Consider the following 288,358-nt stretch of genomic DNA (forward strand, 5'->3'; position numbering starts at 1 on the left):
ACTCTAGTGTACAATTACAAACGAGGTAAGTGCCATGAAAGGAAAGAAGATGCCACAGAGCTTATATCAAGGAAACCTGATGTTGACGGGGAATTCAGGGAAGGCTGCCTTGGGGAGGTGATATTGAAGCTGAGAACAGAAGGTTGAGTAGAAGTTAGCCAGAGAACAGTGAGGGGAAGAACTAACAGCCAGATGGGAAAGTATGTGCAAAGGCCCTGAGGCAGGAGGAAGTAGGATGTATTGGAAGAACTGAAAAAAGACTGGAGTGGCAGGTACCCAGGAATGGACAAGAAGATGGTGTGAGGTAAGGCTCGGGGGTGAGTGGGGCCTGAGGGCCCGTGTGGAGAATTTTGGACCTCAGACCAACGAGGAATGACTCAAGTGTATTAGGCACATACATGACAAGATCATATCTGGGGGTTTTAAGCGGTTGCTCTGGGTTCTGCGTGCAGAAGGAACTGCAGGGGGCGAGTATTGAAGCAGGAAGACCAATTAGGAGGTTCATACAGTCATCCAGGCAAGAGAAAATGGGGCGTGAACTATGGTGAGGGCAGCTGAGATAGAAAACAGTGGAAGCACATGAGAGATATGCATACTCTCTTCCTTGAGTTATCTCTTTTCCTCTTCCAGGCTACTTCTTAGAAGGCAGCATTGCACGTGAATACAAATACCTGAGGTGCACCACCCTCTGGGGCTCTCCCACCCCACTCCAGGTGGCTCTGAGTCCTGAGGCCCCTTCAAGTTGGCCCCGGAATGACCCCTGCCAACGCAGAGCTCTGCCCTCCTTTCCCCCTTCTGGTACAAAGCTCATTTTTAGCTTCAGCCTGGACCCCTCCCCTGAAATCTGGGCTCACATATCCCACTGTCCACCCAGCATCTCCATGTGGGCATCCAACAGGCCCCTCAAAATACACGTGTCCAAACCAACCCTGTTATCCTCTGAAACTGCTCCTCTCCCACTGTTCCCAGCTCAAATATCACCCTCCCATTCATCCCATTCCCCCCCCGAAAACCAAGGAGTAAGTCCCTTGCGTCAGCTCACACCCACGTGCAAACTCTCGGCAAATCAAAAACCCTCAAAACGTAACCCAAATCCCACCGTTTTTCACCAACTTCACTGTTCTTCCTCCCACTCCAGCAATCCTAGCCCCCCACCATCTCTCACCCGAACGAGTATGATAGCCTCCTCCCTGGTCTCCTTCCTCCCTCCTCCCTTCCACATTGGCCCTTACATGGAGCAGCGAAAGGGATCCTTTCAAAATATACACCCGATAAACCTCCCATGGCTTCCCATTAAGTTGAGAATTAAACACAAGCACCTTGGCCTACAAGGTCCTAGATAAACCACCCCTGCCCCAGCTCCCTTTAGGTATTATCTTGTGCCATTTTCCGTTTTCTGACTCCCTTCTGCCACCCTGATCGTCCTTGAAAATGCCAAGCACGACCCCACCCCAGGGCCTTTGCACCTACTATTCCCACTGATATTTGTCACTTCCTTGCTTTGTTCTTTCCTCAGCTCAGTGTCAGCTTCCATGACCATCCCCATAGAAATAGCATCCCCTGGCCTCCTCTGTCCCCTGACCCTGCTTTACGTTCCTCATAGCCCTCATCTCTGCAGCATGTTTTATTCATATGTTCATCTTTTACTCATTCCGAACCCCACATCCTGACAACCCCCATCGCAATAAAAGTCTGACTATAAGTAGGCACTGAAACGTGTTTAATCCGAAAAGTAGGAATTTTCTTTACCAGATTCCAAAACGCGATCTCCCTTCAATTTAAGCACATCCTGGGATTACCACCCTAGTTGCTAATATTTTAATTTATAGATGGATGCATTTGACTCCACCAGGGCTGGAACCAGAGTGAGGCGAGTGAGGCGAAATTTAAGAGGGCACCAAGCACCTCCATAATTGAATATATTATGTTTTCATGAAATGTTTTTTAAAAATCAAAATTAAAGCCAAAAAAATCCATGGTGAGCAAAATCGTTACATTTCGAATAAAGACAGAATCAGTAATAGTGCCGTGCAGAGTTGTACTGGACCCTGAAGCAAAGGGAAGATGAGTAATACTGATCCCGTCTTTATTTAAAATTTTTATTTCTATTTTTGGTTCATCTTGGATTTTTTGCATCAATTTTGATTTCTAAAATAGTCCATGAAAATATTATTCATTTTGATCACTTGAGTTTTTCAACGCCCCCTTCCACGTTGCCTACCCACAAAGCCATTTTCCAGGAATGAGCTCCTTATGAATTGGGGGAACAACAAGACAGTTTCAAACTTGACTTTCACTCCAATCTATGATGGACATCATCTTTTGAAACCTGAACAGGACTTCTGTGCTGTGAGGTAACTAATTTCCAGGAGGCAATTTTAGCTGAAAGCAGTTTGTTGAAATTGGCGGCCCCCCCGGGACAGGCACTGAGGGTAAAAGCTCTAGGAAAGCAGGGATCTACTAAAAGCCGGAACCCAAACCAAGGTGTGGACTGTAAGAAGATGCCACCTCAGACAGCAGGGGTGGTCACAGGTCTGCAGTAGCTCGGCCAAACCCATCCTGCAGGCATCATATGTTTGGCCTTGCCCGTAATTTTTTTTTTTTTAAATCTGAACAGTTTTTTAATTGAGAGGTTTCATTTAAAAATCCAAGTGTCCGATATCTCCCCAAAAATGGGAAGATCAGGCCACAATACGCAGGGTCTGTATTCCCAAGTGGATCCGTCATCTGGGGCTGAGTAGAGGCTGCCTCCTTTAGACAATCCTATTGCTCTCAGGTCACCACTGCCCCATGCAGCTGCCCCTGTCCGTCCCCGTGAGCATGTGAGCTCCAGACCTTGGTCTCCAGGCTCTTAACTCCTTCTCCCTAGGCCCTGCTCACCTACTTTGTCCTGGCTTTGTTTGTCCTCTTCATTCCTTGCTTCGTAGCACGTTCCCCTCTGCCTTATATTTACAGGAGAGCACGAATAGCACACTCACCTAGCCCTTAAGCTACCGTCCTTGCCTTTTATTAAACAGGAGGTGCCACCATCCCTCTGCCAGGGGAGCTTCATCTTCTACTGCATCAGAGCCTTAATGGCAGGCAGCAGAGGGTGGATTAGTTAGGGGATGGAGCATTGGTTAGTCTTTGCCCAGCCCCACAACTATTTCTCAACCATCTGCCTTTTCCCTCTCTCCGCCATCACCCTTCTGTCAGCCAGGCTGTCTTCCTAGATGACCGCACCCCCAGTATCGTGATGCGCATCTCCAGCCTCTCTCCTGCCCTGGTCTTGCAGACTCGAACATCTGTGTCGATTTCATAATCTTTGAAGTCAGGGAGTGACGCACACAAGCAAGCTAACTTCAGGGATCTCCAGGCCACCCTCCACCAGCCTCCCTCCAGCACAATCACACCCCAGAGCATCTCCCACCCTCCCACCGCCCGCAGAAAGCACATGGCATCGGCTCTTGCCCTCTCTCTCTTAAACTCCTCTATCAGCACAGTCATTAGACTTCATGGAAACTTTTAGTTCCTTTGCATGTAAATGGCTTCACACACAATTGTCTCTTTATCTGACTTTGGAAAAAAAAAATCTTTATCTGACTTTCAAATGCAAATGAGAGCTTCTTATATATCTTGGATATTCTCCACACCACCTAGCCAGTGTCTTGCAATAGCAGATCCTCCACAAATCCCTCTGAACTAATTGGTTGAGTGACTGAACTAGGTCATCCAGAAAAGACCCCAAAGATTTGGTAGGAAATGCATTTATCCCAATCAGGAAGGACACTTGAAGGTTAGTAGGCTGAAGGAAAGTAACAACTTGAATTTAAAACAATAAAATAATAGTGTAAATGGCAGCTAACAGGAACTGACCGCTTTATATACACTGAGAGCATCACAGCCGTGATCTTCAAACCTCAAAGCACCCGCCATGTGTAAAGATTACTATCACCCTCGCTGTTCAGTTAAAGAAACTAAGGCACGGAGTAGGTTGTGATGTTACTTTTGAAGACACACATGCCACCACGGAAGTGGTTTTGTCCCACACCAGTCTGATACTTATTACTGAGTCACACTGTTCCTGGGTTATTAGCTAAGGGTGGATGCACTAAGGGACATTTTTGGACCAAGATGAAACGCTGCGAAAAGTCTTATAACTCCCAGGGATAGCAGAGAGGGAAAGGGGAGCTGGCGTGGGGAATCCAGGCTGGGCCAAGAGGAAGACCCATTGGAAACAGTTCATATCATTCACAAAATTAATAGCATCTACCCTCAGGTGCCAAAGACAGGGACCATCCCTGCAGAACCCCGGGGCTCAAGGGAACACAGTCTGAGAACCGAAAAAGAGAACGCTCTACAGACAGTTGGTACAGAAGTACCAACTCCTCCCCACTTCCTCCTCCCCACACTGGTCCCAGCTCCTGTCATCTCCTGCCCAGGCCACCACCTGTAGCCGTCATAGCCTCCCACCTGTGTCCTAAGCATCCACTCTTACCTGGCTAAAGGACATCTTCCACTTAAAGGTCAGTAGGATCCTACGAAAAGGCTAACGAGCTCACACCCTCTGCTGCTTGAAATTTCCCCAATGCCTCCCCGTTACCATGAGAATGAACTTCACACCGCTCACGAGATCCTGCTGGGTCCTGCTCTGCCTTGCTTCCTTGATCTGTCTCCTATCACACTTCCCCTCTTCCCCTTTCTGTTCCTGCCACATTGGCCTTGCTGTTCATTGACTACCCCAAGCACATGTCTCTCCTCAAGGCCTCTGGACTCTCTGTTCCTTCTGCCTGGGATGCTTGTCCCCCAGATCCTGTACAGGCAGACCCCTCACCATTCAGAGGTCAATGAATAAGCTGTCTCTTTAGAGAGAAGGGGACCATGCCGTGTGAACTAGCAATCCCTACTCTCGTGTGTTGAATGATTTCCCTCTCCCAAAATATGTTCAAGCCCTAACCTCAGGTACTTGTGACTGTGATCTTATTTGGCAAGAGGGTCTCTGCAGATGTGATCAAGTTCAGATGAAGTCCTTAGGGCTAACGGCTCTAATCCAATGACTGGTGTCCTTACAAGAAGAGGACAGAACACACGTACACACAGGAAGAAGGCGGAGAGTAGAGGGATGCAGCTACAAGCCAAGGAACGCCGAGGACCACCAAGGGCCACGAGGAGCTAAAAGAGACACAGAAGGATCCTGCCCTAGAGCCTTCAGAGAGAACATGGCCCGCTGACACCTTGATTTCACACGTTTTGTCTCTGAAACTATGAGAGAGTAGATCTCTGTTGTTTTAAGCCACCCAGTTTGTGGTAATTTGTGATGGCAGCCACAGGAAACTCATACACCCACGCGCTACACACCCATAGATACTGAGTCATTCGCAGCCCTGTCCCCCTATTTTGGTCTCCAGCACTTAACACCACTCCACACTATCTTGGATATTCCTGGTGAGGGCAGACACCAGCAGTCTTGTTCGCTTTATCCCCAGCATCTTGGTGGGTTACTGGTGCAGAGTAGATGCTCAAAACGATGAAGATGAATTAAATGGTCAAGGGGGCTTCTCAGAGGAGATGGGAATGAGGTGGGCCTTGAAGAACGATGTGAGAAAATGGAGCGGGGACCCCAGGTGGAAAGACCGGCAAGGCCGAGGCAGAGGGAAGAAGCGGACCGTGCCCAGGAGTAAGCAGACTGGCGCGGACTGGCTCTGACAGCAGTGGCCGCACCGGAAATGGGAGCGCTGGAGCGTCGGGCCAAAGAAGCACCCAGCGGGGCTTTGGCCACTGAGAGAGGCTCTGAGGAAATGAGTCTCTGTTGGCAGGTTCCAACCGGAAAGGGAAGGGATGGGGGCCACCAGGAGCTCCTGAGTGGCCCAGAAAGGCAAGGTGGAAGGCAGGAGGAACCCCCACTGCAAACTGTGGAGGGCGGGCTCCTGGAGGGGCTGCAGCCCCTCTCTCCAGCTCACCGTCTGGCCGGGTGATCCTGCTGCAGGAAGCAGGAGAGATAGGCCCGTGCAGCCCTTACGTGCTGAGCTGTGGGCATCAGCTCTGTCCTCTAAATGTCTCGGTCTCCTGCTCCTGAAATGGGAGGATCATATTCCGTACCAACCTCTCGGGTTATTTTGTGAGAATCCACTGAGAGAATATCTGTAAAGTGCTTGGCCCTACAGTACGTGTCTGGTAGGGAAAACAGATCCCCTTCTGCTATGATTATTCAGCCTAACAGGGATCAACATGGTGGAGTGCGATTGGTTCTATGCTTTGCAATTAGCGATGTGACCCCGGGGCGGTGGCTACCCCTCCCTGTGCAAGATGGGGTCATAACTGGTTGAGGACCAATGAGGCGGCCCGTGGGAAGCTCTGGGGATGGGGCCTGGCACACGGGTAGCACACAGTAAGTGCTGGCTGCTGTTTTTGTTGTTTGGGGCTGACTCATTCCAGAGAACAACATGAGGGCACGTGCCTGGTAGGTGACCCAGCACGAAGCCCGCCTAGGTCACCAGCCCTTGGTGGGAAAACATGGAAGTCAAAACCTCTGTCATTGTCAAAAGGAGGCAGAAGCGAGTGAGCCAGAAAGATGGCACAGTGCTTCAGAGTTTGTCTTTTTTTTATAATTTTTTTTTGATGTGGACCATTTTTAAAGTCTTTTTTGAATTTGTTACAATATTGCTTCTGTTTTATGCTTTTTGGTTTTTTGGCACGTGGGATCTTAACTCCCCGACCAGGGATCGAACCCACAACCCCTGCGTTGGTTGGCAAAGCCTTAACCACTGGACCACCAGGGAAGCCCCCAGAGGTTAAGTCTTAATTCTGTGGCCTTAACAGGTCATATCACCCCTACTGTGCCTCATTCATTCATTCATTCCTCCATCCATTGAACAAAAAAAGTACTGAGCACCTATTAAGTACCAGGCACTGTTCCAGGCACTGGGGCCACAAGGGTGAATAAGACAGTTGTGGTTTCTGGTTCCCGGAGTTCAAGTTTGGAGGAAGACAGAGACAGGGCACGGACAACGACCACCAGTGTGATGAGTACAGGGTGGGGCAGCGCCAGGGTGGAGGCCCGGGGAGGCCAGAGGAGGCCTCCTCTCTAGTCTGGGCAGTCGGAGTCTCAAATTCCTGTTCTAGCAAAGGAACAAAAATAGGAACCTGCCTGGCTTCTTCCAGGTTAAGAAGTGAAATAATCACTCATGCGTGTAGTAAGAGTAGAGCCAGCCAATGAGAATACGTGTGGGGAGGCACTTGGTAATTGGTTTTTTAGGTTGGATTTTTGGGTGTGTGTGTGTGTGAGGATAAATATTGAATTAATGGATTGTACACTAATAATAACAGCACTTAGTAATTAAGTGGGTACTTTGAGGTTCATATTGTTTACTAAAAGACTGAAACTCTCCATAGATTGGTAAATGATGGCTGTCCTCCCCCCCTCAAGGGCCTCTGCTGCCTTGAGACCCTCTCTACAATTCAGCAAATAAAGGGTTAAAGCCCTGCCCAGCAGGGGAGTCTCTTGGGACCCCGCTCCTGCTGTGCTGATTGGTTGATACTTCAGTTGTTCAATAGATGAACCAATATTCCAGACAATATCACTATCATTTTTTCATATGTGGGGAAACTGAGGCACAGGAGAATGAAGTTACTTGCACGAGGTCACGCAGCCAGCAAGTGGCAGAGTCAAGATTTGAACCCCTCACTCAGATCTCAAGCTGTTGACGTCTTGGGTGTAGAAACATTACCTGGGATCCACCGGAGGTTCACAGAAACAGGAGACCTGGCCCTGTCCTCAGGAAGCTTACAATCCAGCTAAGGAAAGTCTTAATAAAGGCAGTCCGAGGAGCATCTGGGAAAGTAAGTGATTCTCCCTGAACTTCTGGGAAGAGAAGGAGAGACCCGGAAGGCCTTGCTGGAGGAGGGGCCATCTGGGTAGCCAGGGAGGGGCTCAGCCAGGAGGAGGGGCCCTTGGACGGGGTCTCAGTTCTGTGTGGACAGAAAGTAGAGCTGGCTTTGCAGCCTCCTGGCCATATGGGGACTTTTCTTCCGCTAGTGGAAATGGAAACACTGTGCTTTCATTTCCCTGAGGCAAGGCAAGGAGCTCTCCCTGACTCACCCTCCGCTTAGGACAAATCAGTGGCTGCCTCAGTTTCCCCGTCTCTAAATGATGGTCATACGCTCCACATCCTCCCACACTTCCTTCTCTTCCAGGATATGTCAAGGAACAACACGGTGTTGGCCAAAAAGCCCAGGACAAGGCTCTGGTCTGCCTCAGTTTCCTCATCTGTCAAATGACGTGATTAAAAATTATGATAACATTAGTAAGTTCCAGAGAGAGCAGAGCATGTGGCCAAGGGCCTGGGTTCGAATTACAGTCTCCACCAGCTCCCTGCTAGGTAGCACTCAGCCAGTTACTGCCCCGCTCTGTGCCTCACTCCACTGCTCTGTGAAGGAGACACTGATCACAGCACTTGTGGTGTACAGTGGCCCTGACAATTAAAAGGCTTGATACTTGCAAAATACTTCACCCTGCTGCTTCCAGTCCATACTCATAATGTGGCTGCCCTCACCCCTGCGGAAGGCAACAGAGCCCTTACCGTGCGCCAGGCATTGTGCTACGACGCTGGCTCTCATCCTCAACTGTCAGAAAATAATAACATCCAGTGTGTATTAACGGCACGTTAAGCCCAGAGGTAAGTGTTTTATACGCACGATTTCATACGATGCTCACGACACCCCTGTGAGGTCGTCACTATTCCCTTTTGCAGGTAAGGAAATGGAGGCTTCACAAGCCATAATCTTAGCCCAATCTGTGTCACCGTGAAGCTCCAATAAGTTATAAAGTCCCTTGATGAAAGGTTTAAAGTACTGCATCTCTTCAAGGAACTTTTGCCGTGAAATCCAGTTTCTATATCAATACAAGTTATTGTTTTGCATTTTCAATAGGAATTGCAGCTAACGTTTATCCAGCGTTGACTATAAGCACGGCAGCATTTTAGATGCTTTACGTGTGCTACCTCACTGACTCTCACAATCTCTGTTAAGGGAGGCATTATTATTGGCTCCCTTTTACAGATGTGGAAACTGAGGCCCAGAGAGGTTAAGTCACTCGCCTAAGATCACACAGCTGCAATGTAGCTAAGCAGAAATCCTAACCCAGGCAGAAGGCAGGGAGTTCGGGTCTGGGAGTGAGCAGAGCTCACCCTGGGTTTGTTTATTCCTGAAATACTTTCCATCATCCCACTTCAGATAAAACTGAACACACCTCTTTCAGATCTTCAGTTTTTCCCAGGCCCTTGACCCAAAACTGCACAGCAAGGTCAGTATTTTCTTACCATGCAAATATTTCTATTTGCTATTTAATGACCCCACCCATCTGCAGGCGCCCTCAAATCTGCCCCTACACTCGTGGTGGTGTTTGAGTTTGAAGGGCCATTTGGGTTTCCCTCAGGAGGCCCCAATGCAGGGCACGGTCGAAGTGCCTCTCACTCCAGCTGCCTTTGACGCCTGGAGTTGCATTCCGTGTGCCCAGTTGCTCTGGCATATGCCAAGCGTCGTTTGCCGGGAACAATGCGGTGCCCTGTCTCCCACATGTGGACACACAAACTGGCACACACGTTCTCACAGTCCCTGCACACGTGAGCGTGGGCTGGGGAGGCTAGGCGACACACTTCACTTCAAAACCTTGAGAGAGGACCAAGTTCACAAACCTGGAGCAGAGGTGTAGCAGCGCCAACAAAACGTGAAGCTTGTGTGAGATCACACAGTGAAACGGACGTCCAATTTCTCTTCCCAGCTCTCGCTCTCTCTCTCCAAATTGACCTAAATCTGGCGTTAGTCTGTCCTCCCACCATCATAACATCAAATACTGTGTTTCAGTATATACGGCAATAAAAACCAATTCGCGTCCTTAACAGATCTGTCGCCTGTCTCAGAGCATCCCTTTTACAGGTGATGCAATGTTAGTAACATTTTTTGGCCATTATGTCATAGGCTTAACCACTAGCAGAGAACAGGATAAACTGGTACCAGTTAAAACATTCAAGGCGCTGGCAGGGTCTTGCTTTCAAAAGCGCAACTCAACTAAAAATATATGTCACTGAGGTCCGCTGTGGCAAAGCGCACCATCTACCTAACCTGAGGCATTTGGTCCCATTCCGGTTTTCAAAAAAAAGCCCCTTAGGTTTATTTACTGAAATTGTCATTTCTCCCCCACCCCAGAACTTTAATCAGCCACGCAGAGCACAAAACCTACATTCAACTCTGATTTTATGACACGAAGCTAACTCCTCCTACGCATATTTATTTCATTTAACTCTTGCAGCCCTGCCCTCCGGGCAGTGCCCCCCACTATTTGCAGGGCTGGCCTCTGAAAAACACATCACATCGCCTGGTTTCCATTTTTAAAGTCAGATTCATTAGTGTACAGCCTAAACCCCTCCACAATCCCAGCCAGATGGGATATCTTCGTATCATATTTGTATACGTTAAGCCCCTCCCGTAATATCCAAGTAGTATGATTCCAGGACAAACTCCAGGAGGAGGGAAAAAGAGACAGAAACACGGAAAATAGAGTGTAATCGGATCGCAAAACAAACTGATGGTACATTGCACTTTAAAGGGGGAGCTGGAGGACTCTATCCATGAGACACATCAAAAAACGGGAAAGAAAATTGTTTAAATGTCCCAGAGCATCTGCTGCTCTGTTAAAAAGCAAAGTCTTCATTACTAGATTTACTAAATAGTAAAATGCCAAGCCTGTTCTCCTAAAAAAAAAAAAAAAGCTAAGTAATGATGATGATAAAACGATGATGATAATAATAACACAGCTGAATGGCATCCGCTGTCAAAAGCCCAGCGCGGAAACAGTTAAGCAGCCCGCGGTTAGCAGCGAGAATCCCTCCCGGTGTCCCATGGAGGGGACAATCCTTTTGACAGACTGGCCTGGGGAATCCCGCCTTGGGACACTTCGCTGCCCCCGCGGGAAGTGGTCTGAAGTCGGCTCCCCAGTCTCCCTCCTTGGCCAGGGAGAGGGCGCCTCTCCTCCCGGCCACGCTACCTGTGCGCCCTGGGAAACCGGAGTCCCCGGGCCTCCCCGCGACCTCAGCCAGAAGCTGAAAGCGCTGCCCGGGAAGAGAGCAGAAGGGAAAGGGCTGAGAGGTGGGAGGAGGAAGCGTCTGGAATAGAGGGGGAGTCAGTTACCTTGGTCCACAGACCCCATGATGCGGAGGGGATGGCAGTGCCCCAGTCTGAACGCAGCCTCTCTCTGCATCTGGAGGGGATGGGGTTTCGGCGCGCGGGGTGAGAGGGGTCTGTTTGGGTAGACCAGGAGCCAAGGGGGCGCCGTCCTCTCTAAAGCATGCTCGCGGGGCTGCCCTGGCCGAGGAGCCTGCGAGCGGCCCGGGAGCTGCGCGCCTCCCGCCTCCAGGCTCCCGGCTCCCGGCGCGGCGGAGTCGGCGCGGCTCGGCGCTCCGGCTTACTCGAGAGGGAACGCGACTTCCTTCCCCGCGCTCCGTGTTTATAGGCTTTCAATGCAGTAAAATAACGGGATTCCCTCACTGTTTCCTCCTGTTTATCCAGCGCCATGGAAACCACTGGATCCCGTCCATCTCCAAAACTAAGGGCTTTCCTGCAAACTTCACACTCAGGAATCCATGACGTCGCCTCCTCCGCGGCCAGCCAGCTCCGTGGCTCCCCGGCCGCCAGCACAAGTCCCTGATTGTTCGGGAGAAAAGTCAGGGAGAGGGAGCGATGCGGGCGACGGCGAGGAGAAGGGGGTGGGGGCGTGGGAGTGTCCAAGTCGGCCTTGCAGGAGCTCCAGGAGGCTGTTTGCAAGGATTGCTCCAGCCGCCGCCTCCCTAGCACGCTGCAGCTTCGCATAAATCATGCCCAAGACTCCCAACCCCCCCCCCGCCCCCCCCCCCCGTTTTCCAAGCGGGCATCTCTCCGAGAAAGCCGCCCAGGGCTCAAATCAACACCCCAGGTGGTCGAGACCCCCGGACACTGACCCAGGGGCCCTTCCCAGTCCCTCAGGGCCTCTGGCTGCCCAGATTTTTGTGCTCAGGGCTGACGGGGAGGAGGAGGGAGGGGGGAGAAGGCGGGGGGGAGGGGGAGGAGGGAAAAGAAATAAATAACGGTGCCTTATGTCAACTCTCCAAGATTTTTTTTCAAAGAGGTCTATTTTTAGATTCATTTAGAAAACCCAAGGTTTGCAGTGATGCTCAGAGGCTCCAGCAATAATGAAATGGCCAGAGAGACGCGGAAACCAGGCAACCATGTGTTTACACATGCTCTGAATAAACAGGAAAATAAAGGGAAGGGATGTCATGAACTTTGCACAGCCTCCAGAAGAAGGTCCAGGGGATGCCACGCGTGTCTCCCGTCAACAGGCCACAGACCCCGGCAGGCCGGTGGGGAGGTCCTGCTGTCAAAACGCTTTTCCTGAACATAGCCTGGATTTGCCTCTTCACCCCCGCTCAGGGTGGGGAATCCGGGGCCCCCAGATAAAGCCAGCTTTGAAAACGGCCCTTTCAGATGCTGTTGTGGGCTCTGATAAAACGGGGGGGGGCCGCACCAAGGCTGGTGACGCATCAGCCCCTCCCCACTTTCTTACAGACAGACTTGAACTTGAAGACGCATTGGCTTCATCCGGGGAACCACTCTGTATTCCATACCTTGACCCACAAGAGCCTCGCTGGGCTCTCAGACATGACCACTCCTGCTGGAGACGCGGTCCCACAAAGCCCCCGAGCCCACCCACCTCGCTTCAAAGCCCGCTTCAGCCAGGGCGGCCTCCATCTGAAGTAACACTGTCCCCCCAAAGGGCAGCCATACCTGCCCACCTACCACGCTACCTTACCTCAAACACCTTGCAGCCACCCTAGAAGCAGGGGAGCCTTCTCCCCCACTTTCCAAAAGAGAAACCGAGGCACAGAGAAGGCAGAAGCCTTGCCTGCTAGTTTCCTCGGCAGATACTGGAGTGCAGCCTGGAAGGCCATGGAAGAGATTCTTTTCAAGGAACCCTACTGAGGAAGCCCCATCCCCTGAGGACTCTGTACCCCATCATCTGAGGCAAGAACAGGGTGACCAACCGTCCTGGTTTGCCTGGGATTGAGGTGGTCCCTGGGAGGCAGGACTTTCAGTTTTAAAACCAGGAAAGTCTTGGGCACAAATGAAACTCAGCACTCAACTTCCTTTCGCAGTGATCCACGCGGCAGGCAAACCTATAAACCTTCGTCTCTGAAGACAGCCACCATACATAGCAGTGCTCTGAATAGCAGCTCCTAACTCAGCACCTACTATGTGCCAGGCCCTGAGGTAGGGTCCTCGATCAATTCCTGTCCCTTGACCCCCTGCAAAGTAATACATTGACACTGGGAGGGCTTAGCCCAGCACTGTGTGCGAGGGTAGCCACTGGCCACATGTGGCTCTTGAAATTTAATTAACAATTAAATAAAAGCTAAAAGTCCGTTCTTCGATGCATGAGCCACATTTCAAGTGCTCAAAAGCCACAGGTGGCTAGTGGCTACCAAGTTGGACAGCACAGAAGAGAACATTTCCGTCACTGTAGAAAGTTCTGTAGGGCAACGGGGGTTTAGGCAACCTGAGAGGCAGGATAAATGCAGTCTCTAGAATCAGATGCCTGGCTCTGCCATGGAGTCACTTACCCACTCCATAAAATGGGGACGCTATTAGTGCCTTCCTAAGAGTCGATGTCAGGATGTGATGCTAAGAACATGAAGGTATATGATAAACGCTTAAAATGTATATATGTGTGTATATACATGTGTGTGTGTACAGGGTTAGATAAGATCTTCCGGAAAAACCCAAACGAAATTTTTGGCCACCCCAATACTTTAAGCCTTCCTACACTCAAAGAGTGAGTGGTCACTAAGCCAGGATTAAGACTGTTCGACCCTGCAGTCCATGCCCTTCAACTCCAGGCTGCCCTTTATTAAACTCAGCTGCATCCAGGGCATGAAGCAGCCTTTTTGCAACATCTCGTCCATTTCACCATCCCACTGAGCTTGATGCCGGGAGCCGTGTTTACAGATGAGCAAACCGAGGCTCCGTGAGCTGATGTCCACACAGTCAGTCCAGATCGGAACCCAACTCTGTTTGGCCACAAAGCCCATGTTCTTGGCACCACAGCCCCTGCCTCCCAGAGGCCTCCCTGGGAGCCGAGGTCTTGGAGGCCAGAAGCGAGGCAGGAAACGAGCACGCTGGGCCCTCCTCTGCCAGACTCATTATCGGGGATAATTTTAGACTCAGTCCCACCCAGGCTCAGGCCTCAGAGGCGAGTCCCGGTCTCCACAGGTGCCGAGAGGGGGACGCCTTTTGGACCTGGGGAGAATAAGCATTAGGCACATTTTTACAGAGCCCACTCTTTGTCACAGTTAAGCATTTTTCCCTTTTAAAGCACGTTAATACTATAAGGAGTGGAGCCGGGGTAGTGGTAGCTGAGTCACCTAATTTGCCCTTATGGGCTGCAGGTTTCAGCTTCACAGTTTAGCTGCTCTTAGGTTCCTCAGACAATTTCTTTCCTCTCCCAGTGCCAGGGCAAGAAATATTTTGTCCTTTTGAACTGAACCACCCACTGTTTTTCACTTCTCTCGAGCACTCTCCCTTTTTTTAAGGGATGCTGGGTGGGGGGGGAGAGCTTCCGCCCACAAAATTATCCACGAAAACTCCCCAAAATAGAAGCTCTCAGCTGGGGTGGGAACGTGCCAGCATATGAGGAAAAAGGAAAGAGAAGCTGAATCAAAGCAAATAGAAGGCGTCCAGGTGGCGATGGGGAGAAAGGTCCAGGGAGACTGCAAGACATCTGGGCTGAAGGAGACCTTGAATCACCGGGGAAGCCTTTTATTAGAATCTCTTCCCTCCAACAGCCTCCCAAATAAGAAACGCAGGTATTTCTGCTGAGACATCACTTACTGGTGCTACCCAGACAACTGATTCAACACCAGGAATATTTAAGAGGACTTGGGCAGCTTCAAGGAGAGAACCCACTGGTCCTCTCACTGCGTTTATAGCCCAAGTGTCATCCTCACCTGTCGGTCACCTTGACCGCCAACCCCTTCATGGCTGGAAGGTAGACACCAGTTAGAATTGGTCTGGACTCCCACGTGTCTCAAACACAGAAAGTGGGACAGACCCAGATGTATGAAAACCAGAATGGTGAGGGTTACTGATCTCTTATCACGTGACCAGTTACTGAGTACTTGCCGTGGGGCAGGTATGAACTCATTGACTCCTCTCAATAATCCTAGGATTATCATTTTACAGAGGAGGAAACTGCAGCACAGAGAGGTTATGCAGCTTGCTCTAGGTTGCACAGCCAGTAGATGGCAGAGATGGGATTAGAACTCCAAGCACCTGACTCTAGAGCCCGGGTTCCGACCCACCAGGCAACGCTGCCTCGGAAGTGTCAATTCAGTTGCTCCACTGGATTATAATTACCTTTAGCATAAAGTCCAGAATCCCATATGTGGTCTACTAAGACCTATCAAATTCACCCCACCCCTTCCAGCCTCATCGCTCACCTCTGACACCTTTGAACTCCAGAAGTACTCAGGGGCCCCAATCATCTGTGTCCTTCCTCGTTACAGGGCCTTCCAGCGGGCTGCTTCCTCTCTCCTCCTATCCCTGCTCTTTTCTCTTTACTTGGGTAATTCCACGGGCCTCCAGTGGGAGGAGGGCTTGCCTTGGATAGCATTTCTTTGGGGAGGTTGCATGCTTCCTCATCTGTAAAACGGAGCCATACCAACTTCTTAGGGAGACATGAGGATGTGATGACGTTGTGTCTAATGAAACACTAAGTGCAGTGCCTGGTATAAAGGAAGCACTCAATAATTGTACTAAAATTACTGTCATCTTGCCACCACTTACAGCAGTTATGCACGATCCATCAAAGATACCATTTCAGAGATTTCCCATCCCTCTTAGAATACAATCCAGATACCTCACCATGGCTGTCATAGCCAGCCTCTAAGAAGGTCCCAGTGGTGCCCACCTGGGCATTCTTGTTCTTGTCCAGGCCCTCCCACCCTGTGTAACAGTAGGACGTTGCCACAATGGCGGCATGTGAATACTGAGGCCAGGTTATAAAAGAAGTGTGGCTTCTGCCTTTCTGTCTTGGATCACTCACTCTGGGGGCAGCGAGCTGCCAGGTTGTGAGGACACTCAAGCAGCACTTTGGAGAGATCACATGGTGAGGAACTGAGGCCTCCTGCCAACAGCCAAGATTTCAGATGATGCAGCCACAGGGACCAACTAAGCTGCTCCAGGCCCACAGAGATATTACATGCTTGTTCCTTTAAGCCGCTAAGTTTGGAGGGAACAGCAAACTAATACGAAGGCCTCCAAGACCTGACCCAACCCACGTGTCCAATCTCATCTCCCTCCCTCTCCCATTCACTCACCTGCTCCAGCCTCACGGTCCTTTCCTACCTGGTCCCGCCTCGTGGCTTTTGCGCTTCCTTACCCCTTTACCTGGAACCCTTTGTGCCATGATCTCTCATGGCCGGTTTCTTTCATCCTCTTGGTCTCAGTTCAGATGTCACCCTATGAACACATTCTTCCATGACCTTCATCTCTAAAATCTGCCCCTCTGCCCTAAAGCCCAACCCCGCCCCACAAATCTCAATCACGACACCTGTTGTATTTCTGTAGAGCATTCACCACTTACCACAAATAAATTACATATTCACTTGTCTATCGCATGTCCCCCCTGCCTCCCAACTAAAATATAAACTCTACAAGGGCAGGTCTTTGTTTTATTCGCTGCTGCCTCCTCAGCACCAAGAACGGTGCCTGGCGTATGGCTGGACCTCAAAAAGCTTTGATGAGTAAATAACAGAATGTAACATTGTCTCGTCAGTTTGTTTACTTGGTTATGACTCAGACTAGGAAAAGAGGACCATGCCTGTCTTACTTGGGGCTTGGAATGACGTCTGGAACTGGTGGGTACTCAGTAAATCATCCTATCATATGTCTACTGAGTGATGTCTCTGTGACAGGCTCCCTCCCAAGCCCTCCTTATATACCAATTCATTTGGTCCTCACGACAACTCTGTAGGAAGAAGACTACTGTTATCCCCATTTTGCAGGTGAGGAAACTTAGGCACAGAGACCCAAGGTCACCAAATAGTAAGAAGCAGACAGCGTGAACTTGGATAGTGGCAGCCTGGCCCCGGAACCGTACTCCCAGGTCCTTTCAAGGTTTGTCGAATGAATGGCAGGCAGGCCTGAGTGTCTGGCCACCTTTTCAGCTGGCCGGGGAGGACCCTCACTCCGTCACGTGGCCGAGGAGACAGATGAGATGCTCAGCTGGGGTTGGCAGGGAAGAAGGAACGGGGCGGTGGCTGGGTAGCTGGAGAGGCTTTCCCCGTTTCCAAGCGATGGAAAGGTTCACCTCATCCGGAAAGAACTCCCAGTTCCCTGGCTGTGGCAGGGAGCGAGGTGTCTCCCCGGCCTGGTTCATTTTAAAATACATTGTCTTGCTTTTAATAGCCTCCCTGATCTGCTCTTGGAGGTTCTCATGACTGACTCTTCCCAAAATAATACCCAGCACCGCTTTTTCCAACTCAGAAGTGCTGAATCTTGCTACCTCCCAATCAGCCGCTGGCTGCCAACCCAGAGCCCTGGTTATCCCAGGGTCCCTCAAGCCGGAATGTGACCCAACAGGGAGATTTCCGAGGCATTTGGAGAGAACCCCCGACGTTCTCTGCCAGCTCACCGGGCTGCTGACAGCGAGTTTCCAGCGAGAGCCTGGCCCTCCGCGGGGCTCCTTCCACTGCTGAACTGGGATGTGACAAGAGGCCAGCGGCAGCCCTCGGGATGCCCCAGGCCCGCAGGGTGGGGGAAGTTTTTCCTAGAAGCTGGAGAGCTGACGTGGAGGGAGAGGGAATCGGCTTGGCTTGGCTTCCTTCTGCCGGCAGAAGAAAGAGAAAGGCAGGGAGAAGGAAAGGTTTATCTCGTTTGCATTCTTCTGAGAGCTAAGCTTGAAACATTCAGGCCTTTTGTTTAAAAAAAAAAAAAAAGGGACTGAGGTGCATATACCTAGAATTTTTCTCCTCATATTTTAAAAATCAATAGGCCTGTCTTGTTGCTTTGTTTATTCGTTTCACATATATTGTCACATACCTGCAATATTCTGGGCACTGGAATGCAGCCATGAGAAAACCAGATACAGGATGCTGTCCTCATCGAGCTTATAGTCCAGGGGGGAGATCAAGAGAGAACACATGAATACAGACGACATGGATGAGTGGTGATATATGCCAAGGAAGAAACAGAAAGTGGAGCTATGATGGGGAAAGGAGCCAGTTTTAACCAGGGTGGTCAGGGAGGGCTTCACTGAAGAGGTGACACGAGCAGAACTGAATGAAGTATGAGAACTAGCTATGCAGCTGGCTGGGGAACTCATTCAGAACAGAGGGAACAGCATGTGCAAAAGCCCTGAGGAAGTCTCCTCTATGGTAGTGAACCTGCTGTCACTGGCAATATTCATTCTTTCATACATTCAACAAGTTTTCTGGGCACCTGCCTTGTGGTCCTCAACTTGCTGCTGGGGATACAGTGAGAAAACAAGACAGAGTGTGCATGTCTTTGGGGAACTCTCCATCCAGTGGGGACAAGAAAGGTCAACACACATTACAAAGCAGGGCTCTACTGCTGTGATGGGAGAGGCTTGGGGAGCCGAAAAACACATGAGAGAGCAACATAACCTAGTCACAGGGGTGGGGTGGGGACTGTCAGGAACAGTGTCATCTAAACGGCATCAATAATAATAGTTGCTAAAATTTACTGAGGGTTTACACTTTGCCCTTTTCCAAGAGTTTGACATGTATTAACTCATCTAATCCTCATAACCTTTGAAAGAAATTCAATTTTTTTTTCAAAGATGATGAAGGACATTACATGACTTACCATAGGTCACAGGGCAGAAGAGCCTGGAATCAAACCCTTAAAGAGACAGGACATATGATCCACTTCCCCTTCTCCCCTTCCTGCTAAAATGGAGACTTGATGGTAGGAGCTCAAGCAGCCATTTTGGGCCATGAGATAGAAACTGTGTTAATGAAGACAAATATGCCAGATGGAAGGAGCTCAGGTCCCTAAGGATCATGGTGCCTCCATATCAACCCTGGACCTCCCACCCAGGTTCTTTTCTAAGAAAAATAATAATAATAACTTGTTGAATCTCCTGCTATTTGTGGATCTTTGGTACAACAGCTGAACTTGCTTCCTAGTCAATATGGATTTCACTTTAAGAGTATAAAGACATCAAGTACAGAGACACTGAGTAACATGGATCAGATATGTGCTTCAGAAGATGGCCATGGGTGGGGTTAAGAGGCTCCAGAGGGACTTCCCTGATGGCACAGTGGTTGGGAGTCCGCCTGCCAATGCAGGGGACAGGGGTTTGAGCCCTGGTCCAGGAAGCTCCCACATGCCACGGAGCAGCTAAGCCCATGCGCCGAAGCTGCTGAGCCTGAGCTCTAGAGCCCGTGAGCCACAACTGCTGGAGCCCATGTGCCTAGAGCCCATGCTCCGCAACAAGAGAAGCCACGGCAATGAGAAGCCCGCGCACTGCAACGAGGAGTAGCCCCCGGTCACCGCAACTGGACAGGACCCACACGCAGCAACAAAGACCCAACACAGCCAAAAATTATAAATAATATAAAAAAAAAAAAAAGAGGCTCCAGAGCCAGCTGGGCTGGATGCAAATCCCAGCTCTGCCTCTCCCCAGTTTTGTGACCAAGCTACTTATCTTCTCTGTACCTTGGTTTCCTCATCTAGAAAATGGGAGTAATATTACCCAATGGGAGAGCTGTTGTGAAGAGTTAGCACACATAAGGGTGCTTAAAATAGCACCTGGTACATATTAGGGAGCCTTAGGCTCTGTGAGTACAGCTGTAGGAAGACACTCCTTACTTGAGCCCTTTGGTCTCCATGAAGAAATAGAAAAGCAGCTGGAACCTCCCTCTCCCAGGAGACACTGGTAGGTACCTGGGAGCCCAGAAAGATGTCTAGAAGCAGCTCCAATCCTTCATTTGCAGTCAGAGGAAATGGGCCACGAAAGAGAACACCCGGATGGGGCAGTAACTCAAGACAATGCCGCAGGGTCCCGGGGGGCTGCATCTGAGTGGGGCGTGGACCAGGCCACGTTGCAGAAGCCACCTCTGCACAGTCCAGCCCAGTAAGCTGTGCCTGGGAGCCCCGCACGGAAACGCGGCAGGAGAAGCACGCTGCCCTTTCCCCCGCCGGGCTCCCTAGAAGATAAGAAGCCCCAGCTTCCTGAGGATGTGCTCTGAACCTTCCCACTGGCTCCTCTGGGCTTGTCAAAATATTTCTTTGTGGAGTCATCCCGTTTTTCCATTAATAAAGGTATTTTTGGGCTCCTGGCAACAATGGGTGAATGTTACAAAAGAGGTCGGGCCTTCCAAGGTAAACAGAGCTCATCCCGGACCCCAGTCAGCCGGCTCTGGGCTGCCAAGTCGGGGGAGTAGTGTCCTTATTCTGGGGCTCCCTGCGCTCTGAGCTGTGATCCAGCCCAGGCTCTGGGGCCATCTGCCTCTGTGGGCAGGACAGAGTCTCACACTAGAGCAGAGGAGCAGTGCCACGGCTATTCAGGATCCCCTGGGATTTCTTAGTGCAGTGCCTGCCACGTCCATCCATCTCCTGGTTCCAGCTGGTCAGTCGGTCAGCACACAGTTGTTGATGTCCTGCTCTGGGTCCAGTACCACACAGACAGAAAAGACATGGTCTCTGGCCTGGAGGAGCACAAGCCTTGCAGAGTGACAGACGTGGAAGCAGGTAGATCCACAGGTGCATGGCAAATGTCTCCCTGGGGACAAGCAAAGGGAAGGGGGAGGGGAGCATACAGCACAGTGATGAAGCCTGTGGGCCCTGGGTTCTAATTCAGCTCCACCACTTACTGACCATGGGGCCTTGGGGCAAGTGACTCAACCTTTCAGTGAGCCGGTTTCCTCATCGGCAAAATGGGGACAGTAATGAAAGTTAATATTAAGAACATGCTCAAAAGAGAACCGTTCACAGTTCAGGGTTAGCTATTAAATCATTGTTGTTAGAGCACCCTAAACGGCCATCAACAGAGGGATGGCCAAAGAAGAGGTGGTGCATGTGTACAACGGAATACCGCTCGGCCATAAAAAAGAACGAAATAATGCCATTTGCAGCAACATGGATGGACCTAGAGATTATCAAACTAAGTGGAGTAAGTCAGAAAGAGAAAGACAAATACCATATGATATCACTTACATGTAGAATCTGAAATATGACACAAATTAACTTATTTATGAAACAGAAACAGACTCACAGACATAGAAAACAAACTTATGGTTACCAAAGGGGAAAGGGGTGGGGAGGGATAAATTAGGAGTTTGGGATTAGCAGATACAAACTACGATATATAAAATAGATAAACAACAAGGTTCTACTGTATAGCACAGGGAACTATATTCAATATCCTGTAATAAACCATAATGGAAAAGAATATGAAAAAGAATATGTATATAAATGTATAACTGAATCACTTTGCTGTACACCAGAAACTAACACAACATTGTAAATCAACTATACTTCAATAAAAAATAAATAAATCCAAAAAAAAAAAATCATTGCTGTTAGGTAACTAAAGCATACTCTGTAAAGGAAGCATTTGCCCTCAAAAATATCTTACCAAGTTTTATAGAAACCTTTCTAAATTTCATTACACTTTATAAATTGTTTACAATTTGTTAAAGTAATCAATATTTGTTGAATGAAGAAATGAATAAGTAAATGGATGGGGGGATGGATGGAGGGATGGATGGATGGATGGATAGATGGACTCAATGTGTCAGTGACAGTATTAGTAATCTATCGCTGCATAATAAATCACCCCAAAATTTAGTGTCTTCAAACAACAATAAACATTTTTTCTCTCACATAAAGTGAGTGAGAAATTCTAGAGCAGCTTGGTTGGATCTTTTACTGCATTGAAGTCAAGATGTCAGCCAAGACTGTAGTTATCTGAAGGCTTGACTGTGGCTGGAGGATCCAGTTCCAAGGAGGCTCCCTCCCTTGGCTGGCACCTGGGTCCTAGGTGCTGGCAGGAGGCCTCAGTTCCTCCCCACGTGGGCCTCTCCTCAGGCTGCTTGAGCATCCTCTTCGCATGGCAGCTGGCCTCCCTCAGAGTGAGAAAGAGAACCAGGCAGAACCAGAGGCTGTGACCAATCCCGGAAGTCACTTTCATCACTCCCACCACGTCCTGCTCCTCGATGCACATTGCTAAGTCTAGCCCACATTTCAGGGCCAAGGAACAAGGCCCCACCTTTGCCTTTTGAAGGGCAGTGTGTCAGAGAACTCAGATACAGTTGAAAATCACGACAGTGACCAAAGAGATTCCTTAAACAGACCAGAAGGGCTTCAAATACCAGCTTCTACAGACCAAATGAGAATACACTGCAGGAGTCCATTCATATGAAATGCTGGAACAATCCAGACCAATCTGTAGGATGGCAGTCAGAGTAACAGGTGGCTGTGTGGAGGGTGCGGTCAATAGCAAATGGCAACAGGGATGGTCTGTATCTTGACTGGGGGGTTGGTGGTCAACACTGTTTGAACTGTACACTTTAAATGTGCATTTCATTGTACGTAGGTTATGATTTAGTAAAACTGACTTTAAAAAAATACCAGCTTCCTGACTCAGGCAACTAACTGTTCCTACAGTTTCTCTGGTCTAGGTCAGGAGTTGACAAACTATGACCAAATCTGGCCCATTGCCTGTTTTTATAAATAAAGTTTTATTGGAACACAGCCACACACATTTATGTGTGGGTCATCTCTGGCTGCTTTCCTGATAAAATGGTAGAGTGGTTCAACTGGGTTGCAATAGAGATCAGATGGACTGCAAAGCTGAAAATATCAACTATCTGGCCCTTTACAAACAAAGTTCGCTGACCCCAGCTCTAGAGGAAAATTAGAAACTTATACTACTTTAGATACCTTCGTTTTCAGGGCCAAATGGATCCAGTTTCCCAATCTTTTTACCCAAAAACTGCCCGGCTCCCATGTGTGCATGGCAACTTCTCCCAGAGGCAGGCAGATGTGGGAAGATCCACGTTCTCCAGAAGATCCCTCAATTTATTCCATTTGGGAACCATCTGATGTTTCTTTAGAAGCTTTTTCTGCAACCCACTCTTTAGTGTCTGGGAGCTCTGCCTGGGCTGGTGAATCAAGAAGATGGTCATCAAGTAGAACCTGGTCTCATGGAGCAGAAGCTGATGACATCACTCCTTGGGGAGTGTTTATATTCCATGAACTATGTTTATCAACATTCAGCCTTCCTTCCTTCCTTCCTTCCTTCCTTCCTTCCTTCCTTCCTTCCTTCCTTCCTTCCCTCCTTCCCTCCTTCCCTCCCTCCCTCCCTCCCTCCCTCCCTCCCTCCCTCCTTCCTATAAAGACATGCCAATCTGCTGGATTAGTTGTGTGGACCAGGTTCTCTCAAAGTGAGCCCTTTGCATGGTGCTGACTCAGTCTGTAGTCAGGCAGACGGTATACAATTGCACTGTCATCAGCTTTAAGAGCAAAACTCATTAAATACCAAAATGGGAGCAATGAATGGGAGGCTATAGGGAGGATACTGTCTGTCACCCGCCTCTCTTCCCAAACCTGAAAAGTCAGAGCATGGGACGTAGGCGACAGACAATCTCCAGGCCCCAATCCCGACAGACCTTAAACCCTGACGGGGAGGAGGGTCCTGAGGGTGAGAGGGACCTTATGCCGCGGCCTGCTGGGGGCCTCCTGCCGCAGGAAGACTCCCCCTAAATACCCTCTGGCTTTGCCCCTAGCCCTTAACACCCCTTCCTCTTCCTCTGGAAACAGTGCTGCCATTCTTATTTGGGGATCAAACCTTTCTGACTCGCAGTTCATGCTGATCGGGAAGGACCGAGTCTATCCCAGCTTTGGGGACGTGCATGTGACGTGGGTCCTGCTTATCAGCATCCAGAGCGACTGGCTCAGGCCAGTGAGAAACAGCCCCGGGGCTTTAGTTTGAACCAGTAGAGAAGAGAATCTCACCCACACATTTTCTGTCTTTCCTCCTGAGATAGAAGGATGTAAGCCTGGAATTGCTGTCAGCCTGTGCGGTGCATTGCAATCTAGGTAGCAAGATGTCAGAGATGTAAGACCACAGAAGAGGCCAAGACATAGGAAGAGATTACGTGCTGCTGACAACACGTGAGCCTCTGAATCCAGCCACGCCTGAAGCCAGAGGAAATTCGTGTAGCTTCTCCCATATATGAAAACGTTTCTTTTTCAGGTAAGCTACTTTGAATCGGATGTTCTGTCATTCGCACCATCTCCTATTCCATCCATAGGAGTTTGCAGTCTGGAATTGGGGCCTCAGCTGCTGACAGTGGCCACCTTGTGACCCTGAAGGAAAGCAAGGCCAAACCAAGGGAAACACAGAGAAACGAGGCTGGAGCTTTGATCATGAAGCTCCTGAAACCCTCCTTAGCACTAAAGCTCCTGCTAATGAGATGATACACTTCCTTAAGGTTTAAGCCAGTTCGAGTCAGGTTTTGCATTACTTGGGGCCAAAAGTGTGCCCGGTGACACAGTCAGTTTTCTTATGTGTAACACAGAGATGATCACACGTATCTCAAATAGCGTCTGTGAGGAATAGGGACCAGCTGTGTAAAGCTCCAGCCCAGAGCCGACAGACCACGTAGGGACTCAGCAGATGTTTCCTTTGCTTCTGTGACTGATTTTCTTCCCCTCCCTCACAGCTGGCCCCATGCAGGGCAGGCTGGGGGTCTGCCAGGTAGGATGGGACCCTCCCCGTGCAGTGGTCCTCGGCCCCTCAGATGCGATCAAGGGTGACATTTTAAGGGTGAGCCTGGGGACAAGTGGGGCTAGGACTTTACCCAGACCCCCAGTAGTGCATGTCAGTTTACCCACCTTCTGATAAAACAGCCCCCAAATCTCTCTCTGGCAATTCCCCAACCCTCAGTCTATACACTTGGAAGTCTACACACTTGCCTGTGGAGGCAAGATGGCGGGCCCGTGGTGAGGAGATGTCAAAGGATGAGAACTGGTATGCCTAGAAGCAGATCTTAAAAGGACTTTCTCAGGCTTCCCTGGTGGCGCAGTGGTTGAGAGTCCGCCTACCGATGCAGAGGATGCGGGTTCGTGCCCCAGTCCGGGAAGATCCCACATGCCGCGGAGCGGCTGGGCCCGTGAGCCATGGCCGCTGAGCCTGCGCGTCCGGAGCCTGTGCTCCGCAGCGGGAGAGGCCGCAGCAGTGAGAGGCCCGCGTACCACAAAAAAAAAAAAAAAGGACTTTCTCTCTAAAGCTTTTTTTCCCCTACCTTCTGATAAACATCCTGACTCACCATGGCTGTAAAAGCAGTGAAATGGGTGCTATCACGAGAGCTATCCTGAAGCATTTCATTCCCGTTCCCAAATGGAGCTTTATATTGTGTTTGTCATAAATCCACATATTCTCTTCCGGACAACTGGAACTGCAAAGCAGAGCTTGCTTCAACATCTGAGGGCAGGGCACTAGGACCCTCACCCTTCTGTGGACGTCCCATAAAAACACACAAAACCAGTGCCTCCACCAGATCCTGTGCATTGCCACGAGGAAGCACAGGGCCACCTGCTAAAGATCTGATTAGAAAGCAAGGGGAGCGCCCTGAGCACAGAACGTGAGAGAACAACTCAGCAAAGTGGTCTTTACAGTGCTAAAGCACAGTTGTTATCTTGGGGATGGTGCCACAGACGCCGTCAGAAACTGCATTCTCCAAGACACAGATATTGTGATATTGAGGTTCTCGGGAATCAAAGAGAAATGTTAGCCCATGCCCCATGTGCCATCTGAAAAAATGCAATCTGGTGTGGTCACCAATACAGTGAAATAATCACAAAATGTCTTTTCATATACACATGAAAGAGAGATGGGGGAAGAAAAAGAAAGAGAGGGAGGGAGGGAGAGAGGGAAGGAAAAAGAGAGGAAGAAAGGAAGGAAGGAGGGAGGGAGGAGGGGTATCATGTGACCAGGGCCTAAACCAATCAGCACATGGAACTCCCCTGACCACTATGATTGGTTCAGGGATGAGCACGTGACCAAGTCAGGGCCAGTGTTTACACAAAAGGCCTTCAACCCGGCTTTGGACAGACTCACTCTTTCCTGTTGGAAATGAAGGTGGAGGGAGGTGACCAACGTCGCAACAGAAGGGGCAAAAGCTGGAGTAGAGTCAGTGTGCTGAAAGCAGAGCCAAGAGAGTGAGAGAGAAACCAAATCCCAGTGACAAGGCTGGAACCCCTGAGTCCACCTGAGCCTGAAGTCCACCCCTGGACTTTTCAATAAGAAACTTCTTTTTACTTAAATCAGTTTGTAAGGTTGCCTGTGGGTTAAATTTGAATTTCAGATAACGATTAATAAATTTTTAGCATATGTATGCCCTATGCAATATTTCAGACAACCTTATGCTAAAAAAGTATTTGTTGTTTATCTAAAATTTAAATTTAACTGGGAGTCCTATCTTTTATCTGGCAACCTTACCAGCTCGGGCCAGGTTTCAGATCACTGGTACCCAAGGGTGTCTTAACTGATGATCAGCCCCACACCCTTCCACAAGGGCACCGAGGTGCCCACTGGCCCCAACTCCCTCCACAGACCAGCCCCAAGGCCCAACAGCAGGAATTTGCACTATGTGATTTCTCACAAGGACACCACCCCTGGAAGTAAAGACCCATTGCCAACGTCCTGTTCAGAAATGCCTCCTATGGTTCAGGGCTCTCCCGGCATCCTCTTGCCTCCTCCCCAGGGCATTAGTCTAGGAGGTAAGCAAACTACAGCCCGCATTTTTTTTTTTTTTTTGCGGTACGCGCGCGGGCCTCTCACCGTTGCGGCCTCTCCCTTTGCAGAACACAGGCTCCAGACGCACAGGCTCAGCGGCCATGGCTCACGGGCCCAGCCGCTCCGCGGCATGTGGGGTCTTCCCGGACCGGGTCACGAACCCGTCTGCCCTGCATCGGCAGGCGGACTCTCAACCACTGCGCCACCAGGGAAGCCCTACAATCCGCATTTTATAAATGAGTAAACTGAGACTCAAAGGTTTTGTGCTTCACATGGGGTCAGCCATGTTTCTTACCAAGCCTGGTTCCAGGAATTACTCTTCTCAGCAGGAGCTAGGGAGGGAGCTGCTCCCCGAGGGTCTTTTGGAGGGAGCCTCGTGGCCGCTCTCTGGACAGAGGCAGGAGGCCTCGGGTGTCTGAGTCACTCTGGCTGGGATCACAGAAAACCCAGTGGCTTCCCTCCCTGAGGGGTTTCAAGGGCCTGGGCGCAGGGAAAGAGAAGGGACATCATGCTGACCCCAGACAGCCAGGAGAGCGGAGGACGCCAGCAGGGGGGCGGGGGGGCCCCTCCGACTTCCAGTCTCCTCGGCGGTTCCCAGGCCCCTCTCCTCAAGGGATCCTCATTTTCAACTACGGTTTTGCTTCTTTTTTTTTTTTTTTTTTTTTTGTGTTACACGGGCCTCTCACTGTTGCGGCCTCTCCCGTTGCGGAGCACAGGCTCCGGACGCGCAGGCTCAGCGGCCATGGCTCACGGGCCCAGCCGCTCCGCGGCATGTGGGATCTTCCCGGACCGGGGCACGAACCCACGTCCCCTTCATCGGCATGCGGACTCTCAACCACTGTGCCACCAGGGAAGCCCTGCTTCTTTTTTTTACTTTCTTTTCTTCTCTCTGTTGTTACCACTTTATAAATAAATAAATAAAGCAAACCAACAAAGCAAACATCTGGAAAGCTTTGTGGAAAATGGCATCTTGCTCCGACGACCCACCCTCCCCGGAGTCAGAATGCAAATGCCCGCGAGATCCACAAGTGGCCCCCAAATGCTCTCAGAGGTGAGACGCAGGCCCCTCTGTTCTCTTACCAAAGCCCTGTCTTCGCCTGGGGTCATGTCCTTCCAAAATCACCACCACCTCCAAGGAGGTGGTTCCCAACTCCCTGCCCTGAACAAGTGCCCCACAGGCTCATGGGCCTCCGTGCACTATGCCCAGCACATCCCCAATCCCATCCCATCCATTTCCTCCCACTTGGGTCTCTCTTTTCCACTTGGGCAGTCACTGCTCCACCTTGGACTTACATCTCATTCCTGACCCATCACAAAAGCCTCTTCTCCCCTTGCATCACCTCTTCTGCTTCACTCCAGCCAACCCCTCTCCCACCACCACTGCCAAGGGTATCTTCCCAAAGAACAGTTTGGATAATAATATCACTCCCCTGCTCAACAACCCTCTATGGCTCCCCATTGCCTCCTGAAATCAATACCAGCTTCCTCACTATGGTGTTAAACCTTCCTGTGGTGGATGTCTGCTGTTTTGGTTTTCCATCATTCCTTTTCTCTTCTCTTGACAACTTCCCTCTGGGTTTTCTTGGGGGAAGAGGGAGGAGTCACACATCCCCCCCTTTGAGTCCATGTGGTTTGGGGGCTGCCTTCAGTCTCACATCCAGGAGGGGGTTGTGTGACCCAGGCTGGGCATGTGCCACGTTCCCCTGAACAAAGGAGTTGGTTCAGGGTTGGCCGTGTGAGCCAGGTCAGGCCAACCACAGTCAACACCAGGTTTCTGGCTGGAACTGCTGAGAAAGAAGGGCTCTCTCTGTCTCTGTCTCTTTCTGTCTCTCTGTTGGTGTTGCCAGGCAGGCCAGAAACTGCTGAGGGCCATCTTACCACCACAAGGGGAGAGCCAACTCAGGAGAAAACAGAGCTGTGAGATCAAGAAAAAAGTGGTCTTTAAAATATCTTAAAGTCCCTGGATACACCTGTGCCGGAAGCCAATGCTACCCACTCACTACATCCCTCTTTTTTTTTAAGTTTGAACTAGTTTGACGTGAGTTTCTGTCACTGGCAACTAAGCAATATGGTTTCAGCTTCCTTTCTAGCTGTACTCCCACTATTTCCCTACATGTCTTTACTTCTGAGAAAATGGCATCGTGAACAGTTAGTGGAATGCACTCCACCTTCCAGCCTCTCTGTCTTTAGTCCTGCTGTTTCCTTGGCTTGAAGTGCCCTCCTAACATCACTGTCTACCAAAACACTAATTCTTCTTTAAGGCGTTTCTCAAGCAAGCTTGCAATCCATGAGAATGTCATAGCTGTCATTGCCTCGCTTTCTGTCCCTGTAGTGCTCTCAAAGAACTTATCACCCATCCCTGAATTCCAGTCATTTGTATACCTCCTATTCCTTCTCAGAGACAGGGACTTAGATGATAAGAAGACATCTTCATTCAGCTCTAAGCACAATGCATGGCACAGAACAGAAGCCCAGGAAAGCATCTTTGCCCTCAAGGCCACCAGGTGAAACGTCACAAGACTCACTCACCTGAAGCCTTGATTTTGTGGCAGATGGTCTGCCTGGCCCACATCTGCTATCACACATTTTCGTACCGGTACCCCCATTTTCCTCTGGGGAACCATTCCATCTCCATTCCTATTCTTGTGGCTTAGGTGGAGCTCAGCCCACCTCTCTCTGGCTCCAATAATGACATGTGGCCCAGAGCTGGCCAAGCAGGTCATCTCACACTTCCAGCCACAGTGATTGTCTCAGGGTTGGATGAGGGACCGACCAATGAGATTCAAACCTAGAACTTCTGCTGGAGCTAATGAGAAGGAGCCGCTCTGTGGACTGGGATTGGAAAACTAGTGGGATGTGAGCCTAGGTTCCTGGGGCCACCAGTAGGAGAGGTTCTGCCTGGAAAGAAGCAAACACCAAACCAAATAAAGCCAGGCAATAGAGGCAGATACCTGATATCAACTTCATCCTAGATCCAACCATGCCTGAAGCTGACACTACTCTGTACTTCTTAGGTACATGAGTCAATAAATTCCCAATTAATCGGGCTTCTGTTGCTTGCAACCATGAGTCTCAGCTGATACAAGTTCCACATCCTTCTCTCCATCATAATGCCTAATCCAGAACACAAGTGGTCCATAAATATTTAGTCACTGATTAACTGAGGGCAGGACACATTCTCTGCCTTGTCACTATCCCCTCTCCCTCCACTCCACATCCCCTACTGTTAATCTAACTAAGATCTATCCATCTTTCAAGTTTCAGTTTAACTAGGACTCCTAGAAAGGCCTTTCCTAATACTCTCAGAAAAAAAAATTATGCCTCCCCATAATTCGGAACAGGCAGGAACCAGAAGACTCAAGAGACTCCCTGAGTCTCTACTGGGCCTCATAACACCCAGGCTTTTCCTTCATAAGACTTCTTACAGTCGGCGATTCCTAATTGTTGGCGAAAGTAGATTCTTCTTCTACGTTCATTTCCCCTCCAAACTGCAAACTCCATCAGGTGAGACACTGTCTCTTTTACCACTGCATCCCCAGAGCCTACATGGAGACTAGCACAGAGTAGGTGCCCAGTAAATGGTCACTGAATTAATAAATGCATTGATACCACTCAGAAATCAATTAAAAGATTATGTGACCCATGTTTCTCAATTTGAATAAAGATGCTGGAACCACATACCCTATTTGCACCTGGTCCATTGAAGGAGGGTTCCAGGGAGAACCAGGCTGGGGAAGGCTTGGAGGGAAATTGCCTCTTTGTGCAACTCCACTGGGGTTTTAGCATCTTGAACTTGATCAGAAAGCCCAACACAATTTGTGGTTCATTACTAGGGACCCTAGCCACGCCCTGAAGCAAATGTCAAATTTCACACATTTAATGAACTCCATACTTGAAATATGTGGCCTGTAAAATCTGATTTACACTGCTATTAAAATCCATGGTGCCTAAAAAGGAACGTGAAAAGTATATATTTGTGCTTAGAGAAGGGCCTTTTTCTTCCCCCCCGAGACATTAATTCACTCCAAGGTGCATAAACGTTCCCTAAAGCTTTATTTCAATTGCAATATTTCTTTCAGCACCTCAAATTTAGTTACCAACTTTTGAGAAGAGTGGTTGTGTTAGGTCACACACGAGTGGAAAAGTGTCACCATGTAATCGTCAGCTCTCGCAAAGGTAAGCGGAGTTGACAGCTGAGGTGGGGACAGCCCCCAACCTGCACAGCCAAGCTTACTTGGCACCATCATTAAAACGTGCCTTACATCAACATCGGCGCAGCCATCATGCCTGGCAAGGTGAAATTTTTTTTCATTTCAGCCCAAATCCTTACTTACTGGATGCTACCACCTGGTGTTTCTTTCTTCTCCAGGTTTGCCACCGGCTTTGGCACATTTTAGGTAAGTTTCATACCTGGGGCGTCTGAGCTATGTGGCAGGTCACAGACGGCCTCCCTCTGGGGGTGCTCCATGGAGCAATGAGGACACGACTTTTATGGCCACTTCCGGACAGAAAAGGACACCCTGACTCCTACCCCCCACCTTTTAAGCTTCACTGGTTCAAAGAAATCCGTCCAACAAATAGAGATAAAGCACTGCTGCCCTGCTGGGGTCAGCCAACTGCCACCCCGCTCTTTCGGAAGAGCAGGGGTCAAATCTGATTGGCCGTCCTCCATTCCCCTCTCGCCAGTGACTGGTTTAGGGGTGGGCGTGTATCCCAGTACTGGCCAATGAGATGTAAGAGGGACTTCCACGAGACGTTTCAAAGCTGATCAAAACAGATGGCCGAGGAGAGTGTGTCCCGATTTTTCTAAAGTTCCACCAGAGATTCTGAGAGTCACCCTGGTGTGGAACTCAGTGCCTTCATTTCAGAGTAGGAACTGAAGCCTGGAGAGGGAACGTCTTGATCAGGGAGTTCAGTGTCAAAGCCAATATTATTATTGTAATAGACACAGTTATGCTTTGACCACCAAGCATCCATTTGCCTTTTCTTCTTAGGGAAACAAAAACAATCCCCTTGAAAAATTACCTCTTCCCCAGGGCAGACGATCTGGAAGAACTGTAAGTCAAAATACCCGGCTATGTGACCCAAGCTGGATTCACGAGATTCTCCCACCAGGACTTTGACTGTGTAGTGATACGCAGTGGGGTTGGGTGGGGTAGATTTAAAAAGCTGGAGGTGATAAAACAAGCTGCAGGAACTTGACTGGAGGTGGATTAGCTCCTGCCACCTGCATTCCCAGCATATCCTGGTTCCTGCCTGTTCCAAGCCCAAGTTCCAGTCTGAGTCACTCTGCATCCTGGCAATAAATTCTCCCTCCCCGATTCTTGGCTTAGCTTTGCCAGTGCTGATTTTGGTTGCGTGCAAACGTGGAGCTGTGCCTGATACAGAATGGCTTCATGTGTTCGTGCACCATGCGGGCATTTCACATATATCAATACATTTATTTCTCCCAACAAGTATTATCAATTAGGGACTGGGCACACGTGTACTCAGACACATACTCATTTCACAGATGAAAAACCTCAGGTTCAGGGTGCATTATTTGTCCAGCATTTCATAATTAATAAGCTAATAAGCCAGGTCTGGAATATAAGTGTATCTTGCGTTCCTTATCTGTCAAATGAGTTTAATGCCACTTAAACCACACGGTTACTGTGAGGACTCAACAAGACAATACAGGTGGAAGACACAGCATACACACTCCCATTTAGAAGCCATGTAGCTCTTAGAAGTCCTTCTTGAGAGGCCTTTCCTGGGTCCAGTGGAGATTCTCTCAAGAATTAAGAGAGCTTTCTCATGGGTTGATCCAGCCTCCAAAAGCCACAACCCTGGACTTGGAGAATGAAATCAGTCATACTTGGGGCAAGCAATGTGGTCTGGGGCATGAGCCACATCCTTGACATCTCTGGTGATGGGAATCCCAGCAGGTCCACTGTCTAAGCTGGCCTGGAAAGTTCAGAAAGCACCAAGTTCTGGCATGGAGACAGGCCCAGGGAGGTAAATGGATGCCTTCCTGCTAGACAACAATACTCACTTCCTGCCACTCATCATCAGCACTGGCCACCACTGCTCTTCTTTCTCTTCCTCGATATGCTGAACACTTCCTGCCACAGGGCATTTGCACGTGCTATTTCCTCTGCCTCAAACACTCTTTTTTCATATCTATGAATGCTGGTTCCCCTCACCTTTCAGGTTTAAGCTCCAAATTCACCTATTCCAGGACACTGTCCCTGGCTACCAAGTCTAAAATAGCCACACACACTCCTCACCCCTATCCCACTCCAGTCTCCCTAATGGCATCCTGATTTATCACTGTGAAATGCAATTACCTTATTTGTTCACTTCACTTATTCACTCCACAGTTATTGAACACTCATCACGTGCCACCTTTTTCTAAGTACCCAGAACAGCAAATAAGTCAAAGAGCATACATTCCACCGGACGATACTGAAAATAACGCTCCAATAGCACTAAGTGCCGAGGACAAATACAGCAGGGTAAGGGGCTAGAGGATGACAGGGCTGTAACGTTAGTGGGGCAGTCAGGTAAGGCCTCTCTGAGAAGGGACATCTGAGCAAAGACCTACATGATGCCTGTTTGTTTCTCCATCTAAGACAGAAGGCACTTCAGAGAGCAGGCGCCATGGATGTCACATCCTCAGTGCCTAGAAGCTGCCTGGCTCCCAGTAGGTGCTCGTGGATGTTGAACGGTGCCTCCAGACAGCCCAGGGGCTCTCTTCCTCAGTGACAATATCCCTGCAATGACTCATGACTCGAGGCCTCTACCCCATCCCAGGGCTGACTCTGCTCATAATTAGAAGGTGGGAACAACCACAACGACAGCAGCTAGAAAATGTGGCAATTCCCTGGGAACTGCTATGTCAGGAACGGAGGTAAGGAGGGTCCTTGGGAATGATGAGAGTCAAGATAAACAGAGCGTTCGTCATCTTCACTGACATTTCTCAACCTCTCATGACATACCATAAAGGAATGCAGCTTGCTGGACAGACTCAGGCTGTTGCTTTTGCTGGGAGCCTTGAAGTTGAGGGTTAAAGCGGATTATAGCTCCAAAAAAGCAGCTGCCTCTAAGACCACAGACCTGGGTTCCAATCCTCGCCCCACCTCTTACCTAGGAGCTGTGTCACCTTGAGCCAGTCACTGTATCTCTTAAAACCTTACCAGTAGAAAAGATAACGACCGTCTCCCCCTCTTCAAAAACATTCTGTATGTGAAGCACTGTGCATAAAACCAGAGCTGCTGTTGAACCAAGACCCCACATACCAGACTAAGAAATGATCTGATGCAAATGAGAACCACAACGAGATAGCACAATGCACCCACCAGAGGGGCTAGTATGAGAAATACCGACAGCAAAGAGAATGAATTGACAAGCTACAGATGGGGGGGAAATTTTTGCAAATCACGTATTCAACAACATACTTCTATATGTTATAGGAACATACAAGGAACTCTCAGAATTCAACGGTAAGAAAACAATCTAATTTAAATGGGGGGCAGGGGGAGGGGGTGGGACATGAACACCTCACCAAAGAAGACATGTGGGTGGCAACCAAGCACATGAAAAGATGTTCAATGTCATCGACAATTAGAAACATACAATTAAAGATCATGAAGAGAGACCACTGCACATCTGTTAGAATGGCTAAAACAAAAGGACTGACAATGCCAAGTGCTGCCAAGGATGTGGAGCGACTGAAACGCTCGTGTGTTACTGCCGTGGAATGCAAAAACAGTGCAGCCGCTCTAGACACAGTTTGGCAGGGTTTGTCTTTTAACAGACTTATTAAGATATGTTATATACTATAAAATTCACCCGTATGTGGTGTATAATTGTGTTTTAGTGTGTGTACAGTTGTGTAACCATCATCACAAGCTAATTTTAGAACTTTTTCATCATCCCCAAAAGAAACCCCCTACCCATCAGAAGTCACACCCATCCTCTGACCTTCCCCAGCCCTAGGCAACCAGTAATCTACTTTCTGTCCCTATAGATTTGCCTCTTATGAACTTTTCATATAAATATGTAATCATACAACATGTGGCCTATAGGGACCGGTTTACTTCACTCAGCATAATTTCAAGGTCCATCCATGCTGTAGCATGTGTCAGTACTTCATTCCTTTTCATGGCTGGACAACATTCCACAGTTTGGATAGACCACGTTTTGTTTATCCGTTGAGCAGTTGTTTGCACTTTTTGGCAATTGCAAATAGTGTTATGAATATTTGTGTTGCTATGTGACCCTGCTTCACCCTCAGTCTCTCTCAATGATGCTTTTCTCATCTGCAAAATGAAGATGATAACACCTCATAATCACAGAATGAGGGGCAGGTGGGAAAGCACTTTGCAACCGTAAAATGCCATGACACAGCAAGGCCCACTTTTTCAAGTCAGGTTCCTGAATCTTCCAGAATCCACTCTTAAAACTCAATGACCACAACATTGTAAATCAACTACATTTCAATAAAAATTTTTAAAAAAGAAAATTTCAATGACTTAATGCCACCGAACCGTATACTTTAAAATGGTTAAAATGGTACACTTTGTGTATATTTTACCAGAATAAGAAAACAAACTCAAAGTCACCACGGGCCAGGTCCTGGGCTGGCTGAGGACAAAACCGGAAGTCAGTTCCTCCCAAGCCACCTCTCCACATCCCCTAAGAGCAAAGCCAGTGAGGAAGCACCACCCACGTGGGCTCCAGTCACCCCCTCCCCCTTCACTTCTCTCAAGCCTCTTGGTTTATTTTTTCAAACTCAAGCAGATTTTGCCTTCTGCTCTATTCATGAATTTGTTTTCATGTGAAAAAAATGTGTTAAATGATTTGCCAATTCAATGACTGCCTGCCTCTCATTCTCCATCCCAAATTGCGGAGTCAGTGGAGTTTGAGGGACGTCCTCTTTCTCCTTTGGCTACATCTACCCCCAGCCCTGAAGGGGTGTAAGCCCCAGGTAGGGATGCCCAGGCCAATCCAGCATAAGGTGGGCAGGTTCGTGTCCCACGCGGGGAACAGGAGCCACTCGGAGCAGGGCAATTTAAAGGGGAAGCACCTGCAAAGCCAAGGAGAGGCGAGCAGAGTCAAGGTCGGGTATTGCCTCTGTGCCCAAACTCTGAACTCTTTTAAGGACTCTATCCAGACGGGTGACCCCAGCGTTCGGAAAAAACATGCACATGAACCCATCTCTATGAAGGACTTCGAGCGTCGGGGAGACGGCCTCCCTCCATCTGCAGCCCGCCCTCCCTCGGAGGTCTCAAGGGATGACAACAGCTGTGCCACGAGCCCCGTTGCTGGCTCTCACAGGTGGTGTTCCCAGTCCTAAAAACAGGCAGGGGACTGAAGCTCAGAGACTCTAAGGAATCGGCCCCATATCACTCAGTAGGTGTGGGACTGGGTATTCAAACCAAGTCTGTCTCGATTCCAGCTGGGGCCGTGGCACGGCGCCCTCTGCTGCCTCCCCCTACCCCCCGCCAAATTCCAGCCCGTCTCCTAAAATGTCATTGCATTCATTTCTACTCCCACCCACCATTAGGCCCAGAAGAAAGGTAGTGCATTCTCTTAGCGTCTCCCTTAAGTATGAAGCCATTTTAGAGCAAAAGTCTCCACGTCTGCATCAGGCAGCCTGGCTAGCGGGACTTTTTCTGGCCTGATTTTCTCTAATTCTGGTGGTGATGAGCTAATAAAATTATGCTAAGTTTTGTGCATAGCGAGTAGCATCTTACATGCTAATTACCGGCCACGTCTTTGAAGAATTCCTGTGCGATTTCCAGGGTAATCAACTCACCTCTTTCCTTGGATCTGATTAGTAGTTTGGGCAAACTGGAGCCCCCAGCCCCGGCCCCACTCGAAATCAGCAGGGCTCTGGATGTCGTTAGCTACTCCAATTGCCTTCTAAAAAATCTGTTTCACATAAAAGGACAAATGAGAATGAGTATTTGCCCATCTTTAAGACACTAACTACATTCTTTTCCACAGCCTGTTCTCGTTATTATTTCTCTCTTCAGGAGGAATTTGAACACAGCCTGGGTTCCCGCACGCAGTTCATGACTGCAAAGCGCTTCCTCTTCGAAATCCGACCCAAGTGGGCATATTCTGGAAATGTGGCAGCTTCGAAGAACGTGACCCAGTTCATTCTTCTCTACTGGTTCTCCCTCCAGACTCACCTTCTAAGTCGGAGGTGGCCGGCTTTCCAGGGCTCGCCCAAGAACAATCACCTCTGCCCACTGTGCCCCAGGCAGGGCTGAACAGAGACCCTTTGTAGTATTTGCTGGAAAAGCAAGAAGAAACTTCATCCAAGGACCGCCTTCTTCTCCTCTTTATATAATAGTTAGTGTCGTTTATGCCAATAAAGTCACGCAGAAATACTGGGCATGGCAGTGGGTTGATTCCAATGGGAGGGGTCTCGCCTCAACCCCCTTGGAACACAGAGGTGGAAACAAAGACAGGAAGGGATGGGTCAGTGAGTAGCAGGGAGAGAGTGAACTGGGGCCCCTTGGACAGAGTTCAGGTTCTGACATAGTTCGTGGGCCAACTTCAATAATGCTCGTTTGGTTCTCATACAGCACTCAGTCTGAATGCCATGACTGCAGGCCCTACCTGCCTCCCTGCCCCGCCCTCACCTCCTCCAACCTCCCTCTTGGTCTCAGCACTCTGGCGATGTGCCCACCTTTCTGCTCCTCCTCCTTTCCAACCCCAGGGCCTTTGCATACCCTGCTGCCCAAACACCATTTCCCCCAGAGCTTCCCACAGTTCCCTTCCTCTTATCCTTCAGGCTTCTGCTCCAGTGGTCCATCCCAAAGGGCCCTTCTCTGACCCCCATCACTTCCTCTATCCATACTTTAACCATAAAATCACTCTCTTCTTCTCCCTCTCCCTGCTTTCTTCAGAGGACATTAGAGTCTGTATCTGTACGTCCACTGTCTCTCCCCCACACAAGAAGATAGTCACTATGAAGGGCAGGAACTGTCCCTCTCGCTCTCCACTGCTGCTTCCTGCCCGAAGAACAGTACCCAACACATAGTAGGTGCTCAGTAAATATTTAGTGAATGAATGAATGAATACATCAGCATATTCCACACAACTCCCATCCCTCTTTCTGGATTCTGCAACCTTCCTTGAAGAAAAAAAAAAAATATTCCTGGGCTTATCTGGACCCAATAAAAGAAAAAATGTTCTTCTCTTAAATCTCTTGAAAATGAACACCAAGTTCTCAGTGTAAGCAAACAGAACCTGCAGGCTGAGTTCTAAGAAATGAGACCTGGCTGGTCACCGAGCATAGGGTGTGGGGCTGGTGACTTCACATATGATTCAGTTATCCTCAAATTTTAAGGGGAATCCATTTCAAAATCAAAACCTCAATAGGGAAAGTGGAGGGTGGCTTTGCTTTGGCATTCTTACGAGAAGGCAGGCCTTCTGAAAAGATGCTACGTTGTAGATAACTCATCCACAAAAGGGGGAGCAGGAGGGAAGGGGAGAAACCCCAGGATCGGGCATACTTCTCTGCTAAGGCTTCAGATGAAAACCGATCTGGGAGTGCGTGATCCTCCAAAAATCTGCCAGCCCCCAAAGTACTTAAGTTATCCCTCCAACCACAGCCACATGGAGAACGAAATTAAATCCCACGGAAAGATTTGACTTTTTTTTTTTTTTAACATTATGCAATGTTTGGATGAAAAAGGGGGGGGATATCAGGAGAAGAAGAAGAAAAAAAACTCATCGTTTTCCCAGAGTTTAGCAAAGCTATTTCTAGCTTTTAACGATACATTTCACCATCACTTCAAGGGTAGTTTTGAGAGGCGCAAAGGAGGGACTGTTCTGTTATGTAACCCATTTAAAGTAGGAAATTAGCAAGTCCTGAATGAATTCTGTTACTGTGCTCCAACTTGTGGAAAGTTTGGAGCGACTACAGTTCTATTTTGAGGTGAGCAAATCCATCATTTACAGATCAGCTCACAAATACTGCAGGGTTTCATGTCACCCTGAAAAGTTTCATAACAAAAACAGTTAAAGTACTTGAGGTGTTGGGACATTTCGTCTCTAAACCTTATGAGCCTGAAGAGTGCGGAGGGCAAGGAGCCCCAGTTGCCAATTATTCAAAAATGCAAATATCTGAGATCAAATACATATTCATCTCACCCCCGCCCCCATCTTTTTTTCTTTTTTTTCCCCAAGCTAAGTCCAGCAAAATAGTCTGGTCAACAACATAAAAAGAAATGTCTGTTTTTAACGGAGCCGTTGGCCATGAAATAAATTCTGAAGCTATGAAAGCAGCGTCTTGAAACATAACAGTTAGGTATGCTGGGCCCGCCAGGCTGGAGAAAACAGGAAACAGAAATGTCTTTTGATCCTCAAGTTCCCCCTAGTGGCTCGGATGGAGGAGTGTCTGCACATTCGTGGAATTTCACAGCAGGTAAAAGCGGTCTGAAGACTTTACATCGACGGCACGCGGCTAAGGAAAAGTACTGCCCTCTGCTCTTGAGCGCAGGCATCCTCCACGTGCCCGGGGAGCCGCTCTTGACTGAGGTACAGCTAATGTACAATCTCCTCTCGACTCCATAAACTGAGAACGGCCCTCTCAGCGGAGAGCCAGGGAGAGGAAGCCAGGAGCCCGCACTGCAAAGAGCTGCTAATTAAAACATTTGGCCAGTTGGATGTATAATCAGCTTCTTGAGACGAGTTTACAGCTGCTGGGCTCCTTTGGAAACGAAGACAGACTCTTACAAACGGCAAAACTGACGCTTGCAGATTGCATGTGGGTTTCTCAACCTCAACACTTTTGACGTCGGTTTGAATGATCCTCAGCTGCGGGGCTGCCCTGTGCAGTCTTCATTAGATGCCAGCAGACCGCCACCCCTCCAAGTTGCGAGGACCAAAAGTGACTTCAGACATTGCCCCGTGTCCCCTGCAGGCCACAGTCACCTCTGGCTGAGAATCACCGGATTAGATGAATAAAATACCATGTCCTCTGTATCCTATACAATAGATTAAAAACCTCTTTTCCCTAAAATTTAAGTGACTGGGTTCCTAAATCTTCTATCACTTGATTATAAAAAAAAAAAAATCTATACAAAGCAATCAAAGACTGGGTGTATAAATACAATATGAATCATAAAATATGTTTGCTTCTTTTATATAGATCACTTTTTGAAATTCTAACATATCTGGAATAGACAACAGTACAGAATAATAAATAATGCATGGGTTTGGGGGTTTTTTTTTGCTGAAATTAAAATATTCTTTACCTGGAGAAAAAGCTATTTACATTTTATGTACCATGAGATACATACAACATAGCATTATAATAACAAGCTCTCATTTTGACACCAGAGTTTCACGTCCCTGCACAAATTAAAATGCTCCCCAAAGGCATAAAGTACACAAGCTTTATTGGGCAACAATGAAAAGAGAACGCTCAGAATCTCGCAGGATCACATGTGCGTCATCACAGGATCAAGAATTTAAATCATCTGGAGCTCCTGCTCTGTACTATCACTTCCCTCTCATCAAAAAAACGCTGTCCCGGTGAGTATTTGCCATGAGGATTACAGCTAATCTACTAATGAGGACGTCAGAGTCCCAGAGGAATTCACAGTCAGCCCCACGGCAACAAAATAATAAATGAGCCACAATTTTTGTTTTTTTTTTTTGCAAATACCACGCCCCCTCCCCACCTGCCCCCCCCCGCCCAGCAAACACACTATTCACTGACATCGCCCAGCGACACCAACAGACTGTGTCTCCAGCCACACCGTGATGGAGAAGACAGATTCCCAGGGACGCCTGCGCTGGTGTGAGAAGACGCTGAGCATCTCCAACTGCACTGCTGCTCACGCGCTTATCGGTTCCATCCAAGAGCGTAATAGATATATTTTCCCAAGACACAATGGACTTAATGGAACTATTTCCTAAGACATATATATAAACGACCAAATAAAAAGCTTTATGTTAAAAGAAGGGGGGAGAAATAAAGTCTGTTGTCTTTGCAAAGCTCCTTGTGTATTCCTTAATGAAAAACAAAACTGTGAGTGATAGGATTTTAACGCAGTGAAAACCAAGTATGTCTTCAGAACACTGGAGGTGACATCACATACTCACACACACACACGTTGCAAACACACCAAAAAGATCCAAGATAAAAATGGCTGATAGGTGTTGGCCTTGAGTAAGATGGAGCAGAAGAACACGTAGGCCCCATCTGCAATTCTGGCGCAGGTTTAAAATGCTGCCCCATAAAGGCGCAAGGGCATTCCTATCCCCATCCCGGGAAAAACAAAACAAAGCATAAAAGCAAAAGTCTAGAGACAGAAAAACAGGCATGATCGTGTCAATTTCCAAGGAGCACGAAAGCCCAAAATACATTCAAAAGTACTGTCACAGGGCTTCCCTGGTGGCGCAGTGGTTGAGAGTCCGTCCGCCTGCCGATGCAGGGGACGCGGGTTCGTGCCCCGGTCCGGGAAGATCCCACATGCCGCGGAGCGGCTGGGCCCGTGAGCCATGGCCACTGAGCCTGCGCGTCCGGAGCCTGTGCTCCACGACGGGAGAGGCCACAACAGTGAGAGGCCCGCCTACCGCAAAAAACAAAAAACAAAAAAAACTGTCAGCATAACCTAAATTTTCAGTGGAAAACATACGGAGGAAAGGGTAAGCAGATGTTGGTATTTAAGATCACTGCTACGAAAAAGGGCTTCACTTAAGGGAAGCGAGTCTGGGATCTGGCTATAATAAAGCTGAAAGTGGGAGGAAGCCCAGCTCTGGGCCTCCCAGCTCCAGGTGGCTGTAAACAGATGGTCTGCTCCAATCTCAAGATGCTCCCAGGGATGCCCTTCGTCGCTTTAGGGTGAAGTCCTCCGCCCCAAGCAGCCCAAGTTAAGTGCAGCCGGTCTCACGGAGCACCGTAAGCAACACACACACGCGTGTGCACACAGAGCACCGTGAGCAACACACACACGCCTGTGCACACTCTCCAATTAGCACTGAAACGGGCAGATGCAAGAGATCACTCAAGATGGAGACACTTGTCTGGTCATTTTCCTAGAGAAAGGGAGGGGAAAAGAGACACCAAACAGATTCCTCGCTTTCCCACACACACAACCATCACCAAAAAATATAATAAAAAGAATCATCAAATAATAAAATTAAGTTACTCCGACAGAAATACCTAACGTTGTCAAAGCGCAGGGGGTGGTGTAACTTTCACTTTGAGGGAAGTGTTTAAACAGCACTGATGGTGTGCCAGGGGCCTCTGGCTGCCGGAGACTTGGGGCCACTGAGTTCCAAGGCGAGGGGACCTCCAAGGTGTCAACGGTGTTTCCCAAGTTCCTTCCAGACTGGTGAACGGAATCCTTATGCTTTTTAGGAATTCAGCAGTTTCCTTAAAATGGCTTGGATTTCTTGTCTGTGTCTTTGTCTTCTCCCCACAGCTAAGCTCACACGGGAAGTGCCTGTGTACGCAGATCCTCTGGTGGGATTATGGGCTGATGTGCGCACGTCAGGATCGTGTACACTCAGCTGACTCGTGGCTCCCGCCACGTGGGTCTCCAGAGTTTGAGAAGCACACGTGTGTTTTCCTAGACACTCCGGACCCCGGAAGGTGGTGGGAGCAGGCTGCCCCCTGGCAGGGTGGCTCTCCAACACGGTCACGGTCCCCACTTGCATTTCAGTCCCTCTCACCCTTGGCCGCCTCTACCAGGGTACGGTCGAAAGGCAGAACGAAGGGGTCTGTTGACGGCACAAACGCACCTGCGACCTCCAGGCACAGCTTCTTCTGCTCCTCTGGGACGCTTTCTCCCTCCCAGATGCCAAGCAAGAGTTTAGGTGTTGACTTTCAAAGTCAACCCAAGCACCTCGATCAAAACTGGGAATTAAGGAAAAGACCAAAGAGACTATCTTCCTTCCTTGTCACTGCTGGAAACATCTAAAAATTTCCATGAGACCTACCTGTAGGAGCCATCACCTGTCTGTGAACAAGGTCAAGTTCAGGGTTTGAGAGTTGGGAGTAGAAGTACCTTTAGACTTCCGGTTATACAGGCTGACTTCCAAGAAGACAGACAGGTACAAAAACGCTGAGCACAACGTCCTCTCACTCCACCTCTGAAATCACATAAAATCACCCAGCAAAGACGTCAGACCTGCTCGCCCCTTCTCAAAGTTTTGGACAAAGATCCTCTTCCTGAATAACCATTCATTCAATACAACATTTACTTCCCGTAAATGTTTTCTGTGTGGCAGAAATGGCTGGGACAGAACGGGAAAAATCCTGCAAAACTGCAGAATCTTAAAACTAAAATAGAAGTGATGTCATGGCCAATTTCGCAGTGCCTGCAACTTACTGTCATTCTATAAAGTTTTAAAAGGGCAACAGAAATACACGAGCATATCGAGTGCTCCAAAGTCAAGGGCCTCGTGTCCCCAGCTCTCCAAGAGCAGGCTTACCCTAGAGTGGTAGCCATAACTTACATCTCTGAAGCACATGGAGAAGAACCAGGCCAAAGGGCTGGAGGGTACGTCCTCATAAAGAATCAATCACAAATCTAAGACCTCGAGCATGATCAGCTCTCGCAGATCCACCAGCCTAATCCTCTGGCACACACGTGTGGCTTCTGCCAGGAGAGACGTGAAAACCCAAGAAAGCTTTGCCGGGCCACATCCAGCGCTTGAAAATTCTCTTCTTCCCCTGAAACAAGAAGCCACAGCTTTATAGGAAACACACATGCGTGGGCCCCACCCTGGTGGGGAGAGGAATCTCTACTCCTGGCTGCCTTCCAGCGAGTTCCCCTTGAAATCTGTAGGCAGCGCAACGGAGCCCAGACCCCAGAGCTGCAGCCCGGGCCTCCTTCCACTGAGGCTCCTCGCTCGAAGCTGCCACTGATGAATGGCAGCGTGCCAAGACGCCTCTGCCTTTGTCACTGTGTCCTCAGTAATTCTCCTAACAGGAAACAGATTTCTGTGGACGTAAAGAGCCCCAGTCCCTGACCTTTCCACTTCAGACTCAGAGGGTCTGAGTCACACGTGCTACGTTGCCTGAAGAATTAGCTGAGTCTCTTGTCACACTGTCGACACACTTAGGGGCCGTTCAGTGGCACGTTTCCTGCTAAAACAACTCTGCTGAAAATGTCTCAGAGTGTCCTCAGATAGCCACAGGCTTTGTAATTGTTACCAGATCCCAACGAAGCAAGATAACACCTTTGAAATTCTTTTACGAGGTGACAGGTGATGTTAACTCCAAGGCCACAGATGCTGAATTGGAGGAAGGATAACGTACCGGATTTACGGTTCTCTCTCTCTTCTGCTCTCTTCTCATGTGGTTTTCTGTAATCCTAGGAATCCAGTGCCGTTTCGATAAGCAGGGCTGCCTTAGAGAGGATATTTAGCATTTCCAAATTGAGATTACTGTCTGGTTAACTTCTTACCAAATGTCACCGTCTTTTCCCCCAAAACCTATACTGAGAGCTTTATCTTTCTCTGAAACCAGGTTTTTAAGAGCAGAACGACATAAAAATGCACACACATTAGGATTGTTTAAAACAACAACCAAAAAACCCTCTACCGTCTTCGACTAGACAGAAACTTTTATCACATGACAACAAAACTCAAGTCATAATGAAGCCTGCACAGTGACCCATGAATACATCTCTCGGCCGAGTCACCGGTTTTCACATAGTCACATTCACTGACTGTGAATCACCAGGGGCTCAGACTCCCGTGTGGGGCCCCCTTAGGCGCCATCCTCCTGTTTATTCGGTGTCGGGCTCCGTGGAAGCGCAGCGCCTCTTCATATCAGAACTGCACGTGGGAGCCACCACTGCACAATCCACGGGTGGTGGTTAATAGAAATGCAACTTGAACTCTGTCCGCCAGGAGAGTGCGGAGACCGGGGTCCTCTCCCGAGTGCACGGCCTAGGACGTGAGCTTCGAGTAGCTGGGAGGGGAGAACCGCCTTCGCAGGTACTTGAGGACATAGAGGGGCAGACAGCTGACCAGAGTGATGACAGACACTTTCCACAAGAAGGACAATGTGGCGATGAAGTACACGTCTGCAAGCAAACAGAAGACAGCAGTGAGCGGGCGGGAACGTGCCGCCCAGAGCCGGCGGGGCGGCAGGGCCATCGGAGGGGACGCGGGCTTCTCTCCCGCGGGGGATGTGCTCAGAGCACCCAGGCTGCCAGCCTGACTTTCCTTCCCTGTCTCTCTCCTCCTCTCTCTGACCTGCTTCTGGAGCTTCCGGACCTTCCGTGAAATGCCGTTTTCAACAACTCGGAAAAGAAAACTGGGCAAAAAAATCCCCCTTCCAAGTGTTTTTGATTTGGAATCTGACAGCTGGAGTTTTTCTTCCTAAACCCGGCAGAAAGTGACGCTCAGACACACTTCTTCCCAGCAACTTTTCCCCTTCGCCTCAGCAATGGTCACAGAAGCCAAAGCCGGGTCTGAGGGTGGTGCAAAGGGGGGCGGAGACCCCTCGTCAAGAACAGTGTGACCTGGAGGGGCGGGGAGCTCCCCTTCCTGCCGCCACACAGTCAGGCCTGCAGTTCCGAGGTTTTTGCAACAGAGGAGCGACAGCTAGTGATTTTCAACAGTACCGGGAGTGGATGCCTGGCAGCCGCCTTCCCTGCCTCTTGAGCACAGGCTGGGGGAAATGCAGCGGGCACTGAGTAAGCACCTACTAAGTGCCAAGCCCAGAGCCCCAACCATGGGCCCAGTCCTATGACTGGTCCACATCTAAGGTGACGACCAAAGCTTCGTGAGGGCAGAGCTTCTAAGCATCTTCTAAGCCTCTGTGACTCCCTGGCCTCAAGCCACTGAGCGCACAGTAGGTGCTCACAAAACCTATTCAGAGAGACTTTTCAAACAAGTGTGAAACTGTTCTAAGACTTCACTTTTCACGGGAATGCTCCTTTTTCCTTTATTAAAACCTTCTTAAAGAGCGTTTACTGATAAGGAAGAGGCGTGATAGAAGATGCTTTCACGACAAGGCAGAGTTTCTCAAGCTAATAACACTGGTAAGTCCTGCTGGACTGTCATTTACTCTCTGGATTCTCACCATCTCCATAGCTCCACGGAGCCCAGCACAGTGACCAGCTCCCTGGAGAAGCCCACTAGGTCCTTGCAGGACTGAACGAATCCCCTTCTAAGCGAGCAGGCTTAGATTAAGGCTTACATTAAGATCATGCCCGCCAGCCTCGGTTCCAAGAGGCTGATTCTCAACTGCCACTTGTCCCAAGGGACGCCAGTGAGCAAAGGGCGGGCAGCTGAGTACCAAGGCCTGCTGGTAAGACCCTTGGACCTGATGGGCGGGCCCTAAGTGCAGGGGGGTCTCACCGATAAATTCGTGGAGGAACACCAGGGAGGCGATGTAGCAGGCCAGGCTGAGCAGCTCGGCCACCGTCATGAGCCAGTGCCAGGTCTGGATGGTCAGGGCCACCATTAGCAGCTCCGTGAGGATCAGCGACGTGAAGGAAATCGCCACAATGTGCACGAATTCCGACTCAAACAGCAGCAGCGCCCCGTACATGATGGTGCTTCCTGCAAAGGCGGGGGGAAGTCTGGGTGGGGAGGGGCCTCCGCTGCCCACGCAGCCCGCCCTGCTGGGAGCCGACGCCTCCCCCTCCCTCCCCACCGAAGGCTCACCCTGCTCACTCACATCTGACTCCTTTTGTTTTTCCCATTCAGACATGAAAGGTACCATTTGTTAAAGAAGGTTAATGAGTGGTACTTTATGGAGGTTTGAAAGAGAGGCCTCACATTCTAGTTTTCCCATGTTCCCTTTCGGCTGTATATAAGAGAGAGTTTATGTTTACTTTTTTCTTAACATCTTTATTGGAGTATAACTGCTTTACAAATGGTGTGTCAGTTTCCGCTGTATAACAAAGTGAATCAGCTACACATATACAGATATCCCCATATCTCTTCCCTCTTGCGTCTCCCTCCCACCCTCCCTATTCCCACCCCTCTAGGTGGTCACAAAGCACCGAGCTGATCTCCCTGTGCTATGCGGCTGCTTCCCACTAGCTAACTATTTTCCATTTGGTACTGTATATGTGTCCATGCCACTCTCTCACTTCGTCCCAGCTTCCCCTTCCCCCTCCCTGTGTCCTCAAGTCCATTCTCTATGTCTGTGTCTTTATTAATAGTTTATAATTGGATAGAGAGGGAGAGGAAGAGATAGGAGAAAAAGGAAAAGAGGCAGAGAGAGCAACTCTCTGGATTGGGTGGAACAAGAAATAGAAGTTTTTGTGTATTCTTTTACATGACAGATGTAGTCAGCCACAGAAGAACAAATACTGTACAATCCCACGTGTACGAGGGATCTAAGGAGTCACATTCATAGTGACGAAGTAGAACGGTGATTACCAGGAACTGTGGGGAGGAAGGAAAGAGGCGTTTGTTGTTGAATGGATACAGAGTTTCAGTTTTGCAAGATGAAAAAGTTCTGGAGACCTGTTTCACAGCAAGGTGAACATATGGGACACTACTGAACTGCGTACTTAAGAAGAGCTAGATGGTAAATGCTATGCTTTGTCTCCTTTACCCCCTCCCTGCCCCCAAACACAAAAAAATGATAGGGACGACCAAGAGAGAGCCTCAAAGAATTACGCACCTGCACTGAGGAGAGAAAGGAAAGTGGGGGAGGGTCCAGATAAGTGCACTTTCATCCAGAACTGCGGGAACTCAATGGGGAATGTCTCACGTTGATCAAAAGCACTAGCTACGTGAGATTCCTGCTCAAGAGCAGGAGACCCTAAACCCCAAAACTCCTCAAATGACGGCCTATTACAACAGTGCTGGGGATGCAGGGGGTGCAATGAAGCACCACTGCTTGTTATTATGAACTTCCATGCAGGATTTGCATTCTTCAACCAGCTACATACATGTCACTTTGCTACACTTCTCAAAAAAAAAAAAAAAAAACAACAACAACCCTCAAATTGTTTCAATGATAATTTAGCCCCTAACAAATTCAACGGTCTACACTTTTTGACCACACATCCCATCAGAAAAAAACACTAAGAATGAATCCCTAATGGACGATGCGGATTTGTAAATTATCCATGTGTACCTGTGCAGACAGACACAGAGAGGTAGCAGGACCACTGTGCAAATGTGTCAGGTACATTATAAAACACACATGACAACAGAAGTTCTAAAAAGAGGAGAAAATAAATACGAAGAGAGGTTCTGACATTTCCTTTTCATAGTCCAGTAAGTCATCTCACAAAGCCTGTACCGTCTGAGGGACCCTCTCTGGAGGCCACAGAAGTAAATATGTTGTTCAAGAACTACAACTTGACTTCAGAAAAAGTATCAGAACATTCCAGAAAGCGACCACGTTTTGTTACAATGACTTGAACACCCCAGCAGGGTTTGATTAGTATTAGTTGTACTTTTCTCTGACTGTCTCAGTTAAGCGGACAGGACCACCTCACGTGTGACCTGCGCCTGATGAGCAAGGCCTTAGAACCCGAGGAGGGGCTCCCTCGGACACAGAGCCACACTCCTTACTGCAATCTCGGCATTCCAGCTGCTTCTCTTTGTGTTCTACAGACAAGAGAATGGTGAAGTTGACCCTGGGGCCAAGGCCAGAGCATAAGACAACAGGTGTTTTCACCCGTCCTTACCTTGATAGATGCTGATCAAAACCCATATCAGGAATGTCTTGTAGGACAACGGCCGTCCCTGAATGAGAGAGAGGAAGACAGAGCGGGCTAGCGTGCGGGGCTCACCCAGGGCACGAGCCACTGTCAGGCTACCCTCCACCAACCAGACAAGGAAACCTGCCTGTTTTCGTCAAAACAGTGGCTCACACACATCAAAATACATTCAAGAAACGATGTTTTTTAAAGAGAATTGATATTAGATGGAAATATTGGGTTGGCCCAGAAGTTCGTTCGGGTTTTCCCGTAAGATGTTACGGAATAACCCGAACGAACTTTGGGGCCAACTCAATAAATCTGCTCTTTATCAAAAACCCCTTGAGGACCAACAAATGCAATCACACACACACACACTTTTCAGGACTGTACACAAAAGCATCTCCAGGAACAGACACAAGTTGCAGCTACAAAATGCAACTGTCAGGGGCTTTTTTAAAAGGCATTAGGAGGTTTGTTTTAAAAGTTGACATATCACTGTACAGTTTAGTATTCTTTACATGTGCGTATCATACTTTAAGAAAAGACATATACTCCCACGCCTTCCTCTCAAAACAAAGCCACCAGTTCAAGTGTGTTCACATCAGACATGGAGGGTCTGTGTGAAATATGTTAAAACAGGGAGGGAGGGAGGGAAGAAGGAAGGAAGGAGGAGGGGGCTCCGTGAACCTTGAGGAGATCCTTGTAGAGCTCAGGGTACAGCATGGCAACTTCTGACTTCACATCTTTGTCCAGGACCAGAGAAAACACAGGAAACATGGTATAGATGGTGGAGTACCTGGGAGAAAAAAAATCACCGCAGGTAATATCCAGCCAGTGGAGTACGAGCCATGTGCTGCCCCAGCCTCTGGAGCCCAATTTCCTTTCCTTCATTCAACTACTACGTACTGAGCACCTGGTATGTGTGTCAGGGCCAGTTCGAAGCACTGGACATTCAAGATGAAAAGCAGACCACAACGCCTGCCCTTGGAGAGCTTCCCTGCTGGTCGGTGAGTCATAAAACAAATTCAGTAAACTATACCGTGTGCTGGAGGTAAAGTGCTGAGGAGGGAAATACAACGGGGAAGAGGGAATGAGACATGGGGCGAGGTGGTGCAATTTTAGAGAGGGTGGACAGGAGACGGGGCATTTGAGAAAACACCCCCAAGAGGTAACAGGGAGGCCATGCCAATATGCGAGGGAAGAGCATCCCAGGCAGAGAGAACAGCAAGTGCAAAGGCCCTGAGGTGGAGGTGTGTCTGTCCTGTTTGAAGAACAGCGAGGCTGCCAGTCTGGGTGGAGCTAAGTGGGTGAGGGGGGAAAGCGAAGAGATGAGAACCAAGAGGGAAGAGGGGACCAGATCATGGGGGGGCCACATGGAGCACGGCTCAGGGAACCCCTGGTTCTATTCAGGCATGTTCTGCCACTCTTCCAGGACCTGACAAAGGACAGGCCACTTTTCCAATTAGAAGCAGGCAGGATTCCAGTGCCTACTCTCAGGCTGAACATAAAAAGATGGAAGGCATACTTTTAAGACTCCACTGGGACCAGCCGGCCTCTCTGTGCTTCCCACCTTGGTAACCAGGGGAGCGCCCTGCCAGCATCTCTATCTAGGGCATGTGGTAACCAAACTCCACCTACCTGGGGAATTCAGAGACTGAGCACATCCTCTCAAAAGGTCAAAAGGAACGTCCTAAATTCCAGGTCAGGAACGGGGGGTGGGTTTGATAGCAAACGTAGCAACTGTCCAAGGGACAGTATGCCTCACGGGTCAGTGGCATGCAGCGGCCAAGCTCTATCAGGGGTAACCCGGAGAGGGCAAGGCTCTGGCCGCCTTAGAGACCCACCAGCAGGATGGTCCACTACGGGCAGCCATGGCAGAGAGGGTACTTTCCAGATGCCCCTTCCACTTTTTCTAAGACCCGTCAGTGATTTCCTAAGAAATCACTGTCTGTGAAGCTTCACTCTTGCCCGGTGTATCAATCAGCTGACAACCTCAGGCTCTCGTGGGCGAGCATCCTTCAGCCGTCAGGTATGAATGGACCACGAACAGATCGGGGTCTGCATCCGCAGTCTGGTTAAGGGCTTACCAGTTCAAAAACGTATTCATTCGAGAAGGTTCTAAACCAGACTGCCAGACCTGCCTCGACTTGGGGACTGAAGGGTCTTCACATGATGCTTCCTCCTTCTGTGGCATTTTAGGGAGGTTTCATTAAAAATTAATACCTTGCCTGGACTTCCTTACCCAATGATGAGGAATCCTTGATAGAGAGGAACGGAGGCAAAGTAAAACACGGAGGAAAAGACAGCCTGTGCCGAGGAAAAAGGAGGATGTTACCAAAAACCATGACCAGAGCCCTTGTGTTTGTATCAGAAAAATAACAGCCAACGCTTACCAAGCCCTTATTTTACACCCGCACGGTCACGGTGCTTTAAGTACATTAGCTCATTTAATTACTACAGCAACCCTGTGAAGGAGGTACTGTTATCATCATCCCCATTTTACAGATGAGGGGAGTAAGGCACCGAGAGGTTAAGTGACTTGCCCAAGATAGCACAGCTCATAAGGGACAGAGCCAGGAGTCACACCGGAGAGTTTAGCTCCAGGGTCCACTCTCAGCTCCTCTGTGAACATTTATTAAGTTACACAAGCTGGACCTGGAAATACTTCGTATCTGATCTCAGTGAATCTCCAGAAGAACGCATGAGATCAAGTCCTAATATCGCTTACATTTTACAGGAGGGGAAACTGAGCACATAAACGGCCCTGCGGGACTCAAGCCCAGTTCTGTCTCCAGAGCCCACACTCCTGATGGCTCAGAATTACCACCTCACTGGGTGTACAATCGATAAACGAGTTGGTGTACGTATTGGAAACAGGTAGGGGAAAATATCCTCCGCTGTGAGGATATGCACCAGTTTCCCTGGAGGGTAGGACCGCAGAGAAGGCTTCACTTCTCATAGTACATGTTTCACTCTACTTGGAAATTTTTACAAAGAGCCCACAACCTGCTACTTTTGCAATTAGACAAAAGCAATAAAGATACTTACGAACCCCTACTGAAATGTCTGCTTCCGGATTTGGAAAATATTAGCTACTGGCAGTGAAAAGGAGGCTAGGGAGATAAAATCAGGCTTGATGCTCTGTTACTTCCTTCTCTGAACATCTACCGGCCAACAGAAGCAAAGTGACCTCAAAGCTAATTTCTATCAGTATAAAACCTACAGGAGGCCAGGGACAACTGTTGCCTAAAGGCTTTTTAAAAACCGAACGTGGGGCTTCCCTGGTGGCGCAGTGGTTGGGAGTCCGCCTGCCGATGAAGGGGACACGGGTTCGTGCCCCGGTCCGGGAGGATCCCACATGCCGCGGAGCGTCTGGGCCCGTGAGCCATGGCCGCTGAGCCTGCGCATCCGGAGCCTGTGCTCCGCAACGGGAGAGGCCACAGCAGTGAGAGGCCCGCGTACCGCAAAAAAAATAAATTAAAAAAAAAAAAAAAAAAAAAAACCGAACGTGGAGGAAAAGGCTGGGCCAGGCTAGTGGTTAAAAAGAGCGTGGGACAGAGACCCCTTCCCCTTATCACCCGCTATGGGTGTTTGCTTGGCACAGAGCTCAGAACACAGGTGGCACCTAGAGCCATGGTCACGGGCAGCCCCGGCCACACCCGGTCGTGATTTCAGAACTGAAAGGTGAAATCCGTTTTTCAAATGACTTCTCACCCAGGCTGGGCCACTGCACAGGAAGGATGGTTATAAAGACGTCAAGAATCTGGTGTTCAGTTTTACAGAGCAACACCAGGAGCCTCTATCTCTAAAAGGGCCAGACTGACCATAAAGCCTTCACCCTGGAAAGAGCACTGTGGAAAATAAAAATGCGATGTCTTCGTCTATCTAAGGGCCCACTGTCAAGGTGCAATGCGAACTGGACTTGCTCTCAGCCAGTCACTTTCAGCACAGTGGACAGGGTTAAGGGCGTTTTTTTGGCTTTTTTTTTTTTTTTTCCTACAGCACAAAGAACAATTCCTCATGCTAGAATTTTTCTTTTCTGCATCGATGTTCACGGTAACATACAGGCATTTCAGGAGTCAGCTCATCCAGGCCAGCTTTTGTGTGTTTGCCCGGGGACAAGCTAATTAATCTCCCGGTGATTAAAACCATGACATGCAGTTCAGTTGATGAGCTAACATAAAATGAAAGTACAGATGTGGTCTGACGAACCATAGGAGCTGTTGGCGTTCAGACTGTGTTGATGGAAATCACTGTAAGGCTCCTTCTCTCATAAATGCAATCGATACTGAAAACATAAACCCCCCACCCCACCAAAGGCATGGATGAGCCAGTGGAGGGTGAATTCTCATGTACACCAGGCAGCGCCACTCGACCCTTTAAGGCAGGGTGTCTTTCATGTACGATTAAACACCTTTCCCACAAATTAAAACATCACCTTAGGTTTATGCCTTAGCCTGTTTTGTTTTTATTAATAATGGTAAGGACGCCTTCAGCACCTGATGCCTTAGAAAACTCTCTGCTTTTCAAAGTAGCCCTGTCTGAGGGGCAAGGGCCAAGATGCTTGGATGGAGTGATAGAGAAGTCTGATGCCCACTTTACAGGTGGAAAGACTGAAGCCCAGAGTGGTAACGTGACTTGTTCAAGGTCTCAGAGACACCTGATGATATGGGTTCCAAGATGTCCCGGGCCTATGGTTCTCACCACTTAACTGGGGGTATTTTTCACCTAAACCCCCAAGGAGGAAAGTCAGCCAATAGTTTTTCAACACCCAAAATGTTTCCTTTCCCTCCCTTTGGCCTCCTTCCTAATACAACTTCATTGCCACAGCCTGATGACACACTTTGAAGGAGCTGGGGAGAGAGAAGATGGGAAAATACCTTACACATTCTAGAATGCTTTTGTGAAAAAGCAAGATGTAACTCCCTGAGAGGACTGACGATTGGGATAACTACACTGGATTCCCAGCCAGGCTGCACCGGAGGCAGAAGCGAGATGCCCTGGGCTGTGCCGCCCTCGCTAAGCGCCCCCCTGCATGTGGAAGCAGCAGCTGGCCCTGTGGATGGGGGGCAGAGGGGCACACCTGCATTAAGGGCACAGGTACCGGAATCCCCTGCCTGGGTAGACTAAATCCCTGAGAGACACCGTACCGATTTCTTGCCCACACCGGGCCTCAGCCGCCCCATCTGCAGAATGGGCACAGGCTACAGTGAGGACTACAGGTGAGCCCACATTGTGAACACTTAGCCTGACGCCCAGGGTACAGGAAGCACTCAAGAAAAGCAAGTCATTCTTCTTTTGTGGCTGCTCTCTGTAGGTCCTTGCTTCTGCATGTGGAAAACTTAGGGCCGGGGTATTCACTCGGCATTTAACTCTGCATCTTTGCCTCTGGCAAACTGAGGATAACGACTCACCCCAATATGAGCACCCGGGTCATTTACACTACCGCCCACTTCGAGCCAAGCCCTGACAAGGCTCACATCGGCTCCGCACAGCAAGCACAGCCTTCGCCCCCAACACAGGAAGGCTTCGGGGCGGCCACTCCAAGCTCTATCGCCCAGAATGTGGCGGGGGGCGGGGGGGGAGGGAGGTTGGGGGAGGGGCATTGAAACAGCTCCAAAGTGGAGACTAGTTCTCAGGTCCATGGCAACCACACAGCCGTGCGCACCTGCCCACCCACCTGCATGGTGCTGATGCAGAGGCTCCTGTGGATCACGAACTGGCTGAGGGCGGCCGAGCGCTTGTAGCTATTCCGGCCATGCACCATTAGTAAGCGGCCAAGGTGCTTGAACTGAGTGATGGAGAAGTCCGCAGCCAGCGAAGCCTGTTTGCCTTCCTAAAATCCGACAAAATTGGGCACCGTCAGGAGCATGAGAGGTCAAGGCACTTTTTTTTTTTTTTGAATTGAAAAAGCAAGAAACTGTAAGGAGATTTTTGAAGAACTTCAATATAGAGGTTCTTTGGTTTCCAGCTATACACGGTTGGTGGTCTGAGTCTAAATTTGATTTTAAAAGAGGAATTTATTGAAATAAAAAACATTCATAAGCGCAGATACTCAATAATTGGGAGGTCAAACGGATCTAGTATTAAGCCTTGGGGGTTAGGCCCAACCCATAATGGGTATCAGAAGCAAAGAATCATTCTAAGATAGGCATTTAGCACTCAGCTCAGTTCCGAGTTAAACATATGGGGGAGGGGGAACAGCTCATGCTACCAACAGTACTAAAGTGAACATCCCCGAACATACAGCTCCGCATGTTTCTAGTGCAGCCGTATTATGGGATTCTCTAATTTTAAAAGGCACGTGACGGATGCCACTAATGGGACAGATGGACATCACAGCCTCCTGGTGCGACGCGACAGGAAGGCACCAACTCCCCTTATGTGCTCCTCACACCAAAAACGCAGAACCTGAATCAGATCCATCCGACCCACAGACGTCGTGGGAGGTTCCACAGCTGCCCCAAACGCTTCCAAAACATCAAAGTCGTGAGACACACCGCCTGCCCCCACAAAAGAGCTGGAGAGAAGTGTTCTCCATTAAAGAAGAGTGAAGAGACATGAAGACACGGGAATAAATGCAGTGCGTGATCCTTCACTGCTTCATGGAGATTTCTTTTTAAACACCTTGAGGACAACTAGGGAAACGAGACCATGAATATTACATGACATTATCGGATCAATGTTACACTTGGGGTGATGCTGTTATTTTGCTTAGGTAGAAGAATACACCTGTTCTTAAGAGATCCGAGCTGAAGTATTTAGGGGTAACGTATCCGCAACTTACTTTCAGCTGATTCTGAGAAAGCGGGAGAGAGGGGAGGGGAAGGAAGAGCAGAGGGAGAATCCTGCAACTGTTTACAACTGGGAAATTACAGCAAAGAGTAGACAGGTGCTCACTGTTCTATTTCAACTTTTCCGAAGGAGTTACATTTTTCAAAATAAAAAAGGTCCAGGCAACGTACAAAATGGTGGATCTACATGTTTTGATGTATAACGAACTCTAAGATATAGCAGATTTAGGCAAGCTGCATTTTAAAAAAAGCATAGTGTAACATTTAAAATTTTACATTCTATGTGGAAATACTGTATATATATGTGTAAGATGTGTGTATGCATATATATGTATTTGTGTGTGTATATATATTATATATATACTCATAAATATTAGTATAGAAATAGACAAAAATTCTGGAAGCATAACCAATGTTACTAGTTTTATGCCGCCATCTAAAAGAAAGGATGCACGTGATCCATTCCTACGTTGTTTTGGGGTTTTTTCTCACAGTGAGCACTTTTTACTTTTAGACTCCAAAAACCAAAGGAATCAGAATATAATTCTGAACAGAAGGGAAAATGTTTTAGTACTATAAGCATCGTGTAAAGAATTCCATCTACTAAACGCAAGTGTGCTTCTTAAAACCTGCATTAAAGGAATCCATACAGATTTCAGACATAACAACTCCTTCAAGGATCACTTAACTCTGCAATTTCAAGTAACTGTCAACTGGATGAGAACCAGAAAACCAGGGGGAAAAAAAAAAGGTAGAAAAGAAAAAACACTTTTGGAAATTCCAAATGCAGGAATGTATGCAAGGAAACACATAAGGGAGTATCTCCTGCCCTCACTCTCGGCCTCTGTACTCCTGCTTTACACGCTGTGCTAACAAACGTGGTGGCCAGCCTCCTTGCCTACAGTCACCGCAAGATCACAAACGAGAGAGGGCAGGGTAAACTATACACGGCTGGCACACAGTTGACAGGGAAGGAAAGAGGAAAACTACTGTACTGTAACACACAAACTTAGCCTTTTAATGAAAGGCAGGACTTCCCTGGAGACACAGTGGTTGGGAGTCCGCCTGCCAATGCAGGGGACGCAGGTTCGATCCCTGGTCTGGGAGGATCCCACATGCCACGAAAGCAACAAAGCCCGTGTGCCGCAGCTACTGAGCCTGTGCGCTACAGTCCGCAAGCCACAACTGCCGAGCCCGCATGCTACGCTACTGAGGTCCGTGTGCCTAGAGCCCGTGCTCCGCAACAGGAAAGGCTACCGTGGTGGGAAGCCCCTGCACCGCAACGAAGAGTAGCCCCCGCTCGCCGCAGCTGGAGAGGGCCCGCGCGCAGCAAGGAAGAACCAACACAGCCAAAAATCAATAAATTTTAAAAATAAATAAATTTAATGAGGGGCAAACCACGCCACATTCTTCCATAATCCCCAAGAGATCACCCCACAGTGTGATAACTAATGCTTTTACTGACAACACTCCCAGGAAAGCGTTTGAAGTACATTCGCTGCACCCTAAGAATGTAGCAAAACACTTTAAAAAATTAGGTTTTGGCAAGCAAAGACTCAGCATTTGTCTGTAAGATAACAGTGATAGGGATCTGTGACTTGCAGATTGTAATACCAGGTAATTATGATACATGATTCCTTATGCTCTGTAATTGTAAACTAGAATTTCCAGAAGCATTAAAGCTGTGTCTTGGAGGGAAAATGAAACTCCAGGTGGTGGAGCAACTCCCAGCTAAGGACACAACCACTTCACATCCTAACGACAACCACTCGGCAGAAATCAGCACACACGCCCCCCACCCCACGGGCTCACCTTTCCCTCGACACCCACACCGCAGTCAGATTCTTGGATCATACTGACGTCATTGCCTCCGTCACCTGTGGGTCACCCAGACCAGAGAGAAGAGCCAGGAGATTAGGGAGAGGCAAGAAACATAACCTTGCTTTTCGCTGCTACTTCAAATAATCACACACGTGCTGCCTCTCACCGCATGCTAAGTGTCTTTTCTGCTCTGCTCCACTTAATCGCTCCAGCAACCTGCAGTAACACGTTCTTATTTTACAGGCAGAGGAGCTGAGAGTCAGAGGAACCAGGTGACTGGCTGAGGGTCCTGGCCATTGAGTCACTGAGCAAGGGAACTGTGTCCATGCCACGTGGGCACTTACAACACCGCACGCCCTGCCTCCAAGGTGTGGGTGTCTCGTCATTATCAGCAACGACAGACGTTGCACGTAGGGAACGCTGACTACGAGTGCAGCGAGCACTTCTTAAATGCTACTGCCCCCTCTGACTCCTCGTAAGCACCATGAGAGAACCACTGTTACTCTCCCCTTCTACCAATGAGCAGACAGGCTCAGCTGGGGGAAGGAAGCCCTCCGGGACCCTCAGCTAAGAAAAACCAGCAGTTTGGACCCAGATTCCTCTCCGCAGTGTGGTCTTAGCCCCCAGGCATTGCTGTGTCCCATGTCACCGGCAAAGGAAGCGCAAGCTAAGGAGGAAAGTCCTCAGCCTGCTTCTCGACTCTTTCTCAAAGCAAAATACTTAAAAAAAAATAATCATAATAACAAAAATAGGGCCAAAGGGGGAGGGGGTGTCAATGTCACGGCCTGAATAAAGTGGCCTGGGAACCTGAACACCAGGGCGGCGGGACCCAAGCACGCCTGGGGAAGGTCGTCTGCGCAGGCGCGGCAGCCCCTACCTACTGCACACGTGAGCTTCCCCGTGCGCTCCTGGAGCAGGCGTACGATCTGGGCCTTCTGGGTGGGCGCGCAGCGGCAGCAGACCACGGCCGGACACTGGCAGGCCAGCTCCATGAACTCGTACTCGTAGTACTTGAGGCAAACCTGGCGGGGTCAGGGAGAGGTGGTGCGTCGGCCAAGGCCCCTCCCACACGGCAGCTCCCGGGAGGAGCCTGCTGGCGGGGTTGCCCGTGCCCACCTCCAGGGAGTCTCCGGAGATGACTAGGGCACAGTCGTGCTTCCTGCGGAAAGCGTTCAGCTCGAGGTGGGCCTCGCCGCGGTTGGTCACCTGGAAGGAAAGACAGGATGAAGGAGGCCTTGCTCTCCGGAGCTGGTGGAACAACAAACAGTGGCTTCCTGCAGCCTCGTGAAGACCATGGCCGCTGGCCCGGGACCCCACCCCTCCCCTGCCCCCAGAGCCAGAGACGAATTAGATCCTGTTTGCTATGACTCTGTGGGAATCCGGAGGGCCTGTACGCCAACCATCCCCTCGCACTTCCCGCAGGATGGCTGTGACCCACATAATAAAAATAAGAGCACAAAGCCGCTGTGCTTTCATTCTGTGCCAGGCACTGTCCAAATAAGCACTTTTCAAGCATTTTCACCCCATCTGTTTCTCACAAGGACTCTTCGAGGTGCACGATGATAACAGTTCCACTTTACATCTAAGGAAAGTGACACAGGGCAAGATTTGTTAGCCTGGCTACCGTGTCACAGCCCATCCACTGCAGAGCAGGCCTTGGAAGCCAGGCATCTAGCAGGGGCTTTCCTAAGAAGGCCCAGCTGTTAAATATGACACGCTTTGTGGACCACACAGTCTGTCACAACTACCCAACTCCGCCGCTACAGTGCCAAAGCAGCCACAGACAATACGTAAACAGATGGGTAGATCTTGTGTTTAAATAAAACTTTATTTACAAAAACAGGTGGCCGGCACACGGGCTATAGTTTGCCACCCCTGAATTCTAGAGCATACAGTGTGTTCTCACTATGTGCAATAGTCATGTTCTGGAAGGTTGCTGTGAATACTGAATTAGTGATTTTTAAACCACTGCTCCTGGGGGAGGTACAGGGCTAGCTAGGCTCCTATGAGCCTCTGGTCACAATATTTTTGTCCATCAGTCAATACATAACCTCATTTTCTATGTGCCTCTGTTTAAAGACATCTTTGAAAATATGTATTGTTGAAATAAGTCAGAGAAAGACAAGTACTGCATGATATCACTTATATGTGGAATCTAAAAAATAAAACAAACTAGTGAATATGACAAAAAAGAAACAGACCCACAGATATAGAGAACAAACTAGCGGTTACCAACTGGGAGAGGGAAGCAGGGAGGGGCAAGATAGGGTTACAAGCTACTAAGAGGTACAAGCTACTATGTATAAAATAAGGGGCTGGTGGAGCCAAGATGGCGGTGTGGGAAGACGCAGAGTTTGCACCTCCCCACAACTAGGGAAACTGCTGGACGCTGGTGGGGGACCTCAACACCCCAAGAGACGGGAGGAATGCTCAAGCGAACCGGTAAGACGTGGGGGGACTGAGGGGGGAGAAGTGGAGGCCAGACAAGATCAGCGCCCCTGACGGGTGGCTGAGAGGGGGGAGGGGTGCCCACGCCTGGAGGGACCCTCAGGGGCTCGGATGGGGGTGGAATGCACCAAGCGCTTCCCCTGCCCAATCGGCCAGGGAAGTCTGCCTTGCTCTCAGTCCGGGTCCTACGCCCTCAGAGGCCCCCTCCAGGCCCCGTTGGTCCTGGGGGTGTAGGAAGGATGCCGCGGGAGAACAGGAGAGGCAGGCGGGAGAGGCCCTTGGGGACTGGAGGAGAGCAGCAGAGGGCGTTTGCCTCACCCACTCGAGCCCTCCTGGGCTCCCAGGTGGGGTCCCCCACCCTCTGAGACCAGAGGCAGGAGGCCCACCTGGGCCCCTTCTGTTCTGTTGAGCCTAAGCCCCACCCCCTACACCCCCAGGGCCTTTTTCAGCCCTGTGGGTCCTAAGCATAGGCCCTGCCCACCACCCAAACCCCACCCCTGCTTAGGCCCCATCCTCCACAGCCAAGGCCTTTTCCACCTTTTTCTTTTTCTTTCTCCTCCTCTTTTTTACTATTGTGGTTCTGGTTTTACCTTCCGGTTGTTGTTTCATCCATATTTTTATTTTTATATTCTTTCCAACATACCTGTTAGTTTCCTAGTCTGATTTTATTTTTTACTTTGTTATTGTTCTTTTTTTTTTTTTTTTTTTTTTGCCGCCCCACACAGCTTACAGGATCTTGGTTCATGAGCCGGGGGTTGGGCCGAAGCTCCTGTGGTGGGAGCTCCAAGTCTGAACCACTTGGACTAACAGAGAACCCCAGACCCCAGGGAATATTCACCAGAATGAGGTCTCCCGAAGGTCCTCATGTCGGCACCAAGACCCAGCTCTATACAACAGCCTACGAACTCCAGTTTTTGAAGTCTCAGGCCAAACAACGAGTAAAAAAGGAACACAATCCCACTCATCAAAAAAAAAAGAGCTGGCAAAAGAAATATGTCAGAGACGAAGGAGCAAGGTAAAAACCTACAAGACCAAAGAGGAAACAGGCAATCTACCTGAAAAAGAATTCAGACAGTAAAGATGATCCTGAATCTCAGAAACAGAACGGAGGCACAGACTGAAAAAATACAAGAAATGTTTAACAAAGATCTAGAAGAACCAAAGAACAGAGTTGAACGACACAATAACTGAAATGAAAAATACACTAGAAGGAATCAATAACAGAATAACGGAGGCAGAAGAACGAATAAGTGAGCTGGAAGACAAAATGGTGGAAATAACTGCCAAGGAGCAGAATAAAGAAAAAAGAATGAAAAGAATTGAGGACAGTCTCAGAGACCTCTGGGACAACAATAAACACACCAACATTCGAATTATAGGGGTCCCAGGAGAAGAAGATTAAAACAAAGGGTCTGGGAAAATATCTGAGGAGATTACAGTAGAAAACTTCCCTAACATGGGAAAGGAATTAGTCACCCAAGTCCAGGAAATGCAGAGAGTCCCATACAGTATAAACCCTAGGAGAAACACACCAAGACACATATTAATCAGACTAACAAAAATTAAATTCAAAGAAAAAATATTAAAGGCAGCAAGGGTAAACCAAAAAATAACATACAAAGGAATCCCCATAGGGTTATCAGCTGATTTTTCAGCAGAAACTCTGCATGCCAGAAGGGAGTGGCAGGATACACTTACAGTGATGAAAGAGAAAAACCTATAACCAAGATTACTCTACCCAGCAAGGATCTCATTCAGATTCAACAGAGAAATCAAAAGCTTTCAGACAAGCAAAAGCTAAGAGAATTCTGCACCACCAAGCGAGCTTTACACCAAATGCTAAGGAAACTTCTCTAGGCAGGAAACACAAGACAAGAAGCAGACCCACAAAAACAAACCCAAAACAATTAAGAAAACGGTAATAGAAACATACATCTCGATAATAACCTTGAATGTAAATGGATTAAATGCCCCAACCAAAAGACACAGACTAGCTAAATGGATACAAAAACAGGACCCATATATATGCTGTCGACAAGAGACCCACTTCACACCTAGGGACACATACACACTGAAAGTGAAGGGATGGGAAAACATATACCATGCAAATGGAAATCAAAAGAAAGCTGGAGTAACAATACTTGTATCAGATAAAATAGACTTTAAAATAAAGACTGTTAGAAGAGATAAGGAAGGACACTACATAATGATCAAGGGATCAATCCAAGAAGAAGCTATAACAATTATAAATGTTTATGCACCCAAAATAGGAACACCTCAATACATAAGGCAAATGCTAACAACCATGAAAGTGGAAATGGACAGTAACACAGTAATAGTAGGGGACTTTAACGCCCCACTTACACCAATGGACAGATCATCCAAACAGAAAATAAATAAGGAAACACAAGCTTTAAATGACACAATAGGTCAGATACATTTAATTGACATTTATAGAACATTCCACACGAAAGTGGAAGAATACACTTTCTTCTCAAGTGCACACAGAACATTCTCCAGGATAGATCACATCTTGGGTCACAAATCAAGCCTTGGAAAATTTAAGAAAACTGAAATCGTATCAAGCATCTTTTCTGACCACAACATGATGAGACTGGAAATCAATTACAGGGGAAAAAAACTGTAAAAAAACACAAATACATGGAGGCTAAACAGTGCACTACTAAATAACCAAGAGATCACTGAAGAAATCAAAGAAGAAATAAAAAAATACATAGAGACAAATGACAACAAAAACACGACGACCCAAAATCTATGGGATGTAGCAAAAGCAGTTCTAAGAGGGAAGTTTATAGCAATTCAATGTCACCTCAAGAAACAAGAAAAATCTCAAATAAACCGTCTAACCCTACACCTAAAGCAACTAGAGGAAGAAGAACAAAGAAAACCCAAAGTCAGTAGAAGGAAAGAAATCATAAAGATCAGAGCAGAAATAGATGAAACAGAAACAAAGAAAACAATAGCAAAGATCAATAAAACGAAAAGCCGGTTCTTTGAGAAGATAAACAAAATTGATAAACCCTTAGCCAGACTTGTCAGGAAAAAAAGGGAGAGGATGCAAATCAATAAAATTAGAAATGAAAAAGGAGAAATCACAACTGACATTGCAGAAATACAAAGGATTATCAGAGACTACTACAAACAGCTATATACCAATAAAATGGACAACCATGAATAAGTGGACAAATTCTTGGAAAGGTGCAGTTTTCCAAGACTGAATCAGGAAGAATTAGAAAACATAAACAGACCTATCACAAGTAATGAAATTGAATCCGTAATTAAAAATCTTCCAATAAACAAAAGTCCAGGACCAGATGCCTTCACAGGTGAATTCTATCAAACATTTAGAGAAGGGCTAACACAGATTCTTCTCAAACTCTTCCAAAAACTGCAGAGGGAGGAACACTCCCAAATTCATCCTACAAAGCCACCACCCTGATACCAAAACCAGAAAAAGGTATCACAAAAAAAGAAAATTATAGACCACTATCGCTGATGAACATAGATGCAAAAATCCTGAACAAAATACTAGCAAACAGAGTCCAACAACACATTAAAAGGATCATACACCATGATCAAGTAGGATTTATCCCAGGGATGTGAGGATTCTTCAATATACGCAAATCAATCAATGTGATACACTATGTTAACAAATTGAAGGATAAAAACCATATGATCATCTCAACAGATGCAGAAAAAGCTTTTGACAAAATTCAACACCGATTTATAATAAAAACGCTCCAGAAAATGGGCATAAAGGGAACCTACCTCAACATAATAAAGGCCATATATGACAGACCCACAGAAAGCATCATAATCAATGGTGAAAAACTGAAAGCATTTCCTGTAAGATCAGGAACAAGACACGGATGTCCACTCTTGCCACTCCTCTTCAACAGTTTTGGAAGTCCTAGCCACGGCAATCAGAGAAGAAAAAGAAATAAAAGGCATACAAGTTGGAAAAGAAGTAAAACTGTCACTGTTTGCAGGTTACATGATACTATACATGGAAAATCCTAGATGCCACCAGAAAACTACTAGAACTGATCAATGAATTTGGTAAGGTTGCAGAATACAAAATTAATGCACAGAAATCTCTAGCAATCCTATACACTAACAACGAAAAATCAGAAAGAGAAATTAAGGAAACAATCCCATTTACCATCACAACAAAAAGAATAAAATACCAAGGATAAACCAACCTAAGGAGGCAAAAGACTTGTCAGAAAACTATAAGACAATGATGAAAGAAATCAAAGATGACACAAAGAGGCGGAGAAATATACCATGTTCTTGGATTAGAAGATGAATATTGTGAAAATGACTGTACCACCCAAAGCAATCTACAGATTCAACGCAATCCCTATCAAACTACCTACGGCATTCTTCACAGAATTAGAACAAAAAAATTTTACAATTCGTATGGAAACACAAAAGACCCTGGATAGCCAAAGCAATCTTGAGAAAGAAAAACAGAGCTAGAGGAATCAGGCTCTCTGACTTCAAACTATACTACAAAGCTACAGTAATCAAGACAGTATGGTAATGACACAAGAACAGAAACATAGATCAATGGTACAGGATAGAAAGCCCAGAGATAAACCCACGCAAATATGGTCACCTAATTTATGACAAAGGAGGCAAGAACATACAATGGTGCTTCTTCAATAAGTGGTGCTGGGAAAACTGGACAGCTACATGTAAAAGAATGAAATTAGAACACTCCCTAACACCATACACAAAAATAAACTCCAAATGGATTAAAGACCTAAATGTAAAACCAGACACTACAAAACTCTCAGAGGAAAACACAGGAAGAACACTCTTTGACATAAATCACAGCAAGATCTTTTTTGACCCACCTCCTAGAGTAATGAAAATAAAAACAAAACTAAACAAATTGGACCTAATTAAACTTCAAAGCTTTTGCACAGCAAAAGAAACCACAAACAAGATGAAAAGACAACCCTCAGAATGGGAGAAAATATTTGCAAATGAAACAATGGACAAAGGATTATTCTCCAAAATATACAAACAGCTCATGGAGCTCAATATCAAAAAAACAAACAATCCAATTAAAAAATGGGCAGAACACCTAAATAGACATTTCACCAAATAAGACATACAGATGGCCAAGAGGCATATAAAAAGATGCTCAACATCACTAATTACTAGAGAAATGCAAATCAAAATTACGAGGTATCACCTCACGCCGGTCAGAATGGCCATTATCAAAAAATCTAGAATCAATAAATGCTGGAAACGGTGTAGTAAAAAAGGAACCCTCCTGCACTGTTGGTGGGAATGTAAATTGATACAACCACTATGGAGAACAGTATGAAAGTTCCTTAAGAAACTAAAAACAGAACTACCATATGACCCAGCAATCCCACTACTGGGCATATACCCTGAGAAAACCATAATTCAAAAAAAGACATGTACCACAATATTCACTGCAGTTCTATTTACAATAGCCAGGACATGGAAGCAACTTAAATGTCCATCCACAGATGAATGGATAAAGAAGATGTGGCACATATATACAATGAAATATTACTCAGCCATAAAAAGAAACGAAATTGAGTTATTTGTAGTGAGGTGGATGGACCTAGAGTCTGTCATACAGAGTGAAGTAAGTCAGAAAGAGAAAAACAAATACCGTATGCTAACACATATATATGGAATCTAAAAAAAAAAAAAAAAAAAAAAAGGTACTGATAAACCTAATGGCAGGGCAGGAATAAAGACACAGACATAGAGAATGGACTTGAGGACACAGGGGTAGAGGGAGAAGCTGGGGCGAAGTGAGAGTGGCATGGACATATATACACTACCAAATGTAAAACAGACCGCTAGTGGGAAGCAGCCCCATAGCACAGGGAGATCAGCTCGGTGCTTTGTGACCACCTAGAGGGGTGGGATAGGGAGGGTGGGAGGGAGGCTCAAGAGGGAGGGGATATGGGGACATATGTATGCATACGGCTGATTCACTTTGTTGTACAACAGAGACTAACACAGTATCGTGAAGCAATTATACTCCAATAAAGATCTATTAAAGAATTAAAAAATAAAATAAATAAGCCACAAAGATATATTGTACAGCACAGGGAATATAGACAGTATTTTATAATTATAAATGGAATATAACTTTTAAAAACTGTGAATCAGTGTGTTGCACACCTGAAACATATAATACTGTACGTCAACTACACTTCAATTAAAAAAAATTTTAATTAAAAAATATGTTTATTATTGATTCATTAACACTAGACTCATGGCCAACAGGACCATAACTCATGCCTGGAGGAAGCTTATCTCCAGGAGCCTCATCACAGCCTTCCTGCACTCAGGGATATGGTCAGTTCCCAGCTCTGTGCTGGGGGCCATGTTAAACAGTGAAACTGCTAACAAAAAACCCCACAAAAATGCAAAAAACGTGGCACTGAGTAGACTGAAAAGGACCCTTGCGTCCGCCTGAGAGCTGAGACAAGAAGGCAGAGCGGGCTTCCCTAGTGGCGCAGTGGTTAAGAATCCGCCTGCCAATGCAGGGGACACGGGTTTGAGCCCTGGTCCGGGAAGATCCCACATGCCGTGGAGCAACTAAGCCCGTGTGCCACAACTACTGAGCCTGCACTCTAGAGCCCGCGAGCCACAACTACTGAAGCCCGCGCACCTAGAGCCCGTGCTCTGCAACAGGAGAAGCCACCGCAATGAGAAGCCCGTGCACCGCAACAAAGAGTAGGCCCCGCTCACCGCAACTAGAGAAAGACTGCACGCAGCAACACAGCCGAAAATAAACCAATCAATAAATTTTTTTTAAAAAGGCAGAGCGTCGCCCCTCTCCACTTCAGTTAGGAACTCACTCGTCAGATGACTCAAACTTTCCACTGCTGTGAATGCGTCCATATAGGGCTCTGAAAGCACCTCGAGTATTGATTTTCGGGTTACAAACAAGTTTTAGTGAGTGGGTGAATTTGCAAATACAGAATCCATAATGAGGATCCACTGTATCTGTCTCTACACGATGCTAGTTGTGCTAGTCCCGAAACTGCTGGATTTCACAAAGCTTCAACGGGCTATAGACCAAAGGCAGGGGTATGGGGGGAGACCCCCAAAACGTCTAGATCCAGTTGTCTGGCTTGGTAGCTCTGATGACAGATAAGTAGGACCACCACATCTGGCCCCAGAGGGGACCTAGTGCCCCTCCCAACTCCCAACTCAATAAGGCAAATCACCGTCCTTGGCTTCGAGCCCTGGAGCAGCTCCTTGTGCCTGCACTGTTTGGGCCAAGCGCTGGCCACCAGGGCAGGGAATTCCCAACACGCCTCCTTCTAAAGGTTACTCAAGGGTTTCCTTCAGGAGGGAAGACAGGCCAGTATCTGCGATCTGGAACTGATTTCCTACCCAAGGACTGGGCTTCGAAGGGTTCAGGAAAATCCCAGACTTGTATGTACAATTTCACATGTATGAGCTCATCTGCATCCTTTACGCTGATCATGCCTAACTCCCGTCAGCTCCTCAAAGGGACCACAGTCAGCACCGGGTTAAGAACACAGGTTAACATGGGGCGGTAACCAGGCGCTCCTGCACCACCACCGGCAGGAATCGTTGAGCCTCGCCTGGGTCATTCAGTGATCCCACCCAAACCAACGACGTGAGCTCCCGCCACCCCCCACCCAGGGGTCCACGCGAGGCTATGAGGTTACAGGGCAAACGGCAGCATCACCCCACAGGGCCCCAGAGCAGACAACGCTTTACCAGCCGAAAAACGTGGATGTCTTGGTTTCTGGTCACCAGATGTGCATTCTTTGCTGTGCATGTAGCTGTCTCCAGCTTGTCCCCCGTCAGCATCCAAACCTGAAATTACCGCATGGAAGGGGTCCCCTTGGTTAGCGTTTGAGGCTAGCCTGTCGCCTGTGTCAGCCGAGTTTCCAAACACATCAAGCTGAACTTGATACGTTCCATTTACCTCCTTGAGGCCTACAATGTCCCCAACGAACCACAGGAAAGGCCCCAGTTCAAGGGCTTCAAGACCTTGGGCGTCTGCCGCTGGTGGCAGGAAAAGCTGGTGTGGCACTTTTGAAAAACTGGCCACATGCTGCAGCAGACGTCGTGAAGCTCAGCCTCTGCCCTCCTAATCCCCGTTCCGGAAACTTTCCTTAAAGCAATAAATAATCTCAAAGAAGGGGAAGGCTGTATGGACGAGGGGTCACTTCCATGTCCCACAGGAAACACTGATTTGTCACGTTCCACAGGGTCTTTCTACACGGCCGGATGCCCCCGAGCAATCTCAGGGGGCTGAACCCTAATTAAAACGCCGACAGTAAACGTGCCAGGTCTTCCTCGCCTCATAACTGAGCACTGTGCGCCTCACTGTGGCAGGCTCAGAGAGGGTGGGTGACTTGCCCAAAGCCACACAGCTAGTTCCTGTCCCGACCAGGCCCAGAACCCAGGTCTTCAGAGTCTAAATGGATGTGCTTCCTACCCTGCTGATTCACCCATTAACCCTCTGCTCCCTCTGCTCCCAGTGGGGAAGTGGGGAGGGGGCCTTAGAGTCATCGGACAAAGGGTATCTTGGCGGCAGGGGAAGCGCAGGAAAGAAAATAACGACAAAGGTTCCCCGAGTGTTCACCGTGCCGGGCACCTGTTAAGTGCTGTGCGTTGTTCCTTCACAGTAACTTTATGAGGTGGGAAACGGAGGCCCAGGCCTCATCCGTCCTGCTGACATCGCCCCGCTCACGGCACTCGTGCCAGATGTGGGCCCAAGGACGCAGCCCAGAGCTGCTCTGGGCAGAGGCAGGCAGCTTAACCTACGTATTTTCAGGAGCTTCTAGCCGATGAGTTTGCCGATCCCTTGCTTGGGTCGGCTGAGATGGAGCCCGCTCCCCAGACACCCTCTACTGGCGTCTCCGGATTAAACTACCAGATATGTATTTTTGGGCCCCAAACAAAAATGTAAATACAGCAGTTTGTTGGGGCAGATGGTCACTCTGTTGGGTGGTCATTCAGTTACCCAGACCAAAAGACAGATTGGTTGGCTGGCCGGACACTCAAAAAGAATATAACAAACACCACAAATGCGCGGGACACAGCTGGTCCTGAGAGCTAAGGAGATGCTCTCGGTCCTGTCTCCATGGAGCCCGGCATGCAGAGGGGAAGCCGGCAGCAAAAGCGGACACACAAGACGTCTTCCACAGCTGTCAAGGACGGGAGGGCTACAGGTCACTGTCCGAGCCCGGTTCCCTGTCACTACTTCCATCCTCGGCCCCGCCTCCCCCCATCTCTAATTTTCACCCTCCGCTGACAGGATCACTGGTCTAAGTCTGGAATTCACTGCCACGTGGCAACCTATTTCAGCAGTGGGTCCAGGCAGGCTCACCCTACCTTGATGCCGGCGTTCCTCAGGGTCTCCAGGGTGGGCCTCACGTCCGCCTGGAGCTGGTCCTCCACCCCTGTCAGGCACAGCAGCTCCATCTCCATCTCCAGGCTCTCGATCACTGTGGCCACTTTGAGGGAACGGTCGTGCACACTCAGCTTGGCCTGGACATAGCGGGCCTGGGACACACCAGGGGACACTGTCACCACTTAGGATGGGGAGGTGCAAGGCGGACCAACTGGCAGTGGGAGCGTCTCATCCCCCACACAGGGCAGGGACCCCAGCACCTGGGTGAACCTCAAAGGGGTGAAACTGAGACCTCCAGCCTCCTTCCCAGTTCATCAGTCCAGACGCTGGAACTGGACAGACCGGAGCTCCACCCTTTGCTCTACACTCACCTGCTGTGCAACTTCTAGCAGGTCACTTAACTTCTCTGAGCCTCAATTGTTTTCCTCCCCGAAGAGGCAATAACGGCCCCAACTTCACTGGGTTTTTACAAGGATTAGTACAACTCGAGACCTCAAAAGACAGTAGATTCTCCCCACACAGCATATGCTCTGTAACCAAGAACTCTTGACCACCAGGTTGTCTAAAGACAAAGTCTTACTTCCAAAGACCATCGACCCAACCCTTCTGCTTATCTCCTCTTTACGGTGTTAACAAAGATACAGCAGTCACAAAGCATATGCCTTTAAAATTGAAAGAAAGGTAGAATTTTATCAGGGCTAGAACTCTCGTTAAATAAAACTTTACAAAGAACTCAAGCACATAAAAGAGACAGACCCAAGCACAGTTTCTCTGGGTGGAGCAGGACAAGGCCCGCAGAAGCCTTTCCCCCAACCTGGTCTCTCTCCCCTTCAGTCACGTGTAAATACATTCATTCAGCTTTGTGCCAGGACTGGGGGTACAACAAGGACCCTCCCCCTGAAGGAACACACAATCCATGGGACGAGATGACAATTAACAAGACATATTTATACTGGAAGCCTTGGCAGTGAAAGTCAATGATCGAGTTCAAATCCAACATTTTTTACAGCTTAAAAAAATTAGGGCTTCAAGAAGGTTTACAATTTCAAATTTGAAGGTTTCATTTCATATTTTTCAGAAGGTTTATAATGACTATCGTAAGTGTTGGGGTACAAGAGCAAACCAGACTGATAAAGTCTCTGCTCTCAAAAAGATTTTATTCCAGAAAGAAGCTATCAAAAATAATCTGAGGGCTTCCCTGGTGGCGCAGTGGTTTAGAGTCCGCCTGTCGATGCAGGGGCCACGGGTTCGTGCCCCGGTCCGGAAAGATCCCACATGCCGCGGAGCAGCTGGGCCCGTGAGCCATGGCCGCTGAGCCTGTGTGTCCGGAGCCTGTGCCCCGCAACGGGAGAGGCCACAACAGTGAGAGGCCCACGTACCGCAAAAAAAAGAATGTGAAAATACGTACATAAAGTCATTACAGCTGGTGATAAATGCAGTGAAGAACGTTCAACAGGGTGACAACGGGGAGTGATGAGGTGGGGCTGCTTTATTTATTTATTTATTTATTTATTTATTTTTTTGGGGGGCTGCTTTAGATGGGGGATCCAGGAAGATTTCTCAGAGGAGGCGGCATTTGAGCTGAGACCCAAAGGAAGTGAGGGAGGGGGGCCTTGGAGCTCTGTGAGGGAGGAGAGTACTAGGCAGAGAGAAGAACCTGGTGTGCTCAGAAATGACGTCAGTCTGGCCAGAGCAGAATGAGGGAGGGGAAGATGGGGAGGTGAGTGGGGCTAAAAAGTAAAAGAAAAGTCACGGAACCACTGACCTCAAAGTCTTGATACTGCTCCTCTGCTAGAGATTTCTTCGCCACCACAAGCACCCGCAGCCCTTCCCGGGCCATGTTTCCACACTGAAAAGCAAACCCTGGTCAGCGGAGAGCCGCACTAAGGGCTCTGTATCCCGGACTCTCTCTGGGGAGGGCTGGAGGCTGAAGTGGATGCCCCTCCCAAGGGGACAGCGCAATGGTAAATCAGAACGCTGCTTTCCCCTAAAGCAGTCTCTCTCAGCAAACCTCCCAAAGGGGTCTCAAAATTTAAGTCAATGCAGTAAGATCTCAGAGACTAATCTGGATTTCTGGCTCATTGGAAAAACTGAACCTTTGACAAGAGCACTTTCCCAAATGACCACAGCCAGTGATACTGAAAGGCGGCTGTTTCCACACGGTCCCACGAAACACAGCTGTCAAGTGAAGAATATTCCAACACGTTCAACACACAAAGTGTGATGCTGTCAGGAAACACATACTGGCCCGTTTCATTCACCTGAGTTACCTGCCTAGCCCCTGTCGGCATTTGGGTTTGTTACTCACTAATTGGAAATATGATATTACTGAACATAAAATGTGAATTCTGCGCCTGGAGATGGGAGATGAAACAGAAACGGCCTGACAGACCGGAGGGTTCCTTCCCTCCCTGCTGCAGCCAATTCCCACATCACAATCCGGGACAAGGCGGCCTGTGACGGGGCCCCATGATGCCCGCCTCCTGGTACCCACACCCTTGTACGTTCACCTGCCCTGAGTGTGCACTGGACCCAGTGCCTTGTTCCTAAGAGACAGAATGTGGCAAAGTGAGGGGAGGTCGTTTCCAAGGTCACTTCTCTCTGTTTCATCTCTCTGTTTCACTTCTCTCTGTTTCATCCACATGGCAAGGAACGTGGCTGCCTCCGGCCTAGAGGCACTGAGGAGCTGAATCCTGCCCATGACCACTAAGTGGGCTGGGAAGTGGGCCCCGCCCCAGCTGAGCCTTCAGATGAGACCCCAGCCTTGGGTGACCCCTTGACCAAAGCCGAAGAGACCCTGAGCTGAGGACCCAGCCAAGCTGTGCCTGGACTGCTGATTCGCAGAAACTGTAAGAAATTACACACGTCCTCCTAAGCTGCTAAGTTTGGGGGTGATTTGTTACATCGCCCCAGAAAACGCATGCAGGGACCCACCTCACTATTCCATGCAAGGGACAGACTCCAGGACACGCGTCCGAGGCCCCGTTTCCACACCCCACGTCACGCTTACCTCTTCCTCCAGCCAGTCGTTGTACTGCACGATGCCAGCCATGACGACATCCGCTCCCTTCATGTAAAACGTAATCTCCCCAGTCGATTCATCCTAGAGGGGGGGCCGGGAGGAATGAACACCCAAGAGGAACACTTGGTTCCGCTCCAGTGGCCGCTTCCCACGAGAGACGCTGCACAAAGTGTACTCAGTGGACGCCAGTGTTTTCTCACTTGGCCGAAGATGAAAAGTGAGAGGGGAGCCTCACTTTGGGGCAAAGGCCACAGAAAACAAGAAAACTCAAAGCATTTGGAAAATCATTAAATGATGAAAGCAAGATCAAAAGGATTGACGAACTCTGTTTTTACAGTTATTACTATTCTAACGGGAACAGACTGACCCTCACACTGTAAGATAATTTTAAATTTATACGCGGGGCTGCCAGTATTGCCAAAATGTGGTCTACCAGCAAGAGTCGGGAAGTAAGATAATTCTCGAGATCAGGGTTTCTCAGCCTCGGCACTGTTAATATTTGGGGCTGGAGAATTCTTTGCCGTGAGGGGGCTGGACTCTGCACTGCATCATCTCCCGCGGCATCCCTAGCCCACTAGATGCCAGCAGCAACCCCCATGGTGACAACCAAAACGTCTCCAGACATTAACAAATGTCCCCTGGGGGACACATTGCCTCAGTTGACAGCTACTGCTCTAGACAACGTGGGACCCTTACGTCTACCTGAGGACTTAGCTAGAGAGCAAAGTACCCAGATTTTCAGTTCACACTGACCAGATTTTCTGGGGAGAGGGTGACATCACAGCACAGACATCAGATGCTTAGACCCGGTACCAGCTCCCAGCTGTGTGCACCTGGACAAGCTACTTCTTTTCTCTAGACCTCAGTTTCCTCCTCTGTAAAACCGGGATCCTAACAACTCTTACCGTATAGCTTGCTGGGGCTTAAACAAGATCATCTACATAGAGCAGGTAGCAAAGGGCCAACATCCACAGAAAACGCTCACCCAGTGTTATTATTCCTGTTGGGGTGACAGTCACTCCTCAAGACCCTCAGTCGCACTGTTTGTAGAAAACAAGGTTTAAGCTGGGGGTCTGAATGGGGGTGGTTTTGCCCCCAGGGGACTTCCGACAATGTCTGGACACATATTTGATTATCTCAACTGGGAGGTGCTACCGGCATCTAGTGGGTGGAGACCAAGGATGCTGCTAACCGGCCTACAATGCACAGGGCGGTCCCTGCAACAGAGAATCATCCCGCCCCAAATGTCAATGGTGCTGAGGCTGAGAAACCCTGGCTTTAAGGAATGACGGTGAAATCGTCAATTCTTATCCCATGACTCTTTCCTCACAGACCTGCATCACAGAGAGGCTGGAGGCAATGGAGATGAGCAAGGCTAACTGAGCACGGCCATCACCACCTTGTGCCTAAATTCTGCTACCCCAGGAAGCCCAGAATGCATGCCTGTAAGCTCTTCATTGAATAGGAAATAAATACCCAAGGTCAAATCAGTGGTATAGTTTCATCTACTAAAGTAACTTCCGAATGCCTCTGATCACGGACAATCTTTCAGAACAACATGCTTACTCATAAAAGCACCCACAGGCCACGAACAGGCACCTGCACTTTAAAAGCATTAGAACAGCATTAGAACTGCAGGCTGCTTCTTTGATGGATTGCATCTATGCTTGCTTGTGACTCGGGCCAAAGATAGCAGTGGGGTCTGAACATGAAAGCATCTGAGGTTTCTTTTTCCTTTCGCCTTCACCCAAATGCTGCTATGGGAAATAACGTCCCCCTCCCCAGCTTCCTCTACTCCAGAAGGGGCTCAAGAGAACTCGGACATCTTGGCCAATATAAATACTGTACCGACTGTCTCCTCCCGTTAGTCATTTCCTCCCACCAAGTTCATCACAAGGTTACTTCGTTCCCATATTATGGCAAGATTATGCTATAAATTTACAGAGATCTGCTGGTTGTGTTGCATTGTTTTGGGGCCTCATCTTTTTCCACTGTGGCCTGACTCTGGCACCTGTTCAAAGGCCTCTTTTATTCAGACAGTGACAAGGGTATGATCTATACCAGTGATCCGACTTCAGCACGCCAAGGGGGAAGGGTGAGGGGAGGGCAGTGGAACATCTTGTAACACAACAAAAACAAAACTGGCGACACAGAGACAAACACGGAAGCCCCGACAAAACCGGCTTCTCTAACCTCACTGACCTTCTCAGAAGAGAGATTCACAGAAAGACCAGACCTTGCTTGGTGAGGGTAAGAAGATGCCGCACAGAACCGTCCATGAGCTCACACATAAGTTTAAGAGCGTTGATGAGCCAGGTGAGAACAAAACTATAACTGTCAACCATCATTAAACCAGGTTGAGAACCATTTTATAACCGAGGGAAAACTTCCTCACATCAGGTAACTGGGCAGTTACTTTCAAACAACAGACAGAAAAGATGGCCACATCAGAAGAGAGTTTCTCAGCCCTGGCACGATGAACATTTGGGGCTGGAACGTTCTTTGGTATGAGGCTGTCCTGACCTCTATCCACTAGATGCCAGTGGCACCACCCTCTGAGCTGCAACAACTAAAAATGTCCCCAGATGTGTCCCCATGTCCCCTGGGGGCAAGATGGCCCCAGGATGAGAATCGTTTCGCGAAAGGAGAACAGTGAGATTCGTGCTAAGTGGAGAGCTAGCTCCACAGCCATGGGCACGGATTTGCACCCTGCAAAACCAAAGATAGAGAGGGAGACAGGTCAGAAAACAAAAATATTAGCAAAATAATATGCATCACATTAAAGACAGCCTAACAAAGATGGACGTGCACAGATTCATTGTTAGTAGTGAGAGATGGAAAACAACCTAAGTATCCAAGAAAGGAATAGTTGATTAAATAATGCTACATTTTTTCAGCAAAACACCATGCCCACATTAAAATCATAAAAATCATGTTTTAATAATATGAGAACATTATTATTCAGTGGAGGGGGTGGGAGTTTTAGAAAGCTTTAGGTGGAGTTTGAAGCCAGTTTTATAAAATTGCGTGTGGCTATTTACACTCATTTATGCTTAGAGAAAAAACTGAAGGGAAATTCCCTGAAAAGGCAAGAATGGTTGTCTTTGGGTGATTAAAATACAGATGAAAGGTTCTGATCCCCTTCTATACATACTTATCTGTTCCCAATGCTGATTTTTCTAAAAACATAATCTGGGAAGGGTGGAGCACTATTGTAAAGTAATGATAGATTTGCCCACCCAACAGTATCCCATACTCCCAGACACAGATCCCGTTCTTGCTGTGAGAAGATACAGGGGTCACATCTCATTAAATGTGATGCATGTCTGGGAATGATAGCCCTTTGCAACTAAAGGAAGGGTGACGCACTCAGCCCACTTATTCTAGAACGGCTGATATCGGGACTATTTGATGATGATTCAACCCTCAAATGACTCCAACATAGACCATGGCCCTAGAACTTGGAAAAATAAAGGCTGGAACAAAATAAAAGCAATTCCATAGTAGATAATGACTCTAATTCCCCAGGAAACACCCACCCACAGGAATCATGTGGCTGCTTCCAGGCCATGGATGTTCCTGACATCAGACATGCACTCAAGATACGGTTTAAAAGCCACGGGGCAGGATAGGTGCAGACCAGTGGGAAAAGCAGCAGCTGCATGGGAAGAAAAGCCCCCATCCCACTCAAAAACTGCCAAGGATGTATGTCTGGTAGAGTCTGAAGACTACTGGCACCGGGGACATAAAAATCCCTTAAAATGTGTCGTTTTCAAGGCACATTCGTACTCTGTGTCACTGGACCATCAGTACTGCAGCTCATGGAGCTGTTTCTAACTTTTACCTGGAGAAACAGCCTCTTCAGTGACTCCCACTTTCCCCACCTCCCGGGGTGTTCACACCCCTGGGTGATCCAGGCCCACCAAGTGGTGGGCTGGACCCAGGGACCTGCTTCTAATAACAGAATAAGGCAAAAGTGAAGGGAGGTCGGTTCTGAGATGACGTGCCTTCTCTCTTGTTCACACTCTCACAGACTCACTTGGGTGAAGCCAGCTGATGTGGGAGCCAGTCTATGGAGAGGCCTGTGGGGCAGTGGATGAGGGTGGCCTCTGGCCAGCAGCTGGTATAGAACTAAAGCCCTCAGCCCAACAACTGCAAGGAACTGACTCTTGCTGACAACACTGATTTCACCTGGCAGTGAATCCTGCCCCGGCTGAACCTTGGATGACTGCAGCCTATGAGAGATCCCGAGGCAGAGGGCCCGGCGAGGCTGCACCCGGACTCCTTGGCCCCCAGAAATCGTCAGATAATACTTCCTGTTGTTTTAAGCCATCACATGCGGGATAATCTGTCACAACGCCATACGTAATTAACACACTGCCCTCAACATTACTGTGGGTGCTCTGTGAGCTTTCCCACATCCCTCTCATCACACCCGAACTCCCAGGGCCTGGCGGTAAAGAGCATGACCTGGGAGCCAGACAGCCTGGGGCAGAAGCCCAGCTCCACCTTTTCTAACTATAGGAACTTAGGGAGGTTTCTTCTTCTCTCTATACCTCAATTTTCTCCTCTGTTAAATGCCAACTGCAATGGTATTACGAGAATTACATGAGTTGCTTTATGCAAATCATTTACAACAGTGACTAGCACCCAATAAGCACCATTTAAATGTTACCTCTGTTATTATTATTGTTCCTAACTCTGTTCCTATTACTAATGCTGCTAGTACTATTACTAATTACTCCTATTACTAATTCTATTATTACTAATTTACTACAATAGGATCTACAACTCTGACCCCTAAGGCATGAAACACTTGTGTAGATAGGGCGGAGGGGATCCTCATTTGTTTAAAAAATGAGAGAGTCGTATTCCAAAGATTCTCATGATCTGGGGCAGCATTTTCTCCAGCCAAGCCAAACAATGTGAAGAACCTTTAAGAACACCAGGGAACCATCTCAATACCAAAATAGGACTGGGACCAAAGTAGTCTGCAATTTTTAAAGCTCCGATGGTTAATTCCGATGATCAGCCAGGTTTTGTTTGTTTGTTTGTTTAGATCTCGTTTTATTTATTTTTGGCCATGCTGGGTCTTCGTTGCTGCGCTCAGGCTTTCTCTAGTTGCGGCGAGCGGGGGCTACTCTTCGCTGCTGTGCGTGCGCGGCTTCTCACTGTGGTGGCTTCTCTTGTTGCGGAGCACGGGTTCTAGGCACGCTGGCTTCAGTAGTTGTGGCATGCTGCTTCAGTAGTTGTGGCACAGGGCTCAGTAGTCGTGGCACATGGGCTTAGTTGCTCTGCGGCATGTGGGATCTTCCCGGACCAGGGCTCGAACCTGTGTCCCCTACATTGGCAGGCAGATTCTTATCCACTGCGCCACCAGGGAAGTCCCTATCAGCCAGGTTTAAGAACTACTGAGCAGAGTGGCTTATGAACACAGGGCTTCCAGGCTTCCCAGAATGGAAAGTGCGAGTAAAAGAGCAAATAGGAAAACAAGGTATTAATTCAGATTGGCAAGATTTTAAAAGTCCGACACTATCAAGTGTTGGTGAGGATGTAGAAAAACAGTGGGACTAAGATTAGTATAAGCACTTTGGAGAAAAAGTTGAAAAAACCTGGTAAAGTTAAAGATGTATACATTCTACCACCCAGCAAGTCCACCTCTGGGTGTAGTCCACAGAAAAACACGGACATATGTACAGTGGAGACTGCAGCAGACAAGGCTACACATGGCAGCGGTCTTTCTATCGGCAAAAAAAGTGGCAATGACCTAAACGTGTATCAAGAGAGAATGGCAACAGACGGAAGGAACTGAGGTATATTTGCACAATGCAATACAACAAGTCAGCTAAGAGAAATAAAGTGGGATTACATGCATCAACATAAATAAAGCTTTTTGTAAAATGTTAAACAAAAATTAGGATGTGGAATAATAATATATATACAATGACATTTTATAGAGAATAAAAACATGAAAACCATAATACATATTATTTACACCCAGTGTGTCTGATAATAGTATTTTAAAATTCATAGGAGTGATAAACCTGGGGTAGGACTGAAGAGGAAGCACATCTAGAAAGGATAGATGGGATTTCAATTGAATGCACGATGTTTTCTTTGTTTAAAAAATTTTTTAAACTATAATACATGCAAAAGTGTGGATCAACACATAAATATAAATTTGAGCAAACGAACTCAAACACAAAAGGGTATCTACTGTACAGTTTCCTTTATATAAAGTTCAAAAAAAGACAAAATCAGTCAGTGGTATAAATGGGACAGTGGTTATATCCTTGTGGGAAGAAAGGATGCAGTAACCAGAAAGGGGTACGAGGGAGCTGCTGGGGTGATGGTGGGAGGGATTCTGTTCCTTGCTCGGGATGCGAACGACACTGTGTTTATTACTTTGTTAACACTTGAGCTGTACACTCCTGAGGTTTGCACTTTTCTCTTTGTATGCTGTACTTCAATAAAAGCTTCAAAAAATATAAAAAGAAAATCTGAAATATTAATGCCAAAATGACGATGTTGAGTGATCACGACACTTTTTTCCAGTAACTTCTGTGACTGTATGAATGAAAAATCATCGAAAATATCTAATTACAAGGGTATCAAGACTATTCAATGGGAAAACAATAGTCTCTGCAGCAAACGGTGCTGGGACGACTCTCCATCCACACACAAAAGAACGACGTTAAAACCCCTAACTCACACCATATATGAAAATAACTCAAAATGGATCAATGATCTAAAGAGATAAAACTACAAAAACTTTTAAAAGAAAACACAGGGGTAAATTTTCATGACCTTAGGTTTAGCAATGGACTCTCAGATGTGACACCAAAGTCAAGAGCAACAGAGGAAAAAAATAAATTGGACAAAATTAGTAACTTCTGTGCATCCAAAGAATTTTATCAAGAAAGCAAAAAGACAAGCTACAGAATGAAAGAAAATATTTGTATGCCATATCTCTGATAAGGATCTAGTATCCAGACTACGTAAAGAACTCTTACAACAATAAAAGACTACCCATTGCAAAAGTGGGCAAACGACTTGAACAGACATGTCTCCAAGGAAGAATACAAGTGGTCAATAAGTATATGAGAAGATGCTCAACATCATTAGCTATTAGGAAAACGCAAATCAAAACCACAATGAAATACCACTTCACAGCAACTAGGACGGCTACAATGAAAAAAAAAAAGGGAAATAACAAGCACTGATGAGGATGTGGAGAAACCAGAAGCTTCATACACTGCTGGTAGAATGTATCAGGCTGGCCAAGAAGTTTGTTCAGGTCCTTCTGTAACATCTTACAGAAGGACCTGAACGAACTTTTTGGCCAACCCTATAAGTGGTGCAGCATTTTGTAGAAAAGTTTGGCGACTCCTCATAAAGTTAAAAGATAGAATTATCCAGCAACTGGGAAACGGACCCAGCAATTCCACTCCTAGGTATCTACTCAAAAGAACTGAAAACAGGGCTTCCCTGGTGGCGCAGTGGTTGAGAGTTCGCCTGCCGATGCAGGGGACATGGGATCGTGCCCCGGTCCGGGAAGATCCCACATGCCGCAGAGCGGCTGGGCCCGTGAGCCATGGCCGCTGAGCCTGCGCGTCCGGAGCCTGTGCTCCACAACGGGAGAGGCCACAACAGTGAGAGGCCCGTGTACCGAAAAAAAAAAAAAGAAGAACTGAAAACAGATGCTCAAATCCTTATACACGAATGTTCATAGCAACACTATTCACAATAGCCAAAAGGTGGAAACAACCCAAATGTCCACTGATGGATGAATGGCTAATCAACATGAAATACTACTCAGTCATAAAAAGGAATGAAGTATGTATATATGCTACAAATGGATGACTCTCTAAAACATTATGCTAAGTGAAAGGAGCCAGATACAGAAGGTCACATATTGTATAGTCCCATTTATATGAAATACCCAGAATAGGTAAATCCTAGAGACAGAAAGGAGACGGGAGGTTTCCAGGGCCTACGGGGAAGAAGGTATGGAGAGTGACCACTTAATAGATACAAGGTTCCCTTTTGCAGTGATGCCAATGTTTCCACCAAAGTGGTGGATGCAAGACACTGTGAATGTACTAAATGCCACTGAATTACACATTTAAATGATTAATTTATGTCATGTGAATGTCACCTCAATAGAAAATAACATTTAATTAAATGAAAGCGTATACAGTGAGAAATGTATTATTACCAAGAAATGCTCAATCTACACTCATTAGACCTTTCACTCTGGAAGTGGGTTAACCAAAAGCTATCCGAGATCCGTCCAACTGATGAACTAATTCTCTTTCTTCTGAGGGAACTAAATCCTCTTGTTAGTCTGAATGACAGGCAATAATACAATAAAGAAAGGGGTAAGAAAGAATGTCCAGCCACAGGGACATACACAGCAGACTTAGGCAGGTTTGGTTTTTTTTTTTAACCATTTTAAATTATAAATAAAAGACAACTCACCCTCACGATGATGCCCATGCGTTTGCTTTCGTAGGTGAAAGGGAAGATCTGCAAGATGGTGAAGTTCAGGATCTGGTCACCAGGGGTCCTCAGCTGCATGGAAGACTGGTCACGGCCCACCAGTGTTAAGCCCACACTTTCGGTCCACTGCACCAGGGCCACCTAAATGTGACAAGGGTCGAAGGTCAGATACACAGCCGAGGATCCTGGTTCACAGGTCAAGCAAATGAACATAAAGGTGGATGGGGGAGCAGAGACAGGTGAGGCTGAGCAGGGCCTGCATCCCTGGAGGAGGTCGTGCTGGCCGGTGACAGCCCCGCCCCCGCCCCTCTAGGCCTGCGGGAGGGGGGGCTCCGCGCTCATAGCTGCCCGTCTCTCCTGGGCCCTAAAGCAGGCCACGCGCCAGAGCTGTGGCAGAGAGAACCGCACAGGCTCAAGGATCACCACAACCAGAGATCACGTCTGGAAGGAGCAACACCAGGCCAGGCCAACCACAAACATGGGGAAGCCAGGAGCACGACGCCGGGGTGGGGCGACTCACCTCCAGGCTCCCTGTTAAACTCACACACACTCAGCCAGGAGGGCATCTACAGCAGTGCTCGACTGGGCAGCTCCGCCCCCCAAGGGGCACATGGCAACGTCTGGGGACAGTTTGGGCTTCACAGCAGAGGAGGGGGTGGATATTTTCTACTGACATCTCGTGGGTGGAGGCCAGGGATTCTGCTAAACATCCTACAACACACAGGACAGCCCCCATGACAGAGAATCACCCCACCCCACATGGCAGGCAGTACTGACGGGGAGAACGCTGGTCTGTACAGATGAGGAAACTGAGGCTTGCGGAAGCTCATTAAGTTGCCTGAGGTGATGCTCCGGGGCAACGGCCGGCTAGGCAGGAACCTGGATCCTCCACCACCCGCTACACTTCCTAGGACCACGGTTCTGTCACCAGCTGGAATCTTCTCACAGCCCGAGCAAGGTTTGCTTCACTTCCAGTCAAAGGCATGGAGGATGCAAATTCCAAGACAGGGGCCAGACCAGTGGGAACTGCGGCAGGCAGGAGCCAGTGCCCCCTCTGAAGGAGGCTGCCCCGCGGGAATGCGGACCCAGGGTGGCCAGAGCTTCCAGTTTCTCAAGAAAAACCAGAAATCTGACCTTGTCCCTGAGATCTCTAACTTTTCAATGTAAGCCACTAAGCCGCACGTTTTAAGCGCCCCTAAAACACGTCTACAGATGAATCTGGTCTGGGGTCTTCAAGGAAAGAAGGAAATAGGAGTGGAAAAGGCGGGGACAGAAGGGGGAGCTGGGGAGGGGAGACCACCAAGCCCTCACCGCCACTGCCACAGGAAGGGGGCTGCGCCATGGGGTGGGGGGGAGACAGGGGTAAGTACAAAGAGCCTACAGCGTACAAACCACAACCACAAGGTCTTCGTGTTTACTTGTCAGCACAGCCCATGGAGGCAGGAAGTACCAAGCAGCTCTACCCGACGGACGAAGAAACAGAGTCAGAGAGGCCAGGTGAGCTGTTCTCGGCGGGCAGCTACCATGGGCTGAGATGAGATCGAATCCTGTGTCTAGCTGACCCAAGTAGCCCAAGGGAAAGTGCCAATCCCGGGCCATCCAATGCCTGTTCTCTAAACACGGGTGCACACACATCAGTGCATCCTTAGTGGGTGTGCCCGGTCACCCGACTCACTGTCACCGTTAGAAAGTTGACGGGGGGCATGGCAGGCATAGTAACAGCCCCCAAAGGTGCCCACCTCCTAATCCCCACTGACCTCCACCTCCAAAAGAAAGGGCTAATCAAGTTTGGTTTTGTTTGTTTTGCTACTAACCTTCATAAGTCTTTGGAAACTCATTCATATAGTTGTTTCATCTAATCACTCTGAATTTCAATATGGCCTGTCCTATCTGCTAACAATCTTCTTTCCAAGTTTAAAATGAACAAATCAGTAAACACTGATATCAATTTAAAAATCCCATCCATATAAATATTAAAAACTTTGGGTACATGCACTAAAACGCTTATAGGATGATACACATGAAGAGAAATTACTTCACTCTTCTCTCTATATACTACTGAAATATTTTAGTGTGTACACGCACTTCTTTTATTTAGTTATTTATTTATTTAGCGGTACATGGGCCTCTCACTGTTGTGGCCTCTCCCATTGCGGAGCACAGGCTCCAGACGCGCAGGCTCAGCGGCCATGGCTCACAGGCCCAGCCGCTCCGCGGCATGTGGGATCTTCCCAGACCGGGGCACGAACCCGTGTCCCCTGCATCGGCAGGCGAACTCTCAACCACTGCGCCACCAGGGAAGCCCCATCTTTTATTTTTAATATTTTTAATTTTAATTAAGTAAATAAATATCCCAACACAATACGAGATTATTACAAATACGTAGCTTGACTAAATTTACATCCTCCTCTACATACCAGTTTAGTAACAAAGAAAAAGGAAATTCTTCTTCGGATGCTTTCCAACACGACCGCCAGGGAAAAGATTTTTTCATCCTTGCTTTTAAACAGCTGTTGTTTCACCCCTTAAAAACATATTTAATTGCTCTGAAAAGATGTGAAGAGTCTGTAATACTGGGCTTCAAGGAGATACACTAATTCCCCCAAAGCCTGTTCTTAACTTCAATCAAGAAAGGATCTGAAACTCCAGAACGGGAAGTGGCTTTCAGGGCCGTAGAGGCAGTTCTGGCCTTGGCCAGCCTGGGTCCCCCTGCCGCGGACCCCACAGGACTGTGTTGGAGGGGAAGTTGAACCATGAACACAGCGACAAGTGTTCCCGGGGAAGCATGAATTACAGCTGAATGGAAACATCTTCTAACCATGCTTTCTTCTACTGCAAACCCCTCGAGGGAGTTAAGGAACCTACTTTGACTGTGCTGGTTGCCCCACCTCCCATCTCCCACCCCTTGGGTCCAAGGTCCTAATCAAAACCTCATAAGTCCCCTTGGGGGCTGATTCCAACAGGATATGAGCCCTGCAGGGGAGCCTTTCTTTCTCACCTTACACTCCCTTATTCCAACTTTAACATTAAGTCAGCTTTAATTTAAAGCTGCTTTCTACCACAACATATAAAATCCCCCAGGTCCTACTGAGAAGAGAGCAGTTTAGAACTGGGGAGCTCACTAACCCTTCTCAACAGCAGCGGGGACAAACATTTCAGCGGTCAGGTGGGACGACTCCATTCCTTCCTGAAACAAGATGATGTAAATGAGGCTACTTCTGCTAGAGGGTCTGAGCTTCAATTCAAAGGAATCATCCTGTATTGCCAAATCAGAAAGGATTTCAGGGTCTTTTTTTTCTTTCTTACAGCCGCACTACACCGCAGGTGGGATCTTAGTTCCCTGACCAGGGATCAAACCCGCACCCCCCTGTAGTGGAAGCGTGGAGTCTTAACCACTGGACCGCCAGGGAAGTCCACAATCTCAGGGTCTTGAGCCTCGCTGTCCTTAACAGCCAGAGCTGGGGTCTCAGGGGGCGTCGGGTCAGACTACCCGGAGGTCAGAAGAGCAGCAGAAAAAGAAACCTCGTAAAAGGTAAATGAATGAACAAATAAATGAGAGGCAAAAGCAAACGCTAGAAACCAAGAAAGGGCCGGAGCGGGGGATCTGGGCTCCACGAGTCAGCTGTGCGTCTGGTTTGGGTCAGAAAATTAAAAAAAGAGCCTCCTACTCCACCCTTCTGCCTCCAAAAAAAAAAGCCCATCTGAAGAATTCTTGTCAGAGCTGTCCATGAAAGGGCTTTTTCATCATTTGTTGGTCAGCAATGAACCACCTGTGACAAGCTTTAATAATCTTCCCTTTGTACCTGGGAATGTGTGCTTGGGAATTATGCCAGACAGGCTAAAGAGCCTTGAATTCCTGTCAAAAGCAGGATGCATATGAAATACAAGAACATGCATGAATCTGCCATCTGATTAAAACGGTGCTTTGGGGGCATTCAATCAGATAAACACCCAGGCTTACAAAGAACGGCCAGTCTGCCTGAAGCCAGGCCTTTCAAGCTTATAAATACCCACAGACCTAGGTATTCTTTACTTTATTAAGAAATAGGCTCCAAAATGTGCCACATGGTGGTTTGCAGGTTTGAACGCCAACAGGAGCAGGGCAGGCAGCGGACCGGGGCAGGGCCGGCCACCTAGGGACAGGGCTTGGGGGAGGGGGCTAACGGCTGCCAGGTGGAAACTGGGCCCAGTCTTTCCAGATCTGATCTTTCTCAGGAGAAGCTGATTTTTATAGAACACTGAGTGATTTTTAAATATTGCTGCTTTTCTTTTAAACACAGCATGGAGCAAACAAAAAACAGCCTGCTACATTTTTTTTTTTTTTTGCGGTACGCAGGCCTTTCACCGGTGTGGCCTCTCCCGCTGCGGAGCACAGACTCCAGACGTGCAGGCTCAGCGGCCATGGCTCACGGGCCCAGCCGCTCCGCGGCATGTGGGATCTTCCCGGACCAGGGCACGAACCCGCGTCCCCTGCATCGGCAGGCGGACTCTCAACCACTGCGCCACCAGGGAAGCCCCAGCCTGCTACTTTTAAGCATCAGTGGACAAGGTGGTAGAATAAAAAGCCACTCCCTGATCCGAATTTCCTGATCCTATACTTGAAATTCAGCCTCTTGGGACTTAACTCTGCTAAAAACAAGTATTTGAAAAGGAAGAATGGCATCATCTCCATAAAAGTTTAGCCACTTAGAAACGACTATTTACTTAAGTCCATTCTGGACCAATACTAATGTGATACGGGACAGGACTTTTGCATGTATGGCCGCAGATGAGCTAATACCAAGGAAGGCTCATTTGACAGTTTTCTACAGTGCCCCCAAAATCCCATAGTCCTGCCTGACACAGGACCCCTATCTTCTGAGCAACCAAAATCTTCTTTCAAAATTCTACCCCAGTGGTTAATATATAACATTGATGGAGGATTTTTTCCTTAAGTTCCCGACCGCTGTTCTTTGACCTCACCCTCAGGTCCAAGGCCCTGGCAACGTGATGGTAGAGCCCCACCAGCCTCCTAAATCTCTCTGGGTCAACACTCCACACTCCATCGTGCACACAGCTGAATGCTGGCATTGTCTGAAGCCTGGAGCTGAGGCTCAGACACGAGGAGGCATTCAGGGGACCGACAGGGATGTGGTTATGGAGGAAAAAGAAACCCCAAGGCTGCAAAGGGACGGGAGATTGCCAGCCCCCCCTCAAGGCCACAGGCTTACCTTTCCCCAACGGTTTTTATCCTCATTCTTTACAACAGCGTTAAGAAAATGCAAAATGAGACAACTGAGACCTTTCATGCATGCTGAGAGATGTACAGAGAGACTGAATGAGCGAGGCTCTCCATCATGACATTATTTACGACAGCCACAAGTGGGGGACAACCTAAATGTTACGCTTGGGAGACAGAGAAAATAATCTGTGGTGTATCTAAGTAGCAGAATATAGAGCAGCCACTAGGAATATTCTTACTATAGTTACCGGAAAGGGATAATGCAAGGGAACAAATCAAGGTCATCGAACATATATCGTATATATACAGAAGAGAAATAGGCAGGAAAAACACCAAAACATTTTTGGCTTTTCTTTCCTGTCATTTTTTTTCTTTTTCTATAACAAGCTAATGTTACTCTTATAATTAGTGCGGGGGTGGGGGGGAGATTAAAAATAAAATCTGCTTCTAGATTAGCTGTACCTTCACTATACCCCTTTTTCTTATATCACCCCTGTCTGCATTACTCCCAGCTTCTGACATTCTAATGGATGCAGGAATGCTCTCCATCTACAGACTCACGTCTGGAGGAGAGACCCACTCGCTCTTCGCCCAACTCTCACGGCCACTTGCAAGGGGGCCATTTCAAGGTTACTGTGGACTAGCGCAGAAACACATCCTTTTTGGTTTTCCCTTCTAAGGGCTGGATCCTGAAGAGACGGACGGTGAAGGCAAGACGCTCAGAAGGTAGGCTTCTGGGGTCTGGCAGAAGACGGTTATTATCACCAAGCCTGGAAGCTTATAAGATGAGAAAAGAGGGAAGGGACACACACAAAAGGTGCCACTGAGTTTTGGAGATCCCAGACACAACACTGGCTCAGTGCATGTGTCCCAAGGGGACCGGAGTGGGTAAAAATAATTGGGCACTCTGGAACTTCACCCAGGATCCGCCCTGAGCTCCCCAAATGCGAGTGCTTCACTGTCTACAGCACTTGTGAGTTGACAAAGCACCTTCAAGCCATCATGCCATGGGTAGTGACGTGGTCCTATGGGGTTACGAGCCCCACCTCTGGACATGGGCTGCGGGTTTTAATCTCGCCAGCCGTGTGACCTTGGGAATATTCCTTAGCCAATCTATGCCTCATTTGCAAACAGCACGATCACAGTAATTCCGGGTGGTAAGGGATGCCCGTAACGCGGTGCCTGGAACAGAGCAGATAAGCAACAGGTGACCCCTTCTTACCACTGGCAGCATCACCGCTCCCCTCACTGCTCCCTCGCTTCTCTACGGGCCATGAGCTCCGTGTGATGTTATCAGCCCCTCTCTACCTACGAGGAGGCTGAGTGCGGCTTACAATCACACCGCTAATCAAGTCCGCCCTGGCAGTGACACACGACCCGCAGCTGCACTGCGGGGTAAGGAGGGGTAGCGCGATGCCCCCATCTTTCAGAAAAATTAGTGGAAATGAAGGTCTTGAAATGCCACTGCGAGATGACAGAACACACAGCAACCCAACATTTTAGCAAAACTCAGCTGACGTCTCACACAGCGACACCACACACACGGACATGCTTTAGAAGGATGAGTAACGCAAAGCAAGGTGCAAAACTTTATCTATAATTTACAATTGTGCTCTTAAATTTTTTAAATAGGTTAATAATTAAAGGGTGAGGAAAATTCTAATGTATGCAAAGAATTATCTCTGCAAAGGTACTCAGATATTGAGAACAGTGGGCGGCTCCGAGGCAGAGGTCAGGGGAGGGGCCCTGTGTAGAGACTGTGAGAAAGGAGGGGGCGGGGTGCCTCAGGGGAAGATGGAGATAGACTTCTCGCACTGCACCCTGAGCAGGGGTGGCCACACAGAACATCCTACACATTACCCAGAACTTGTAACTAAGGGTTCTGAAATCACTGAGTTACTCAAGGCACAGCCACATACAGCAGGCCACTTTCATTTACACTCACACACACGCACACACACCCATGCACATCCACACGCCACACACGCTCTAACAGCAGCCGTGCACACATCACGTGCACATGTGTTCACACCCACACTCGTGCACATATGTACACGTGCCCACATGCACGCGCACACACACGCACGTACACATAAACCCTACAGGACCATGAAAACCATCTGGCTTTCTCAAGGACATGACTTAACCCACTTCACCCTCCTTCCCTCCTCGTACTATAGTGTGATTCTGTACCAGAGAAACATACAACTGTAATTCTACATATATGCCCACATTTAGGAAAAATCTGGGTAACTCTACACCCGAACGTAAACAGTGGTTATCACTACCTAGTGAAAATTACAGGTTATGTTTATCAACTTCTTTAGACAAATGAACGAGTCCCAGGGTGGATTCTATCTGCTCGGAGGAGAGCACTTCCTTGACCACTCACGCCAAGAAGGACACGTTAAGAGTTGTATCACAGTGACCCCCCCTCCACTGCACCCCACCTCCAACACTGCCAAATATCCTGCAAACGATGGGATGCTGTCAGGGCTGAAGCCTGCTCGCCCCAGCATCTTAGGACCACTTCTCTCTGGCCAGATTACATCTATCTCATTTCCCCTGGGAGTTTACTGTACAGGCAGGGGGTTGGGGGTGGGGGTGGGGGTGGGGGCAGTGCCCCCCAGGCCGTAATCAATAGCTGAATACAGACACTTCAAGGCTTCCCAGGCGGAATGTGCACAGGAAACAAATTTAGGAAATCCTGCTTTCTGTTACAGGAAATGAATCCTAGGCCAACTGGTAGAAATTACTCCAGGAGCTCCACAGTAAAGAGGACACTGGCTTCTGTATGTATTCCATCAACTGACCTTGCCCGCACCAGCCAGGTTTTATTGATATAGAATTTCAAAGGTAGGATTCTAGACCCAGCCACTCCTACATGGAATCCCACAGGGATCTGGAAACAGTACAGCTTTCTGAAAGATTTCACTGGAACTAGATTTAACCTATTTTCTGTCAGACGGTATATTTACATAAACAGATTTATATTTTGAGGTACGCATCTTTTGAAGTAGTTTAAAAGGCTGGTGAGTAAAATATTAACAGTCGTTATACCTTCAGTTAGTAGGACTATGGTTTACTTTTTTTTCTTCTCTACATTTTCATATATTCTATCATAAACATGAAATGACTGTGTAATAAAAAAAATAAATAAAGCTGTGGGGAAAAGGAAACCAAGAAAGTAACACCGACCTCTGTGAAGACACCAAAGACCAAAAGAAAATACCTTTTTTTAAAAAAGAGCAAACTGCTACTCAGAATCTTAGAAAAACAAAACAAATCTGAATCCAAAGGCAATTAATGGACAGCAGAGATAAAGGGCTCTTCTCTTTAACAAAAAGGAGCTGAAAAGCACAAAGCATTCCATGGAAGATTTACCTTCATGGAAAAATCTTTGCACTGCCCTAAAACAAATATATCAAAGTTCAGTGGGAACCAGGGGTGTGGGACAGGCATTAAAGACCGTCACATATGCATGTCAATAGCCAATCGGAGCCCAGAGGCACAAGTGCTGATGGGATCACCAACATTTAATTTAAATTCTGTGAAATACCCACAAGCTACTGGTCCCCAGTCCGTAACTACCAAGAATCTGGTCCTTTCTCACAGAGACCATTCAATGGTATCACCCTCCCATTCCGAAACGGAAAGGCAAGATCAAGCAGACTAACCCTGGTTAAGACACGGTGACAAATACGACAAGCTTCTGGTCCCAGGGCACAAGTCTCAGTAGGCTCACCCATACCTATCCCCCACCTCCCCCTTCTCTCTGCACACAATTCCCATCTCAGGATTTGGCCAAGAGTTACCAGATTTTTCACCCCTAAAAAGCCTGGTTCAAATATCAATGGTCAACAGAGGAACTGGGCTCCACAGCTGGAGCTCTTCCACAAACACCAAGCAGATGAGGAGTCATCTCCCAGGGGACACATTCCATTGCCCCAGAAAAGGAGGAAGAAGAGACTGGGCAGGGAAAGACACACCCAAGTGTCCTGCCATTTCTGACCTTTGGAAAAGATTCTTACTGCGCCACCCTCCCCCCACCTCCGCCCGCACATCACGTCAACCACTGGTTCACGGATATTCTCAGATGAGTCCAGACCTCCAAAACACTTCACGTACCAAAGAAGCCCGTCCCTCCTTCTTAAAATGAACAAAAATCATCATCATCATCACCATGACTGGGAGTCCTTGCAACATTGGCGGAAGAGTAAAATGGTTAAAAAAAAGAAAGAAAATCCCGGGAAGCACTCTGGTAATTTACGTCATGAGCCTTAAACATACTCATTCAGTTTGACCCACAGGATTTACTGACCACATACTAAGGGCCTCACGACACCCTCCTGTGGGTCCCATGTCACAGACACACAGTGGGGATAAGGAACCCGCTCAGGCAACTGTCTCACTCCTGCCGCCCCAAGGGGTGTGAGCTGCTGCCTTGTTTAACGTAGACTCCACAGTGCCTGGCCCACGGGAGGCACTCAAAAATACCTGGTGAATTAATGAACCCCGTCACACCATTTCTAGAAATAGCAAGTGTAAGGATACTCACTGCAAATGTTTATAAACACTGTTGCTCAAACATAGAAATAACCTAAATTCCAATAATATGAGAACAGTTGAAGACATTAGGGTCCATACCGTAGGCAGTGAATCTGAAAAACTGTGTAATGTTCAAGAAAATGGAGAAACAGGTATGATAAAATATTAGTGAAAAAAGAACAAATATAGGCAAAACCCATAACTATATTAAAATGCTCATTTTTTTTACGAAAAAATACACGAAAACCTAGTGGAGGGGCTATATATCAAATTAATAAAAATTAACATTTAGGGCTTCCCTGGTGGCGCAGTGGTTGAGAGTCCGCCTGCCAATGCAGGGGACACCGGTTCCTGCCCCGGTCCGGGAAGATCCCACATGCCACGGAGCGGATGGGCCCGTGAGCCATGGCCGCTGAGCCTGCGCTCCGCAACGGGAGAGGCCACAACAGTGAGAGGCCCGCATACCGCAAAAAAAAAAAAAAAAAAAAAAATTAACACTTAGTGGTTTCTGAAAAATGGTTTAGTAAAAGGATTAAGAGTTTGGGCTCTGAAAACAAACTCCCTGGGTTAAAGCCCTGACCCTGTCACTTAGGGGACTGGTGTTGTAACGTAAGTCAGCCACAGAAAATGGCAACTTTACCAGGAGGAAACCTGGGAGACACCACCTTAGCCAAGAAACCTAAGTTAACATCTCCGAGACCTAGACACGCCAACATCACGCGTCTCCGGATACCCTGCACTGAGGACAGTGCCAGAAATGCATAACCTGAGTCAACATCATAAGAAAATGTCAAATACAAACTGAGGGACATTCTACAAAACAGATAACCTGTATTCTTCAACAGAGTCGAGGCTGTGACGGTCAAGGAAAGCTGAGGAACTGTGCCAGGTTCATAGAAACACCAGATGGTCCAGTGGTTATGACTCCGAGCTTCCACTGCGGGGGGACGTAGGTTCGACCCCTGGTTGGGGAACTAAGATCCCACATGCTGCACGGCTTGGCCAAAAAGAAAAATTAAATTTAAAAAATAAAAATAAAATAAATAAAATAAATAAAATAAAATAAAATAAAAGGGACACCAGAGGCGGTACAACGGAACGTGGTGTGTACTCCTGGACTGGTTACTGATCTGGGGAAAATATTTTTTTCTTTTTTTGTAAAAAAAAAAAAAAAAAAAAAGTGAGTGGGACAGTTGATGCAATTTTAGTAAGATCTGCAAGTCAGATAACAGACTGTATCAACATTAATTTTCTGATTCTGATAAATGACCTTGTTTTGTAGGGAGATTTTTAGGAAATATTTAGGAATAAAAGGGGAACATGCCTGAAGCTTTTACTCTTCAAAGGTGAAGATGAAGCAAAAGCAGAGAAGTGTTCACATTTGAAGAATCTGAGTAAAGTTTGGGTAAAGGGGACTTCTTTGTGTTAATTTTACAACTTTTCCAAAAATCTGAAAGTACTTCAAAATTAAAAAGTCTAAAAAAAAAATCCAGGGAAGATATAAAAATGTAATGTACAGCACAGGGAATATAGCCAATATTTTATAATAACTTTATATGGAGTATAATCTCTAAAAATATCAAATCACTTTGTACTCCTGAAACTCATATAATATTGTAAATCAACTATACTTCAATTAAAAAATAATAAGAGAAAAGAAAAGCCACTATACTTTGAACTCTTAAAAAAAAAAAAACAAAAAACTAGGAACTTCAGGCCAAGTATTTAATCTCTCTGTCCTTGACCTTTCTCTTCTGAAAATGGGGATAATCATAGTACCTCTTAGTTGCTGGGAAGATTTAATGAATAATACACAGTACGTCAAATGGGACCTGACGTGTACCAAATACTCAAGGGAAGTTACCTATTGTTATCTTTTATGAGTGAAGTTGCAAATAACCCATTTCCTTCTTTATATTCTTCTGAAATTTCCAAATTTTCCACACTACAAAAAATTGCTTCCATAATCAGAATAAAAGTTTTTTTTAAGGAAAGAAAAAAGAAAGGAAGGAAGACTGGAAAATAAAAAAAAACCAAAATGTTAACAGACTAGTAAAACATGGACTGTGTCTTAACTACACTCAAGTCAGGGAGCAAAGGACATGATACCATTTTCATGCTGGGCGAGGGAGTTCTCTGCCTACACCTACACAAAAGGCGTTCCTATCATATGGCACCCTAAGAGAAAAAGCAGTTAGGGGCTTCTTACAGAAAACACTACACAGGCAACTGTATTACCAGGTCCTATGCTCTTGAACACAGAATTACATGAATCCTTTCAGCTTTAGCAAGAGTTGATGCTTAGATACAAAAATATCTGGCTTACTAGACTTCATCAAAATTTAAAACTTCCACGTTTCAAAGGACACCATCAAGAACATAAAAGATAGAATGGGGGCCTCCCTGGTGGCGCAGTGGTTGAGAGTCCGCCTGCCGATGCAGGGGACACGGGTTCGTGCCCCGGTCCGGGAAGATCCCACATGCCGCGGAGCGGCTGGGCCCATGAGCCATGGCCGCTGAGCCTGCGCGTCCAGAGCCTGTGCTCCGCAACAGGAGAGGCCACAACAGTGAGAGGCCCGCATACCGCAATCTGACAGGAGGCTTTTATCTCAAATACATAAAGAACTCTTACAACTCAATAACAAAAAGACACATAACACAATTAAAAGTGGGCAGAGGGCCTGGATAGACATTTCTCCAAGGAAGATACATAAAGGGGCCAATAAGCACATAAAAAGATGCTCAACGTTATCAACGTTATTAACCTTTGGTATCAGAAACACGAATCAAAACCACAATGAGATTTCACTTCACACTCACTAGATCGGCGAGAATCAAAAGGAGGGACGATGACAAGTGTCGGCTAAGATGCAGAGAAACTGGAGCCCTCATACCTTGCAGGTGGGAATTTAAAACGGTACAGCCACTTTAGAAAACAGTGTGGCAGTTTCTCAAAAGGCTAAACATAAATTTAACATGACCCAGCAATCCCTCTCCTACACGTACACCAAGAGAAATGAACACATATGTCTGCGCAAAAACCTGGACACGTGTTCATAGCACAATAGCCCCCCCAAAGAAAATACACACATATATATATATTATATGCATAGAAAATATATCAACGGTCCGAATGTTCATCAACCAAAGACTGGATAAACAAAACACAGTATTACCCATTCAATGGAATATTGTTCATCCATAAAAAGGCATGAAGTATAGATACATGCTACCACACGGATGAATCTTGAAAATACATGCTAAGTGAAAGAAGTGAGATGCAAAATGTGTGTGTATCTTTCCATTTGTATGAAATGTCCAGAATAGGCAAATCTACAGAGATAGAAAGTAGGTCAGTGGTTGCCAGGGGCTGGAGGGAGGGAGGGTGGGAGTCTACGGGAATACAGGCACGGAGTGCTTCCTTTTGGGTTGACAAAAGTGTCACAAAAATCGATTCTAAAATCGACTGTGGTAATGGTTGCATAACTCCGTGAACATACTATTTAAAAAAACCACTGACCTGTATGTATCTGTCACACGGGCGATTGTATGGTATGTGTATTATATCCTAATTAAGCTGTTTTTTAAAAAAGGAAAGTGGTTTCATGGGACCTGTGCCCCTTATGCACTGCCCGTCTGAACCACAAACAAGATCTCTCGCTGCTTCCTAACTCAGGATGTATCTCAAGTCCAAGGCTACTCCTTCTAGAGGAAGATCAAGGGCTGCAGGCATTTGCCAGCCTGTTTCCCTAGCGGCCCAGCATCGTCCCGGATCCTGCTGCCCTGACAGGCGGCCCCACCTGGAGCAGGTGGGAAATGGGCAGGGCATCCCGCATGCCGGGGCTTACCTCGTCCGGGCTGGATGCCTGGTACACGCGGCAGGAGTCCTCGTACTGCTTCTCCGCCTCGGCCTGGTCGGTGACACCGCTGGACTCGTACACGGGGGTGACGTTGTGGCACAGCGCGATGGCCTTGACGGCTTCGTGCACGCGGGTGCCCATGGTCCGCCGCACCTTGGTGGTGAGCGCGGGGCCCTTCTGAGCGGGCGGGTCCTGGGATTGCTAGGAGAAGAGGAGACCAACGAGGAAGATGACCAGAGACACGGAAGGACCTCGAGAGGGAAGAAGAACGACCCTGCGGAGTCGCTGCTTCTCTTTCAGCTGCCCTAACACACGTCACTCTGGGGGTGTCTCCAGTAACACTGCCATGAGGGCGTGCAAGTCAGGGATCCGGTCACGGGCGTTCAGCCAAAAACAAAAATGCAAAATAAATAGAGGGAAAAAATGACAGCTTGGTGAATGTGGGTGATGCTACCTGAGAACCTGGGAACGTGCCTTCCTTTGGGTGGTGCTGGGGGCCTCTGACCGAGTGGGGGCCCCATTACACTTCAAGTGATGCTGCTGCTTCAGACCAGGGCGTCCGGACCTCGGCACTGCTGACATTTGAGGGAGATAATTCTCCGTTGGGGCTGGCGGCAGGGGGAGAGTCCTGTGCATAGTGGGATGGCTAGCAGCTTCTCTGGCCTCCATCTACTAGATGCCAGACGCAACCCCCAGTTGCAACAGGAGAACAAAACTCTCTTCAGATGTTGCCAATTGCCCATGGAGACCAAAATCATGCCCAGTTTAGAACTGCTGTTTTAAATGGACATTCCTCTCAGTTTAAAATTGAAGACAGGGGACTTCCCTGGTGGCGCAGTGGTTAAGAATCCGCCTGCCAATGCAGGGGACACGGGTTCAATCTCAGGTCCAGGAAGATCCCACATGCCGCGGAGCAACCAAGCCCATGTGCCACAACTACCAAAGCCTAGAGCCCGTGCTCCGCAACAAGAGAAGCCACCGCAAGGAGAAGCTCACGCACCGCAACGAAGAGTAGCCCCCGCCCGCCGCAACTAGAGAGAAAAGCCCACGCGCAGCAACGAAGACCGAACACAGCCAAAAATAAGTAAATTTTTTTAAAAAATGAATTCAACAGTATGGATGGGGGCTCTAGGGGGTAACAAGCAACCAAGGGCAGGTCCGGGGAGCATATCAGTAACAACCAGAAAGAAGCCTGGCTGGCTGGACACACTGCAAAATGGTACCTACAAGTCCACTGGGGGTAGATTTTCAAGAGTAAACTTAAATGTACTCAAGCTTTGCCTTCCACACTGGCCAGGGACCCTAACTTTTGTCTAAGAAGCAGTTCTGTTGCTTACACAGCCCTCATCCGTTCCTTTCAAAGCACAGCTTGGCCTCCTAATGGGTTAAGTTGGGGAAAAGGTTTTGAGCAACATGGTAAAAAGAGTACTGAAGGCTGAGAAATCTGAGCCTGATTCTCGGGTGGGTGTGAACAGCTGTGTGACCTTTTCCCGCAAATGAGAGGAGTGGGCTAGGGGGTGGTTTTCACCCCACGTGCTGAGTAGAGAAATCCCGAGAAACCCGCTCAGCACCATCAAACGTGGAGGACAAGCAACCCCATACCCATCTGTGTTACACACCGGGTACCATGAAGGCCTAGCTTTGAATAAAGGGGTTCTACTGCCCTAAAATACAATAAAAAATTAAGACCACTTGTCAACAGTCTATGAGTTAGTGTTCAATAAGAAACACTCAGGTGCCCTCCCATGACCCACCTGATTAGCCTCTCTGTCCAACCTCCTTCCTGCCTCAGGGCCTTTGCACTTACGGGACCCACTTCCTAGAACACTGTTTCCCACATCCCTGCAGAGCTAGCTCACTCCACCTCATCATTCAGGTCTCCATTCAATGTTTCCTCCTCAAAGTCACCTCCCCTGAGCCCCCTGATCCATGCCGCCCCCTGTGCCCACCCCACTGGGAGCCACGCTTCTCCATCACCATGTGTGTTATTGTCTCCACTGGCTAAAACTGAATCCTTTACCTGATAATTCTCCCGTTAGACCATGAGAACAGACAGCTTGTCTACTGAATTCTAGTACCAAGGGCCATAGTAACTAGCAAGAGATATTTGTTGAACAAACAAACAACTCAATATTCCTAAGATACTGGTTAGAAGTCCTCATTTGTCATGAACTTTTTTTCCATTTCTAAGAAGAAATAAATATCAAAATTGACCAACATCAGTTCCAGATTTTAAGTCACAGTTTAGGACAAAAGACCTACAATAGTCTTCCTGCCTCTACAACTGAGTCTCGGAAGCTGGAGATGTTTGTGAAGTTACTGAATGCTGTGTTCCATTAAAAACATATTTTATCCAACAGACCAGAAGCCATCCGATCTTTTAGAATGAATCACGTTTCATACCCATGAACACATGGTTGCCCAAAATAGAGAACAGATGGGTTATGAGAAACAAGAAAAGGACTTTCATTTAATTTTTTAATACTATTTTTAGCAGTGGCATTATACTCCTCAGGTAATTAGACAATTACTAAATTATTCTGGTTATGCAGGCACACACACTGCTCTGGCTTCCTGCTCTGTTAACCTCTGGTGTCAAGAGGACGCGAGTTTCACTTCCAGGCCAAAGGGCACGGCATGGTAACAATAATTAGAGTAATATATCAGAACTACAGTTTAAATGAATCATTATTTGCCAAGTGCTTTTAATCATAAAGAATTTAACTTTAAAATTATAACGAGGACTGAAGATTTACAGAAAGGTTCCCTCTCCGGGAGAGACTAAATCAAGAACATTTTTTCTAAACTCTATAATTTATGTTCTAGCCATGGACGCATGTCTTCATTTTTTTTGCCCACATTCCCCAGCACCTGGACCAAATTATTACTTAACATTAGGAGCAAGAACAAGACCTTTGACAAAGTAATTGCTCTGGCTGGCAAGTTTTAGTAACAGTGGATTTGAATGAAAGGCTGAGTTCAGGGCATCTTCCACAAACCTTAGGATTTTATAAGCAATCTGATTCTGTCTACAGAAGTATTTCCACTCATATCTCAAATGTGGGATAACACAGAGCTTTGGGGTTTTGCATTCCAGGTGAAACAACACTAGGGCAAGGCAAAAAAGAGAAACAGCCCAGAGTTTTGCAAAGACCTCACTCTCAGATCAGGGAACCATTTGACAACAAACTAGAAAATGATGGTGACTGAACTGGACCAACATCACAGGCAGACTGGTTTACTATCTCCACGTTCATTTCTCTCTCTCTTAAACTGATACTTATCCCACTTTCCTACTGTTTCAGGGAAGAGGGGTCATAACCGTTGATTCTGAAATTCTCTTTTAATTTGCAAACAAAAGGCTTGTCCACACACCAAATGGCAATCCACATATATCATAAAGGCACTGGTAATTACCAGGAGCTCGGCTAGTGTTCGTATTGAGGCCCAGTCCTCAAACATCCTCACATTCCCCATATGGAAGAGTTTCACATTGTACAGTGTTTATCTCTAGCCTCCTCCCCATAGGCCCTTTAACCTACACACATTTCTTCTTACTTAAAAAATACCAGGGGAAAATAAAAACAGATGTGGTATCCACAGAGACAGGTTACAACTCTTTTTTCCCTGGGGGGGAACCACTGGCCCTCTTAAGGAGGGAGGGCAAAATAGCCCCACGTGAGGTCAGAAGTTGGGTGAAGAATCAAGATCTCCGTATACAAAGGCCTCTGACTTGGGCCCTTCGGTGGATATCTCACACCTTGTGATGTTTTGGTCATCCTAGGGCAGCCCAGCCAACAAATGAGATATGGAGATTCAGTGAAAAAAACAGGCCTCCATTTCTCATTAATAATCCATGGCAGGGACATTTCCCAATGAGAACTCCAGCCTGTATTTCAGGAAACAGTAATACAGAAGTTAAATGCCGAGTCACCGTGAATATCCATTTTCTTTCCAAATGCAATGAAAACATCACCCCTTACGAACACTCATCATGTTACCAGATAGGATGCATGGGTTGCAACTGGTAAAAATACACTATTGAAGAGAAGGAATTCCTGTTTCAATAGGCCCCCTTCACTCCCCAAATTGAGCTCAGAGCTGGTAACTCATTAACCTCAAAGGCCCACCTCCACAGAAACAGGCTTAGAGCTACCACTTCCAAGTGAATCAACTGTCTTACACGCTAAGTGACTGCATAAACACAACGTTTACCGCTTAACAGTACACATCTTTCCGCACGACAGAGGCGACAAATTTCAATTCATTGAAACTGAACCACGTATTACACAGGGGTTCTCAACTTGGGAGACTTTGCCCCCCACTGGGCAGCGTCTGGAGATAACTGAGGGTGTGACAAAGCAGGTGCCGGGGGAGTGTGCTACAGGCATCGAGATGGTAGAGGGCAAGGACGCTGCTCAACACCCTACAGTGCACAGGGTGGTCCCCACAGCAAAAAATTATCCAGCCCGGATGTCAATATGCCAAGGCTGAGAACCGGACATGAAGCCACTGCCACCGTAAAACCGGGGTTAGGGTGGTGAGGCCAAACTGGGCGAATGCTGAATTGGATACTGTCAATTTAAGATTTGGATTTTTCGCATGAATTTGGAGTTTTTTAAGTACCGCATTACAGTATGATTTGTCTTGATGACGGCGTTTTCTTGCCATCTCGATAAGTTTTGCTCCCTGGGTGCAGGCCTCACTCTCCTTAACCCTACCTAGTCCTGGCCCTATTATAAAACCATTAAAAAGGATCATAATCATGACATATGTGAAAAGAAAGAAGCTGGACAGTGTTATTCCAACAGTGGTTCTTAACCAGAAATGCCTCTCTGAGTAACCAGTAAAGATTTTAAGAAGTATATATATATGCTTGGGCCCCTGACACTTAAAGAATAGAGGAGGGCCCAGGCATATATACATATGTTTCAACTTGACAGTTTTGATGCTCAACTCTAGTTCAAAAGAATTACAAAAATATGATGCCTTCTTGTTGAAAAGAAAAAACGAACAGAGAGAGAGAGAAACAAAGTACACATCTCCACAGACACAAAGGCAGAGAAATAGCTTGGCATTTTATACACCCAGGTGTTAACACTGGCTATCACTGAGTGATGTAAATACAGGTGATTTCAGTGTTTTTTATTTGTACTTACCCATGTTGTTTATTTTTTCTGCAGGAAAAAAAAAATGTATCCTAAGAAAGTATTAGGAATTTTTTAAATCAGTAAAAAACAAAGTAAGCTCTGTGTCCCAGAGAAAAACACAACAGACAAAAAATTCTTCCTCGAGAAAACATAACCTTCTCTGTTTCCTATGGATGCAGAAAGCAAGAGGGACACTATCTGGGACACAGCAAGCACTGACAACCGAATGCATCCTGTGTGTATATATCTTGTGCAGGAAAGTAAACCACAAACTCATACATTCACCAACATACTCATTAAAAAGAAAAGGAAAAAAATGATCAGTAGATTCCAACTCTAACAAATACTAAAACAATATCAGAGACAAAACGTTAAGTGAAAAATCACAGTTCACAGACCAAAATACGTGAAATAATGGGAACTGTGTTTTTTTTGAAAAATAAGAATTTACATGTACAAAACAGCCTAGAAGAGCGCTCTTGGTCTTGGGCTTCTCTGACACAGGACACCACGAGGCCCCCACTTCCCACACTCATCCATTTTTTTTCAGATACATTTATTAATAAAAGTTAAAGATATTTCCACTTGCTGAGGGGAGTAAAATAAAATAGATGACTACATATTCCAGGTAATAAAGAATATTCGTCTCAAAATACTTTGAAGATGTTGAGAAAAAATTTAAGTACCTTCCACACATGTATATTTAAATTGTATAAATATTATATTGTGCATTATGAAACAACAAAAAAATTCTAAAATGATATGATAAAAATGAAAACAGCGTATTTCACAGAATTAGCTAATACCTCAAAATAACATATACTCAGGGTAAGGGGCACTGAGAATTATAAATTTTAAATTATAATTATGTAAATTATTTAAAATTATAGATTCAAACTGTCATATCTGTCATAAGGGGCATGAAGCGCTGACACGTGCTGCAATCTTGGGGATGCCATGCCAAGTGAAATAAGCCAGGTGTAAAAGGTATTGATTGATTCCCTTCAACTGAAATGTCCAGAACAGGCAAACCACAGACACAAATAGTAGACGCGTGGTTGCCAGGGGCTGGGGTAGGGGTGGGAGTCTTAAGAGATCGGGGGTCCCTCTTTGGGTTGGTGAAAACATTCTGAAATGAGATAGCAGTGACAATTGCACAATGCTGAGAATATACTAAAAAACGCTGACCTGTACACTTAATGGGTAAATGTTATGGTTTGTGAATTCTCTCTGTTTTTTTTTTTTTTTTTTTTGGCGGTACGCAGGCCTCTCACTGTTGTGGCCCTTCCAGTTGTGGAGCACAGGCTCCGGACGCGCAGGCTCAGCAGCCATGGATCACGGGCCCAGCCGCTCCGCGGCATGTGGGATCTTCCCGGACTGGGGCATGAACCCATGTCCCCTGCATCGGCAGGCGGACCCCCAACCACTGCGCCACCAGGGAAGCCCTCTCTCTCAGTTTTTTAAAGATGCCAATAAGTAAATGAATAAGGCAGAGGAAAAAGCATCACATCTCCTTAGCCTGTCATGGGTTTATCTCATAATGTGTTGGCCATTTCCTTGTGGTTTACTTGGGCTTGTATGGATCATCTGGAGTTTCCCTGCAGGAACCCTGTAAAGCCACCTGCCCTCTTTCCTCTGAGATTACTTTAGTTAAATAACATCCCTAAAACCAGTCACCTGGACACTCATAAAAGACAATGTGAATTTCAATGTTCTGAAAATAAACAATCGTAGAATTCCAACTCCTTTTGCAGGACACCTCAAGGACTGTGCCTGATAAAAGTTTATCTGGGGCTTCCCTGGTGGCACAGTGGTTGAGAGTCCGCCTGCCGATGCAGGGGATATGGGTTCGTGTCCCAGTCCAGGAAGATCCCGCGTGCCGCGGAGCGGCTGGGCCCGTGAGCCATGGCCGCTGAGCCTGCCCGTCCGGAGCCTGTGCTCCACAACGGGAGAGGCCACAACAGTGAGAGGCCCGCGTACCGCAAAAAAAAAAAAAAAAAAAAAAAAAGTTCATCTGATATATGGAGTGGGGGTCCCAGGGTCAATCTTAAAGCTATTAGTAAAGTTTAAATTTTGCTGTAATTTTGAAGATGAAAATGAAATGTGAATAGACATTCTAATCTTCTCCTCCTGCACCTCAATGGGTCTCCTTGCAAACTCTGTTTTGGAGTCCACAGATTTAGACAATGACATTCTGAAAAATAAGGACAAACCTCAGATGTGCAATAGCTATTCTCAAACTCTGTTTTACTTTGGAATCACCTGGTTCACCCGTTAAAACTGTAGGTCCACGCACCACTCCTAGAGATTCTGACTCTGTCCCTAGCGATCTGAGCCAGGAGTTCCAAATACTCTACCTTAGGAGACACTGTTATAACATCCTATTATTAAACTCTAAAAGTCAGATGAATGGCTGCAATGGGCTCGGGAGAGTCATCTGGGGTGGTTCTAATACTGGATTGTGGGGATGGTTCCACAACTTTGTAAATTTACCTTAAAAAATCATTGAATGCTACAGTTAACGTGGCTGAATTTTATGGTATGTATGTTATACCTCAATAAAGCTGTTTAAAAACCACAGGAGAGCCTTCGTACTTGTCATCACAAAAGTAGTCATGTGTTTACCACAGGGCTTTTCGATATCCCGAGAGAAGAATGCACGTGGTCTCAGGGGGTGGAGTGTGCACACCAGCCTCGGTCTTTCCCCATCACACTCAGCTGCTTTAAACCCAAGGCCGGGACAGGCAAATCAATTTACAAGCTTCCGCTGAGGAAGGGTGATGAGTTAAGAGTCCATGGTAAGGACTTCCCTAGTGGCACAGTGGTTAAGAATCTGCCTGCCGGGCTTCCCTGGTGGTGCAGTGGTTGGGAGTCCACCTACCAATGCAGGGGACACGGGTTCGTGCCCTGGTCTGGGAAGATCCCACGTGCTGTGGAGCGGCTGGGCCCGTGAGCCATGGCCCCTGGGCCCCGTGCGTCCGGAGCCTGTGATTCGCAGCGGGAGAGGCCACGGCAGTGAGAGGCCCACGTACAGCAAGGAAAAAAAAAAAAAAATCTGCCTGCCAATGCAGGGGACACAGGTTCAATCCCTGGTCAGGGAAGATCCCACATGCCACAGAGCAACTAAGCCGATGTGCCACAACTACTGAGCCTGTGCTCCAGGCCCCACGAGCCACAACTACTGAGCCCGCATGCCACAACTAACGAAGCCCACAAGCCTAGAGCCAGCACTCTGCAGCAAGAAAAGGCACTGCAATGAGAAATCCACACACCACAACAAAGAGTAGCCCCGGCTCGCCACAACTAAAGCCTGTGAGCAGCAACAGAGACCCAATGCAGCCCAAAATTAAATAAATAAATAAAAACTAAAAAAAAAAAAAAGGAGTTCATGGTAAGAACTTTTAAGACTTTACACAGTGTTATCTGTGCTAAACCAAAAATGGGCTACAAAAGCTGAACTAAACAAATATCCTGAGAAAGGATGGCTTCTGTCAATACCACAAGCTCTTAAAAATACCACCAGCAGTGGGCTTCCCTGGTGGCTCAGTGGTTGAGAGTCCACCTGCCGATGCAGGGGACATGGGTTCGTGCCCCGGTCTGGGAGGATCCCACATGCCGCAGAGCGGCTGGGCCCGTGAGCCATGGCCGCTGAGCCTGCACGTCTGGAGCCTGTGCTCCGCAACGGGAGAGGCCACAACAGTGAGAGGCCCGTGTACCGCAAAAAAAAAAAAAAAAATACCACCAGCATGGGCAGCGGTGTGCCTCCCGCCAAGGTGCACCCCAAGGTCTACACGGCAGCTGGCACCTCTGAGACAGGGCTGAGAGGCAGGCGGGACTCGGCCAGGTGCTGAGAAGCATAACGATCCACACACTAGCCCCTCAAGAGGGGCCCGGGAGGCACTGGGACCGATGGTTCAGAGGGAAGAATATTCCAAGACACAGAAACGAGGCTGCTCACCTTGCCCTGAATGCTGCAGGCAGTGGCGTAACGGGGTGAGCGGGAGGAGAGAGTGAACAGCGGGAGAGGTGGCAGCAGGGGATGCAGGCCTCGCTGGACCACGTGGAAGCCTCAAACCCTGCGACGGAGCTGCCAGTACAAGGGCGATCCTGTGCTCCCAGGAGGGAAACAGGGAAAGCCTGCAGGGGTGTCATGCAGACAGGCAGGCAAGGGAGAGTGTAGTTCCTGCCTAGTGAGCGAGAGGGGATGAAGACGAAAGGCCAAACAGGTGATCTGGGGGGAGCAGGGCCACGACTGAAGGCAGGCGGTCACGGGGCAGGAAGCAGGGGCACTTCCCAAATCCCTGGACGAAGCTAACAGGAGCGATGCTTACTAAAACAAGAACAGCTTAGAGAAGCAAGTGTACGGAATGCAGGAAAAATGTCGGGATGGTGGGTGCACCGTCCTCATGACCCACAAGCGGTGATGCCAAGTATGCAGGTGTATTCCAGGGTAAAGCTCCTGGTCGGGCCGACACAGACATGGGAGCCATCAGCTTCAATAAGGTGACAGAAGCTGGATAAGAGCGGAACCCCCTAGAGAGTGACACACAGAGCCCAGCACAGACACCACGTCACCTCACAGAGGAAGACGGGTCAGAGAGAGAGAAAGGAACCAGGGGCTGACTGTGGCTTTTCCTCTCAGTCCAACCAAGTCCTTGTGATTTTTTAATAGTCTTAAAGTCCACCTCTGAAGAAGGACAATGGACCATTTGGGGACAAGCCACAATGCCCACACAGGGAGCCTAGAAGAATGAATGACAAGGGCTTCGTGGCTGGTAGCAGGTGATGACGTGACATGGATCAAACAAATTGTTCTCCACTTAAAATCCACCTCCACTTCCACACTATCCCCTGCCCTGCCACTTTCAGGAGATACCCCGGAAATCCAGGTGTGCAGGCTAGCGAACATTCCAGAAAATTAAATGTTGACTATAATTGTATCACAAAGCATTTAGAGAGTCCACCTCTAACTCTTACACAAAAATACATTTTTATTTGGCCTTCTGACTATGGAATCATTGTCTATTTGGACAAATTTAAGCAAAACATGGCCTTTTTATTCTATTGCCCCCAAACAAGTGTCATGACACGTAGCTGGTCTAATGCAGTCCATCTTAGCCCTGGGTGTGTCTCAGAATTACCAAGGGATTTGTTTGTCATCTTTCTTTTAAAACACAGGAGCCCAGACTCTCCTGTCCTCTTAATGAGTCAGAATCTCTAGGATACCAGACCCAAGTTTATGTCTTTTGTTTTGTTTTTACTCTGTTTTTAAAACATCACCAGTAATTCTGATGAGCAGCCAAGGTGGGGGACCCACCGGTCTAATCTTTTAGGACTCTTAGGACACCTACAAGTAATACCTTCCTCTAAAAAAGAAGGGGGAAAATCAGGAACAGATAAGTTGACCATCATCTCTGATAATTTCTTCCATGAGACTGCTGAGTTGGAAAGAGATGAGGAACTAAAGCTGATCGGTTATACCGTGATTATGTCACAAGCAGCCCATTAATTATGCTGTTTTGGCTCATAACGGGGGAAAAGGAAAAAGTAAGCACATTTGTAAACCTGAAGGAAAACCAACCATTAGGTTCTCAAAGTTCTTTCTGGCACCAGTTACTAGCAAATCATTTTTTCTTATGTTTTCCCCAGTGTCCATTAGTATTTCAGTAGATTAACCCTGGGGATGAGGAAGACGGGGCAAAAACCTCAAACGCAGGTCTATTCAAAACGTGAAGGATTAGTGGTTGCCAGGGGTTTGGAAGGAAAGGTGGGGCTGGGGGAAGTGAGGAGTGACTGACTGTCCATGGGTACAGGGCTTCCTTTTGGGGTGATGAAGATGAAATTGACTGTGGTGATGGTCACACAACTCTGAGTATACAAAAAAACACTGAACTGTACACTTTTAATGAGTGAATCATATGGTATTATGAATTCTTCTCAATATAGGTGTTAATAAATGTAAAAATTGTTTGGGTATCAAAACAGAAGAATTTACCTGGGTGTAAATACTAAAAATGTGGCTTTGTACTTCATCCATTGAGTCGAGGCCATAAGCCACGGTGCCTAGATGGAGCCGTTTGAAAACCATCTCATTCTGGGTAAGAGTTCCTGAAACACAAGACAAATCAGTAACTGCCTACATCCTGGAGCTCTTATTATTATTAACAGTAATGATAGCTATTTGGCTTTTTGTTTTTTTTTTTTTTTTTTGAGAGTTTACTATACGTCACAGACTGGTTTCAGCACTGCTCCTGCTGGCTGAGACACCTGTGATATTTTGTCAGCCTGGAATCCTAGAATTTCTTCTGAAAATAGAACCCCAGGTTTCCATGGGGAATTATCACCCTCATTCCCTGAGATGGTCCAGAGGGAGCGTCAATCAGGGTGCCTGACTCATTCCATTGGCCAAGAGGGCAGCACGTGACATACATGAGGCCAATCAGATTCTATCTTGAAGGAATCTAAACCTTGAACAGACGGACATATCAACAGAGGATGAGTCAAGTCAGGAGACCATCCCAGGGGTCCTGATGCTGACACAGCCAGAACCTTCCTGGTTCTTCTTCTTCCTGAAACCTAGTTTTGCTCTGATTTCCCGAACCTTTGCAATAGATTCCCTTTTATCCCATGCTCACTGAATGGTAGAGAGGAAGCTAAAACCCAGGTCTCCCCACTCCGCACTTGCTCTCAACCACTACGACAACCTCGTAACTTGACAGATGTTAAACTGTGGAGCAGTATTTTGAGGCGTGGTTTCAAGGTCAGGACTTGAAGCCAGACTGTCTTGAGTTCAAAGCCTGCTTCTGCCACTATGTGCTCCTGACAAGTCACTTAACCACCAAGTCACTTAACACCCCCGAACTCACAACACCGGGGGAGGATTAAGTAAGTGACTATAAATACCCAGAATGGTGCTTTTGTACATAATTAGCAGGAAGTAAGGCTGTGCTGCTATCATCATCATCACCAAAGAGTCTGTCATCATCAAAAGACGAAGAAAATAAAAGTGCAGCAGCATGCATCTCTAACACCTCCAGAAAGAGATTCCAAGCACCTTCCTCGACCTTGAATCCTGCGAGGGCCGCAGGAAACTCACCAGTCTTATCTGTGAGTAGGTAGGAAATCCTCCCCAGCTGCTCGGGAATCGTGCTGGAACGAACCACGGTCCCGGGGATTTTCGAATCCCGGCGAATCACCCAGCTGTACACGATCTTGCCCATGTCCAGGTTCACACGCAGACTGTCAGAAAACCAGAGCACACAGGTTAACGGGATAAACATAAGACTGCCTGTATCTCAACAAGGACTCTAAATGCACATCGCTCGTGCCATAACATCTGGAATCACCCCCTGTAGAAGCACACTGCTGGGGCTGAATCCACAGATTCAACACCACTATCAAATTTCCATGAAGCGATTCTGTTACGGACCAAAATAAAATATAAAAATTTAAGATACTTTTAAAATATCGAAAAGGTAGTTGTTTTAGCCTTACTTAAAAAAAGAAAAAACAGTAGTCCTCTGAGCTAATGTTTTTTTTTTTTTTTTTTGCGGTATGCGGGCCTCTCACTGTTGTGGCCTCTCCCGCTGCGGAGCACAGGCTCCGGACGCACAGGCCCAGTGGCCATGGCTCACGGGCCCAGCCGCTCCGCGGCATGTGGGATCTTCCCAGACCAGGGCACGAACCCGTATCCCCTGCATCGGCAGGTGGACTCTCAACCACTGCACCACCAGGGAAGCCCTGAGCTAACGTATTTTTGATACCTTATTCATTTTTTACATTGTGGTAAAATATATATAACATAAAATTTACCATTTAAAGCATCTTAAGTGTACAGTTCAATGATATCAAGTACATTCACACTGTTATGGGACCATAATCACCATCCATCTCCAGGACTTTTTCATCTTCCTACACTGAAATTTTATACCCATTAAACAGCAGTTCCCCATTTCCCCTTCTCCAGCCCCCAGCAAGCACCATTCTACTCTCTGTCTCTACGAATTTGACTGCTCTGGGGGTCTCGTACTGTGGAGTCACACATGATCTGTTCTTTTGTGTCTGGCTTATTTCACTTAGCAAAATTTTTTTAGGGTTCATCCATGTTGCAGCATGTGTCAGAATTCCCTTCCTTTTTAAGGCTGAATAATATTCCTTTTTATGTCCTATACTCATTTTTTTAATTAATTTATTTATTTTTGGCTGTGTTGGGTCTTCACTGCTGCACATGGGCTTTCTCTAGTCGTGGTGAACAGGGGCTATTCTTAGTTGTGGCGCGCTCGCTTCTCATTGCAGTGGCTTCTCTTGTTGCAGAGCACGGGCTCTAGGCACGCAGGCTTCAGTAGTTGTGGCACGTGGGCTCTACAGCGCAGGCTCAGTAGTTGCGGCGCACGGGCTTAGTTGCTCCATGGCATGTGGAATCTTCCCGGACTAGGGCTCGAACCTGTGTCCCCTGCATTGGCAGGCGGATTCTTAACCACTCCGCCACCAGGGAAGTCCCTGTGTTATACTCATTTTTAAATATTTCATTGCAAACAATAAAAAGAAATCTTAAAATTCATTCATAATCCTATAAACTGATTAAGTTGCTAACTATCTCACTGGCTAGCCCTGGCCCATATGCAGATTCAATGCACCGATTTTCAGTCATGTTGTAGACAGAACTTTAAAGACTACAATTATACACAACATTACAGCACAAACACTCTTTTGTTAGCAGTAAATTAGACGTATTTATTCTTTCAAACCATCATCCAGAGCACACTAGCCTGGGGTTCAATCTCCTTCTTCTAGTCACGTTGTTGTACCAAAACCACAATCTCTGCCTTCGGAAAAAGACGAAGTCTAGCTGGGATGATATAAATACACAAAAGAGCAAGACAAAATACAGGGCAACAGATCAAGTGTAAGAGAGAGATTATAAGCACTAGACGTCTGAGGGAAAAAGATATGGCTTGTTTTATAATTATTTACTGATCATTTATTATGGGGAAAAAGTAGAAACAAGCATTCAACAATACGGGTCTAAATAAATTATCAGGCATAGAATACATACCACAGCAGTTCTAATAAATGACGGTGTGCAAGTATATTTGATGTGAAAAGTTATCTGCAACACATCCTTTTGTTAGAAAAAAAAGTGGAGGGTGGGAGTGGATTTTTATGTAGAGCAAATTCTCCTTTTTCTAAAATAGAAAGCCGTCTAGAAAACATACATCCCAAAACATTAACAGCAATTATCACTTAGTTGTGAGATTAGAGATGATTTTTATTTTATTCTTTGGCTACTGTGAATTTTTTTTTCTACTATGACCATCTATTACTTTATTTTATATATATATATATGTATATATATATATATATATTTTTTTTTTTTTTTTTTTTTTTAACCATTTATTCAGCCTTCAAATGAGGTAGGCGAACAATTGTCTGGCATGTGCCACCAAGCTTCCACTGCTAATCAAGCACCGTGAGTCCTGACTCAGGCTCAGAATCCTTCCCAACACAGCACTCCCACCAGTCACCACCAACCTCCTGGGGCTGGTAAATAAGATGAAATCTAAATGGCACGTCCAGTGTACACTGAGACTGGGCAAGGCCAGATCTTCTGAGCAGAGAGTAATTCCAGAAAGGATGGTTCAGGGAGGAATGTGCCCATCCAGTGCTCCGGCCAGAGCGCCGCCTACACCCCTGACCCTGCCTGTCCTTGGTCATCACTCTACAAAAGGGCCCGGCTCCTTCTCAAAACCACAAAACCATGACCTTTGAATGAAGAGAGAGAAGCAAATGTCGCAGCACTTAAACACAAGCTTGTTCTCTGCTTACCTGATGGGAATGATGTTGGAAAACAAAAGGAGGAAGCGGATGATTTGTAGGTACCAACGTCCGGCGAAGTGCTGGAGGGCGACCATGACCAGAGACACCACCACCAAAGCTCCAAAGAGGATCTTTGTTAGACAGTTCACTTCCAGGTCAAACAGGCCAATCTGTGGGACAGCGCACAGAGCGAAGCTTGTGATTAGCTGGTGCAACCCACAGCCCGCCCGGAGAACTGGTCCTTCTCCCATGAACACCTCTACCTCGGGCAAGACCGTGGGCTCCATGGATCCCCACATCTTTGGGTGAGAACGCTGGGCTCCACAGGCTAACAGACATCCAAGGGACTTCAATGAATCCGATTTCCATTTTTTCTTAATGAATTTAGATTTAGCCTTGGAATCCCCTAAGTGGGTTACTGCTGCCTTCAGCGATGCTGTGCACTGCGTGGCCTCTACCGTCCTACACAGCAGTCTGTAGAATCACTCAGTCCTACAACTCTGTGCAGTGCACCACACACTAATTCCCTGTGGCCGGGAAATTCGGGGCACACGCCACTGGTGGCCCCTGATTTTTAGGTGCTGCATTCATGAACGTGAGTATTTTAATGACTACATACTTGTTTTAATGTATATTCTTTAAAAATGGAACCAGCACATGAAACCCATCACTTCGCAGAAACGTGGCCCCGGATACAGCTAAAACATCACATAGGGGACATCTACAGTTGTGATAACGATGGTCGTCACGGGGGTTGTAATGGCAGGGTGAAATGACTGGCATCTGTTCACAGTACTGACAAAGAAGACCACTGCAATATTCTGACTCTAAGAACCTGGGGGAGGGGTGGAGCTGGGGGGGGGGGGCTGCTGGTGGGAAGGGAGCAGCAACAGGGCCATCAGGCAGACCGCAGAGCTGACTCCGCTTGCCCTGCCACAGCAGCTCAGCGTGGGTTTGAAGCCAGGTCTACACAGCTTGGCCAGAGCGTGGTCCTTCTCCAGGCCATTTCTCCTCTACAAGATGAGGCCGCAGAAGCACCTGTGCTCACAGGCTGGCGTAAGGATTAAATGAGGTGCAGTGAAGGATGCCGCACAAGACGTGGCAAACGGTAAGGACTCGTCAGTTCATCTTAAAAGCTTTTAAAACGTTATGTATTCATTTACAAGCAGTCCTTGTTTAACTGCCGTGAGCTTAGCAGACACTGAGGTTTTTTTACAAATTGAAGGTGTGTGGCAACCCTGTGTTACCAGAGGATAAGTTAGTATTTTTTAGCAATAAAGTATTTTTAACTAAGGTGCGTACATTGGTGTTTCTGACATAATGCTTTCACTGCACACTTAACGGACTACAGGATAGCGTAAACGTAACTTTTAAACGTACTGGGAAACTGAAAAATTCGTGTAACTTGCTTTGTTGTGATACGCACTTTACATGGTGGTCTGGAATAGAACCATCACCTCTCCAAAGGCTGCCTGTACATACGTACACGTATTCATGTACTGTGCGTGTGTATCTATAGATACACATGTACCTATGCACACACACGGACGTGAAAAGATAGTCTGTATAAATGAAGTCACACTGTCAGGGGTTCCTGTTTTTAAATCTAGCTTCTCACCCCATCAACACCAATCATCAAACTACATCAGGTGAGAAAATTCTGGCAAGGAAACACATCCTGTGACTCTGAACGCACCTTACTTCGAGGATTTGAGGTATTCATGACACTCCGGAGTTCTCTGCCCGTGTAAAGAACAACACCCACAATAGTACCTAAGGTGAGAAAAACGACCCAAAGAAATGTGAGTACAGACAGGCAGGCTTACAGACAGAAGAGTCCCACCCGCTTGAGGAGGAGATTTTCTCAAACCGGTATCCACACACTGTGAGATGCTGCAAAGTTTACATCGGGGCCGACTGAGACCTACGTCCACACTGAGGGTAGCAAAGCCCCTAGCCACATGTGGCCATTCACATTTAAATACAATTAAAATGAAATAAAATACAGTCCCCCATTTTCACTAGCCACATTTCAGGTTCAACAGCCATATAAGGCCAGTGGCGGCCATACAGGGCAGTGAAGACACAGGACATTCCCCCTACTGCTAAAAGTTCCACTGGTCAGCGCTGGCTTGTGGGGTCCGGCAGCCTCCGATAGCAGGAAAGGTGGTAGAGACTTCCAGAGGTGCCTAGACCTTCATAAACAATTATGGAAACCTATGAACGCACCCCTCTTATCGGAGCACGTTCTTCCCAGGGAGTCTGATTCCTTTCGGATTCGGTGTGTAACTAGAACATTTGGGGGATGTCTGTCCAGATGACAATTCTTTCCTGAGAACTTCCCCACCCCCTTTTCCATCCCCCCAGCATAATTAAAAATAAAAGATATCAATTCTTGTAAACAATTTATAGAAGAAACACTAATGACCAATTAACATTAGAAAAGATGCTTCATCTAGTGAAACACCAAAGAAATGCCAAATAAATCATTTTTACTCCCATCCTACTAATAAAAATTCAAAAGACTGAGAACATTCCGTGTTAGCCAAGAGGTGGGGGAATGGACTCTGTCATGTACGCTGTTGGCTGAGGTGTCCATTGGAATAGGAAGGAAAATTGGCAATATCTATCAAAAATTTACACTTGTCTCCCCTTTCCAGTGTGTGCCAGGAAAACACTCCGCACAGCAGGGAAGACGGACAGTCAAGAAGGAAAGCAGGACACCGGTAACCACGGAGAGAGGTGGGTACCACGGAGAGAGGTGGGTACCACGATGAAACGAGCAGAGAACAGACAGGAGGGGACCGGGGAGGCTGCCGGCGTGTGCTGGGTGGCCAGGGACGCTGTCTCTGAGTTGAGGACATCTGAGCTGAGACTTGAAACATGAGAAGGGGCAGCCCTGCCAAGCACTCAGGAAAGACCCCAGGAATACAAACAATCTGGTCTCTCTGCTGGATAAAGAAAAGCCCTAACCTTCTCTCTGCTGGCCCCTCACTCTTGGAACACCAAAGAGGTTTAAACAGAGTTGGTAAAAGAGCCCAACCCCAGACGAAGCGCTGGGGCTGTGTCTCCTGGCGGGAGTCACTGAGGTCCCCCACGACTTGATGCACACAGCGTTCTGCACAGTGCAATTCCCTTCCAGAGAGGCACTCAGCAGATGGCGGGCCGGGGAGGGCGCCTGACCACTCCTGGGCAGCTGGCAGCTCCCGCGAGCGCAGGCCCATCCCCCCAGCAGATGGTCGGACGGTGGGAGCTGAGCCTGGGCCGAGTAGGGACAGCCGCACGGCCGTGGCACTCATCCCGGGGCAGACGTGGGTTGGTCTCAATTCCCAACATCCAGGGTTTGAGACGGTCCTAATATCAGGGGCCCCCAAGGGCAGCGTCCCCCACTTGGCACCGGGCAATCTCCACGCCTTCAAAGGCTACTGGAAATGCCCTTCCCTGCAACACCGCCTGTGCCCAAAAGCAAAACTGTCTCCAGGAGATGCGAACCCTGGCCTCAGCCACCCCAAGGGAGCACACCAGCAGCACAGAGCTGCACTGCTTTGGTCTGCTCAGTGCTCTAAAGGTTTTGAATTAGGTGCCAACTTTTAAATGCAGAAACTTTCATATAAAGCATAGGCTTCTTCTGGAAAATCAGAAGACCTGGTGCCACTGACTGCTCGGTCCTCACTGTGTCACCAGCAGATGTTGAGCCCGGCCACTCCCTTTAGCCGGGCCCCTGCTCTCCGCTCATCACGGTCCCCACGTAGCCCCTGAAGACCTCCCAACCCATGCCCCTCCACCCCCCAGACCTCTGACCCCTCTTTCTAGGCTGTGCCCCCTGCGGTCCCCCCTCACCCTCGCCACTCTTATCCTCACTCTCACCCTCTCTGCCTCCTGCCCACCATGGCAATCCTCTCCATCCTGCTGGCTGGGATCTCCCACCGGCCAGGCTGCTGTGGTCAGGTATTTCCCCAAGTCCTTTGGAACCCTCCAGAAGAGGGTGGTGCTGGGGTCAGACCTACACTGTGACTCCTCTGACCCCATCCACAACAAGATAAACCATGAACCCCAGAGAAAGAGTGTTCGACACACTTACAGCAACTACACACTGTTCTGACGTTTGAGCCTGCAATCCCGGGACAAGCCCCAAGGAACAGGGTACAGACCAGCTGGGCATTATCAGACGCACGTGGCGTGACCTGCATGCTGGTCACACACAGCAGGGTCACAGATCCATCTGCTACAGATTACGGGTGGGGCCAGGGGGACAAGAAACTGGTCCCCCTCCACAGAGAGTCTGAGAAGAACTGGGATCCATAATATCCAGGCTCCTTCTCTGCCAACACCTCCCTGGCCTCCCCCATCCCCTTCCCTATCTTCGCCCCAGTGACTCCTCAGCTTAGCAGCACAGTGTGGGGTTACCACGGCAACTGCATCCTCTACAGACTGATGCCAGCCAATGCAGCTGGACCCTTAGCATTGCCTGGCAAGCTTTTTAATTCTTTAAATTTCCAACTGATAACAGCTGAGTGACCAAGACACAGGAGTTAGATTCTAAAGGGAACAGAGAAGTGAAATCTCATATAATTAAGATTACTCTTGATGGCTGCTCCTGGAGTCGAGCCCCAGGAGGAAATGGCTTGCATTTAATGCCGAGTTTACATTAGAAGCAGAGTGCAGTCAGACATCTACTTGGTGAGAAGCAGGGGAAACTGAGGCCAGCTAAGGAAATGGTAACTGCCCAGCTCCTCAGACTCACTCGAAAACATACGTTCACTGAAGGGCGTGGCAACCAGTGCCACTGGATCAGGAATCACCACTCTCTCTCCCTTCCCACATCACCAAACACAAAGAGAAGAATTCAGACAAGTGGAAAAATGCATATTTTAACTTCACAGTACATTTCTGATGAACTGTTTGAAATCTTTTTTCCATCTTCAAGATCCCAATTTGCCTTCCATTCTCCTCCTCCCAGGAGATGATCTCTCCAAGGCTGTGTGACCTTAGGCAAGTCGCTTAACCTCTCTGAGACTCAAGTCTTCATTCCATTAATTGTCCTCATTTAATGTTGTGAGACCAAAACAAGAGAACAGGAGCAAAACACTTGGAAAATAAAAAGTGTCTGATAAATAAGACTTATTACTGTTAATCTCTGAAATTGAGGCTGAGAAGCTTCTTCACTCATACCCTCCACCTTCCAAATTCCCCACGTTTTCACTAAATCACTTTCCTTCTCACTGGTTTCAGAGGAAATCCAGAGAACTCACTCCTACTTCCTCCCATCTCCTCTGCAATTTATATTAAGTTTAGAGTAAGTTATAAATCCATGACGGTGGAGACAAGGGTCTTCTGGTATACCACAGCACTAGGACCTAGCAATGGAGCTTGGCATTATTATAAATAAGCGCTCAATAAAGGTTTGCTGCATGGAAAGAAGGAAAGCAGGAAGGAAGGAAAGAAGAAAATTACCAGAATGAACACTAGACATGTAAACATATATTTCTTATCGAATATTATCAAAACCAGTGCCTAACCAAACAAACCGTCAGTCAGCCCTACCCCACCCACCCAGAAGTAACCACTACTCTGACTGCAAGAAATGAAGTGTGCACTGTTCACATTACTGCCTGGGAAGGAGACGGGTATGTCACAGGCATCCTTGAATTTCAGTCCTGTCTCTGCCAGGTGCAACATGACACAGGGCTTAAACCCACTCTGGGGCTTCCCTGGTGGTGCAGTGGTTAAGAATCCGCCTGCCAATGCAGGGGACACGGGTTCAAGCCCTGGTCTGGGAAGATCCCACATGCCACAGAGCAACTAAGCCCATGCACCACAACTACTGAACCTGCGCTCTAAAGCCCACGAGCCACAACTACTGAGCCCGAGTGCCACAACTATTGAAGCCCGCGCACCTAGAGCCCTTGCTCCGCAACAAGAGAAGCCACCGCAATGAGCCCACACACTGCAACAAAAGAGTAGCCCCCGCTCGCCGCAACTAGAGAAAGCCCGCGCGCAGCAACGAAGACCCAATGCAGCCAAAACTTAATTAATTAAAAACAAAAAAAACCCAGTCTGTTCTGATTTCCCTTAACACCTCTCTCTGCTCCACCTGAAGAGATGGGCATTTGACACAGAATGTCCCCCTCCCAACGTGCATGCTTTATCATGTGACATCTCTGTTTCCCATCACACTGTCTCTTTACACAGGGCCACAAACAAAACCTGGCACAAGTGTCCGGAGCTGGGGTTTGAGCTGAGATAAGATCCCTTCGCTAGCTAGTTGTCCTAACTTTACTCCTTAAACCAAGATGAAGCCCAGATGGAGCAAACATTTTAATATAAAACCATATAAACACTCCAAGCAAACACTGATGTACTATTAAAATGGTAGAGCAGGGAAGATTTTTCTCAGCATGTCACAAAAACCAGAAACCATAAGGAAAAAACATCAATAGGTCTGCCTATATAAAAATTTTAAACTTTTGTGCCAAAATACGAATGAGATCACCTGGGAAATAGTAATTGCAATGAAGGTAACAAACAGAAGGACAATATCCTTATTGGCCTTATAAAGAGTTCTTAGAAACCATTTTTTCAAACGAACCCCGCAACAGGAAAACGGGCACAGGGCATAAACTGGCAGTCCATACATATATTTTGAGGAATGCAAACAAACCGTAAGTACGAAGAAAACTGTTAAACTTTACAAATTATTTTTAAAAGGGAAATCAATATGTTAGATATTTATTCAATGTCTATAGGTGGGCAAAAATTTTAAAGTCAAACAGAACATGGTGCTCGTTAAGGTACATTTATAAGATTATCAGAAGAGGGAAGTTTGCCCTGCGAATCAAAATGTACAATGTATACACCCTTTCACTTAGTAATCCCATTTCTATGAAAATGGTGATGACATCAACACTGAGAAACTCTATCCGGAAAAACCAACCAAACAAAGCATATCACAGACAAAAACAAAAGACAAACAATAAACTGTGAGAAAATGTTTGCGACTGATGAGAGATGACAATTCGATACCCTTTCTTCTATAAAGCATTCTTACAAGTCAATAAAAAAAAGAACCTAGAAGGAAAGTAGATAGACCAAAATATTAAGAAAGGTCTTACATGCGAAAAGATGTTCAACCGTACTCACAAAGAAATAAAAATTAAAACAATAACAAAATATCATTTATCACCTAATAGACTAGAGACAAAATAGTAACTTTTAACTCCTGCATACTAAATACACCACAAAATTTTTTAAAAGCCACATGACGTATTTATGGAATCTAAAAAATAAAACTACCTAGTGAATATAACAAAAAAGAGACAGACTCACAGGTATAGAGAACCAGTGGTTACCAGTGGGGAGAAGGGAGAGGGAAGGGGGAGGGGCAAGACAGGGGTAGAGGATTAAGAGGTACAAACTACCATGTATAAAATAAATAAGCAACAAGGATATATTGTACAACAAGGAATATAGCCAATATTTTATAATTACTGTAAATGAAATATAACCTTTAAAAACTGTGACCCACTACACTGTACACCTGAGACATATAATACTGTACATCAACTTACCTCAATTGAAAAAAGAAGAAATTTTGAAAAAGAAAAAAAAAAAACAGATAATAAATTGGATGGGGGAAAAAGGATATGAGGTTTAGGCATCAGAAATGAGAAACTCTTACAAATGATTAAGAAAAAGATAAGAACCATAACAAAAGAATGACTAAAGGACACACAAGTAACTGACAAAGGAAGAAACAAAACAGATATATGCAAAGATGGCCAACCTTCCCGATAACCTAGGAAATGCAAATTGAAACAAATTCTTTTTCAGTCCAATTATTAAAGATTAAAAAGAATAACTAATTACTTGTTAGCAAATGACTTCAAAGTGGAGAAAAGCTGGTGAGGAAGAGTAACAAGTTCAGAGAGACTTGGGTGGACAAGTGGCCAGGAAGAGGCAGAGGTGAAAGGGCTGCTGCCGGCCCTGGGTGGCCATGGCCATGGCCTTGGTGTGGCCGGGCAGCGGGGCAGTGCAGAATACTAAGGACCGATTTCTTACATCTTTAGTCACCAGGGGAATTGAGAGACAATCTAGATTGTGCTCCAAATACAGGCTGCAAGTGGAAAAACAACATGGCAAAAAATGAAAAGGGAGAGTTCATCTCTGTCCACTGGCTTTAAGTGAGTCTGTGGATGGCAGCCTGTGTGGAGTCTGTGCTGGTCATTCCCCCTCCTTGTCATACAGCACCCTGACTGAGCATCTGTTGTACTAAAGAACCACAAAACAGCATCAAGCAGAGGAAAATGGGTTGGTAGGAGGCGGGGGGAAATGGATTCATCCCATGGTAAAGACAGAAAGCTGCCAGTAGTGGAATTACGTTATTAATAGCAATATATTATTATATAACATATATAATATGATAATAACAGCTGCACACTGAGTTCTGCTTCTGGGGCAAAGTGCCTGGGTTCAAGCCTCAACTTTGCCTTTCATGTGCTGTGTGACCTTGGGCAAGTTACTTAACCTCACTGAGCCTCAGTTTCCTCATCTGCAGAATGGGGACAATACTAGCACCTGCCCGCATGGTACTGTTGGGAGGATTAAGTGAACCACGTAAACACACAGGGAAGGGCCTGGCCCAGTGCCTGACAGACTGGCGGCCCCAGTGCCTGACAGACTGACGGCCCCACTGCTATCACCCCAGCTGCTGCAGGCTGTGCTCAGCCCCTGGAGCCCCTTCTGCTCAGCTTCATACCAGTGTTCAAATCTTTTCCTCCTGCACCTCAGCAGGTCATCTTGCAAACTCTGTTTTGGAGTCCAGAGGTCCAGAGAATTTCTGTGTCATCTTGGAGTTTTAAACACTTGAGGCTCCATCAGGCCCGTGGCCCTGGCGTGCACACCAGGGCAGGACCGGCTGGGCAGCCCTCACGGACACAACTTCCAGCCCGAACACCCAGGCTGACCCAATTTCTGGTACAGATTAGGACGTCAATCTCAAGTGGCAATTAAGGGCTATTCCCAGAGCGGACACTGTGGCCGAGTCCACAGGCCAGGGCGGCTTCTCCTCCAGACGTCTCCGAACGTCCGAGGGGCAATTAGATGGCCGTTTAATTCCCCGGTGGTGCGGGAGCAAGCGGAAAACACCATTTGACTGACAGCTCATTTTCCCAACTGAGAGATGATTATTCTCATTACACAAAAGGATTTTCTTTCCTTTTCAAATTGTTAACACATTCCTCCACAAGAGCGCCGTACCTGATGCGGTGACCGTGCCCGCCCAGAGCGCGTTCTCTACGCTCAGACTCTCGCTGATCGGGGCATCGCTGTCCTCCTGCAAAAGAACAAGTGGACACACGCTGACCCACCAAGGTCTGGGCCGGACCCGCTGGCTGTCTCCAGCCTGCTCTTCACAAGAAGGGAGGAGAGGACGACCCCCGTTTGGAAGCCAACAGCCCAGCTGGGAGAGGCAGGCCAAACTCATAAACTCCTATCCTTGGCGTTCCCGCCTCAGTGGAAAACAATGGTTCACAATTTAAGAAATGCAGGCTTCTAGCACCAAAGAAACATTTTACAAGGTAAGAGCTAAAATGTCGAGGCAAATTGAACAGAAACAGCCCTTTCCTGGTCAGTCCTCGGGCTTCCGGAACAAGAGCAGGGACAATTCAATTTGGGTTCTATAAACCTATTACCCCACCGGTCTAAAATAATTCAAATCCAAATTCAATTGCTATTCTGAAAGGCTGGGACGTGGCTTAAAAATGATAACCCTGGCAGATAGGACTTGGAGGAATTAAAGAGGACAGGGGCTCACATGAAAGAGACAGAAAGAGTAACTGCTTTCAGACACCAGTTAACGTTCACTACAGTAACACTGGCTCCAAGCTGTCAGGTGACTCGAGCTGTTCAGAGGCTGGAAGAAAATCCCAGTGGTGTTGATTTTACCGAGAAGCAATACGTCAGCTTGCAAGGTGGGGCCTTCTGAAGGGAACGTCACCCCACCTGGCACAAAGCAACTCCCTGACAAACACCTGTCAGCACTGCGCGGCAGGTCCTCACCCCAGACGTGCGCCCCGCCAGGCCGGATTCCGCGTCACACGAGGCTTACTTACTCTAGTGAAAGTCCCCACAAAGTTGTGAATGTCGATGTTTGGCTCCTCTGCATACACGTACGATCGAATCTGAAGAAGGTCCTGTTCAACGGGGGTGACATTGTGGAGGTAAAACGAAGTCACTGTATGATTATAAAGGGATTTCAGGAAGCATCCACTCTTTTTCCAAAGCAGGTGTATTTTCCAAACAGCTCTCAAAACCACAGGGCAGGTGGAAAAAAAGAGGGAAACCTTCTGGCAAGTAAGTTTAGGAGTCACTACCTGTAATATCCCAAGACACACTGAGACCCTAAAGGGAAGGTTCTGTGTTTCTCTGTGTTTACCCAGCATTTCCAAAGCTAAGTGACAGTGCAGATCCCCCTCTGCGACACTCTGGTTTACAAGAGTTGTTCATACCAATCAAAACACTCATTAGGGAGGGTAGGAGGGAGACGCAAGAGGGAGGGGATGTGGGGATGTATGTATAGCTGATTCACTTTGTTATGCGGCAGAAACTAACACACTGTTGTAAAACAATTATACTCCCGTAAAGGTGTTAAAAAAATTTTTTTTAATAAAAAAATAAAAGGAAAGAAAGTCTGACACTTGCTCCGGCATGGATGAATTGTGAAGATACCATGCTAAGTGAAATACGCCAGTCACAAAAAGACAAATACCATAGGATTCCACTTATCTGAGGCAGCTACAGTAGTCATACTCATAGAGAAAGAAGTAGAAGGGTGGTTGCCAGGGGCTGGGGGAAGAGGGGGAACCGGAAGGCGTATTTAGCGGGTCCAGAGCTGCAGATTTCCATGACGGGAGTCTGGAGATGGATGGTGGTGATGGCTACATAGCAGTGTGAATGTCCTTAACACCACTGAAGTGTCCGCTCAAAAATGATAAGATGGTCAATTTTATGTATATTTTGCCACAATAAGAAAGACGGGGGCGGGGGGAACCAAATCAAGTGGTCAGGCAAATTCAGGCCACGTGGAGTAGAGGCTACTGGCCACGCCCTCAGCAGGCCCTGAGCTCCCTGCAAACCATCCAGGAGGCCCGTATGCAGACGTGTGGGCAATGCGGCATCTATGTGCTGATACATAAAAAAGGCCCACAGACAGAAAGTGAAGGGAGAAACGTTTCAGAATCGTAAGCACAATCCCATTTATGAGAAACCACACTCTACCAGCAAGTGTGCAATTGTATATTTGTAAGAAACCGCAATAAAAAGGACCTGGAAAAATCACTACTGAATTCACAAGAGCCCCTGGGAGAGAGAGGTAAGATCTGGGGAGGAGGCTGTGAGCAACACTTTTCACTTGTTCCTCCAATTTGAGTTTCTTTTTAAATAGAATATACTCACGCATTCCTCAGGTAAATCTTTCCATACAATTCTTTTCATCTATGAGTTTGTCAAAACGCTGTTAGCCAACTAGGCCCCTTCAGCCCGCTAAGGCTGAAGGTACAGACAGTGGTACCTTCTCTCTCTCCGGACGCCAACCCAGGCCTGGCGAAGACGAACGTTTCTGAAACTGGGTGAAGTTTCCAAACTGCACATCGAGAAGGGAACTCAGAGCCGTGGAACCGGCGGGCACCTTCACGATTCTAGACTCTTCTGGACTGTCTCCTGAACGGACTCCCTCAAATCATGGGAGTGACCCTCACTGGTTAGCCCCACCTCAAGGATTCCCCAGGGCTCCTGGCCACAGCTGAAAACTCACTAGAATTCCTGGTCTAAACAAATAATAATAAGGATGGTGCTATTTCCCATCTTACTGGCCATGAAAAATCATCAGTACTGCGGGCACGTTTACTGTGACATTCACTCCACTGAGACACAGAACTGTCTCCTGCCCTCTCCCTTCCTCACAGGACACAGTAAGGACTGGCATTAATCAATGTGGCCACAAGCCCAGGAAAAGCTTCTGCGCTCTGCTTAATCCTTTCGGACCACCCACAGGGCATGTCAGTCTCTGGGCATTTAAATTACATTTTGTGATTTTGTAACCTACTCCCCAGGCCTCATCAGCCCAGGTGGCTTGCGTTCAAACTTCTTCTTTGACTCCCTCCCTACCTCACTCTACAGTTTAAGGCATGTGTGACAGGGAGCTGGTGGGGAAGTGTGAGGCCCCGGAGAGCTCGGAGGGCCTGTTGGTTCCAACTACTGTGGCCGCCCCCCTCAGACAGGGCCTGCATGCTGTTCCATGCACCGTTCGACACACTGTTCCATGCACTGGGCGCACAGCAGCGAACACACCGACAGAAACCTGCTCTCGAAGACTCTGCCTTGAAGTGAGTGGAGTGGGAATGCAAGGAGAGGGTGGTCAGGAAACACCTCTCCAATAAGGGGACTTGTACACAAAAACCAAGAGTGAGTCTGATTGTTCCTGGTGGAGAAACTGCAAGGGCAAATGTCGGGGGGCAGAAGCATGCCTGATGGAGAGGCCTGTATGGCTGGAGCTGACGGGCAGAGGGGAGAGAGCCAGAAGCTGAGGTGAGGCCCTTAGCAGAGAGACAAGGACCGCAGGATCGAGTCTCAGGAAACTGAGATGCCTTTGGAGATTCTGAGCAGAGGAATAACGTGCTCTGCGTTGGGTTTTACTTTTATGCCAGGTATCTGGTCAAGGTTTCTTAGAGCTGCAGCTTCCCTCAAAAGAGTACCATCCCAACAGGCCAGGTCTGCGTTCACAAGGCCACACGGCCTGGAGCCAGCAAGCACTCGGGGCTCTCGAGAACCTCACACCCCCGAGGAGCCCCACCTCACGCCTGACGGCCCGTGTCTGGCCCGAGGGGCCCGAGTTTGAGAGCCCTGAGGTGACACAGTCGCCAGTGGGGCTTCTGCAAGAACAGTTACTCACAGCAGCGGTGGGCAGCCTCTGAGTGCAGGCCACGGGCAGCCGAAGTTTCCAGTCCGTCTCCCCGTCCAGCTGGTCCGTCCGCAGGAAGCAAGAGCCTGTGGAGGGAAGTGAGGCACCGTCCGTTCACCTGCAATTCAAGAATCCTTCCCGTGGCAGCTCCGAGCAGCTCCGGCTCTAGTACTTGTAAAAACAGCCAATCGATGGCCAACGACCAAGAGGGAAAAATAAATACCCGATTTCCCATCTCCTCCAAAAGCTCTGGGGTCAGAAAGATCCGGGTTCAAATACCTCGCTCCACCACTCACAGTGGGAGCCTGGGCTAGTTTCTGGACCTTGCTAAGCCTCGGCGTGTCCTGTCTGTAAAATGGGGAGAAACACAGATCTCACAAGCCTGCTGTAAAGGATTCAAAGGGGTGATCATACCCCCAGCACGGCGGCTGGCACGGGGTAACCAGCATTCGAGTCCATTTGGGGCAGGGGTTACAAGTACCTTCTCAGGAACCAGACCTCCTGGGTTCAGGTTCAGCCTCCACGACTCCCTAGCTGTGCCCTGAGGGAGTTACTTCTCTCCTCTGAGCCTCAGTTTCTTCCAGTGCACAAATGAGGATATTACGGCGCCAACCTCATGCTGCGAGGCCTAAAGAGCTGATCCATGCAAACTGCTCAGAACAGGGAAAGGACCCCAAGGACCACGTTAACTGTCTGCCGTGACTATCGACCTGCAAATTTGGTGGATACATATTTCAATCTGACCTGTACAAGTCTGAGCAGTCAGTCAGCTCTGTATTTCATCAGACAGAGAATGTACTGAACTCCCTGACACCGCACTTAAGACTTCTGAGGACTTTCAGGAGATCCCTTCTAATTTTTTTTTTGGGGGGGGGGGGGCGGGGAACAAAGGGAGAGCACATCTGGCACTCCCAATCCATAACTCCATTTTCACTGACGAGGACACAAGAACCAATTCGAGGACAAAGCTGCAGTGTTTAGAAGAACACTGTTTTAGGGCCTTCCCTGGCAGTCCAGTGGTTAAGACTCCATGCTCTCACTGCCAAGGGCCCGGGTTCGATCCCTGGTTGGAGAACTAAGATCCCACAAGCCATGCAGCACAGACAGAAATAAATTAAATAAATAAATAAATAAAAGAAGACTGTTTTAATGGAGTGCCTTCCACCCCCTCTCTGGAGGATTTAACATATTATCAGTATATCATGTCATCTGCACTTTTATCCAGTTCATCATAAAAGAGGTTGCAGCAACCTCAAAGGGATACAAATACGGATTTTTCCAACGTTTGAAGATCTCTGATTATGCCTGATGGGCAAGAGAAAAACAGCCTTGTTTCCTCAAAACAGCTTAAATAACAACAAATAAAAAGAAAGGAGATTTGAGTCAACCGACGGGGAGGGCAGGAGGCAGCGGGGGCGGCCACAGTGGGAAACGCAGCCGGGCCCCCCGAGCCTGCCCCGCGGGTGCAGACGACCAAGTGTCCTACGTCATTTTATATAAGGGACTTGAGCATCCGTGGATTTGGGTACCCATGGGGGTCCTGGAACCAATCCCCCTCGGACACCAAGAGACAACTGTAACCGCGAGGAGTGGGGTCTTGCAAGAGACTTGAGAGGTTCACTCAGGGAAATAAGCTGTAACGACAAATCAATCGATGGGCAGGGGTGACTATGGCCCCACCACTCGTGAGCCAAGGTGGGGAGAGGCCACCTACCCCTACCTCTCCCCCCAGCTTCCCGACCGCCCCATCTCATGACACTCTCCCAGTATTTTCTCAGAGGAGTTTCTGTTTGCTTCTGTTTGTTCGACACACTTCCCAGTCCTGCCAACTCCTGCGGTCGAGCTTAATGCAGCCCAGCGGGGAAAAGCACAGCCACTGTGTGTGACTTTCCCAGCTGGGATTCAGCACGGGTCCGACTACCTTTGCTATGATCAAAATCTGTTGACCTGCGCGCACCTAAAACCTTTTTTTTTTTTTTTTTTTTAAAGACTGCTCTATGAAAAGAAACGTTCTTGATTTGCCTCCATGGCTCCAAAATGATCATCTGCTTCTGTTACATTTTCAAATGATTATTTTGCCAAATTACCACTGAAAGGTTAATGGTTATTTTCAAAATTGATCCCAGATGTTTACCGTTTTTTTCTGATGTCCTCAGGAAGATCATGTCAGCAGGGACCCGCTGGTTCTGCGTTATGAACAGAGAGACTGTTACTGTGAATGCCCCTGTGTGAGGTTTCCATCCCCAAGCCCCCGCCCCCTCGGTGGGGGCGGGGGGGGGGGGCAACCCAAACCCACAGCCTCTTTTAAGTGTCTGCCTTTGTCAAAGACAGATCTGGGGATTTATTTTGTTTTGAATCTGAAAACTCTTGCACACTGCCTTTACGTTACTAATCTCCTATTGAAATCTTATGTCGGAAAGAGAGCTTCTAGTTTTCTGGCGAATCCAACCATTACCTCCTGAAATTGCAGCCAGAGGACCCGGGAGCCCAAAGCCTGCTCCCCGAGCTGGCTTTCTTCCAGGCTGTCTGCTGAAACTACATACCTACACTCGGCTCACGCTTTCTGCTTCTACCAATTTTCCGGCTTGATGTTTGGCTTCGAGTGGGATTTTAATAAGGAAGTCAAGTAGCAAGAAGCAACAAAAGCCGTTCTCAAAAAAAGAGGGAAGCCAACAGCAGGCCTCATGTAATTGTGAACAGGCAAGTATGTCATAACATAAAGAAGTTTGTGTGGGTCTTCTGAGCTGCCACCCAGGAGAGCTTCACTTTACCCCAAATCAACTGTGAGTTCTTGGATTTAATCCTTTTAAAAGAGCATAGTTCACTTCCTACAGAAACAAGTTAAGATGCAATCCTTTTCTAATCAAATATGATTCCAAGACTCTCCAGGGCCACCCCCAAAATCCAACACCTCCCAAACATACACAGTAAGAAAAGGTATGAGTGCTGGAGTAACAAACATTATCGACAGCGCTATCTTTAAAAACGCACCTGGGGCCTTTTTACTGTTCTCATGTTTCACTTAACCCCTACTCCCCATGAAATGACAGAAAAGCACAATGTTATTTAAGTCAAAAAATGTGAGACAAAATTGTTCAAGAGGTAAATGACAAATATTTTTATGTGCTTGTGCAGTCCCCAGACTTCTAGGAAAAACTTTATTATGATGAGTTTAAGACTCCAAAACAACAAGCACATCAAATAGGAAATCAAACCTTGGAACTGTGTTTGTAACTTGGATTTCTGGCTAAGAAGCACACAGAAACCATGAAAAAATATTCTGTGTGTGTGTGTCTCATGGGAAAGAGATGTTTCTCCCCAGGCAAAGCTTCTGGGTAGAATCCCAGAAAGCAAACGTCCAGTTCGGCCACCAGATACACGGATCACACGTCGCACTGGGACTCGTGAAGTGGGGGCAGTGACGTCCCTCTCCCACGCGCCCACGCAGCAGCCGTCAGGAGCCGCGAGACCCCACTCACCTTCTCCACAATGATAAGATCTCCAACTTGGATGCTGGAGCTCTTCACCTTCACTGTCCCTGCAAAGAAACAGGCCCAGATATATCACATCTGAATTCCTTCCAAGTCTGCGTACCTCGGCAAGGTGTCCGCTAGCCTGCGGACCCAGAAGCACGTGCCCCTGAGCCCGGCAGCAGCATCTCCTGTCTCTCTGAGAAAAGGTTCACCTACCACAGAGGCCGCCCCAAAAATGTATCCCCATTTTGCGGAGCACTGGAATGACTCACTCAAGTAAGATCTTCTGTCTTAACAGCACCTTAGAAGCTATTCTAAATCAGCACCATAAAAGATTCAGCCTCAAACACACACACACACACACACACACACACAGAGAAATGGGGAAGAAAATTCAGAGTCAGATCCGTGGACAGAAGGTCAACACTTAATTCTCAACACCATCAAAGAGAAAGAGGATAACCCAAAATGACTGACTCTTTTTAAATCTGCGATTGCTCTATCATGCCGTTTATATGATTATGATCAGATCACATAACTGTGGCTGGATGTTTATCTGGATAAACAATAACCGCTAACGTTAAACACTAACACTGTGCTAAGCGCTGTATAGATATCGACATCCTGATGGCTTCGCTTGCTCCTCTCAAAGGCCACCAGAAAAATATATTATCTCCAGTTTTCAGACAAAGAAAGTAGGCTCAGAGAGGCCCCGTCTTCCCCTAGTCTCACAGTTAGAACAGGTCAACACCAAGATTCAAACCCTCATCTGACTCCAGAGGATGGAATAAAAAAGAGGGACTTTGGTTCAATTCAAAAAACATCTACTCAAGTGCCATGTTCTAGGAATTCGAAGATCCAAGACAGTCCCCTTGTCCTAAAAAAAAGCTCATAGTCTCACGCAGGCGTCGACCAACGCGTCCTATGAAGAGCAGGAGGGTAGACAGTTTAGGTTTTGCAGCCAATGGACAATCTCAACTCTCCCAACAGCTCTTCTCCCCAAAGGCAAATAGCCTTTGTACATTTATATTTTAAAATGTAAAAAGTGTTCTTGGCTCCCGAGCGAAGATGGTGGGCTGAATTTGGCCCACTGGCTGTAGTCTGCAAACCCGTAAGCTGGTGAGAAAGACAGCAAGACAAATGCTGTTAGTGCAAAATAGTGTGTCAAAGGATGGGAGTAAGTCCAGAGTGCAAAGGGAGCAGAAAAGGAGACCTCCCCCACTGAAGGAGGACCAAGAACAGTACCTGGCACCCAGAAGGCTCGTGACTGTTCACTCCACATTCAAGCCCCCTTAACTGAATGCCTGCTGGAGGCCAGGTGTTCTAAGGGTGGGATGCGTGGGACTCGCACTCCAGTGGCAGGAAGGAGGCAAGAGACAAATAATGAATGAACGGGCTGGGGTATGGGGAGGTATCAACAAATGCTTTACAGGAGGGCTGAGGTCCGAATTAACCAGATGAAGGATACTGGTTACCAGCATCAGGAAAAAGGAAGGCATGAGATGGGAGACCTGATACACATGCGTAGCGCATTCATCTGCGTGGCCACAGGCTGGAACTCCTTTAGCAAGGGAGAGAGTATCACACGGAACAGAAAGAGAGCAAGGGCTTGGGGGGCCAGGTGGTCCAGCGCCCCATGAATAAGCCTGTGGAGGACATGGGTCTTTATTCTGGTGACGGATCAAATTCCCACACGAGGGAGTAACACCATAAAAATCTTCATGCTTTTGGCGTCTCGTAATAAAGCCCATTTAACTTACAAATGTTCAACCAGGAGAGAAGAAAATCCTCAAGATTCTCAGTCCCCCTCGATAAAGTATATGCCCCAGAGCAAGAGTGACCTGGGAGTTCTGAATCTGCTGTCCCCCACCGTGGACTCACTCCTTCAACAAACACCCAACACTCACCCGCTAGGAACTAGCGCACAACGCAAGTTATTTTATCATACACTTCTCCCATCATTTAATGCCATGGGTCTTTTTAGTAATTCACCACTAAATGAGATGTTTCAAAGCATTCCAAGGACTTCAACTGAAACAACTCTTTCTAAGAGGTTCCACAGGGTTTGATTTTTAACTAATGTCTGTACTTAATTAAATTTTGTCATGGTAACAGTGAGAAGACCTGGCGCTAAAAGGGCAGCTCTTGAACACGAACGACTTTTAGAAAACACGTGGCAGATGGCTCTGAGGACGGCTAGACTCTCTCCACCTAGGAAGGGAGCATCTGATAGGGCCCTGCTTTCATAAATGGCCTGAGCCTGGGCATCCTCGGGACCCACTAGCCTCAAGCGTTCGCTGTGTCGATATATTGGCAGAGGGAACGGAGAACATCGGGGAGCCCTACGAGGCAGCTCGTTAGAAATGGCAGAATGAAGAGCGGGCTCCACGCGCAGAATTCTCTTCCGACCTGAACAATTCTTCTTGCCCAATGAGGCGGCAACAGGAAAAACGCATACAGATACGCTGCTCTCTCTGGACAGCTTATCAAAGCCTTCCTCGAGGGAAGATCGTAAATTCATCGTGCCCCCCACCCCCTGAGCCAGTGAGCTTTTCCTTCGCCTGAGCTCGCCCCAACTTTCCCGAACATAAATTTACACATTGTCTTTGGTTTTATTACTGAAATTTATGCTGGTGGCCTGACCCAAACCATCCCTGAGCCTGTGTTCTGATCTTCAAGACCTACTCACAAGTTTGCTCTTAATATCTAACCCTAAGAAGAACACTGTTATAACTCTTATTAAATAATAACTGCATATGGATATATGTGTGTGTTAGCGAGACAAAGGACAAATCAGGAAGATTATACTAAAAGGGTTAAGGGTGATTCCTTCTAGGGACAGAGGAGATTTACCCCCTTTCTTTGGCAAAAATACTTTCTAAATTCTTCACGACAATTTTCTTATAATAAACATGAGGTGCTCTTCCAATAAGAAAAAGATATAATAAATTAAATTAGCTCAAACTTTTAAGTGACCAGGCCCAGATTTTTTCCTTCCACGGCAGGGTCCTGATTTACGATCGGTTAATTTGAACTCTGCCTCTCTGTCCATCTGCTCTACCTCAACAAAAACCCTTTAATCCGCTGTGTTTGCAGAGCAGTTTCTGACTAAACCCAGCAGGCCGATCCCTCGGACAAACCCTCCTACTGTAACTGGCTCCATCTCAGGAGGAGGGCAGCGGGGGCCACACCACCCTGAGGTCACTGGGGTTTCTCAGCCCCGGCTCCCTCATTAGCATTTTAGGATTTGGCGGGGATGAGCCTCAACTTTGCAGGTTCCACACAGGGAGACCCTCAGATTCACTGGCTCTATCGAGCCAACACACGATCCTGACCATACATTAGGACTTTACGGGCCGCACTACCGTTTTTGGGTGATCAAAAATGTGTAGCTCAGGCCTGCACACAGAACACACATTTAGCATGTGTCTGTGTACCTGTGCGTTCTGAACGAGAAAAGACAAATTAAAACCATAAGAATGAAAGGAGGGAAAGCGGCAGGAAAGAAAGAGAAGGAGAAGCAGAGACCAGTATTTCGATTCCACCATTTACTGGGGTTTCGGTTGCCGACGTCCAAGTGAAACGCCCCTCTCTAAGAAGCCCATGAGTAGGTAGGGGAGGCACCGCTGGGGCAGGAGAGAAAGAGGACCAGAGTCAGAAGAGCTGAGCACGCAGTGGCTGGGATTAACTTCCAGAACGACAAGACTCTGAAAATTGTGGAAAGGGCCCAAAACACATACTAAAACCACTGTTTTGAGTTTTCTACCAATATTCTTGCAAAAAAGGAACAAGAAACATTCGCACGATGGCAGAGCCCCCGTCTTCCTAGCAAGAGAATACGATACATGAAAAAGAACACACTGACAGTGATTATTACCTACCTCAAGCGAGAGGAGCTCTCCCTACAGTCCATTATCTGATTAGAAGAAAATTCTCTCCCAACACCCCACTGAGAAGTTAGCAGACATACTTCCCAGGTACCCCTACTTTCTGTGTGTGTGTGCGTGTCATCTACCCTAGAGAGTCCTAAAACTTCTAGAAGCAGAGTCCAACCCGTGGGCCTGTGACCTGTGTATTCACATAGATCCCCTCACCCTTGGGTGAATGACCTACGGTTTTCATCTTCAAGTTCTTAATAACTTTTAAACAAGTGACCCCGTATTTTCATTTTGCACTGAGTCCCACAAATTACATAGCTGGTCCTGAACAGGAGTAATGACACCCATTCGCATCTTCTGTATAAAGTGCACACGAAGATCCGGCCGTGGTCTAAGATCCGAAGCCACAGAACTCCTCACTTTGCCCCCCAGACCTCCTTTTTCTTTTGGACCCTGTCACACCCAGTCTCCAACCTCTAGGCTCTGGGATTCTTACATATCTTTGCAGAAACTCTACAGAAGTTGGGTAAGAGATTTTTCAAAGGTTAAGTGGCAGATTCTCTGCCGGACACATCCTAAATCATAAAACGCCTTCTATAAAAGAAATGCATCCCGTTCAGCTTCTGCCACTTCACCCGGGTCACCTCTGAGCTAGAGTTTATAACGGGGAACAAACTTCCAATTACTAGAGCTGTTTATTTCTGCAGAGATGGACCCCCGAGCCTTTCATAAGCAAACCCATTGAGCCCAAACCGTGCTTTTCATGGATGAGAGCTTCAGAATAAGGGCAGTTTGTCTCTACTGCAGAGAGAAACCAGATGTTTCCCTTGAGTCGAAACAAGCAAATGACAATTCAGTCACACTGCAGAACAGCCCAAAAAAAAAAAAAAAGTAAATTCCGGAGCGCTAGTACGTGTGGGCCAATTTTTTGACCTCCGAACACCTCCAGCTATACTTCTATTTTTCATTGTGCCTGCAGGACATTGATTGCCTTTGCAGGTCTTTAGCAGCAAGCTCCATGCACTAACCCTGGTTAATGTATAACTCTTTAACTCGAACTCTAATCTGACTGTGACAGTGATGAGTTGTAAATTCTACAGCATGTGTACATTTCCTGGGCTTGACACGAAAACGCCTTTGCAGACCCCGCAGAGTTCATAGGTTTAAAGTTGAAATTTTCATATTCCCATCAGGTTGTCTGCATTCCCCAAAGCCTAAGAAAAGACTGTTATTTGAAAACAGGCAAAGGGTGGAAGAATATTATTATAAATTCCACGGGCCACTTCCTGGGGCTTTTGTTTAAATTAGCGGGAACTTTAAAAGAAAGGCTGTAGTTTAAATTTAACAAGTGTATACCCAACAGAGGCTTTTAAAATAAATACATAAATGGCCCTTCCCTGCTTCTGGTGCCCAATAATGATGAAATAGGCCAACACCCCTGGCAGGGGGGAAATACCTTTTGGGAAAGATAACAGTGCAATTTGCATTTGAGATTTTCTTTTCAGGGTTTTTAAAATTTTTTTAAATTAAACAATAGATCAGTTCACCAGCGATTTGTAATAAAGTCAAACTGAGTCGTTTGAAAGAATAAAAGGAACCTTATGGGTCTGAAATAACAAACTTCACATCTGTCAGAGAATTATGGGAAAGTGTTTGGCAAGACCTATTTTAAGACTTGTAAAAGCTAATGCTCTGAATCTTAACGAGGAAAGCCTGGGAAGGGGAATGCTTCGCTTACTGAGCTGTATTTGAGATCCTCAGTAAAGACCTTTGCAGTACTTCTGCGGCAGTAATATCAAAAAGACCATCACTGAGCAGGTGCAAACTATTATACATAGAATGGATAAGCAACAAGGTCCTGTTGTATCGCACAGGGAACTAGATTCAATACCCTGTAATAAACCATAGTGGAAAAGAACACGAAAAAGAGTATATATATATATATATATATACATGCAACTGAATCACTTTGCCACACACCAGAAACAAACACAACATTGTAAATCAACTATACTTCAATAAAATAAAAAATTTTTTAAAAGACCATCACTGTAACCCTCTTCTTTTAAAGAAGTATAAAGCAGTTTTAGTGTTATCCTAAGTCTGAACAGAGTATGAAAACAAACGGTACTTGTGTTTAAGAATACAGCGTTTTCGTTTAGCTAAACAACTCCCCATTAATGAACACATGTTCCCTGCCCTATCCTACCTTCTGATGAACTCCAATGGAATACAACGCCCTAAAAGAAACACATGTGTGTCCTTAGACCTCAAATTTTAGTCACATTAATTGCAATCCTAAATAATGGTGCAAAGTGGATTTTGGACTAAATTGAAAAAAAGACATCACTCTCAAATGGAAGGGAGATTCTTGAGGTTATTCTGTAACTGGGAAAGGGTGAACAGAGCAGCACGAAGGAACAATCTGAAAAGAACTGGAGAAGAGGAAAGATATCCATTTCGTTTTTTACACCACATATGTACTAAAAAGCTGAAAATAAGAGGGAGTCTCTCCATTTTGCACAGACCTTTGGCTTACGACTTACGGTTCACCATGTGCCCAGATGTCCCCAGCAGGAAAGAAGCATCAGCAATTGTGTTAATTATGCTTCTGTTTGCACTTTCCTTCAAGGCTAATTATCCACTTGCTTCATTTAGCCCTTGATCACAAGTTAGCCTGAGAAAACATTCCTGGTATGAAGACCCTGGAATTCATCTGGTAAAAATGCAAATCCAACTGCCCTTACTACCTGTGATAAGCAAGGCAGATTCCCCCTCCAGAATTAAAGTTTTGGTTTGGTAAGGACAAGGATAAAGAAAAATAATTCCTTGACTAATTACTCTTTCCTGACCCAACCCAAATCTTTCAAGTAACAAAACAAAGTTTTGCTGGGTCTGTTACTACTTCAAGACCCTCTCTTCTTCGGCTTTGGTGTTTGCAGTGCCACTGAATGCTATTAATTTGGAAAGACAGCTCCACAATTAAAGTCACAGAACGCATAAAAGTCCAATAAGAACCTCTCAAGCCTCTGATCAGCTTTAAATGTGGATTGCAAGTAGGAGGAGAGGGGATGCTTATTTATCTAAAAGTATCATTCCTACTTGGCTCTCAACAGTTCGTTCATCTCAGAATGAGGGGGCTGGATTGATTTCTTTGGACTCAGCAATGTGTTTTGTCCTACTGTACAGCAAAAGGAACTATATTCAATATCCTGTAATAAACCATAATGGAAAAGAATACGAAAAAAATGCATATATATGTATAACTGAATCATTTTGCTATAACCAGAAACTAACACAACATTGTAAATCAACTACATTTCAATTAAAAAAGAAGTGTTTTAAAATGGACTTAAATCTAGAAGCCCTTCTGTAGCATATGTATTAAGGCTGAACGCCATGGCAATCATTGAGATATTCTATGGGAGAGTGTGAGCCTCAGCTCCAGGCACCAAGTGGAGCCTAGACTTATAGGCTAAGGTTTTACATTCAGACAAGCCGGGGTTCACATCAAGCTCTACCCCTTAACCAGCTACATCATCTCAGACACAATACTTAACCTCTATAAGCCTCAGTTCCCCATAGGTAAAAGCTACCTCCATGAGGCTGTTTAAAATAATTACAGACCAGACCTTGTCCAGCACCTGGCTGGCTTAGAGTAGATAAATCTTTCTTTTTTTCTCTCCTGCTTCCCAATCTGGACAGCGTTTTTCAAACAGGTCCAATGCCACCTTCTCCCTCTAGCACGCCTTGATTACAGATTCCTGGATCACAGAATAAACTGCCCCAGAGTCTCAGGTCTTCACTGGCCAATATGGTTTTTTCTTCTATTTTCCCAGGAAGGAGAGGCTCTGGAAACAAGGCGGAATTGGGAAGAACAAGACAGAGCCAGAACCTGGGGTTCTGTACCCCACGCCTCTAGCCATCCCAGCCTGTGACCTTTGGAGAACTCTTTACCAGGAACACTTCATCGGCACGTGATTCCCGTAAAGGCACAGGGCTGCACTCAGAAGGGGCCATTACTTGGTTTCATGCTCTGCTGCCACCTTGAATAATTTTTGAACGGGGGCCCCAAGTGTCCACTTTTCATTCAGCACCACCAATCATAAAGCCAGGACTGCTTTCTTCCAACCTCGAAGACTCGGGATGCAGGTCACCTCTTCCGGGAAGACATCATCAGCTCCTCTCTGATGGGCTCCCGTAACCTCCCATAACCTCTGGTTCATACCTCCATTAACTCACCCACCAATATTTCATGAACCCCTGCTACGATACCACCAGCACTGCCTTTCTTGGGCACAGACCAAATCCCAGCACAGTGCTAAGTTTTTCTCACGCAAGAGTTATATTTACGGCAACTCTCTAAGGTAGGCGCTATTATTATCCCCAATTTACCGACAGATTAAGGGATCTGTCCCCACAGCAGTGGGGGAGGCAGAAGCAGGACTCTTGAATCCAGGCAGAGCACAAACTCAGAACCACTACTCTCCTCAACCACCAGGCGCTGTGCTCAGAACAAGGAACGTGGTGGTCACGAAAGGGGATATTCTTTTTAAGGACCACAACACTCATGCCACTGAAGTGCAACTACGAGTTACATTTTGTAATCATCATCCCCTTTACATGCCTGGATACCTTGCTGGACTACTAATTTCCCGAAGTCCCAGCCCCTCAAGTTTATCTCTGTAATACAGAAACCTCTCACAGACTTTGGAAAGTGATGGAGTTTCAAATATCCTTGAAGAATGAAAAAAAGGTCATTTCTACATGTAGGCTAATTTTACTATCAATATTAAAATACTTCAAATACTTCTTATTAAACTATGACAATTACATTAAAAACTAATCCATTGATGTGTTGTTTTAGACACATCTTGAATGATATAAGATGATCTAAACCACTGGAAGCAGCAATTAAAAAAAAAATAAGATCATCCTTTTTTTTTCTCCCAATGGTGAATTTCTTATTTCCAGAGTTTTTAATTCACTTGTTTAAAATCCATTTTTTTTCCTCCAAGTTCGAAACTTTTTCAATTCGATTAACATAATGCCTCTAAAACTTTGGTAACGTGCCACTGGCATTCTTAAAATGACATAAATTCCTGCATTGTTGTGAATCTAATTTTGAGACCTCGAGCAAACACGAATTGACGGACAAGCTACAAAGTAACTGGCCTAAAACTGGCCTGTCCTTTTCAAAAATGTCAATGTCATAAAGAAATCCGGAGAACTCCGCCAAGTTCGAGGAGATCAGGGAGAAAGGACAACTAAATGCAAACGGCAAACCTGTCCTGGCTCCTGGACAAGAAAAAAAAAGAAAAAGCTATAAAAACAATTTTAGGAACAAACGGCGAATTCTGAGTGAGAAGTATAGATGAGATTAATAGTAATGTAATGATAAACTTCCTGATTTTGTAATTATACTGTGCTATGTAAGGAGAACATCCTACTGGGAATTAAACGTTGATGTATTTACAGGTTAAAAGGGAATAGTGTATATGCAACTGAATTCTCCAAGGGCTTAGAGAGTGTGAGGGGAAAGCAGGAAAAAGACAAAAGCTTAACAACTGATGAATCTGGGTGAAGGCAAATAGGAGTTTTCCACATGATTTCTGCAACTAATTTGCTAGTTAGAAGTTATCACCCACCCACCCCAAATATTTAACTATATTAGTACAAGTACTGCTGTTATTAAACAGGAAATGATGCCGAATGCAGATAAGTATAATGGCTTACAATCTCATGATCAAGGACTTGGTCTTTTGGTTTCCAAACTTTTTTGAACTCCAAAAATAGTGTTGAAAAGTACATTTTAAGATGCCACATGATAAAAAGAGAAAACAGTCCTGCGTGGATATACACATACGTATCTGTTTCCCTTTGCTTTTGAAAAGCCTCACTCAAGAAAATATTATTAAATAATTGAATGGTAAGGTTAAAAAAAAGCTTCTTTCTCTTCCTCTCTCTGAAATCCTCCAGTTTGGGCTTCATACTTTGGCCCTTCCCCCCACAGTGTATCAAATAACTAACCTCCCCCTCCTTCACTTTCCAAGCTGACAGTTTTCTTCAGTGCCTTTTGGGGCCTTTCAAAACAAATTGCAGAGCCAGGGTCTGGGTTAATATTCAGAACTCTGCTAGGTCTTCCCCTACTGTTGGATTGGCATGACAATGGAAACCACGGGCCACAGAAGGAGACCCACAAAGGAAGACAAGTTTTTAATGCTACAGCCATCTGCCAGTTCTCCTCGGGATCTTTTCAAGAACTGAGGGAAGCTAAAGCAGGGGCTGAGAAGGGGGTCGGGTCTGCAGGGGAGGGCAGAAAAATCACTCACAGGAAAAGCAATTGCAATATGAAAAGAACCAAAGAAGGTCTGGAGCCTGGATGGCTGAATGAATGGGATCCCAGGGCCCCTCCTCCTGAGCTCTAAATAGACCCACCGCACCCTCTCGATGGGGCTTTTGTCGGTTGCCAAGCATTTTAAATGTTATAGTCAGAATATGTTATTAAGGGAGGATTTAATATACACAAACCACAAAAAAACATACTCCAGAGGGGTCCGATTACCCACATGGAAAGCCCAAGCCACCTGCCTTTGCAAAGATTACGCTGGGTTTTCTTTCTTTAGGGAGCAAAATGTCCTAAATACAGTAGTTTAGCAATAATAAAGCATTTCTATACCAACTCTAAATCCCCCCTTCTCCCAGAGACTTGCAACTTTTTAAGACCACCAACTATGAAAATCTATTTCAATGCATTAAAACAAGATACTTTCATGCCCTCACAGGGTTATACTTTTTTAAAAAAAATTTGGAGCCTTAAATAAATTTCTCCAACATTTTTCCGAGAAGGATAATTCTACTCAAATCCCTGAAACCATGGACGGACTGCTTCCTCAGAAGACTAACGCACTTAACATACAGCAGTTGACAACCTGGCTGGCTGCGAGCTCCCTTGGGCATCTATCTTCTCTCTTTCCGAATTCTCAATTTCCTGAAGGCAAACCACAGTTTTTATTCCCCTCAGCCGCTCCTAAAACATTATTAATCCCTGAATGGGATCAGTAATCTTTGAGGAACTTTAGGTAACATTCTCTCAAGTCTGAATACAACCTTACAGGAAATCTAGGTAGAATTTGTAGTTGGAAACAGAAGTCGACACTGGCTGGGTTGTTTTGTGGGTTCTCAACGGTGTGTTTGAGCAGGTTTTTAAAATTCCCCCATTTCAAAAATTCAAATTAAAGGTTACCTAGTAATTTCTCTTTGGGTCAGGTTTAGTCACTCTTCCCTCTTCCATCTTGAGGATTTATAAGATGGCTTCAAAGAAACCTTCACAGATGCAGCTTTTATTATATTAAGTCTGGTGCCTTCTTAAAAACTCACATTGCAAAGTTGTAACGTTTGTTTTGTAATGTTGAAAGAGTATCTTTTAAAGCTGCACTGCCTTGGAAACGCGTGTGGGAGGATGCAAAGCGCACAGAATTAAATTCCAGGTTGATGAGGCACAAGTCAGATGACAGGACTGGCTCTAAGAGAGCAGTGGCAGCCCAGGGATGCGGCTGGAGTAACCCCAGGTCCTGGGGCAGACGCTGGCCTCCCTGGTGCCGGCAACGAGTGACTGCCCTGCCACGGGGCACCCACACACCCGCTGGCCCCGGGCCTTGAACTCTGCTCCCTGACTGTCAGCGGCCCATGATTGAGTTGCAACCCTGTGGGCCACCCCCCACACACACTGGGGGCCCTGCTGCAGGAAGTGGCCCCACTGGGGCCAGGAGGCTGACCTCTTGCTGTGAGCCGGCTGTAGACCTGCGAGTTGACTTCCTTGTCTCGCACGTAGCATCGGATCTCCTCCACCGCCTCTCGGATGATGGTGACAGCCAGCACGAAGCCCTGCACAGAAACAGAGAGAGGGTGAGCCCTGGTGGAAGCCACCTTCCTCTCCTGGGGCCGGGGACAGAAAAGGCCAGAGGCCGCTTGAGGGCAGCAGGGCAGGACCTGCTAATTATTCCAAGGGCAGAAGCCCCAGCAAACCCACTTCTCTGAATCTCATGCACCGGAAAAACTCTCACTGACACACACGTATCCAGGGACGTCCGCAGTCACCACCACCACAGGGTTCCTAAGAGTGAAAAAACACAGAAACCCCAGGACCGTCCGGCCACAGGTGAGGGCTGAGTGATGGTGACCTCTGACGTCTGCATCTCACTCGCCACGTGCCGGGTGCCATTCGAAGTGCTTTCCACCCCAATCTAGTTCCAGAGTCTTAACCGCCACAACGTTCTGCCTCTGGAGAAACCTGGGTAGGTGGAACCAGAAAGATGGTCCACCAGGGCCCAAAGTGAAATGCATCCCTGTTTGTATTGACCTGTCAGTAGGGAAATTAACTTTCTGGAACATAACAATGTAACACTGTTCAAATAAACACCAACAAAGATTCTCCTATACTGCTAAAAATTTTCCACTGTCCTCAACTACTGGTTAGATTCCTCGGCAAGGTAGGGGGCTAAGATGGGATGGGGACTTCAGTCTTTCCTGTAATGTTTTAAATTTCTATAAAGAAAACATATTAAAGTATTAATTGCGTAAGTACACACTCATAAAAAGAAAATTTTAAACTGCCATACCTTCCCAAGTCAGATACCCCAACTCATAAAAACCTGGTACAGAGGTTATACTCACAGGTATGTGAGTCACCCATATCTAGAATCTATTTTCATCTAGATTTTTCCTCTGGTATCAAGAAAGGCAAGAACCGTCATTCATTTTTTCTTACAAAATACACTTGTCACTCTCCTCCTTTTAAAGTCTTTTTTTTTTTTAACGCAGAGAGCACAATCGCCCCAAGGTTAGCAGTAGTGAATTCTTTGAGGCTTTCATCTTCATACTGTTTATCCCATGCAATGTATTAAGTTAGATTCAAAGGACTTCAGATCTCTTATGTAAATTTAGCCAGAGATGTGCTGCTCTGTGAAACTCCTCCAAAGGCCCACACATCTTTACAATCAAAGGATTACTCCTGTTTCCACTCAGATGTAAAGTACACACTGAAGCCAAAGCAAAACTGGTACATTTCAGAAAAAAAAAAAAAAAAAAAAACGCATAACCAGACCACATACAGAGGTGAGAGAAAACCCATTCTGGAAAAGCAAGGCTGGTTTGCAGAATCCCCACCCCCTCCCCCAGGCTGCTGTTTTGTTCTGGGCCATAACCCACGTTTTTTGTTGTTTGTTTTTTCAAATGTTCCAGTTTCTATTTCTCTCTGCATGGGCCTGGCTAAATCCCATTGATGTTAATGGAAAGTGTGCGCTCACTACAAAGACAGGAGGCGCTAACCTCCCCGCTACAAATAAATACCCCCTCATAAGTCACCGTATCTATGACCCCCGAACACACACACACACACACACGGTCCTCATCAATCCCAGGGGACGTGCCACATCTTAAGCTAGAAACTGCTTTACAAAGAGCTGCACATGTAGTCCAGAAATAAATTCCACCCGTCCAACTTTGGAGGTCCTTAAGAGCCACAGATACTGAGAAAGAGGCTTGAATGCGAGTGGGGGGTCTTCTGAGCTTGTAAGGAAATCAGAGGTGGTGACGGTGAACAGACATGAAATTCTGAAGGTGCTAAGACTCTTCTATAAAGTTGTATGTCAAAAATAGATTTACTAAAGCAAAATTCTGAAGGAAATCAGAAAAGCCGTTCCCTCTGGTTGGGGAGGGGGCTGACTGGAGAGGGGCAAGAGGGGACTTCCGGGGTGATGGAATGGTCCTGACCCAGGTGGTGCTGACATGGGTGTTGACAAATGTCAACACACAGTGAACTGAAAACTTAGTATCTGTGCATTTTATGGCATGTAGATTGCATCTTAATAACAAAAAAAAAAATCTAGGTTATGTGGTCTTCGTACAATTTTATGGATTATTTCAGCAGTCACCTGAGGAATTTCTCCCTCTAACATATTACTATCAAGAAAAAAGTTACCAAAAGCTAAAACGTAATCCACACAATGAACAATGGCACTAGTACCAGAATTTTTTAATTAAAATGAGAACATTTCCCGAGAATGTTCTACGTGTCAGGAGCTATTTGAAGCATTTTACTTGCTGTACTTCACTGAACCTCCCAACAAGCCAAGGGAGTAGACATGATCGCCCCTATTTTATAGGTGAGGAAACTGAGGCTCAGAAAAGCTTGTTCCAATTACACAGCTTCTCAGAGAAGTTGCAGCAAGAGCTCAACCATCTGGCCACCCCGCCCGCATTTTGAACCACTGAGTTCACGGCTGGGTTTGAAATGAGAGGACTCTCAGGGTGGTTGGAGACATTTCAAAATGTACTTTAGCCAAGAACGGGAAATTGATTCTCTACATAAAAATCTAGGGGATTTAGGGGAAGTCAGCTACAGTCTCCTAGAAACAGATGCTACCTAATTTGTCTGACCCCAAACTCCCTTCTCGGCAGCCCCTGGAAAAAGAGGAAGAACTTGTACAAGACAAGCATCTCCTCCTGTCTCTGAACCATCACAGAAAACTTCGGCTATAAAAGGGGTCACAAGCTAGTGAGAAACCTCAGGACTGGGACGTCCCTGGTGGCGCAGTGGTTAAGACTCCACGCTCTCAATGCAGGGGGCCCAGTTTCAATCCCCGGTCAGGGAACTAGATCCCACAAGTGTGCCACACTAAGAGTTCATGTGCCACAACTAAGGATCCCATGTGCTGCAACTTAGAGGCTGGCAAGCTGCAACTAAGGAGCCTGCCTGCCACAACTAAGACCCAGCACAACTACATAAATAAATAAATAACCTCAGGACTGCCAGAGGCTGCTGGTAACCTGTCTTCTCTCTACAGCCAGAGTCCCAGGGAAACCAGGTGATTCAGCTGCTTACGTTGGAAGTCAGGCCTTCTGGCTTCTCCCGGAAATTCTGAGCGTCATTTCAGAGAGGAGACATGGGCTAGGACCAGGGTCGGGCCCTCTTTTAGAAGGGTGGCAGCCCTCCAGGTCATCCCGGCCCCCACGGTTCACCCCATTGCATTTCCTGAGACCCTGGAGTCAGCATCACCGGTGCTAATGTACAGAATACATACTAGGAACAGAAAAGGGTATAGTACCTAACAACAAGTTGCGTTCCACATTTTGATTCTCGGTCACCAGCCCCAAGAACCAACGTGGCCTCCCCCTGTGGAGGGAGCAACTCTATTCTGAATGGTTTCAAACACCCTGAGTGCACGTCTGACCTACGTAGTTTCCTATACCCTTCCAACTTCCGTAGAGGCACACGGAGGTGACTTAAGACAGAGATCTCTGCACATAAAGATAAAAAACACTTAGAAGAATAAAAGGCGGGCTTCCCTCGTGGCGCAGTGGTTGGGAGTCCGCCTGCCGATGCAGGGGACACGGGTTCGTGCCCTGGTCCGGGAGGATCCCACATGCCGCGGAGTGGCTGGGCCCGTGAGCCATGGCCGCTGAGCCTGCGCGTCCGGAGCCTGTGCTCCGCAGCGGGAGAGGCTGCCGCGGCAGTGAGAGGCCCGCATACCGCCAAAAAAAAAGAATAAAAGGCAACCCCCAGCTCCAAAGATAAATACTAACTTCGGTGAAGAACCTTCCAGACCTCCATGTATTTACATGCACAAGTGTGCAAAAATACTTGTGGGGGAGAGGGTCATAAAAATGGGAGTATGAAAAAAAAAAAATGGGAGTATGCTGTCCATGTTATCCTGAAACTTACTTTTTTCACGCAAAGAAAAAGACGAGTCACACCGTGTCGTGTCGACATCACCGGAGTGACTTCGTCATTCCTGACTCCAGGGCAGCATCCCATAGTTTTGCTGGACCAGCGTTCAGGTAACCACCGATGGACATCTGTTTGCTTCCAGTGTCTGAGTAACATACGCCATGCTGCAAAGAATACCCTCGTACACACACCCCACACACGCCCCAAGGCCTTTTCTGATATTCCAAAGCCCAGTCCTTAGAAAAAGAAAATGAGTGTCCGTCTCTGTGGGGCTTCACATCCCCTCCACACCGTAGCATGATCTCAAGCAAGCTCCTTATTCTCCTTTGCCCCATGTTCTTGTTTCTCGAGTGAAGCATCTTTTTTCTCTACCAGTCTGTTTTGCCTCCAGTCCATGGGAATCTCCAATAACCACTGTGGAAGAATTCGACAGAGCTGATCTCATTTCCAACCCCACTATTTCTCCTGCATAATTCCATCTTCTCTGAGTCATACACATGACTCTCGGTTAACAGAATGAAAAATTTATGCCAAAGATGGCCAAAGTTCCCTCCCCAACACACATGCCAACGCCAATGTGAACAAGGTTGTAGGGGTGCTAGTAGGTCTGCACCCCAAAAATCATTCGGACGATGGGTTTATATGACAGGCTGGGCAGATGAATACCTCGAGTGGAAGAGAGCACAGACCAGATATCATGCTTGAGATGGTAAAGGCAGGGAGAGGGGGAGACACACAGCTGCCTTCTCGAACACCTTGGGATCCAATTGCATTTACCTAATACATACTTTACTATAATGTAAGTTAAAGTGTATGTAAAACAGGCACGTGTAAGAAGAGACTGAAAGGAAACAGACCAGAAACATAGATGGGGCATCTCAGGAGGTGGCTGCACAGGTAGGGATTTTTGCTGTGCTGCTTCTCCTTCAAATTTTTCTCCAAAAATAATGAGTCCCGGGCGACTTCCCTGGTGGTCCAGTGGTTAAGAATCCGCCCTTCCAATGCAGGGGACATGGTTTCAATCTCTGGTTGGGGAACTAAGATCCCACATGCCGCGGGGCAACTAAGCCCTCGTGCTGCAACTACTGAGCCCGTGCAATCTGCAGCCTGCGCCACAACCAGAGGGAAGCCCACACGCCGCAACTAGAGAAGCCCGCATGCCGCAATGAAGATCCCGCACGCTGCAACTAAGACCCTATGCAGCCAAATAAATAAATATTAAAAAAAAAAAAAAAAAAGAATGAGTCCCTTTGTAGAGTCCCTTCGTAGTTGATAAAGGAAAAGAAAAATGAACAGAGGGCGTTTTGCAGGCAATAAAGCAGCAAGATCTGGGGTCTGGGGAGAACCCAACAGACAAGATTTGAGAGGTGGGATCTGGTCATCCCACACTCCCAGTCGAGGGTTCCTGAGCCCAGAAGGCACCAATATGAGGTACCAAGGAAACCCGTACAGCCTCAAGCAGAGCAGAGACTGCAAACCGGCAGCCTGCGGACAGACCACGAGAGAAGGCGAGGGTGTGCTCACTCCACACAGTGCTTTAACAATTTGTAAATGAGTTAGCAATGTTTGAAAATCAAGGGAAAGAGATGCTGGAAATTAGAAAAAAATGACTCAGCACTGTGTATATCTTGTAACCTTTTTTCTAAAAAGGAGCGTTGGGGAGCAGGGAAAAGACAAGATTTTTAAATTTAATGTTGTATGTCAATTATACTTCAATTTTCAAAAATCATGGTAAATGGCAGAAGCCAGTCCAGAAAAAACTTATTCATTGTTTGTAAACTTTGGAAGGAGGAAAAAGAAATGAATGACAGTGTTTTGGGGGTGGAACTGGATAAAAGGGAGATTTTTCATGAGGTACCTTTTCACACGTTTCCTGAATCGTGTGACTGTATTACCTTTCAAATAACTATATTTTTAAAACGTAATCAGTAAAACGCAGGGTGATAGATGATACTTTATACACATTGCAGACTAACTTTTCTTAAATAACTGACTTACAGTTTGACTTTATATAGGTATGTAGCAAACTGCTGTGGAACTAAAAAACTAAAAAGAATTCAGGTCCTTCCGGTAAAACTCTGAAGTTTCTACCTCTTGGGCAACTCTGGGTCCATGTTTGCAGCGATGGAACAAAGCAGCATCTTCTGCTTTGAGATGGGACACGAGCACCCCCGCCCCCTGGCTTCTATCAGCCTGGCCTCTGAGTTAGTGACACTCACTGTGTAAAAGCACACACCCTGATGCAGACAGGAATGTCTGTTATCCCAACATCCTACCTCACCCACAAATGACTCAGAGCAGAAAAGAACGATTCCCGCATCCCAAAAGCACCTCCACCGCCTGTGTGGAAGAAATAAACCCCCCTCCTCTTCCCAGGGCTGGAACTGCTGACACGACCTGTCTGATTAACGTACCACCAATGGCGTGTGGACCCCGCTTCCTGGGCCCTTGGCATCCACTTCCTCTGCTCCCTAAGTGCCTGTGCACCAAATCCTTACCGTCCAAAAGAACGTGTGTTTTTGTTTCCTTAAGGAGGAAACACCTTTTCTACTTTAACAATCTTCTCCCAATGAAAAATTTAACAAGATTTGTGAACAGAGAATCCGAGTGTTCCTTCCGAGCCCTGCGTAATGAAAATTAATATTTCATCATGTCTCCGGAGGAAAGGAAATGTCAGTTTCACCCTCTCTGTGCCCCAGACGCGCTGGGCTTCTTTCTGTTCTTCCAATATTCCAAGCTTGTGCTGAACGCAGGGCCTTTGCACTGCTGCTCCCTGAACCTGGGATCCTCCCACCCTCCTGCTTTTCTTCCCATCACCTCCTCAAGAGGCCTTTCCCGGCCACCCTGGCTAAGACCGCCCCTCCACATCTCCCACCTTCATGCACTCAACAAATACTAACTGTGCCTGGGATGCCACATTTGCCCTACGACCTTCTACTACCTTCACAGCAGTTTCACAACTTGAAACAATTACGCTCAGCTGTTTTACTGTCTGTCCCCGCTGAAAGTCAACTCCGCGAGGGCAGGAATTTTTCTACGTTTCAGTCACTGCTGCATCCCCAGTGCCCAGCACCGTGGCTGGCACACAGCAGGTGCTCAATAGCCATTTCCAAAAAGGCAGGAAGAAAGAAAAGGCGGCACAAGAAGGATGGAGGGGCATCGGGTCCGTCACCCTCCATACACACTGAAGCACAGAATCTGTTCCCGTCAACCCTGCACGCTGAAAGAGTCTACATAATAAACAGAAAACGATCCAAAGAGCACAATGCAAAGAGTCGGAGGCTTTGCCTTGCTCATGACCGCTGTGTACTAGAGCCTAGAACCGAGTGATTCACGATAGGCATGCAAAAAATATTTGCTAAAACAAGGAAAGGCTGAACAGCTGACGGACAGAAGGAATGAGTAGCACAGGCATCACTACGGTTGACCCCGGTAGTGGCAGAAACGGAGCCTCACCATGAAAACCTCAGGGGTTCCCAACGTGTTGGCCTGAGGGTGTCCTCTCCCTTGAAAGGCCAAGTCCCATTCCAGGTGCCTGGAGGACAAAGAACCAGTGCTGCCCAACCTCTGATGTTACTGAACGGACGACCCGACTGACTCACCAGGGGAACCCAGTAGGTGTACAGTGCTCCCAGTCGCATTTCGGGGACGAACTGGGAGCAGGCGAGAAGCAGGAAGTAGAGGTTGAAGAAGTATTTGAACTGGTTAAACAGCACCTGGAAAGGAGAGAGAGGAGAGAGAAGACACTTCAGGTTGGTCTGATGCAGCTGGGTGGGCTTAGAGGGGGATGAGTGACATTTCAAAACACCCCCCCAGAAGAACAAAACTCACATGGTACCTACATATACGGTTTACACACCTCTACATGTTGTATAGGAAAATACACCTGGGTGGCGAAAACATAATTTGTCAAAGTAAAGAAACAAATGATACACGTGGGAATTATAAACACTAGATTCAAGACAGTGGGGACCTCTGGGCAGGGAGGGTATGCTGGAGGCTTCGGCTATAGTTGTGAGATTTTATGTCTTAAACTTTTTTTTTTTTTAATTTATGGCTGAGTTGGGTCTTCGTTGCTGTGCACGGGCTTTCTCTAGTTGCAGTGCACGGGCTTCTCACTGCCGTGGGTTCTCTTGTTGCGAAGCACGGGCTCTAGAGCGCAGGCTCAGTAGTTGTGGCACACCAGGCTTAGTTGCTCCGCGGCATGTGGGATCTTCCTGGACCAGGGATCGAACCCGTATCCCCATCACTGGCAGGCGGATTCTTAACCACTGCGCCACCAGGAAAGTCGGAAATTCTTTTTTTTCCTATTTTTTAGCCACGTGGAGCAGCACGTGGGATCTCAGCTCCCCAACCAGGGATTGAACCCACGATTGATCCCTGAGGTGGAAGTGCAACGTCTTAACCAGTGGACCGCCAGGGAAGTCCCTTCTTAAACTATTTTGTAAGTACAGAAAGGGCCACTCAAAATGTTGTTGAAGAGGTTTTAGTGGGAAATGCTTATGCTGTAAGACTGAATCAAACGAGTGAGATAAGTGGATATCTCCCTGGTATGATCTCAACGTCATACAATATCTACAGCAGAATTTCATCCCATGTGGCAGGAGGGTTCTGGCAGAGTTTCAACTGCCCCCACGTGCCCTGGAAGTGACACTGATCCCCCTGACTCATTTTGGGCAACGAACAGAAATCATGTGTCCCTTCGGAGCACTGTCCAGCCCCTCGCTCTTGCCCTGCCATGGAGACGTGGGTGCCCACGTATTCCAGATAATGTAGCTGTGAGATGGAGGAGAATGGCCTGATCTGCCTCAGAATTTCCATGAATGAGAAATAAACTTTCACTTGACTTAAGATACTGAGCTCGTGACTTCCCTGGTGGCGCAGTGGTTAAGAATCTGCCTACCAACGCAGCAGACACGGGTTTGAGCCCTGGTCTGGGAGGATCCCACATGCCGCGGAGCAACTAAGCCCATGTGCCACAACTACTGAGCCCGCGTACCACAACTACTGAAGCCCACGCACCTAGAGCCCGTACTCCGCAAAGAGAGAAGTCACCGCAATGAGAAGCCCACACACCACAACGAAGAACAGCCCCTACTCGCCACAACTAGAAAAGCCTGCGTGCACCAATGAAGACCCAACGCAGCCAAAAATTAATTAATTAATTTTAAAAAAAGATACTGAGATTTAGGGGGCTGGGGGAGGGGAGTAAGCCAGGCAGCAATAAATGTACTCAAAATCACCCTTAAAGGGCTTCCCTGGTGGCACAGTGGTTGAGAGTCCGCCTGCCGATGCAGGGGACACGGATACGTACCCCGGTCTGGGAGGATCCCACATGCCGCGGAGCGGCTGGGCCCGTGAGCCATGGCCGCTGAGCCTGCGCGTCCAGAGCCTGTGCTCCGCAACGGGAGAGGCCACAGCAGTGAGAGGCCCGCGTACCGCAAAAAAAAAAAAAATCACCCTTAAAAAAACATTCAGGTTGACTTTAAGCTACAGTGTAAGGTATTTGCATTTCCATGTTCTCCCTCAATAAATCAAACAGTGATTTTTTTTTTTTCTTCCAGCTTTGGAACTGATTGCTGCTGCTGCTTCTGAAGTCAGTCAGTGTATTCTGGAGGCCACACTAGATAAAAACAGATGTTTAACTTAAAGGTGTTTTACGGGCAAGGTTTTCAGAGTACTTGTCCATGAATTTAACAAACGAAAGGGATGAATGCAGAGTAAAATACTACGCAAAACATTAGCAAACAGGCTTCCCTGGTGGTGCAGTGGTCGAGAGTCCGCCTGCCAATGCAGGGGACACGGGTTCGAGCCGTGGTCCGGGAAGATCCCACATGTCGCGGAGCAACTAAGCCTGGTGTGCCACAACTACTGAGCCTGCGCTCTAGAGCCTGTGAGCCACAACTACTGAAGCCCGCGCGCCTAGAGCCTGTGTGCTCTGCAATGAGAAGCCACTACAGTGAGGAGCCCGTGCACCGCAAGGAAGAGTAGCCCCTGGTCGCCGCAACTAGAGAAAGCCCACGTGCAGCAACAAAGACCCAACGCAGACAAAAATAAATTAAAAAAAAAAAAAAAGTGACTTCAATTAAAAAAAATAAGTTCACAAACATGTTAACAAAAAGTCTCTCTGGATAATAGTGTTAAAATTTACCTTTAAAAAAAAGTTCTCTACACTTTTATCTCCCAACTTTCCTGTTCCAAATATGTATTTCATGATAATGAGGGGTGGGGGGGGAATGTAAGCACTGATTTTTTTTTTTTAATAGATTTATTTATTTTTGGCTGCGTTTGTTGCTGTGCGCAGGCTTTCTCTACTTGTGGTGAGCGGGGGCTACTCTTCGTTGCGGTGCACGGGCTTCTCATTGTGGTGGCTTCTCTTGTTGCAGAGCACGGGCTCTAGGCGCGTGGGCTTCAGTAGTTGTGGCTCGCAGGCTCTACAGCGCAGGCTCAGTAGCTGCGGCACACGGGCTTAGTTGCTCCGCGGCACGTGGGATCTTCCCGGACCAGGGCTCGAACCCATGTCCCCTGCATTGGCAGGCGGACTCTCAACCACTGCGCCTCCAGGGAAGTCCCCTCCTGATTTTCTTTTTTTTTGGAACAAAGCTATGTCCTCAAAATATCTTTTTCACTCTTAGGCCCAACACACCAAATAAATGTGAAGTTATTCTAACCAATCAAGTGGAGTCTCACAGCCTTGCAGCACCTTCCAGGTGCTCAGGACCAGGGAAGATGAATGGCCAGTGGCTGAGGTGACATGGAAAAGACGGGGTGTTCACAGAATCTGCCACAGGAACTTCAGTCTGCTAAGACTGGTACCACTGCATACATCTGGTGTAGGAAGAAGAAAACGATGTTGCCCCTGCCCGTACATACCCCAGGCAAAAAGGTGAAGAAGTTGTACTTCTGATTGTTGATGACATTTCGAGGGTATCTCTGGTCCCTCTTCTCGGGGTGCCCCAACCAGACCGTGCGGGGCCTGGGCTCCCCTGCACCACAGCATCTCAGCCACTCGCAGCACCTGTGGGAAAGACACGCCCACACCGTCAAGGCCACGCCCACACCCATCCACTCCTCCCAGAATGTCTTTCTCTAAAGCATCTTCACTGAGTCAGAACCACAGCCCCATCTGAGGCTTCATCCTTCAATGAGAGGGGAAAACAAAGCTGAGGCATCTAAGAAGCTGTGGTCCAAATCAAAGATGCTTTGTCCCCAAGCCCAAATTATTTCAAAAAGTAGGATTCGTTTTTAAAATAAGATTTAAGTTAAAAAAGTAAATACAGAGCAACAAGTACTGTTATCACTTTGACATTCTGCAGGTGAGAGAGGAAAGCTCAGGACAGCTGAATAAAGCACCCAAGTTTACCAAGATGTGAGAAACAGCCGAGTCTGGCCTTGAACCAGGTCCATCTTATTCTGAAACCCAGTGTCTTCGCACCCCACATGCTATCAAGGGTGCTGGTCACACCAAGATTACTATACAAAAAGAGAAGGGAAAGAATCTCCTTCCACACTCGGCTCCACGTTTTAGCAACATGCTGGAGGAACACGCCAGCAAGATGATGACTCGGCGCCCCGCATAACCTGAACACAGGCCAGCGTACCAGCTGTAGGCAAACTGACTCCCAGGGCCGCCCCTGGAGGGCAGCTCACCAGGCACGCCTGCCCTCAGGTCGCCTGTGTGAAGCCAGGGACCCCTGCCCAGCTCTGGCAAAACTCAGCTGCTCTGAGACACACATGCCCACCCTCACTCGTGCCAAAAAAAGGCAGCCCATCCTTCAGGAGCGGCTGTAAACAGGCATTTTGAGAATTACGAGCATTCGTTAAGGGTCTTTCATGGAAAGACCCCAGGCTGAACTGTTCACCTCCCCACCCACCCCCACAGGCTGGGAGGAAGGAACCCCAGCCCTACCAGCCCCTTGAGATGCTGCCAGCTGAAGGCAACCCATCCAGACGTGGCCATGATGACTTACATAGTCACCTGTCACCTGCGGACCCACCGTCTCCCCCTCCTCCTACGGGCCAGGCAGGCCCTGCCCAGGTACTGGGGTGCAGAGCTGAGCACACACAGTCCCTGGGCATCGGGACTCTAAAGATTAGCAAGCCAGCAAGTTGTTGCCTGCTCAGATGCTCAAAATTTCCATGATGAAACACGATGCTCTTTCTTAAATATAGCATCCTGGTTCCCGTAAACTAGTGCTAGGGCTGGGGTGGGGAGGATGGTGGTAGCTCTCACGAGGATGGGTGTCACTTCTAATAACTCATTCGTGCTGGCGAGAGACACATACAGAAACCTTGAGGTGTCCAGCCCCATTCCTGCTCTTGGGTGTGTGTCACCCAAGCCGGCCATCCGTGGACGCAAAGCACTGAATGAGGGAGGGAGGGAGGATGCATTTGACGGAAGCACACCCTTCAATCTGCAGATACCTACCCATGGTCACTGACTTTTCTGTGAACCAGCCAGTCTCTCCCCATCCTATAATAATCCTGTAATGACGACTCCCAGAGCTGAGTGTTTCTAATGAAAGCTGAAGAATGAACTTAAGAGAATGACATCCTGTCAGGCTGTTTATGAGTTTTGTCTGTTTTGTCCTAGCAGAAGGTTACTCACAGCAAGCTACCAAGTTAAACGCTGCGTGACTTAACCGGCAGGCGTGCATGTGCACAGGGGGCAGGTCATTCAGGGCAGCCCGCACGTGGTAGCAAAGACTGGAACCGTACCTAACCGGTCATCAGAGGGCAGCTGGTCAAATAAGCAGGGAACGTCCATACAATGGCATGCTCAATAGTCTTTGAAGAGGGAGATAGAGCTGTATGCACTGAATAGCCCCATTTGCAAGATACGCTAAATCAGGAAGGAGCTGCAAGGTGTGTCCAGGATGCCATTCCTTGCATGAAAGCAAGAGGATACCGTGCAGACTATGCCTGCCAATGCAGAAAACCTCCACGACAGCTGACGCCACCGGTTTCCTTTGGGAAGGAGGGAGTAGGGGCGCCTTCTCCTACTTATTCTTCCATCACATTGTACATCTATTACCTATGGGACTAAATGTGCATTTCTTTTTTTTTTTAGCTAAATCCATAATAGTAAGCATTTATTAAGTGCTCATCTGGTCCAACTATGATTCCAGTTCCTGTGGGGACCTAACTTTGGAACGGGATCCTTTCCTTCTACTTCCTCACAATCTCATTGCAACAAAGGGTAGTAAGCGTTTGGCACAGGGTAAAATAAGGACTTTGTGTCACCTGAGCCCAGTGTAACTAGCCCCAAGCTGATCTCATTTAATCACCTTGATTGTCACCTTGTTTATTCACTTTCTACCTGCACTGGATATAAGCTGCAGACTTTCAATGACTTTTAGGTCAACAGTATTTACTGAGTATCTAATAAGAAGAAGAAGAAGACGAGGGATCATTGCTCCCTTTTTGTCACACATTCATTCACCTAGAATGTCCTGTGCACTCACAGGACGCAGGTCCTCACCTAGGGCATTCAACAGTGAGCAAGACAGACGAGGTCCTCCTCCCACGGGGAGGAAGAGAGACAGTAAACAGCTCTCTAAAATAAAATAAGGCATGGGATAAGAGAAGGAGTGGGGAAGGGGTGTGGCTCCGGGAGACTGGGTGGTCAGGAAGGCTGGGGTGACAGGTGAGCTGAGTGACAAGAAGAAACATCCATGCAACCAGGCAAGGAAGTGCCATCTAGGCAGATCAGAACCGCAAGGGCAAAGATCCAGAGGTAGGAAGCAGCCTGACACACATCTGCAGGGAAAGAAGACTAGTGTGGCTGGAATGCACCGACCACGGGGGAGAGGGTAAAAGATGAGGTCGGAGGAGGAGGAGGAGGAGGGGACAGACGACACAGGGCCTTGTCACCAGGGCAAGGAGTCTGGATTTTACTCCATCCACAGTGGGGATCACTGAAGGGTTACAAGCACAGGGTGGCATGATCTGATTTATTTTTTTTTTTTTTTTTTTTTTTGGCCACGCCTCACGGTTTGCAGGATCTTAGTTCCCCAACCAGGGATCAAACCCATGCCCCTGCAGTGGAAGCACAGAGTCCTAACCACTGGACGGCCAGGGAATTCCTGAGTTACATTTTTTTAAAGGTCCTTCTGGCTTCTGAGCAGAGAAGATGCTGCCGTGGGCAAAAGGAGAAACAGGTAACAGGTGTGAGGCTTCTTTGGGGGATGGTGAAGTGTTCTAACATTGTGGTGATGTCTGCACAACTCAGTGAATATACTAAAAATTGCTGAATTATATACTTTAAAGAGGCGAACTGCAGGGCATGTGAACTGTATCTTAATCAAGCTGTACATTAACCAAAAAGATTGGGAACAGAAGGATCATTTAGAAAGCTGTTGCCGTCATCCAGGCAAGCAAAGACTAGGGTGGTGGCAGTGAGGGGTGATGAGAAAGATAGATTCTCAAAATGTCACGGATGTAGAAGTGTATGCTCTTTAAAAAATAATGTCTTACTTAATGTTCACAACCATCCTACGTAGTATGTACTAGCATCATCCCCATTTTCATGATGGATAAACTGAGGCCCAGAGAGGACTCAGTTACCTGCTCAAGATCTACTGCTACACCAGCTCCATCTACTACCGAGTGGTAGAAGCCGACTTTAAGCCCACGTCTGTCTGATCCAGATCCTGAGCTAAGAGCCTGAGAGTACCCTGCACAGCCACTGACAGCCCCATCAGCACAATTATTTCACAGCTCTATTTTTTTTTCTAGTCTCTCTTCATTACATAAAATTGGAAAGATCCTTAGGGGCCATAGAGAGTGAGGGCTCTCAGGCTGCTCAAACCGAAGCTCTTCTGTGTGCACATCAGCTGCCCTGCCCCCCATACTCATTCATTAATCTTCATATCAATGCGTTGGCTCCCAGCTCCCGAGTCACCCTTCAGTGCCCGCTCTGGGATGTGGACAGACTCCTTTCTGCCTCTCCTTTACAGTCAGTGAAATGCTAAGCCTTCTCAGTAGAGGGCGCTGGAGGGACACCACTGGAGGAAAAAGCTCACCTGTGGTTTCCAGGCTGTGGCACAGTGGGCGGGTCAGCAGTGCGCTGAGTGAGGCCATCGAATGGTTCCCTGGCCAGCCATGCGCCCAGCACATGCTGTCCCTCGAGGCTTTCAAGCCCCACTGTGGCCCAGGGGTCACCTTACCAGGGCCCTCTCAATATGGACATCCCAGGCCCCAGGCCTCCTCCACACCAGTGCCCTGATTCCCTCACCCCCAGGTTTGTCTCCCAAGGTCCCCCTGTCACTGTGGCCCTTAGTGTCCCACCAGGGACACTGTGAACTCAGGTGCCCTCACTCCCATTGTACACCCAATGCGTCAACCGCCAGCTGTGCCTGCCACCCCATCGGTACCCCTGGGATTGCTTTCTTGCTTGCCCCACCTGCAGACCAGCTCTGGTCCTGCCATCCAGTGGCCTGAACTACACTGTCTCCAACCAGGTCTGCACCCCAGCCTTAGGGAGGGGCCCCCATCCAAGTGTGTCCTACCTCAGATTCAGTCCCTTAGCCTAGTCTACCATACAGTTTTCTTCTATAGCCTACAGTTATAATTTAGTAAGTCCATTTCCCTCCATCTTTCCACCTGATTGAGCCGAGGCCAACCCCACCTCTGAGCTCCAGGCATGACAAGCCCAGGATCCAGGCTTGGCCAAGCAGAGCCCTCAGCATGGTGCTAGGCTCAGAGAAAGGGCCAGTGAGAGGCCTGGCTGGGATTTTTGCTAGAAATTCCAGAAAGACATGCTCTTCACCCTGGGGTTGTTAAGGTGGCAGAAAACAAGCCTGGAGTTGCAGGAAGCCACCTTGCTCCTGTTTAGGGACAGTCTGCCTGAAAATGGAGTCACAAGGAGGATGCAGAGACCACAGGAGGCTCCTGTCCACCTCGGGGGCGAGTGTAGGTCTGTCGGTTCCCTGGGCTTCTCAAGTCTTAGGCACCAGTACATTGGTTTTTGTTTTATTTTACTTTGCTAAAGCCAATGTTAAGTGGGTGCAGTTAACCACCACCCCAAAGCTCCTGTCTGATAGTCCTGTCTGCCACGTGGCTGGGCCGTACTTAATAAGATGCTTTCCTGTTGGTTTGTGTGTCTTCGCGTCTAAGCTTTTAAAGCCTGCAGTCTATCATCCTGACGTCTGCACACTGATCTCTTCAGAGCTGTGATGTCCAACCTGGTAGCTTTACATTTAAGTTACTTAAATAAAAGAGTTAAATTCCTCATTCTCAGCAGTCATATTCTGAGCGCTCCGCGGCCACAGGTGGTCCGTGGCTATGGACTGGACGGCGCGGATGCAGAACATTCCAGCATGGCAGAGGTTCGACTAGACGGTGCTGCTTTAGAGCAGCTCTTTCAAGGCATCTCCTCCCTCCTCGCTCTTGAACAAACCTCAATGCCCCAGGAACATCAGCAAGTGGACCCCACAACTGAAGGCAATTTGCCCAAAGAGTTTCCCAAACTTCAGCCCTTTTCACACACACGGGATTTCTACCATATCCAACTAATTCTACTTTCTAACTTCATCAGTTTGCCTCAATTTGCATACCTTAAATCAGCGATTCTCAACAGGGAGAAAGGGTTAGTTACTGGTATCTAGTAGGTAGAGGAGGCCAAGATTCTGCTAAACATCCTACAAAGCCCAGGACAGCACCCGCCACAAAGAATGATGCAGCCTCAAATGTCAGCTGTGTCCTGGTTGAGAACTCCTGACCTGGATTTTGTTTATCAGTACATAAATGTGTCTTAGAAGGTAACTTAAAAGGTAACCACTATCATAAATGCAAAACCACTATCACTTGCCATACACAGAAGGTAAACATCAAAATCAACACAATGAGAAGCAAACGTTACTAAATTCCAGACGCAGTGGCTCCCAGCCCCCAGCCTGCTGCCTGCTGGCCAGTTTCTTCTGCTATTCAAAAGCGGGCCCTGACAGGGTTAAAAAAATGTTGAAGGAAAACTGAAAAAGGAAGTGTCTCGCTATACATCTCAATGTGATTTAGTTCCTGTCCGTGAATTACTTAGGATCACTGTAGCACCTGGAGCCATCATCTGCTATTTGGGGAACTACTGTCCTGCAGTAGAAGCCTTGGGCTTGGTAGCAAATTTACAAGTGACGGCCTTGGGCTTGGTGGCAAATTTACAAGTGACGAAGTCCTCCCCCGGCCCCCAGGTCAGTTAAAGCAGAAGAGGCGGCAGCCAGGCTCCCCCGACATCTGGATTTATACCCACGACTCTTTTTCCTTCTGTCAGCTGCCGCCACACCCCGTCTGTCCAGGGGTGGACGTCAGCACCCCGGAGGTCCAAGAGGGGGAGCTGCCTGGAGCTGTGGGGTGGCAGCTGTCACCCTGCTGTCGCTTCTCAACGCCAAACTGAGCTGTCACTTTCCCAAATTAACTCCTATCCCACATTCTAGACAGGCTGGGGAGATGGGCTACAAGATAGAACCCCTGAGTGCGAGAAATTAATGTAGAGGCTGAAAAAGAAATAACAAGCAAGAGTCTCAGTTTCAGAACAGCAGGACCACGTGGGCTAGAGGAATAAACACCAGCTTTTCAACCAGATGGGCCTGTGCGCAAATCCCAGCCCCGTTCCACACCAGCTGTGAGCCCTTGGACAATTCATCTTCTGTGATCCCCACTTTCCCTATCTGTAAATTGACAGTAAGACCCGCCTTGCTGAATTACTACGAAGACCAAGGATTTTATATATAAAGGGTGTAGACAATGCCTAGCACACAGCAGGCATTCAATTAAAAGTAGATCTTATTTCTCTTACGTTATTTTTCCAGATTGAAAAAAGAAAACATGACAATTTTCTCACCTGAATAGCAACGGCTATTCAACTAGGCTAAGATGTAAGGCTAGAAATAATCCCGTCTACGCTGCTTCCAGCTTACACAATTTAAACAAAAGGAAACCAAAGTGGAGTTCCTTACGACTTGACTCTAAAACAAAGGTTTTGATAGCCAATAGCCTGCCAACCAGATGTGCAGTGTTTTCACACAATTTGGCCAAATGCAAGGAAAACAAATATTAGAGAGGGACACGCCAAGGGAACAATGTTTCTGGACAATGTAACTACTGCCACAAGGAGCTGGCGTCCGAAGAAATGATCATCTCTGCCCTGGTGCCACTCAGCAGGCACTCAGTAAATATTTGCTGAATTGCCTGCATGACGTAGCTACCTTCCCTGAAGCCGGAGTCCAGGAAGCTAGAGTCTCAGTGTTGACGCCGGAAAGATCCAGGAAGAATGTAAAGGAAAATTAAAAGCAACACGGAGAACTCAGATACAGAGAACAAACTAGAGGGTGCCAGTGAGGAGGGGCGAGACAGGGGAAGGGGATTAAGAGGTGCCAACTACTATGTATAAAATAAGTAAGCTACAAGGATATATTATTGTACAGCACAGGGAATATAGCCAATATTATATAATAACTACAGATGGAGTACAACCTTTAAAAGTTGTGAATCACTCACTAGGTTGTACATTTGAAACTTGTATCATAGGGTACATCAAGTATACCCCAATTTTAAAAAAAGCAATACAGAGAAAATAGTCTGCAGCAGTAGCTCTCAACGGAGGTAGGGGTGAATTTGCCCCTGGGGACACTTGGCAACGTCTAGAGAGATGTTTGGCTGTCATGACTGCAGGTCCAGGGAAGGGAAGGGCTACTGGCGTCTAGTGGGTAGAAGCCAAGGATGCTGCTAAACATCCTACAGTGGACAAGACAGCCCCACACAGAGGATTATCTGGCCCCAAATGCCAACCGTCCCAAGTCTGAGAATGCTGCTCTAGAGCGGGACTGTCCCCGACATTTCTGTGCAGAGGGAGATGTTCTCTAGCTGCACCATCGAACACACCAGCCATTAGCCACACGTGGCTGTTGAGCGCTGGAAACATACATTTTAAATTTTAGTTCATTAATTTAATGAATGAAAACAGCCACATGCGGCTAGTGGCTACCACACTGGACAGCAGGTCTAGAAGGACGTAACCCAAACTGTTAAGCACAGATGCCTGGGGGGGCAGGTGGGGGGGACTGGAAGGAATGGGAGGGAAGGTATGAAGGGAAACTTCTGCTCTTTGTTCTAGAAACAGGGAAGTGGCTAGATTTTTTTTTTTTTTTTAAACCGGGAGAATATAAAATCTAGGATCTGAAAGAATGCAAAGAAGGAAGTAGTTCACTGAAGTCTGAAGTATCTCTGGCCACAGGAATGCTACTGTCTGGAGAAGAAACAAGACTATAGTTGTCCCCCTTATCCACAGGGGATACGGTCCAAGACCCCCCCAGGGGATGCGTGAAACTGAGGATAGCACGGAGTTTTTCCTACACACAAATACCTGTGATAAAGGTTCATTTATGAATTAGGCACCGTAAGAGATTAATAACAATAGCCAATAATAAAACATAACAATTATAACAATATACTGTAATAAAAGTTATGTGAACGTGGTCTCTCTCAAAATACCTATGTACAAATTTAATGCCCTTTCCATCTTAACTAAAGTACTTATCACACGCTGTGGCCATAAGTTTTGCAGTTTGAGGTGCACGAAAACTAGCACGTATTTCTTTTTCCCTCTTCATAATTTCACTGATAGAAGATTCATCCTTGCTGTGGATCTTAGCAACCTCAGCATACGACTTCTTTTCTTTCAAGTCGAGAACTTTCACCTTTTCACTTAAAAGAAGCATTTCACAGCTTCCCTTTGACATGTCCGAATTGCCAACATCACTATTCGGGGCCATTATTAAGTAAAATAAGGGTTGTTTGAACACAAGCACTGTGATACTGGGACAGCTGATCTGATAACGGAGACCCATCTAAGTGACTACCGGCAGGATATGCAGGACACAGGGATGATGAGTCATGTCCAGGGCAGGACTAAGGAAGACACAAGATTTCATCATGCTACTCGGAACAGCAGACAATGTAAAACTTATGAATTGTTTACTTCTGGAATTTTCCATTTCATATTTTCGGGTTCATTACGGGTAACTGAAACCATAGAAAGCGAAAGCTCAGATAAGGTGGGACTACTGTTTACCAATGAAAAAAGCCAAGTCAATGTAGCAACTTCTTCAACCGTAAAGCTCAGATCCTCTGACCTAGCAAGTCTACCTAGAAGGACACAAATATTGGTACTGGTGACCAACGGGAAATGCCCTAGGAGGCCAACAGCAGCAATACAGAGAGAGAGCAAAACCCTGGAAATGACCAAATGCCCATTACGGCAAGACCCCTGTACAATGGACTGTAGTCTGGAAAGAATAAGGTAGAGACACACACACTGGCAGGACAAGATCCAAGTGATAAAACAGAAGGAAAAAAGCAAGCAAAAGAAAAGCAATTTATTGTGCTATATTTTAATAAAAATAATATATGCTGATATATGCATGGGAAAAAATACTAGGAAACAAATACACACACACACACACACACACACACACAAACTGTTAACTCTGGTTCTCTGGGGTAGGGGGCAGTCACGGATGATGCAAACTGTCGCCTCTCCCTATTTCTCGTGCCTTAAGTCTTCCCCTATTGGTCTCTTTCTGCTCAGAGCACATGACACCTCTCACATTGCATCCAACCCCACGATTCAATAATTATGAACTCAAATTCACCCCTGTTACCTTTTCATCCCAGGTCCTCACAGTCAAGCCACCGATTGCAGCCAAGGCAGGTGAGCTCCAGAACTCTGCACTTTTAGCTCGTCCCTGGCTGTTTCATTTTTCTCCAACTCCCAACCCCTGTGCAAGACTCATCCACAACAGACTTGCTCAGGCAAGCCCATCACCCAACTTCTACTTATCCGTCAAAACCCAACTCTGTTATTCCCGAAGAGAAGACGAAGCAGCTCTGTTCCCCCTTAGACTTACCCGTTTCTCTCTAGACCAGGACTGGCAAACTCAAATCTACAGAAGCCCAGCAAGTAACAGAAAACAATAAATGAACAAAAATAAACACAGGATCCAGTGGGGTGGGGCACACTGAGGAGACCAGATCTCATGGGAAGGAAGTAGCTGCCCCCAGATCCTACCAGGATACAATGCTACATAAGCCCAGCACAGCAGACCATCCAAGTCTTCAAGACAAAGACAAAACATAAGATTGTGAGATGCAAACACTCAGTTTTTAAATGTTGGCAACCAATTCAGTTTTAAAGTACTAGGCAAAACTAAAACCACACTGAGAGGTAATTTTTTTACTTAGCACGATGACGAAGATCAAAGAGCCTAACAACACCTGTGCTTGGTCAGGATGGCCAAACAGGCACCTTCACTGCTGGGAGGGGCCTAAATCAGTGTTACCTTGAGGGAGGGAAACCTGGCGACAGCTATCAAAATTACAAATGGACATTCATTTTGACCCAACCATTCCCCTTTGAGATATTCCATATGCTCCAAAATGGGTATAAAGACCATTCACCGTAACATCTAGTAACAGCAAACTAGAAATAACCTAAACCTCATCTGTAGTAAACTGCTTAAAGTACATCTATTCGATGGAATCCTATTAAAACACTTTAAAGAAAACATTTAAAGGAATAAAGAAGCTTTTTATGTCCTGATATGGAACAAGCCCAGGGTGTACTGTTAAGTGAAAAAAATAGGTTGTAGTGTGTAAGGTGTACTAACAATTGAATAAAAGAGGGAAACATCCATGCATGTTTGTCTAGATAGATATAAAATACTTGTACTTTTTTTGGTAGATGGTTAAAGTTTCTCCAGAGCGACACTGAAGAAATTGATGAGTGGTTGCCTGGGGAGGGGCACAGGGTAGGTGAACGGAGTGGGTGGGAGGGAGACTGAGTGTGCAATGTACACACTTCTGTACCTTTTAACACTGAACTGGGACTTCCCTGGTGGCACAGCAGTTAAGAATCTGCCTGTCAATGCAGGGGACACGGGTTCGAGCCGTAGTCCAGGAAGATCCCACATGCCGCGGAGCAACCAAGTCCGTGCGCCACAACTACTGAAGCCCGCACGCCTACAGTCCGTGCTCCGCAACAAGAGAAGCCACCGCAATGAGAAGCCCATGCACCGCAACGAAGAGTAGCCCCCGCTCGCCGCAACTAGAGAAAGCCCACGCGCAGCAACAAAGACCCGATGCATCAAAAACAAACAAATAAATTTATAAGAAAAAAACCAATACTGAACTATGTGACCCTGTGATTAAACTTTTTAAATTTAAAACCAAAACCAAAAAAAACACAAAAACCCCACACTGCTGCCCAAACAGCACACAGCTCTCAGTCTGCAGCCTTAAATCTCAGCCACAAGCTTGTGGGTCAGAGACCAGATACTGCTCGCCTCCCACCCCAGGCCTGGCATACAGCAGGTGCTCGGTCGCTCTGCGTGGATCCCTTCACATGCCCCAGGCACCCAGCGTGCAGGGACACTACTCACACGTGGACGCTTTCGCTAGGCCATCTGCTCACAGGTTCTAGAAGAGGTCTGGTGTGGCAGCACCCAGCAGCAGCCCACAGAATGCCAGAGAACTGAACAGAACTGAATGATTACATGGAAGGCAATTCCCCAGATACCAGGACAATAAGCAAGAACAGCTATAAAGCGCTCAGCGTGTGCCGGCTGTCCATGTGAATTACTTCCCTTGATCCTGACCCCCATTCCGTGGGCGCTCTCATCGCCCCCCTCCCACACTGAGAGTCCTGCAGCTGGCGGGGGGCAGAGTCAGCTGTGGGTCCAGCAGGTGGACCCGAGAGCCATCGCTCTTAACCGGTGCCTGAAGACCTCACACTACCGCAGACTCCAAGAGCCACCTCTGAATTGTTCAGACGACCCCCTAGGGAGGAACCCAAGGACAGAGACACAGCAGGACACACGGAGGGTCCCCAGTGCCACCGCCCAGGCCCGCATGGCTCCTCCCTCCACCCCACTGTCATCCCTGACAATGGCTATCACTGCTACTGTACTTCCCGGGGGCCACACGCTTGGGATCTAAGCACCTGACATGCATCAGCTCATTCAGTCCTCACACCCCGCCCCCCCCCCCAGCACTGTCATCACACCCGTTTTCAGAGAGCTGGACTCTCTCGCCCAAGGTCATACAGCCAGTGAGAGGAGGAGGCCAACGTGGACAGAGGCAGCCGTGCCTGAATCCAGGCTCTCAGCCCCTCAAGGTGCTCGGCAGCCAAGCCAGGCGGCGGGGAGCCAGCCCTCCACCAGGAACCCGCCTCCTAACCGGACTCAGCTCCTTCCGCACTCCCCTGGAGACCGGGCTGCCCCACCGGGCGTGGCTCTGGCACTGAGCCCCCGGGAAGGCCATGGGGGATGTTTCCAAGGGCGCCTGTAAGACGCCAGAAGTTACAACACCTGTCGCTTGGGAGGAGTTTACCTCTGGAAACAGGTGGTAGAGGGGCTGAGGGGCTGGTCCGAGGGCAGCTCAGGCGTGGCAGGGCCCTCACAGGGAGCGCTTCACACCTCTCCTAATGATGCTGCTGCAGGGAAACGCGACCCTGGGCTCCAACGACCCCACTACAACCCTCACCCTCCTCTGCAGGGAAGCAGACGTGCCCTTGGCCCTGTTGTCTACACACAGCTTTGTCACGAGAAACTGGATCTAGAAAGCCTTTTATTCGTTCAACAAACATTTACTGTATGCTTGCAGACTCCGTTATCTCTCACAGCCAACAAACACACACCACTGTGAGGTGTTCGGTTCCCCCAGTCCATCCACAGAGCGTTAGCGTTACCACGGAGCAAGCCTGTCCTCAATCGACCACAGGCCCCTACTGCCCTCCAGCTCCACCTGGCTCACACATTAATAAACAGGAAGCCTGATTTGTGGCCGACAAAGAAAGGAAAGCATGTGTTTTTACTTCTTTCTCTCTCTTTTTTTTGAACTTTCCCAATCTCGGGGGTCCACACTAGGCAAAAGGCAAAATTATCCTGACCCTGGAACAAGGGCCATTCTGGCTTTCATGGGGTGTAAAATGGCAGAGCCCTTCCAGAAATTCATTGTCCAAGACGTAGCAAAAATTCATGCATCAAGATAGCCTCTAGGGACTTCCCTGGTGGTCCAGTGGTTAAGACTTTGCACTTCCACTGCAGGAGGTGCGGGTTCCATCCTGGTCAGGGAGCTAAGATCCCACATGCCCCACGGCATGGCGAAAAAAAAAAAAGAAAGAAGATAGTCTCTGTAGACTAAGTTCTCATTTCTAACAGCAAAAACCAACGAAAATAATGTCACCCAATAGCCATCCGATAAAATTATAGATCAGAGGGAAACATACCTAAATGTTAATAGAAAGTCGGGCTTTAAATTCTAGCTACTGCATCTTTAACCTTTCTCTAAGAGAAATCAGTAGTTTTAACAGAAATTATTACTTTTATACTAGAAAAAATAAAATGCTAGTGTTTAAAAGTCCCATGTGGGGTGCTTCCCTGGTGGCACAGTGGTAAGAATCCACCCGCCGATGCAGGGGACAGGGGTTCGAGCCCTGGTCTGGGAAGATCCCACACGCCGTGCAGCAACTAAGCCCGTGTGCCACAACTACTGAGCTTGTGCTCTAGAGCCCGCGAGCCACAACTACTGAAGGCCACAAGCCTAGAGCCCGTGCTCCGCAATGAGAAGCCCATGCACCACAATGAAGCGCTGCAACTAGAGAAAGCCCCCGTGCAGCAGTGAAGACCCAATGCAGCCCAAAAAAAAAAGAAAAAGTCCCACGTGGGGCCCCAGAGCTGGGGAGGGCTCTGAGTGGGTCAGGTACCTCCAGGGCCACAGCAGCTGTCTCCGGCTTGACTGTACAGGGGCTGTCCTCTAACAAGCCCTGGTCCCCCAGGCCCCTGGTTCCATCACTGGGCACAAAACAGCCCAGTACTGCTCAGGGGATATTAGTGACTGACAAAGGCTCAGCCCCAGTTAATACAACAGCCTGGAAACACAAGAAATCTCAGTGATGCAGCAGGAAGCAGCTGGGAGGCATTGAGGACTAAAACGAGAGCATCTCCACCCAAATAGCAAACATGAGATCACCATAACCCAGGCCTGGGCCTCCCTCAACTTTCCCTTTGTGTGTCTTTGGCCTGCCTCTGCTTTGCAGGGCCAGCGTTCAGAATGAATACATTATATTTATAAAGTGACAATAAGAATCAACTTGTAAAACTACAGGGCCCTGGTTATGTAAATTAAAGGTGTCTCCTCAAAGAAATAATATGTTGCCACTTAAAGTGTCATTTACAGAGCACATCATGATACAAAAAAAGCCTTACATTAAAATGCTGAATGAAAAAAAAAGCAGGAAATAAAAACACATGTGCTACGTGGTTATAATTCATCAAACAATGTACACACGGAAACAAGACAGGAAGAAAACAGCATATGCCAAAAGGTTTGTGTTAACGGTGGTTGCCTTTGAAGGGAAAGTTACACCAGTAACTCATTCATCAGTTTTCTCTGTTCTCCAATTTTTAATACACATGCACTCACTTTACAATTAAAAGAAAGTAAATTTTATACTTTTTTACTGTTCCCCTTATGATGAAAACTACTCAAGAAGAGGGTGTTTGGTCGTAACGTATGCAGAAATAGAAATGTAACGTTGTGCACATGAAACTTACATAATGCTACAACCCAACGGTACCTCAATTAAAAAAGATCAAAACTGGGGCTTCCCTGGTGGCGCAGTGGTTGAGAGTCCGCCTGCCGATGCAGGGGACACGGGTTCGTGCCCCGGTCCGGGAAGATCCCACATGCCGCGGAGCGGCTGGGCCCGTGAGCCATGGCCGCTGAGCCTGCGCGTCCGGAGCCTGTGCTCCACAATGGGAGAGGCCACAACAGTGAGAGGCCCACGTACCGCAAAAAAAAAAAAAAAGATCAAAACTAAGAAATGCAAAAAAAGAAAAAAAAGGAAAGAAAGATCAAGCTGCAGAATATACTGGGAGGAATCAAGGTAGAAGCAAGGATTTGTGTTAGGACAGAGGCTGCAATCTTTGAGCTAGTGTGAGCTATGGTGCAAAGTTGTCATGAGGCAAAATAAAATCAAAGTAAGAATAAAAGGAGAGTACTTGGTCAGAAAGGCAAGGCTGCTGTGATGCGACCATTTTGCCACGTTTAGGTTCAGGGTTACCATGATGTGGCTATCCTGTACGTCTAAAACTTGACTTCAGAGCAAGAAAATGAAGCCTCTCTCAAACAAATTTTTTGTTGTTGTTGTTTTGCGGTAGGCGAGCCTCTCACTGTTGTGGCCTCTCCCGTTGCAGAGCACAGGCTCAGCGGCCATGGCTCACGGGGCCCAGCCGCTCCGCGGCAGGTGGGATCTTCCCAGACCGGGGCACGAACCAGTGTCCCCTGCATCGGCAGGCGGACTCTCAACCACTGCGCCACCAGGGAAGCCCCAAATAAATATTTTTTTTAAATACATTTCTTGTGATACTGCTATGCTCCCATGAGGAAGGCTAAAGCGAAAAATGACAAATACCAAGTGTGGATGAGGATGTGGAGCATCTGGCACTTTCCCGGGTGGAGAAGCACAAATTCGTACAATTTGGAAAACTATCAATTTCTACTAAAGCTAAACACAAATATCCCCAAGGGCCCAACAAAGCCACATAATACATGTCCTCAAGATAAGCTCAGGGAGGTCCACAGCAGCACCATTCATGAGACCTCAAGCTGGAAACGTCCCACTTGTCCATCAGGAAGAGATGGGGATAGAGGGGTCATGGAATACAGCTGGCCCTGGAAAAACATGGGTCTGTACTGCACCAGTCCACTTACTTATATGTGGATTTTTCTCAATAAATAAAGTACCTGTATTTTCATTTTACACATCTTTAAATTAACTAAGTTTGGGGAAAAGTTTGTGTTTGATTAGAGATCACAATATGTAAAATCAAAAGAACTAGCGTTTGAGTCCTTATTCTATTCAAACTGTTTGAGCTTCTGCTCTTGCGTGAGTCATTTATCAATTCCTTTGTTTTTGAGGCAAAGACAGCAAGCAGTACCAGTACTTGGATTCTTGACTGGTTGGGGGTCGACACGCCTAACCCCCTCCCCCTCATTGTTCAAGGATCAATGACTTATTCATACTCTGACTTCATATGGCGGACAGGAGTGAACAAACTACAATAAACATGCAACACGGTCAACCCTGATGAATCAAACATGGAGCAAGAATTAACAGGCATGAGTGAGTACCTGCTACATGACTGCATTTACTTAAAGGTCAAAAACAGGCCGAGCCAATCTCTGTTAGAAGTCAGGATATAGATCCAGGCGGGGGAGGAAGGAGGCAAGAGGAGGCTTCTGAGGTCAGAGCCTGTTTATCTGCTGCCAGTTACGGGAGTGCGTTCACTTCATGAAAATTCATCAAGCTGTGTGTTTATGATTTGTGCACTTTCCAGTGTGTGTATATATATGCACGGATGTGTACATATGCATAGTTTTTTAAGCAGCTTATTTAGGGAAAAAAACCCCGCGAGGTGGGACAAGTGGTGTTGTCTGTTTACTACCTAGTCCTTTGATTTACCCGGACACAATTGCGTCATTCCTCGTATGAGAGCCTCTGACTGCCTTTAATCTGGAGAACAGAAAAAAGAGGGGAGAGGATGCGGGCGGGGGAGGTTCTCCAGTTTTAAATTTTCTTTGCACTTTCATGGGGACTGACTGTATAAAAGCTAAAAAGTATTCAGATTCAAATCACTTCCTTTTACAGGGTGAGTACACACATTTTAGAAATAGATGTTCTGCACTCCCCCACCCCCGCCATTAGCATGAATGTCTCTCCTACAGAGAGAGTGAATTAAAAAAAATAAGGATCAATATGGAAACTAACTCTGAAAACAGATATTATGCTTCTGATGGATTTACAGTGATTGGGATAATTTGAAGTTTCCAGAATTTTCCTCTGTCACATCATTTCTGCTCTCTGCTTCTACCAGCAACAATGGAGTACACACATATTTACCTCCAAATCACTGAAGGGTCACACATCCCCAATTCCTCTTCCCTCAACAAAAATCACTTCCTCTAAATGGCCATTACAAGAAAACTCAAATAGGAAAGGGCATAGAGACAGGTTGCGAAATACAATTTGCTGCAGAAATTCAAATTAAAATGAGCCTTTTAAAAAAACTGAAATGAGCTTTTAAGTTTTCTAAACCAAAACCGTTCTTCAGTTTGTCACCTGTAAAGTAGGGCTGTCAGGAAGATGAAATGGGATGGTCCACGTCAAACTCCTAGAAGAGCACTGCACACCTAACCAGCACACAACAGGGGGCAGCAACTATTATAATTCTCATCAAATTAATCTAGCACAATCCAAGTCACAAGAACTAACCAACCATCCAAAGCACAACCTGAAATGTGACCCCTGTAAACTCATTAAGCAAAAGGAAACATCTGGGGACAGCACCTCCACCTTACGGAGCACGTACACGTGTTTTAGGTTGCAGGGGGTGGGGGGTGGCATTCAGCTCTAGTGGGCATGACTTTGCAACACGGAGAACTCTTTGCTTATGGAGAATTCTTGAGACCGGACTGTCTAAAGAAAAGCACTAAAGAACTCATCATCGGTCTAAAATAAAGGTTTACCAAAAACACCGAGAGATTCCTCACCTACCAAAATAACCACACGAGGCTTCCTGTATTAGCCTGCTCAGGCTGCCATAAGAAAATATCACAGGCCGGGGGGCTTAGACACTGGCAATTTATCTTCTTATAGCTCTGGAGTCTGGAAACTCCAAGATCAAGGTGTCAGCAGATTTGTTACCTTCTGAGGCCTCTCCCCTTGGCTTGCAGACGGCCACCTTCTCCCTGTGTCCTCATGGGCTTTCCTCTCATGCCTGGCATCTCTCTTCGTGTCCTAATCGCCTCTTCTTAGAACACCACTCAGATTAGTTAAGGGCTCACCGTAATGGCCTCGTTTTAATTTAATCATCTCTTTAAAGGCCCTGTCTCCAAATACAGTCACTTGCTAGGTGCTGGGTTAAGACCTCAACGTGTAAATCTGGAGAGGGACACACGCCAGCCCATGACACTTCCCAAATGCTTTCTTCCAACAGCTCAAGACTTCCTTAGCTGCTAAATGAGAAGCTGAACTCAGAGTTAAGAACATAATCCAAACACGAATCTCTTGCCCAGCAGGTTCTTCTTTTTTTTTTTTTTAAAGACAGGATGAGTCACCTTAAGGACAGTAAGGGGCATGGCTTTTCATAGAGTGTACACATTCCACTCATCCAGGGGGTCCTAACAGCTGCAATTCTGCCCACTCCTACTCCTCCCACCCCCCGGGGGACATGGCAATGTCTGGAGACAGTTTTGGTTGTCACAACTGGGGGGAGGGTGCCACTGGCATCTAGGGGGTAGAGGCCAGCGATGCTGCCCAACATCCTACAGTGCACAGGACAGGCTCCCAAGGCAGAGAACTGTCAAACCGAAAATATCAATAGTGCTGAGGTTGAGGATCCCTGAGGTCTAAACTGGCCAAACTCTACCTCATCTTGTGTCACAGCAGATGGCCCAGCAAAGAGGGGGAGAGCCTACCAGGCCCCGTTCCCTCCACAGGCATCTTCTTCCTCAGGGAGGGCAGCCAGCAGGCTCTTCCCTGGCACTGGGCAAATGCCACAGAGATATAACTGGAAGAAGGCAATAGTCTCCAGCCCACCCAGCTTTCCAATTCACACAAGAAGCCTTTCTTTCCATGGGGCCCCTTCCAACTGTCCTCTCCCACAAACCTCCCACAAACTTTAGAAAATGATTAAAGCAACGTCAAGGTCCCAGATGAACTAGGTAAACTAACCATCGTTTAAAAACCATGTTTTTTGGGCTTCCCTGGTGGCGCAGTGGTTGAGAGTCCACCTGCCGATGCAAGGGACACGGGTTCGTGCCCCAGTCCGGGAAGATCCCACATGCCGCGGAGCGGCTGGGCCCGTGAGCCATGGCCGCTGAGCCTGCGCGTCCGGAGCCTGTGCTCCGCAGTGGGAGAGGCTGCAACAGTGAGGGGCCCACGTACCGCAAAAAAAAATTTTAAATAAATAATAATGTTTTTCATGGACAACTTGGAAAAATAAAAAGAATTTTTAAGTCAGCCACTATGGAAAATAGTATGGAGGTTCCTCAAAACACTAAAAATAGAACTACCATATGATCTAGCAATCCCACTCCCGGGCCATATATCCGGACAAAACCGTAATTCGAAAAGATGCATGCACCCCAATGTTCATAGCAGCACTATTTACAATAGCCAAGACACAGAAGCAATCTAAATGCCCATCGACAGATGAGTGGATAAAGAAGATGTGGTACATGTACACAATGTTATTATTCAGCCATAAAAAAGAATGAAATAATGCCATCTGCAGCAACATGAATGGACCTAGAGATTATCATACTAAGTGAATAACTTAGACAGAGAAAGACAAATATCATATGACATTGTTTATATGTGGAATCTAAAACATGACCTAAATGAACTTATCCATGAAACAGAAACACTCACAGACACAGAAGACAGACTTGTGGCTGCTCAGGGGTTGATGGGATGGGCAAGGGATGGAACGGGAGTTTGGGATTAGCAGCTGCAAACTATTATATACAGACTGGATAAACAACAAGGTCCTACTGCAGAGCACAGGGAACTATATTCGATATTCTGTAATAAATCCTAATGGAAAAGAATATATATATGCATAACTGACTCACTTTGCTATACAGCAGAAACTAACACAACACTACAAATCAACTATACTTCAATAAAATAAATTTTTTAAAAAAGAATTTGTAATCTATTAGCACAACCAGCTTATCCCTTTTCTTTCCCCTTTGTAACAATAACATTATATTTTTTGACCAACAGCACCATGTTATTAGCACAGGCCACCACTTCCTAAATGTCAGGCATGACGTGGGCATATCTACAAACCTACCGAGCTATTACTGACTTCATACTTTTAAATCAACTCTGTGTTTTTTACTGAAATGTATTCTAAAAGAAATCTTCCTGTCACTACTACAAAGAGAAAACAAGTATCACTTGGCACAAAAAGAAGGAACTATAAACATATTTGCTAGCCTTTCAATGTTTGGCCACGAGCCACCTAAAGTGATCTCTGGCGAAGCTTCCCACGGGCCAAGCTCTGAATACCTCAATCAATCTTTCAAAGTCACATAAATAAAAGACACGAGCTTTAAAAACAATCAGCACCATTCTATCTCTTTAGGTAAAAGTCATCAAAAAATATGTTACAATGAGTCTTTTTCTTTCTAAATTAAACCAAAGTCCACTCACTTTTAGGAGGGAAGCTCCAGGCACTTCATGTCCATTCCCAAAGGTGGCCATCAAGTCTGGCCAGCCCTAGTTAATGATTTTCATCACGTGCATCTGGGTAGAGATATTAGAAGAAACTTCTGTTTTGAGAAGCGACAGCCCGAAGTCCAAAGACGGATCATTCGACACCCCGCTCCTCCTTTCTACTTGTTGCATGGGTGGCCGAGGTCAAGGTCAAATGGCCACCCTGCTTCCTTAGGGACTGGCACCCAGGTGGCTCACTGGCCTTCCTCAGGGAAGCCCCGGCAAGAGTGGCGCCTGTATCCACGCTCTACCCTTCAGCATCTCCACCTGGGTTTGTAATTTCACATCTGGTGTCACTGCCTGTGCCTGGCATGGGCAGGGAGCACCTGGTCCGGGTTTGGTCAGTACAGGGGAGGGCCCACGGCAGGGATTCTGTAACAGGAAGTGGATGGCACAAGTGCAGCTGGGCTGGCAGAGGACGCACAGAGCACTTCCTGATGGGCCGCTACCAACGCCTGCTCTGACTGTTCTCATCCAAGGGAGCAGAGAGCTGTTAATGCAACTCTCCACTCCATCACAGAGAGGGGAAGGGCTGGGGTCTATGCATTTCATTCACCAGCACAATCCCCCTATATGCTCCCCCCAACACACCCCACCCCCCAATATAAATACCTAATATTAGGTATTAGGACTGCATACCTAATACCACGTCCACTGTGCCAACAGAAAGACACTGAAAACACACGCACCCCTACATACAGCCCATCCTTCCAATTTGTGATATTTGTTTTTGCCAATTCACCTACTGCCTAAAATTCGTAACCTCAAAAATCAATGCTCACAGCACTCTCGTGGTCATTCACAGACATGCTCAGAGTGGAAAAAACAATCCGACTCACCCACACACATTCCCAGCTGAGGCTGAACGGGGCGAGGATCTGCCTTCTCGTCTCCGCTCTCATACTGTACAAAAGTGTCCTCTTCATGGCCTGTTTAGTGCCATGTGTCCTGCATTTCTGTGCTTTTTGTTATCTATTTCACTGTTTAAAATGGTCCCAGCACTGTCAGCGTTCCTAAGAGCAAGAAGCCTGTGATGTGCCTCATGGAGAAAAACACATGTGTTACATATAAGCTTCCTTCAAGGCATGAGCTGCAGTGCTGTTGGTCATGAGCTCAATGTTAATGAATCCACAATATATTTAAATACCATGTCTTTCAACAGAAATATACCTAACACAGGGTTCTCTACTCATCAGTCGACTGAAATGTTGTAACCCAAGGCTCGCAGGAACCTAACCCTATATTTCCCCCTAGGAGCTGTGGTTCACTGTTCGCTAATTCAGTGCTGGCAGGGACTTCACAGAACAAAACTACTGCAAGTAATGAGAATCAACTGTACTGTATACCTAATACTACCCTCCGTGATGTCAACAGAGACAGGCATTTTAACATCACAAATCAGAAGCGACAGCTTCAATCAAAAGTTCAGAACTTCCCAATGAATAAACACATCTGTATAAAGAACCCCCTACGCGGGCACTGTTCGTCCACATCAACAGTGAATTCACATCACTGCTGCACCCTCGTCCTGGCGTGGCGTGAGCACCTCTGCAAAGGAGCACCTGGCCTGCAGCAGCCCTGCCACTACAGATTTAGTCATTTGAGGTCTGAGAGAGCTTCTGGCAGAGTCAAGTCCTCTGTGGCCATTTTCTGGCCAGAGTTCTTACTCAACCAGACTCTCTACAAAGTTCTAGAAAGAAGAGGAGATCGTGTTACCCAGTGCAAGAGTCCGCATGAGGCTTGGTCCCTCTTCCAGGCTGTGCAAAGAACAATTTCTGACGTCCTCTGAGGGCTCATTATCTACTCTGCATATATTATGCCCGACCACATGGGCTCTTACTATGTCGCCACTTTACGGAAGAGGAAACTGAGGCACAGGAGGGAAAAGACAGTGGTCTGGGACTTCTCTGGTGGCACGGTAGTTAAGAATCCACCTGCCGGACTTCCCTGGTGGCGCAGTGGTTGAGAGTCCGCCTGCCGATGCAGGGGATACAGGTTTGTGCTCCGGTCCAGGAAGATCCCACATGCCGCGGAGCAACTAAGCCCGTGCGCCACAACTACTGAGCCTGCACTCTAGAGCCCGCAAGCCACAACTACTAAGTCCACGTGCCACAACTACTGAAGCCTGTGCTCTAGAGCCTGTGCTCCATGACAAGAGAAGCCACGGCAATGAGAAGCCCGCGCACCACAACGAAGAGTAGCCCCCGCTCATCGCAACTAGAGAAGGCCCATGCACAGCAACAGAGACCCAACGCAGCCAAAAATAAACCACACAGTAGACAAGAGAAATAAAAGCATATGTCTATACAAAGACTTAAATGTTCTTAGCAGTGTTATTTACAATAGTCAAATACTGGAAATAATCCAAATGTCCATCTTGGTGAACAGATAAACAAAATATGGTATATCTACACAATGGAATTCTATTAAGCAATAAAAAGGAACTTTAAAGCCATTGTGCTAACAAAAAAGAAGCAGACTCACAGACATGCAGAAAACTAGTTGTTACCAGTGGGGGGTGGGGGGTGCTAAATAGGGGCTGGGGAGCAAAAGGTACAAACTACTGGGTGTGAGATGAGCTCAAGGATGTACTGTACAACACAGGGAATATAACCAATATTTTGTAATAACTGTAAATAGAAAGTAACCTTTAAAAATCGTATTAAAAATTTTTAAATTAAAAAAAAAGGCTGTGAAAAAAGGCAGATACAAAGACAACATATTTTATGATTCCATTTATACAAAATTTCCAGAAAGGGCAAACCTATGAAAACAGAAAGCAGACCAGTGACAGCCTGGGATGAACTGCGAACAGGCACGAGGGAACTTTTGGGACTGATGGAAATGTTCAAAAACTGGATCGTGGGGATGGCTGCACAAACTCTATAAATCTACTTTTAAAAAATCAGTGAGCTGTACATTAACAGTGGATGTATTTTATGTGATGTAAATTATACTTGAATAAAGTTATTTATAAAAAAAAAAAAAGCTGAAATAGACTCTGTACCTAAATAGTCAGCTCTTTCTTAACCCAGTTCATCCAAAACTTCCTAATGCCCCAAGTCCAAATACATCAAAAATCAAAGCATCCTTGCCCAATTTGGCCACAAAACCCCAAATTATTACTAAGAGAAGGCAAAGTCTCAGTTCTGCCAGAGCTGCTTTTGACAATATCTATCACACCAGGGCGTCTACATACCTGGATGGAATAGTTTATGTAGTTAATCATTTCCTGGATTTGATCAGGAAGGAGCAATGAAGTCAGTAATATTTCTTTACTTCCTACCATCAAAGGTCCTTCCTCTCAAAGGAGCGTTCTGGAGATCCCCCAAAGCAAACCTTACACAAAGACCTAATTATCACTATCTGTCCTAGTAAAGACCCAGGAGGTACTTAGCACTTAGTGTTCCAAACTTAACATGGATTAAGTCTCAAAACAATCCTAGGAGGTATACACAATTACTGTTACTCCCACTTCACAGATGAAAAAATGAGACCCAGAAAGGTAAAGTAATTTTCCCAAGTCACACAGCTAGTGAGTGGCAAAACCCAGGCTTGCACCCAGCCCTCCAATCCTACGCCTACGCTCTTAACAAATCTCTTGTGTTTCACCAAGAGGAGAACTTCATTTAGCCAGAAGGAAAGCACATGATGTCAGAAAAATGGTTTCCAGCAATGAGAGGCAAATGCCTTGTGTCCAAACAAAACCACTGTAATAGTTTTCTCAACATCAGGATGTGGTAACTTTCTCAAGAGAGAAAAGAGCTCTGGGTCTACGGGATTCCTCCAGCAAATAAACTGCCTATCTTGGCGACACATGCTGAGTGACCCCAGCATTAATTATACTCTGTCTCCTGGGACCTGTGGCACCTATGTTTTTGGTTTTTTAACCACAAAATCCCCCAACCATCCTACAGCTTTGAGCCATTAGGTGAAAAGAGTTGATCCACCTCCTCACACTGAGTATCCCTATGACCTCCAACAAATTATTTAGCATCACTGAATCTTAGTTTCCCTGTCTATAAAATGAAGAAACTAACTCCAAAAATTCACACAGTTGTTATGAGGATTTAAACACAGCCATTTATCTCAAGTGCCCAGCAAAGAGTCTGACCCATCACAAATATATTTCTTATTCCTTTACCTCCCCCCCTGCCCCCCCCACCTTAAACTACAGGAAGCCTTTCCATCTCTCTGTGCTTCCAAAAGTGCTTCCCAACACCAAGATCCGCAACTTCACAAGGCTACTCCTAAAAATGCAGATTAAATACTAGAACATATACGCAAATACCTGGAATTCCAGACACATGAGTTGAATTTGAATCCATGTCACTGTTTAGGAAATCAATTCGTTCCAAAGCGGCAAATTCTAAAGGAGGAGAGATCTTCCATGCCAATAACAAACAGAAATCTTTTTTTTTTTTCAACTGTCAGCACCACTCCCTCTGGGCCCCTGTATCAACGGTGCATATTTCTATCATGGTAATCATCACTTTAAAATAATTATTTGCATTTTTCTCTCATGCACTGAATCAGAGGTTCTCAACTATGCCAGCGCATTAAAATCATCAGGGCAGCTTATAGCCAAGTCCCACCCCAGACTCTTATTTCAAAGGTCTAAAATGGGGCAGGGATGGTAATTGTTTAAGCTGCCCAGGTGATTCCAACGCAGGGTCAGGAGGTATGCACCTGTGGTCAGGGCTTGTTTAATTCGTATATGCACCCCAGACACCTGACACAGCCCCCCACACACACACACACAGTAGGCATTTTATAATTGTTTTTGGCACAAATTAATAACTAGAGGACCTTCGAGTCCACTGATCATATTAATTCATTAAAACACTGAGAAAAAAAAACATTTACTGAGGGTGTATATTACATCAGGCACTATGCCAGGCATACGGCTCAAGTTAATTGTTATCGTTCTTTAGCCTTGAGCGGTCAGGATTACAACGCGCGCGAACAGTGAAGGGAAAGGGTGGAGGGCTGTCGGTCTCTGGGGTCAGAGAGCCCGAGCGCAATCTGCATTTTGCAGCATCTTCCCAGCAGTCCTCGACCTCGCTGGGCTCTCTTCCTCCTCTGTATTCTATCAAAGGGGACTCCTCACCAGGAGATTTCAGGAAGACTTTAAGAAGACAGGGACAAAGACCTCACAAAATGGCAGCTGGCATCATTCTTCATTTTTCTTAATTCGACGGACACCTGGTGAAGCCAGCCTACTTGTTCACCCTCCTCACCCCCTCCGTCAAGTAACTGACGTCGCAAAAAGCGGCCGCCACAGGGAAAAGGCCCAGAGAGAACAGGACGCCAAAGGGAAGGGCGGGTCCGAGAGGCCCGGCCCCGCCCAGCTGCGGTTCTCAGCCTTCACCCGACAACAGCCTCACCTGGGCGGCCTCGGAAAATGCACATTTCCAGGTCCCACCCCCAAGAACTGATCGGCGGGTCTGGGCGGGGCCTGGGAATCTGCATTTTAACCAGCTCCCCTCAACCTTCCCCCCAGCTAACTCTGTCGCAGGCGATGCCACAGACCCTTAAAACCTCAACAGGTCATTGCCATCCTCCGAATAAGAAGACGGCAGGGCGCAAAACATCCTCCCGTCCTCTCTCTCCAAGTGAGGGAAACCCTCACCAGGCTGCCCAGGGGCCTGCCAATGCGGGAAGGCACAGCAGGTGGCAACCCGTACGCCTGCCAGGGGGCTCCTTCTCTCAAACTGGGGAGCCGTGGAGGGGGGGGGTCTCCTGTTGACCAGTAGGAACCCTTCTCGCCCTCCTGCGGCTACTAGTTCGGGTCCAGCCGGGGCCGGGAGGGGAAGGCGGCCATCTGGGGGCTGAGACCCGGAGGCACTGATGGGGACCCCCCCAGGCGGGTCTGCGAAGGAAGCCATGCCTCCCCCGACAAATAAACTGAGCATATCCGGGCTTCCGAGGACTGCATGCGCAGAGCAAGGTTTGATACTGACCGAGTCGTAATTACAACGACAAGGAGTACTCAGGAAACAAAATGGTTAAGAGGCAAGGCTGATCCCAATTCCACGCGCGTGTTAACAGCGCTGGGCAGGCCCGGCTTCTCGGGGTTTGGAAAGGAAGGTGGGCATCGGTGAGAGGCAGCCGGGCGCTTGGGCCCAAAAGGGACGCGATCGCGCCGGGGGCCCGGGCGGAAACTGGAGATGAGCCGAATTCCCTCCCAGCCCGCCCGCCCGCCCGCCGGCCGGCCTCCCAGGCCCGGCCACCGGCTCATGGCGCCGGCCAACCTGTCAGGCCCGGCCCGCCCTGCCCGAGCGCCAGGCTCCGGCCGCGCGCGGACAAAGGAGGGCGGCCAGCCCCGGGTCTCGCTCACCCGCCGCGGGGCCTGCTGTCCATCCGCTTCTTCTGGCGCACCGGCTGCAGCGGGATGTTGTCCGTCATGTCGCCCGCGCCGCCCGCCTTGGCCGCCGTGCCCCCAGCGCCGCCTGGGCCGCCGCCCGGTCCGGCCTCCGCGCCACCGCCCGCCGGCGCCGCGCCGCCCCGGGGGAGGAGGCGGCGGCAGCGGGCGGGCCGGGCCCGCAGCGAGGGGGCGAGCTCGCGAGCGCCGGGCCACGCGCGGAGCCGCCCGCGCGGCCCGACCGACGGACACGGGCGCACCATGAGCCCGAGCTACGCGCCGCTCCCGCTCACCCCGCGCAGCGCCTGCCACGGGGGACGGCCGGCTGTGTCCGCGCCGCCGCCGCCGCCGCCGCCGCCGCAGTGTCCCCGCCCCCGGCCCGCGCCGCGCGCCCCCCACGCGCGCCCACCCGGCCACGCGCCCCCCGCCCACGCCCCGCCGTGCGCGCGCGCGCCCGATCCCCGCCCCCAGCCGACACCACTTTCACGCGCACACACTGCCACGCTCCCTCGGCCTCCATCCTCTCACGTGCTCACCCTTGCACGTTCACGCGCGACCCTCGCACACACATTCTCACCTGCTTACCCCGCACCAGCATCCGACCTTCACAATCACACACGTACACCTGCACGCACACACCCTGCTACACTCACGCCCATGAGTCACCTTTGTCCGCCCTGGATCTCAGGCCTCACACACGTGTGCCCCCAGGAATCACAGTCACACCGGGACCCACGCTCTACCTCACTCCGCTTTCCGGACTCCCTTAGCCACCATCCTTCACCATCCCCTACCCTCACTCTCCCACCTGGACCCCTGAGATTCACAATCACAGCATGCACTTACACACCTGCACACCCTCGTTCTCACACACACTCCTTCACCTACCTCTGGGGCTGACACACGTACCCTCTCAGTCACCCAGGCCAACATGTGTACCTACATCCTCTCCTACACAGTGTCCTGGATCCACTAACTTTCCAAGGACTCGATAAAATTTTAAGAACAAAAAGAAGATGAATAGTGGTGAAGGAAGGAGGGAAGGAAGTTAAAAATCCATATGTAATGAAAGAGCCTCAAAATGTAACACCGTGTAAACTAACCTACTGCAACTAAAGGAAATTTTGAAGTAGCTACATCTAGTACATTTCATGCGGGATGCGGGTGCCTTTTGTTTGCGATGAACAAGGGCAAAGCCACCAAGTGTCTGTGTCTGGGGCCTTGGGTGAAGTGGATCCCAAACCAAGAAGTGTGACTTATCTCATGTTCCGATGAAGTTCCTCAAGAAAAGCATGTCATTAGACGTTGCTGCGTGGCACCTTTGAAGGGAAAACAGCATTCTTTGGCTAACAGACCCGGTCTGCTTTGCGTCCGGTACCTAGGACAGTGCTAGGTGCACAGCATGATACAGACAACTCTCAGTAAAGGCTCATTGAGTGGAGGAAACGTAAACATCCTGACCCACCAATTATGGCATCAGAGGAGGCCCCACCCCCTCCCACCTGCTCCCCTAAGGTCCCCTCTCAAACCCCACCCACCTCAGTCCCCTTTCTCCACTCCACTACCATAGAAGGTAACAGACAAGACCGAAGAGATTGTGGCCCTTTAATCCAAGTTCCCCCACACAGCTGGTGTTCAGTAAATGTGAGCTCTTGTTTTTAGGGGGGTTTTGTTTTGTTTTGTTTTTGCGGTACGCGGGCCTCTCACCGTTGTGGCCTCTCCCGTTGCGGAGCACAGGCTCCAGACGCACAGGCTCAGCGGCCATGGCTCACGGGCCCAGCCGCTCCGCGGCATGTGGGATCTTCACAACCGGGGCACGAACCCGTGTCCCCTGCATCAGCAGGCGGACTCTCAACCACTGCGCCACCAGGGAGGCCCTGAGCTCTTGCTTGTTTGTTTGTTTGTTTCTGAGCTCTTGTTTTAATCAAGCACCGAAAACACACGTGGAGTCCCACATTTAATCCTCCCAGCCCTGCCAGCTGAGTCTAAATGGTCACACCCATTTCACAGGTGAGGAAACAGAAACTCAGAGCGGCCTGCACAAAGCAACGTGATTAGGAAGGAACACATCTGGGCTCCCAGGCCCGGCCTTTCCTGATCCAGAAGGCAGGAAAATTGCCCTCCAGTGACCAATGGATTCAGTTATCATGACATTTCCAGGTACCTATTAATCCTGATTCCAAATATCTTCGAGCTCCCTCTGCTCCTTGTGGAGCCCACCCGTGGCCACCCTTGTCAGGCTGTGCCCTCATTGTCTAGAATATGCAGTAATAATTGTGGCTCCCTCATCTGAGATCCTGTATCACTTCCACCATCTCCCAACTGTAGAACCAGAGGCAACTTACAAACTGCTGAGGCTCAGTTTCCTCATCTGTAAAATGGGGATAGTACCAGCCTCAGAAGATTGTTGGAAGGGTTAAATGAGCCAATCATGTACATAAAGCAATTCGAAGAGTACATACGCAGAGGGAGAACGTGGGCAGTTCAGGATTGTTGGAAGAATTCAGGGCAATAATAGGAACATGTAAAGCACTTAGTGCAGCGCATGCCACAAGGTCAATTCTCATCAAGGTTAGCTACTACAATTTCTCGTCCTCCTCCTATAATGAATTTTTTTTTTTTCCTAATTAAAGAAAGAACACCACAGTGTTATCAAATGGTGGTCTCTGGACAAAAAGATTCTAGGCAGATATTTGAAATATAATTCGGTCACTAGATTATTTTTTGTAGTAATTAGTACAGAGAGCTCCATATCCCATCCCATACCCACCTTACCTCATATCTACCCCCACCCCAAACCCAGCAGTCTCCCTTATTAACATTTTGCATTACTGTGGTACATCCAAGTGGATCTTAAAATTTTCTTTATGTTTTGTCTATACTTTCTGCTTTTTCTCTAGTGAACAGGTATCACTTTTACAACGTCTTTAAGTAAATACATTTTTAAAAGACCAAAGAGCCCCCTCAATCTCCAAAGGTAATAACATTTTCATATGAAAAGAGAGGCGATTTTTATTGCCTTTGCATTTTCCAAATTTCTTTCAGTGCACTTTTATAATCAATACAGAAAACACTTTAAAAAACTCCCTTCCAGCAAGGCAATCCCTCAGGAAAGGAGGCACTTAAAGGCTTTTATCTCTTCTTGAGAGAGATCCAGATGCTTGCGTGAGATAGCAGAGAGCCTGTGGGGAGAGCAGCAGAGCTGGGGCAGTGATGGCATGAGGATGGGAGGAGGGGCACAGCATCCCTCTTCCGGGTCCAGCCCTGCCTTCTTCTCCCTGTGGTCCTAGGAATGGTCACCTCAGGTCCTGCTTTCTGAGGAGCAGCCCCTTTTGTGGCCCTTGACAGCCATCTCCATCCAAGAGACCCCGGGTACAAGAAGCCACTGACCCCTAGAAAGCTGGAGCAGAAAGATCTTTGACAGGTAAACCAACCTAGTCTAGCCTCTTGTTTCCAGAAATCAGAGAGACTGAGGCCCACAGAGGTCACAGATGTTGGGCCCAGACCATAATCTATCTTGAGACTCAGTCCAGCCCACGCTGAACCCTCATTTTCATGGATCACCAAGCTGGCTGCAGCTGTTTACGGAGTGTTGGTGGTAAGAGGACATGAAGTCAGGGGCACTAATGGGTGAAAGAGAGTCAGGGAAAACAGGAACAATGACTTCATGAAAATGTTTTGGGTAAACTCAGGCTGGGGAGAGAAGTTCTTTTGGTGCCTAGAATCTTCTCTCCGAATGAATTCTCTCTGAATGAATGCATTCATTTAGGTAGTCCCTAAAACAGTTTCTCATCCTCAGCACTACTGACGTCAGGGCTGAATATTTCTTTACTGTGAGAGGCTGTCCTGTGCATTGTAAGATGTAAGCAGCATCCCTCATCTCTATCCACTACATGCCAGGAGCAGCTCACCCCCTTCTCCCTGGTTGTGACCTCGACTGATGTTTTCAGACACTGCAAAATGTCCCTGGAGGGCAAAACTGTCCCTAGTTGAGACCCACTGGGCTAGAATGTGATGTTAAATCATTTCTAAATCTCTAGTAAAACTGTGTCTCTAACACGAATCTGATCTTCCCACTCCCCCTTTTTGGGGAAAGCACTTTGTAAGTGCTTTCCACAAGCACCTATATCTAGCTAGGATTTAGTAACATTACTTTGTTTGTATGGTACCGTTTTTACCTCCAAAAAGACACAGGAAGTTTAGGGAAAACACCCCTGAACAATTCATTCAAGTCATCTTCACCAAGGACCTACAATATTCCAGGCCCTGAGGATACAGTTAAGAGACACACAATCCCTGCTGCCTAGGGCTGGGGTCTCTGCTGGTTCCTAGAGGTAAGAAAAGACTGGTCATCTTCAGCAAGATGACCAGATGACCTATCTAGCACACTCTTCTGGGTTACCTGTGTCTTTCCTTGTCTTTGAGCTCTTTTACAACTCTTCAACTTGCAGAAAACCCAATAGTAACACAAATGATTCTTCTCCATAGAAATGCAAATGAATTTTGTCCAATGGAATGCAGTTGATTCTAGCCCTGTGGATACCGATCATTTTTTACATCTTTATGTAAATTCACTTCAACTTTCCTGATTGCCTGAAATTGGGGAGTTCTTTCCATTCTCCTTTCAATCAGTTGTAAAACTGTTGATACAATCTTAGACACATTCATTTTACATTTGTAGGAGTCCTGATTTTCCCCTTCTAAAATGTTATATTTCAACAGGATAGACAGAAAATAAACAAGCAAACATTTCAGAGAGTGCAAAATGCCATGTGGATAACAGAACAGGCAATGTGAAAGAGATACTGTGCTTTTGTTTATCATTCTTACTTGATAAAAAGTTGGCAACACTAAGCAATTCCCTTCTATTCCAGGCATATCTACAGCACTTACCACCAGAGAAGGTCATTTGTTTCACTGTTTTTAATTTAAGGACCCACAATTATCCCTTCAGGATAAAATAAAACTTCGTATCCTTTGTTCCATACCTTGTCTTTAGAACACTGGTATTTCTTTCAACTTACTTCTTTCCTTAAAACAATAGATTGTTTACAAAGGGTGGGAGGGTGGAAAATGACAGGGGAGGGGAAGAGATGGGAAGAAATACAAGTCATTTGGGATGTTCATTCTTCTCCCAGAAAGGTCACATATTTAGACCTTGAAGTGCAGGGCTTGATGCTTCTTTTAAACACATTAATTAAACACAGGTCTTACCTTAATACCACGATTGCAAAGTCCACTTCTGAGAGGTAAATTTACTTACCCTCATTTTGGCCTAGCTTAGCTAATTCTCCATTTTTCTTTTATTTAGAAATAGTTGGATTAAAAAAAAAATAGTTGGAATTAGTCACAGAAAAGTGATAAGGACCTGGGGGTTTTTGGTGTTTTGTTTTTTTAGGCAAAAGTCTTGAATTTCCATGGATGCCAAGAGCAATAAACCCCTCAACCAAAAGCAGTTGCTTCTTTGAGCACATTACGAGACTTTAATAACTTTGAGAGTTAACTCATTTTCTTTGAAGAGAAATGAGCATTCCTTATTTAAGCACTTAATGATTTTGTTTGGAAACAAGAAAACAAAACTGGGGGAATAGCTAGGACTGAGAATAATTACTCCACAGGAAGTATATGCTTTCTCCAGTGGAAAAAGTGCCCCTTTAAATGATTTACATGGTTACAGAGTCCATAAAATCAGTGGTGCCAAGGAGAGAAGAAAGTAAACGTATGAATTAGCTGCTGTGGTGTTCAGGTCTCATCAAGACAAGGTCGGAGTCACAAGGTTAGCCAAATATAGCTCTTTGATGGATTCAACATAGGCTCCCAATACCAAGAAAGGGCCTGGAACCAGCAAGGTTCTGCCATTTTGTAACTTCCAACCACACAAGTATCCAAATGTCCTGGGGTAATTTGTCAAAAGCGGTGGTGGAGAGGGGGTAAAATGTACAGGTAGGAACCAATGAAATTGTAACTACTGCTGAAATACCATTACTCATGTATCTATATTTGAAGAAGACAAGCAGAAAACCCATCTTAGAAATTACCCCACCAGCCTACTTTTTTTTCACATTTTATTAATCAGAGAATGATGATGTATGTCATTTCACGCATGTCCCATGTGTTATGAGCTGCAAAGAACCACATCACCTTGAACGTAAAGGAGCTGCCCACCGCCTGGGGGCTTCTGATCCATGTGACTTCCTTCCTCAGTCCCAACAGATTGAACCAGGAGACTCCGCCTGATCCAGAGCTGGGACAAATCATACCCAACTAGGTGGGACAGTGTTGATTTTCTGAAGTAAACAGGAAATAGTGATGGCTAACTATTTTACACTTACTATGTCTCAGATTAGATGAGCATAAAAATGCATCACCTCACCATTGTCTTATGAATCCAATATCATCCCCATTTTGCAGACAAGACATCCAAGGCTTCATGTTATCTTGTCTTAGGGCAGGCACCCCGCCCAAGTGTTGAGCTGGGACATCTTGCCCAAATGAAGAGCCAGTGTTCTCACGATGAACCCTTCTTTTCCCCAGATTTGAAATGTACCTGTTTCATCTAACTCCTCGCTAACTTTGTTTCTGGACTTTCTATGTATCCTGACACGTAAGTTTCCTGTTTGGGCTCAGTGATCTGCTGAGTTGTAAACAACCGGAGTTACTTTTGAAACTATTGAAGGGCTTCCTGTAAATGTGCAGATTTTCAACACCTTCCCCGATGTTAGGGTTTAGCTAAACTATCACCTGACTCAGTGGCTCTTGGCAAGTTCTGCCGCCATAAAGGTGCAACTTTTCCACCTGGAGGTGGGCCTCTCCCAAGCTTTCTCCAGGCCCTCTGCAAATGCATGTTCCTCATGCAACGCAACAAATCCTTTCCCAGAACACTTGTCTTTAAGCAGGTTCTGGGCGTGCCAACTGAAAGCAGAGGGCCAGCAGAAAAGGTGGAAGTTCTTTTTTTTCAGCTTTACTGAGATATAACTGACAACGGGAAGTTTATTCTTAAAGTTAAAAGCCTTTTGGGACTCCCTCAAATCATCCATCAATTATCAAAAACTGTGTGAATACACAGAACCCATAGAGGAAGACACAACGCAGGCAGGTCTCAAGTTAAAAGAATACGTTCTATGGCAGCTGTACTGCTCACAACCTATCCTTCTGGCTTCAAAGATTAAGGCCGAGGGCTTCCCTGGTGGCGCAGTGGTTGAGAGTCCGCCTGCTGATGCAGGGGACACGGGTTCGTGCCCCGGTCCGGGAAGATCCCACATGCCGCGGAGCGGCTGGGCCCATGAGCCGTGGCCGCTGAGCCTGCGCGTCCGGAGCCTGTGCTCTGCAACGGGAGAGGCCACAGCAGTGAGAGGCCCGCGTACCGCAAAAAACAAACAAACAAAAAAAAAAGATCAAGGCCGAGAAAACAGCCACACACACACATGCTTATGAAAACAACTGCAAACACACGTGGAAACATTCATAATCTTTGTCCTAGCAATCCCTCAAGGAGGAATTCACCCTGGAGTCAAGTGCAAGAAAAGTTAGACCACAAAGATGATCAAAACCAAAGTCTGGAGGAAACATAATTATTGTCCAGCAATAGCTGATTAAACATTTTTGTATTATTGCAGATATTTAAAAAGGATTAGCCAGAAATGTGCTTTACCTTGGAAAGATGTCTCTAATATGTGAGAGGAGAAAGCATATTTTCCACTTAAGTAAAACAATTCTTATACATTCGAAACTAGAAAGACATAAAACTTAGCTGTAGGGTAGTATCAATTGTGAGAAAGGATGAAAATTCTAAATACTTGGGACCAGGCCATATTAGTTTAGATCAGCAGTCCCCAACCTTTTTGGCACCAGGGACTGGTTTGGTGGAAGACAATTTTTCCACATACATGGGTGGGGGAGGTTCAGGCAGTAATGCGAGGGGTGGGGGAAGGTTCAGGTGGTAATGCGAGGGGTGGGGGAAGGTTCAGGTGGTAATGCGAGGGGTGGGGGAAGGTTCAGGCGGTAACGCGAGGGGTGGGGGAGGTTCAGGCAGTAATGCGAGCGATGGGCAGCGGCCGATGAAGCTTTGCTTGCTCACCTGTCACTCACCTCCTGCCGTGTGGCCCGGTTCCTAACAGGCCGTGGATTGGTACCAGTCCACTGCCCAGGGATGGGGACCCCTGGTTTAGATCCCTCCATTTCAATTATCTAAACGATTGGGTTTATCTCGCTCTCAGTCAACAGAGTGGCTGCTTTACCCTAAATTTAGATGAGTTGAGGTCAAAGAACATCAAACCCCGGGGAGGAGGGCATCCACCTGCAAAGGAAGTTGACACGCAGAGCTCACATCAGGTCAAAGGCAATACGGACACAACTCCTAGACCTTTCCTGGATGTCAAGACTCCTTTCCAGGATGCTGCGGTACCCACATCCATTACATAATGAGCCTGATGCTGTGTCTTGCAAAGACACAACACAGCACAAGAGGGTACTATGCCAGGAGGACATTACCATGGTCCTGCCCTTGTGTCTCTCCTCAAAGAGCACTTTTCCCACCACCCTAAGATTCTTCCCTTGGAATTAAATCCCACCTCCTATGTGATTCTCAGCCCATCCCCTTCTAAGCAGCCAGCCTGTAAGTATGAGATGATTAAAATACTGTCTCTCTGGGAATTCCATGGCGGTCCAGTGGTTAGGGCTCTGCACTCCACTGCAGGGGCCACAGGTTCGATCTCTGGTCAGGAAACTTAAGATCCCGCGTGCAGTGTGGTGGCATGGCCAAAAAAAACAAAAACAAAAACCAGAACCTGTCTCTCTGCCCAGTGATGTGTAACCAGGTATGGATGGGTTGAAATGTGGGATCATCTAGGGCCTGATAAATTTTCCACAGTTACAAGCGAACACGAGCAAAGTTCTCTAGAAGGAGAGGACTCTAATAAAATGCCTTAAAAAAGAAAGATACCAACCAGCCAGTACTTAGTTGTGTGTGCTTGAGTAGTGGGTCAAGCATAGATGTAACCTGATGTACAGCTTCAATTCCAGGACCTAGAGAGACCAAGGGAGCTGGAAACGATTGTCAATTAAGGATTCTCAGGGTTGTTTTTTTTTTAATTTTTTGGCTGTGCTGTGCAGCATGTGGGGTCTTAGTTCCCCCACCAGGGATCAAACCCACATCCCCTGCATTTGAAGCGTGGAGTCTTAACCACTGGACCACCAGGGAAGTCCAGGATTCTCAAGTTTAGAGCAGAAACTACCAGAAAGACTTACATACACACCTGGTGGTGAAAAAAAGAACCATCCAAAATTTATTCTCCAACAGACAGACAGCATCAGCAGGTAAAAACTACAGGGGTTTCTCCGTAGATCATACATTCACAAGGCATTATTAGCTTAACAAGTGAGAAAGCCTCTGGTGTATTTTCTGTAACAATATCCACTTCACAGTGTAAACAGGTACTATTATGTGTTCACTTACAATTCCAGAAGGAAAGGCACAACTTGGCAAAACAAAAAAAATTTTTTTTGGATCCTAAAGTCAGGTGCAATTACCGAGAGACAGACTTGAGAACAGTCACAATCCACTTTTCCACATAGAGGGGCAAAGACTTCACCCAGAAATGTGGGTCTTTCTTTCTCCTTCCTTGTTAAATCCTCAAGAGTAACACTTCATCATCTGTGTAATATCACATATACAAAAGGGGGATTAAGAAAAAAAGAATCACAACATGTTGAACTTCCAGCTGCTCCCACCAATACATCAACTCTTAGGTTTACGACAGGGCCTAGGAACACTTCAGCGGTCATCAAATAAGAAAATAGAGACTATAGCTACAAAAATAACACATGAATGAGGTAGATAAATTAAAGCTTTCACATCCAGGACTTGCCTGTTCCAACTTGGTAGCCTTCATGCAATACTCAGAAAAAGAAAAATCTTCATAATTACTTGGCATACGTCACAATCAAGGAACTTCTGGTACAAATTAGTATAAGAAGTTATTAGTATATAATAAGACATGCCCTTCCTGTGAGTTTGTTTCTTCAAGAACGGACACCCAGCTCTTCAGAGTAGGCACCGGTGAACTAAATTAGGTCACCTGAGATTCCCTGCTCAGGTGCTCACCTCTCCTGGTTTTGGGAAGAAGAAGGGCATCTGGAAAGCATAGGGAGGACACCTTGGCACTCTTGGGGCTCCAACTGAACTGTATTTAAATAAGCAGCAACACACACACCGACTTTCTAAGGACTAAAATCTGTCCACTTGAGGGCATTCTACTTAAGGTTCCAAGGTTGAAAAAAAATTTGGAATTCTACAACCTCGGCTTTAAAAAAAAAAAAGTACATTCAAAAAAGAAAAGAAAAATGGGTGTAGGGTTGGGAGAATACCAAACAGGTCCCTAAACAGACGACAGACCTTGTCCATTTACCCGCATACAGTCACCGCAGAAGTAAGTATACAGTACCCACCCACCCCTCCCCCCACCCCCCAAACAGGCAAAACAGTTGTCTTCTCCATGGTGGTTCAACACCTTCCAACTTGAAACAGGTGACAGTCTTTGGAAACAGTTACTCTAGGTTGTACAAAGGTTTTATGTATATAGTTTGTTGCAAGTAACAAAACTACTTTGCAAGACCCGCTTCTTTCCAAAATTAAAAAAAAAAAAAATACTAGTCTATATTTTAGTATGAATTTTTTTTTTTGATTTTTCTTTTTTGTTTGTTTTTGCAAAGCAGCATGGCAACATGGTGATTGCAGGATGTGCCTGAGGTTGCGGTCACAACTGTAAACATTATTTGCACATCAGGAAGAAAACTGGAGGAGATGGGGTCTTTAAGAAAAACAAACAAAAAAGGGACAGTTCTAGAGAGGTCACTGCACTGCTCCTTCGACGTGCGTTCTCCTGTAGCTTAGCTGACGGCGATCTTGTTTTCCTCCAGGAAGTGAGGGAACTGGTGTTTGGGGACGCTGTCGGCAGCTCCTGGCTTCTCCACCTCGGCACTGATGGCCGACTGGGAGCCATCCATCTTGGAGGTAGCGGTGTTATTCACCACGGAGCTGGCCCCCAGCGACACCGGGAGGGTGGGAATGCCACCACTCTGGATCACAGAGATTTCGTTGGTCTTCATGGCCAGACCACCATTGAGCATGGTGGTGTACTGATTCCACACAACAGGGTCCACGTTCACCGAAGGGGCCAGGATTTCCTTGGGAAATATCTCGGGGACCCTCTTTCCGTCCGTTCCTAATAGAGCCATGGTGTTCTCGATGGCCAGCTTCCTGCCACGGCGTGCCGAGCTATTGTTGGCCCCATGCGTCATATAATGGACCTGTGGGAAGAGGGACAGAAAGGTTTCCACCAAAACAGAGATGGGACTGCATGTGGGCAAACCAAAGTCAAGTCTGCCTATGGGTTTGGTCTATCTAACCTTATATTTTAAAATTAGATGTCATTATTAAAAAAATCCAGATATCGGGCTTCCCTGGTGACGCAGTGGTTAAGAATCCGCCTGTCAATACAGGAGATATGGGTTCCAGTCCTGGTCCGGGAAGATCCCACACGCCACGGAGCAACTAAGCCCATGCACCACAACTACTGAGCCCGCGCTCTGGAGCCCACGTGCCACAACTACCGAAGCCCATGCACCTAGAGTCTGTGCTCCGCCACAAGAGAATCCACCGCAGTGAGAAGCCTGCGCACCGCAACAAAGAGTAGCCCCCGCTCGCCGCAACTAAAGAAAAGCCCTGGTGCAGCGACGAAGACCCAATGCACCCAAAATAAATAAATTTATTTAAAAAAAAAAAAATACAGATACCTATTCTCTTGGGGGAAAAAAAAAATCAGATCATCTGGCAACCATGGATCTACATTCCTGCCTAGAGGCAAGTAAGGGCAACCGAGGTGGGGAATACACACTCCAATTTTCCCCATACCACTGCTCACGTGTACAGTTTTGTCGACACCTACTACACAGCAGCGTTGTTTCAAGTGCTATGGCTACAACTTGTGAACACACAAACTTACAGGTAACAAATGGTACGGAACTTAACACATACAGACACGGAGTACAAGTAAAACGGGAATATCTGTAAGACCAGTAGGTTACATCAATGTCAATATCCTGGTTATTATTTATTCTATAGTTGTGCAAAATTCTATCACTGGGAGAAACTAGCAAAGTGGGTAAGCATCTCTGTATGACTTCTCCCTCTGCATGAATCGACAATTACTTGAATAAAAATTTGAGTTAAAGGGCTTCCCTGGTGGCGCAGTGGTTGAGAGTCCGCCTGCCGACGCAGGGGACACGGGTTCGTGCCCCGGTCCGGGAAGATCCCACATGCCGCGGAGCGGTAGGCCCGTGAGCCATGGCCGCTGAGCCTGCGCGTCCGGAGCCTGTGCTCCGCAACAGGAGAGGCCACAACAGTGAGAGGCCCGCGTACCGCAAAAAAAAAGAAAATTTGAGTTTAAAAAATAATCTTTGAACAAAACAGACCCTGGCCTGATGGAGCTGACATCCTAAATACATAGTGTGTCAACAAGAGTCATCACTGCTGTAGAGAAAAATAAGCCTAGTTGGGAAGGTTACACGAGGCCACGGGGAATGAATGTTATTTCATCTATGGTAGCAGACAAGGCAAGGACTCTTCTCAAGAGGAAAGAGATCCTACCACTTACTGCTGCTTCGACCTGGCCAGCCTCCTATCTGCAATTATGTTCCTGGTCTGGTTTTTGAGCTCTCAAATCCCTTTCTTTATGAAGAAAGAGTTGAAGAACGTGATGGGTCCTGCGTTTCAAGCATTCTCACGTCACTTCACTGATATGCTTAGAAGTCAGCAGTTATCCCAGCGGGCTCAGACGTCACTTGCTCTTCATCACTCCGAGAAATTACTAAGATGTTCCTGGCATCACGTGAAACACTCATACAACTCAATTAATCTCTAAGCGACCCTGAGGTCATTACCATGATCCCCATGCCTGAGAAACCGAGGGACAGGAGCCACCTGCCCAAAGCCACTTACGCAGCAACAGCAGCTCCAAACCTTGCCCAGATTGATTCCAAGGCCCCTGAATAAATTTACGCTTTGTATTTCTGGAAGTTGGGATTACAGGTTAGATTACTTCCATGTTCCTCCCCTGACATTTCTGCCACCTAGACTAAAATATTAAGAGAATATAGTTTTTTTAATAAGTACTTTTAATTTCTAACATGACATGAGGTCTTCTAGGTCAACTTTAAGATGAAGTTTCAACCTTCATTCTCATTACAAAGAATTCAACTAGTCTACTCACTGGGGAGCTAGTTAGAGAAAAGAGGTCCAGAGAAACACGCCTGGAACAAAGTAGAGGCAGGACCATGAGGGAAACCCAGGTTTCCCATCCTGTGTCCTTACACAGGCCACTTTCGATCCTTACATGGGACAGTCTCCCAGGTAATATCTTAGGTGGAACCAACTTATCCTAACAATAGACACACGACATTCTTTGGAAGAACCCAGCTATTCAGTCTCAAAGAAAGGCCGATAAACCTGGAGGCTTTCTTCCTTTAACTCCAGTGGCACTATATCTATGTTTAACTCGTGGTATTTATTTCAACCTAGCAGGCCAGGAAAACAAAAACCAACGTACAGGGTGGTCATCAAGTCTGAAAGCACAGGCAAATCCGTAAAGGATTTATCGACACTACATTACAACACGTGACAAACATCATCTGTGTTTCCAGACTTGAACGATTTCATGCAGGCACTGACAATGAGAATCCCAGCTTCAGAGATGTTGTAATGTGAGAAAGTCTCTTTCTTCTTTTTTCTGTTTTTTCTTTTTTGACTGCACTGCGAGGCTTGAACTCACCTTCAAGTTGCCTTTGGTGGTAAAAGCTCGCCCACAAATGTTACACACGAAAGGCTTCTCCCCGGTGTGAGTCCGCTCGTGAATCTGAAGTGCGCTGGCAGATGAGAAGTTCTTCCCGCACCTTGTGCAGCCGTGCTGCTTGGCCTGTCGTCGGGGCTGGATGGCTAGCAAAGGTGTCACGCCCGGGGACATGGTCGCGGGACCAACGAACGCACCAGGAACTTCAACTTTGACATAGGCTGGCTGGGCTCGGATAAATGTCGGTGGGCCAGTGCTCCGACCTGGTGTGCACAGAAAAAAAAAATCCCAAATTATCATCCTACAGTCATTCATTCTTCAATCCAAAAAGAAAGGAGCTTTGACCGCAACTGCCCCACCGTTTGACAGCCTGCAAATAGCGTTCAGGAAATCGACACCTTGGAAGCAGCTTTCCTTTTACTTGTTTATCTGCACGGAGAGTGACTCCAGCACTTCAGAGAAGGTTACTATTTTGGCTTTAAAGGTATCAGCAACAGTCACAGGCAATGCAATTCCAAGTTCAAATTCCTGCATTCAGTTACTTTTATAAAGTAAGCCCTGACACTATCTTTCTGATTCTACGATGTTGCTATTCCCCCATTTTTGCCATTAATGCCGTCAATAGGCACCCCATTTATGTGGGGTGCTTTTAAAATAGGTTAGATTCTTTTCTCTCCCTCAAGGGTTATTAATTTGTGAACTTTACATAAGGGAGTGAGATTTCAGAATCAAAGAACTATGGCTTATCTCACTGGCCAAAAAGCAATGCCCACTTTCTCAAATACTCTTCTACTGGAGCATTTACTTAGGATTACCCATGTTGCCCTCACAGGGCTCAAACACAAAAATAAAAACCCACCAAAAGTAAGTACGCTGTCCACACCCAGCTTGCAAGAACCGTCGTAAACAAAAGCATGTCTCTACTACGACAGAGGTAGTTATTATTGCCCTCTATCCAGAAGTACCCACAGAAAGGCTAATCGCCCTACAGGGGAGCTATTTCACATATACCACACTCTCCATCTGTCAAGTTCAACCCAGGTTCCTTTTGGATGACTCTGTGCCCAGAATGGACCTAAGTTAAATCCAAAGCTCTATCACCTTCCGTCTCAGTGCGGCTGTTCTCGGAGCTGTCCACTTTGCCACCGGTATCAGGAGACTTGGATTTGACACTCTCCGCTTGGCTATTGGCTGGGGAGACTGCCTGGAAGGACGTGGTCTCCAGGACATCTGGACTTCGGCTCGGATACTCCTGGTCCCCCATCACTGAGGAGGAAGAGTCGTTGGTCAAGCCATCACTCTCCACGGAACCATTTTCTCGGCTGCTCTGTCGCTGCAGGACAAGACCAGTGAGACCCATCTTCCCTGGGGCATCTAGGGAAGCCACCGAGGCCAGCCCTAGAGTAGGTGATGCCGAGTGGATGCTGGGAAGGGGCATGGGGACCTTCGAGGAGCTGCCAGGGGCCTCCTGGGAGCAGACTTCATCTACATCGATGCTCTCGACATCATCAGGACAGACAACGCTCGTACTGCCATTTTCACTGACCGCCATTGGCTCGGGACCCGTAAAGTCACAGGGATTCTCCGGCAGAGGCGCGTTGGGAATCTGGCCGCCCATGTGCATCCGGATGTGCTGCTGCAACATGACCGCGTTGGTAAACTTCTTCTGGCAGATGGGGCACGAATGCTGCGTCTTTATGGACGTGTTGGTCCGGTGCACCCCGAGGTGCGTCTTCAGGTTGCCTTTGGTGGAGAAGGCTCGACCACAGATCCTACACTGGAACGGCCTCTCCCCGGTGTGGGTGCGGTAATGCATCTTGAGGGAACTTTGGCAGCTTAAGACACGGTGGCATATGAGACATTCGTTGGGGTCGGTGGTGGCCTTGTCGATGTTCTCCACCAGCTGCTGCAATTTCAGGGTCTCTGACCCCGGCTCGGGTGTCCCACTCCCTTGGAAGCCACCAACCCTCGGGGAGTTATGGTTGGGCCCCACCCCAGGTAGGATGGATCCATCCTCACTTTCCGGAGAAGGCCCGGGCTGCAGGTCGTTGGGCAATGGGCCACCCATGAGGTCCTTGGAGTTAGTCCCCGAAGAGAGATTCTGAGATAGCCCTACATTGGGGGTCCCCGTCGCAAGGACGGGTTTGCTGTCTAAGGAGAGCCCGGGTTCATCTACGGGGACAGGGCCAGAGAGCACGTAGGGAAGGCCACTGCCCGCCGCCATCTTGTCGTGGAACTCGGCAAACAGCTGCGGGTTTGCCTTCACCTGGGGATGTCGATGAAAGTGCACCTTGAGGTTGCCCTTGGTGGTGAAGCGGTGGCCGCAGACAGAGCACACGAAGGGTCTCTCTCCGGTGTGGGAGCGGAGGTGGATCTGCAAGGAGCTATCAGTCCCAAAAACCTTGCTACAGTACTTACACTTGTGCTTGTAGAGGACCTCGTCCTTGGGTTTGACATCTACCGGGGAGACACTCGGTGGCTTCCCTTTCCCTTTCTTGGACGGGTCTAACGCCACCGCGGAGAAGGGGCTCTGGAAGAGCACAGAGCCTGGGGCCTGAGGTAACAACGCCCCCGGGAGACGCGACAGGACGTTGGGGAGCACCCGGGTCCCATCTGGCTTCAGGGCGAAGGGCGTCAGCCCTGGGGACACGGAGCTGGCAGCAGAAGGGATGCTGGTGTGAGGTAGCTTGGCTGGCTTCAAGGTGTCCAGGGGCAAAGCCGGGCTCCCCGCCTTCTGGCTGAGCAGAGCCACAGCCGCCGAAACCTGCTGGGACACGTGGCCGCCCAGCGTCTTCAGGGAGTCAGCTCCGGCCACGCCGGTGGAGTGGAGGGCGTGGGAGGCCCACAGGTTCACCTGCACGCGGATCTGCTCCGTGAGCTGGATTTGCTGGAGCTGCTGCTGCTGCAGACACAGGATCTGCTCGAGGACCCAGGGGATGCTGCTGGCGCCGGGCAGCGGGGCGGGGGGCGCGTCTGCGCCCCGCTGGTTCACGGCCGCCTTGGTGCCCCGTAGTGCTTGAAACGTGACGTTGGTGTTGGCCACTTTGCCTTTGGGTAAATAGCTTATGTCCTGGGGTGTGGGTGGCAGGGCGGCCTCCGTCTTTAAGTACACGATGGACTCTGCCCCCGGCTTCTCCCTCGTGTCCCCTGAGCTGCCACCGTCCTCTCTGTGACCGTCCTTCCTGCTTGGGCTGCGTGGCTGGTGGCTCAGCACAACCCCGGAGAAGTCTTCTGAAGGCACCGGCCCCTCGCTGTCGTTCATGATGAGGACAGGTGGATTTTTAGTGCAATTCTTCTTATGGTCTAAGAACTCCGAGAAACTGAAGAACTCGGCACAGCATTTCTCACAGATGTGAGTCTCCTCCCGCCGAGGCCTCTTTATCCCTGCTCCGTCCACGTTCACGTCATCGCCACTCCCTGGGGGGTTCATTGGAGTACCTGTGACAAGAGAGAAAAAGCTAAGAACTCCACCCAAGAAAGGATGTGGAGTGACTTCTTGGGAAAAACCACAGCTCACAGTCCAGAGGTCTTCGTGATCTGTGTCCCAACACGCACAAAACTGTGTAAGGGAACAAGGCATCCAAAGAGTCTCAAGTGAACCAATCACTTAGGTAGTGGGGGTCAAATCATAACCCCCCAAAATGTCCAATCCTAACCCCTGCACCTGTGCAAGCGACCTTCTTTGGGGCAGGGGGGGAAATCTTTGCAATTGTAATTAGGGTGGGTCCGAAGCCCAGTATCTGGTGTCCTTAAGGAGAAAAGAAAGGGACATGAGACAGAATAAGGCCATGTGAAGCCAACGCGGGAGTTACGTGGCTTTTATAAGCCAAGGACGGCTGGAAGCCAACAAAAGGTAGGGAGGAGGCCTGGTACAGACTCACCCTCAGAGGCTCCAAAAGGAACCCTGCAACTCCTAAATTTCAGCTGTCCACCCTCCAGAACTGTGAGAATAAATCTGTCTTAAACCGTCTAGTCTGTGCCAACTTATTAAGGCAGCCCTGGGAAACGCATACAATTCATTAAAATAATCCCCTTGGAGCTCTGGCCCTCACCCAGCTGAGAGCTGGCTTGAAAGGCAAATGGATCTCATGCCACCATAAAATGATGTTGGAAACCTGCTCAATTCATGGCCGCTCATCTCCATCCTGGGCCCATCGAAGGTGAAATTGCAGTAAGTCACTCATTCAGACAATGTGGTAAGTGTACCTTCCCACCAGGGACAATGAAAGGTTAAAGGTGCTAAAAATTAATAAGAAAAAACACACTGAAAAAAAAGGAAAGATTGCATGTCCAAGAAAAAAAACTTCACTGACCTTCCTGATTACGAAAAACCTACAGAAATGCCTTAACAGGACATTAAAGGATTAATAAGCCATTAAACAAAGAAAGAAGCCCAAGAAAGGAAGGAAGGGATGGGAATGATGGATTTTATTCCTCACCTTCCGTTTGCAACTTCTACTCTGTTACACAAAAGTCAACCAACCGTCCTATTCTGGGTAGTTCTATTCCTGAAAATGAGTGGTCCCTGGACTTCTTTTGCAGTTGGGTCCTGTTTCCTTCACAGTGACTGCCAGTCTGCACGTCACAATGCCTGTCGGGGGACTGTGCTTTTTAGCCAGATGCCTGAGTCCTGGCAGGTGGAGAACCTCTAAGCTACTTTATTTTTCTCATTTCCTGCCTCACCTATTATATGTACACCTTACCACTGAGAAGTCATATAGGCACACCTCAGACCCAGCAACTCCAGGTGCGCAGATCCAAACCACAGACGTTTGCACACGTATACAAAGATCCATGGAGAGGACTTCCCTGGTGGCGCAGTGGTTAAGAATCCACCTGCCAGCACCGGGGACGCGGGCCGGGAAGATCCCACATGCTGCAGAGCAACGAAGCCCGTGCGCCACAACTACTGAAGGCTGCACTCCACAACAAGAGAAGCCACCACAACGAGTAGCCCCCGCTCGCCGCAACTAGAGAAAGCCTGCGTGCGGCAACAAAGACCCAACACAGCCAAATATAAATAAACTTATTTTTTAAAAAAAATCCATGGAGGAAGAGGGATATTTTTCACAGAAATGTTTAGAGCCACAAAAGAGGGGGGAAAAAAATAAAGGTAAATTTTGGTTTACCCACAGTACAAAAACGACGCAGAATTTCCGTACATCCTGACATGGAGACAGAAGTTAGGTGGAAGTAGGTTACAGAATAGTTTGTAAGGTGTGACCATTTTTGTTTAAAACAAATCCGATTTGAAATGTACAAATGCATGGGGGTAAGGCCAGGCAGTATCCACTTATCTTTTAAATAAAATGATCACTTTGTAAAGCCAACTAACCCATTTTGCCTCAATTCCTTGGGTGATTACGTTTCCCAACAGCATGGGTTTTTGACTGAGGAGTCAGTCAACAATTTGGGGAGGGGCTGATCTTGCAACAAAGTGTATTTCTCTTGAGAAAGATCTATACTTTCCATCAGATTTTCAAACACTGGTTCTTTTACATTTCCATAGCACGGCCTTAATAAATTGACTTAATTTTTCCTAATTTCAGACTAAATAATCATCAGAAGTTCTGCAAGGTGTATGCGGGTCGGGGGTGAGCCAAGAGAAAGCAAACAGGTCAGGATCAATCCATGGAAAACAGGTTTGATGTGGTGGGCTTACCCCTCGGGATTTCTACTGAATGTGTAAAATCATGACAACCACGTAAGTTAGATGCCTGTGTTAAGTGACGTGATTAATTTCACAAATGTTTGCTGAGTGCTGACCGTGAGCCTGGCGCCATCCTATGACCTGAAAGTGCAGATCCTGTACGTAGTCAGTTAACATCAGTTTCTCCACCTTTTCTATTTCGGCGGCTTATCTGGTTACCTGGGCAACTAGGGCTGCCTGAACACAATAAGCCTTGTACCAGTCATTTAAAGCCTCACTCATTTAACAATACTTCTCGCCTCCTACTGAGTACAAGGCAGGGGCTAGGGGGGTGATAAAATGATGAGCAGCCTAATAGCCTCCTGTAGTCCAGACTAGAACCTCCAGGCGCCCTGGGCTCCATACTATACCCATCCAACCCTATTTAACATCAGCCCCATTTACAGATGAGGAAAACAGACTTGGATGTAATGTGCCTTATACCCAAGGCAACACAACGAAAAATCTAGTCATAGGTAACTTTTGAGCACTATGTACCAGGTGTAATTTACATGTTATTAACAACTCTTGAGCTAGAGACTATCATATTTAACAGAGGGGGAAACTGAGGCACAGAGGACATTAACTTCCCCAAGGTAGGGCATGTGGTAAACTGCGGAGCCAACATTAAAACCAAGGCACGCAGGACCCAGACTGTCCCTTTGAACTCTTCCTTGATACCCTTCCTCCTAAGCATATGTTTCTTCTGTTGAGACTGGCAACTATCTTTCCTCTCACAGAAACCCCAGGAGGAACAGGAAAGCTTGAGGGGTCAGGTTTGGGGGTGTGGGGAGGTTAACTTAGGACATAATACACCCCTACTACTTCCATGTGGAGTGTAGCAGGTAGGTACCTCCTTCCTTCCGGCTCCACAACTGCTCCAAAGCAATAGAATTTCCAAGAATCAAGTTAAATACATTCACCAATTCCCAGAATCCTTAAGATAGTACCTATTGGTACACCTTCCCAAGACTTCTAATGCGGTGTTTGCTGGGGTGTGTTGTTAAACCGGCACAATCTTTCTGGAAGTGCAATTCTGGCAATTATGTGTCAAGAACTTCAGAAGTAGAACTTAAAGAGCTTCTCTTGGGAGGGAAATACACCAGTAGGCTGGTGCCTATAAATACATACAACTTCTTCAGAGCACAGTCCACCAACATCATCATTTTTGTGTAATTCTCCTTCCACCCAGCAATTCCCTTGTTAGGAGTTTACTTTCTGTGATACCAGGATACAGGTTTCATAGTAACAAACAACCTAAACGAAAAAGGATGCACTCTGGTCCATCAGTACGGTTCTGATTGAATAAATCAGGGTACGCGAAAATGATGACTACTTTGTAGCCTTCAAAAATAAAGTAGATCTTTATTATATATGCTTGATCTGTAAGACAACCGCCCAAGACTGATTTCAAGAGGAAAAAAAGTGTAGAGAACAGGATGTATAGATCCTTTTTGTGTCTGGGGATAAAGATATAAGTATGTACGTGGGAAACTTTTGAAATAATAGATGCTGTGGCTGGTCCCTGCCTCTTGGAGCACAGGCCTGGGGTAGAAGAGAAACTTTAAAATGTATACACTTTTGGGACTTGCCTGGCGGTGCAGTGGTTAAGACTCCACACTTCCAAAGCAGGGGACGCAGGTTCGATCCCTGGTCAGGGAGGCACATGCCGTGCAGTGTGACCACAGAAAAAAAATAAATAAATGTATACACTTCTGTACTTTGGCTTCTTTTTAATTAGCAATGTTACACCCCTTTTCTCAGCCATTCTACTTCTGGAAATCTCTAACAAAGCTCATGTACAAATGCTTGTTAAGGGCCAAAGCAAAACTACTACCATCCTCCACAAACTGCAACAAAGTACTCACTTCAGACTCCTACACCTTAACTCACTTATCTTCGTAGCCAGGTAAACAAGCATCTTTGTTCCCAATTCGCAAACATGGAAACTAAGGCTCAGAAATAAGTGCCTCAAGGTGCCGTGCTGGTAAAACACAAGGGCAGGGATTATAGCCTTAAATACTATTGAAGAAGAGAACTGAAGCTAGTGGCCCGATTTATAATTGTTTCTTCTAGAGCAGTTTCTTGAACTTTTTTTCATTTTACCCCTCTAGGAAGGGTTTTAAAGCTTTTTCTTCCTAACCACCGCCCCCCCCCCCCGCCAAATTTTAATACCACCAATATACTATATTATCTGTTTATGCACTATGGTCCTTTGGAAGGCCACAAACCTTAACTGTAACATCAATAAACATTTTTGGCCCCCCCCCAAAAAAACCAATTTTCACCCCCTTGGGGACAATATTCCCTTACTGACAATGCAGATTTTAAAGGAGATAACTCTTTAAACTGGGGCTGATGAAATTAGACAGGAAAAAAAAGATGGCAACCTTATTTTCACTCAGCTGAATTAAAACTTAACACTTCTTTCAATTATGAGCGTGGGGAACATACCTCAGCGGTATTTGCAGAACCCATGCCTATGTCATCAACAGAAAGCAGGTATTTTCCTGTGATGTCAATGCGGTTGCATTACTGGAAATTCTGGTTACCTGACTGACTGCTAGATCTCCTTTATTGTGTTCATAAAGAAGCACATGTTACTTTTACTAAGTGTTATCTCAATGCAATTTATTTCCTTGGTATTTCTATGTATCTTATTGTATGCATTTAAATACATTCTGATGAGAAGGGGTGAATGTGGCACAAAAAAGGTTAAGCTCCCTGCCCTAGAAGGATCCAACAGTTCCCAAGAGTGATTTACAGCTTGAATACCAGCTTGCCTGCACTGTATACACAGGCTTGCCTCTTCTGTAGCCTCCAAGCAGTACCGGCAACATCCCACTTGAGTCTTCAAACAGCAGGAGCTCTGTTTGCTGGTGCAGTAAAAAGTACTTCGACATTCAGACCACCACTGGCAAATACTGAAAGCGTATTTGCCAAAGAGTAAGACGACTCTGTTATGAACAATTGCTGGGTATGCTTAAGTTAACCCTTCCCAAAAGGAAAAAGCAAAGTTCAGAGGGATTACACAGCAACTAGATCTTCCATCCTTCTACCCCACCCCCACTCCGAATTTTAGGAATGTTATCTCTCAGCATCTAGTTATCCAATAAGTTGGAAGAATGCAGTAAACCCAGCAGGGGGCTTAGATTCAATCACTGCCAAATGGATAGAAAATACTCTTACTATTGTATAGGAAGAAAGCTCATCTGCCAGAGGCCAATCAAATTCTGGAGCCGGTGAAAATGCTTAAGACACAAACCTGTGTATCTCAAGGAAAGCATTATGCCTCAAGCTTATCTCCCCCCCCATTCCTATATTAAAAGAACGACAATGAGCATATTATCTAGAGTACATAAACATCTTCTACCCCACCCCCACCGGCAGGATAACTGCTTACCAAAAACACAAAAGGAAATTGAGATGTCCTTAAATACCGAACCAGTTCAAAGAAACTGGTTTACCAGTTTAATTTTACATCTGAATTCAGCAATCCTGGGAAACACTTTAAGGAACAAGCCCTTAACTCAATTTGTAGGTGGCAAATTAGAGCAGTAATTAACTTTCTATTTAATTAAGGTACAAAAAAAATTTGTTCCAAATGGTCTTGGATCAAAATTCAAGTCTGCTGAAAAGGAAGAAGTAAAAGAATCAAAGTCTCTTTGTGCTATAAGGTGTGCGAGCTCTGCTATTTACGCTGTAGAGATACGTCCCATATTGCCTCAACTGGAGCTCATCTTTTAAGCAATTTGTAAACTCCATGAAGGCAGGAGCTTTTGCTGCCTCCTTCCCCAGATCCCCCTAGAACAAAGCCTTTCATAGACTTGAAATCTAGAAAAAAAAAAAATAGATGGCAACGATCAGAGATGCAGTTCTTACATGGATTTAGAGCTTTAAAAATTTTTTAGATGCTTTTTTAAACAATCAAAAGCACAATAGGTTAAGGATGATGAAAAAGGGAATATCTTGAACTCTTACCATCATTTTTTCCAGGGCAGTAAAGCCCAGAGCACCAAATGCAAACTCTGCTTTATTTTCGACTTGCTTCCCAGGACCTCTTATTCTAAAGCCTGCAGAGGCACATCTCAAAAATTAAAAGAGAGGAGGAGAGATAACACTCAACCAGCTGAACACTCACCATAGCTCCCTCATCTGATAGAAAATCCCATCCCATAACCAACTCTTCTAAAACCACGATAAACACAGCTTCTTGGATTTAGAGCAAGGCTCAAATCAAACAGGACAAGGCAACCCTGGGCAAGCCACTGCAACCAGGAGTTAAAGTTTACTCTAAAATGAGTAAAAATGAGGATTACAGATAATGTCGTTGAGGTCCCCAGCCTGGTGTCTGGCACACAGTAGGCTACAGATAAAACTGCAGAATTATCTCAACTTGGCAGTTCAGTGCCATCTTGGCACAATAAAAAATAAAACATTGTTATTTTGAACAAAATTAATTACTGATCACGTTTCCAGCACACAGTGGGTCTTGTATAGTGGAAACTATCTAAATAAACAGCATGCTTCATCTCCATGGTACACAGGAAGAACCCAAAAGCTCAGAAATCAAGGTTACACAGCTGAAAGTCATACAACCAGATTGGAATGCACACCTCACTCTAAAATCTTACCAAAACCTAACTTCATTTAAAAAGAGGAAGCATTAACTCTATCCCTCCCTCCCAAGATGGCTCCCCAACTCCCCACCGTGAGGAAGGCTGCAGAGGCTTGAAGGACCAACTAGCATTGACTTGTGCAATTTCTTTTTGACGGAACAAAAGCGGTGTGGGCAAGTTGTAGCCCCTTTCAGAAACTCAGATGGAAACACAGAAAGTCAGCCTGCAACATTAACTAACGCTTCGATCAACAAGATTTCCCTCTCCCTCTATTAAAATATAAGCTCCCAAGTGCCCTATTCTCAGAATCCTTACCGCCAATGTAGGTCATTTCAGTTTAGAAACTGGGGCTAGGCAGTTATTTGAAATTTGGGAATCTTAATCGTTGATGGCTGTAATCCAGTTTAGCACAAAGGGCATTTGAAACTCTTTTGAGAAAATGCTAATTTTCCTGTATGTAGCCTGAGTCCCCTGACCACCTGCAGATTTTCTGATCTAATTTTTTGCCGTACTTCATTTTCCTCCCTCAAAAAGTACATTCTTTATAAGTGGGTCTCAAATTGGCTTTGCAAAATAAGACCAGTCTAAACTGGATTTTTAAAATGATACATGCAGGCCGCTCAAATACAAAATGCATCAGTTAAAATGTACTACTTGGGAAAACTACCTTCTGTCCCATCGTGGCAACTGGGGGACTCTGCAAACACATTCGAGGATCGAAGAATTCTTTCCAAGAATTCCAAAGACTTGGCAAAGAAAACCCGGTACTGCCAGGGATAGCTCAAGCAACGGACTGGAGTCCCTAGCCTAGCCCAGCCCAGCGCTCTCCATCCCCCTGCCCCAGCCTGTCCCACCCATCAGGTGTGAGCCGGTACCTGCGAAGGGACCCGCCTCTCAGCAAAGGGCGAGGTTCCAGGCTGGGCCTCCAGGGGGCGCCCGCGCGCAGCTCGGCCGTCCACTCCAACCCAAGCGATCAATAGCAACTCCCCCTCCCAAATCGTGGAGGGAGCGCACAGCCAGGCCCGCGATCCTAACCAGCTCGGGTTAACTGATTGCAAACTCCAGCTAGCGTTAATTTAAGAAGCTCCCCCTAAGGTGCCAAACACCACCAAAAGCCCCACTTCAGCGCGCCCACCCAAAATGAAGCGGGTAGGGGGAAGGGGAGGTCAGAGCAGGACCAGGGGAGGGGTCAGAGCCAGGAGCTCGCCCCTCCTCTCGGGAGGAAGCGGGCGGGCAGAGGCTTAACCCTTTTGTTCCAGGTGGGCCAGGCAACGAAGCCTCTCCATTCTCCCCCGCACTCCCCCTCCCAAGGCACAAAGAGAGTCCACCCTCCTCCGACCTTGGGTGCACGCAGCCCTGACCATCGGACGCCCGAAAACGCACAGCCGCCCCCTCGGTCAAGCAGATCTCTTTAATTTGCCCTGGAAAAATTTTATTTGAGGGGAAATAGGGATTTACATTATATTATAAATTTAGGAAATTTACCACATTCCCTCCCCGAAATAAAAGGTACGGTAACCAAAACGTAGCAACCGTTTTCCCATCGGAGTTGTAGCTCGGAGTCGGGTTGCCGCGCACACCCCCATCACGGGCTGGGAAATTAGAAAGCAGGCGGCGAGAGGAGAGAAGCCACCAACAAGGCCCAAGAGGACGTTAAAAACGCCCCCTCCCCCCACGCGTACGCGAAAAACTTATCAGGCGACAATTTGGCGGGCCAGGACGGAGGGGAGATAGTGGGAAATCGACTGGCTCCTAAAGCCCCCTGGGTTACATGATTAGGAAGAGAGGAGTTTGCTTGGCCGCTCCCTACCGGGCTGGGGGTCCAGAACTCCTCCAGACCCTCAAGACGCGCAGCGCGGAAGCGTGGGCCGGGTCAGCCCCCGGAGCTCGCCCTGGCCACGACCGCCCAGTCCTGGCCCGACCTCTCCCCTCTGGCCCCCGGGGCGCGCGTTTGGAAAGCCGGGCGCCCTAGAAAGGGCACGCAAAACGCCAGGCCGGTGCACCCCAGCGGGGCTGCTGTGCGCCCGCGACCCCCGCCCCTGGGGGCCCACACCCCTCCCGCCGGCCGCGGTTTATTTTTAGGAAGTCGGAAATCAAAGATGGCTGGAGGTCAGGCCCCGTAAGGTTAGGGCGAAGATCGGCAGGCGGCGTAGCCCCGGGAGAAAAGAGGAAAACCAAAAAAGAAATTTTTTTAAAAAAGGAAAATACTGTGCTCTTCTCCTCCACCTCTTCGGGCCCTCCAATCCCCTCCGCAGCGCTGGTGGCCCGCACCCCAGCTCCTGGGGGTGGGGAGAGGTCGCGACCCCTCCCCCCTCTTGGCCCGGGAGGGGCGCGTGCAACAGATCGTGCTCCCCCGGGAGGTCTTCCTAGGGTGCGCCCCTTCCCCAGCCTCCTACAAAGACCCTAACGGGTGAGGGAAAGAGTGGGGACCCCCGGGGTCTTTCTTTTAAAAAGCAGCGCCAGGGAGGGAGGAGGGGAGCCTAAGTTACAAGTGGGGGGGAGGCTACCAGTGAGGGGAGTGGAACCAATTACGAGAGGGGCAGAGGACAAGGAGAAGGGAACCTTTCAGGAATGAGGGACACAGGAGAGGCTGGGGGTCAATTTCACAATAAGAGCGAGACCCGGGGGTGAAACTTACACAAGAGGGGAGAAGCGATTAAAGGGGAGAAGTGTAAAATTAACGAGGGTGGGGGTGGGGAATGAGGCTGCCGCTCTCCTCTGGAACTGAGCCCCCAGATCTCGGTTCCCCAGTCTGCGGTGGAAGCCGTTGGGTCCCCGAAGTCCGCGCCTTCGAGGGTCCCGCGAACGTCCCGGAAACTGCCCGCCCGGGGCGTGCGCCCCCAGCCCCACTCACCCGGCTCCCCCGCCGCCGGCGCCGCTGCGGCCGCATCTGCAAACTCCGGGGCCGGCTGCTGCGGCTGCTGCTCGCCCTGGTCCTCCTCCGAGTTGATGTGTTGGGGTTTCGCCTGCTTGCGCCTCGACATGGTGCGAGCATCGGGGCGCCTGGAGAGCCGCGGTTATTTGCCCACTCCGCCACAAATTCCTGGAGTTCGGAAATTTACCCCCCTTCGGCCGGAACGCGCATGTCCCAGTAATTATTATTATCAATAATGCATTGCGATTTATCATGAGCCCTGACAGCTGATTGGCCTGGGTCCAAGACCTCAGAGATCATTTAAATAAGACCTCATTGATCAGGGAGGGGCGAGGCATTCTGGGCTTTGTAGTCCGGCCCTACAAGCGACAAAGGCGTGTTCATCGGGGGAGAGCAACTAATTAGCATCCGGGCTCAGATTGGCTGGATCGTGGACGAAATCCGAGGGGGACCCATCCTCGCTTCAGCTATCTGAATCCTCGGAGAGAAAAAGAAAAATGATTGTGTATTTACTAAAAACTTGGAGCTTCCGTAACAGTTTTGGAACGAGCGTATTTGGTAGTGTGCTCCAAAAATTACTTTTGTAAGGTTGATATCCTCGCAAGCCGGGGAGGAAGGTCTTTTCAGTGAAATATTTTGGCTCAGTGTTTACATCTACCAAAAAACAAAAACAAAACAAAACAAAAAACTGAGATTTGACCCGTGTCCCCTCCCATCTCCTTTTTCACTGAAATGTTTAAATTGAGTCTGGAGGTATCTGAAGAATGGTAAATGGTGGTATATTCAACCTTCCCACCCCATTTCAACTCTTAAGGTGGCCTTCAAATTTCAGATTACCCCCTCACCATGATTTATTTCCTTTGAATGCTAAGTAATAACCTCCAGGATTCATACACAAAAGGTTTGGTTTACTGTCACAGTGCAGACCTTGATTTTTGGTTTGGGTTTTGGGTTTTTTTCTTTAATTTAAAAAGACTGGATACTAAATATAGAAAAGGTAGATTAAAAGCAAGTATAGTCAGAGATAATATCAAAACAAGAAGCGACTGCACTTTTTCCCCACAAGCCATAAATGTCTGATAACATCATTTTATTACTGAGACAATCCTCTTATATCTCCCATGGATCAGCAATGGGCGTTGTCATAGTAACTGGGTGTTGCCAAACTAATCATTATCGGAATTTTTTGCAATATGGACTTTACTGTGGAAAAGATGTGTAGTTCAAAGTGATTGCATCATCCCGACATGCAGCTGCCTGGAATTTTCTAAAAGTGTGTATGTGTGTATAATATTATAGGTATACACACCTCTACAGTAAATCTCTCTGTATTTTATTCCATTAACTGCCTTGCATGATGTAAATGCTCAATAAATGTTGAATAAATGATGAACTCTTCAGCCTTCTAAGTCTGATTGGTGTTTCCCTGGTGCCTCTGGGCATGCGTCTGTATTTAGCATTTACTTCATTGTAGGGAACTGTGCAATTATAGACGCTCCTCCACGTTGTGCATTGCATTTTCTCGATTAGTTATTCATCAGCTTCCCGGCTTGTTAGAGTTTCTGGTAAGCTCATCGGGAACGCAAGCAAAATAGAATGCTAAACTGATAAAGATGTTCACCTGGGTGTTTGGACAACCCAAGGCAGAAAATAAATCAGCTTCATCATCTTTTTGATATTCATGGCCATCAATAAAACTTACTGAAGGAAAGAAGGTTAACCTCCAATTTTTGACTCTTTGTTTGAAAATGCTTGGCATTGTTTTAAGTCCCCTAAACCAAAAAAGAGAGAATTACAGTCAACAGCCCAAGTTGGAAAAGTAAGAATTTGGTTTAATAATACATGGAAGCTGTTTAGAATTCTCATACTGAGTAAAAAAGCCAATTAACACCTGCCTCACTGACTAATCTGCTTATATTCCCAACACCTTTTCTGGGTGAGGTAGTGTGGTAGATGTAATTTACCAATCTAAATGCATGTGCACTAGGTTTACAGCTCAAGAAATGTTAGTGGTTTAAGGAAAACTTAATTGAAGATATAGTTGTTTATACTTATTTTAGTTGGTGATAGTGAAAACACGATGCCGTTTCTGCTCAGAACAAGGTATTAAAATTATGCCACTTGAGTCTCCAAGTGATAATAATAATAATTCATTGAGCTCCTGGTATGTACCACAGGCTGCACTAAATGCACACTTTCTCCTTTTATCTTCCAAGAGAGGTTGGCATTGTTTTGTCCATTTTGAAGATGAGGAAACTGAGGTTTAAGGACATGAAATAACTTAATTAGGAAGTGGATGCGCTCAATCCCTAAGCCCGATTTCAAAATTCTTTCATCGCATCCCAATGATTGTCGTTCAGTGGTAGCTGAATATGGACAAGATAGCTAAACAAGTAAAAATTGTGGTAAAAGAAAGCATATGTTAAATTAAGCCTGTCCTGAAAAATCCACAGTCTGTGGAAATAACTTGTACGGAGAAAGTCAAAGAGAAGTTTTCCCCAAAGGAAAACCTTCCATGAATATTATATTAAGAAAAGAAAGGCACAGGACACTTTTTGAATCTACTTCCAACTGATGAGCCAGGAGCTAGTAAGCCGGCGGTGAAGTAAGACCCTAGAACAAAGAGGGTGGGGGGGAGTAAATGGCGCACGGCAGGGCAGAAGGCCAGTCCCTAATCCACGGTAATTTTTTGGATGATTTAATATTCCCTAAAACCAAAAGACCTGGCTGTGATCAGAGTCAGGGGGGAAAAAAAGATCATTGTAAAGGATGGTATTAAACTCTGTAATGCCTTTGGTTAGGTGACTGGGTTTATGTATAATCCAGTCCTTCTCACTGTTTGCCCGGGGCAGAAATTGTCGGGAAATCGACTTCCTGTTATATCTTTCCTCAAGCAGTCTATGAACATTGAGGCTTTACTGTGTCTAAGGGTATCTGGGATACATAATCCCATTTCAGCTTCATTAAAATCCTTTCTTATTCCCATTTCATCCATGGCAAAACAAACTCAAAGCTCCCATCAGCACCTCGTGGGTACTAACAGTCGTAGTATGAATTCAGGAACTTTCCAGTTAAGGGTATAGGTCTCTGTGGAACTCAGACCTTCCAACTCTGTCCACAAAATCCCACCTCTGCTCTGTTCTGCAAGGAACTTTCTTCCCTTCTACTCTTTACGCCTCTTCACCTGCCCACTTCCACTAAGCCTCCAGTCTCAGTTCAAATTTTTCTTCCTAAAACCGGCGTTTTCTCATCCAAATTAGAACGGTCTCACCTATTAGTGTCGATTTCTAGAAGTTCTTTCCTTTTATAGCATAGTTCAAAGTTTATAATTATAGACTGAATTGTCTATGTATTTATCACTTTTCACACTGCAGGTTCCACAAGGGCAGACACCTTCACCACTATGTCCTTAGCACTTAGCCACGGTAACAGAACACAGAAGTCACAATAAATGAATTTGGAGAATGACTTTGGAGACCTGAATATAAACTAGAGTATTAAGGGACTTCCCTGGTAGCTCAGTGGATAAGACTCCACACTCCCAATACAGGGGGCCTGGGTTCGATCCCTGGTCAGGGAACTAGATCCCACATGCATGCCACAACTAAGAGTTCACATGCCTGCATGCCACAACTAAGGAGCCCACGAGCCGCAACTAAGATCCAGCACAACCAAATAAATAAATAAATATTTAAAATAAAATAAAATAGAGTATTAAAAGGCAACTACCGTTGGTGGAAATGTAAAATGGTGCAACCGTTGTGGAAAATAGTATGGCAGTTTCTTTAAAAAAATTAAACGTAGAATTACGGTAGGATCCAGCATTTCCACTTCTGGATACACATCTGAAAGAACTGAAAGCAGGGACATGAAGAGATACTTGTTCACCCAAATCCATAGCAGCATTATTCACAAGAGCTAAAAGGTGGACATAACCCAAGAGTCCATCAACAAACGAATGGATAAACAAAATGTGGTGTATACATACAATGGAATATTATTCAGCCTTAAAAATGAAAGAAATTCTGGGACTTCCCTGGTGATGCAGTGGTTAAGACTCCACCCCCCCCCAAGGCAGGGGGCCCGGGTTCGATCCCTGGTCAGGGAACTAGATCCCACAGACATGCTGCAACGAAGAATTCACATGCCTCAGGTAAGGAATCAGCGAGCCACAGCTAAGACCTGGCGCAACCAAATAAATAAATATTTTTTTAAAAAATGAAAGAAACTCTGACTTGCTACAGCCTGGATGAACCTGGAAGACATCGTGCTAAGGGAAATAAGCCAGTCACAAGAAACACAAATGCTGTGTGATTCCGCTTCTATGAGGCACCCAGAGAAGCCAGATTCGTGGAGGTAGAAATTAGAGGGGTGATTGCCAGGGGCTGGGTGCAGGGGAAAACGGGGAGTTACTGTCCAATGGGGGGAGTTTCAGTTTTGCACAATGGAAGGAGCTCTGGAGATTTTGCACAATCATGTGAATGCTCTTCATACCACTGAAGAGTTCACTTAAAGATGGTTAAATGGCAAAATTTTATGTTATGCGTATTTTACCACAATTGGGGAAAAAAGGCAATTACAGACTGATGGTTGCCTAACTATATACATTTATTAAAAATCACTGAAATGTACACTTATAATGGGTGAATTTTATGAGATGTACAGTGTATCTAATGAAGTTGTTTTTGGTCAGGAGAGCCTTCATCAAAAAGTCTACAAATAATAAATGCTGGAGAGGGTGTGGAGAAAAGGGAACCCTCATACACTGTTGGTGAGAATGTAAATTGATACAGCCACTAGGGAGAACAGTATGGAGGTTCCTTAAACAACTGAAAATAGAACTACCATACGACCCAGCAATCCCACTACTGGGCATATACCCTGAGAAAACCATAATTCAAAAAGAGTCATGTACCACAATGTTCATTGCAGCTCTATTTACAGTAGCCAGGACATGGAAGCAACCTAAGTGTCCATCAACAGATGAATGGATAAAGAAGATGTGGCACATCTATACAATGGAATATTACTCAGCCATAAAAAGAAACGAAATTGAGTTATTTGTAGTGAGGTGGATGGACCTAGGGTCTGTCATACAGAGTGAAGTAAGTCAGAAAGAGAAAAACAAATACTGTACGCTAACACATATATATGGAATCTAAAACAAAAAAAAATGGTCATGAAGAACCTGGGGCAAGATAGGAATAAAGACACAGACCTACTAGAGAATGGACTTGAGGACACGGGGAGGGGGAAGGGACGAAGCTGGGACGAAGTGGGAGAGTGGCATGGACATATCTACACTACCAAATGTAAAACAGATAGCTAGTGGGAAGCAGCCGCATAGCACAAGAAGATCAGTTCGGTGCTTTGTGACCACCTAGAGGGGTAGGATAGTGAGGGTGGGAGGGAGGGAAACGCAAGAGGGAAGAGATATGGGGATATATGTATATGTATAACTGATTCACTTTGTTATAAAGCAGAAACTAACGCACCATTGTAAAGCAATTATACTCCAATAAAAATGTTAAAAAAAAAAAGGCAATTACGAGGAGTTCCCTGGTGGTCCAGTGGTTAGGACTTGCAGCTTTCACTACCAGGGCCCAGGTTCAATCCCTGGTCGGGAGCCTAATATCCCACGAGCCACGCGGCCAAAAAAAAAAAAAAGGCAATTAGATATTTGGTTGTCCCTATAATTGAAAGGGCCATAATTACATGTGTGGTTTTTTTCTTATGTGGGATTCCTAGAATCTTAAGCTTGAAGAAACTGAAATGGCAAGGCTGGTGTCCGTAAATAATGTCCTGCCGCTGCAAAAGTATTGCCCCTTTGGGTCTCTAATTATTCATGCCAGGAAATGGTCAAGTGGACCGATGTGGTAACTGCTGCTGCTTTAATTTGGGAAATACACAGTTTGGATTCGGGAAGTATAAAGAGTGGCTTTTTTCTCAACATGGCCCAACCTCTTGGAGGCTATGGACTCATCGATTTGATATCTGCCTGCCTCAAAGAGAAGGCTTTATATGTCTGGAAACAGCTGCTCAAATCTAGAGATTTAGAAGTTGAGCTAAAATTGCTTCAGAAATCATGCTTGTAATTCACTGGGAGTGCTTTCTTATGGGGCCAAACGTCCACTTTTCTGAGTGTCCTGGCCCACAGCCCTTCTACTGGGATGATTTATAATTGCAAAGTCTGGCTAATTGCAATCATCACCACTTAACTGATGATACCGCCTCCTCGTGCTTTTTTTTTTTGCGGTACGCGGGCCTCTCACTGTTGTGGCCCCTCCCGTTGCAGAGCACAGGCTCCGGACGTGCAGGCTCAGCGGCCATGGCTCACGGACCCAGCCGCTCCGCGGCATGTGGGATCTTCCCAGACCAGGGCACGAACCCGCGTCCCCTACATCGGCAGGCGGACTCTCAACCACTGCGCCACCAGAGAAGGCCCCGCCTCCTCGTTTTGATATCTCTCTGCTTGTTGCCATTTTATCACTCCCAAATTGGTACTGAACAATTTCTAGCTCCAATTAGTCTTGCAGGTTAATATACCCCCTGATACGTTGAAGTCCACAACTGTGTACTCAAAAAGAGAAAAAAAACTATTCCAGCAAGTTCATTGAAACAGGAATGAATTTCCAGAAATGAGAATTTCTCCTGCAGTTTCTTCAGTTGAAGAGGAGATGGACCAGGAATAAAAGAGTTGACACGACTGGGTTTTTTTGTCCCTCAGTCCCTTGCCGGGCTCACTGTGGACCATGCATGCGGGTCGTTAGGTCAGTCTGGAGCACTCACATGCTGCAGAGGTTGACTCTCTGAGTCCATGGCAGTGGTTCTCAGTGGGGGGCAATTTTACCTCCTCCCCCAGCTGGGGACATTTGGCAACACAAGAGTGCTAGTTATATACGAGGTAGAGGCCAGGATCATGCTAATACCCTACAACAGCCCAGGGCAGCCCCGGACAACAAAGAAGTATCTGACCCAAAATGTCAGTAGCGCCGAAGTTGAGAAACCAGGTCTATAGGTAACATGATTTCAAGGCCATATTAGCAACTACCGAATCCTTTTTTTTTTCCCCAATAGTAAAACACTTTCTAATAAAACTAGGTACTAAATCACAATCAAATCCTCTTATCTGGACTCCCCTGGTGGCACAGTTGTTAAGAATCCACCTGCCAGGGCTGCCCTGGTGGTGCAGGGGTTAAGAATCCGCCTGCCAATACAGGGGACACGGGTTCGAGCCCTGGTCCGGGGAGATCCCACATGTCCGGAGCAACTAAATCCGTGTGCCACAACTACTGAGCCTGAACTCTAGAGCCTGTGAGCCACAACTGCGGAAGCCCGCTTGCCTACAGCCTGTGCTCCACAACAAGAGAAGCCACTGCAATGAGAAGCCCACGCACCGCAAGGAAAGTAGCCCCCGCCCGCAGAAACTAGAGAAAGCATGTGCGCAGCAACCAAGACTCAACGCAGCCAAAAATAAATAAATAAATAAAAATTTAAAAAGTCCTCTTATTTTCTATGGAGAACCAACTAGCGGTTACCAGTGGGGAAAGGGAAGCGGGTACGGGCAATAAAGGGGTAGGCATTAAGAGGTACAAATTATTATGTATAAAATAAGCTACAAGGATTGTAAATCAGCTATACTCCAATAAAATTGTTTTTACAAAGCTACAAGGACATACTGTACAACACAGGGAATATAGTCAATATTTTATAATAACTATAAATGGAGTATAACATTTAAAAATTGTGAATCCCTACATTGTACACCTGTAACTTGTATAATAATATTGTACATCAGCTATACTTCAATGAAAAAAAAATCCCCTTGGCTTCTCCAGGGGAACCTTCCTAACCTCCCCCGACTAAATCAAAGCCGCGCATACTGGCCTTTCCTCTCAAAGATTATACAATCTTATATTCACTCGTTGGGATGATTTGAGTAATTTTTCTGCTTCTTCTGCAGATGAGAGAAAGATAACATTTGAGTGAATTTTCTTCTGATCTCTCTTCCACGAATATCATAACTTTTACAGAGTTGAGATCCATTTGAAAATACATCTTGGCATTCTGTTTCTTTCACTTCAACAGGATATCGTCAGCCTTTTCTACCTCACTAAGAACAAATCTTTGTTAATGTGTTTTATCATGTAATTTTTTTCGCTCGTGGATGAACCTTTAATCTAGTTAACCAATCCCTGTTATATATTTGAGTTGTCTTTATTGTAGAGAATAAAGTCCATGAACTTTCTGTTCACACAGCTCTGTCCAAATTTTGGATTTCTTTTCTTAAGACCTCGTGTTCTGAGTCTTTCTGCAATGAATGTTGGTGTTTCACAAATTCACAACCCTTCAAGAGCTTTTGAAAATACTCTCTTATTCCTTTGTGGGTTCTTGTGCAAGACATGAGCCTGGGTAACGTGAGTGATCAAGCTAAAAGGGTAAAACCATAAACATGCTTATCGGGACATTCACATATTTCGTAACTGGACCGGAGAAATGTATAGATTTTCAAAAACAAGTTGAAGGTTCAATTGATTGAACAATTTTTCTGCTAAAAACGCTTTCCACTGCATTCCCTTTTGTAGCAGTTGTGATTCATTCTTTAAACATTTCTGCACTGGCCCCTGCAACCTTTACTAAAAGTTTTCTCTTGCTTTTTCTTCTTTCTTTTTTTGATTACCTACCAGACACACATCCTGCCTCCCCCTTCCAAAAAACACCTATTCTGAACTTGTCTTTAAAAAAATATCACCAAGGAGGCACTTCTGTCCATTTGCCACGAGCATTCTTTATTATAACAAACCTTTAAGAGCTAAAAGCCCAGCACACAGGAAAGTTTACTGGCATAAATATCTATCTGTCATTGCAATATAAATTATAATTGAAAATAAACTTTTCAGAGAACTCTGCCCAACACACAAAAAGTGAGCCAGTGAGAGCGAGGCAATTAAGAATGTTAATTGTCACAGAAAGAAAAGCAAAGGACAGTCATTGTTAAGATAACTGGTCTATAAACACCTAAATGGATTTTGCGAAGGGGAAAAAAGAAAGGACCATCTTTTGGCCATGAAAGGGAATATAAAATGTCCCTTTCTTGGTTTTAATGTGTGGAGAGATTTTGACTTCTTTTCTCAGCTCCGACTCCCAAATAAACAAATGACTTGGCTCTGGTCTGGTTACAGAGACTGAGATGGGGCACCTAAATGGAGGGAAAGGGGGAAAAGCAAAGAGAGCAGACAAGAGCAGAAATAAGCAAAGGCTGAAGAAGAAAAATAGGAGGGAGAGGGAAGGGAAGGGGTGATAAGTGTAGGGGAAGAAATACAGACACCAGAAGAGAAGGAATAAAACTCCTGAGAAACAGAACGAGAGTTAAGCCCAGGGAAGAACAAGAACGTTTTCATCTATTTTCCACCCTTAGGGTGATCTGAAAGTTGTTGTTTTGTTTGTTCTTGTTGTGTTTGGGGGGCTTTGGGGGTTTTTTTGTTTGTGTGCTTTTGTTTTTTTCCGGCTCTGCTGTGCAGGATCTTAGTTCCCCGACCAGGGATCGAACCCAGGCCTCCAGCAGTGAAAGAGTCCTAACCACTGGACCACCGGGGAATTCCCTGAAAGTTCATTTCTTAAATTGGGCCGTGTGGACAAGCCAGGGTGTGGGTCCTGCCTTTGTAATTTCCCTCCAGCCTGTCTCAGTCTCTCCAGACCTTGTTTCCTTCCCCAGTAAATGGGGAGACTAATCTCTATTTGTGGCATTGCCCCCAAAATTAGAAATGATTGTCGTAAAGCCTCTGGCTTAAACTGGTGTTCAGGAAACATGTATCATCATCATACACATTTTTTCAGGCTACAGCAGGAATATTTATCTAAGGTTTCTATCTCATAATATTAAGTAGACCTGCAACATACATGATAGTTTTGGGTCCAGAGTTATTTTATTTACTTGGCCATTCGTTCATTCACCAAAGAATTATTTTGTCCACTAGGTACCAGGCCTTGGGCTGGGTGCTGAGGATTTTAGGATGAAAAAACTCAAGTGGTCACAGTCTAAAATGGGCAAAAGGGAATTCCCTGGCTGTCTACTGGTTACGACTCTGTGCTTTCACTGCCGAGGGCCCGGGTTCAGTCACTGGTGGGGGAACTAACATCCCATAAGCCAAGAGGTGTGGCCAAAAAAAAAAAGGCCATTAAAAGCTAATGTCAACACTACTGGGTCATGCAAAAATGGTGGTCTAGGGTACATGCACTCTGCCTAGAGTGGGGCTGGGATGGGATGAGATCGTGAAAGGCATAAGTCGCCTTGCAAACTAGTCACTCCATGACAGAAGTGGCCCTGGTCACCTCACTCACCATTTCGTAAACAAATACCTTTAATATGTGTCAGCTAGAAGTGAATGCTATGAAGACAGTGAAAGCAACAGAGAACGTCAGAGGATGCGTTTTTTGTGGAGTAATGAGGAAAGACCTCGCTGATAAGAAGACATGTGAGCGGAGACATGAAGGAAATGAGAGACACGCTGATATCTGTGGGAAGGGCATTCCAGGCAGAGGTAACAGACAGTACAAAGGCCCTGAGGCAGGAATGTGTTTGACATGTTTGGAGAACTTTAAAAAGGCCACTGGGGCTGGAGTGGAGTGAGTGAGAGGTAATGGGGGGCAAGCATATGTATGGCCTTAAGAGATCGTGACTCTAATTTTTTTTTTTTTTCAATTAAAAAAAAATTGTGGGGCTTCTCTGGTGGCGCAGTGGTTGGGAGTCCACCTGCCGATGCAGGGGACACAGGTTCCTGCCCCGGTCTGGGAGGATCCCACGTGCCGCGGAGTGGCTGGGCCCGTGAGCCATGGCCGCTGAGCCTGCGCGTCCGGAGCCTGTGCTCCGCAACGGGAGAGGCCACAGCAGTGAGGGGCGCGCGTACCGCAAAAAAAAAAAAAAAATTGTGGTAAAATACATATAACATAAAATTTAGCATCTTAATAATTTAAAATTATACAGGTCAGCAGTATTAAATGCATCCACATTATTGTGCAAACACCACTACCATCCATCCCCATCACTCTTTTCATCTTGCAAAACCGAAACTCCGTACCCATTAAACAGTATCTCCCCACTTCTCTCTCACCCCAGGCCCTGGCAACCACCACTCTACTTTCTGTCTGTGAATCTGACTACTCTGAGTACTTCATACAAGAGGAATCATACAAGGACTTCCCTGGTGGCGCAGTGGTTAAGAATCCGCTTGCCAATGAAGGGAACTCAGGCTCGATCCCTGGTCTGTGAAGCTCCCACATGCTGTGGAACAACTAAGCCCGTGTGCCACAACTACTGAGCCTGTGTGCCACAACTACTGAAGCCCAAGTGCCTAGAGCCCGTGCTCCACAAGGAAGAGTAGGCCCTGATTGCCGCAAGTAGAGAAAACCTGCACGCAGCAACGAAGACCCAACGCAGCCAAAAGTAAATAAGTAAATAAATAAAAAGAGGAATCATACAGTATTTGTCTTTTTGTGACTGCCTTATTTCAATTAACATAATGTCCTCAGGTTCATCCATGGTGTGGCAAGTATCAGAATTTCTTTCATTTTTAAGGGAATAATATTCCTTCGTATGTATATACCACATTTGGCTTATAGCTTCATCCATCAGTAGACACTTGGGTTGCTTCCACCTTTTAGCCATTGTGAATAATGTTGCTATGAATATGAGTATAGAAATATCTCTTCAAGACCTGGCTTTTAATTCTTTGGGGTATATATATACCCAGAAGTGGAATTGCTGGATCATATGATAATTCCATTTTTATTATTTTTTAATTTTTATTTTATATTGAAGTATAGTTGAGTTACAATGTTGTTTTTGTTTCAGGTGTACAGCAAAGTGATTTAGTTATACATATTTATTCTTTTTCAGATCCTTTTCCCATATAGACTATTACTGAGTATTCAGTAGAATTCCCTGTGCTATACAGTAAGTCCTTGTTGATTATCTATTTTATATATAGTAGTGTGTATAATTCTATTTTTAATTGTTTAAGAAACTGCCATACTATTTTCCTTTTTTTTTTAAATTAATTTGTTTATTTTTGGCTGTGTTGGGTCTTGTTTGCTGCGTGAGGGCTTTCTCTAGTTGCCGCGAGCAGGGGCTACTCCTTGTTGCAGTGCACAGGCTTCTCGTTGCGGTGGCTTCTCTAGTTGCGAAGTACAGGCTCTAGGTGCACGGGCTTCAGTAGTTGTGGCACGTGGGCTCAGGAGTTGTGGCTCACGGGCTCTAGAGCACAGGCTCAGTAATTGTGGCGCACGGGCTTAGTTGCTCTATGGCATGTGGGATCTTCCTGGACCAGGGCTCGAACCCATGTCCCCTGCATTGGTAGGCGGATTCTTAACCACTGCGCCACCAGGGAAGTCCTGCCATACTATTTTCAACAACAGATGCACCATTTTATATTCCCACTGGCAGTATACAATGGTTCCAATTTCTCTGCGTCCTCACGAGCACTTGTTATTTTCTGGGTTTTGATACTAACCATTTAATGGGGGTGAGGTAGTTTCTCATTGTGGTTTTGATTTGCATTTCCCTAATGATTAGCGTGTTGAGTATATTTTTCTAGGTTTGTGTATATTATATATATCTATCCCAAATAAAAGCTGCTATTACCTCTTTTTTTCTTCCCACCATTAATTTTTTTATTTTCTTTTTTTCCCCCCTTCCATTTATTTTAAATGTCATATCACAGTGGCACCTTCCCAAATAGATACCCAAATAACTGCTAGGACATTTCAAAGTTGTAAAGAATAACTCAAAAAGGGTAACGAGTAGAATGCTTAAGAAGGTCTTAATTGTCCTGCACGAAAAACACGTAAGAGTCGAAATTTTTAGATAGGCTTCATCTTAAAATGACTGCTAAGACAATCACAGTAAAATAGCCCTCCCTTTTTAAAAAGAACATTGCTTTTTGTCTAGTGAGATGAAGAGTCGTTGGAAGGTTTCGAGCAGGGGAATGATGTGACTTTCCTTAGGTTTTAGAAGGAGAACTCTGAATGCTGTGATGGACTGCAGCTCGAGGGGAAAGGGCAGTGGAGACTCTATAGCAATAGTCCAGGAGGGCAAAGATGAAGGGTTGGCTCAAGGTGGGAGAAATGTTTGGATGGGAATATACTGTGATTGTGTGGCTGATAGGACTTGCTGACAGACTGGATGTGGGTGGGAGAAAGAGAGGTCAAGGATGATTCTTAGGTTTTTAACCTGAGCACCTGGAAGAAAACAAGTGCCGTGTCCAGAAATAGGGAAGGCTGGGGGAAGTCAATATGGCTGTGGAGGCTTCATTACTCACTTGGGACTTGTTATGTTGGAGACACCAATTGTAGATTCAAATGGAAACGTTAAAGCAGGAGTTGGATAGACCAGTCTAGAGTTCAGGGGTGAGACCCAGGAGCCTGGAGACATCTGCATGGGTAAGATGGGATTTGAAGCCTTGGGACTGGTTGGGATCAACTAGGGAGTGAGGGGAGATAAGGAAGAAACAAGGGCAGAGATGAGGGCTGGGGAACATTGGGGTTTAAAGGCGGGGAGGTGAGGAGGAACCTACAAAGGGGACTGAGAAGGGCAGTCATCTCCGAATCAGAAGCAAGACAGAGCCATCCAGGAAGCCGAGAGAGGAAAGTCTTCATGGTGGAGGGTGTGACCCACGGTCTGAACACTGTGCTGCTGTTTCAAGGCAGGTGGACCTGACTGGTGGTTAGCTTGGGCAACGCAGAGATGGCTAGTCATCAGGAGACACTCCAGTGGGGCCGTAGGGGCAAAAGCTGATGGGAAAGGGTTGAAAAGGAATCGGAGGAGGTAGTGAGTAGGACCAATCCTTTTTTTTTTTTTTTTTTTATTGTGGTACGCGGGCCTCTCACTGCTGTGGCCTCTCCCGTTGCGGAGCACAGGCTCCGGACGCGGAGGCTCAGCGGCCATGGCTCACGGGCCCAGCCGCTCCGCGGCATGTGGGATCCTCCTGGACCGGAGCACGAACCCGTGTCCCCTGCATCGGCAGGCGGACTCTCAACCACTGCGCCACCAGGGAAGCCCGGACCAACCCTTTTGAAGAGGTTTCATGGTAAACAGGCGGAGGGAAGGGTGGAGTGGGGCAGGAAGTGGGGCTTCAGGGGGAATATGAGTTTAAGGGAGGTATCATAGCAGGTGTTGGAGGACGGGAGCAAGGATTCAAGCGAAGAGGAGTTCTTGATAATGCAGGAGAGAAAAGGAACAATTACCGAGCAGTGATCTAAAGGAGGTGGGGAGGGATGTGGTGTTGGCCTATGATATGGTCCCATACAGTCCACCCATAACAGCAGAGAGGGAGAACATTTGGGCCCACACCAAGATAAGTGGGCTGATTTAGCTTGGGGGTGTGTGGAAGTCCTCCACCAACGAAAGTACAGAAGGGGAGAGAGCACTGAGTGTCAGAGGAGAGAAAGGAGGGGTAGAATAGCCCTCCAGGAGAGATGGAGAATGAATGGGAGAGAGAAGTGCGGGGGGGGCGGCCCGGCCCCTGCTGCGGGTCATGCATGTAAGAGAAGCCAGTTCTCATGGTTGTGAGTTTTCCCCCAACCTTCTTCAGCTGTTTCCATGCAGGTGCAGAATGGGCTAAGGGTTGCATTTCACCCAGAATGGGGTTTTAGCCCAGAAAGTCCACCAAGAAGGAAAAGAGCGGTGGCATCCTGGGTGAACATGAAGGAGGGTATCATGATGGACTGTAGAGCCCAAGCCTGATAGGATGGGACAGGGGCGTAGAAGAGTGAAACAGTGACAGTCAGTAAATGTGGAGGTTACAGGAAGGTCAAGGAACTGGTGGACTTGGGGTCCCCAAGGGACTGAGCTAGAAAGGTACTGGGTCAGAGAGAGAGATGCTTGACATTGAGCTGGTGGGGGTGATGCTGCTATTGGAATCGAGGAGAGTCTGAGCCCGGGAGTGCGCCCTGTGGTGGGGTGTGGACAAGATCCCTCATGGTGGGGGGCGGGGATCGAGGAAAGGAGCAGCTGGGAATCAGAAGGGTTATCTTCGGGCTTCCCTGGTGGCGCAGTGGTTGAGAGTCCGCCTGCCGATGCAGGGGACGCGGGTTCGTGCCCCGGTCCGGGAAGATCCCACATGCCACGGAGCGGCTGGGCCCGTGAGCCATGGCCACTGAGCCTGCGCGCCCGGAGCCTGTGCTCCGCACCGGGAGAGGCCACAGCAGTGAGAGGCCCGTGTACCGCAAAAAAAAAAAAAAGGGGTTTTCTTCACAGAGATGGAAAATGTCAAGAATTATTACAGGTGAGCGAGATACTGAGCCTGGTAACAAAACCTTCAAAAGCTGAGCAGCAGGATCTCCAGGTCTGCAGAGGACGCAGTGAGAACAGGGCTGAGGACAGGAAAACCTGAATTCTGGGTCTCCAAGGGCTGAATGGTTTGAGGAGAAGAGAAGCAAAGAGCTCAGGTAGCCCAAGTCCAGGCTGGTAGGCTTGGGTGTCATAGGGAAGAAGCCACCCCTTGAGAGAGCCGGAGGGGAAGCTGTGTCCCCAGGGGAAAACCCAGGGTCAGTTGGTGCAAAATTATGCGGGGACATTCAGAGAAAGGGGTGAGGATAAAGGAGACTTTGCCACGAGGGACCAGAAGGCCCTGGAGGAATATCGGGGGCATTGAGGAGGGGGCTGGAGATCGGGTCGAATAAGTACCTGGGTTTATGGAATTGGTTATTCAAGACCAGGCACTGTTTTAACCACTTTGCATGTATTTAATCACGTACCCTATGGGGTAATTACGATTACTGTCAGACTAATTTTCCAGGGGAGCAGATTGAGGTACAGAAAGGTAAATGACTCAACCAAGGTCTCACAGGGTTAGGGCCAACTTTCAGAACTAAGCAACTTCCTCAGGACCATGTCAGCAAACCACAGCCCAAAGGCCAAATCCAGCCTGACAATGGTTTTGTATGACCTGCAAGCTAACAACGGGCTTTACAGAGGGAACCTTCACCATCTCGTCGTGGATAAGAAACATTTACTTTGAACTCCAATCAAGCAATGTTATTCTCCAAAAGAATTCCATTCTTCTCACTCACAAACCTATACTGAAAAAAAAATTATAATCAAGTATTGTTATATTTGGAAGTTCATCAATTAAAATTTTGTTTTCTCCCTTGTGTAAGTATCTACATAATATCCTTAGTTTTGCCTCTTGGTCCGCAAAACCTAAAATGTTTCTATCTGGTCCTTTACAGAAAATGTTTGCCAAACTCTGTATTCTATTCCAATCTCTCCCAGGAGAGGAAATGCTCAATAAATGTCAAGTCGTTATTGCTGATGCTGTTATTTTCATCATCTTGGCACCTAATTCATAGGACTGAAAACAACCTGGTTGTAAGTTATCTTGTGGGTGGTGTCACCCAAAAGGTATTAAAAAATAAATGTTAGCTATTGAACGAATGGGCCAATGAATGAATGAGTGGGTGGGAGGAGGGAACGAGGCAAGAAGTCGGGGTGGGAACTGATAGCATCTTTCACCAACACAGAGCATATCAAGACGGGGAGGGTCAGAAGCGGTGAGTTCAGTTTCAGAAACTTTATTGGAGGTGAGAGTCCATTAGGTCAGCATAAACCCAGGGAGTGCTAATTGAATCTAAGCAAATCCACCATTGTCCTCGGTATCTGACCCCTGAGAGAAAATTCCATAGCTATGCAGAAAGCCCTGTATACCTCTGGGATATTTTTATAGGGAGTATAAAAGAAGTGGGTGTGGATGGGCAGATGGGGAGAAGATTCTGGAAGGCTGGACCTTTGAGAAGAGTTTATCAGGAAAGACCAGTATTTATCGGGTTCCAACTAAATTAAACACAATGTGCTGGGGCCCTTATGTAATTATCCTCACAATTCTGAGAAAGAGGTATTGTTATTCCCATTTTGCAGAGGCAGAAACCGAGGATGGGAATAACTGTAACCTGTCTCAGGGCACACATCTCGGAAGCAGCCAATCCAGGCTTTCTATCAGCTCCTCTGACTGCCAGTAACCCATTTGCTCCTTCATGCAACCCACGGGGCAGGCAAGGTTCTAGGCCCCAAGATTCAACAATGAAGGGCCAGCTTCTTGGAGCTCAGAGCCCAGTGGGGAAGACAGACAATAGGCACGTAACCAACACACAAACACATGCTGTGAAGGGTAAAATAATTAGAGATGGAGACCACAAGAGTTGGGAAGTTCTGATGTGGAAAACCATTTTTAAATTCTTTATTGAATGTTACAATATTGCTTCTCTTTCATGTTTTGGTTTTTTGGCCGCGAGGCATGTGGGATCTTAGCTCCCCGACCAGGAATCGAACCCGTACCCCCTGCATTGGAAGGCAAAGTCTTAACCACTGGACCACCAGGAAGTCCCAAGAGTTGGGAAGTTCATGGGTGACCACTCTGAGTCCAGAGCTGATGAGCTGATGGAAGAATGTTCTAAAAACAGCAAGGGCCCTGAGGCGGGAATGAGCTTGGACAAGTTGAAGATCAGAAATGAGGCCGCTGTCCTTGGACAGTGCCCAACAGGAGAAAAGGTACTCCTGTCTCGTCAAAGGAAGTGCCCCCAGGTGGAGTGAGCTTCGTGTCAAGGTTTAAAGAAAGGTTGAAAGCTGGCTGGGACTGGTCTCCTTTGGGATGGATCTTTCTTTTATTATTTGTAATCATTTCTTCTATGCCATTTTTTCCCTCCTCTACTTTTTCTTTCGTGTTTTTTGGCCCTGAGGTCTCACTGGTTATAGAAGAATAATCCATGTTGAAATGAATTGCTCTGGGAATTCCCTGGCGGTTCAGTGGTTAGGACTCCGTGCTCTCACTGCCGAGGGCCCAGGTTTGATCCCTGGTCGGGGAACTAAGATCCCACAAGCCGTGCGGCACGGCAAAAAAAAAAAAAAAAATAATAATAATAAATAAACATCTTGGGGCTTCCCTGGTGGCACAGTGGTCGGGAGTCCACCTGCCGATGCAGGGGGCACGAGTTCATACCCCGGTCTGGGAGATTCCCACATGCCGCGGAGCGGCTTGGCCCATGAGCCATGGCCGCTCAGCCTGCGCGTCCGGAGCCTGTGCTCCGCAACGGGAGAGGCCACAACAGTGAGAGGCCCGCATACCGCAAAAAATAAACAAACAAACAAACAAATAAATAAACGTCTTGAAATGAATTGCTCAGTTGTCAGGAAAACATAATATCTGCTTTTTTTAAAAAACATTGTCACATAGTTGCCAAGACTCTGAACACCATTATTTATGGAAATGAGGACCTTGGTGAAATGAAGGGCTCATAACCTCAGCCTTGTATTCAGGCGTTGGGTCCCTGGATGACTGAGCCTCCTGACCACGTATACCAAATCTGGTGCACTTTCCTGGCCAGAAGCTCTCCTGAGATTCTCAAAGGGCCTTTGTGCTCCTCCCACTGTCCTACATCTAAACTCTCCATCAGGGTTTCTTAAGCTTCACACTATTGACAACTTGGGGGTGGATAATGCTTTGTCCGGGGGCTGTCCTTTGCATTATGGGATGCTAAGCAGTATCCCTGGACTCTACTCACTAGACGCCAGTAGCACCCCGTCCCTTCAGTAGACGCCAGTAGCACCCCGTCCCTTCAGTAGACGCCAGTAGCACCCCGTCCCTTCAGTAGACGCCAGTAGCACCCCGTCCCTTCAGTAGACGCCAGTAGCACCCCGTCCCTTCAGTAGACGCCAGTAGCACCCCGTCCCTTCACTAGACGCCAGTAGCACCCCGTCCCTTCAGTAGACGCCAGTAGCACCCCGTCCCTTCAGTATGACGCCAGTAGCACCCCGTCCCTTCAGTAGACGCCAGTAGCACCCCGTCACTTCAGTAGACGCCAGTAGCACCCCGTCCCTTCAGTAGACGCCAGTAGCACCCCGTCCCTTCAGTATGACGCCAGTAGCACCCCGTCCCTTCAGTAGACGCCAGTAGCACCCCGTCCCTTCAGTATGACGCCAGTAGCACCCCGTCCCTTCAGTATGACGCCAGTAGCACCCCGTCCCTTCAGTATGACGCCAGTAGCACCCCGTCCCTTCAGTAGACGCCAGTAGCACCCCGTCCCTTCAGTATGACGCCAGTAGCACCCCGTCCCTTCAGTAGACGCCAGTAGCACCCCGTCCCTTCAGTATGACGCCAGTAGCACCCCGTCCCTTCAGTATGACGCCAGTAGCACCCCGTCCCTTCAGTATGACGCCAGTAGCACCCCGTCCCTTCAGTATGACGCCAGTAGCACCCCGTCCCTTCAGTATGACGCCAGTAGCACCCCGTCCCTTCAGTAGACGCCAGTAGCACCCCGTCCCTTCAGTAGACGCCAGTAGCACCCCGTCCCTTCAGTAGACGCCAGTAGCACCCCGTCCCTTCAGTATGACGCCAGTAGCACCCCGTCCCTTCAGTATGACGCCAGTAGCACCCCGTCCCTTCAGTAGACGCCAGTAGCACCCCGTCCCTTCAGTATGACGCCAGTAGCACCCCGTCCCTTCAGTATGACGCCAGTAGCACCCCGTCCCTTCAGTAGACGCCAGTAGCACCCCGTCCCTTCAGTAGACGCCAGTAGCACCACGTCCCTTCAGTATGACGCCAGTAGCACCACGTCCCTTCAGTAGACGCCAGTAGCACCCCGTCCCTTCAGTATGACAACCAAAAATGTCTACAGACATTGCCACATGTCTGCTGGAGAGGGGGAGCAAAAATGGCCCCTGGTTGAGACCCCCTGCTCTAGATGGCTCATGGGGATACTGAGGCATGAAATATGACAACAGCTGCCAGCCCTGATGCATGTCGGCCCTGTTGCCCTATAGCACTGTTCCCCTCCCCACTTTCAACCAGTCCTTCCTAAGCCACGGTCCTTCCCAGAGGGCCCCTGACTCTGAGACTAACGATGCTTACCTTGAGCCAACCGAAAGAACTCCTCAAAGGATCCAAGGAGACCCTGTACCTGCCACCAAATGTGAACTATGAGCGTTAAGACCACTAGAGGAATCATGATAAATGTCATCCCACAAAGAGAAACTAGTTTGATAGACATTTGTAAAATATTGATCCCATCAATCAATATTTTAGACCAAACTCTTCTTAAGTGTGGGGCGGATGACACACTCTGTATCTCATCATTCTCCTTGTACCACTACAACTTTATACCTGCTCAGCGGCTATTTCCTGAACACCTGCTATGTGCCAAGCCCTGAGATCCACAGGGCAACCCAGCAGTAAATGGCACCCCCGTCATTTGCTGTCTTTATTTACCCTGCTCTGTTGTTTTCATAGCAGAAAATTTTCATACCAGACACTGTATTCTTTGCATATTTATTTGTCTCGTCCACTAGAAAGAGGCTGGGATTTTGGACTGTTTCTTTCACTTCTAAATCCCAGCCTTTAGAACAGGGCTTGGCTCACAGCAAGGAGTTTTTTGGAGAAGTCTGTGGGACCTTAAAAGAGAAATCTGGGGTGGAGATAGAACTTGGGGAGACACCGGTTAATAGGTGGTTTAGAACCTGCAGGAGCAGATGAGCCCTGGGGAGAGAGTGTTCAGTAAGAGGTGACAAGGTCCTTGGGGCTTTCGATGTGGTCCCAGAGAGGAGGCGGAGCCCAGAGGGGTGAGTGATGGTTAACGGAGGGGCTCTCTCCAGAAGGGAAGCAGGACTTGTCTACACTCCTGAGTATCCCGATGCTGCTGAGAGATGACGATCAGGGCTGGAGAAACGCCTATTGTATTTCGAGATAAAGGCCAGGAGGCCAGGGAGCGCCCTTGGTGACATGTGTAAGGACAGTATCCACGGATAATGGAGGCCGAAGTGAGGGGAAATGAGGCTATGGTAGCAAAAGCCTTTTGATAAGGAGGATATTAAGGAGAGGAAAGAGATGGGACAGTAGCTGGAAGGGAATGGGGGGCAAGGGAGTATTATTATTACTATTATTATTTATTTATTTATTTTGCGGTATGCGGGCCTCTCACTGCTGTGGCCTCTCCCATTGCGGAGCACAGGCTCCGGACGCGCAGGCTCAGCAGCCATGGCTCACGGGCCCAGCCGCTCTGTGGCATGTGGGATCTTCCCAGATCGGGGCATGAACCCGTGTCCCCTGCATCGGCAGGCGGACTCTCAACCACTGCGCCACCAGGGAAGCCCTATTTATTTTTTTTAAAGATGGAAGAGATTTAAATGTTGGAGGGAAGGATACAATTCAAAAGGAAAGCTCGAGGGACTTCCGTGGCGGTCCAGTGGTTAGGGGTCTGTGCTTCCACTGCAGGAGGCACGGGTTCGATCCCTGGTCAAAGAACTAAGAAAAAAAAAAAAAAAGGAAAAGGAAAGCTTGAGTCTTCAAGAGGGAGAAGGAGTAAGGAAGGTTCTGAGGTGTCAGGAGGGGCTGGGAGACGGGGTTGGTCTCAGGTGGAAGGTCCTTTAACAGGAGGAGAGAGGCTGAAGACCTTCCAAGGGTGTGAAGTCCCTCCACGGTGGGTCCCTGCCTCTTCTCCAGCTCATCTCCCATCTCCCTCCTCGGCCTCTGCTCTGCCACCTGCTCCCTTGCCTTTTTCCAAGTCCTCCAACCAGGCTCCTCTGTCTCGCTTTTTCCTCTACCTGGGACACGTGCAGAGATCCATGGGGCTCAGTCCTTCACTTCTTTGGTCTCTGCAGTTCCGTCCCTTTTTCAGACATCTTTCCTGACATCCCCCTGCCTCCCTTGGGTATCGGCATCCTCCTGCTATCAAGGTCCCTGTTATCAGAAGCATCACGCCCTCGTCCTGCTCGGGTTTCCCAGCACAGTCCAGCAGTGTAGCATGCATTTTGCTCGTATTTATTCCTTATCTGTCCCCTCTTAATGCCTCTGTCCTGTTTACTAAGGTGGGGTGTAGCCCCACCGCCTGGTACAGTGCCGGGAAGGTATGCCTGAGAATGCATCTAGGGATAAGTGGTTTACGTACTGGGCTGGGGCAAGCTGGGGGGTGTCCCCTTCTGATGGAGTCCCCTTCTCACACGATGAAGGGCATGAGATCATGACTTGTGGTGATGGGGTGTGGACTGGGGAGCAGCTAGTCAGAGATTTGAGGACTTGGGAGACCAGGTAGGGAGAAAGTGGAGAATTGGTTTAATTTGGGGTTGTGGATCAAGGGTTTGGGGGAGGAAATTCATAAGGGTCTTGACGCTGAGAGTGTTGTTGGAATGAAAGTCTGCAAGCTAGGTGAGGAAGTGTTAGGGGAAACACTGACTGAAACCGCCCACCCTCGCCAGGCAAAGACAGTAACCATTTGCATGAGTTATTTTACAGAGGAGGTCCTGGTAAGGAACAGGGAACTAACAAGCCACCACCAACTGGAAGAATTCGGGAAAGGTCAAAAGGAGAGAGGAGACGCCAGTCCACGTGTCCTAGCAACCTCCCAGAATCCTTCTCCCTGGAATCCATCTTGTTTGAGTGATGCGTGCACCACCAGAAAGGACCCTGAGTCAGAAGATTGGCCAGAGACAAGCCGGAAACTAATCACGTCACCGTAAAACCTGAGACTGCGAGCCACATGGCAGAGCAGTCCTCCTGGGGTCCCTGACCCTCCTGCTCTCCACCCAGTTGCCCCTTCCCAATAAAGGCTCTTGCTTTGTCAGCACGTGTGTGTCCTCAGACAATTCATTTCTGAGGGTTAGACAAGAGCCCACTCTTGGCTCCTGGAAGGGGTTCCCCTTCCCGCAACAGAAGGATGAAAACTAGTCTGGCAGAGATACCAGAAAATCCCAGAGTAAGCAAGAAAGGAAGGAGGAGAGGGTGGGTGCTACGTACTATTCTCCCCATTTTACAGATGAGAAAACAAAGGCACTGAAATGTAAAGTGACCTTCCGAGGTTCCCACAGCTGGGACCCAGTCTGCATTGGAACCCAGATCTGCCACATTCCATAGCCAGACTCCTCAGCCTTGGCTTTAAGGCATGATTTCAGGCCAGTCACCTAAAATGATTCTGGTTTCTGAGCCGGAAAATCAAAGGGAAGCATCCCCAGGTGGGGTTTTAGGTGTGTTCTAAGGTGGGACCAAAAAATCTCTTTTCGGGATTTCAGGTCTCTGAGATCTCTTTTGTTATGCTTACATTTCGATATCCTCTGGATTATTTCTGTCTCCTCCCCACTCTCTATTTTTTAAATTCCTTTAGTGTTTTGCTTGAGGTCTGTTGGGCGTGGCTGAAAAACATCTAAACTGGAGGCGTGGAAGCCTCTTGCTCAATTTATCAGGTGACTTAGGTTATTATGATAATCGTTTCTCCCTCAAAGCTTCTGAGCCCTTTACGTGTGTCAATGAAGCTCTTCTTTAAGGCAGCCATTTTTAACCTGAAGTCCAAGGTCTGCGGATGGGACCATGAAGCCTTTGCCGTGGTATAACAAATTTTGTGCATACCGGCATATCCTTCTCCCAGGGAAAGAAGTCATAACTCTCATCAAATCTTCATGAGCTCCCCGCTTTCAGCCTCCAAGTCTCCAGCAGCTTCTTTTCAGATCTTCTCCCTACCACAGGGCCTTTGCGCCTCCCTGCCTGGAACCCTCTGCCTTCCCTGATCTTGTAAATGACTCAAACTTGAGCCCTAGCTCAGGCATCTTGTCTTCAGTCCTGTCTCCCCTTCCTCCCTGACTAATTCAGGCTCCCTCACACATGACCCTTGGAGAACTGGATAGCTCTCTACTAGCGTTTATCACAGCTACAATTTTGCTTATTTGTGAGTTTATATGACCAAGATCTATCTCCTCCAGACTAAAGGTGCCACCTGAGTAGGTGCCACATCTATTTTACCCAATCTTGTATCTCCAGTGCCTGGTATAGTGTGCCAGACACCTTGCAGGTACGCTAAGCTTTGGTCACTGGGCATACTCATGTGTCAGAAACGTGGCTCAGACTGAGTTCCAGATCTGAAGACTGAGGTTCAAAATATACGATCCATACCCATTTATTGTGTACCCAAACCCATGCTGTACGCATTCGTTACCGCCCTATTTTTCCAGGAATACCTTTCGTTTATCAAGATGATATTACATAGAGGTTAAGAGTGTCCTCTGGAATCAGACTGCCTGGATTTGACTCCTGGCTCTGTCTGCCATCTATGTGGCCCCAGTCAAGTTGGTTCAGCTCCCTCTGGGCCTCACTCATCTGTAAAATGGGGATAATAATACATACATTATACACCCATTACAAGGATGACTGCAATTGAGTACACATGGTGTGTACTCAAGTTAGCTACTCTTTCCATGTACCAGGTTTCACCTTAAGCTCTTACTGATTTTCACTCTGAGCCCCTAGAGATTATCAGCCCAAGTTTCGGGAGCATGCGTCTTTATTGTCTCAGAAAGCTTGAATTGGAGGTTGTAGGCACAAGGCCTGAACAAAGTGCAGGAACCTCTCTTTACCGATGCATCTCCAACTGGCTAAATTCCGCTTTTCAAAGAGCAGTAATTATTTGCAAGAGATGGACGGCAGGAAGTGAATGAAGGAATAGATACAGTCTCAAGGTCCAACCACAGCATGGACATCTTGGGGGCTGAGTGGGTCAGGGGATGAAGTTATTGGCTTCCATGTCAGATGCTCTGTGGGTCATGAGATGTGCCTTTGGTCCTGACGTCAGCTAAGAGTGAATCTTCTGCAGGATTTGTCTGTCAAGCACATTTGTTGAAACATCTTGGCTTCATTACATTTATGAGTTTTAAAAGCATGTAAAATATTTTATGTGGTTCTTGCAAAAGGGTAGCAACATAAATAACCAGCTGGGATAGGACGATTTTCAAGAGATGGGGTCTGTTGGCTCGCCAGCGTCAGCTCTGCAGGCATCCCAAGTGGACAGAATATTCCATTTTCTCTTTCCTGCTCTGTGCCAAGGAGGCTAACCTTCGGGGACTGTAATCCCTGGCTCCTGTGGCATCTGGGTTTCTGTTGGCTTCAGACAATAGCGAGCAGGGGCTGGAGATGGGAGGTCAGGAGGTAGTGAGTTTGGGGTGTTGAGCCTTTGGCCGGCCGTGGTTCGGCAGTGGCTGTGTCCCTCTACTGAAGGCACAGCTCCTGTGGGGTGGCCCTCTCCTGCAGCTTTTGCCAGGTGCTTCTAACCTGGCCACCTTCCTGTTGCCTTTTCCGGCCTAGAGGAGGCAAGAGCCCCCTGCTATTGACAGCCCCAGGGTGCTTCCCTACCCCTACTGGCTTCTCTACACCTGCCTGCACCTTTGTAAATAGGCCCTTCATTAAACTCTCCTGTTAGCCTGTTGGAGTGAGCCATCTCATTCTTGCTGGGACCCTGAAATGGGCTTACTTATTAAAATCGGATTAAGGTTAGAAATCAAACTCTTAGAGGAGCCTGAACTTTTATGTTGTTGTGGCTTCCTGTCCCAATGGGAAGAAAACGCTTCCTGTAGAGAGGTCAAGCTCAATATCGTAGGCAAAACCCCCAAATATTTCGTATCTATCAGGTGCCTTGTACATAGGAGGCACTAGAGGTGCAAGCTCTACATGACTGCAACTGTCCAGGAAACATCTACTTTAGCAGAGAAGACAGACAACTCAACAAGAAATCATAATACAGGAGGAGCATGGCTTAGTAGTTAGAGTACTGGCATTAGAGTTTGCTAGGGCTGCTGTAGTAAACCAGGTACTTTAAACAGCAGAAATGTATCGTCTCACAGTCATGGAAGATGGAAGTTCAAGATCAAGGGTCGGCAGGGTTGGTTCCTTCTGAGGGCTGCAAGGTAAGGGTCTGTCCTGGGCATCTCTCCTTGGCTTGTAGATGGGCGTCTTTTCCCTGTGTCTCTTCACATCACTTCCCTCTATCATATCTGTCTCTGTGTCTAAATTTCCCCCAAACGACATGAGTCATTCTGGATCAGGGCCACTCTAATGCACTCATTTTAACTTGATTACCTCTATAAAGACCCTATGTCCAAATAGGGCCACATTCTGTGGTGAGGGGAGGGTGACAACATATCTTTTTTTGAGGGGACACAATCTAACCCATGACAAAGTCCAACACAGATGAGTTCAAATCCAGGCTGGGGCACCTGGGACAAGTTATTTCAACTATTCAGTGTTTCCATCTCATCATCGGAAAAATGGGGATAATGCTGCAATCACTTCGCAGGATGACAGCAAGCATGTTATGAAATAATGGGTGGGAGGATGCTTCAAAAGTGCCTGACATATGAACAGTGTTGACTAAGGATGGGCTTTTACTGCTCTGGTGCTAAGGTGTTCTCCTCCTAGGTGCCATCTCCATTTGGATGACTTCAAGCGTCTCAAATCTTCCTCTACCCAACTGGCTCCTTTTCCAATCTCACTCATAGGGAAAATGGCACCCAACAACCGAGTTGTTCAAGCCATTCGTGATTCCTCTTTTCTCACCATCCCCATTTCACTCCATCAGTGAGCTTGACAGGCACTCCTCCAAGGACACGTCATATTCTGAATTTATTCCCTTCCTTCCCTTTCTCCCAGTTAGCTCACAAAACAAGTACATCCTCTCTCACACAGTATCTTCAACAAAGCAGTGGCTTTGCCTTCTATAACTCATCCTCTATATAGGAGCCAAAGGGGTCTTTTAAAAACATGGATCACATCATATGATGTCGCTTATATGTGGAATCTAAAAAAATGGTACAAGTGAACTTATTTACAAAACAGAAATACAGTCACAGAGGTAGAAAACAAACTATGGTTACCAAGGGGGGAAGGGGGGAGGGATAAATTGGGAGACTGGGATTGACATATACACATTACTATATAAAAAATAGATAACTAATAAGAACCTATTGTACAGCACAGGGAACACTACTCAATACTCTGTAATGACCTATATGGGAAAAGAATCTAAAAAAGAGTGGACAGGACTTCCCTGGTGGCGCAGTGGCTAAGAATCTACCTGCCAATGCAGGACAGATGGGTTCGGGCTCTGGTCTGGAAAGATCCCACATGCCACGGAGCAACTAAGCCCGCGTGCCACAACTACTGAAGCCCGCGCGCCTAGAGCCCGTGCTCCGCAGCAAGAGAAGCCAGGACAATGAGAAGCCCGCGCACCACAAAAAGAGTAGCCCCCGCTCGCCGCAACTAGAGAAAGCCCGCACGCAGCAACGAAGACCCAACGCAGCCAAAAATAAATAGATAAATAAATAAATAAAATTTTAAAAATAAATTTATTTTTAAAAATAAATAAATAAAAATTAAAAAGTGGATATATGGTACATGTATAACTGATTCACTTTGCTGTACAGCAGAAACTAACACAACATAATAAATCAACTGTACTCCAATAAAATTAACAAAAAAAAACCATGGATCCATCACGTCTTTTCCTTCTCAAAACTCTTGATGATTTCCCACTAAAATTAGAACAAACTCTACCACTCCTTGCTCTGGCTTCCCAGGCCCTAATGAGCTGGCCTCTGCCTGCCTCTCCCTCACGAGTCCCTACAACTCTCCCCCTTGTTCACTACATTCCAGCCACACGGGCCTTCTTGTTATTTCTCTAATACAACAAGGAGATCCAGCTTCAGGCCCTTTGCACTTGCTATTCCTGTCACCTAGAATGCCCTTCCTAGAATTTTGGCTTTCTCCCCACTCCATTCCGGCTTCTGCTCAAGTATGGCCTCCTCACAGAGGTCTTCCTTGGCCACCCTTTCCTGATGATGTTGGCTCTTCTGCTCCCTCCACTGAATTGTATCATTTTATAGTACTTTCCTCATAGCACTTACCCTCAGGAGTCACCACATGTCTATACTTGTTTATTTATGGTCTGCGTCTGTCATCAGAATGCAATTTCTCTGTCTAATAGCCGAGAACTCCCTTGCTCATGGCTGAATCACCAGAGCCTAGAACAGCGCCTGGCGCCTAATAGGCACCGAGTAAACCTGTGTGGGGAGGGGGAGGGGAAACCAGTACAAAATGATAGGCCTTTCTCTGCTTCCTCTCCACCACCCCCTCACCCCGCCCGAACAAAATCAGCAGCGGAGGAAAGAACCAGCTGTCTGAAAGAGCTGTCAGGATTCTTGCTTTGGAAAGATGGCTAGGGTCTGGGAAGTTGGGACCGGTCTAGAACGGGCACGCATCGGCTCCTGAGAACTGCGGTATCGCACGATGTAAAGCGTGGGTGGGCTGGGGTGACAGATCCACTCGGGGTGGAGGCCGGGAGCATTGCGAGGTGTTTAAAGCCCGTCAATAAAAAAAAAAGTGACCGCTGCTTTGTATCTGCAGCTACTCAAGGGAAATAAAGCCGTTTGCTTATAAAGAATTTCCATAAACATTTCTGAGGATGTGTATTAGGGGTAATCTTGGGATGTGCATTAAACTAAACAGGGTAGTGTAAACACAGGAACAGGCTGAAAGAGGGAGAATGAATGGCCCAGATTTGCCCTGGCCCGATGGCCTCAGGCAGAAACCCAGAGACTTCGGTTCTTTATTTAAAGCACGCGGAGACGAGGAGGGGGAGCCCAGGGCACCCCCCGCCACCAGCAGATTCTGGAACAATCTCTGGAATTAGGCATATTTTTTTCTTTCTCCTAATGCTCAGTGCTTTGGATTCCTGAAGTCATCTGTGTTGAAACACGAAGAGGTGGCGCCGTTAGGAGGGTGCTCCGTGCCAGGCCAGTTCTAAAAGCCGCGAGTGCACAATCTCATTTCAGCGTCCCGACACCACTACCTGGAAGGTCACGCTATTGTCTCCATTTCACAGATGAGGAAACTGGGGCCCAGAAGTGTGATGATTTGCTGAAGGTCACAAAGCTAACTGAGCAGGAGTGGGGGCTCCAGAGCCTGAGCTCTTCCAAGGATGCTCTAGTGAAAGAAAGAAAATGCACACCGGTATCATCGTCTGCATTTTATCACTGAGCCTTTGGATTTATTCTGAGGAATCCAGGGCACACAGTGGAATGCATCACATGCCTCCATTCAGCATCGTTGGTCTGCGCAAGAAGATGCCTCTAAAATTATTTATTACAAAAAATAATAAATGTATTTATTTATGGCTGCATTGGGTCTTCATTGCTGCACGTGGGCTTCCTTTAGTTGCAGTGAGCAGGGGCTACTGTTTGTTGAGGTGCGTGGGCTTCTTATTGCAGTGGCTCCTCTTGTTGCGGAGCATGGGCTCTAGGTGTGTGGGCTTCAGTAGTTGTGGCGCAAGGGCTTAGTTGCTCCGTGGCATGTGGGATCTTCCCGGCCCGGGGATCGAACCTGTGTCTCCTGCATTGGCAGGTGGATTCTCAACCACTGCATCATGAGGGAGTCCCTAAAATTATTTATTTATGTAATCAATGCATGAATGTGTTAGCAAATTTAAAAGGCTCAAAAGGCGGTAATGGGGATAGAAGGTCTCCCTCTCCCTTACCCTCTCTCCCAGCCACTCCATTCTCCCTGCCCCAGGTCCCTCTGGGATCAGGTTCTCTGTGTCTTTTTTGAGAGTGAGAATTCATGCACAGGCAACAAACATGCATATGTTCACACACATGCCTTTCTGTTTACACACTGTCTTGATTGTTTTTTTTTTTGTTTAACAGTGCATTTTGGAGTTTATTCCATAGCCCCACCTGTAGATTTACAACCTTCTTTTTAATGGCTGCATAGTATTTCACCATATGGATGGACCATGATGAAGGTGGTCAGAACCCTTAACCTCTACCTAAGTATTTAGGCTGTTTCTAGTACTTTGTGATTATAAGCAATGCTCTGGGTTGGTGAGTATGGGGCAGTGTGTGTATAATTTTGTACATATGGATGTGTGTATGTAATTTCATACATGTGCAAGGACAGCCATAGGACCAATATACAGAAGTAGAATATTGGTGCCCTTTACAAATTATTTTACAGTTTTCCCCTTCATCTCCATCTCTAATCCCATTTCCTTTTCTGTCATGTACAGCCACCCTTGTGTATTTAAAATGAGTCCTTCACATCCACTTGCTGTATCTTCTATTTATGTTGTATATCTTTAAATATACACATATGTATGTATATGCATATACGGTATTGTTTTGCGTATGTTTAATTTATATAAATAATGTTTTGCAAAATATTACAAAGACTCCTCTATACTTTTCACCACTTTTCCCTCTTGTTAATGTTAATATTTTATATAACCACTCTGCAATGATCAAAACTAGGAAATTAACATTGGTATGTTACTATTAACATTGGTACAACACTATTGACTGAACTACAGACATTTTTCAAATTTCAATAGTTTTCCCATTGATGGTTTTTTCTCTCTGTTTCAGGATCCTGTATGGCAGCTGTGACAGTTCCTTGATCTTTCCTTGTCTTTCCTAACTTTGACACTTTTAAAGAATTCTCATCAGTTATTTTGTAAAACGCCCCTTAGTTTGAGATTATCTTATGTTTTCTCATAATTACATGCTACGCAATTTGGGCAAGGATGCTACAGAAGTGATGTGTCTTTCTCAGTGCTGCTGCTTCTTTTTTTTTTTTATTGGAGTACAGTTGCTTTACAATGTTGTGTTAGTTTCTGCTGTACAGCAAAGTGAATCAGCTCTACGTATACACCTATCCCCTCCTTTTGGGATTTCCTTCCCACTTAGGCCACCACAGAGCACTGAGTAGAGTGTCCTGTGCTATCCAGTAGGTTCTCATTAGTTATCTATTTTACACATAGGAGTGTATTCTTAGTACTTCTTATTGAGGCCTTTGTGCTGTGAATGTGTCATAGGGTTTGTGATGTTAACCTCATCCCTTGGTTAAGGTATCATCCTTATCATTTTCAGCTCTATTGATGACATTCAGTGTGATTCCTTCCTCATGGCTGCTGCAGAGAACTCCTCCTTTTTCATATTGCACTTATCCTGCATAATATGCTGAAAACTTTATTCCTTGTGAAATAAATTATTTAAAATCTTTGGCCAGATCGATTGAAGAAGGGTTAAAGAAAGTGTGTTTCAGTTATACTGTGGAATACTATGCACTATCAAAAAATAAAACCGGGGCTTCCCTGGTGGCGCAGTGGTTGAGAGTCTGCCTGCTGATGCAGGGGACACAGGTTCGTGCCCCGGTCCGGGAAGATCCCACATGCCGCAGAGCGGCTGGGCCCGTGAGCCATGGCCGGAGCCCGTGCTCCACAACGGGAGAGGCCACAGCAGTGAGAGGCCCGCGTACCGCAAATAAAAAAAATAAATAAATAAAAATTAAAATAAATAAATAAAACCAAGTTAAAAAGAGTTAAAACTATAGATAAAGATAGGGGGAAAATGCCCAAGACATATTATTATGTTTAAGAAGTTTCAGAAAAATTAATATTTCCAATACAATGTTTACAAAAATATTCTCAAATTATTGGAATATATTTGGAATGCAAAAACGTCTAGAGGAACAGCCACAGATTTACGATAGCCAAGATATGGAAGCAACTAAGTGTCCATCAACATATAAACGGATGAAGAAGATGTGGTATATATATACAATGGAATATTACTCAGCCATAAAAAGAGTGAAAATTTGCCATTTGCAATAACATGGATGGACTGAGAGGGTAGTATGCTTCGTGAAATAAGTCAGAGAAAGACAAATACTGTATATTTTCACTTATATGTGGAATCTAAAAAATAAAAAAAAATGAATGGATATAACAAAATAGACTCACAATAGATACAGAGAACAAATTAGTGGTTACCAGTGTGGGAAGGGGTGGGGGAGGGCAAGATAGGGCAAGGGCATTAAGAGGTACAAACTACAAGGTATAAAATAAATGAGATATAAGGATGTCATGTACGGCACAGGGAATATAGCTTATATTTTATAATAGCTTGAAATGGAGTATAATCTATAAAACTATCAAATCACTATGCTGTACACAATTTAATATAATATCGTAAATCAACTATACTTCAAAAAAAAAAAAAAAAAGAAGAACCACAAACTATTAATAGTGGTGAGTTAAAAACTCCAGACAGGGCTTCCCTGGTGGCGCAGTGGTTGAGAGTCCGCCTGCCGATGCAGGGGACACGGGTTTGTGCCCCGGTCCGGGAAGATCCCACATGCCGCCGAGCGGCTGGGCCTGTGAGCCATGGCCATTCAGCCTGCGTGTCCGGAGCCTGTGCTCCACAATGGGAGAGGCCACAACAGTGAGAAGCCCATGTACCGCAAAAAAAAAAAAAAAAAAAAAAACAACTCCAGACAGTAAGAACTGGGGCTGGGAACAGATGCAGAGTTTTTACCTTATATTCCTTATATACAGTATATATTTATGTACATTATAGTGTGGTCCTTTCAAAGAATGAGGAAGCTCCTAGGAAGAGATATGAAATGATCTTCAAGATAATGTGATCAAGAGGAAGAAAGCAAGCTGCAGGGGGAAAAAAATGTGTACAGTCTGCTAGCATATGTAAAAGAAACAGAGGGAAATAAGAATCCATATTTGTATTTGCGTAGAGATATTTTGCAAAAATCTATAAGAAATGATGGGAGGGGACCTGGGTGGAGGAGGAACAAGAGTTGGGCGGGGGTGGGGAGCTCTTTCCATTTTGCCCATTCTTTTCAGGTTTTGGATCATGTGACTGTATTACCTACTCAACAATTTGAATTATTTTTTAAAAATCTTCTGTGGTGGCCTTCCCTAGTGGCGCAGTGGTTGAGAGTCCGCCTGCCGATGCAGGGGACACGGGTTCGTGCCCCCGGTCCGGGAAGATCCCACATGCCGCGGAGCGGCTGGGCCCGTGAGCCATGGCCGCTGAGCCTGCACGTCCGGAGCTTGTGCTCTGCAATGGGAGAGGCCACAACAGTGAGAGGCCCGCATACCGCAAAAAAAAAAAAATCTTCCGTGGAGATATAAATTTTAAAGATTTTAAAAAATGTGATGCAGGGACTTCCCTGGTTGCACAGTGGTTAAGACTCGCGCTCCCAATGCAGGGGGCCCAGGGTTCGATTCCTGGTCAGGGAACTAGGTCCCACATGCATGCTGCAACTAAGAGTTTGCATGCCACAACTAAGAAGCCCACGAGCTGCAACTAAGGAGCCCGCCTGCTGCAACTAAGACTCGGCACAGCCAAATAAATAAATAAATAAACAAATAAATAAAACTTTAAAAATTGCGATGCAAAAAACAATTTTAAATAAACAATAGGAAATGAAGGAAAGCATTCAGGAATGCAAAGGCAATATGTCCCAACATTTTATAACAGCATAACCCTGCTTCTGATGTAGGTTAACTGTAGAACTAAATTAGATGGCAAGCAGGTTGGAGCAGGATGAAAACATTGATGGCCCTCCTATTGCCTTATCTACACGGAAATTATCTTCATCAAGGAGGTCAAGCAGTTTTCTCTGTCTCTTCTCCCACTTGCCTACATGACCTACTTCACAGTCCTGGTGCATTAAAAACAAATATAACTCCTTCAAGTGTTCTGGGAAGAACTGTAGAGGCCAGAGATGGGGGGCTCCAGAAAGGCTGAATATCAGTATTATCACTGATGTTCTCATGACCATCATGTCTGTTTCCTGGGAGGCAAGGATCAGAGAAACTCATCAAGTTAGCCTGAGGCTGCTCAAACCTGAGGTCAAAACACCTGGGAGAAGAGGTCAACTCAAAGATCTGGCTGTTTCCACATACTCGGATTCATTCATCTGACAGCTATTTTTTGAGCACCCACCATATGCCAGGCCAGGGTGGGGACTAGGGTGAGGCAAAGAGGGTGCCTAGAGCATCCAAGGTAAGGGGTCTCCCTTGCTCCATCCTCATCCCTACACATGCCAGGCACTGTTCTAGGCACTGAGGATATAGCAGAGAATAAAACAAATAAATAGGGAGGAAAAAAAAAAAAAGCTGAACAAATGATCAAGTCTTCATATTTTAGGGCTCTATATTATGGCGGTCAGTTGGTTCTGTTAGAAACAGAAGTTTTGCCCACCCTTCCCTTCGGAGGTACTGAATGACCTCATGTGCAGTTTTGCCTTGGTTGGTTTTTCACTCTGCTTCCCCAGGTTGTTCTTTGTGGCTCACGACTGGCTCAGACAATGGGACGTCCCACTTCCGGAGTGCTTACCAATGCCTGGTGCTATAGATGCATGGACCACTCTAATCTATGCTGCATCCTGTAAAGTGACACCCTTGACTGTCACCATCTTTCCAGGCTGAGGTCACGCACGGTTGGTGTGTAACCTGGGAGAGGTGGCACAGTTAAAGAAGACTGTGGCCAAGATAAGATTTGACCTTGGTGTGGATCCAAATAGCCCCTGGGTGGGTGCCCTTCCCTGCTACACATTGTTACTTAAGATTGGTTGAGACTGGTTGACTCTTACTTCCTGGTGTGTGAACACGAGGTCAAGATACTGCCTTGAAATGCAGGCAGGGGCTGTTCCTTCTCCCTGTCAAGTGCTAATCCAGGTGAGCCTGAGATGCCAGCATTGCCCACCATCCTCCCTTTTGGTCCAGCCGCAAAGAAACGTTTTAGCTGAGCTTTGTGGTCCCGTCCACCATCGCAACTCAATCTGCCCCAAACCGTTACCTCCTTTCTCAGAATCTTCACCAAGTCACTTTAGCTAGAGTGTCCACAGCAATAATAACAGCCGACGTGCCATGAGTCCTCCCTCCTCCCTTCCTTCGAACAACAGAATTATTACGTGACCGTCTACTATATGCCAAGCCCTGTGGTTAGCACTGAGACACACCAATGAACAAAAGTGGACATGGTTCCCATCCTCATGGAACCCATAGTCTATTGGAGGGAGACGGATTTCAATCAAATAATCGCTCTCAAATATTTAGACAGATACCACTGCACACTGGCATAACTGGTATGAAGAAGAGGTGCAGGGTGCTACTGGGGGAGTGGGTTAGTCCAAGGGGGCTTCTTTGAGGAAGGGAACTTTGAGTTGAAACCTATAGGATGAGGTAACTGTGTGAAGAAAAGCATTCCAGGCAGAGGGAACAGCATGGTCTGTAGGTAGCTGGGCGAGTAAAAGGAACTGAAGCCCTTGGTGCTGGAGGATGCTGAGCAAGGAGGAGGGTCCAGTGATGAGGCTGGAGAGGAAGAGAGAGTTCTACTTGGGAAAGGCCTTGAGGTCAGTCTACAAGCCCTGGTGGGGCACGTCTTTGGGGTCTTACATAGGGAATTCATTCATTTTGCGTTCAGTCAAGTCCGCCCTGGCTGCAGTTGGAGAACCCACTGGAGGAAGTAAGAGTGGATGGGAAGGAACTTCCCAGGCGCTCCAGTGATTAAGACTCCACGTTTCCACTGCAGGGGGCACGGGTTCCATCCCTGGTTGGGGAACTAAGATCCCTCATGGCGTGCGGTGTGGCAAAAAAAAAAAAAAAAAGGAGTGGATGGAAGAGCAGTGAGGAAGTTCCTGCCAATCTACAATCTATAGCTGAGACAGTGGTGGGATCGATGGAGGTGCAGACAGATGGGTTTCTGCCCTAGCATGGAGGTTTGGCGATAGAGCACAGCAGGGGTGAGCAGAGGACTGAGGGATCCCTGGCCTCCGGCTAAAGCAACTAGAACAACTGTAGGTCCTGCAGCGACCTTCCAGTGACCTTCCCAAATGCAAACCATCCGTCCCTCCCTTGCATGGGTGAGAAATGACCTAGGAGTCTATTCGTTGAAGAAAGACTCTGTGGTCCTCTTTGGTTTTCTCTATGCTAATTAAAATGCCCAGTGGAAAGTGGTTTTGGCCAGTGACATGAATGATGTCCAGAAACTAGCATGTCCTTCTCTTTGTGTCTCTTGCATTCTCAAAAGACACACTATCAGGGCCAATATACAAGAATGAACCGATCAGAAACAATTCTCAAGTCATTTGACGCTTACTTTCATCAGCAAATAAAAACTGCTTCTGTTACCACCGCTGATGCTTGGAATTCAATGGAATCAATTTAGGAAGGTCTCAGAGGCTTCCCAGGTTGAAAAATCAATTAAAATGGGTATCAATATGTATACACTGTTCATTAGGTTCGCAAGGCCTTAACCGTGTTACCTTCCCAAATGGCCTGGCCAGGAAAAAATGTGACTTCCAAAACAATAAGTAGATATGCTTTCATTTATAGAAAAACAAAACAAATAAAACCCAAAAAGATACCCAAATTCAGCAGTATCCGCATCATCTAGGAGACTGTTAGAAACGGGGAAGCTGAGATCTCACCCCAGACACACTGAATTAGATCCTGCCTTTTTTTCCCTCTGTTTTGGCTACACCACGCAGCTTGTAGGATCTTAGTTCCCTGACCAGGGACTGAACCCGGCCCAGCAGTGAAAGCGCCGGGTCCTAACCACTGCACCGCCAGGGAATTCCCTCAGATCCTACATTTTAACAAAATCCACAGGTGAGTTTTCAGCACGTAAAAGTTTCACACGCACTATGGTAAGCTTTTCTATTTATATATACACATATGAACACCTATTTGTGTATTCTATCTATCTGGACCTACACAGAAATATGTATGTGAATCGAAATGTAAATGCATAGACAGGTCTGGAATTACATGCACTCACTCACAGTGGTTAACTCTGAGAAGGAGAGAATGTGGAGGTGAAGGGTAGGGGGTTGAGAATTCAAAGGGGACTTTCACGTTTTACCATGTATCCTTCTGGATTGTTTATTTATTGGTTTAAGCTACAGGGGGAACGTGTCCATGTATTATTTGGGTAACCTAACTGTAAATATTAAGGTAGGGAAAAAAAGAAGGCATGAAAACCTAGCCCTATAAATAACAACGAACATCTCAAGTCTTCCCTCTCCGCCCACGGGCTAATAACAAACTCTTTGACCCACCATTTCCACTTGGAGGGCCGCCCCTGCAGAATTACTCACACATGTGTGAAATGACATCCCATCAAGATGAGCCAAGGCAGCACTGTTTGTAATAGCGAAAGATCAAAGGCGACCTAAACGCCCATCAACTGGGGACGGTTAAATAGGTTAAGGTACATTTACAGTGGAACAGTATGCAGCCATAGAAAAGATTGATGAGCGCTCTGTGTACTGAGATGAAACAATGGCCAAGATCAATGTGTCGTCCATGGGAGAAAGTACCAAACAATCTGTAAGGTACGTTAACACTGTGTAAGGAAAGTTGGAAAAGGAATCTAAGTTTATATTTGCTGATGCACGCATAATACATCTCCCAATATTATAACGCACAAAATAAACTAGAAGGGGTTGACTCTGAGAAGGCAAACAGGTGACTGCGGAACAGTAGTTAAGAGAGACTTTTCACTGTTTGTTATACTCTGTGATTTTTGAACCACTTGGAAGCATTACCTCGCCAAAACTTTACTAAAACAAGAACAAAACAAAACAAACAGAAGCCTCTAGGGTTCTCTTTATTCCTCTGAGAATCCTTACTCCTGGGAACTACATCTGGGGAACTCATTGTGAATCTAATAACCCAGGGGCTTGGTTTCTCACGAAAAGAAGGCTGCTTTGCATGGAAGAAGAGAGACGGTCCCCATCCTAACGGAACACGCACATCCCCCAATGCCCCCCCCCACCTTTATTACCATTTTGTCCTTTGCTTCTCTCATTTTATGTGACTCAACCTTTTTTCTTAAAGGTCCCACTAGTTTTCTTTAAAGAGAGTAACCCAAATCAAAATCTTTGTAATCTTCCTCTTAAACCATCCCCCCATCTCATTTAAAAAACAATAAAGATCTTATTCTAGGATTAAAATGATGAATAGGAAATAGCTGTTTTCATCCTTCTTTTCCCCACCCCTCAACTATGGAAATAACACTAAGTAAAACTAAAAGTGAACAGAAACAGCAGACAAGGAAAATATGTCCAAATCAGGACGTTGCATATCCTTCGTAGCCCACAAACCTAGTACCCAGGGGAAAAATTCTATCGAAAAACACAAGTTTTTAAAAAGTGGCACATGCTTGTTACGAAAAACGCCTCAATCATTTTCAGAGTAGAGGAGCCAGAAATACCTCGTTGTTTTGCTAGCAATTGCCTTATATTTCTCATGCTTTCCTGAGATCTGAATTATGCTTGAGAAAAAGAAGAGAACAAGACAGAAAATAATGCTTGCTTAGGTAAATATAATCAGCCGAGGAAAGCTTCCTAGAAGAAGCATAATTCACTGAGTCCCAGTTTATAGAGGGAATCCCCAAACAAAGGACTTTTGTCAGGGGATCAGTCTGGAGCCCACCATAACTTAGCATACAATGGGACAGCTTCATAAAAGAGCTTTCCAAGTTCCATCTTGGTTATCAAGGAGCACGCAAGGGGGGGAGGTGAGAGAGAGAGAAAGGAATAAACATCTGGAATGTTCGCAACTATCTTCCTAGTTAGCATTCATGAATGCATGAAAGGTTTCTTATCAGCCTGAGTTCCACGCATTTTTCAAAATAAGAAGCTTCTGCTATTTTCTTCTAGATCAAGAGAGGTCCAGGGCATTTGTAAATTCATGTAAATACCTTTGCAATGAATGTTAGCGTTTCAATGAATGTCTCATTGTTTGTGTTAAATGACCAGGTGTAATAAACAGCCCTTTAAATTTATCTATCTATCTATCTATAATACACAGATAATATATATACATTTAATTTTTGAAATGTTCAAAAATTAAATGTGCAATTATCGATTTTGTTAAGAACAGAATCTTTTGCTCTTGGGATTGAAAGACTCCTAAAAACTAAGTCCAGGTCAGTGGCAGGTGCCGGTTAGCATAATGATACATTTTGTACCCATTTATGAATTCTGTATTTTCTTTAGCTGGTGCAAAGCTCTGTGGGTTCTTTAATCTAGTGCCCCAGAAGCCTATAAAAATATCCCTGAAAATTTAGGCAAATCAACACTTGGCTTTCTAGTGAATCTGACCCCACCTGCTGTCCAGTTCCATTTGCTATTCATCTTAAGGCATATTTCTGATTTCTCCTTGTCATTCTGTCCTTGTAGCCTCAGGAGGTGAGGGGCAGGCTCAGAGGGGGGTGGGGGGTAGGAGTTTGGCTCTAGGTGTGACAATTAATCTTCAAGTATTTCTTAATCTTCCACTGTATGTAAATACTCTATGCGATAAAGAGAAATATAAAACAAAATCCCTTCAGGAGATTGCAAATGAATTCTGTGGATTAGGTTAGTAGGCTGTATAAGAGAAGATTCTTGACCTAGGCATATAAGAAAAATGCACATGTAAATTATTATGAGATATCTTTTTTTTTCATTTATCAGATTAGCAGATATGAAAGTTTGATAACACTGTCTTTGCAAAGCATGGGGCCGTGGGCTCTCATAGATGGCCTTGGTGGGTGGGAGGCTGGGAGTAAACATTGGTTCAACCTCCTTGGGGGTGTATTTGGAAACATTTACTAAAAGAAAAGATGTACATATCCTTTGACCTAGTAATTATTCTGCTGGAAATTTATCCTACAGACCCTCTATTCAACACATGACAAATGATATATGTTCAAGGAAATACATGACAACATTGTATGTAAAAGCTAAATAATGGAAACAACCAAAATGTCCATTAGAGGAAACTGTCAAAATAAGTTATGGTCACCTATAACATGGCATTGTATTTCTGCAGCTGGAGGCATCTGTGTTTGGACTGATATGGAATATTCTATCCGTGGTGGAGTGAAATGAAAAAGTGAGCTGCCAAACCGTGTTTTGGATGCTACCAATTCAGTTGAGTGGAAAAAAAATATTAGGTTGAACCATATGAAAGTGCCAATATTAGATCATTTTCGACATATAAACACAATTCAATAAGATTCATTACTATATGTATTTTAAATATATTTATATAGTATATATTTATATAAATATATTTTTTATATGTTTTTTAAACAAACTTTCAGTTTTGAGATATGTGTAGATTCATATACAGTTGCAAGAATTAATACAAAGAGAGCCCAGGGCTTCCCTGGTGGCGCAGTGGTTGAGAGTCCGCCTGCCGATGCAGGGGACATGGGTTCGTGCCCCGGTCCGGGAGGATCCCACATGCCGCGGAGCGGCTGGGCCCGTGACCCATGGCCACTGAGCCTGTGCGTCCGGAGACTGTGCTCCGCAACGGGAGAGGCCACAGCAGTGAGAGGCCCGCGTACCGCCAAAAAAAAAAAAAAAAAAAAAAAAGAGAGCCCAAGTACTTCCCATAATGGTAACATCTTACAAAATTTTAGTATAATTATCACAGCCAGGATGTCGACACTGATACAGTCGAGATACAGAACGTTTCCATCTGTTCTGACAAGGATCCTGTATGTTGTCGTTTTATAGCCACACCCACTTTCCTCCCGCCTAACCCCCTCCTTTTTTTTTTTTAATTTTTATTTATTTATTTGGTTGCATTGGGTCTTAGCTGCAGTATGCGGGACCTTCGTCGTGGCATGCGGGATCTTTGTTTTTCGTTGTGGCACACAGGCTCTTCGCTGTGGCGCTCAGGCTTCTCTAGTTGTGGCTCGTGGGCTCCAGAGCGTGCAGGTTCAGTAGTTGTGGCTCGTGGGCTTAGTTGCCCCGTGGCATGTGGGACCTTTGTTCCCCAATCAGTGATTGAACCCGCGTCCTCTGCATTGGAAGGCGGATTCTTAACCACTGGACCACCAGGAAACTCTCCCGACCCCCTCCTTAACCCCAGGCAACCTCTGATCTGTTCTACATTGCTACAGTTTTGTCATTTCAAGGACATTAAGTAAATGGGATTATATAGTATGTAACTTTTGAGATTGGCTTTTTTCATGCATATAATCCTCTGGAGGTTCATCCAGGTTGTTGATTGTATCAAGAGCTTGCTCCTTTTCAGTGTTGGGTCCTGGTCCACAGAATGGATGTGCCAGTTTAACCATTTACCTGCTGAGGCACATCTGGGCCTACAGTGAATAAAGCGGCTATGAACATTCAGGTACAGGTTTTTGTAGGAACATAAGTTTTCATTTCTCTGGGATAAATGCCAGGAGTGCCTTGCTGGGACATATTGTGGTTGCATGTTTAGTTTTTCAAGAAACTGCCGAACTAGTTTTCTGAAGCGGCTGTAACTTCTGACATTCCTACCAGCACCGTATGGGTGAACTAGTTTCTCCATATACTCACTGGCATTCGGTATGTGGTTTTTTTTCCTTGCTGTTGTTTTTTTGGCCATTCCCATAGGTGAGTAGTGATATTTACTTGTGATCTTATTTTGCATTTTCCTGATACCTAATAATGCTGAATATCTTTCATGTGCGTGTTTGTCCTCTGTATATCCTCTATTGGTGAAATCTCTGTCTTCTGCCCATTTTCTAACTGGTATGTTTATGTTAGTGTTGAGTTTTGAGAGTTCCTTATATATTCCACCACCACAGAGAGACTTCACATTGGATACTACTGTCAGGTATGTGATTTGCAAATATTTTCTACAGGCTCTAGCTTGTCTTTTCATCCTCTTAATAAGGTCTTTTACAAAGCAAAAGCCTTTACTTTTTTTTTTTGTGGTACGCGGGCCTCTCACTGTTGTGGCCTCTCCCGTTGCGAAGCACAGGCTCCAGACGTGCAGGCTCGGCGGCCATGGCTCACGGGCCCAGCCGCTCCGCAGCATGTGGGATCCTCCCGGACCGGGGCACGAACCCGTGTCCCCTGCAACAGCAGGCGGACTCTCAACCACTGCGCCACCAGGGAAGCCCAGCCTTTACTTTTAATGATGTCCAATTTATCACTTTTTCCTTTTATGGGTTGTGCTTTTGGTGTCAAGTCTAAGAACTCTTTGCCTACATCTAGATCCTGAAGATTTTCTCCCACGTTTGTTTCTGAAAGTTTGACGGTTTATATTATTTCCCAAACATGCTCTCCAGAACATCTAAAGATGATGGCAGAGCTGGCAGCAGGGGATGTTGAGGTGACCAGGTTTGGCCAAGTCTCCATTTATATCATGGAGAGCAAGGAAGCATATGTGAAGCTAAGAAGAAGTGATTCCTCACCTCTTCTTTCTTTTTGACCTTGTACATTGTAATTACAATAGATTCTTCCAGAAAAACCAGCAAGTTCCCTTTAGGAAGATAATTCAGACTTCTCCATATTACTAGCAGGCAACAGGGTTGGGAATTTCAAAGGACAAAGGACCTTTCAACACATCACCTTGATAACAGTGGTAGGAATTAAATAATAGTTATAATATAATTATTGATAATGTAATTATTAATACTAAGAATGAGTAATAATTATCTATCTTCGTCCAACATGTCTCAGTTATCACACCGAGCACTTTGCACCTACTCTTATTGGGGGCTCCAGGGAATCCCAGGAGGAATATGCTATTAGTATAATTCCCTTTCATAGCTAAGGCAACGAAGGCCCTGAGAAGTGAAGTGGCCTGCAAAGGTCACGACCTGTAGTGGGGGAGAATGGGATTGTGAATCATACAGCACAGGCTTCAGAGGTGCCTTTGAAAATCACACCTGAAGAGTATCCACAACATTTAGTATCTGTGCTGGGACATCTGGCAATCTATATCCAAACAAATGGACCTTTCCCTCACACCACATACAAAAAGTAACTCAAAATGACGCAGTGACCTAAACACAGAAGCTAAAACCCTAGCCACTGTGGGAGAAAACATGACCTTGGATTTGGCAATGGATTCTTACGTGACACAAAAAGCATGAACAACAAAAGACAGAATAAATTTGGACATCATCAAAATTTAAAACTTTGTGCATCAAAGGACAGCATCTAGAAAAAGACAACTCCAAGTCCTGACGGCCTCATCCGTGACTAGTTTAGGCCTGGGCATGTCATGAAATCCTGCCTAAGGAGGGATGAGGTGACTTCTGCTGGGAATGGGTGCTTCTGTAACCGAGATTCTTGCTTAGAGATTCACAGAAGAAATATATTTCTTCTAGACATCATCATGTTTGCATGTGATTCCTAGAACAAGGGTGGCTCTAGAACACTGGGCAATCGTGAGGTGAGCCACCAAGAGCAGAGTAGACACATATTATGTCAGAATGGAAGGAGAAGAGAAACCTGGATCTTTAATCCATTGTTCAGATACTAAATTAGTCTCCTTTTTTTTTTTTGGCGGTACGCGGGCCTCTCACTATTGTGGCCTCTCCCGTTGCGGAGCACAGGCTCCGGACGCGCAGGCTCAGCGGCCATGGCTCACGGGCTCAGCCGCTCCGCGGCATGTGGGATCTTCCCGGACCGGGGCACGAACCCGTGTCCCCTGCATCGGCAGGCGGACCTTCAACCACTGCGCCACCAGGGAAGCCCTAAATTAGTCATCTTTGAGCCATCTTAACTTGGCACGCTCTGTTAATGTGATACAATAAATTTTCCTTATTGTTAAATGGTAAAAAAAAAAAAAGAAAAAAGAAAACTCACTGAATGGGAAAAAATAATTGCAAATACTATTTCTGATAAGGGTCTAGTATCTAAAATATATTTTAAAAAAACAACGCTTATGGGCTTCCCTGGTGGCGCAGTGCTGAAGAATCTGCCTGCCAATGCAGGGGACACAGGTTTGATCCCTGGTCCAGGAAGATCCCATGCGCCACAACTACTGAGCCCGCAGGCCTAGAGCCCGTGCTCTGCAACAAGAGAAGCCACTGCAATGAGAAGACTGTGCACTGCAACGAAGAGTAGCCCCCGCTCACCGCAACTAGAGAAAGCCCACACGCAGCCAAAAATTAAAAAACAAACAAACAAAACGAGGGCTATAAATACAATGGAATATTAGTCAGCCATAGAAAGGAATAAAGTACTGATACATGCTACAATGTGGATGAATCTCAAAAACATGACAGTAAGTGAAAGGAGCCAGACATAAAAAGCCATGTGTTACAGGATTCCCTTTACATGAGATATCCGGAATAGGTAAGTCCATAGAGACAGAACGCAGATTGGTGGTTGACGGGGTTGGTGGGAGGGGGAAACACAGAGCAACTGCTTAATGGATATGGGATTTTCTTCTCAAGTGACGAAAATGTTTTGTATTCGACAGAGGTCGTGGTTGCACAGTACTGCAAAGGTACTAAATGCCCCTGGATTGTTCACTTTAAAATAGTTAATTTTATGTCCTATGAATTTCACATCAATTTTTGAAATTATCATTTGATTCCAGGGGTTTGGAGATTAGCTGCCCCTCACTGTGGATTTCTACTGTCTTCAGGGCAGGGATAAGAAAGGGAAGAGCAAAATGGACATATCTCCTTTAGGAAAGATATTACAATTTATTCGATACTAATCTCTCAAGTCACTTGGCTTCCCATGTCACAGAGCACTGGACTTAGAATCTGAAGAAGAAATGCTTCCCAATATTTGACCTTGAGTGAGACACTTAGACTTTCTGAGCCACTGTTTCAGGGAGGCAGCCCCGCTCCACTGGCAGCTGTGGGATTTGGGAGGCAATAACGGATGCAGGTTGGATTGTTCCTTCTTTCTCTCATATTCCACAGGCTATCAGGGTGCAGACATGGCTGCAAGCAGAGGGAGCATCGGCCCAGGGTTGCAGAGGCACCAAAGAACTGGTCGGTTCTGTCCATTTCACCCGGGAACTAGTCAATGGGGTGAAACCATCAAATTGGCCTTTGCCAAGAAACAAGAGGTTGTCAGGTTCAGGGACTGCCAGATGTCTTGGCGTGGGCAGATGCAGCTATGACAACCGCGCCATTCAGGCTGCCTGCTCTCACAAAGGCTTTACCGGGACGGATGGACCCCTGGCCCTTGAAGACAACAAGACATCGGATAAGAAGCTCTTTACATGTGACAGAGAACACATTTCAACAGCCCAGAGAGGTGGAATTATCACAGAGTGGTGTAAAAGAAGCAAAATAATTTTGGATAAACCATGAAGGAATTTTATTACCCAGTGATGTTATAAATCAACTTCTCTGTAAGTGCAATAAAACAATTGTTTAGTCTGCATGATTCATACCACAAACGTTAGGATTCTGGGTTTTGATCTTATTGCTGCAATAAACTGTCTAGACAGCAATTAACAAACTGTTTTTCCTTCAGATGTTTGGAGTGCCAGTACAGCGGGAATCGGCACTTAGAAATACAGGGGCTTCTTCCTGGCTCCTATTAATTATCGGGTTGGGGTGAGTGGGAAAAGCCCGAAATCGTCAGAATTAGCCCCCTAGATGTGTCCTTCTCTCTCGAGGGTCATGCAACACCACATAACGCTGATTTATAATTGGCAGGAAACCTAAATATTCAGATTTTTTCTTGGCTTGTTATTTTAGTGTCAATTTAGAAAGAGGTTGCCACAGGGAGATCAACTCAATGCTTTGTGACAACTTAGAGGGATGGGATAGGGAGGGTGGGAGGGAGGCTCAAGAGGGAGGGGATTTGAGGATATGTGTATCCATATAGCTGATTCAATTTGTTGTAGAGCAGAAACTAACATAACATTGTAAAGCAATTATACTCCAATAAAGATGTGAAAAAAAAAAAAAACAGCATGAAAAGTCTAAGCTAGGCACCTCAGACCCTTTGGGAGATAGAAAGAGATGGGCTGTATTTTAACAGTGACAATCCGTGACTATTGAGGGTCCCCCAAGGGGCAGGTGACCCGCACAGTATTTAAGTCAGCCTTCACAATAGTCCTATGAGAGGTGCGGCTGAGGGTATCAAAACTCTGAAGGAGAAGTAACTTTGCTGGAGGTGGTAAGACTAGGATGAAATGAACTCTATTTGGTTCTGCAGCCCTCTCTCTTCCCACCAGGTCACATTGTCTAAACTGATGGAAAACAAATACACCAGATTCTAAAAGCAACTAAGTTTAAAGTCCCATGAGTACAGGGCTTTCATCGGTTGGCTACTCTGTATCACATATGCTGCTTTCAAATTACTGATGAATGAATGTCCCTGGTACTGGTGGATAGGGATGTGGGCTGAGAGAGAAAAACTAGAAACCACCTAAATGTCAATCAATAGGGAACTAAACTATTAAGCCATGGGATATATCCAAACTCTAGCTAGAATAAAGAAATATTCTGCGGGAGTTAAAGAGAAAGAGACAGGTTTATATAGACTTGGGAAACTCTACATATATTACTGAGTGACTTAGAACAAGTTGCAAGACAAAACACAGAAAACACAAAACAATGCATAATTACGGACATGCATTGGAAAAGTCCTGGAAACCTACATTCCGAATGGATGGCTGGGGTTTCTAATGGGGGAGGGGAGGAAAAGAAGATGGGCAAGCAGGTCATCAAAGGGGACTTTAGTCCTATTTGGAATATTTTAGCTTTTTTGCAGAGAATATTCATGTATTATTGTTCATGTATTATTAATGAACCTAAAAATTAATTAAAGAAAAGGAGGAAGTCCATCTATAGAAGAATAGCTAGATAAATTGTAACACAAACCACCCATGAAATACAATGCAGCATTAAAAATAGTGAGGCAGATCCATGACGACCCTGCAGAAATCCCTCCAAGTCTCACAACTAAGTAAAAAGAGCAAGTGGCAGAAACACTTTACACGGAATGATTGTATTCATGTAAAAAGAAATTCTAGAAGGATACACACAAAGTGGTTATTTCTGGGGAGAGTCATGGCCTATGGGGCACTAAAGGTAAGCTTTGAGTTATTTATTTATTGTTTTTGAATTTTATTTTATTTATTTTTTTATACAGCAGGTTCTTATGTTATCCATTTTATACATATTAGTGTATATACGTCAATCCCAATCTCCTCATCACACTACCAGCATTCCCCCGCCACTTCCCCCGCTCTGATTTACTTTTAACTCTATATTTGAATAACTTTTTCTAAATAAAGATGAATTACCTATGTAGCTTCAATTTTGTAATGAATAATAGAAACAAAAAAATTTTTTTTTTAATATTTATTTTTGGCTGTGTTGGGTCTTCACTGCTGCACACGGGCTTTCTCTAGTTGCGGCGAGTGGGGGCTACTCTTCATTGTGGTGCGTGGGCTTCTCATTGCAGTGACCTTCTTTTGTTGCAGAGCACAGGCTCTGGGCGCGCGGGCTTCAGTAGTTGTGGCACGTGGGCTCAGTGGTTGCGGCTCGCGGGCTCTAGAGCACAGGCTCAGTAGTTGTGGCACACGGGCTTAGTTGCTCCGTGGCATGTGGGGTCTTCCCAGATCAGGGCTTGAACCCGTGCGCCCTGCATTGACAGGCAGATTCTTAACCACTGCGCCACCAGGGACGTCCCAAAGGAAAAAAAATTTTAAGAAAACAAGAGCTAACATTAAATTGAGGTTACCGGCGGCCAGACACTGTGAGAATGTTTCCCAACCACCCTATAAGATATAAATGTCTACTCTAATTTTACAGAGGAGGAAACTGAGGCACAGAGGTGAAATCAGTCGTCTAAGGCCACACAGAGTCAGAATCAGGCACCCAGGCTGATTGATTCACTTCCCCATCACTGCCTCTTGGCACAGTGGGGACTCTGTCCTGTCCTGGCCAAAGGTGAGTATAAATCTTAAACTGAACAGTCTGGGAAAAGGACTTCACAATCATCCAGTCCATGCTACTCACTGGACCCATAGGATTCTGAGGTCTGGAGAGCCCAAGTGAGTTCTATGGTCACATGGGGACAACCAGGGGAAGAATCCACTTTCTACCTAGGCTCTCTGACCACAGCTCCATCCATAGTTTTGCTAGCCCTTTTACGGTCAAGGGCCCCAAAACAACTTATAAGTTGGAATCTCCTTGAACACCCACACTATATATATATATATATATATATATTTTTTTTTTTTTTTTTCCTCTTAATGCTCCAATCTCCATTGTCTGATTTGCAAAGCAATGGGAAGAAAACTTTCCGTTTGTTGCTGGAAAAGGTAAAACTGGACACATCAGTTTTGTTCTTGTTTAGCTTTTGAATATCCTTTAAGAAAAGTCTGCCTGCAGACAAATCATTCATTCATTTATTCATCATATATTCAGCATCAGGATATAATGGTTCAGCATGCTCACTCGGGAGTCAGGCAGAATTTTATGTCATTTTGGGTTTGTGACTTAAGCTCTCCTGAAGCTTATTTTCCATATATTGAACATGGTGGGGAAGATGAAATTAAATAATCTGTGTAAATTTCCTGGCACATAATAAGGGCTTAAAAACGTTCATATTATTGGTCTTCCCTGGTGGCGCAGTGGTTAAGAATTGCCTGCCAATGCAGGGGACACGGGATCGAGCCCTGGCCCAGGAAGATCCCACATGCCGCGGAGCAGCTAAGTCCGTGAGCCACAACTACTGAGGCTGCGCTCTAGAGCCCGTGAGCCACAACTACTGAAGCCCGCGTGCCTAGAGCCCGTGCTCTGCAACAAGAGAAGCCACTGCAATGAGAAGCCCGCGCACCGCAACGAAGAGTAGCCTCTGCTCGCTGCAACTAGAGAAAGCCTGTGTGTAGCAACAAACACCCAGTGCAGCCAAAAGTAAATAAATAATTTAAAATTTCACTATTATTACCTGTCATCCATCCATCCATCCGTGTATTCACTCACTCACCATCCCTCTATCCATCCATGTATCCATCCTCCCTCCCTCGCTGTTTCCCTCCCTCCTTCTTTCTTCCTTTTTCCTTTCCATGCATCTACTCATCATTCCAAACTCCCTTCTTTCTCTTTCTTCCTACCTTCCTTCCATACACTTATCTCTCCATCCATCCATCCATCTATCCATCATCCACTCATTCATGCCCCCCTTGCCTGGTGCTCTATGCCAGATTGTTGAGATTACAAAAACAAATAAAACATAACCCCTGACTCCGTGGAGATCCCAGTTTAGATGAAAAGACAGAATTAGGCCTCTGGCGGTAGGGAGTATTTCATCCTGAAGGGAACAGAGAGAGAAAATCTGGGAAACTGTTTAACTTCCGCCCCTGCCCTGGCAGATGTTTAGGAAGATATGTGATCCCTACTCATCTCCCAGGGCTCTTGATGGCTAAGAGCTCAGTGGTTGAACACGGCTTAATCAACACCGTCGGTAACAGTGCGATGCTACACCTTTTGTCAAAGGGCCCCCACCAAACAAACAAACAGCATAATTTGGGTTCAAGGGTGACAGTCTATCACGCTCTTCAAAAGTAAAAGCTCCTCTGGCTTTCTTCCACATCTTCCCTGCTTCTTTCCACGAACTCCCTCACCTCCATTTTGTACCAAATACCATATGCATTGAGAGGATACTGCCCAGGCCACCCTGGGGATTGTTGCCTTATTTATAGAGAAAACAGGACTCCTTAGATTAACAGGATTTGTAAAGGAAAGCTCTCCTAGAAAGGAATTCCAGGTTTCTCTCTTGAAGGCCGAGCAGCAGCAGGGCTGGGGGCTGCAGTAACTCTCCAGAGAAACTGACTCTTAAATTTCCCCCCTGGCGACAATTCAATGGCAGGGAAGCATTTCACATACCATCTTTTGCCTCAGCCTCTAGGAGCTGCCATTTTTCATCCTGGCCCTTAACAGGGCCTGGACACTGGTCACTGGCCCTGTCCTTATGAGACTCAGTGTCTATCAGGAGAGACTGAAGAAAGAAGCTTGGAATTACCATGAGCTGTTATTAAGTATTTGAATGTGAGGTATTGGGCCTGTTCTATTTGTAGAATAGAATTTGGGTTGTAAGTGACAGAAACAAGATTAAGCCAGACAGGGATTTTTCACATTATAAAACTGGTTGAGCATGAACTAACCCATTTGACCTTCACAACACCCTGTAGGACTGCCTCCCTCCTCTAACCACCTCCCCGCTTCTACCCTCGTACCCCACAGTCTGTTCATGCAGCCAGAGGGATCCTGTTAAAACCCAAATGAGCCTGCATCCCTCTTCTGCTCCAAACCCTCCCCTGGCTCTCACCCCACTCAGAGTAAAAGCCAAAATCTTGACTATGATATGCAAGACCCATCCCCTCTCTGATGTAATTTCCTGGTAGTCTTACTCTTACTCTCTCCAATTCCATCCCACTGGCCTCACTGCGGTTCCTTGAAGCCTCCGTGAATGCTCCAGCCTCAGGACCTTTGTACTTGCTGTTACCTTTGTGGTTCCTTTCTACTAGATATCTGTATGGCTTGCTCCTCACTTCCTGCAGGTTTTTACTCAAAACTCAGCATCTAGGGACTTCCCTGGTGGTGCAGTGGTTAAGCATCTGCCTGCCAATGCAGGGGACACGGGTTCGATCCCTGGTCCGGTAAGATCCCACATGCCGCAGAGCAACTAAGCCCATGCGCCACAACTACTGAGCCCACATGCTGCAACTACTGAAGCCCGCCTGCTCTAGGGCCTGCGTGCTGCAACTACTGAGACCGCGGGCTGCAACTACTGAAGCTGGAGAGCCTAGAGCCCATGATCTGCAACAAGAGAACCCACTGCAATGAGAAGCCCGTACACTGCAATGAAGAGTAGCTCCCTCTCACCGCAACTAGAGAAAGCCCGTGCGCAGTAACAAAGACCCAAAGCAGCCAAAAAAAACCCAAAACAAACAAACAAAAAAACTCAGCATCTAAAGATATTTTTCCCAGATCATCCTACATGCAATTTTACACCCCCTCCTATGCTTCCTATAACTCTTTCCTACTTTAATCCTTTTTCATTAGCATTTATCTCTATAAAAGTTGCCATATATTTTACTTCCTTTTCTTTAATCTACTTACTTTTTCAAATAGAGTGTAAGCTTCATGAGGGCAGGGCTTTTTCCATATTAGTCACCGTCCTCTGTGTCAGAAACATCACAGCACTCAGTAAGTATTATATTTCCTTAATAGGTAAATTTTGATGCACAGATGAGAAAACTGCCCAAAGTTACAAGGTGGATTTGAATCCAGCAGTCGGACTTTAGAATCCAATAACTGCCTCTTATACTGCCCCTCTGGGCTAATGCTTTGGTTCAGGTTCATGCAACTGAAAACTCCAGGAATTAAAACTCTAGGGTGCATGAAGACTCTTCAAAAACGAAACCAAAATTTAAACCAAAATTAGTATATGATCCAGCAGTCCCACTTCTGGGTATCTATCCTAATGAATTAAAATCAGGATCTTGAAGAGCCTTTTTCACAATAACCAAGATGTGGAAGCAACCTAAATGTCCATCGAGGGATGGACAACCTAAAGAAAATGTGATAAATACATACAAGGGAATATTACTCAGCCTTAAAAAAAAAGAAATCCTATCGTACATTATCACATGAATGAACCTTGAGGGCATAATGATAAGTGACAGAAGCCAGTCACAGAGGGACAAATACTGCACAATTTCACTTAAATAAGGTATCCAGAGTACTCAGATTCATAGAAACAGAATGATGATTGCCAGAGGCTGAGGAGAGGGGGTGAATGGGGAGTTGCTGTTCAATGGGTATGAAGTTTCAATTATACAAGATGAAAAAGTTCTAGAGATGTGCTGTACCATGTTGTGCTTAAACAGTAATGTACTGGGTACTTAAAATTTTATTGAGTGTAATCTCACATTTTATTATTATTTTGCTACAATATAAATAAATAAATAAACCTCTAGGCTGCAGGTATGGCTGGATCCAGGGGCTCAACCTGGATCATCAGGTCCTAACTTCTCTCAGTCTCTGGATCTGTTTTCCTGGCTCATTCAAGCCAACACCTGACAAACCCATCAACAACCCCAGATGAAATTAAGGAGCTTCTCTTTTACAAGAGTTTCAACAGAAATCCCAGGATTGACTCGGGTTTGCCCATCTTTGGTTACTCAACCGTCTCTAAATCAATCGCTCTGGCCAGGGGACTGCATAAGTTCACGGGTTGGCAAACCACAGCGCATCCAAATCCAGCCCCCTACCTATTTTTTAGTGACCTCTGAGCTAAGAATGGTTTCTACCTTTTTTAAATTGTTGGGGGGAAAAAATCAATAATATTTCATGATCCATGAAAATCATATGGAAAATTTCAAATTTCAGTGCCCATAAGTAAAGTTTTATTGCAATACAGCTGTGTCCATTTGTTTACACGTCATCCATGCCTGCTTTCTTGCTTCAACAGCATTGTGGAGTAGTTGCAACTGGGGCTGTACGGCCCACGCAGTCTAAAATATTTACGATCCGGTTCTTTACAGAGGAAGTTTGCTGACCCCTGCATAGAAAGAATCACTTGGCCTGTGAGTGGGTGGGGCGAGATTGGGGACTCCAGGTCAGATTAAGGTATTAGTTAGGGAACCAACACTGGTTGCCCTTCTGTGGGTATTTATTTAAGATGTGGGTTTGGGGACTTCCCTGGTGGTGCAGTGGTTAAGAATCCCCCTGCCAATGTAGAGGACAAGGGTTCGATCCTTCGATCCCTGATCCGGGAAGATCCCACATGCGGTGGAGCAACTGATCCCGCGAGACACAACTACTGAAGCCCGTGAGCCTAGAGCCCGTGCTCCGCAACAAGAGAAGCCGCCGCAATGAGAAGCCCGTGCACCGCATGCAAGAGTAGCCCCTGCTCGCCGCAACTAGAGAAAGCCCGCGCGCAGCAACAGAGACCTAACGCAGCAAAAAAAAAAAAAGTGGGTTTAGCTGCTCTGACAGAGACTCACAATAACAGAGGTTTAAACTACAATGTTAGTAATTTCTTTCAAACGTAGCAATGTCCAGATACAAGCAGTTCAGGACTGGACTAGCAGCTCCGTTGCCTGGGACACGCCTTCCCTCTTGCTGTCATGCCTGGGGTGTTGCCTTCATCCCCATGGTCCAAGCTGGCTCCCCTCCACATCCCCCAGAAGGGGAGAGGGCGGAGGGAGGGCGTGATCCTGAAGGGAGGGCCTGGGAGCCCCTCATAGCTCGCCCACGCACAGCCCGTCATGTGACCGCAGAGCGGGAGTGTGGGTGGGGCGTGTGTGCGTCACTTAGGGCGGCTGGAGCTCATCTCTATTTATGCTAAAAAGTGGACGGAGCGCTAGCCGACTGTGTCACACCCTCTGTGGACTTGCTGGCAGCCCATGCACCCTCGTGTGGATGTCTCAGTTTCTCGTCTTTCTGCTCCTTTTTCTGTTGCGAACACAACTCCAGGGCTGCAAAAGGGGTGGTGCATTGAGAATCTTCATGTTGTGCCCCAATGGCAGACCCTCTGGTTTTTCAGCAGGGAGGAGGTGGGTCCCTGGGGAGAACTGTGGGAAGACCCAGGGCTGTCTCTGAACTTTACTAATTCTGGGTCTGGGACCTTGGACTCAGCAATGAAAAACCTCTGAGCCTCAGTGAATGGGGTAAAAAAATAAATGATTTCCACAGAGTTGTTGAGAAGACCAAATTGCATCGCCAAGTAAAATTTGAAAGGGAAAAAGTTCTATAAATTATTGTCCACTTTGTCATTATTGTTACCATCTACCTATCTATCTATCTATCATCTATGTTATCCATCTATCGGTCGGTCTTTTGATCCATCGATCTATCTATCTAGTTTTTTGCCGAGCTAATATAGCTGGATTTGCATAAGTATAATGGGTCCTTACAAGAATCATAACATTTTATGTGGAGAGAAAGGTATAGTAGTCTTTCTCTAAGCTTTACCAACATACCATTCTTTTTTTTTTTTTTTTTGGTCCACGCTGCACTGCTTGCAGGATCTTAGCTTCTCTACCAAGGATTGAACCCGGCCCCACACAGTGAGAGCACCGAGTCCTAACAACTGGACCGCCAGGGAATTCCCTAACATAAGAGTCTTTGTAAAAATATTTAAAATACCGTATTCTTTTATTTATTTATTAATTCATTTATTTATTATTTATTTTGGGCTGTGCTGGGTCTTTGTAGCTGCACGCGGGCTTTCTCTAGTTGCAGTGAGCAGGGGCTACTCTTAGTTGCTGCGCACGGGCTTCTCATTGCGGTGGCTGCTCTTGTTGCAGAGCACGGGCTCTAGGCATGCGGGCTCAGTAGTTGTGGCGCATGGGCTTAGTTGCTCCGTGGCATGTGGGATCTTCCCGGACCAGGGTTCGAACCCATGTCCCCTGAGTTGGCAGGTGAATTCTTAACCACTGTGCCACCAGGGATGTCCCTGTCCTATGTCTTCACCTACACTTGATGCTCTCAAATTTATTAGTTTTTGCCAACCTGGTTATTTTAGTTTACATTCTCTTCATTATTAATGAGGTTGGTCATCCTTTATCCATTTATTGGGCATTTATGTTTCTTCTGAGAAATGCCCATTCAAGTATTTTGTCCATTTTTCAGTTAAATCTTTGTCTTTTCTTATTGATTTGTAGAAGTTCTTTTTTTTTTTTTTTTTTTTTTTTTTTTTATGCGTTACGCGGGCCTCTCACTGTTGTGGCCTCTCCCGTTGCGGAGGACAGGCTCCGGACGCGCAGGCTCAGCGGCCATGGCTCACGGGCCCAGCCGCTCCGCGGCATGTGGGATCCTCCCAGACCGGGGCACGAACCCGTGTCCCCTGCATCGGCAGGCGGACTCTCAACCACTGCGCCACCAGGGAAGCCCTGTAGAAGTTCTTTACATACTCTGGATAATCTTCTAATAACTATAAATGTAATCTTCTCCTAGCTCATCTTTTCAATTTCTTTGTGATGTCCCCTGATGTAGTTGTATTTATCAATTCATTGGATTCTAATGTAGTTGTATTTACCAATTTTTTTTCTTTATGAATTGTCTTTTGTGTCTTACATAAGAAATCATTTCATAACCCAAGCTTATAAAAATATTTCCTTATATTATCTCCTAAATATTGGCTTTTCACATTTTAGTCTTTAATCATCTGGAATATATTTTGGTTTTGAGATATAACTCACATACTATAAAATTCACCCTTTGGAATAGATTTTTATGTCTGGTATGAGGACAAGATCTAATTTTATTTTTTTTCCTGTGGATTACTAATTATCTTGCACCATTCATTGACTCTCATTCCCCACAGAGGTACACTACCATCTTAATAATAGATTAAATCTTATTATAATTAAAAATTTTCCATGGCTACATTCCTGGGCTCTTTGCTCTACTCCACTGGTTTTGTTTTCTCTCCCTACACCAATACTACATTGTCTTATTAACTATAGATTTAGAAAATGATCTTTAATATTTGGCGGGTGCATTTCTCCCAAGTTGTTTTCCATGAGAGTTTCCTTGGCTGTCTTGGCCACTTGCTCTGTCATAAAACTGTTAGAATCAGCCTGTTAAATTCTTTTAAAAATCTGATTCTACAGGTTGAGCTCATTTTCACAAGTTATATTTTCCTAGGAATTAAACCATTTCATCCAAGTTTTCAAATTTATTGGCATAAAATTGTTCCTCATGTCCTTGTGCTTTAAAACTTTGCTGTATGTATAGTTACCATCTTGCGATATTGTTTATTTGTTCTGTTCTGTTTTTTTCCTTGATATTTTAGCTGGATATTTGTCAATCTTAGACTTTCAAAGAACCAATTCTTGACTGCCTTGATCCTTTCTTTTGTATCTGTTTTCTATTTTGTTAATTTCTGCCTTTATTTTTATTATTTCCTTCCTCTGTTTTTCTGAGAAGATTCTGCTATTTTTCTGACTTATGTTCTTAAGCATTTAATGCCCTCACAGTCTTCTAGGCACTGCTTTAGTCGCAACCCCTAAGATTTGTATAGCATTTTTTTTTTTTTTTTTGCGGTACGCGGGCCTCTCGCTGTTGTGGCCTCTCCCGTTGCGGAGCACAGGCTCCGGACGCTCAGGCTCAGCGGCCATGGCTCACAGGCCCAGCCGCTCCGTGGCATGTGGGATCTTCCCGGACCAGGGCACGAACCCGTGTCCCCTGCATCGGCAGGCGGACTCTCAACCACTGCGCCACCAGGGAAGCCCTTGTGTAGCATTTTGATTATTGTTGAGTTATAATAATTCCCAAATTCAATAAGGATTTCTCCTTCAGCCATGACTTTTTCAGAATGTGTTTTAAATGTTCCAAATGTGTGGGGTTCCTGTAGTCATCCTTTTGCTATTGATTTCTGACATTTTAATCAAAGGACATAGTATGAATGATAAAACTGAAACTTCATGAAGTGTGCCTTATTTTTGTAGTGAAGAATACAAAATGATATCTTTTCTTTTCATAAGTATATGTAAGTAAAAATCATTAAAACATCCGGGAAAGAGAAACTCCAACTTCAGGCTGGGGGTTTTCCCTGGGGGAGGGGTAGAGGGAAATGAGCTCATGAAAGGTGGGTGGAAGATTAGCGCTATCTGTTATGATATTTTTCCTTTTAAAATTGTATAAAAAGATTTTTGAAACTAATCTGATAGAGATCCACAATATTCCCCGTGGAACCTGGGGCATCCCCTGTAATCAAACACATTGCTATATTTGCAATAAAATGTCTGTATTTCAAATTAGGTGAAATATTAGGATTATACATAGCCTCCCATCAGCTACAGGTACTGGTTTTCAGGGCTTTTTATATTCTGTGAGTGTAGATAAAGAATCATGGACTTGTAGGTATTAATGTTTATTAAATCTGGATGGTGTAAAAACAGGTCTATCTGTTCCATTATTTGTTTGCATTTCTCTGAATATGTGAAATAGTTCCAAATGTACGATTATTAAAACTTTTGTTAAAAGATAAGAAGGACTCTTTCCTCCACGTGGTAAATGAAAATCTATATTAAAAAAAATAGAGTCTATATGCAATGTGGTTTGCTGGGTTGGCTCTTGGAAACTGGTGACATCCGAATGCAGCCTGTAGTTTAGTTAGTGGTATTTTACCAGTGCTAATTTCTGAGTTTTGACAGATGCACAATAACACGGTAATATGTTAACTTTGGGGGAAGCTGGATGAAGGACATAAGGGAACTCTGTACTATATTTGCGATTTTTCTGTAAATTTAAATTATTTCAAAATAAAACATTTACTTAAAAGAAAAGAGGGGTAACACTCAGTGTTGGTGAGGGTATGGACTTAAGGGCTATCAGGAACCCATAAATGCTGGCTAGTGGGAGTGTCAATATTTTAAGGGTATATTAGTTTCCTAGGGCTGCCACAACGAATAACCACAAAGTAAGTGGTTTAAAACAACAGAGATTATTCTCTCTCTGTTCTGTTCCTAGGCTTGCAGCTGCATCATTCTGATCTCTGCCTCTGTCTTCACATGGTGTCTTCTTGGGTCTCTGTCCCTGTCTCTTTTTCGTCTTCTTACAAGGACACCGGTCACTGGGTTAAGGGCCCACCCTACTTTAGTATGACCTCATCTTAACTAATTACATCTGCCATGACCCTATGTCCAAACAAGGTCACCTTCTGAGGTTCTGGGAAGGAAAAGAATTTTAGGAGCACAGTATTCAATCCAGTAGAGAAGGTAATTTAAATGTGAATCACATTCCCCGCAGCGACCCTGCTCCTGGGTAATATCCACAAGGAATATTCCCACATGTAGGCAGCATCGTGTTTACGAAGTGCGTGTTGCAGCATGGTATTAGGAATGATAAGCTAGAACCCAGCTAACTCTCCATTATGGATAGATATAGCCAAACAAACTGTTTCATTCACATTCAAAAAAATCTGTGAAGCAGTTTAAGAGAATGGGGGATACTCCAAGTATTACTAACATTGGCAGTTTTTTCAAGTGAGAAAGAAAAGTTAGGGTACAATATATACAGTTTGATCCAATTTATGTATTTTTTAATACACAAAAAGCTACGAATTTTTATATGGGTACAAACGCACAGGAGAATCTGGACGACTACACACCACAAGGATACTGATTCTAAGAAGGGAGTAAAAAAGGAGAGCTGTGATGTGGACTGTTTGTTCTATGTGGTTTTGACATTTTTGTAACAGAAAAGTTTTAAGCTGCTTCTTATTAAAATTAAAATTAAACTAAGCAAGATGTAGATCAATACACATAATTGATCCCAGTTTTGTAAAGAAAAAAAATATATAGGTGATATATATATAAAATATTTATATATATAAAATATATATATATGTGATATATATATATATGATTTTCCATAAACACACATACTTTTTAAAATGTATGGAGAAAAAAAGCCTGAAATAATTTACAGGTGGTATATATTGCTGTTCACTTTTCATTTTATATACCTTTTTAATTGTTTGAATATTTTCTTCAATCTTTAATACAAGATACATTCATTCTGTAATTTAATATTTTAATAATGTTTTAGCAAAAATTTTTCTGAGGTTTAATTCATTCTAAGCGTCCAAATTTTCTGTTGACCATCACAGGTATGAAAAGCAAAGCAAAGCTCCAGTGACCTGGTTCATACCTAACTTTGAGTTGATGTGTAACTCTGATATGACCAGCACACATAACATTACAAAAGCGTAGGACCACTGTTCTGATATAGTTGTTAAATTCCCTCCATACTTTTGGGATCTGAAGAGGAAATTATAAGCACAGGCTTCACAGTGATATTTTTTATTGTAAATCTCTGTTTATTATTTTAAAACTTTACTGTCCAATATGGTAGCCACCAGCTACATGTGGCTCTTTAAAATTAAATTAATTAAAATGAAATAACATTAAAAATTTCGTTCCTCAGTCACACTAGCCCATTTCAAGGGCCCAAGAGTCACTTTGGTTAGTGGCTACCATATTGGATGATGTAGATTATAGAACATTTCCATCAATGTGGAAAGTTCTATTGGACAGTACTGGTTTAAAGCACAACGATATACAAACATTCTTGTTGTTTACCTCATTTGGTAGGATTTTTACCGTGGGAAGCCATTCTTTGTTTTAGGTACTCAGAGACATCCAGGGGAAGGTAGTTCAGTGGATAACTTCTCCTTAAGTCGCCACTTTTGAGAGCAGGTCGTGTGCGATTCTGGGTTCATTATCGCACTGACCTGCCACCCTAGTCCCTCTGCATCTCTCCATGCATTTAAAATATCCCAGTAGATCCTATGAAGTATTCCCATGTTCTGGTCAAACTGGTTTATGAAACCACGATTTGAGAAGTCCAGTCTTGCAGGCGGCAGGGCCCTGCCTTTGTGTGGCCGTAATAAGGTTATTTATGGAGGATGGAGACGACTCTCAGAGAAGATGAAAGGTTTGATGGTAAAGGAAAGCAGAAGCTCAGAGAAGCAGGTTTCTCCTTATAGCAATGACTCTCCAGATAAGATAAATCACCTGGGACCATTAAACCTTCAAGAAGAGTGCTTGTAAACCTCCCTTCGAAACTAACAAAGCATCTTCTCTCCTGGAGCCGCCCATGTGGTGAGGGGCTCACAGCTTTTCCCAAACCATCAGCTAGTCACAGTGTTACCCTACTGGGCTCTCTACCCAGGACGCTGAACCAGAAAATCACTTTCGAAGTCATTCCTTAAGGTGGCCAACTGTCCCTAGTTTGCCAGGTACTGAAGAATTTCCTGGGATTAAACCTGGGAAAGTCACAGGCAAAACCTGGGTGGCTTGGTCAACCTACTTCCTCTGTGCCTTGAGGACAAGCAATGCCTGGGACTCAGCAGGGCAACGGAATTTTTTTTTTTTTTTCACATTTAGCTATCATTTATTGGGTTCTACTGTGGGTTAGGCAAAGATAGCGCTTTACTTGCTTTTTCTCCTTTAACCCTCACAACCAAATGGGGGTGGTGTTATTATTATGATTCCCATCTGACAGATGAAGAAACTGAGGCTCAGAAAGTGGAAATGACTTGCCCAAGGTCACACTGAAACAGTATCCATGTCGCACAGCCCATGCTCTGAATTGCTCTATTTCTCTTTCTTGTTTTTTAATTGGCCTCCTGCACAAATGGGGATCTGTGGGGTTTCCAGAAGCTTCCCACCAAAAAGGACTTGGAAGCAAGCATGCTTTCCTTGTTAACCAGGAGGGCAGGAGAAGGCCCCAGAGGGTCAGACTTGCACCTGAACTGCGTTTGCATGTTCAAAAGTCAAGTCTAATTTTCTATAACTGTCTGGACCTTTTCACTGGCAAAGGCCAAGTTGGAAAGGTGGTCAATAAATCACTCACAGATGTACCCTGGCCGTGGCTGCGCAGACCCCTTCCTGCTCGCCTCACCGCCTGGGTGCTCTCGAAACAGGACAAGGTGAGATTTCCCCAGCAAATTCAGTATATCTCGGAGTTCAGAGCACCTGTGACCAACGGGAAAGTCTGGCTACACCAAAGTCCTCTCCAGAGGTGAGAGATGAAAGCATCCCTTTATTGAGGCTTACATGTGCCAGGCAGGGCTTTATTTCATTCCCTTCCCACATCTCACTATCTGTGAAATAGATAAGATTGTTATTCCAGCTCCGAGATGAGGAAACTGAATGGATTTTGTCCCGAGGGGACACGTGGCACTGTCTGGAGACAACTATGGTTGTCGAAACTTGGGGGGGGGGGGGGGGGAGGTGCTACTGGCATCTAGTGGGTAGAAGCCAGGGATGCTGCTAAATGTCCTACAACGCACAGGACGGCCCCCTTCTTCCCCAACTAAGAATTCTCTGCTGTGCACGGCAATAGTGCTGAGGGTGAGAAACTCTGGTCTAAACCAAGAAAAGGCCCACAGTTTCTGATGGATCCCGTCACCCCAGAGCTTGAGGGATTCACCTAGAATCTCACGCCTTGCAAGGGGCACAGTAGCTATTAGATCCCTCCTGCCCTCAGCTTCCTGTACCTCGAAGAACAATCACTCAAAGGTCAGTTTAGGAGGGTACAGATTTTGTGTTCATCTGATGCTGGAACAGTGCTAGGCACGAAACAGGTGCCCAGGAAATACATGTTGCATGAATGAATGAATGAATATGAAGTACCATGCATCGAGGGCTTTCTGTCTGCCACGCTTCATACCAAGCATATTACCAGCATCACCTTGTTCAATCCTCAGAACCTATCTCAGAGGTAGGCATTGCGACTCCCGGTCTTAGATTACAGAGCAGGACACAGGGCACAGGGAGAAGAGGTCCCGTGCCAGGGTCACACAGCTGGACAGTGATATAGTGTGTCTCCAATTCTACTGCACTGTGTCACGCCAGAGTCTCCAGAAATAAGAACAAATTCTGGGGCTCAGATGCAGTAACTTTTCTCATTGTCCTGGGATTTATGAATACACCCCTCTTTGTAGCACTGACCTTTTTTTTTTTTTTTAATTAGTTTTGGCCCTATTAGGTGCCATAGAATATACAATAAATAAAAGAACTTTGGAGACAGATGAAGAAAAGGCCCCACTGGCAAAGCTGTCCTGCGATCAGAAAGAAAAAGTTTGAAATGATATTTCGCAGTCGGAGATGAAGCCACATAGGGATTACAGGCTTCTCTGGCCTTTCATTTCTCCAGAGACTGGAGGCCCCTTGACCAGGAGGGCAAGACAGTTTCCCACCCAGAGGCCCAGGCTTGACTTCCTCAGATTTCTGTCAACACCCAACGTTTTAATGAGTCTACCGAAGATGTGGGCTCTCCATTGTATTTCCATTTTATGACATCTTTTTATATACCAGAGGAGAGCGTTCAGAATAAAAATGAGCCAGGCTTTTAGGGCTCCTTTTTATTATTAGCATTTGGTAAAAAACAACCTTAATGAGGTGTTAAGAGTCATCCTGCAGCCTATTGTACCAGAGGCCTGGGAGCTCATAAAATCCTGAAAAGCCACAGGGCAATTTATGATCCTTGATACCACCCCTTCCTGACAAAGCTTCCGAGGGCGCATCCTTAGTTCTGGGGTGCTTCCGGCAATTTACACGCCCAAGCTGCTTCAGCTACCAGCTGAATTAAACCTTATTAAATGCCTGCGAGGATTCTCCTTGCCAAGCTGCTCACTTCAGAGAAACTCAGCCGGGTCCACCCGGCACGAATTCAATTTTACGTTGAGTTTGGACCAAAGGACCCTAGGGATTGACGGTTCACGTTTCTCTCCTCACTGGTGAGGAACCGAACAGTGATGCTGCTAGAAAGAAAACAAAAGCAATGACTTTTGCTTCTCAACAAGGAGAAGAATTCCTTGGCAAATAAATACAGTGATATTTTCCGAATCAGTCAACATTCTTCCTGAAATAAGCTTCATTTAAGGCTGAGGGTTTGGGTTTTTTTTTCTCCCGCCGCAGAAAGATATGTTACCTATTAGTGATGAAAAACAAATCAGGGGACTTCTCTGGTGGCGCAGTGGTTAAGAATCCGCCTGCCAATGCAGGGGACACGGGTTCAAGCCCTGGTCTGGGAAGATCCCACATGTGGCAGAACAACTAAGCCCATGTGCCACAACCACTGAGCCTGTGCTCTAGAGCCCGAGAGCCACAACTACTGAAGCCCGCATGCCTAGAAGCCCATACTCCACAACAAGAGAAGCCACTGCAATTAGAAGCCCGCACACCGCAACCAAGAGTATCCCCGCTCACCGCAACTAGAGAAAGCCCATGTGCAGCAACAAAGACCCAACACGGCCAAAAATAAATAAAATAAATAAATTAGTTTTTAAAAAAACAAAAATAAATCAGCCTCTGGAATGGGAAGAGATACCTCAGGTTTAATCTTGGAGTTTATAATTTGAGGAAAAAGGAAATAATTTAATCCTTCATAACCTTCTCATTTGGAATTTTTTTTTCTTTAAAGAAAATCCTATATATCACAATATATATTGACCCTTCCTAACTTTACTCAGTTAAACCTTATAATTGGTCAATAACACTGTATTATATACTTCAAAAGTGCTAAGAGACTAGATCTTAAATGTTCTCATCACACGCAAAAAAGATATGTGATGTGACAGAGGTATTAGCTAAGGCTTTGATGGTAATCATATTGCAGTATATAAATGTATCAAATCAGCATGTTGTACACCTTAAACTTACACAATGTTATATGTCATTATCTCAATTTAAAAATCTCATAGGGCTTCCCTGGTGGCGCAGTGGTTGGGAGTCCGCCTGCCGATGCAGGGAACACGGGTTCGTGCCCCGGTCCGGGAAGATCCCACATGCCGCGGAGCGGCTGGGCCCGTGAGCCATGGCCGCTGAGTCTGCGCGTCCGGAGCCTGTGCTCCGCAACGGGAGAGGCCACAACAGTGAGAGGCCCGCGTACCGCAAAAAAAAAAAAAAAAAAAAAAAAAATCTCATAACTGAATCTTAGATTGCTATTTTTTCATTGCTATTAAATTGTAATATCAGTATTTCACACAATCCCGATTTGATTTTCATAGTTCCTTTCAATGGAATACCATTTATATTTAACTTGAAAACATATGTTTATAGTTCCCTTGAGTGAAATATAAAGAAAGTGTGACTTATTTTGTCATGCAAGATTTCATGGTGTTTCCAGAGTCTGACTGAATAAATAATTCACAGGTGAACTCTACGTTTGTTTCCTAGGTCCTCTGGGGAGACTTATGGGGGATAAACCCCACAAGATTTGGTGTTGGAAGGCTAGAGTGAAAGTCTTGAAGTGACACTTAGCCACAGTGTGGTCTTGGGACTGTCCCGTCACTCACTGTCACTGACCCCAAATGTTTTTATTAGTAAAATGAAACCAATTATAACTATGTCCCTGGTTGTTAAATTTCTATTATTTATTTTCATTTACAATTATGTAATTGGGTGTAAACTATGAGCAAGGTGCTGTGAATGCATTACGTCACTTAATTTTCTAAACCTAAAAAGGGGCACAGTTGTTAGTACACTCATATCACAGGTAAGGATCCTGGGCCTCAGAAGGGTTAACCGACTTGCCCACGGTCACACAGCCTCCAAGTGGCAGAGCTGGGATTTGAACCCGAGAACACGTGACTGCAGAAACTGCCCCAAATCACTCAACTGCCTCTCTGGGATGATGTAAATGAGATTGATTGAGAGCTGTAAAGCCATCTCTAAACGCCTGGTTCAGAGAGATGTGGCCAAGGCGTCACAGACTTTCGAGAAGAAAAAGGCACTGGGAATTACCTAATTAAATAACCCAATTTTAGAATGAGGAGGCTGAGAGCCTACCTTAGGTTACAAACTAGGAATGAGATTTCAGATGAGAAGAAAGATCCCCAGCTGCCCCCGAGTCTCACTGCAGTGTCGTGATTAAATACTCAGACTTGGGATCCAGAAACCTGGCTTCTAATCTGAGCTTCTAATCATTCACTAGCTGTGTGATCCTGGACAAGGTTCATAAATTCTCTGTACCTTAATTTCTGCATCTATAAAATGGGATGGATGAGAGTAATTACAGAAGGACTAAACGAGTTTAAAACATGTAAAATGCTTGACACAGTGTCTAATGGAGACTTATATACATATAAATGTATCATTATTCTAGCCACAACTAGTATTTGTAAAAATCATATTATCCCTAGTTGATGAGTTGAACATAAAGAGAAATCCATGGGGTACCATTATAAACTCTATCCCTTGGTAAACAGCTAAGGATGAATGAACTTGTACAAGTCATCTTTTTTCTTTTTTTCAAATTTTATTTATTTATTTTTGGCTGTGTTGGGTCTTCGTCGCTGCGCGCGGGCTTTCTCTAGTTGCGGCGAGCGGGGGCTAGTCTTTGTTGTGGTGCACGGTCTTCTCATTGCAGTGGCTTCTCTTGTTGTGGAGCACGGGCTCTAGGCGCGCCAGCTTTAATAGTTGTAGCACACAGACTCAGTAGTTGTGGCTCATGGGCTCTAGAGAGCAGGCTCAGTAGTCATGGCACATGGGCTTAGTTGCTCCGCGGCATGTGGGATCTTCCCAGACCAGGGCTCGAACCCATGTCCCCTGCATTGGCAGGCATATTCTTAACCACTGTGCCACCAGGGGAAGCCCTACAAGTCATCTTTGTAAAACACTAATCTGATCATTTCATTGCCTGATTAACTCTTTGCCATAAAATATTTGCAAATCATATATCTGATAAGGGATGAGTATCTGGAATATATAAAGAACTCTTGCAACTTAAAATTTTTATTGGGGCTTCCCTGGTGGCGCAGTGGTCGAGAGTCCGCCTGCCGATGCAGGGGACACGGGTTCGTGCCCCGGTCCGGGAAGATCCTACATGCCGCGGAGCAGCTGGGCCCGTGAGCCATGGCCGCTGAGCCTGCATGTCTGGAGCCTGTGCTCCGCAACAGGAGAGGCCACAGCAGTGAGAGGCCCACGTACCGCAAAAAAAAAAAAAAAAAAAAAACTATCTTTAAGACAAATGACTCAATAAAAAAATGGGCAAAAAATTTGAATAGACAGTTCCCCAAAGAAGATACATAAATGGCCAGTAAGCACATAAAAAGATACTCAACATCATTAGTCATCAGGGAAGTACAAACCAACATTATAATGACATACCATTTCTCACTCTCTAGGGTAGCTATAATTTAAAAAATGGACAGTAACAAGTGTTGACAAGGATATAGAGAAATTGGAATGCTCATGCATTGCTGATGGAAATATAAATGGTACAGTCACTTTGGAAAACGGTTTGGCAATTCCTCAAAATGGTAAACAATACTATAACGTCCACTTGAAAATTGTTAAGAGGGTAAAATTTTAAAACGCCAAAACAAACAAAACAAAAACAAAGAAGGAGAAAGTGATAAAAACAAAGAAAAAGGAATGAAGTACTGATTTGTGTTACAACATGGATGGACCTTGAAAATGTTACGCTAAGTGAAAGGAGCCAGACACAAAGGACTATGTTCTGTGTGATTCCATTGACATGAAATGTCCAGAATAGGCAAATCCAGAGAGACACAATTAGATCAGTAGTTGCCAGGAGCTGGAGGGAGGGGACGAAGGGGAGTGACTGCTGATGAGTACTGGTTTTGGGGGGAAGCTTATCTAACACGTGTGTTTTACCCCTAAGGCACATCACAGCCTCCTGAGCTTAGGAATGGTAGGTAGCCAGCACTTCAGCCCTGTGCTTAGGGACCATTTTGAACAATGAAAGCAACAAAAAGCACAAGGATATGAGAAATACAGCACTAAATGGATGGAAAAAAGGACACAGTTTACAGTATGAGAGCTGAACCGAGAAGGCAGAGCATGTGTCTGGACAGCTCTGCACATGTCTGCAAAAGACCGAGAAAGAACTGGGAGTGTTGACTGGGGGGTTACAAATACATTTTAGTCGGTAGGCTAAAATATGTACTTCTGGAACGATGAGAATTGACTGTCTTTTGAGGACTGCCTTGGTGTGAATGCAGTCAGAAGAGGGAGCTTCCTCATTCTGACGGTCAAGGTTTCAGGGCTACTACTGGAGAGTTGAAATTTCTCACTTATGTTCAGCGGAGAGTCTCCTAGCTGACTCAGTGCCTCAAATTTCACCAGAAATTATGCAGCGAAGTCAGTGTTTTTCCTAGCACCCAGAAACAAGAGATTTCACACACTCAAGACGAGTTACAATTTATTACATAGAGTTCTCAGTGGCTGGGAAATTCAACAGATGAGGAACGCAGAAGTCCTTCTTCCCCAGGACAGGAAAGCACATCTTATTATTATTTCCCTACCTCTAGTTTGTAAGGCCTGGCTCTTTAAAAACTGACACCGGTATATTTTGGTCCCAGGGCGCTCTGGAAAATTCACAGGAGTTGCTAAAGTTCATCTAATAGCAGGCACAGATACCCTTTTTGGCTGCTTGGGTTCTAACCCTAACTCCATCACATCCTAGATGTGCACTGTTGAACAAGTTAACATGCCTCAGTTTTCCTCATCTGTAAAATGGGGATAATAGATGTAACACTGTTGTGAGGATTAGAAGAGTTCCTGGCAAGGAAGAAATGTCATAAAAGGTCATAAAATGAATGCTGGCTTTTAAGAAGAGCAGCTAACATTCATTAGGCCTTTGTTCTATTCCACTGTGTATTGTGTCAAACAATTCACATTGCAATTTTAATTTAAATATCCCTTGGAGAGCCATCTCTAGAACATCTGATCTAAAAGAGAACCTCCCGGGGCTTCCCTCATGGCTCAGTGGTTGAGAGTCCGCCTGCCGATGCAGGGGACACGGGTTCGTGCCCCGGTCTGGGAAGATCCCACGTGCCGCGGAGTGGCTGGGCCCGTGAGCCATGGCCGCTGAGCCTGCGCGTCCGGAGCCTGTGTTCCGCAACGGGAGAGGCCACAACGGTGAGAGGCCCGCGTACCGCAAATAAATAAATAAATAAATAAAATAAAACAAAGAGAACCTCCCCCAACCTGCTTTTTCTATTGCAGAGCGCCCCTATCATGACTTTCAATTATTTTACTTAAATTTATATTTTTCTCTCTTCTCATCACTAGACTGAAAGCCCCATAGGGACAGGGACTGCATTCCTCTTGTTCATCTTGTATCCTTAGCACAGTGCCAGACGTTTTAGGTGCTCCATAAATCGTGTTGATGGAATAAATGAACGAACGTCAGAATCAGTGTCTGACTCTAGTCCCTGCTCCTAACTCAAAGCCGTGCATCCTCTCCTGTCCTACTTTGGGGTTGGGCAGGTGGGCGGTGGTCACGAGTTAGAGCAGCACATCCAATACAGTAGCTGCTGGCCACACGTAGTTCCTTAAATTTAACTTTAAAATAATTAAAGTTAAACAAATTTAAAAACCCAGCTCCTCCGGCGCACTAGCAAATTTCACGTTCTCAGTACCCACAAGTGTCTCATAGTTAGTAGGCAGTCCAGATATAGGACGATTCCATCATCACAGAAAGTCCTACTGACAGAGTTGATTTAGATCGGTGATTCTCCACTGGGGAGGATTTTGTCCCCCGCGGGGGGTTATTTGGCAACAGCTGGAGACAATTTTGGCTGTCACAACTTGGGAGATGCAACTAGCATCTAGCGTGGGTAGAGGCCAGGGATACTGCCAACATCCTACAGTGTACAGAATGGACCCCACAGCAGAGCATTATCTGGTCCCAAATACCAACAGCGCTGAGGTTGAGAAACATGATTTACAGGAAGGCACTTGGGTGACAGTTCTCTGTTTAACCAGAATGCTAAGTTTCCTAGGATTTGGATGGGTTAATTTGTAATTAAAAGCCTGGTGAGGGGCTTCGCTGGTGGCGCAGTGGTTAAGAATCCGCCTGCCAATGCAGGGGACACGGGTTTGAGCCCTGGTCCGGGAAGATCCCACATGCTGCAGAGCAACTAAGCCCGTGCGCCACAACTACTGAGCCTTTGCTCTAGAGCCCGTGAGGCACAACTACTGAAGCCCGCGCGTCATGCTCCGCAACAGGAGAAGCCACAGTGATGAGAAGCCCACGTACCACAACGAAGAGTAGCCCCCGCTCGCCGCAACTAGAGAAAGCCCGCACGCAGCAACCAAGACCCAATGCAGCCAAAAATAAATTAAAAAAAAAAAATGCCTGGTGAGGATTTTTCAGTGTATGTGGCAGGAAGTCCAGTTTCCTGGCTTAAATTCCTGGGATTCCGCACTACGTTTTCGAATAGGATATTAAAATCCAGAAACCATTGTCCAGCTGTGTTGTCAAGCGTACATACCTGCCTGTGACAAGAGCAAGACCCATCAAATATGAACGACATCATTCAGACCAAAAGGGGTTTCCAAGGCCAGATTCTTCTAGATCAAGGGTCTGTAAACTACAGTCCCTGGACCAAATCCACCCATGAGCTAAAAATGGTTTTTACATTTTTAGATGGTCGAGAAACAATCAAAAGAATACTACTTGTATGACACATAATTACAGAAATTCCAATTTCGGTGTCCATAAAGTTTTATTGGAGCCCAGCTGCCACCGTCATTTACTTAAGTGATTTCGGGGACTGTTTTTATTCCACATACATTGGTGGGCAGTCTCACCACAGAAACTGTAGGAGTCGCAAAGCTAAAAATATTCACTCTCTGCCCCTTTACAGAAAAAGTTTGCTCATTCCCGCTCTGGATACTAAAGATCTTGGTGGATTTTGCTTTATTATTTTTTTCTTTGTTCTTGCTTTATTTTCTTTCTTTTCTTTTCAGGTCATAATTATCCTGATAAATTGCAGGTGAAGACTCAGACCAAATGACCAAATGGACTTTCTTTGGGAAGCAGAGTGCAGGAGGGGATTAGCAGGAATGCAGGGGCGTTCATGTGAAAGATTCCTCTTAGATGAATTTAGGGAACAAAGACCCCATAGTCAATGATTTCTGTGGGTATAAAAGTAGGAGAGTGGCTGGCTCCTTTTGTCAGTTTTGCAGCACAAATCATACAGTTACTGAATACCCCCATCCGCAGTAGTATTCTTTTAATGCTTAACTCCGTGACCTCACAAAAATAATTGCTGGGAAGCAAATTTACTTAGCTCTCTGCCTTTATTTGCTGACCAAGAGGCTTGGCCTGATAGCCATATTGTTTATGGAAATGCTGGAGGGGGTAGGGTGTGGGGAGGAGAAAGAACACAATTTGGCCAGAGAAGTTGGATGTATTGAAAGGACTGAGGGGATTTTGTCTTTGCTTTATAATTGGAGTCAGGATTTCCCTTCAAGTTACTCACTGCAGACTCAAAATCTCCCTGGGCTTCTCAGCCCAAAAGTCCTGTTAAGCTCTCTCTCACTGGGTTGGCATCTGGCTTTTAAAATCCCTGTCATTTTTATGATTATAATGAGTATTACAACTTGTCCAGTGAATGGGCTTTTCCAAATGCTGAGAATGTCTGTGGTCAGAAAAAAAAGAAAAAGTTGATTAAAAATGATTAGTATGTTTTGGGGGAGGTTGAGAATTTTTTTTTTAAGTCCCCAAGAATTTTCACTTTAGGAGGCATTGCCAGTGGCTCTCAATTCAGCTTAGAATTTTACTTTTAGAAATGGAAGCCTTCATCTTGAAAGAAAGTCCTAAAAGAAACTTATTTTGTCCCATACTCTCATTTTAGAAAACAGATGACCCGTTATTACAGTGGCGAGCACATTCAGTGATTTGGAGATTGCCTTGGTGGGCAAAATAATTGGGAGATTTTCCAGCCCTTTTAATCTGTAAAATCAAAACCTGTGTTGGCTGCAACTGATCAGAAAAAAAATTAGTATACCAAAAGCAAAAGTTAGCAACCATAACTTTAGGAGGCGAGAACCAGTTTGTTAAGCCCCTCTGAAGGCAATACTGAAAATGGCTTCCTCAGGAAAATACTTAACCACCCAATCGGTCAAACCATCTGATAACTGCTTATCTTCCCTAATGCGATTGGGAGTCCGTTTGATGCCCCTTTGCATTCCAATCACAAAGCTCATCTTAGGTAAGCACCTTGAGGAGGAAAAAAAAGAAAATTCATGAGTCTCTGCTTCTGCATTCATGGAATTTTCTTTTCACAATAGAAGGAAGCACGTTAAGCTGGGTGGGGGCAGGGTGGTGGTGCTGAGGTGAAAATCTTGGAAAGGGAGGGGTATGGTGTTCAATTGAGGTGAAGTACTTTATTGTGGCTAAATGGTTGAGACACAAAAGAAGATTATTTCATGATGCATGAAAACTACATGAAATTCACATTTCAATGTCCATTAAGAAAACTGTATTGGAAGGCAGTTTCCAGCCTCTAGAGCTAAAATGCAACGCAAAGCAAAGCAATCCTCTGAGAGGGTCGTGGAAGATGAATTGGCTACTCTATTCTCCATTTTTAGCTACCCAGTCACACAGGAAAACTTAAGGATGTGTATAAGCGAAGATTTCCAGGATTTGTGATAAACGTAACTTGCAGTATCTGCCCTCCCTGCACTCACACTCCCTTTTATAATCTGCTAGCCCAGAAGTCTTCTATAAAATGGGAGAGAGGCAGAGTGCCTCCCTCATGAGAGTAAAAAGTTAATAAATGAGAACAGTATGGCACATGGTAGGTACTCAAAAAAATCTTAGCTATTATTCTTTTTTAAAAAATTAATTTATTTTTGGCTGTGTTGGGTCTTTGTTGCTGCGGAGGCTTTCTCTAGTTGTGGCGAGTGGGGGCTACTCTTCATTGCGGTGCACAGGCTTCTCATTGCGGTGGCTTTTCTTGTTGTGGAGCACGGGCTCTAGGTGCACGGGCTTCAGGAGTTGTGGCGCACGGGCTTAGTTGCTCCACGGCATGTGGGATCTTCCCCGAGCAGGGCTCGAACCCGGATCCCCTGTATTGGCAGGTGGATTCTTAACCATTGTGCCACCAGGGAAGTTCCTTAGCTATTATTCTTATTCTTATTAGGTTATTGCTAACAGCAATTGTTCCTTTACCCCACCATCTCCCCTTGACAGCAGTTAGGCAGTATCCATCAAATTTTTATCAATATGTACTTTGACCCAGCACTTCCATTTATAGAAATTTATCTCACAGATAAACTCCCAGTCAGTGTGTCAAACAATTCATATTTTTTTTTTGTTTTGAGTTCTGTACTATGTACCTGTATTATTCTTTCAGTTCTGTGTTATTAAGGATATACAGATTTAGCATTATGTCATTTGGTGAACTGACCCCATTTTCACTTTGAAATGTCCCATTTAATCCCTGGTAATACTTCTTGTACTGAAGTCTACTTTGTATGAAATTAGTATAGCCACTCCGCTTTATTTTGCTTAGTGTTTGCATTGTGTATCTCTTTCAATTCTTTACTTCTAATCTCTATATTTTTATATTTTAAATGGGTTTCTTGGCGATGGCATATAGTTGAGTCTTGCCTTTTTTTTTTAACATGATGTATTTTTTTTTAATTTTATTTATTTTACTTATTTATTTTTGGCTGCGTTGGGTCTTCGTTGCTGCGCGCGGGCTTTTTCTAGTTGTGGTGAGAGAGGGCTACTCTTTGTTGCGGTGCATGGGCTTCTCATTGCGGTGGCTTCTCTTGTTGCGGAACATGTGCTCTAGGTGCATGGGCTTCAGTAGTTGCAGCATGTGGGCTCAGTAGCTGTGGCTCGTGGGCTCTAGAGCGCAGGCTCAGTAGTTGTGGTGCACAGGCTTAGTTGTTCTGTGGCATGTGGGATCTTCCCGGACCAGGGCTCGAACCTGTGTCCCCTGCAATGGCAGGCAGATTCTTAACCACTGCACCACGAGGCAAGCCTGAGTCTTGCCTTTTTATGTAGGCTGACAATCTCTGACTTTTTAACTGGAATATTTAGGTCATTTACACTTATAGTAATTTTTGATATGATTGGAGTTAAGTCTACAATCTTGCTCTTTGTTTTCTATTGTCTCATCTTCTCTGTATTTCTTTTTTCCTGCCTTCTTTTGGGTTAACTGAGTTATTTTTTAGGATTCCATTTTATCTTCCCCGTTGGATTATTAGCTATATCTTTTTATTTTTTAGTGGTTGCTCTAGGGTTTATCATATGTATTTTAATGCATTGCAGTCCACCATCAAATACAATACTTGTAGTAAGATATTTCCATTTCCCCCACATGTCTTTTGTGCTTTATTTGTCATAAATTTTATTACTACTTTGGTTATAAATGTTAAAATACTTTGACATTTTTGCTTTAAACAGTCAATTTTACTTTAAACAGTAAAAACAGTATCCCCCATTATTAACATCTTACATTAGCATGGTACATTTATTACAATTAATGAATTAATATTGATACTTAATTATGAACTAAAGTGCATGCTTTATTGAGATTTCCTTAGCTTTTATTTGATGTCTTTCTTCTGTGAGAGGACCCCTATTCAGGATATCATACGATATTTAGTGTCATGTCTTCTTAGGCTCCTCTTGGCTGTCACAATTTTTCAGACTGTTCGTGTTTTTTCATTTTGACAGTTTTGAGGACTACTGCGCAGGTATCTTGTAGCATGTCCTCAACTGGGATTTGTCTGATGTCATATGTTTGTGGGAGGAAGACCATGGCAGTAAAGCCATTCTCATCACATCAAGGGTACGAACTACCAACACAGTTTATGTTAACTTTGAGTGCCTATCAGAGGTAGTATTTGTTAGGTTTCTCCCTTATAAAAATTTTTTTTCCCTTTATCCATGCTGTACTTCAATGATTTTTTTTTTTTCCAATGATCTTTTAAAGACATTAAAAATAGAGGGGAAGGGCTTCCCTGGTGGTGCAGTGGTTGAGAGTCCACCTGCCGATGCAGGGGATGCGGGTTCGTGCCGTGGTACGGGAAGATCCCACATGCCGCAGAGCGGCTGGGCCCGTGAGCCATGGCCGCTGAGCCTGCGCGTCCGGAGCCTGTGCTCCGTGACGGGAGAGGCCACAACAGTGAGAGGCCCGCGTACCGCAAAAAAATAAAAATAAAAAAAATAAAGGGGAAAAAAGTATTTTATATTTATCCATCTATTTATCACTTTTGGCATTTTTTTATTCCTTTGTGTAATCCCATTTTCTATCAGGTATCATTTTCCTTCCATTTGAGAAATTTTCTTTATCATTTCTTGCAGTGCATTCTGCCGGTGACAAATGCTCTCATTTTTGTTTGTTTGAAATGATCTTTATTTTGCATTCATTTTTGAAAGATATCTTCACTGAATTCTAGGTTGACAGTTTCAGCACTTCCATTGTGTCTGACCTGCATAATGTCTGACAAGAAATGTAACTCTTTCTTCCTGTATATTCAATGACTATTTTTTTCCTGTTTTCTCTTAAGATTTTCTCTTAGCCATTGGTTTTCAGGAATTTGTTTTTTTGGTTTTGTTTTTGTTTCCAACAAAAGAGTCTCACATATTTATTTATGAGCCAAACTACTAGTGCAGATAAACTAAAACAGAGAAGAATCATTTTCCCAATAAAATACATCCAGTTGTCCAGACAGTAGCGGTTTTCAGGGGGAGATGGTAAGATGCAAATGACCTTGATTCAGCATAAATATGTGTACCACCTCATGTGCGATTCCTTATAGACCCAGCTTGGCTCTTCTCCAATGTCTCCTCTTGGAGTTGTACCTGATTTAATACCAGTTTTCAACCAAATCCACTGAGGAATGGGATAATTCTGCTTTTTCTTGACCAGGAGTTCCTTGGTCCTGAAAGCCTTGTGAGAAGACATGGTGAGGAACAGAGCTGGCTGCACACACCAGAGTGGCGGAGGAAAACTTCGGGAATTTGATTCTGATACTATATCTTCTTGTGGTTTATTTTCATCCTGCTTTGGGTTCATTTAGTTTCCTGGTTCTGTGAATTGATAGTTCTCACCAAATTTTCAAAAACTTTGGCCTTTAGTTCATCCAGTATTTTTTCTGCATGCCTCCTTCCCTCCTCTTATTCTGAGACCTCAATTACACATATGTTAGACTACTTGATATTGTCCCATGGGTCACTGTGACTCTGTTCATGTTTTTCAATCTTTTGTCTTTTCTGTCTCTCAATTTGGATGGTTTTTATTGCTATGTCTTCATTCATTGAGCTTTTCTTCTGCAGTATCTAAAAAACTGTTAATATCGTACAGTAATTTTTCCACTAGCAGTTCCTTTTCTTTCTTTTTTAAAATTAAATTTATTTATATATTTATTTATTTGTGGCTGAGTTGGGTCTTTGTTGCTGCACGTGGGCTTTCTCTAGTTGCTGCGGGCGGGGGCTACTCTTCACTGCGGTGCATGGGCTTCTCATTGTGGTGGCTTCTCTTGTTGCAGAGCACGGGCTCTAGGCGTGTGGGCTTCAGTAGTTGTGGCTTGAGGGCTCCAGAGCACAGGCTCAGTAGTTGTGCACGGGTTTAACTGTTCCGCAGCATGTGGGATCTTCCCGGATCAGGGCTTGAACCCGTGTCCCCAGCATTGGCAGGCGGATTCTTAACCACTGCACCACCAGGAAAGCCCTCCTTTTAGTTCTTTATCTTTCACTTCTCTCCCCACTTTTCATGTTTTCCTTTAAATATTTGAACAGAGTTATAATAGCTGTTTCAATGCCCTTGTCTGCAAATTCCCTCATCTCTTCAATTCTGGGTCTGTTTCTATTGACTGATATTTTTCCTGGTTATGGGTCATATTTTCCTCCTTATTGCTTGTCTAGTAATTTTTTTATTAGATGCTGGACATTGTGATTTTAAATTGTTGAGTATCTGTATTTCATTGCCTTCCTCTGAAGAATGTTAGACTTTGCTCTAGCAGGCAGTTAAGTTACTTGTAGTTCAGTGTGACACTTTTGAGGCTTGGTTATAACTTTTGTCAGGAAAGAACTAGAATAGTCCAGGGATATCTAGGGGTAGTTTAGCCTCACTATTAAGATGTGGCCCTTTTGTGGTCTTTACTATATATCCTGAGTGATCAATGAGAGCTCTCCAATCGGGATGGCAGGAATTTGAAAATATCCAGCTCTGTCTGAGATCTGAGAATTGTTCAGCTTAAAGCTTCCCAGTCACTCTTTGCTCAATACTGTGGACACATGTCAAAATATTCAGCAAAGACTGAAAAGGATTCCTTATGTAGATCACTAGAGCTCTTTTTCTGTGTTGTTCCTTTCTTTCTGGAATTCTGTCCAACAACTTCCAGTCACCTCAGACTTTTTGAACTCCAATATCTGTCTCCTTAGTTTAGTGAGATAGCCATGCTGTTCAGGATATTTTCCTCTGTGCTCTGCGTTCTTTTTTTCATTACTGTTACATTTCTTTTATTTGTAAAAAAGGTTACATGTTGCTGAATATATTTTCATGATTGGCACTCCTTAATTTGAATCATCTACTTATGACATGCATCCAGTTTCATTTGGGGTATTAGTAGTTTTTATAACAGCTTATTACCATTTTATAAAATAAAAACTTTGTCCAACATGTTTGAAAAATTAAAGTGAAATTAAGATTTTTTTAAATTAAAGGGAGGGGAGATCTCTTCCCTTATTTTCTTTGTTTTTTACAAATTTATTTATTTGTGGTTATGTTGGGTCTTCGTTGCTGCGCGCGGGCTTTCTCTAGTTGTGGTGAACAGGTACTACTCTTTGTTGTAGTGCGTGGGCTTCTCACTGCAGTGGCTTCTCTTGTTGCGGAGCAAAAGCTCTCGGCACGCAGGCTTCAGTAGTTGTGGCACGTGGACTCAGTAGTTGTGGCTTACAGGCTCTAGAGCGCAGGCTCAGGAGTTGTGGCACATGGGCTCAGTTGCTCCACGGCATGTGGGAACTTCCCAGACCAGGGCTCAAACCCATGTCCCCTGCACTGGCAGGCAGATTCTTAACCACTGCGCCACCAGGGAAGCCCAAGATATTTTAAGATGGATAGAAGTTGAGATGGTTTATGAATGGCAAGTCTACTGGTGATGAAAGGAAAGGGAAATCTTTCTGCTCTGAAGGCACCAATACTGGAGGTGAACAGACTTACAAAATGATAATGAGCACCATAAATGGCAACATGTGGACACAAGTGTAGGTTCTACTTTAATTCTTTAAAAATATTTTAAATTTAATTTTTCTTGTTTTATATTTAAGTGTATTTACAATATTAAATTTTTTCTTTTTTTTAATTGAAGTATAGTTGATTTACCATGTTGTGTTAATTTCAGGTGTACAGCAAACTGATTCAGTACTATATATATATTCTTTTTCAGATTCTTTTCCATTATAGGTTATTACAAGATGTTGGATAGAGTTCCCTGTGCTATACAGTAGGTCCTTGTTGTTTATCTATTTTATATATAGTAGTGTGCATCTGTTAATCCCAAACTCCTAATTTGTCTTTCCCCACTCCTTACTCCTTTGATAACTGTAAGTTTGTTTTCTATGTCTGTGAGTCTGTTTCTGTTTTTTTTTTTTTTTTTTTTTTTTTTGTGGTACGCGGGCCTCTCACTGTTGTGGCCTCTCCCATTGCGGAGCACAGGCTCCGGACGCGCAGGCTCAGCGGCCATGGCTCATGGGCCTAGCTGCTCCGCGGCATGTGGTATCTTCCCGGACCGGGACACGAACCCACGTCCCCTGCATTGGCAGGCAGACTCTCAACCACTGCGCCACCAGGGAAGCCCCTGTTTCTGTTTTGTAAATAAGTTCATTTGTATCATTTTTTTTAAGATTCCACATATAAGTGATATCATGTGATATTTTTCTTCTCTGACTTACTTCACTTAGTATGATAATCTCTAAGTCCATCCATGTTGCTGCAAATGGCATTATTTCATTCTTTTTTACGGCTGAGTAATACTCCATTGTGTATGTATGTATGTATGTGTGTGTATATATATATATATATATATATATATATATACACACCGCATCTTTATCCATTTATGTGCACTTAAGTTGCTTCCACGTCTTGGCTATCGTAAATAGTGCTGCTATGAACATTGGGGTGCATGTATCTTTTCAAACTAGAGTTTTTGTCTTTTCTGCATAGGTACCCAGGAGTAGGATTGCTGGATCATATGGTAACTCTATTTTTAGTTTTTGAAGGAACTTCCATACTGGAACTCCATAGTGGCTGCACCAATTTACATTCCCACCAACAGTGTAGTAGGGTTCCGTTTTCTCCACACCCTCTCCAGCATTTATTATTTGTGGACTTTTTGATGAAGGCTGTTCTGACCATTGTGAGGTGACACCTCACTGTAGTTTATTATTTGTGGACTTTTTGATGAAGGCCGTTCTGACCGTTGTGAGGTGACACCTCACGGTAGTTCTGATTCGCATGTCTGTAATCATTCGCCATGTTGAGCATCTTTTCATGTGCCTGGTGGCCACCTGTGCGCCTTCTTAGGAGAAATGTGCTGCAGTCTTGACTGTGCCTCCAGGCAGAAATCCAGCAATCAAAGTTTCACTAATTTGTTTCCTTTTTCTCAGACAAGCTGTCATGATCTTCCTATTGCCCAATGTCTGAAAAGGTAGGCTTCACATATTTAGTGTGGTTTTGTTTTTAATTAGTTAAGGACTTAGGATAAATCTAGTCTCTGTTATTCCATCATGGCCAGAAGTGGAAATCTGTGTATGTACAATCTATTTGAATATTCTAAAATAGTGAGTGGCTTGAGAAACATTGTGTTATGATCAAATGACTATTTACTTTCTTTATACATCTGGCTCTTCTGGTGCTATGTTTATTTCTTTCAGACAGTCACTAAAGGGATATTGTCTAGCCAGTACATTTTTGGGAGTCATGGACCATTTTGCCTGGAAATGTGTTTGGGAGTTTCAACCTACTTATTTCATGGATGGGAAAATTGATAGCCAAAGTGGGGCCCTGGCTTCTGGCCCATTAAACATTCAGTGCTCCCCGCCACAGAGGAATGACAGGCTATGTCGGACTTATTAAGAGAAGGTATGACGTTTATTTACAAGTTAAGGGATTTTTTGAGGGCAATTTTATGACTATGTGTTTTTTACCTTCCACACTGGCTTTAAAACCAAATTTCCATTTAAGATGCAACTTCACAAATTGTACCACTATAATTTGTGGATAGTAAAATTACCCAAAGCCACAGACCATTTTCCATTCTGCTACCCTATATTTTGATATATAATCAGACAGATTAACCAATAGGGACATCTATTCTCAGTCTAAGCTCCTGGAGAACAAAGGTTTTATTTTAAAAACTGAAAATTTAAATTGAGTCTTATAACTTTTGACTGAGCATTTTCACTTCTGGGATTTCATTTCTGCAGAGTCAGGGCACAAGTAAGGCACATTTTACGTATGAGGATGTATTTTGCAGCACTGTTTGCAACTGTGAAAAACTGGAAACAAACAATGTCTATCAGTATAAATGATTAAGTATATTGACGTATGTTCATACAAAGAAAAATGAGGTAAAAAAAAGAATGAAATAGAAAGTCTATAGATGGACACGGAAAGTTATGTAGAGCAGTGCTATCTAATAGAACTTTCTGTGATGATAGAAATGTTCTATGTCTGCCCAATATGGTAGCCACTTGCCACTTGTAGCACTTGAAATGTGGCAACTGTAACTGAAGAACTAAAGGTTTAATTTTATTTAATTTTTTATGTATTTAAATTTGAATTCCCACATGAGGCTTATCGTACCGTACTGAACAGCACACATCTAGAATGTATTGTTTAGAGAAAAAAGCTAGTCGAAAGACAGTATGAAGAGTATAATTCCCTTAAAAGATAATAATATATGCTAATTTATACATTTTAAAAAATTAATGGAAAATACACCAAACTAGTAATAGTGGCTTTCTCTGGGACATGGCGTAGACTTTTTTTATACCATATATTTCACATAATATTTGAATTTTCAAATAATGAACAGAATTTTTTGGAATTTAAAAAATAAATACATCCCACAAAATAAAATCAAATTCTGAAATTTCAAGTCACATCAAGCTGAATGAACAGGTAACGTGGTTGGAGGACAAATCTGAGAGAACCTTCTGGAGGAATTATCAGAATCGCAAGCACCCCGAGGAAGAGGATGGGGCTGCCGGGTTTGAAGCCACTCAGGTGGGGCTAAGAGGCTAGCATGGGGGCTCTTGGTAGATGCGTTTAGAAAATAATTTTTTCAGCTAATGACAAGGGAGAGCTGAACTCTAATTCTCTGCTGTTCTGGTGGGTTGAAAGGCCTAGGTCAGTGTGTCTTCTTACTGTTGTACCTCTCGTGCTTATCACAATGACTAGCACAGAATCACTGCGCAACAGACACGAGTGAAAGCATGAGAGAATGATTCAAACCCTTCAATTACCAGGAATTCAGCATCCAAATTTAAACATGGTCTTTGTCGATACCAATGTGCAACCAGGTTGCTTGTTTGTTTTGGTTTTGTTTTTTAAAAAGAACACTCTAAATATAAAGGAAGGAGGCCAGTACTTACTTTCCCTTATAACTGCCGGCCCCTCTCCCTCCCAAAGTCTAATATCTGATATATGTGAATCAGGATAGTAAGGATGGGCATTAAGGGGAGGGACAGAGATCTGATTCTGCCTTCAGGATGATGCAATTAAGTAGATTGACTCTATCTGGGACAGAGGTGGAGGTGAGGATAACATGATTCTAAAGACACCTGATTTGGGAAATTTTCCTTAACTTTAAAAGTAAATTGTGGGGCTTCCCTGGTGGCGCAGTGGTTAAGAATCTGCCTGCCGATGCAGGGGACACGGCTTCGAGCCCTGGTCCGGGAAGATCCCACATGCCGTGGAGCAACTAAGCCCGTGAGCCACAACTACTGATCCTGTGCTCTAGAGCCCGTGAGCCACAACTAATGAGCCCGTGTGCCACAACTACGAAGGCCCGCGTGCCACAACTACTGAAGCCCGCGCGCCTAGAGCCCGAGCTCTGCAACAAGAGAAGCCACCGCAATGAGAAGCCTGTGCACTGCAACGAAGAGTAGCCCCCGCTCGCCGCAACTACAGAAAGCCCCCGCACAGCAAAGAGGACCAAACGCAGCCAAAAAAAAAAAAAAGAAAAATTATCGACTCCAATTATAATCTCCACACAGTAAACAGAGGTTGGGTGTACACAATGTGGAGGCATAACCACATAACAGGAGTCCAATCATTCTACAGCTATTTACTGAGTCCCCTCCATGTGCCAGACCCTTCTTTTTTTTTTTAATCTCTCTAGGTCTCAGTGTCCCCATCATAAAATGGACACAACTCTTTTTGAGGCAATGCACATCAGCATTCAGTACTGTACCTGGCACCCAGCTTACACTCAATAAAAAGTAGCTGTATTATTATTCCACCAGGCCTGGTGTCTCTCAATTAAGTAGCCAATGAATTTTAAGTACACTGCATTATGTGTACTGAACACCAAGACACTAAGACGTAGCCCTTTCTCTTTGGGAACAAGCAGCCCATTTGAGAAGGCAAGAGTCTGTCACGTGGACAACAGATCAGGAATAATTCCAGGATCTAGATGCTAAGGCACCTCCATTAGCTGTTCCCCATCCTCCTGGACAGCTGACTTGCTACAGCCAAAGCCTCCTGGGAAAGCAACCCCGCTGGGCGCTCTCAGCTACTGAGTACTCGCCACTACAGGGCATTATTTTCTTAAGCCTCTCTGGTCTCCTCCTCTGTCAGCAGACATTTTTCTCCCTTTGGATTCCCGGAAAACAGTCTGATTTTTTTTCCAAATGAAACAGGCATTACCACATGGTGAATGATTCACTCAAAAATATATATATTGAGCACCTACTAGGCATCAGGCACGGTTATAAGCAAAAGGATAGGGGAGCGATCCAGGCAGACAAGGAGCTGACATCTGAACAGAAAAGGACAGCAAACATACAGAGAAATAGACACATAATATGTCAGGAGTGATAATAACTCTAAGGAAAAATAAAGCAAGGTAAGGGGGAATGTGAGGCTTTTAAAATATATCTGCAAGTTCCTTGATCCTCCTCCCTTCGGAGGATGAAGTCTAATTCCTTCCCCTCTGTCCAAGATGCCATCATTTCTTACGTGGATGTTGGGATTTAACAGCCCTCTGTAAGGTGCAGTCAGGATAAACCAGTGCTTGAGACCAGTGGTTCTCGAACTTCAGTGTTTCTCAGCGAGTGCAAAAATCACTTGGAGAGGGATTTCCCTGGTGGCGCAGCGGTTAAGAATCCACCTGTCAATGCAGCTGACACGGTTCGAGCCCTGGTCTGGGAAGATCCAACATGCCACGGAGCAACTAAGCCCGTGCGCCACAACTACTGAGCCCACGAGCCACAACTACTGAGCCCGCATACTACAACTACTGAAGCCTGCGCGCCTAGAGCCCGTGCTCTGCAACAAGAGCAGCCACCACAATGAGAAGCCTGCACACCACAATGAAGAGTAGCCCCTGCTCACCATAACTACAGAAAGCCCACATGCAGCAACAAAGACCCAACGCAGCCAAAAAAAAAAAAAAAAATCACTTGGAGAGTTTGTGCAGAGGCTGATTGTTGGGGAGCACCCCCAGAGTTTCTGATTCAGTAAGTCTTAGTCGGGGCCCAAGACTTGCATTCATAACAAGTTTACAGATGCTGCTGACGCTGCTGGATTGAGACCACATTTGGAGAACCATGGCTTTCGGTGGTCATTAGAATAGCTCCAATAAACACCAGTTGTCTGTTGAGCATGCATAATGAATTACTATGTGGGGCACATACTTCCCGCTAAGAACTGACCCTGCATTGACTCAGTCCATTTCCAGAAAGGCTTCCCTTGGCCCAGATCAGGACAGGCACTGTGTGAATTCAAATGGCAGTCATCTTGTCATCCGGTTGGCCGGGGGACAGAAAGGCAGCTGGAGGGATGGGCGAGATTCAGACCAGGGAAAGCGAGGGGAAGGGGTGAAACGTGGCTCTTCCAGGACACCTGTGGTCCAAGTTCCAAAGGTGGCAAAGGAGTGAAGGAGAGGCCTGTGTGAGCAGAGTTCACAGTGCAACGAGGCGGGCAGGGGAAGGCTCTGGGGTCCCCAACTAGTTAACAACTACCCTACCGTGAAGGAACCTGTCTGCTAGGAAATGAGAACACCTGTGGCCAAAATAGAAAAGCTCAAAACCAGATAGTTCTTTTTGCCCTTGACCAACACTTTCCAGCCTCAACGGGGTCAGGACATAAGTCCACTTACGTATGAGATGTATACCACCCCCAGTGGAGCACCCAAGCTGGAAATTAGTTCAATACTTCGTTTGTTTATAAATTAGGGTAGATTCAAAGTCACCTCTGTCATAATACCACCCACACTCGTGTTAACATTTGTTTGTTTTGTTTTTGTGGTACGCGGGCCTCTCACTGCTGTGGCCTCTCCCGTTGCAGAGCACAGGCTCCGGACGTGCAGGCCCAGCGGCCATGGCTCACGGGGCCAGCCGCTCCGCGGCATGTGGGATCCTCCCGGACCGGGGCACGAACCCGTGTCCCCTGCATCGGCAGGCAGACTCTCAACCACTGCGCCACCAGGGAAGTCCGTGTTAACATTTTTTGAATTGACTTTTTCTGGGTGTTCAGTTTGATGAGTTTTAACACATGTATCAATTTTTGTAACCACCACTACAACCAGGATACAGAACAGTTCCATCACCCCAAAGAACTACTTTGTTCTACTCCGTACATCCTCCTCCCAGCCCTAAGTAAAGCCTTGGAGCTGGGTCTACAAGTGGGGATAAGTGAGCTCTGGTGTGAGGATTGAAGACTTGTGGGCTAAGAGACCCAACAGGTCAAGATAGAGACATTATTTCAACCTCAACCTAAGACTGAATTAGAAGAGCAAAAACATTTCATGTGGTTGCTACCTCCACCCAACTGCCTGGAATGCTGGGTTGAGAAGGACTCTGAGTTGTACTGGGGATCAGTTGAAGAGTGCAGTGATTGATTAGTGATGTCTCTCACGGACACAGGCTAGTGGAGAGGGTACACGTGTGCTGGGAAATATTATTCATGTAAGGGTGGCTTGCCTATCACAAGAGCATGGTGAAGGACTGAGGGAATGGAACAGAAAATCCCGAAGCCAAAATCAGGCACCCATGTGGATTGTGTATTAGATCCAAGATGCTTCATCTTTGAAATGTTTATACCGTTTATCTTTGTTTAATTGTGCTCAGAAACAACAGAAACCATGACTTCCTTATAAATGCATAAAATTTTGAGGGGATACAGAAACTTAAAGTAGAAGAAAAAAAACAGATAAGTTATGTTTCTCTGGATATTTCTATCAGTGCTTAGAAACCCCGGATTGATTACAATTTGAAGCTATCCCAGAGGGCTTCAAACACAACAATACTTAAAGGAAGTGAGTTAATCATCAAAGAGAAAACTAGGAAACAACTCCATGACCCAACAGTGGGAGATCATGGGCTGTCCAGAAAAGAGAAGTCTGCAAAGGGGCAGCAGGGGGGCATTTTGCGGGCTGACTGAACATTCCTGTATCCTGATTGTGGTGACGGTCGCACACCTCTCAAAGAGCATTAAAACTCATAGAAAGTGTACGCATATTCAAAGTCAATAATAAAAAAAATCTAAACTCTATTTAGCCTTTAAATAGGATGCTCTAGAACTTTGCCAAAATGTGGTGCACACCTCTGGCTGTGCACAAGATGATTTAGAACCATACATAGATGAACATTTGAATTTTATCAGTTATGTATTTATATTAATTCATAGTAGCAGAACGTATAACTAGTTTATCAAGCCTCTAATTTCAAGAACACAATGGCATAAGGTTAGGCTAAGAAAAAAATGTGAGCTGTTTAAAGGAAAATATTAAGTACATAATTGAAGAGGTGCAATGCATATATGACAAAATTTGAGTTTGGGGTATGTGAATAAAGTTGGAGAAATATTGGTCAAAGGCCCTACCCTTAAGGAGTTTACAGACTAACAGATGCAGAAAAACGCTTAGGTTAGAGATATGGAAAGAATGTCATACACTAATAAAAAAATTGAAAAAGGGGTTATATTCTGAACATATATTCAGCATGATGTCATTTTTGTAAGAGAAGTACAGAGTCATGCACAGAAAATGAGTTAAAGATATACAGTGCTGGGCTTCCCTGGTGGCGCAGTGGTTGAGAGTCCGCCTGCCAGTGCAGGGGACACGGGTTCATGCCTCCGTCCGGGAAGATCCCACGTGCCGCGGAGCGGCTGGGCCCGTGAGCCATGGCCGCTGAGCCTGCGCGTCCGGAGCCTGTGCTCCACAACGGGCGAGGCCACAGCAGTGAGAGGCCCGCGTACGGCAAAAAAAAAAAAAAAAAAAAAAAAAAAAAAAATATATATATATACAGTGGTGATATCGGTTATCTCTGAATGATAAGAGGATGGGTGATTTTTATTAAGGTTACTTGCCTTCTTCAACATTTTGTAGAATAAATACATATTAATTTGCAATAAAATTTTATTTAAAAGGCTTTTTTTTAAGGTAATCATTTGACCTAAGAGACAAATATTTGCTTTATCCCACAATATATACATAACCGTCTAAGAAGAGCCTTATCAACTTGACCACCACCAATACGATTAAGAAAAATCGTTTTTAAGATTTGTTTTTGCAGGGGTTTTTTTGTCCTTAGGGCATACACACCCCGCCAAGGATATACAGTCAAATTATGAGATCTGAGCTACTCCATTTCAGAAGGAGTTTGGGACTTCAGTCCCTTGAAATATTTCCTCTCTGTGTAGTTATGCTACCAAGTAAATATACGGTTAGGTTCTTTCTTTTTTTTTTTTTTTTTATAATTTGTTTTCAAATTTTAGGGATTGCTTTTTTAAAAAACTGAATTTAAGTTTCAGTTATGTAAGATACGTAGATGGGACCAAAGTGAAATTACCAAAGTAGCTTTTAGAGAAGGTTCTGGCCTGTCTCTTCTCATTTTCCTCCCTTCCCTGTTGGTAACCAGTTTTTTTAAAAAGTTTTTATTTCATCTTTCCACTATTTGTTTTTTAATATAGGCAAACATGTATTTGTATTTGTACCTCCTCCCTTTCTTAGATGGTTAATAATATACTATATACAGCTGACCCTTGAACAAGGTAGGGGTTAATCCGCGTATAAATCATAGTCGGCCCTCCTTAATCCCCGGTGCCCGCGGATTCAACCAACCATGAACTCCGCAGCACTGCAGTATTTATTAGTGAACAAAATTCGCGTATAAATGGGCCCACTCAGTTCAAACCTGTATTGTTCAAGGGTCAACAGTATACTTTTCTAGATTGTTTCATATAGCAACATGCCTTAGCAATCCCTCCACAGTGGGATTTGGTCGTTTTTACGGTGGTGTAGAACTCCTCATTCTGTGGAGGTGCCATGGCTTACGGGTCCTGCCCACTATTGATGACTGCATCCCTTTTTAAGACAAAAGAAAACTTTCCTGAAGCCCCTGGCAGGTTTGCTCTCAGGTCTGATGGACCAGAATGACCTCAAGCCTGTAACTGTACCCATCACCTGGCAGGACACACAGACCAGCCAGGAGCTGTACCTTGGCTCTGCGGAGAGGCGGCCTCCATGGGAACGGGGCCACCGGGGAAGGAGTGATCTTTGCAGTGCAGGCACAGGCCTCAGTTTCCTCGTGTGCGTAAGGAAGGGTCTGAAAGAGACCAAGTATTTCCAAATTTCAGCCCTGTAAGCACTTCCCTTATCTGTGAATCACTTGTACAATCACTTACATAATATTTTCCTTTAAGCCATCTTGATATTGACTCACTTTTTCACATTTAGCCTCATCCTGGGAAATGATGTCTGTAAAATGGACTTATTGGCTTGTTATATAGTTTTCTAAAAGCCATTAAAAAATATAACTATTTAAATAAAAAACTTTCATTGTTATACCACCTAAAATTATCTCATGTGTACCACCAGTGGGATGCATATCACCATTTAGGAAATAAATAAAGAGACTCTAGTGTTCCTTTCAGAAGACTGTGCTCTCCCGTGATTTTTTTTTTAATTATTAATAGCAAAAACAATAAGAAGGAAAAACCCCACAAAACAAAACGCAATGATGTGGGGAGGTCAATGTGATGAAAACAAAATAAGAGTTAAAACAAAGAAAACGCTAAAAGTGCAGAGTGGTATCCTGGATTAGATCCTAAAACAGAAACAGGACATCAGTCAGTGGAAAAACTGATGAAATCATAACAAAATCTGGAATTTAGTTAACTGTATTTTACTAACGTTCATTTCTCAATTTTGTCAAGTGTACCATGAAATGTAAGATGTTAAAATTAGGGGAAATTGGATAAAGAGAGCATGTGGGAACTCAATATCATCTTTACAATGTCTCTGTAAAATTAAAATGATTCCAAAATGAGAAATTTTTTTGAAAAGGATAAGTCCAGAAGTTGGAGAAGTTGGAGTCCAGAAGTTGGAGCGATCTTATCCTTCTCCTTTTAAGTTTGTGTTGCTGTCATTAACAATAGCCACTGAAGTGACTACATTTAGAATTTCCATAAATAGCAGTACAGCACTGGGATCAGGCAACTATTGAAATGGTAAATTTAGATAGTCCCAAAACAGAAGATAGAGATCCTCAAACTCAGAAGAGGTGATTTTTGATTTCCGCCGCCCCCATTCCCCCCATCCCTCCACCACTCCCACCACTTAGCGTTCTAAAAAAGCTGTACAGTGAGAAGTGTTCCTTCGGGTACCCTTAGCTTCCAGGC

General features: G+C 46.3%; 2 protein-coding genes and 1 pseudogene across 3 annotated transcripts; all 3 read right to left on the minus strand.

Annotated features, from left to right (window-relative positions):
• Positions 1–44,393: 44,393 nt before the first annotated feature.
• Positions 44,394–175,081, minus strand: ATP9A (ATPase phospholipid transporting 9A (putative)). Its single transcript, XM_065892099.1, has 28 exons — positions 174,795–175,081; positions 147,994–148,138; positions 144,723–144,836; positions 137,168–137,276; positions 125,518–125,576; positions 124,173–124,224; positions 122,030–122,124; positions 119,193–119,273; positions 118,339–118,414; positions 110,780–110,856; positions 109,093–109,253; positions 106,364–106,506; positions 105,263–105,375; positions 94,106–94,318; positions 80,468–80,629; positions 71,975–72,067; positions 70,730–70,813; positions 68,946–69,116; positions 67,320–67,418; positions 58,209–58,298; positions 57,970–58,114; positions 57,084–57,148; positions 54,158–54,313; positions 50,720–50,784; positions 49,165–49,273; positions 48,463–48,520; positions 46,166–46,369; positions 44,394–44,883 (listed from the first exon to the last, which is right to left on the minus strand). The coding sequence occupies exons 1-28, from the start codon at positions 175,079–175,081 to the stop codon at positions 44,747–44,749; spliced, it is 3,363 nt and encodes a 1,120-aa protein (XP_065748171.1). The 3' UTR covers positions 44,394–44,746.
• Positions 175,082–185,705: 10,624 nt separating this feature from the next.
• On the minus strand, positions 185,706–201,954 carry SALL4 (spalt like transcription factor 4). Of its 2 annotated transcripts, none has more exons than XM_065892646.1 (4): positions 201,825–201,954; positions 191,081–192,100; positions 188,645–188,925; positions 185,706–186,125 (listed from the first exon to the last, which is right to left on the minus strand). In XM_065892646.1, exons 1-4 carry the CDS (start codon positions 201,952–201,954, stop codon positions 185,706–185,708), a joined length of 1,851 nt encoding a protein of 616 aa, XP_065748718.1. The 2 variants fall into 2 exon arrangements, with proteins under 2 accessions (XP_065748718.1, XP_065748716.1); XM_065892644.1 differs by having other exon boundaries at positions 189,764–192,100.
• Positions 201,955–275,261: 73,307 nt separating this feature from the next.
• LOC136135684 (large ribosomal subunit protein eL39-like) lies at positions 275,262–275,413 on the minus strand (annotated as a pseudogene).
• Between the last annotated feature and the right edge of the window lie 12,945 nt (positions 275,414–288,358).

Source organism: Phocoena phocoena, chromosome 15 (genome assembly GCF_963924675.1).
Source record: "Phocoena phocoena chromosome 15, mPhoPho1.1, whole genome shotgun sequence".
NCBI lineage: Eukaryota > Metazoa > Chordata > Mammalia > Artiodactyla > Phocoenidae > Phocoena > Phocoena phocoena.

Bases quoted from the DNA above. Each gene is read 5' to 3' on its own strand.
- ATP9A (XM_065892099.1), bottom strand. From the start codon at position 175,081: ATGGTGCGCCCGTGTCCGTCGGTCGGGCCGCGCGGGCGGCTCCGCGCG. The intron at 137,277-144,722 runs GTGAGTCAGTCG...GTTTCTGTGCAG, and splicing joins ACACCTACTGGGTTCCCCTG to GGCTTCGTGCTGGCTGTCAC. The intron at 72,068-80,467 runs GTGAGTTGTCTT...CCCCCCCTCTAG, and splicing joins GCATGGGCATCATCGTGAGG to GATGAATCGACTGGGGAGAT.
- SALL4 (XM_065892644.1), bottom strand. From the start codon at position 201,954: ATGTCGAGGCGCAAGCAGGCGAAACCCCAACACATCAACTCGGAGGAG. The intron at 188,926-189,763 runs GTGATAGAGCTT...TGTGCACACCAG, and splicing joins CAGCCGCACTGAGACGGAAG to GTCGGAGCACTGGCCCACCG. The intron at 186,126-188,644 runs GTGAGTTCAAGC...CTCTTCCCACAG, and splicing joins CCACCAAAGGCAACTTGAAG to GTCCATTATATGACGCATGG.